Raw genomic sequence first — 246,484 nt, forward strand, 5'->3', positions numbered from 1 at the left:
GTGATGGTGGAGTGAAATCTGGAAAGCAAGAGGTAGCTTGTTCTTAGTGTCTTGTGTGGTCTGATTCGGTTTCTGATTCTATTTAATATTGAAAAGATTTTATTTTTGGCTAAGGTAATCGTTACGATGATTGGTAATGATGATGGTTGCTCTGAGTTGGTGTGAATACTGGTTTGCGTAGGGGAAAGAAAGTAAATTAGATGTTCCCGGTGAGCTGGGGGAATGATCTTCTCTGGCTTTGTTTCAGCTCTGTCCATGCCTCAGTCGTTGAGCCCGTCCTCGCTCAAAAGTGTGCCGTGACCCCACGAACCGCAGTGGGGGCTCGGGCCGCTCCTCGGCGGAGCTCAGGCCGCCCGTGCCAACATGGAGACCGGCCGTTCCTTCCCTGACCTGTCACACCCTGCTCATACGTGCCGGTCACGTTCCGGTACAGAGATCATCTTCTCATTTCCCTTTTAAACGTAATTTTCCTTCGCCTTATGAGACTACCGGCTGCCTAAGGCTTACAAGGAGATGACGGGTGATGGAGATACCCCAGCTCACGCTGCCTTGGCGGCCGTGCGGGCGATGCCGGAGCCGCAGGAACAGCGAGCCCGCAGGGAAGGCTTTCAGAGCTGGGCAGGCAGTGTTTAGAAAGCAAGCAGGATTTACGGGTGGTGTTTAATTTCTCTGTGGAATCCGCTCTTAACCGGAGAACGCCCCGATTCCAGCTCGGGCCTGGCCCGACCGTGGCGCCTCAGGGGCCTGAGGTGATCCCGGGCGTGGCGGGGCGCCCCGGGGGGGCGGTGGCGGGGACGGGGAAGCCGAGGGGTGTGCGCCGCTACTCGCGGCATTACGGCAGGAGGGGCGGGGCTGGGGGCGGGGCTTCAAACGTGGCGGCGGCTCAATAGGAGCGGGGCCGGGGGCGGGCCGGCCGGCCGGGCGGCGGCGCGGCTGGAAGGGTCGGGGCGGTTCTAGAAGCGCGACGAGAGGGGCTGCGTGCTGCCGGGTGAGCCGGGCGGGGGGCTCGGGAGGGGAGAGGAGGGGGCTCCTCCGGGCTGGCAGGGGCCGGCGGCGCGGCCGCAGGTGAAGCCGCTCCCCCCCCACCCCTCCCCAGCGCTGAGGGGCCGCGGGGCGGCAGCGGCAGCTCACCCTGGGCGGGCGGGCGAGCCGCGCTGGGTGCCGCAGCCCCCTCAGGGCTCGCAGCCCCCTCAGGGCTCGCAGTCCCCTGGGATTCGCGGGAGCTCCTCCTGGGAGCCCGGCGCGGCGGCGGGCACCCGCCTGCGGGGCTCCCCAGGGGCGCTGTGAGGAGAGCGGCGAGCCCTGCCCGGCGGCGGGGCCGGGGCGGCCCGGCGCTGGGCTGTGGGGGTCAGGCCGGGTGCGCGTTTGGGCAGCCGGGTCGGAGCTGACTGGAAACGGGGATCCGGATTTGAAGTGCCGCGGTTAAATGCTCGACCGGCCCCGAAGGACGCGTTCTCCGGTGGTTGATGTCCGCGGGTCCCGGGCAGCTGCCTCGGAGCAGCACCCGCAGTTCAGCGCCTCGTTACTGGGTTTAACGGCGGGGTTAGCAGACGGCAGCCTCCGGCCTCTGTCCTGCCTCCTTGCTGCTGGCCTCTGCCGGGGAATTGCCGCTTAGCTGGGGGAAAAACCGCCGAAAATGACACTTCAAAAAAATCACTGGGTTTTTGTAAACACCTTGGAAGTATCACCATGACAAAAAAACGTGGAAGGGCTGATTGCCTTTTCCTTGCCCTTTGGGTTTAGAGATGACTGATATTACCACTTGGAAATACTGTGTGTCAGCTGCATTAACTGGTTGTATGCACGCTTCCAGCCTGCCGGAGGTTCAAGATACAGCAAACAATGCCTTAAGCTTCATAAAGGTGTTCAAAACCCACTTGTTCTACTCCTGTCTCATTTTGTTTTAACCTGAGATTTGTTTTCCAAAAAACGCTTGTCCTTGTTTTTGTCAAAGCGCACTGATGTACAGCCGAGCTGTGGATAGGCCAGGAGAGTGCAGTCAGCCGTGTGTGACTGGTACGACGCAGTAACTGAAGCCTTGGTGGAAAAGGGTGGTGCAAAAGCAGCGGAGGGCAGGCTGGTGTGAAAGCTAAAGGCACTACCTAGAGTGTTATCACAGCTCAGCGGGTGCACAGTAGCTTGCTATGTCATAGTAATGCAAAACATGCTTTTGACCCGACAGGAATAACTTTAATTCAAGCAGCAAAGAATGTCCTTATAACCTGGAAGCAAGGAGGAAAGAGGATGTGTAAATACTATGTTTGGAGCTGTCTGACTTTGTGATGTTTGGTATTCCTAGCCAGTAATCATCCCTGTTCCTCAGTAGGCTTTCCCAGAAGACGTTTTTGTAACAAAACCTCTTGCCCCTTAATTTTATAGGTGCTCTGTGGGGGGCGAAGCTGAGCTGAAAGGCCACCACAGCCATCTTCACCAGGGTAATACTTCAGCTTCTGGCATTAAGGACCTAGGAAATAATCCCGCAGGTATGTTGTAAAAGTATATAGCAACCAATAACTGCCAGTTGTATTTTACAGGCAGAACATTATTCTACAGTTGTGAACTGGCATTGCTATGACACTAACAGACAAGAATTTTGCTTCTTGCTTATGCCATAATTTCTTGAGATTCATTTTTTTTGATGTAGCTCTTCCCAGTGCAGGAAGTACGAGCCCAGAGTATGATTATGTATTTCAAAGAGAGTAACAGCAGAGGGAGCATGATTTACCATTTAGTATAAGAAGTTTTTCATTCTAGGTTTAAGTCAGGAATCTAGTCTGTTTATAATTTCCATGCTGTGCATATTGGCAAACTTCCAAAGAACCAAGCTGTAAACACAGATATTTTTCCTATGACTAGTTCTGATTTTTATGTATGGTTTTCGGTATGCCTGAGAAATGAGAATGTAAAGTATGGTAGGGGGCAGGTTCTAGGGTGATCTTAGAATAAAGTCAACCCCTGCACCTCTGAGATAATGTCTGATTTTAATTAAATTGCTGATATTAATTGAAAGAAACAGTTCACTGATGGTAGACCATTTTTATTTATAAAAACCTCCTTTTTTCTAATGGGAAGATTTTTTTAATGCTGTACGAGCATATGGAAGGTTAAGTAGCATGATGTACTAAAATTATGGGCTTTGCCCAGTAAAATGCAGTCTAAATTCTAATGCTGAAAAATAAGCTCTAGTGGGAAAGGAGCATGCAATCTTGCTGTCTGGTCTTTGCTGACAGTGTGGGATTTGACTCCAGTCTGTTTCATATGGAATGAGCCTGCAGATGCTGCAAAGTACGATGCAGGCAGATTTGCTGTTCCTTAGACTAGCAGGAATTTTCTTGCCTGCTGGAGTGCAGAAGAAATGTTCTTTACTATGGTTTTAAAAAAAAAACAACTGTTGGGAACTAATCAAGATGCTTATAGTTTCTAAGGTTATTACAATGAAGGGTAACAGCCATTCTATATTTGCAGAAATGCATGCAGTTGTATGAATGTACTGTATCCTTGTTAATGCGTGCAAATGAAGAGCTTTTCCTCCTTTTCTTTTGGCTTGCCTTGAAAAATACAAGGCAATCATGTTGTATTATTTGCTAGGCAATTATAATTGTTTTCAGATGCACATTAAACCCTTTGGCAAGAAAGGTAGCGATGTTGGCATAAGCTGTTTTGAGCAGTAAATCCAGTGTGTACTGGAAGAAGGAGCTGGGAAGCAGTTATTTGATGGTGAAGAGAACTTACTTGCGAGGAGGCACCGAATACTGAAAGGGAGCGATGCCTTTCGTGTCTCCCTGGGTATGACTGAGAGCTAGCTATTTGTAGCAAGGTAACTAACTGCATGCTGCACTGGCAGTGTTGTGAATCCTGACGTGAGGTTCAAGATATGATGGTGCAGTCTGGGTGGGGCGCTGACAGGCATTTAAATCCAAAGTTCTTTGGTCAGAGGAGTGGTTGAATGTCGGAGCATCTGAGTTCATGTGGGTAATGAATTACTTGTTTCAAAGTCTTCAGCCAATGGTGAAGGTTTGCTTTCTTAGGATAAAATTAATGTTTCCTTACTATTTAATCATTTTAAATAGTTTTATAGCTGCTGTAATGTGCCAGGCGTCTCCTGGCTCATGTGTCAGGCTAATCTGCAAGACTTGAAATACTGCTACAAGCTCGATGTTTTTTATGGCTGCTTTTCTTATAGAGATACTGAGAAGCTCTTCCTTGGTGTCATGGTTTAACCCTGGCCAGCAACTCAGCCCCACCCAGCTGCTTGCTCATTCCCCCCGGTGGGATGGGGGAGAGAATTGGAAGAGTAAAAATGAGAACTCATGGGTTGAGATAAGAGCAGTTTAATAGGTAAAGCAAAAGCTGTGCACGCAAACAAAGTGAAACGAATTCATTCACTCCTTCCCACCGGCAGGCAGGTGTTCAGTCATCTCCAGGAAAGCAGGGCTCCATCATGCGTAACGGTGACTTAGGAAGACAAATGCCATTGCTCTGAACGTGTCCCCCCTTCCTTCTTCCCTCAGCTTTATATGCTGAGCATGATGTCCTATGGTGTGGGATATCCCTTGGGTCAGTTGGGGTCAGCTGTCCCAGCTGTGTCCTCTCCCAGCTTCTTGTGCCCCCCCCCCAGCCTACTCGCTGGTGAGGTGAGAAGCAGAAAAGGCCTTGGCTCTGTGTCAGCACTGCTCAGCAGTAACAAGCATCCCTGTGTTATCAACGCTGTTTCCAGCACAAATCCAAAACACAGCCCCATACTAGCTACTATGGAGAAAATTAACTCTACCCCAGCCAAAACCAACACACTTGGCAACATCCTGAAAATCTGTTTACAATTTAGCCCATCTTTTGGCTCTAAATAAGTATGTAAGCAATCTTGCAGTTTTTTGTTTGTACTATTTTCCACTTAAATATAATTAGCCTCATCTACAGCCATTAACACTGATAGCAAGTTGTTGCTGACTTTTGAAGTGCCACTGTTTGTGGAGGGGAAAGGGGATGAAGCCAGCTGTGCAGTCAGTTCAGTACTTCCTGCTGTGTCTGCAAGCAATGAGACAGTGGGTGGAAGGCACTGGCCTTTGGAGAAACGCCAAACAAACCTGTCTCATCCAAGAGTCCAACCTCAAATTGCTGCTTGAGGGTGGACCATTCTTCAGAGCCTGGCATGTGGACCTCAACTGTATATGCACCAAGAACCCATCTGTGGCCTGAGGTGACTTGGAAGTAGTGATTTGCTTGTTAGATTTCACCATGATACTTTAAATTTAGATACAATGTGGAAGCAGCTATTTTAGCAGTGATTTTCCAGGTGTCTTTAATAGCATAGGCAAGCACAGAAGAGGAGACAGGCTGTAACCCTTATTGGTGTCATCAGCTTGTAAGTTGTTGCATTGTGATGGTTCAGAAAAAATGGTGTATTAATGAGATTTTGACAGTATCTAGTTATGATACTTGTCTCACAAACTTTATTCCCCTGTAACAAAGTGTGGGTATAGGTCTAAGAATGGAACCAAACCAGGGAATAGTAGTCTGTCCTAATTGCTTGGAAGAAAGCATTGCTGTATGCTCTGGAAAAAAAAAACAAACACAAACCAAAAACCTGGAAGAAATAGAAAACTAGATCTGTTAAGAGTAATGAAAATTCGTCATGAAGGAAACGTCACAGAGAATGTCTGATGACCTCAGATATTGACACAGCAGTGACTTCTGCTGTGATCTGTGCTCAGTATTGGTAACATTCTGAAGCAGTGAGTTGGCAGTCTGCTGACCAGTGATGGTACGCAGGTTTTTGGCTGTAAATTCATATGGATCAATGAAGTATTGCACACTTAGCTCAAAAGTGAAGAGAAAGCACTATCTGCTATACCTGTTTTAGCTGTCATCCAGCTGCATCGCTATCTTGAATGTGAACTACCTTGGAGTGGCTGTGAGGTAATGTCACCTGAGTTTTGGGGATCAGAGACTGAAATATAGACTTAGAAAGAAATGCATTCACAGGGGCTGAAATCAATCCTGTGAAGCTTTTTTCCCCCCACCTAGTCTCTGGAGAGAGATGTGACCTTGCTGGTAGCAGTTTGGAGCAGCTAAATCACATTCCAGTTCCATACCTCCCCTGAGAAGCCTGACAGCAAAGGGAGTGCTGTCATGTCTAAGTGGTGGAGTGGAAGAATACTGTGGCTTTTTTCTGGAGTTCATGTGATCAAAATGAAAGTTCACAATACAGCAAGAGTCTCACTCTGGCCTGATTTGCCATAATAAGCAACAATAAGGGGTGTGACTTACTCTTTAAATTACATGGGCTGGCCTTATGTTGGTTCCACTTAGTTTAATTCTTCTGCATAAGAAGTCTGTACAAATTTGGAGCCTGGATGAAGGACTCACTTTTGTTAGTCCCTGTTCTAGTTAGGCTGTCAGGCAGTTGAAGGGTTTCTTCTGACTTGTTTTGTTCTTCTGAGCACACCCTTATCTGGGAATGAAAACTGACATCGGGAGTGAATGATCAGCCATGAGATAGTGCAACTCACATCTCCAATTACTTACCACGTGTGCTACTTCTATTACATTTTTTAAAAAAAGCTGCAGAATGCAAATCAAGTCCCCTTACACACCGTTGTGCCAACTGAATGGTACTTGCTGAGGCTCTTTTGTGGGGTGAAGGGGGAGAAAGGGGTTCATGTTTTTTAGTCCCTCTAGCTTCAGCATATGTGAGTAGATGTGCTGCCTCCTGTATAAAGGAAGGCTCTGTGAGGATCACACTCTTGTTCTGTGACATACAAAAGAGGCTGCAGCCTATCAGTTTGATCAGAAGTGGGAGCCCTAAAGGGACTGGATGAGTAATAGGTATTTGTTTCCTCTTCTGACCTGAAAAAAGTCTTCTCTTTAGCTTGTGTGGGAGCTGGCTTGAATGCCCCATGACTGGATATGAAATTCAGAGTGGGTGAGAAACTGATAACCCTGGTAGATGTGCAAGTAACTTTTCTTTTATAGGTCAGGTCCATGTTTTTATATCTTCTTGATTAAGAATTTTTAGAAAGCTTATTAAATAAAAGAATTCAGTCTAACTTGTGGAGAAAAATTCCATCCTGGTCTATTTTGTCTAGAAGAACCTTTTTTTCCTTCTGCCAGTGCTCTCTGAAGTCTGACAGCACTCTTTCCAGTGGGAGCAATGATTCATTGAGGTCTTACGCTCCTAAAGAAGTGTTTGTACTGTATCCATCTGGTTGGCTTTTTAGCTCTGCTGGCTGGGCACATCCAAGGGAAGGAAAGGAGCAAAGCATTAAGTATTTGTTACTGTATGCAGAGAAGTTTAGCTCTATCAGTGTTGCTGGAACAGCTTCTTGCTACAGTGAGAACTGTCTCTCAGGTAAGGCAGTGGTGTGAGTGCTGATCTCCGAGGAACACATGGCCTCAGGATCCCTGTGCTGATGGCACTTGATGTAGCCTGATGAGCCAGGGCAGTATGCTCGTTGTCCTGGCTGTCTTATAGCCCTAGCTCAGGGCAGCATGAACTGCCTGCTCTCGCTTCCTGCATGGGGGGGTTCTTGTAGGCCACAAGCCTTCTCAATCTGTTGCAGAGAAATGTCACTATTCTCACTTAAATAGAAGGAGATCTTAAATTAACCTGTCTGGCATGTTTTTGTTATTTGAAGATGCTGTTGAAAAAAAGCCAGGAACATAGGCAGTATTTGTCCTACACAGACTTCTTACCTGGCATTTCTGTGCAGCTAAGTTCTTCCATTTTCTGTTTGAATAAAACTCATTGTAAACACTTGTCTCAATTTAGTTATTGAGGTAGGAGGTGCTAATGCCCCCTCTGCCTCTCTTACCCTCTTTGTTAGCAGATGGTTTAGCTATGGTGGGGTGGGCATGCATGCGTGTGTGTATGCACACATGCTCGTGCTGTCCAAGAATGTGGTTATAACATTATGTTCAGCCTCCTGTAATTCATTATTTGTGCTGGTTTTCTGAGTAACATCTGTGAAAAGAATGTGTACAAACAATTTGAAAACCCTGCAGCCAGGTGTCCTGCTTGTTCAAGTGAAAGCTGATTTCTGTTTACTGAGGCTTCTGTTTATTGACTCAAGTAAATCTGAGTAGGATGGCAAAGCTGTTAAAGATCTGCTATAAAGACAAGCTGCTAGCTGTAGTAACTGTTCTTCTTGGCAGATATCCTCAGCCATGAGAGAACATGGTAGGGAGGTGCAGGGTAGAGAATGTAGAGTTGTGTTGTTTTAACTGGAAAATTCCCTTGTAATTGTTTTGCCAGGCTTTGGGTAGTGCATCCAAAAAACCACTCCGTGAAACGACGACAGACTATGCAGATGGACAGTTGTGGCTTAATATATCCAAATTAATGTACTTCCCAAGTGTTCTTGACTTGCTGCGCTTTCTGCTACATTGCTTGTTGTGGCTTTTAGTATTGGCAGACCTCTGCATGGTACTATTCATTCAGCTTTACTCAATTCTCAGATTACCCATGTACTAGTTCTGAACTAACTTAAACAGCAGTTTGGGAATATGCGGTTTGCAGGGGGGTGAGAAACAGAAGAGGGAAAGGAGAAGACTTATTATGATGCTGTGAGACATTTTCCTGCTTACTCATGCTTGCAAACTGTTGTGGCAAATGTTTCTGATTCCTCATGTAGTCTCTTAAAGCAATCAAAAGAATAATTTAAAAACAATCATCTTGCCATCTGATAATACATAGCAGAGAACGGAGCTATTTCTAATGTTCTTAGTGATTGTAGTATCACTGACGGTGTGTTTGGTGTTCATGTCCATGGCACCGGTGAGCTGAACTGAGGGTGAGGGTTTCTATCATGCTGTGGGATAGAAAAACTGAGAAGGAAAGGACGGTATCCACCTGCCACCTCCTGTCTCATGTTGTGCAGGCAGACATGTGGAGCCCAAGGGAACAATGAGCTAGAGTTGTCCCAGAATTATCTTATTTTAATACCTTCCCACTTGCTGCATTGCTTGAAATTTTAGGATGTTGCATGTATTTTCCCTTCCCTTCTCCCCTCCATCCCCCTTTCTCAGCAGATTTAAGTGATTCCATTTTGCCCCAAATAGCTGCACATTGTTTAATGTATTTGGAGTAAGAACGGGTTGCAACTGGTCATTTCCAGCCACCAGTTTACCCAGTTATAATGGGTAGGAAAAAAAGAACTGCTTCTTGAATTAAGGTGAACAGTTGTCATCTTCCTTTTGATACTGTGTGCATGGGTGTTCTGAGACCTCAGTGTTTGCTGAGCAGCAGTGCTCGTACGTCAGGGCTGGCTGTGGTGGCTGTTCTGCTCAGTGAACAGGCAGCTCTGGAGTGAGCTGTGGGCTGATCCAAGTGCAGTGCAGGTTCCTCATAATTCCTTGGAAGAGGCAGCCCTGGCCATCAGATCTACCAGGAGAATGACAGCTCCCAGGAGGCTCTTCTGTATGGACCTTGCATCCCTTGCTTCACTCGTCTACTACCTCGTCTGTCTGTCTGCTCAGACTGGCTTTCCCTTCCATGCCCTTGGTGGGCTGTGCTCTTAGAGATGTAACAGTCTGCTTTCAGTCTCCATCTCGAGGGGCTGGGTTTCTAAGCTGGCACAGCCTTTGAAATACAGAAGTCATAAGGGCTGTACCCAGCGGCCAATATGCTGGGATGATGCATCTTGAATAAGTAGAGTTGGAAATTTCAACTTTTCCAACCATCACTGCCACTTCCAGGCTACAAAAAGCTATATTTCTCTATTTGGCTTTCTCACTATTTGTATTTCTAGACAGTTTTTATATAACCGAGTTTCACAGCATGCTAAAAGTCTGACCATTTAATTTAGACTATTACTATTGGAATATAATACAACTTTGTATACTCTCCTATTTTCCAGCTATAATTATGCATGAAGTGGAAGGCATTGAGCTGCCCTTGCAGAACATCTTGTTCTCACTGTCTCTGTGGACAAATATATTGATTCCATTACTTCTGTCATGTGGGCCTTCCATGGGCTGCAGTGTCTTCCATGTAAATCCCAAAGAGTATACCAGATAGCATTTGAGACTTAAGTAACAGCTCCTGTGGTTGAAGAAGACTTTTATCAAGCTTTACTGATTAGAATTCAGTATTTCAAGGATCTAAATCATTTTCATGAGGGTGAAATGACTGAAGATGAAGATTAATGCCTTGGGGGGTTTTTTTCCTCACAAGTTAATCATTTTTACTCCTTTTCCTTCTTAATTTGTTACAGATTTGAGCTATCTGGAAGATGAAGCCCTGGCTGCAGTTAGTGTTCTTTACCTGTATTTTCTTGATCTGGCACACAGAAGCAGAGTTCTTCACCTCCATAGGTATGGAAAGAACCAATGCATGATGTTGTGATGTAGTTAACAGGATTGCCAAAACTCTTAAAGGTTACAGTTGAAGCGTGTGGCTTTCTTCATATGGCCCTGTCAAACACTGTCCGCACTAGGAAAAGCTACTCTTCTGTATCCTTGATGTTATTCTGCATTGCAAGCCTTGCATGAGTGCAGTTTGTTTGCAGTTGGGTAGCTTAGCACATTGTGACCAACATGATGCAAGTCTCTCTGGGGGCTGTGTGAGTAAAATAAGACAGTGCCTGTGTTTTAGTAAGACCTGTGCACCTGTTGTAGTCTTGAACACAGCACAAACCTTATGTGAAAAAGCTTAGTCCTGAATTTATGATTTATGAAGAGAATTTAAGTGTTAAATATGTGAAATATTTTCTTTCACAGAACCTGAAATCTTCTGTCTTCTCAAAAAGTTGGAGTTAGGTATCGGAAGGAAAAATTAATATCCCCCTTTATGTGTGTTTTGTAAGACCTGAGTAAATCCTGAAGAATTCACATTGTTATAAATCCTGAAAATAGATTGATTTTTATGACAATTTAGTTCTTGTGTTCTAATAGCTGTGATACAACCATGTGTGATTGTGGTAGAGCCTAAAAATAAGCACAAACTGAGTTTTCTGCTGTGACTTAGTCTGATGTTTTCCTGTGGAATAGTGTGGGGAATTTACCCCCATAAGGATAATAGAGATTGATTGACTACAACTGGCTGTTCTCCAGAATATGCTTTGAGCTCACTGGAGCTATGTTTCTGAATCGTAAAACTTAAAACTCCAGGCGGTCTTTGCACCACTGTGTGGAACTGCTCAGCCAGAGCAAGGCAGAGTGGTGTTTCACTACCAACCCCCAGCACATGCTCCTGTGCTCTGGAGTTGGCTAAACAGTATTTAACTATGTGTTATTTGGTTCTCTTTTTTTCTTAAGTAGCTTTTTGTACAAAGTTACTGTGAAGGATCACCTTTTCTTTACTTACCTATTCCTGAACCTTTCCTAACTCTGAAAATAGCACAGCCTGCTGACTTCCATCTGCTTAATCATGCCTCATTAATAATTACTTTGGAATGCTGAAACTAAAGCTGTGGCTGCATTTATAAATCTCATCTGATCTTTCAGTGTTTGGTCTTTGAAAAGCAAAGTTTGTCATAGTGATTAGGATTGATGTGCTTAGCAATTTCCACTAATACTAATCAGGAGAGGGTGTGTGCGTCAGTCTATAAACATTAGTCTGAAATTCCCCTGTACTTAATGTTAGGTTGTGTTTCCACAGTTACCCATATTGAAAAGCTGTAATTTTAAGTGATGCCAATGGTTAGACTAATAATTTGTTAGTGTGACCTAATCTGTATTATGTAGAACAGATGCTTTGGCAACTACTTGGATCTTTCGTTGCTTTGACTTAACTGTATTAATGTCAAACCTTTCTTTTGATTGTCTTGCATACAATTGTAGTACTAAAAGTAATTCAGAGGCAGTGGAAGGGTCACAGCCAAGCTACGTGAGCCATTGAAGTTGGGATTTTAAAAGCCCCTTGAAGCATTTGAATGCCAGACCTGTATGTATAATAGCTTTTGTGGTTTGCAGGCATTGAAGTGCACACCCTTAATTTGTCTGTTCTTTGTGGTGGTTTTAATAGCCCCAGAGCATCTAAGGTCTGTCGTCTGTGCTGTTGGAAATTGTTAATTTTTTAGATCTGACTAACATTTGCTCATACTCTGTTTTTTAGGTCAAATGACAGACCTGATTTATGCGGAGAAAGACTTGGTACAGTCTTTAAAGGAATATATCCGAGCGGAAGAGAACAAGCTCTCTCAGATTAAAAGGTAGGGGGAGAGGTTTGCATAAAGAAGGGTGACAAAATGGCTCATCCGTATTCAATTACACCACACCTTTCTGTCATCACTCTTTGCTAATGATCTTGTTAGTATTTCCTCAGTAGATAATCACAGTGAGACCATAGGTACTAACTTGGTTGTAATTTATTCCCATAAACTTGCAGAGAGGGGGCCCTGCTTCAGATATCGTTTAGACTTCGTCTGCTTGTTTAGAAACTGTTGTCTGCTGGGCTCTTCCCACTTTTCCCTGTCCTTGTACCATCACAGTGCTCCCGTGGAGAAGACACTACTCATGTCAGAGGAGCCTTGTCCATGTGAGTTAAATGCCTCTGACATCAGTGCTCTGTGCTACCTGTTGTTTCACGGCATCAGCACTGCTTACAACGGCAAAGGGTGCCAGCTGCACACACCAAATTCCCGGCTTCCTTCCCAGGTTGGCTTTGCTCTCAGGGACAGTTCCCCTGCCTTGTTCTCTTCAGTCGCCGACCTGGCTACAGCACATCTCGGACGTTATCCTGTTTGCTTGGATCACTTGAAAGGCTCTTGCTGACAACTGGTATTTTCTGTGTCCCTTAGGAAGACGGTTAATACTTATCTAGCTGAAAGTAATATCTAATAGGGCGTGACACTAGAATAGTCTAAATGAGGTCCAGGTTCAGAAGAGCTGAGTGCCTCTAAATGGAGCCATGCTTTCCAAAGAATTTCTAAACTCAGGCTGTATGTGGCAGTTTGATATCCTTTTGGGGGTGTAGGGTGGGGACGGGACTATGGAGTAAGTGAAATGATATGAATTCCTTGTCACTTGTACAAACAAATGTTCATTTCTTGAAAAGCTGCCCTTCAGAAGAAAAGCAATCTCCTCTTCAAGTATTGTTAAAGAGAATGTCAGTTCAATCTATGTATAAACTGGTCTTTTTTCCCCTCAAAAAAAAGTCTTTTTTCATGGACTGACATATGCAAGTGCCTTTTTAATGTGTTGAATTTTCAGTTGACTTGTATTTTGTTGTATTTGTAAGCAAGAGTATTCTACCACTGTGTCAATATTTGAGCCCTCGCACCCTGCTAGTGTATGAGGCCTGTGCTTTGTAACAGAGGTGCTAAATTTTATCATTTGAATATGGTAACGCTTTTGGTATTTTGTCTGTTAGTTCCAGAGCTATCTTTATGATTCAAAAGCACATTGTGATGTGAATAAAGAGACCAGAACTTGACAGTTATTTACTGCTTTGCGAAATAAATATTAGAAGTAGTGAAAGTCTAAACTAAGAAGAGTGCAGGCGAGACTGGTCTTAATGTGTTGTTAATCTGATAACCCTGCAAAGGATCTCTGGAAAAACCATCTTACTTTTGTTCTGTTGCAACATCATAGTATAGAGAAGAAGGCAGGTGGGCTCAAAGGGGATGTTCAGTTATTAGCTTATCTCAGCAGAGTGTTTTCTTCCTATTGAGTACAGGGAGAGGAACACACAGCTGGGCCAGATGTTTGTGTTAAGGGATAATATGAAGGGCAACAGAAGAAATTCTCAGTGTAGCATCAGCAATGTAGTTGGCAGTTCAAATGTACTATAACAGCGGGTGAAGTTTCCCACTACTGCTTTGAAGCTGACCAACAGTGCAATCTAGGTGACTGGCAGCGCTGCCACTGTACTGTCTGAGGGTTTCCAGTCTGAAAGTCAAAGCTTATGGTTTAGTTTCCATGAAGCTAAAAAGCTCTGGGGGGTTTATTTATGCTTCTATTTTTACTAAGATAGATAAATGACACTCACAGTGATTGTGTGCTATATCTCATTTTCTGAAGTGCAGTATGCTGAAAACTGATGGCTAAGACTCATTGCAAGTGAGATGCCTTCCTGCTGTAGTAAGGTTTAAAATAGTAAGCAGGGAAACAAATTCCTTTTAAAAGAAAGACTATTGTAATTAAAAAAATCAGTTGTACTTTACTTTATCCTTGTGAAGTTGAAAGCTGGTTATGATGGCGAAAGCAGCAATAAATTGATTCTAGCTGTGTAATGAGGATGACTTAAGAAGGAAGATATGAATTCATAAATTGTTCTCAGACTGAGGTGTATGCTTCTCGTTCCAGCTGGGCTGAAAAAATGGATATACTGACTAGCAAATCAACCTCTGATCCAGAAGGGTATCTGGCACATCCTGTAAATGCATATAAGCTGGTGAAGCGTTTAAATACTGACTGGCTGGAATTGGAAAACCTGGTTCTTCAGGATACAACAAATGGTAAGGAGTTAGAGGGGAGAAGATAGCAGTAGGAGGTAGCCTTACAACACAGTTGCTTATCCTCCTTGTATTCTGGAAAGCTGCAAACTCAGCTGTGGTTTAAATATTCTTGCCAAGTTTCTTTTGAAACTTAAACTAATGTCTGGTCTCTTGTTTACTCGTTACCCAAGTGAGTGAAACTTGCCACTGAAACACATCTGTCAAGACTCAGAAACCGTTATCTGTCTTAGGCCTGTTACATCTTGTTTGTCTTGTGCTGTTTGGGGCAAAGGGGAGAATAGGATGTACTAAAGTGGTGAGCTGTGTTGGCAACTATTGTTTTACGCCTAGTCTTGAGCTTTATGTTCTTTTATGTAAAAACTTACTCATCTGCTTTCCCAGTCTGCTGCTTCTCTTGGCGATCATTGTTTTTTTTGACCATGTTGATCAGTAGATACGATTTAAGAATCAAAATGTGAGACCCATACTGAATTGGTGAAGGAATTCATATCAGCCCCAGCATTAACAGTTGGCAGATGTTGTAGTCAGTCTGATAACAGGATAATACACAATTGCTATCTGTAAACCTATCCTTCTATAAAATGTTTCCAGTACTAATCTTTGCTTTTGCATCATATTGTCAAAGTGTCTGCCTGAATTTGCTTCCATAGTTTATTTTTTAACTGCAGGTTTATTTTTACTGGACTCTTTAAAAGTAAGGGAGAAGAGGCTATGTTTTTCAGGCAGAACGCTGCATGTTTTCCCTTTCTACTCTGCATATGCTAAAGTTTAGGTACTTGGAAGTTTTTTCCAGCCAAGATTTTTGTTGCCTTTTGGAGTAGTCATCCTAGATGGAAATAAAATACTCAATTCTGAGTACTTCTGTCATTAATCATTTTTCTAAAGGCTTCCTTTTCCAGTTCTGCTTGCTGCATGACTAGAAATGGCTGGGCTGTTTTCCTTCAGTTGATTGCCCCTACTTCTGCCCACCAACCTGCTGTACAGCCTTGATACATTTATGTAGTGCATTTAATTTTATTTCTAGATGTCACCTGTTTTCACTTGTCAGGTTTAAAAGCCTCTTACTGAGTAAGGTCCTACCCTTACTTAGGGGATCCTGGATCAGGGTCTCTGTCCCTTGAGCTGCGACTTGAAAAGCTGTCATGGCTTTACAGGTTGGAGTACAGAGTCTGAAATCATTGGCCAGTACTATGATCTGCAGTTGTCTCTGTGGATATTGCAAGAGAACTGATGAAAGCTATTAAGTTTTTATGCTAGAAGGAGACATTACAGGACAATGACAGTCATTAGATTGACATTGTACTTCAGTAATTGTGTGGTACAAGCAAACAGAGGGTTTTAGTTATTTATCCTTTATCTCTTGCTCGTGAGCTGTATTTCTTAAAATGAGACAGAAAACAATGTTTTTGTAACTTGAGAGCCTAATAAAAGGCTTTAAACCTGGATTATTTGAATCTCAATTCCCAAAACAAAGCAGAAGTTTTCTCTTCTGTGTTAATCTAGTACTGATATTTATTCAAACTCTGGAAGTAACATCTTTCCCTTTTACTGCAAAGGCTTTATTGCAAATCTTACCATTCAGCGTCAGTTTTTTCCAACTGAGGAAGATGAGACTGGAGCTGCGAAGGCTCTGATGCGCCTGCAGGACACATACAAACTGGATCCTGAAACACTCTCTCGAGGAAACTTACCAGGTGAGTGCACAAAGGTCTCTGCTTTAAAAGGAAGGAAGTGGTAACAACCTGAAACTCTCTCCAAAAGTCCTTTTTCAGTAGTGAGGCAGAACCATGGTGCTGAAAGTCCATGCGGCTTAGATGCTTGAGGACGTATCTACTTCGACACTTCACCCAAGCCAAGGCGCCATGGTCTGCAGTGACCAGCTCAAGGAGCATTTTTTAATTAGTATTACTTTAAAAAAAAAAAGCTGATTTTTATAGTTGCTATACCAAAACAACAAAGGATGACATACTTTCTTATGCTGGTTACTGTGTAAGCAAATACTGCAGGTACTTCCTGTCCCCAATAACTAACGAACCGAGGGAAGGAGCTGCTCCGTGAGTCACTGCTCTGATGGCTCTTACAAAGCTTGGCTCTGTTCTTGTTTGCTATGGTCTTCCAGTGAGGCTTTGGTTGAATCACTTCGCTCCTTTCTTTCTGTGAAATGGGCACTAACAGTTTTTGCCACAGGGATGTTTTGGAAAGTACATAGATATATTGGGATGCTTTAGTGTTTTGGCAGCTGAGTCCTGATAAATGTTTGTTGCTGCTGCTTATGAGACACTTCCTGAAACAGGTTATGGTTGCTAGCAACACACTGTTTACAAACTGAATAGGCTTCATTAGAGTGTGGGTAGATGAGTTTTAGTTATTATATGTAGGTTATTAACAATGAACTTAAAATTAAATCTCATGTGCATCTGCTGAGCTGGAGCAACTGGAAATCAGTGCACAGTTACAGTCAAATGGATATCCAATTTGTCTAAATAACAATCAGCTTGCTTATGCACAAATATACATCTCCAGTAAAGAGCAAACAAGCTAGCTCTGCATATAGTCATGCTTCTCTGATCATCTAACAGTGTTAATTTGTATATTCAGTAAAATCTGTTGAGCAGTTAGTCAGCTCTGCCTTTGTCTACAACAGAAAACACAATAGCTTAACACTGTAATTTCTATGTTAAACTTATCTTAGTTTCCAAAGGAATCAATGCCACAGAATTATGACAATGTCATCTTTAATTCTGAAGGTGACCAATTCGGTACAGAACCTAAAACATTGTCAAAGCATTATCTTTTAGAAGCCTTTTTGGATGATAAAAGCATGGATTTACAGATATTCCTCAATATGCCCCATGTATTTGAAGGCAAAGATGCTTCTGTGTGGATTGCTTAAAGTATCTTTTTGGTTTTAGGAACAAAATATAGATCCTCTTTGACAGTAGGTGACTGCTTTGGTATGGGGAAGACTGCTTACAATGATGGAGACTACTATCACACGGTACTCTGGATGGAACAAGCCTTAAAACAACACGATGAGGGAGAAGATACAACTGTCAGCAAAGTGGAGATCCTAGATTATCTCAGCTATGCTGTTTTCCAGTTTGGGGATTTACACAGAGCCATGGAGCTTACCAGACGTCTGATATCCCTTGGTAAGAACAAAAAACCTGCTATTCTAGCGCTGGGGAGTGTTGCCTGCAACAGAGCCAAGAACAGTCATGGCCCATACATATTGGTGAGCTGATGGGAAGAATAATCTGCCAGATGACTTGTAATAAACATAGGTCCTGGAAAAAAAAAGTCTCCTCATACATGAAGTATCTTTAACAAGCTATCTTACAGTCCATGCTGTTATTACCCAAAGACCAAATGTGTGTCTGACTGCAGTACCTGTGTGCTTTGCTTCAGTGTACTGAGATGCTGTGTTTGGTAATGGTTAAAGCCTGGGTTGTCTCGAGTGGAGATCAAGGTTACCACGGACTTAGGAGGATTGCTGTATCTTCTGTAAAGTCCTACTGACTTCACATATTCCTCTTTATTCCTCAGTGCAGGTGCTCTTTGCCAGAAGAATACTTTGCCTGAGATCTTAAAGTATTTATTTCTGAATATTCAGAACAGATTGAGTTTCTTAAACCTCCTTTTATCTCTGGTCTGTTTCTGGCTTTCTCTCGAGTAAGCAAATAAGCGTTGCTTCCTATACAACTTTGCCTACTTCCTGCATTGGAAAGGTTTATCCTCTCCAATTAGAATTAACATCTACTGTGTTACATATTTGTATGTTTTTTTAATCAGCTGTGGTTCTTAATTTAGATGTTAGCTGCATCCTGAGAGTGGGTGAAGCCTTTCTATTGAAAAATGTATCAGTAATTTCTGCAGACACTAGAGTTCATAGATTAAAATTTACAAGAATATGAATATGTATTGAATCTACCTTGCTCTGCAATAATAGGGTTTAGCACTGATACCAGAATGCAAATCCCTATCAGCACCAAACAGTGGAAGAGACTTGGTAGTCCCCTCTGGGAGCAGCAGCTTCCTCTGCTCTGGGCTCAACTTCTTTATCTGGCCACTATTAGCCCGTGCTCTAATGAGTGGTTACTTCTGTGACCTTCTGGGTTAGTTAAATAAGATAAACACAATAAGCTTGGGAGGGTCAGAAGGGAAAGAAACTGTTCTAGGTGCTAGTGTCCAGAAACACTTCTTAGTTATGCTGGGTAAAGATCTGTTGATGTTTATTGATTCATACCAACATCATTAATCACTAATGATAGGTCAAATGATGCTAGTGATCCAGGATACCTCCTGTATAAACCTGTTATAAACATCTAGAGATGGATGCTGTAGGTGGGCTGTTAAGTGGTAATGCGTATCTCTGAGCTTCCCCACTTTGGAGCTTTTGAGCTTCCCTTCTTCGGGACTGGACTCTGTGGCTGGGACTCCACCGCAGCCCTTGGTTAAAGCATGCTCATGCAGTGCGGATGAGAAGCATGGTGGAGAGGAGGGGTGGAGAGGAGGGGTGCAACAAGTAGACTAGCTTGATCTCTGCTGTGAGCTTTGATTTGCTTATCTTGGGTAGAACTGGGCAGAAAAGTTGAGAGAAAAGGAGGGATGTGAAGACCAAAACCTCTTTTTTCCTGAAATACAAGTTCTGTGATAGGTCCTTCCAGAAATGACTCTTTCACAGACTATGCTTATCTTCCCTCTGCAAAGACAGAAACTTCCCAGTGCTGGTTTTCAGTGCAGACTGGAGCCAGTGCCTTTGGTTGCCTGATAATGCTTTGGGAAGGGGAGAATTATTGCTGTGTCTTGGTACAAAGACTTGTTTGTATTAACAGTTCCTGAGGTTGCATGAATCACTGGTTCTCTGTTTTTCTCTCAATGAAGACAGCACTCATGAGAGAGCAGGCAGTAATCTGCGGTACTTTGAGAAGTTGCTGGAGAAGGAGAGAGAGGAGAAGGAGAAAGAGAAGTCAATAAACAAGACCATGACAACGACAGAGCCAGTGGTGCAAAGTGGTGCCTATGAGAGGCCTCTTGACTACTTGCCGGAGCGTGACATCTATGAGGCCCTTTGCAGAGGTGAAGGGGTAAAAATGGTAAGAGAAAGGCAAGACTTTCCTGACTATACTGCCTTTGCATGAGGATGATCAAGCTTGCTGGGAGGTGTTAGGTTTTGCCTTCTGTGAAGCTGTTTTTTAAAGAAAAAATTAAATGTAGTTCTGTCCAGGCTGAGATTTGTACCTTATGTCTTGGCCTCTCTATCTTTAGCTGTTAATCCTAGACAAAAAAACAGCTCTCAACTGTACCTCTTAAAGGTTGTTGAAAATTGATTCTCCTCAGTCTGTCTACTCAGCCATTTCAAATGCTGACTGTACCAATATACTAGGAGGCTTTTTCCACTGAGAGCTGGTTATGCTTTGCCACACTTACGGAATCATGTTATTCCTTCCCTTTTGCATCTTAAAGACATATTCTTCTGGGGTGACTATTTTGACCAACCAGTCTCCAGTACCTCTCAACAAACATGGCTTCAATTCTCAGTGCAGGGAAAGGAATCCATTTATTCTATCTGCATAGTCTTAATTATAAGAACTAGCTTTTTTCACAGCTGACTGTAGTTATTTGCTTAATCTGTAACCTATTATGGTTTAACTCTCCTAAAGGTTAGTGTTTCAGATGTTGCTCAGTGGTGTCTTGAGTGGCCTATGTTGTTTTTTTATTTGCAGCAAACTGCAGAATCACTCATGCTTACCTCTTAAATTTGCTTGTCAGCTGATGGCTTTTCTAGTGTTTGTGGAATAAAGCCTACTTTGTTTTTTGTCTTGCCTGTTTTAAGTTCATGAAAAGTGCTTTGTTTGGCATTTTGTTTCAGACACCTCGAAGACAGAAAAGGCTGTTTTGTAGGTACCATGACGGAAACAGAAACCCTCACCTGCTCATAGCTCCCTTTAAGGAAGAAGATGAATGGGATAGCCCTCATATTGTACGATACTATGATGTCATGTCTGATGAAGAAATTGAGAAAATTAAACAACTAGCTAAGCCAAGGGTAAGTTTCCCCTCTTCCATCTCTCTAATGACTGCTAATTCCGTGCTTTAATCTCTGTTAGCAAAGACTAGGCAAAGGATTTGAAAGATCTGGTTTCATACTACAGATGATACACTGCAGCTGTGAGCCTAAGGGGAACGATTTCGAAACTGCCTGGTGATGTAGGACCATAAAGCCCAGGCTCCTGAAGGTATTTATGCATTGTTGCACTTAATTATGTAAAGTTCTCAGTAAATGGCTTAGAAACCTTTTAGGAAACTAGGGATTAGACCTGAAATGGTAGATGACTGATAGGAGTAGGTGTCCAATATACCTTAAGTCTGCCTTTTTTGAAATGGAGCTGAACTTCAAAACAAAATTTTAAAAGCCCAAATCCCAACAGAAGTGGGAAGAAACAATGGTGGTTTTTTAAGTTGTGCTAGAAGAATATCTAAAGGTTTGTTTTTTTTGCTTTGGGTAACCTGGAATCCACTGCTTCTGTTTTAAACCGTAGTCTAAACCTGCACAGAGGCAGGCCCTTCAGATGCCATGGTGCATCCATGAGTAGAACCATGATGATCTCCTGAAGCCCCACACGGTTCATTGGGAATAATGTGATACAGTTAACACAGAGTGGAGAAATCATTTGTGCTCTTAAGTAATTCTCAATCTGGGACTCGGGAAGGATGGAGTACTCATAAGGATGAATGCACAGTGCAGTTATTCTCCCAGAGCACTTTAGATCTGACTTTTCCACCTAGATAGCTGTCTGTTGGGCAGCAGAGAAACAGATGTGACAGCTTCAGTATGCTAGGTGTAGATCCAACTCAAAGACAGCAGCTTTGAGTGGGAACCCTAGTTTTGATGCAATACCTGTTACCCATGGTGTGAATTCTAGTGACTCTGCACACAATAAAAAAGCAGCTACCTAATGCAAAGCTAATAATTATCTCGTCTGATTTTTCTGGAGGTGGAATTTCCTGTCTGTTTCCTTTCCAGCAAAAAAAGTATGGCAGTGTGAGATCAGTAGTAGATGCTACACCTTACTTTTCTGTCAGGTCTGACAAGCATGTAAAACTAAACATTTCTATTTTTATACATGAATGGTTCATTTTAGCACTCTTCTAGCTACTGCTATGAAGTGTGGTACTAAAATTCCAGTCAAGAATTACCCTTCTGTATGTTTCTAAATGTAAACATAAATATCTAGTTAGAAAGAGACTGAGAAACTGATGCTTCCTAAGAACATTAATAATTTGGGATGTTTGTGAAGCTGGACTTCTATGACTACCAGCCAGCTATGGGAGTGTTGGCAGAACACTCCTGTCTCGATGAGGACTCTCACCTCCATAAATGGAGGCTTTTTCCTATTACATCATACTATAAAACTTCAAGAGCTTCAGATAAAATGGAAACATTGAAATAGAGCGTATCGCTTAATCTATTTTACCAAATTAAGCACATTCTAAATAAGGCAGCTACTAATTTTTTGTTTGGTTTTCCCTTTTTGTTCAAAGTTGAACAGAAGGTTCAAAGTTTTATGGAAAGTCTTAAGTCTTGCTCACTGAGTTTTTCTTATGTTACTAATGTCAGAGGAATTCTTCATATAATCTGTGTAGTGTAGAACTGGGATCAGTCCCTGTAAGAGTAGGTAAATACTGTAGTCTTAAGATTCAGATGAAAGTTTCCAATTAAAAAAAAGCAACCATTTTTTTATAACTTATTTTTTCTAAATCTGTCTATAGCTCAGCTGCGGGAATAGCTTTAAATTCTGCAGTACTACTGAAAGAATGGAAAATGCAAGTCCTGTGATGAGATGGTCCGTAATAAATATAGCTTAATTTCAGCCAGGAAATTTTAGTAGTCATAGAAGTTTTCAGACAGAACTCTGAAGTAGTATGTTAGTTTTGGGCTCAGAAAGATGAGCACTTCCTTTGTTCTAAAATGCATTTACAAGAAACTTCTACTTTTGGGTCCAAGCACTCTAATATTGGCAAGTGTAAACTGCAGATAATATTTTTGTTTTGTGGAGAAACAACATCTGTACGTGATTGAGAGTAGCTGTGTTCAAGTTGGTTTTCATGCTTGTTTTGCAAAATGCAATCACTTTTTTATTCCAGTTCCAGAAAGTAGTTCCAGCTTTTCAGGCAATACATAGAGCTGACTGGGAAGGGTCAAGAAAATTCTTAACTTTATTGGTGTGGATAGCATTGGGACAGGTCTGCCATGAAAGCATGAGAACCTTACTCCCAAAGTTCTGGATGCTACCTGCAACACAGGCATGCCTGAACAGGTGAAAATATGGCGTGGAGGGGGACACTTAGGTATCTTTGAACTCAGTGCTATGGGATTTCAGCAATACAGAATTTCAGAAGGAAAAGCCAATGGAGTGCATGCTAAACTAAACGCAGACTCTAAGAGGAAGACTGGATGAAGAGTCTGACCAGTCCACTGTGTTACGATGATTCGTCAAAGCCCAGCAAATGCCTGCTATAAGGCTGCTTTCTCTACCCTGAGAGAGGAAGCCTCACATTTATGTCAGTTGTACCAAGTGAGGTATAGATTGTATGTTGTCCGTGAAGAAACCTGCCTATCAGAAAGAGAAGTGTTCTCTTGTCATACAGAGGAGATATGGAATAATATGAATGTAGTCAGGCTTATTTTAGTTCTGAGTTACTTAGATCAAATGCTGGGTGCAGAAATCAAGCAAGCATATAAAAGCTTGAAAATGGCAGTGGAATGAAAAGTTTGGGAAGCTAAATTATATCCTAAAAGCTATGCTCCACTGTACAAGTGAAGAACAACATTCAGTCAGCCTGGCTCTTCTGTTATGATTTATGCAGGAGAAATCTGGAACAAAATAACAGTGACTCAGAATTACAGGAACAGCTGTGCCAAGAACTCTTGTATAGGGACAAGACGGCTGACATGGATTGCAAAGCTGGCTGGGGACTTACTTGAGGAAAAATGAAGGAAATAATGACTGCATGCTCTGAAGAAAATGCAAATAAAGCTTTCTGTGACCTATAATTGAGTGGAAGGAAGGAGGCATGATTTTAAAGTGTTTGTGGTTTGCAGGAGTTAAATTTAAATGTGGTCTGAGTTTACAGTCAAAGAAAGGAGTGCCCCAGTTCTTGTTCTCAGCTGCAAGTATAAAACCAAAGTGGCCTGTTGGGTTATGCTAGCAGTAGTCTATCATTTTGACACCACAGCAAATCTGATCAATTTTGCCAAGTTCCAAATTTTTCCTACAAATATGGTGATGTGGCCTAATGGTGATGATGCATTACTTGCTGTTTGAAATGTATAGGTGAACTGAGCTTTTGCAGAGTTACCTTCATAATGTAGTAACATTATCTCAAATTGTCTCTGTGAATTAGATGTTCCAGGCATCTTCAAACTGGAAAATCTGAGCATGGTAATGTTGAGAGTTGTCCTCAAGAGTTTCCTACCATTGTGGATTTGCCTGCCCCATAATTTGTAACTCATTCTGTAGAAGTTTTCACTTGTTATTTTTTCATCTAAGAATGAGGTTGGGTTTTTTTTAGTCCACGTGAGGAGCAGGCTGATTAAATTTATGGAGTATCCAATGATTTTCTTTGTCAAGAACTTGGGCTTCATATGTTGTTAACCTTTGTTGTTCCCTCTTGCTAATATTGACTCTAGCTGTAAAAAAAGTACCTTCAAAACCTGTTCAGCAAGCAGTACTTGTGGATTTAATGAATACCATGGCTTGTGCAGTCAGTCAAATTCTTTTTCTAGGATCAAATGCAGGTGACGGATTGCACTTGTGTTTCTGCATGTACTGTTCTAGCATGAAATCGGAACAAACTCTAGGTTGGAGCTATAACTTTCATCCAGTGATGTACTGAAGTTGGACAAATAAGGTGTTGATTTTGGTTAAGATGAAAGAATTTTTTTCTAACCTGTAGTTGATGTTTGTTCTCCCTTGGGATTTTTTTTGATGCAGCTGGCACGAGCCACAGTACGTGATCCCAAAACCGGTGTCCTTACAGTGGCTAGCTACAGGGTATCAAAAAGGTAAGCATAGAGAAGAGTTTAGCTTTAAGGTTTTTGTGCTTAATAGCTGTCATCTGCTACCTACAGCTGAAGTGCTTTGCATGTAGCAAAAGCTTGCACAACAAATGCATGGTAAATGGCTCTTTCAGCCATCTGACTGAGGGCAGAAGAATCCTTCTGCCTTAGGAAATGGGTTGTTGTGGTTGGTATTCCAAAATAACGTTTCAATCCTTCCCTTATCCTAGCTCATGGTTGGAGGAAGATGATGATCCTGTTGTGGCCAAGGTGAATCAACGAATGCAGCAGATCACAGGGTTAACAGTGAAAACAGCTGAACTATTGCAGGTTGGTACACTTGTCTTGTCAGACTTCATCCTGGCAAAATTCGCTGGTCAGGGTGGTCTGGTGCTTATGCAGATATAAACATAGGCTGGCTCTTACCCAGTCCCTCTTAGGGGTTCTGTTGTCTACTGACTAAGCACACAGAGTAGGTAAGGTGTTTATGCTCTGTGGGGTGTTCCCAGCTGCTGCTAGCTATAAGGACCTGGCAGGTAGATGTTTTCCCTTTGTGTGCTGGGCAGAGAAGGGTGGAGATATCAAAGAAATAGAAGATAACTTTGTGCAGGAATCTGTGATTCACCAGTTTCTTTTGAGGGAGATACCTGCCACTTATTTTAAAGTCTGCAAAAGTTGAACCTCCTTCCTAGTCAAACCTTTCAAAGACCCAAATATTTTTCATCTAAGAATGAGGTTGGGTTTTTTCAGTCCACGTGAGGAGCAGGCTGATTAAATTTATGGAGTATCCAATGATTTTCTCTTTGCCAAGAACTTGGGCAATGCTATATTCTGATATGAAGTCTGATCTCTGGCTGTCTGTTGGGGAGAGGAAGGAGAGTAGGAGTGGTACAGCACTGCCAGAATAACTGTACCTTAGCCTGTTTACTGCTGCTTTTCCTCCATGCTTCTTGAATTCCTGTTTTAGAGCCTGATTGAAGTGCTCTTGATTACTGGCTATCCACAGAAACCAGGTAATTGTGTAGTGATCCTGGAGACATGTTAAGTGCAGCCTCAGAATAACTAAATCATAAGTCATGTGATCTTCAGATAAAGTAAGCAAAGCAGTGCTTTTAAACTACTTTGAGCCTTCTGTGTTCCTGAATGGGCATGTGTATGTAAAAGACTGTACATGTGTGACAGAGTCTAATTGTAGGCTGTGTATCTCCTAGTTTGGACACACAAATTATAGAACTACATGCATTCAAGAGTGTGGTAAAACTCTTGCTGCTAATTCATGTTAAACAGGCTGTTGTAGTGATAGAGTGCTGCCATTGAGAAACATTTGGTACTGAGAAATATTCTCAGTGAAACCTTAAACTATGAAAGGGAAAGAGCACTTAATTTCTCTTTAGATTGCCAGAAATGAGTTACCCGAATGAGAAAACTTAAGTGTGCTATAGATAACAATCTTGCCACAAAGTGCTGTTTCTCAAAGCATGTTTTGAATTTCTAAGAGCAAATGCTATCTTCTTCAGCAGTGACTTGCAGTTCAATGGATATTTATGCTTCCTTCTTCCACGCTGTAGGTTGCCAACTATGGAATGGGAGGGCAGTATGAGCCACACTTTGATTTTTCTAGGGTAAGATCACACCTTCAATTATTTCTTAGTGGGGTGGGGAGGGGGGAACAGTTTGTTTTGAGAGAAAATGGTTGAAACTGTTTTCTGTTAAAACACTTAATGTATAGCCCTGTTGCATGGATGGATTATGACTTGAAAAGCTTTCACACTGCCTTTTCTGATGCTGAAAGTTCAAGAGAACAATGAACAAATCTGCCTGCTTATCTTTGTCACCTTGGTTCCTTGCACAGTATAGAGACACTAGAAGATAGTCCTGCAGCACTCGAGTATGCTCTTTGCATTACTTTATTTGGAAACTGAGGTCTACAAGCCCTGGATTGGGAGTCTGTGTTGTTCCATTAGGCTTCTGAGTTCAGCAAGGTTGTCTGAGTCCTCCTTTGGTGGATGTTTTAAAGCACTTTGCAGGAGCTGGCTGAGGAGGAGACATCCTCCCGCCTCCCTTCAGAAAAGTAGCCATTATGGAAATCTTCATGTGTCATAGAGTCCTTCTGGCAAAACCCTTCGTGTGGCTGCAGCTATAGGGTCTGAAGAGGGCTTGTCGGGCCGGTGTTCTGGAGGGCAGTGCTACAGTGAGCAGGAGAACTTGCAGCTGGGTGGTGCCAGAAACACAGTAGGCACTAGAGGGCTCTACCTGGCAAATAACAGCTCCGGCTTGCTGCAAATGGGGAGAAGAGGAACAGAAATTCTTAATTGTCACCCTAAACCAGTTTGTGAACATGCTAATCATACTGAAGAGCTATGGAGACTGGTAATTGCAACTATAAAATCCATCTGATGCCTTGGTTGCCAGTAGAAACGTGGCATTTCAACGGAATCTGGCTTAATTCAGGCTGTCCCCGTGGTTTTACCTGGTAGAAGGGATTGCTGCAGCCAGAGCGCAACCCAATAATTGAGTGCAGAATTGAAGCCACCCAACTTAGCATTGTATAAAAAAATAAATAAAAAAATCCTGAACTTCAACACTGGAAGCTCATATTCGTTGGCTTTGGCCTGTTCAGAGAATTTTCCTGTTAACTTTAAGACTGCTTTGTTTCCTGAGTCAAGCAAATGCTCTTAAAGTCTCTTCAAAGCCTTTGAACTCAAAAGACCTCAGCCATCAAATTGGCCAGTGTGGACTTTACTTTTGGATTAGGCAGCTGGGGCAGAGCTCCACTTGGAACATAACCTTGGCTGCAGTCATCAGTTAAGGCAAGGCAACCACAGAATTTGCCATAGTTTTGGACTGGTCCTCCAGGCTCTCTGTGCATCACAGATGTCTGTATTGAAATACAGAGATGCTGTGTCTGCCCATCTCCTGATCAGCCTTGCAGCTTTTTGTTCCCTTCCAGTTCTCAAATAGGGACACATTAATAGTTGCATATTACAATTTTGAGATTTTATTGGTCGCTCAAAAGTTAGAGAAATCTTTTGGTATTGAAGTTCAGAAATGCATGGCTGGACCTGGGTTTGGCAGTGGTGGCAGAAACCAGGGAATCCCCAATATCTCAATGCTCTTATGTTGGCTCTTAGATGGAATTTGCATATGCAGATGCAAAAGTCTTATTTTTTTTTATGAACCCATTTCAGGAAAGACCTTTTATTTTTTGAAACATGCCTCAAGTAGATTGAATTCTTAACATCTTAGAGATGGGGGCTGTGGCTTTCCTTGCTGTTTGTTTTTTCTAATACTGATTTCTGCTTTTCTTTAAATGTTGAAGATTATTGTTTTTGTGTAGAAGAGTGCACCTTAATGTCTCCTGGCTGAAATTACTTCCTGACTATTAACAATGTAAATAAACTTTTAATTGCGTTTTTTTGAAGGGAGGAGAGAGACATTGGTATTCTAGATGTTCTTCTAAACTGGCACCAATGTGATCTCATACTTCAACAAACAAAACTCAATGTTTCCTACAGAGTAAAGACAATTTGATCTTTTTGATGTGGTCTGTAATCCTAGGCAGGCAACCACCTGAAAAGTTCATTATTGCTATTCTGCAATTTTGCCTGCTAGCAAAAAATGCATTTTTCTCTTCTCATGACTATTTCTTTGAGTCACTACTACATTTACAAGAATTTAGTGTGTTATTTAAAGCCCACTGAAGGTGAGTTTTTCATATTCACCTCAGTTGTTGACTTTGGATCAGTGTCCAGTACAGTAACGGCCTGTTGTTAACTTTAGCTTTACTTGGATAACATCTGTGCCACAGGCCCTGAAAACATTGCTTCTACTTTGCCTGAATAAGTGCTTCAGTGCTACTTCTCCTTATAGCATCTGAGTGCTATGTGCATGCACTTATGCACCCTGGCTGCGATTTGTAATGGCTTTAATGTTGCCCTGTATCAATTGTCCCCTTTTTTATTCCAACTCTTTAAATTGGGCTTAAGGATCTCTCTGCAGAGCTACACATATGTAACACTAGTGTGAGCCTGTTTGGAACTTGGGTTAAAGTTGTTGTCTGTTACAGCGACCCTTTGACAGCACACTCAAATCGGAAGGAAATAGGCTAGCGACGTTTCTTAACTATGTAAGTACCTCTGTTTGTCTGCTGTCTGTGAGCTTGAAGTTTGCAGTTATTCTCATTTAATTTTATAGAAAGATGAGCCAGATGCTTTCAAGCGGTTAGGGACTGGAAATCGTGTGGCCACTTTTTTAAACTATGTAAGTATGATGATCCTTTATGCATTGAGTGTAACTTTAGCAGCATCTTGTTTACAGCTTGTGCAATTGGTTATTTGTAGAGATTCCCTGGCATCTGGAAGTAGGGATTTTGTTATTCTTGCAGCATCAGGTGCTGTCCCATCTGAGTTGATAGAATTCTGGTGGTATTTAACCTCAGAGCAGAAAATTTGAATATAGGGCCCAGCTCCCCTTTTGGCCACTCTACTATGAAGTCTTTGACTTCACTGGATTCCTGTTGGTGGAAGAGGAGAATTTGGCTTTTCTCAAAGGCGAGTGCTTGGGGTACTCCTCATGTGATATGCTGTTTGGGAACTTGACTGTCAGCCACCTACTGTGAGACAGTCATGTTCTTCTACCACTGTTTGACAGCACTTGATGTTGTGGTCTGCCAGCCTCCATTTTAGCTGTTTGTCAAAGCTAGAGTTACTCTGGCATAGCTGTCGCTTCAGCAAATGGAGGAGATGTACCTAATAAACTCGGTGCAACTGGGTTACAAGTGCAGAATTGAAAAGACTCGGTAGTTGCATGCATTATACAGCCTACAGACCATGTACACTGGAATCATAAGCATAACTGCCACTGATACTAGTGGCCTCATGTTTTCACAGTAGTCTTCTGACAATATTTTATCTATCAGCCTATACTTACTATATCAGTAACTAGGATCACCTAATCTACTATGTCAAACTTTTGAGTGATACAATCTCAAACTTAAAATTCTGTGATGAAATATTTATGGCTGAGCTGGTATTTTGAGTGTGAAATGCAGCTCAAAACAGGACCAGAAATATTTTCAACTTGATGTGGCAGGGGAGGAGATAATCTATGAAACAAGAATTGGAATAAGATAAGTAGCTGTGAAATAGTCTGCTGCTAAGAGGCTTTAATTTTAAATTGTCTCTATCTGTATCTTGTTTGTTTCTCAGACTTTTGGACAAGCCTTGGTTTAGAGTGAATGATATGCACCTTATTCTCTGCCAGTTGTACATGGTCAAAGGTGATTTACCCTTATATGTCCCATGTAGAACATATCATACAGCTACCACACCCTTACTAAAAAGAGTGGTTGTGTTGCTAAGATGTAGGTATTAACTTGCAAAGTTGCATGCACATGCTTTCTAGTTGGAAGGGGCAAAACCTGTGCACCTGTGGCATCTTATGCCCTTTTATTGTAGGTACCAAGCAGGAGGACACCAGAGTGGTAATAACATCTGCTTTAAACAGAAATCCAAGTTACAGTAGAGAATGTGGGGACTCGGGGAGTGTATTAATAGTAGTTCTGCTGTTTAAATTTGGTGGGAGCTGGATCTGACTCACTTGTTTCTTTTAATTAGAATCTGATCAAAAACTCACTGAAATCAGTGGAAAGACTTTCTATTTTTAATGGGAGTGTTTCCAGGAACTTTGGTGGGTTTTGGATCAAGTCTAGAATTTATAGTGAATCCATCGTTACTGATGAATTCAATAGAGTTAAATTCATTCCAGTGTAGAAGACCAAAAGAAAAGCATAATATCTTTATGCTTTGAGTCACATAGCTGTATGTATTAAAGCTTGAGATGCATAAAGCACTTGAAGTGGCATAACGTCACTGGTGAACAGCATAGAAACAGAGCAGAAAGTGAGGTTTTCTAATAGTTTGTATAGTTTTTGAAGTGGTTGACCAAGATGCATAAACTGAATTATGAAAATCAGTTCCAAAGACATGGTTTCAATTTATGAGGAAACATGTGGTTTAACAGACATTTACTTGTTTTCCTAATTGGATCATAAACTGGAATGAAATTCTTGAAACTGACTTACTCTGAAGTCCTCTCCCTTATTCTAGAGTACTAGCTTATTAACACCGCGGGTACACAACTTCTTACGGCTAATTGTTTGTGCAATAGATTATATATAATCTAGACAAAGTGCTGAACAAAAGCCTTCACTGAAGTAAAAGCCTTCAATAGCAGGTACTGTTACTTTCGCAGTTCGTGCTGGTTGAAGTGCATCCTTTCCTCGTCAGTGCCTCTTGTAGAGGTGCAAGTAGAAATCTCTCTGTTAGGGCTTGGGGCACGTAAGTTTGTGGGACTGCATGTACAAAAAGCATTGTAAATGGACAGAGTTTGCGGACTTTGTTTTCTCAGATGAGTGATGTAGAAGCTGGAGGAGCTACAGTTTTCCCAGATTTTGGGGCAGCAATATGGCCCAAGAAGGTAAAGTCTCTTTATGTGTTTTGCTTGATTTCTCCTCTCTGCCGTTACTGTCTCTTCCTTAGTATGGTCCTACATCCATTTAAAAGTCAGCTAATGTGACAAAGTGCTGTTCACTGCAACTTGATCGACAGGCTGCTGTGTATCAAGGCAGCTGTAGCTGCTCTTGTAGACTGCAGGGCTGCTTCCTTTGTTTTACAATGTATAATGTGAACAGTTTCTGTGTAGAGCTGTTATTAACAAAAAAACTTGTGCTCAGGTAGAATGGCTTTAAAGGGGGGGTAGATATAGACTAGATGGAAGGAAGAAATGTTTTATGCTGAGGGTGGTGAAGCACTGGCCCAGGTTGCCCAGAGAGGTGGTGGATGCCCCATCCCTGGAAACATTCCAGGTCAGGTTGGACAGGGCCCTGAGCAACCTGAACTAGTTGAAGATGTCCCTGCCCATGGCAGGGGGGTTGGACTAGATGACCTTTAGAGGTCCCTTCCAATTCTAGAACTCCTCTCTACTCTGAACATGTCTGAATTAATAGAGTGGGACGAAGGGGGTTTTTTATGTGCTGTCAGTGGTGGCCTATGTTAAAGTGCTTCATAAGAGCCTGCAGCTGAATTCATAGGTATTTCCCCTCCCTTACTGTAACCTGAATAATTATATTGACTAGGTTCTGACTAATCCAGATCTGATTTCACTTTTCAGGGAACAGCAGTGTTTTGGTACAATCTTTTCAGAAGTGGCGAGGGTGACTATAGAACAAGGCATGCAGCTTGTCCAGTACTAGTAGGGTGTAAATGGGGTAAGTAATACTCCTTTAGGAACAAAACCTGAAGGAAGGGTCACGTGTGTGCAAAGCTGGTGATATACTGAACCCTTATAACAGCATTTAATGACCTGGGTGTTGCCATTTTAACTACTGGAGTCATTTGGCCATAATGAAAACTCCCACCATCAATATCATGTAGTATTCCGCAGCTACGCTGTTCAGCTGTAGCTTTTCTAGTGAGTTTTTTTGTGTCCATGACAGCACAAAGTGTGTAAGAATGTCACTGGGTTTGTGTAGTGTGTCAGCATCAGGATGACTTGAATTATCACTTGACTAGAATCAGGTCTGTTCCTAGAAGATATGTGCGTAGTTTTAACCGCAAAAGGAGAAGAGCTCCTTGTAAGGTGAAAGTGAATGTCTGGACACTGGGAATTTCTGGTAACTGCTGAAAGCTGCTCAAGCTTCATGTCATCCATTCCCATACCCACCTCCCCCAGCCTCCAAGGTCTATTCCCCTGGAGCGCCAGAGCATACTGATCTATAAATGATACCAGACCCAGAACGGACTGCTCTGTTACTGTTGGCCCCAGAATTGTGCAATTGGGAAGATCCTTTCTTCCCCAGTCTCTTGCATTTTCCTATGTCTTTCCTATTGGATGGGTAGAGAAGTATAAACAGGGATCCTCAGACTGAGAGATGAGATTTTACTTGAAGTAACCATCTGGGTTGTGGTGATACATGCACTGGGTATGTGGTGGTAACTAATTTCACCTTGTTCCACAGTTTCAAACAAATGGTTTCACGAAAGAGGAAATGAATTCTTAAGACCTTGTGGGAGAACAGAGGTTGACTGAAACCCAACCTGCTGCAGGCCTTTGTTTCTCTGTCTCCTTTTCTACTGTTGTTTGTTCCAGTTCATTTCTAAGAAATGATCCAACTTTTTCTCCAAGAGTCCTGGCACTTTACCAAAAAAGGACAACAAAATATGTAACACCTGTGAAAGAAAGTAAATGGCATTGTACACATCCTTGTGTTTTGGTTGCTGTTATTTCCATGTTCCCCTTGCCCCTGCCATCCTCCTTTGACCTGCCTTCCGCCCTCCCAACTTTCTCTGTACTAGTGGTGCAAACAGTGCTGTGGGTGAATCAGTATGTTTGGGTGCCTGGTCTTGTGCCTTTTGTACCTCAGAAGATTTAGATGTTAAATATTTCTTTGAACCAAAGGGGGTTTTTTTAAAGTTTTGTGTACATGTTGATTTTATTGTATTTCTATGGATCACAAGTTTTGAAACAACAAAAATAAATGTTCTTTCCATAAAGTGATTTTCTATTCTGTGTCCTTAATAGGTATATCAGTGCTTGGTTTTAGGGAGCAGGGGGCCTTTACTTTTTCCTTTATTGAGGGCCTGTTGCTTTGTTGCCCTTTTTCTGTAGAAAATACATCATGGTTTTGGACAGTGTTTTATTTAAGGCTCCAGCACAAGACATAGAACTGTTGCACCTTCTGCTGAAGCTGGGAAGGTTTAATTTGTGTATTGAAACTATAATGTATCCTGGGAGCAGGCAGGCTGCACATTTTGGGTCAATGGCAACTGTGATCTCAGTATTACACTTATGAGAAGCCTTTCCCTGTGATGTTAACTTCTCTTGTGGGGTACTATCTATTTTTGATTCAAGCAGTTACAAAAATCTGAAGCCTTTCAAGACTTTAAATAGTCTTGACAATTCTTGATTCTAAAAATAGGCATCTCTACAGATGAAATACTGCATTTTTACCACAGGAACACCTGATCTGGCACCTATTGAAGTCAGTAGGATGGCTTGCAAGCAAATCTTAATCTGCTTTTGTAGAATGGAGCAGGGTTTTTGTCTTGCCCTTCAGACAGGCTGGGAATAATCATGCCCTTTGAACACAAGGATTCAGATTCTCCTTTGCCTTTTTGCTTTGTGAGCATGTGTGTAATGGCCACAAGCCAACACATGGAGGACAGTGTTGTCCACAATAGAAAGGAAATCCCATTTCTGAATTATAATTCAGAAGAAATGACAGTTAATTGCTAAAAAAAATTAGCAAAGTTGTGGAGAAATAGGCAAATGTTTCAGAAATGTAGAAACTTGCTGTTAGTACCAGACTGTTGTATCGATACGCCACTGTGCAGGGTGGATTGACTTCAGATCTCTCACTGGCCATTTCTGGTATGGGCATGACTTCGTGGGAATATGGATGACTGCAGGTGAACTTAAAGCCAAAAATGATAATGGTTTTATAACCATAAGTTATTGCTTAAAGACTAGCTTGGGCAATTGTTAATGTACCAACATAAACTGGCTTGAGAAAGTGAAAGACACTTCAATTATACTGAAACATCCCGTTGCAGTCATGGTTGTCATATGACGAATGTTGGTTTGCTTTGTAATTCTCCATTGCCCTATGTTGTGCAAAGACTGAATGAGCTAGAATGAGGTAATGCTTAAAACAACTGTCAGGCAGGATTTGAAGCAATGCACCTGCTGTCCTCCTAGGAAAGACTTGTGGAATGGAAGGGTTTTACATGTTAGGAATAATGGATGTCACCAATTTATTGTGTTGGTAATAAAGCAATGTGACTTAGCAATATATGTTCATGTGCCCCTGAATTTTACATGTGAGGAATTGATGAACTTAATGGTTATTGCTTTGTTTAGCCATTTAGATGCAGCATGTAAGTACATGTATTCACTGAAGTTTCAATTTTTCTGTTAAACATGCACAATTGGTTGAAGAGAGAGGTCTTGCATTGCCCAGGCAGAGACTTGTTGAGCTCCAGTTGTTAATGATACTGAAACGAGAGGAGCATCTAGTCTTGTAAAGCTTTGTGTGAACAGTTATAGCAGGTAGCTATAGGAATTGCAAGACTTTTTCCTAAAAGCTTTAATGACCTAGCACAGCATAGCTCGACAGTTGCTCTCTAACCTCTCACAGTGCTCCTTTGCTTGCCATGAATGTTGTGGTTGTTGGCTGGCTGTTCAGAATATTTCATTGTTGACCTCTAGTTTTCTTAGTAAAATCTCTCAGCACAACATAAACTTAGGAAATAAGGAGTTTTGCTTTATAACAAAGCATTCAACATATGACAGCCTCACAGATGTGAAGAACTGAGGATGAGCCAAACCCACAGTCTCTGGTTGGAACACTTCGGATTTCAGGGGGAGGAAGAGGAATCTACTTAGACTTTCTGTCAACGTGGTATGTTGACAGATAAAGTTCACATCAGGACTCTGGCCAAAAATCTGCACATCCCACTTCTGAAATAGTATAGTTGGCTGGGAAATACCATTGTTATACTGAACTTTTAAAGCTAATTTTACTTGCTTGTTTTCTCTGGGAAGAACTAGCCTATTCTCTGGGTTGTCTTCCACCTTGCTTCAGTCTGTCCTTGAAGTAGGATGCGATGAGTGTGGATGCAGAACTCCTCAAATGCTAAGCTTCCTTTTGTGCTGTGTGCAGGATTCGCTTACTGCTAATCTGATCTGAAGAATAATAGCTATTTTGGAGAAAAGAGCATATGTGACTCATGGGCATTCAGTAACCTCTCAGGCGTGTTTGTGTAGTCTGGCAGATTATATTCCCTATTCTGTCTCCTATCATTCTGGAAGATGAACAGAATATGGCAATTAGCCTAAAGTTAAGGGATAGTTTTTAGACCTGAAAGACAGAAGATTCATATGCTGGAACAAGTAAGCCTTCCCCCATCTAGGCATAGGGAGCTTCTGCCAGCGTATCACTGGTATGGTAAGTACTTAAGTCTTGTTCAGACTGAAAAGGTTTTTTCTCCTGACATACTGCTGACTCTTCTTTATTTCCCAGGGTTTAAGTACTTGGTACTTAAGTACTTAGTACAGATATTTATACGCGCTACAAAGGCTTACTGTGGACAAGTGGCTGCCAGACACTTTGAAGTGCTTTGGGACCTTTCAGAGAGATCTTCAGGACATGCCTGTTAGCGTTGCTGATGTGGTTTTTAAGGTACTGCTCTGTGTAACAGGTACTGATGGAAGCAGATACTGCGTGAACTCTCATGGAAAGATGGTCTCTTACTGTGGCTTATGTAGTCATAAAAACAACCACCCCCAGCCTGTGCCAGTAACCCGCATCCAGTTCGAGCATGTGGTTTCTTAACCCCTGGCCTGAATGCTGCTGTGTGGACATAATGCTGTGTCACTGAGTAATTATGCAGCCCTCCAGCTGGGTTAGGAAATCACCTAAAGTGTAAATGTTCAGCTGTGTAGACTCAGTGAAGTACTTACCTTCTTTTGTACATTAGAAGTTACTTCTTTCCTGTTACAGTGGAAAAACAAGTGAAAATCATCTATCTAATCACCTTAGAGGGGAAAACTGGCATCCAGAGTAAAATGTGTAGTGTCAGTGGAGAAAGGGTTTGGCTGTGGTGGACAAGGGAAGCCATGCGAGCTATGGCAGAGAGCAATGGGGCTGTTCTGCTGGGAGGGGGACTGTGTTTATATTATACAATAGTCATGTACCTCAGCTGAGCTATAAAATCCCTAATGTGAGAAGAGGAAGGGTCTTTTTTTTTTTAATGACATCAAGTTTTATTTGAGATGAGGATGGTGTGTGTGTATGAAAGGCAGCCTAGGATATAGCTGTCCCCCAAGCATCTTCCTTCTGTTCTTCCTATAACCAGTGATGATGCTGGGGTATGGTTCTGCATAGTGTGTGCTCCTTTGGCCCAAATAAGAGGAATCCCTGTCAGGGACTCTGAAAAGGGCTGAACCCTGACACCTGTGAGCTCTAGGTGGTGGGAATTTAAAGAGACCAATTTCATGTTTAGTTCTGAATCTGTCTCATCCTGCAGGGAAAAGACTACAGAGACTGTGTGTGTTGAGGATTGTTTAACCAGAGGTCAGCGCTTGTCCTCTGTAGTGATTCAGATAATCCCTTCCCAAATGCTTGTGTGGGGATGGTTGTCTCCTGTCCCTCTGAGGCAGAGGTGAACCAGAAAAGGAGGATGGTTCCAGCTAAGTGCTTCCAGACCGGCGCAGCCCCAGGAACGCTTATGTTTGATCCGATTCCAGCTTCTCTGACTCCTGTCTTGGCCTCCCTTCTCCCTCTCATCTACAGCATCACCTTAACTCTGGAGAGGCGTCTGCGTGGCTCTGCCAGCCTTACACTGCCAGCAGCACGAGCGCAAAGGTGGATACCTAATCTTCCACATACTTTGCAGTGATACGCAGTGCACAGGTCAGGATCTTTCTGGGGACTGTCATGGGACACGCTGCCCAGAAAGCATGTTGTTCTGGTGTCTTTGGACAAGAGCGTGAAGATGAATCAAAATAACAGTGATGCTAAGGTATGGTTAACCCACGTGTACCTTGCACCTCAGTGATGTATGCGGGTAGCTGGCTGATGGCTCTCGCATCCCATAACAAAACAGTAGGTTTTCAATAATTGTAGGGTAACCTCAGCTTGGCTATGAGTTTTGATCATCCATAGCTGGGAAGTGTTCATGCGTTTACCTGCTATGTGAAGAAAGTGAGTAAAGCATGTTAAGGAAGAATAATGAAAATAAGAATTTTCCGAATGAGTGGGGGAGATATGCTGGATATCTTGGACTACCTCAAGACATAAGGCTAACCCCAACGCTTTGCACATACCCTCTGGGATGCTTGTGCAGGTGAGAGGAGAATCTCGCCTACCCTCTGCAGTGCTGTTTGGAAGCTGACCTTTCAGCAGAGCCAGGCACTTCACACCCCATAACTTACCTCTGCTTACCATCTTGCACACAGAACCGCCACAAAGACAGACTTTGTTTGCAAGGCCCTGGGAGAAGCGGCCTCCCAGGCATTCTCCAGCTTCCAGAGACTGCCTTTGGCTTGAGCGTACATTTCTTTTGAAATTTCTAGTGAGTCCTTGAAAGAGTCAAGGATAAAACCAAGCTGCTCACTTGATGTTAAGCATCAGCTGGGTCAAAACTCACTACACAGCTCAAGAACTATTTTTCCTTGAAATCTGGGTTTCTCCTATGCTCTAAGGGCTCACAACTGCATCAGCAACTTACATGGGAAACCAGGGTCCTGTTGACCTGAGCTCTCCTTGCAGGATGTTGCTGTGTGTGGGCAGGCGTAACCAGAACACGAACCAGCACCCAGCTCTTGGGTGGGAGGAAGGAGTGTGGTTGCAGTTTTAGTTTCCAGCTGCTGGGGCAGGTGGGCAGTAGCAGCAGCAGGGATGTGATAGTGGCTGCAGGATGGGGGTGGGCAGCCCCATGGCCACAGCTCACATCTCTGATTTAAACTCTTGCCCATGGTGTGCTCTGCTGTGAATCTTCACGCAGTCCAGATACTGAAAACAAAGCTGTGTAGAGCTGTTTGCTGGCAAATGAGATCATGGTTGAAGCTGTTTTGCAATGTGTTGGTTTGGGCTAGAAATATACTTTGCCAGGTGTTTTGGATCAAGATGTGGGTCGGAAATGACAGATCTGAATGTGCCCTCAGTGTAACCCCGGGTGTTTCGAACTCCCTTGTTTGTTCTGGGGCACCTCTGAGAAGTGTGAAATAATCCTGTTCTTCCTTCCTGTGACCTGAAAAGGGTAGAGCGCTGCCCCTTCCCCTGTGCTGTGATAAGGGACAGGCTTCACGTGGAGCTGTGCTGCCAGCTTGGCTGAGCTCTCGCTCAGAACATCCTCGTGCTCCTGCTTCCCAGTGCTTCTGCTCCCAGGAGATGAAGATGACCAGATGACTTTCACTGCACTGACATTTCGGTGCACTTTTATTGGGGGGGAAAAAAAAAATAGCCAAATCTAGGAGGGGTCACCTCTTTGACTCCAGACTGGGAGGTGGTTTCTCCTTCAATGCTTGGTGCATCAGGCCCCCACCTGTAAAATAGGGCCTGGATTCAAAGATGCCCTTTTTAGCCTTGTGCTCCAGTGTGGAGGTGAGCCCTGCAACACCTGAAGCCTGATGGTGATGTAAAATTATACAGGAGTGAGTGGAGCAAATACCAACAGCCCCTTGTGTGGTTGCTAATCTTCTAGGGCCTCAGGGCACTTCATCATTCCTTACAGCTGCAGAGGATATTGCTGTTGGGGTCCATAGTCTGTATCTGCAGAAGATTGGATGTATCGTGCTGCACATCCAGACTACCCTCGAACAGACCTGACGGGACCTGGTGAACTTTCTGAATCTTTGCTGCTTGTCTGGGCCGGGGTGGAGTGACTCATCCAGCCGTGGTCTCCTGAGGTTCAGCGATCCTCTACCCACATCCATTTGTAGACCAGGACAGAGTGTCCAAGTGACTCATCGCCTGGAAGAGGAGCTGGAGTAGTGGCTGATGCTGACACACCATCTTCTGGAGAAGATGAATTGTGCCCGTGGGACTGCTTGTTCCTTTGGCTGTGGAGCACTTGTATGAGATCTCATTTGAGCGTGGCAGCTGTGCTCAGCTGGTGAGCATCAAACACCTGCCATCCAGGTGCACTGAGCCCTCTGCACAGTGTGCAGCCATGGCTGCCGCACCTCAGGTGCGCTGGCAGGGAGATCTCTCCCAGGTCCTACCGCAGTATAATGTTTTCGTATGGTTCTGCATTGATTTCCTCCGCTTTAATCTTCTTGAGTGAGGGCAAACAAATGAAACACTTCTGACTCAGTGAGGTATATGAATTTGTAAGCCCTAATACCACATGTGGCCTTAGGCTGTCACTTCCTAAAAAGTGTTAATTTATTCACGCTCTCTGGTCTCGCTTTGCCTCCACACATGTATTTTGGTGGGAAACATACTGCAAAATGTGCAAGACGCCCATGTCTGTGGGAGGGAGGGGGGGTGATGGGTGCGGCTGTCCCCTGCCTGCTGCAGCTCTGCTTGCCCTGGGAGGAGTGCTGGCCGCACGTGCCTGCGGGATGTGACCCTGTCAATAAAGAGCCAAGTCTGACTCTTGCAGGTGTCCTCCTTTACCACGCGGAGGTTTCATCTGCTTCCAGCATGGCTTTCCCCAGTTCCTCCAGCAGCTGGGAACACGTGCTCTTCCTCTGGACAAGCTGGTCGCAGTTGGATCCCACCTTCTCCGCAGCTCAGCCTCTCACGCGGGCTGCTCCGGCTCTGGGTTAGGAGGGAGGGAGCTGTTTCAAATTAGCAGACAAAGCAGCTGAGGTCATCGAGCTCTTACGTAGTTTTACCCTTGCCAAAATAAATGATGGAAATCTCTTACCAAGCCCATCGGCCCAGCCGAGGCTCTGCTCACTGACCAACCTCCCCTGTGAACTCTGCTTGCAAAAATCCACGCGATCTCCTGTGCAGCTGGATCCTGCTAATGCCCCCATGGCAGGGAGCACCCTGGCTTGTGCATCTGGCAGGGGGGACAAGTGCCTGCTGGATGCTCCTGGTCCAGAGCAGCCCCTTAGTGACAGCCCTGGGTTAGCAGGAGCCAGTGAAGGGCACTAGCGGGTCCGGGAGGGCTGGTGCTCAGCGCGGAGGACGCAGATGTTAAGGGAACTGGTCTCGTATAGCACAGGGTGCAGCTGAGCGGAGCAGCGAGTCGGCAGGAGCAACGTCGCTGCTGAAATCTCCCAGCGACCGTCACAGTTCATGTTTTTGTCGAAGGTGCAGGTGTTGGGTTCGCTGTCCCCAGGGGCTGGGGGATGCCGAGTCCTGCAGGCAGCTGGGCGGGCTGCCCCATGCCCCCGGCCACGCACCTTCCCCACGCTCCCTCCCAAAGCGGGCGAAGACACAGTCGAGCTGCTATTCCATGGTTTGAAAAGGCACCCTAAGGAGGAAGGCTGCCAGAAGCGACGGGCTGTGGGCTCTCCTGCGTGTAAGTGTATTGCCAGAGTATTTTTGCTGTTTGGGGCTGCGAGCAGAGGAGGGCAGAAAGGTGGGGGGGGGGGGGGGAGGGGGCTGCGTGGGTGGGTGCTCTCCCTGGGGTGGCCCTGTGCCCGGGGGAGCTGCAAGGGCTGCTTCGCTTCCCCGGCAGGAAGGGCTCTGTCACTCCTGCGGCAGGTGAGACCTCCTCCAGTTCGTCATCTTTTGCATCTAAACAGAATGGATAAAAATCTGCATTTTACTCTCATTTTGGGCAACACTATAGACACCAAATAAGCAACAGAGTGCATCAATGGGGTATAGGCATCTGTTGGATTTATCTGGAAAAAAATGAGTAAGAACATTAATGAGAATTTCTCCTGTGAGTAAGGAGAGGCTGAGAAAGCATTGGCACAAACACTTGAAACCTTTTCTTATTTGACCGGATCTTTAACGACAGTGAGAAGGAGTTTCTGTTTAACTGAGTCCGCTCAACTTGTAATGAAATATCTGCCTGTCTGTGGAAAACATTTTGTATTTGAAAGGCTGGATCTTGCTCCTTACCTGCTTAACGTAGTTTTAGTGTAAGTTGCACCCAGTAGAGTTTTGCTTGCCATCCCTGGGGACTGGGAGGATACGGGGGAGCTCAGGGACACCACGTATGCAGAGAAGAGCCCTCCGGGTATGGCAGCGTGGTCTGATACGCTTTTGGGCACTGTCGCTGGGTGGAAACGTCCTACTATGTCACATTCAAGCAAGAAAGAGTTTGTGCATCACGTAGATCATTAACAATTTTTGTGTTAACACGTTGCATAGAAATTCAGGTTGCTCAGTGACTCAGAATTGTACCTGAGTAAGACTTAAGCATCTGAATTGTTACGTGCTCCCATCTTTGGATATTCCTTCCCAGAAGAGCTCACTTGTGATTGCATTGCCCGTGACAGAAAAACAGCCGTCCCCCCGACACTTTTAGTCAGAAGCTTTGCACAGGCTGTATTGCTGTGGTTTTTCATCTGTGTGTTTTGCTCTGAGTAAATGATAAGTTGGGTTTTCTAGATAACGAGCATGGTTTTACTCGCAGGAAAGAGGAAATGGCAAGCTGTAGTTGGTTTTGAAGTGATACACAAGAAACATTTGTACAACTTTCGGTGCATTTAAAGGTGGAGGACAGCAGCCGAAGGCCGTAGGGTGTGCTCGCTCCACCTGCCTCCTCGGCGGCCAGCGCAGAGCCGCGACTCGTAGCACCAAGTAAGCTGACAGCAGCACGTAATGCGTGCGCAGCCCCTGAGCTGCTGGGGACTGCCCGGGCACCCCTCGGCCGGCACTTCCCAGGGACGGAGCTGGTGCCAGCGGGTGCTTTTACATGAGTTCAGAGTAATATTTCCATCCTTATTAGTTTTGATTTGACCCCGATGGCCACAGGCAGCAAAACCAAAGGCTGGGGCAGCATGCTGGTCCCCAGCTGCGTCTAAGGAGCGACGGGGTGAGGGCAGCGTGAAGGCAGCGGTCGGCTGCAGGAGCGGTACCGGCTGTGCAGCAGTGTGGTTAATCCATTAACCGCTGCTGTGCCACTGCTCGCTGGGAGACTTGAGGAGTGCGAGAGCAGCATTAACTGACAACGTTGGGATGGTCTGCTTCTGTGAGATAGATTTCTGCTTCGTGCCACTAGATCTTACTGTTAAATCTTTTTTTTTTTCTTACAAGTAAGATAAGTAAAAATGTTCGTAGCTGAATAGCTGTTGTATCTTCCAAAAGCAAGTGAAAGCATCAGGGAGAATCACCCCTGTGAGTACCAGACCTTTGGTTCTGCAATAATTCAGTTAGGACAGTAACTCAGCACATCCTTGCCCGACTCTCCTTTTCCCATTGCCTGTGCCGGCCTTGGCGGCTGCTGCCGGTGCCAGTCGTGCTTGTCTCCTCTTGGGCTCTGAGCTACTACAGCCCATTTTGTTTCCAGCAATTTGTGAGCCTCTTGCAAAAGCAGGGGGAGAGAAATCATTTAAATTATGATGCTGATTCTACGCATAAAAACAAGAAATCCAGAGCCCGACAGCAGCTTTTCCGTTCTCGGTTGGAACACACTTGGAGAGCTGCAAGACACAGCCTTGGCAAACAGAGGTGGTGTTCAGGGTATTTGCACACCCAGCTTACCCAAAATACGCAGCCAGGCCGTTCAGGTGGAATGATGCTGGCCTTTGGAGTGCACCAGCATCAGGAATCAAACTCTACCCAGTGCTTATCAGATGCTCTCTGAAACACTGGGACGCAAGCCCACACCAGCGCCTTCAGCAGTGGGATTTATCTTGTTGGGAATCTCATCTCGTTTTTGTCCTATTTAGTCCTTACCCTGCAAGCCCTTGTGAACTTGCCAAGATGAGCAGATCCAGGATTTGCGTAAGTGTTTGCATGATGAAGTTTTGCCTTTGTTGGTCAATAAAAGAATTGGAGAGCAGTTAGGAGGAAATGATTTAATGATTAAAAGCTATTTTTAGCTCATACCTGAGAAACCACAAACTTGAAGCTTCATACAGATCAGAAGCTGCTTACTAACCATCTTGCAATCAGTGCCTCTTTTTTTACACTTGGCATTCAGCTCCTGCCAAGGCACTTCTCTGTCTGTGGTTGCACTTTCATGGCTTTCAGAAACAGCAGCTCCAAGTTCAGAAAGTCAGAAGCGTGTCTTGTACCCAGCCGGGAGGTTGGATTTTAAAAACCCAAGCCTGTCAAACCCCACTCCCCGCTGCCTGGAGCAGGGCTGGCGCTCCCAGGAGTGCTCCTCTCCCCCCAGCTCTCCTGGTTATTTTAGTACAAGGTATGGCTTCCCTTTCCAGCACTGCCCGGCTCGTGCCGGCCTGGTGGGATGCTGCCAGGGGGCAATTCGTCTCACCTAGTGCCCGGTGCCTCGTTACAGCCGGAGGAGGAAAGCGGGCGCTGCTGGGCATGGCGGGGGTGTGCGTCTCCCCTCAGAGGTGGCCATGTCCCAGCAATGTCTGCCTCTCTCTTGGCTACGGAGGAGTCTGGGCAACGAGTCCTGGAGCCAGCGCGTTGGCTTCAGAGTCAAGGCACGGATTCAAGGCTGAGGTGGGGGCAGAGCTCCTGACTTGCGTGGCAGGGCTCGCTCCCGCCGCGTATCTGGGAGTGATGGAGCACCTCCATCACAGGAGGCGTCAGCTCTGCCACCGCTCACTCCCGCGTCGCAGGCTTGCGACCCAGCTACGGCAGCCGGTGCCTCCCAGGGCCCTCTCAGCAGCTTCCAGCAGAGCAGATAACGCCCAGCTCCCGCTGGAGTCAACACCACAGGGTGGGCTGAATCTGACCCTTCTTTGCGAGAGAGAAGCTGTAGGGAACAGCAAATAACTTGTAAAATACCCTTCCCTCTGTTAGATCAGAAATGACACCATCAGGCTGGGATGAACAAGAGCATAATGTTCCTACCTAATCTGTGAATAAATAATTTCCTCCATTCCCATGGCTATTCAGTGACAGCTGTCTGGTTTTACTGAACTAGCACAAAAATTATCGCAACAGCTGAAAACAGCTAAAACGGGCGAGGAAGCTTTTTGTCTCTAAGAAATACTGCCTAAAGGCAGCTCAGCGCGAGATGTTGTTATTCAAAGCAACCACCAATAGGCACTAAATGTTCTCTAAGAAATGCCCCAGCACGGCTCTTGGGCTTGATATACAGATACAGGCAACTGCATCTCCCACCTGTATCAGTTAAAGTTGGGAAAACTCAGCGCTTCTCAGCGTCAGGATCCTGGTGTGCAACCAGCCATTTGGGGGTTAGGTAACTCCCGTGACCCAGCACCGAGCCCAGAGGGGCTGAACAGCCTCACCGCACGGTTTGGAAGGAGTTAGAGGCTCGATCCTGTAAATGCGCCCAGATTTACCCCAGCGGTGCTGTGCTAATTCCACTTTTCTTCTAAATATTTGCCAGATCAAATCCCTCATGTGTCTTAGACCACAGAGATGGCCAAGAAATCTCTTTGCTCAAAATAAGGATGTACCCAACCATGCTAGTGTCGTAAGAAAAACTTCCTGGGCTGCTAATACGTAAGTAACATCCCCTGTTAGCTGAACACTTGACCCATCTATTTTCTGTATGTAAAGTCACAACCGGTTTGCAATTTGAGTTTAATTCTTTGGGAAATTTTAATTTGGGAAGTTCTTCAAAGCCAGCACTGTCGAACACTCCCCCTTGCCCAGGCTTGACTGCAGCTGGCTTTGAAGCGACCCTTGCCTACGGGATGTGCCCTGCTTGGGGCCCTCTGTACGCACAAGTGCCACCGACCCGTGCTCGGGGTGCCACGTAAACACGAGTGCCGCTCGAAAGCCTTGGGGGGGGAGTGGCGAGGCTGATCACATCCAGCTGGGCGAGCTGTCGGCCAGAGCATCGGCTGCAGATTGCAACTCAAATAGTGTGAGAAAGAGCGTTCAGTGCTTTGGAGGGAGGAATTAATAGAATAGTTCAGTTGGAAGGGACCTGCAGCGCTCATCTAGTCCAACTGCCTGACCACTTCAGGGCTGAACTGTTTCCTAGAAACCAGCTTTCCTTTGTTTAAAGTAGTTTCATTTAAAAAAGAAATCTTTAAAATACACCAAGTGTTCTTAAAAACAAATTCCTTGTTAATAAAATCCTGACTTCTTACCCGTGACTGATGCTCATCCCTGAACTGCCTTTGAGGAGCCAGTGCAGCACTCGGGAGTGGGAGCAGCGGGTCGATGTGCCGTGGTGGGGTGAAAGGACACAGTGACAGCTGTGACTTGCACAGCAAGTGCAAAGGGACAAGGCAAAGCACCCAATAATTACGCTCTGTCTACACAGTAAGTTGATGCAATATCCTTTTGGAGAGGGGGTGGGGGATAGAAATGACCTTGTCTCCTTGGCACGTTACCTGTATTAAATGCAGGACATTTTGCCCACTTTTAGCAGCTTTTATAACTCACAGTAGGGTTGCCCTGAGCTGAAAAGGCTGTGGGGTGTGATCTGAGTCATCCTGCGGTGGAAGCACACCTGAAACCTGCGTCGTTCAGCACATCAAAGCAAGACAGATCCCAGTCTGACTTTTAACAACGTTTTCCCCTGAGAACATCGCTCACCTTAAGCCCTGCCTTGTTTCGGTGTTCCTGGAATACGGGGGTAAGGAGGACCTTGCAGTTGCGTTGGCTTGTTACCAGCAAAATCCTGTTTCACGCTCCCGGCAAAACGAAATCGTTAAGAGGCAAGGTGACTCGGTGCAGCCGCGGCAAAGGGACGGTGGATGGCGTAGGAGCTTTCCATGGGACTGGCCGAGGCCGTGGCAGAGGAAACTCTCTGCTCATCTCCAAGGGCTTAGCCCTGCCCTTTCCCAGCAGCTGTGCGCCTGCTGTTTGCTGCAGGCCTGCAGCTGAATTTCTAAGACTGGCTGAGGTTTACATGTAGAAATTGATACTAAAATTCCACTACAATAGAGTGGAAATTAAAATGGAGTTTTACTATCAAGAGCTATTGTTTTGTTAGTATAAAAGAGATCTGTGCCAGCTGCGAAGCAGTGCTTGTAGAAACTACTTGGAACCAGCTACAATGCTTGTTAAAACTGCGTCTTATAGGAGCGATGTTTTATGGTAGAACAGCCCTTGCTTCTGCAAGCGTCAGTCATGAGCAAAGCTTTTCACATGATGGGCGTCACTTGTAGATGTGTAACTACCCGGTATGCTGCATTATTAAGTTGATCAGCTATAACTTAAACTGCCTTGCAAATAAATAATACTGGCTGTAGTGCTAATAGTTAGTACCTAGCATTGCATTTTAATGCATTTTAACTCAAATAAAGAGATGCTATTGTAATTGGAAAGCTGCAGAAGCAGAAGAGCTGCCAAGTAAGAACGTGTTCTGCAGAACCGAGAAGCTCAGTGAGTAACAACTGGATAAAGGATGTTTCTGATGATTGATTTGAATCCTGGCGAGATCGCAGAACTAAAAGCTCATTCGAGCTTCTGGAAATCGCGTTATACTTTCTGCTGGTTTGCCAGTCTGCAGAGCAGACCTGATGCTACAGGACCAACCCCTCCCCTGCGTTAGCAGCCCGGCGGAGGACGGGGACCAGCAGGCGCTGCGGCGAGACTCTCCGGTCGTGGCACCATGGTTTGGGAAGGCGGCGGAAGGCAGGGCCCGTCCCTGGGATGCAGAAGTCCTCAGCCAGGGTTATCTGTCCCCAACCTTTCAGCGGCGCTGCATTCATCTCAGAAACTGAAGTAAGTTAATTTTAATTTCATTTTATGACGCTTTTCCGGGAATGAAGACTGGATGGCACAGGAAGCTGAGGCACAGCAATGACCACTGCCTGCGCTCTCAGCTCCTGCTGCTCTTCAACCACAACCTTATCTCGGCTTCTATCTGAGGGAGGTCTCTCTCAGTGTATCGCACCTCTTTCTTTTTCTATTTTCTAGCTAATAAGCCTTCCTTTATAACTTCTCAAAAGCTAAAATACTTTTTAAACCTCTTCGACCATAGGCTGTGTTTTTCAGTAAAAGATCACAAGTGACTCTGTCCTGTGTAGTGTCTTGTCAACAAAAATGAAGCAAAAAGGTAAGCTCATTTCCATGATGTAATTTGGAGATTGCTAGATACATCCAGTGGCCTTCTGGCCACCGGGAAAATGATTTGTACCTGTGGCTCTAGCTGCTGAATTTTTTCACAATTTATTTGAAATATGCAGTTTTTTGGAGGTAATATTTAGGCTGAGGAAGAGCAACCATTATTTTGATACGTTTGAAATTGCAAGCAGGTTCTGGGGGGACTGTGGCTTTTCAAGGATGATGTGTCTGGATTTATGGAGGGTGGATGCAAGTTACCTGCGCCCAAAGGTGCGGGTTAGTGCTGACTTAGCAGCGAGCTCGGTAGGATGGGCCTCGTGCTTATCTGAGAGAGGGATTGCTGGCAGCCCAGGACAGACATAATGCAGATGATGCTTTTACAGATAGCTGAGAGGGAGGGAGGCAGGGATGGGACTTTCCCATTATTTCTGTTTTATTTGTTTGCTCATGGTAGGTGGTTAAAACTGCACCCAGTCAAGGAGGTCCCTACTGAGTTCTGTCCCGCATGGAAAGTTTAGACCCTGTCATGAGGACGGAGTAGGAACATTTAATTGCAAGTAATAAAAATCAAAAGAGCTTGCATGTGACGTGTATCACAGATAAAATGTGCTTCAAGACATGAGAGCCCGGTACTTATGGAAGTTGTTAGAATGAAGATTGTGCTGCTGCCAAGAATATTAGATCCAGATTTCTTTTTTTTTTCCGTTGCCTTTGAGAATACTCGGAGCATTGTACTTAAAAAGCTTCGAAGTCTGGATGAGGATTCAAATAACTTAGGAGATTGGATATAGAGAATTGGGGTTGGTTCAGGATTGTTTCTGACCAGAATTAGATTGGGTTTCTGTAGATCTCCAGTCTTTGGGAAATAAATTCTTTTATACCTTTTACATAAGGTTACTGTCAATGGTAACCGTACTTCTGGTCTATGCAATACTGATGGACCGTTAGCTCAAACAAATGATTTAATACTTGCCATTTCTTCCATTGACTTTTTTTTTTAATATGGTGGTTTTAAATGATTTTTCCATGCTGTCCTGCAGTTAGTGCTATTATTATTATAGAAGAGTGTGGCCTCTTTCAATAAGAATATATTCTTTGCCCACTACAGCTCATGGCATTCGTGACTCAAGGATGTGGCTAACAGCTCTGTGTATCTTAAAAAAAAAAAAAAAGCTTAAAATATTTCAGCTATGATAAACAGGTACTGTAACCTCAGTGCCTGTTGTATTTCCCCACTCTTTGATAAAGTCGCGGGAAGAAATAATTTACATGCTGAAGTTATCTGACTGTGTTTCCTCTGGGTCAAATCCTGCGGGCTAGACTTGAGCGAGTCTTCTCCCTAACATAACTGAGAGCAGGAGGGCTTTGACAAGCAATTTCAGATTGCTGAACCGGTATCAGTAATCATCCTAAATTACGCCTCTTCCTTTTGCCATAGAAGCATTGATATTAAGTATAACCTGCATCAGAGTCTTTATTTTCAAAAACTTTGCCCAGCTTTCATTGTTTTATCATGATACATACCCCGGGGCGCTGGGGAGGCATTAATTTTTCGCTTGTTTGCTAAGTTTTGCTTAGTTGTTTCACCCCACACAAGTATGAGGAGTAGCCGAGTATGGCCTTGATCTTGAGGAGTTTGTGGATGACCTGTGGCTTGTAGGGCATGGCCATCTCGGCCCCACCATCGGGAGCGGTGAACCTGCTGCAAACCTTTCCGTTACCCCACACGCGAGCCGTGCAGTTTAACTGGCGCAAACTGCGGGCAGGCTCAGTGAAAGTCGTACTTGGTTATCATTTACCTGATTTTTTTGAGGCGACGTGAGAAAGCTGAAAGTAAAGGAAGGCCCAGTTGTCCTGCTAATTGCCGTGTTTTGTGATGTTCATCCAGCAAGCATTGGAAGTGCAGGAACTGATGATGGATTTATAATTTGCACCCAAATTCCGATTCCTCTACCGGAACAGCAACTTGCGATGTTGGTTGTTTCCAGTTAAAACCTCCTGCGATGTTTTCTGAATATGATATGCCACTCTTGTTTCAGCTGCTGTTGCTCGTGCTTGTAAGGGTTGGTAACGCGAGGCAGGAGCTGGCTGCGTGTGGACGGGGAGGGAACCGCTGGGTTAATGCCCTGCTGTCCGCAGGCACCCGATGGGCATGGGTGTGTGACATTGTGTCCCGCTCCCCCGGGATCCCAAACCCGTGTATCCACAGCGTGTCAAACGGGGGGTAATAGGGGATGTCAGCGGGGCTTCCATTCCCTGCCTAAGACTCGACTGTTTTGCAAAGATACAAATATGTGTCAGAAAAGCAGCGTCTGGCACCTGGTTTGTACTGATTTACGCAGAGGTACGCGAGGTTTCATGCAAGGAATATTGTGCTCTGTGTCTTTTTTAAAGCATGGGATTCGGCACTGGTTTGGATCTAGTCATAAACTGTATAAACGCTGTATACTGAAAAAATCTGAAAAACTCAAAGCGAAAGCTATTCATTATGCTGGGAGAAGATACTGCGACCAAAGCGGCAGGCACATGAAACCTCAAGGTTTATTTGGTCAGGTTCGTATTCAGACTCATCGTAAACCAGTAGAAATTAAAAGCAATGATTTTAGTGCTGGGCGGGTTAAAGCGGACGGTGTGAACGGTGGGTGTCCTGTCTTTTCCCTCCCCGGGGGCTGCTCTGTGGGGTTGTGCTGGGCCCTGCAAATCCCCGCTGAAGGTCCCGACCCTCGAGCCACCCCACAGCACCCGCCTGCGGGAACCCTTTCCTGGCCCCAGTCCCCAAAGCGTTTGAATGGTCTCATGGTCCGTGGGTCAGGGTTGGGCTTTCTGTCCCTTTGCGCAAAAACCCCACAAGCCTTACTGCTTATCTCTGGCGACATAACGACATTTCACGTTTGATAACCGTGCATGATATAAATGACAATACTTGGCCACGCTTGTTATACGAAGTTCTAATCGCTGTGTACGGTTTTAATTCACCTACTTGCATTAACACTTAGCAAAGACTCTGATTTATAACAGCCATTTCTTCCCCCGCTTCCCACCCCCCCTCCTCGCTGCGCGGGTGGCTCTTCCCTAGAGCAAGCCTTTGCGGTATTTCCACAGGTCAGGGCAGCTGCACTTGCCGTCCAGATACAAACCCAACTCACTTCTCACGATGTTTTTGCAGTCGTGCTTCTCGTTGACCCATTTCAAGAATTCTTCCAGACTCTCTTTAAATCGTGAGAAACTTGTTTTTTTTTTCTCTGAGCATTTTTCGTCATTGGATGAAGATTTCTAAGGGAAAAGAGTAGATACTGATGCACGAGTTACGGAGGAATTCCACCCAAATGCTGCACATTCTCCGTGGCTTCCTCAGCTCACTGGGATGGAGGATGAAGCCGGCTAGCTGCCCTTCACCAGCCCCAAACAATCTCACACAATTTTCACAAATCATTAGTCAAATAAGACCTTGCTATTTGTCTTTGACTTTCACGGTACTGCAGATTTTTCTGGGTTGTTTTTTGGGGCAGGGGAATTATCTGCCAAGCTGGGCGAAGGGGAGTCAGGTCAAAACATTTCTCTCATCAAGTCCAAATCCTGGGGACAGAGAGGGAGTGCGGGACGCACGGCGGGATCCCAGCAACATCACACCACGCTCGTTCTTAGCGCTGAGCAGAAGAGGATCCAGCTGCAGCAGTGTGGAGCTCAGCATGCATTTGGTTAGGTGGTAGATTTAGACACGGTTTCTTCTGCAACCTGCAGTAATTAGCAAATTGATGCAAATCTGGTTTCCTTCCTAAAGCCTGCTTCTCTGTTCCAGGGAAATGTCTAAGCACAGCCATTGCTGCAAGTAGAGCCACTGGCAGAACACAAGCAAACCCTCTTTTCTATTCCCTTATTTTCTCTGTCTTTCTCTCTTTTGTATTCAAAAGGCAGATTCCTTTCTCTGTAGTATGCCTGGTCTGTATCTTTTCTGCTATTAATTGCCCTGTTCTTCCTGAAGGACAAGCTGTAAAGGTCATTATTAATCGCACCTAATAAATAATCTTCATTTCTGCAGGTCTAAATGAACTATATTAATATAGTCCGTATAGGAATGAATTTGTGCATGATAGACAAACCTCAAGATCCTCCCTTGAGGCTGCAGCTGGTCCAAAATTAAAAAGGAGGAACAATTTCTTTGCTAACAAATCTCAGAACTTTGAATTAGAATTTCCTAAAAAGTGAGCAAGAAGTTAAGTGACAGGTGAAGTCTTTCTGAACAGCTTCCACTAAAGTTTCTTTAATTCCTTTGGGGAAATTAACTTTTGGGGAAGTTCGGTGGTTTCTTTTAAATCATAAGGACAGCTCCTGATATTTTTTCAGCAGATCTATAGATTCAGTTAAAGAACCATGTCTCATCCTCCATCCTATGCGAAAGTGAAGGGGAAGGCATTGGTGCAGCCCAGGAGCTGCAGCGGCATTGCCCAGCTGGAGAAGGGGCCGTGGCTTTCCAGCTGCTGGATTGCTCGGCGTGGGTCTGAGTGAGCTACCAGGCATTTGAACAAAATCACCAGGTGTAAAAAACCTGGATAAATGGATAACTACAAGAAAATATTTGAAACTCAAATCAAACAAATAGTAAAAGCTTACCTTCAAAATGGAACACTCTTTTTCCAGTTTTTCCATATCTTGTTTAACTTTCTTCATACAAGTCGATGGGGGTATCTTTTCTAGTTCACAAATAAATGTTTCGGTGGTGTTATGTGCACAATTTTGGTTCTGGGAGAAAAAGGGAAAGTAAATAATGTTCTAGTTTACAAGCAGAAAGCTTTTCTTAAAAGAACTGTTGATAAATCATATTGACTATGCCAACTGTTATTTTTCTCTGGGAATCTTAACTTCTTTTGTCTGATTTCCTTTTTATACCTTCTTTTAAGAAGTCATGTTATAAGTACAGTCTTCATAACTATTATAACTGGAACCTTTGCAATAAAAATGGTCCAGTTTCTGTCAATGGTGAATGTGACAACATTGGGAATTTAATTCAGTTCCATCTAAATTGGAGAGTGGGGTTTGTTTGGTTTTTTTTGTCTTTGCCTTGGAAGTAGGACACTTACAGAGAGCTGCTTCAACCCTTTTTTCTTATATTGCCGGTCATTTGGAGACAAGGCTTTACAATCACTAACAGAAATTTCTCTGGAAAAGCATTAAAAAGAACCGATAAAAATGGAGGTAGGGCCCACTATTTATCTTTGTTATCAAATAGAATGGGTTGTTAGCCACATTAACATAATCTTTTAAATATATGACATTGTCTCAGTATTTTGGGACAGCAAGAGGAGCACGATTGCCTCTAAGTGGACAGGAATGGGGTCAAGCCCTGGAGCTCCCTCCCTGCCTGGCCGCTCCGGCTGGGCTCCCCAGCTGGCAATCCCATCTCAGCTAGTGTTTCACATGTTGCCTTTAAATGTCCTGCTATACCAGAGGTTACGCTTTAAGTTCCCTTCGGAGACTCTGACTGGTAATAATAGAGTAGGAAACAACAGCTTCTTACCTTTATGTGAACCGGTTTGGAGAACTGCTTCTGAAAATGATAGAAATCCGTTAGTTACAAATTGGAAATCATCTCAAAAAGCAAATCTGGGGCAGGGGAAGTGGAAAATTATTTACATTTATGGGGCCTTTTTCAGCTTTAAGTAAGCAAAGCATTTCATCGATTATTCTATGTTTAGTCTTGCTCTGCAGATGCGGCGTGTTCTTCAGAGGCAGAAAGTAACTGGACACCCCAGAGCTAAACAGTAACAAGAAGAAGTGAAGATACATTTTAAAGGTGTTATATTTGGGAGCTTGACTCTTTTTATCTGAAATGGTCTTTGAATTCAAGCTCGTCTCTCTTGGCAGATACTAAGCTCGCTTATATAGAGAAGCTGAGTAAGTGCAGGATGTGATTGCTATCTTATCTCATTCATAAATCATTAAAATAGGAAAGCAACAGCAACTTGAACAGTCGAATTAGCGGCATATCTGATTTGAGAAACATTTATGATTGGTGTCCTGGTAGACTTCCTAAAGCCTCTAACTCCAGAGCAACGCTTCAATGCAAGCAAGAACGATGTGCAAGGGCACTAATGATGGGTGAGATACTGTAAAAGAAGAACATATTAATATCTGAGGAAATTATTCTACTTGCACTAACACAGCCGTGAAGCTGATTGTTTCCCGTCAGATGAGACTACATCCTATATTGCTGTAAATTATTGCAGTTTAAAGATATCAGCGCCTCTGGAGGTAATATCAGCCAAAGATGGAGCTCATAGGCCCTAATCAATCGTCTACATCTCTACAGCGTGACTGGGGCAGGCACGTGGGAGCAGAGGGGTGCACAGACACGTATAGCAGCCTTGCAAAACTGACTACTTTTCTATGGCAAATGTCTCTTCTTTGACCTGAAAAGAAAACAAAGGTTGCTTGTTCATCATCATTAGTGTGAGGGCTGGATCTTACCCTGACGTAGTTAATTTTTATGACAGTGCTGTGCAAATGTTCAATCTCAGCTGTCAGCTGCAGCTTCTCATTCTCAGGGGAAACGTTCATCGCTTCACTAATGGTACTTGGGTCCTCATGTAGCATTTCACAAAGGTAATTAGGTGCTTTGTGTTATATGCATGTGGGAACATGTAAGTGAGTGGGGAGAAGGGCTGAAACGACAGTGCAGCATTGTACAGCAGCGCGGGCGGGGGGTGCTGCAGGGTGGGACCCTGGCATGCCCGCAGGAGGGGAGCCAGGTTTTCCCCGGCTTTCGGAGGACTGCGGCTCTTCTCAACGCAATCAGCTAAGAGCAGGGTAAACACACGAGGGGAGTTCACTTCTAGATAACTCTGTATTTGAAGAGTGAAATTGCCAGAGCGATTGCAGAGCCAGGGCTTAGATAACTCTTAAGATAATGCGGCTCTAAAGAAAAACAAGTCTAATTCCTTCCACGATGAGTGGCAATTAATATTACAGTTAATAAAAGAAGTATCATCAAGGGAGTTCTCGGTGAGGAATTATTTCTGGCCACCAAGAAAAGGGAAATCCCTCATCGTCAGCATTAGTGCCAACCGCACCTGGCAGTGTAGTGGGAGGTTTTGTAACCTGCCCCGGGAGCGCCTGTGCTGCCTCACCTTGCTGTTTGCTCAGTAACAGCTCTGGCTCCAGCAGGGAGCTGTAAGGAAGTCCTTTTATAGTGCCAGAAGAAATAAGCTTGGCAAGTGCTATTTGGAAAGGGTTAGCGAAGAGCCAGACTCTCAGCTGGAGCACATCAGCACAGAGCTTTGCAAATATCCTTATCAACCTGTGCCAGCTGAGGGTCTGGCCTAAACCTTTCCCATACGGTCCAGTTTCTATTCTAAATCTATATTTGATTTTTAGATAGGGTATTTCATAGAAAACGTCTGACGAAGCGCAGCAGTGGCAGGTGGGTTTTACCAGATTTGGTTAGGGAGATCTCTGCTGTTGAGTCAGGGATACGTTTCACTTTGGACAGTCTTCTAAAGGTAATACGAAAATTTGAGAGTGGATGATGTTTTAAGTTCTTTGTCTAGATATGTTTTGGGTTGTCCCTACTAGAAAATACAAGTCTGCATGTTAACCATGGCCATGTTATTCACTGTTCATTTAGCTTCTTCAGTTTGCAGAGCAGGTATTTACCCTTTCCAGTGCTACATGAAAGGTTCTTGTAGCAACAACCACATGGGAAATGATTGTCATGACTGCGCTTTCCAGCCCTGCTTTGATTCACCTCTCTGATGAAAGGCCTGAATCATTCTCTCAAAGGGCAAAATTTTAGTATCAAACTGTTCTTGGTTCTCTGGTGTCCAGGCCCCCTCGATTCCTAACCAAGCTGTTAGGAGACCAAGGAGGGTTTAGCGAGGTAGAGTTGATTAAAATGAGTGACTGCAATGAATGTTTAAATGTGCTAAACTGGCACACTGAAAGATGTAAAAAACCAACAAAGGTATCTCTGTACTTTCTCCTATGTAAACTTCAGTATTTCTTGGTGACACTAGGGAGTCTGTTCTGCTCCTCACCTCTGGAGGTGGGAGAGGAGAGGGCAGGACAGTCTGTCTCCTTTACCTTTTCCCACTTCTGTCTGGATCATTTGCCCCAGGGGAAGCTGCTGACAAAAGGTTCAACCACCATCTTATTCTGTACGAGGATTTAATAACCAGATCCACCAGATGCAAACCACTATGTAGGCTGTACATTCATCTAAGCCATTAGGCAAATACTGACACCTACTATGTGAACGATTTTCACACCAGATACCATCTGGAACAATGGTATCTGGCTCCTTGTAATATTCACCCACTTGGAAAACCTACCCTGGCTTAATGTCAAATAGCTTTAAAACTGCTGGAGAGAAGTAGCAAGATGTTTTCGATAGGCTGAAGCTCAAAGAAGGCAGCTCCCTGGGCCGTGCACAGGATGCGTCTTTCAGCGATGCTGCAGGGGCCGGATGTAGGTACCGAGTCCTCGTGCCCGTGCACCGATTCCTCCTGCTCACAGCCAGCATCTTTTCAGGGGCTTTAGGCCTGATACGGTTGCAGCCGCACTGTTTTGCTTTCAACTTTTTGTGTAATGAGAGGCAAGAATCTGCTGTACTTTATTAAACCCTTTTGATCTGTAGCCTTTTGGTAACAAAGAGATGTTTTATAACGGAGATGTTATAAACAGGACTGCTCACATTTGTGACCAGCTGAAGGCTTTCCAAGGGTGTTGGCAGAGGGAGTTTTGAGAAGCTGGGATAAGCAACCAGGCACACAAAATTCTCCAAAACAGTGAAAAATAATGGACGTTAAAGACTGGGAGTTTGTACAAAGAGGGGACGCCGTTATCCGTTGGTCTAGCTGGGGTGCCGCAGGTGAACCTGAGGCACACAAGCTGTTTTTCAGGCTCGTTCAGAAAACAGCTAATCTGAAATCTTCCTTCACCTTTCTATGACACTTCTGAGCTCTTTGGAGTAATACTGAGAAAAGTTGATTAAAAGCCTGAGTGAGTAACAAACTGGCAGCCCTCCTTCTCCCGTCTCCTCTGGCTCACGTCGGTCTGGCGGCGTTGGAGGGACATGCAGCGAGCAAGGACTGCCACCTAGAGAACAGCCACTGCTAGTTGCAGACAGATCTTTATTTTCTCGTTTTCATGTGCCAAACCTCGGCACATCCTGAGCGTGTGCGGTAACTGGAGCAAGGTGAACTGCCTGCTCTGGGATTTACCCCAGCCTAAGAGCCTGAAGAGTTGCCTGGGTGAGATGACCTGGTTTATAGTGACAGCAATTTAATTTGTATACAGAGAGCATTTTAACAAGCGATAGGGAAGGTAGTGTCTGGGGGTAAGCGTATCTGCCGTTCCCCAAGCACCCAGCAGGGATGGGCAGGTTCAGCCTGCTCTAAGGGAACCATTTTCCAACATTCCTTCCCCACCATGAGCAATGGTCCACAGCATCTCCTGGTAGTCCTGGCCCTCTGCTTTATCTTCCTCTCAGAAGATTTGTGCTAACAAATGTAAAACTTTGGAAGCAAACTGAGCCTTTTGCCGTGCTTTCCTCTCGCATCCCACAGGGTCGTGGCCCCTTTCCTCCTTGGAAGGTTGTAACTGTTCCTCTCTTTTGCACCCAATTCCAAACAAGAGAGCAGCTTTGGATGCAGTATGTTGGATTGTGATCCAGCTCTCCAAAGAGCTTTCAGCCTTTGAGCTGGAGGCCATTGACTACTCTTTAAGACCAGTTTTTCAGCAGACTGTATGCCAGCCTTGTGGAGATGGGGCTAGAACATCCCTTCAGGTCTCTCACGAGGCTGTCCTAATGGGCAACGCGGGCACCACCCCAAAGCAGAGATACACCCGGTGTCACCCTCTGCCCTCTCACCCGCTCACAGGATGAGCTGCTTTGACCTAAAGCCACTAAAAATGTTGAACCTCCTTTTCTACGCACTCTGTATTTTTGTAGGTATTGGTTAATGCTTTATTCTTGACTATTTTGGGGAGGGCGGGTGATGATGACTGACCCTACCGTTGGTGTTTTTTTTTTTCCTCCCTGTTCATACCATGACTACTGTGTCTGCCTTCCCCCACCCTCAAGAAACTCCTCTTCAGCTGTTATTAAAAATATTAGCTAATTCTTCAGACATGTTAGTTGCCTTAAGGAATCCCTGTATATCCCAGCAGGGATTTCCCTGCCTTTTCAACCTGCCTTTTCCTGCAGGCAGCGTGGTGTTCGGGGGATCCCACAGGCACACTGCGGCTTGCACAAGCACTGCTGTCAGCTAAATTCTCCGTGAATCATGGTATTTAGGGAATTTTTTTCAGGTGCTTAGTGATGCCTGCAAAAGTAGATAAAGATGATGGGCTGGGCTAGGATTGCTTCCTGAAGGTGAAATTCCGGTGGGAGAATCCCCTTGGAGGGGAAGGTCTGTGCCCAACGACCCCGATGGTCCACGGGGACGCAGGCGCAGCTGCGGGACAGCACTGCTCCCCCATCCCAGCCCCAAATAGGATTTTTATGGCTGTTTGCTAAATGTTTGCTTTCTTCTCTATGGGTGAATCTTCCTGAAATCAGAATATCCAACGGGGTGGAAAAGGAGAGATGCTGCAGTGAGATGTTTGCCGTGAAGTGAGAGCAAAGAAAGAAACAAAATCCCGTCTCGCTATTTAAGTGCTACTTTCACCCAAATTTGTAAACGCAAGTGGTCTTAGGTGGTGTCTGGACCTCATGGTACCTACACAGGGGTATCAATCATCTACAGAGTATAGAATCAACTTCTGTGTTTCTGAATAGAACCCCCCCCCCCCCCCGAAACTGTCGAAACCTCACCACTAGAAGACCCTGATTCAATCAATCTAACTTTTTTTAGATGGAATATTCCTTAAATCACCATAAAACATCACAAAATAAAAAATTATGAGAGTTACACCTTTGTGCAAGAGACGATTTATTTTGCATAGATTCTGTTAGCGTTTGGTTACATTTCATGGAGTTCTGCATACAAATTTCCCAAATATTTAACCGTGAAAAATGTATATGCGATGTATGGGCAGCACACAGCTGTAAGAACAGTCATGTTTCCCCAATTTGCACTTCACATTTTTTACATTTTAAAATGCTTGTCACTGCGTTCATAGCATAGTAATATTCTTCAGTTAATGTAAGTATTTAAGCATAATTTAAAAAGTAACAGTTGCATCCTTTTACAAGACTCTCCTCTGAAAATGCCCCTAGCCTCCTAAAGAGATGTGAAACTGCTCTGAAGGCATCTGGAAACTTCAGCTGCAGGAACAAAATGCTGAAATTGCCGGAGTGTGACAGCATTAAAGCATATTGTAGGAAGACGTCATTTGGTTGAAAATAAATAGAATATGGTACATATCGGGCTCTTAGTCATCAGGTTTTATTTAGGCAGTTTATCCCTATGGGGCACTTGTAAGACTGAGTGAAAGTCATTTTTACCTTCACACGCTCTAAGTGGGTATGAGCTACGCCTTAAGTTTGCGAGCAGTCTTTTCAAGGGTTTGCTAAGGTTTGACGTCATCGAGAGCCGCCTTTGGTCGTGTTTGGTGGCAGCTCAGGGGAGCCGAAGCCAGCAGCCGTCTGGCCGTGCCGCAGGCTGCATCCCGGCCCCAGGGCTGGTCCTGGGGGCTGAGAGGGAGGTGAAGATGCTGGGCAGCATCTCCAGCCTGGCGCTGATGGCTCCTGTCCCCATCTCGCAGGGTGAATTTGCCCCAGCTTTGAGAGCACTCGGGCGATGCAGAGCCGAGCCCTGGGGCTGTGGCTTGGGCTAGTGTGCTAGAGAAATAGTGTGACAGCAAATCCAAAGCTGGATCCAGAGACCTCCTCCTCACTCACCATTAAATAGCAGTTTCCTAAAGTAAATAATTATTGCATTTCTTCATTGTAAAAATAAATAACTTGACATTTCTACAAATAAATAGAATAAATTAAAATGAATAGATATATGAATAAATAATAGCTCCCAACAGCCTTGCTCATTGGAATAAGGATATGCAAATGAGGATACGCAAAGCTCAGCTCTCCCGGCAGGCTGGACCAGGGGTGCTTCAAACTTCTTTGAAGACTACGCTGTATCCTCCGAAACGGCATTGTGATTCAGGAACCTTAATAAATATTCCAAATCACTGAACAAATCCTCCTCTTCCACGTCCACTTCCTTGGGGGCAGACAGAAAGGAGAAGAGTTAAAAGAACAGAATCTGGACACATAAGTTGCATTCTGTTCCCTGACTGTAGGTTTTTTTCTTAATAATTAATTTTAAGACCACGAAGGCTCTGAGGAAGATAATGGGGTGGGACAGCAAGTTGCATCTAGTGCAGCCATCCCGCAGCGAGAGCAGCCTCTGCCCCTGGGGCTGGGGCAGCAGCCGGGGGCTCCAGTCCCCATCTGCACCCGGGCACCTCTGCCAAGTGATGGACTTTCTCTTAGCAAGGAGACATCGGGAAGAGGAGAGCAGAGCAGAGCAGAGCAGAGCAGAGCAGAGGAGGCACCAGGGCCATGGCCAAGTGACAGCTGCTGGCTGGAAACTGCTCCCATCAGCCACCTGACTGGGAGGCAGCCGCGTGCTTTCGTCAGGCACTTGTTCTCAGCGCAATCAGGGCAAACACCACAGTGTCTTTTATAGTCGTCTAAACAACGTAAAATAACAAGCAGAAAATCCAGCCCAAACGTACCATCCACCTGAGGCATGACTTTCCATCATCCAGGATTTTCTGCAGCTGCTGGGCTATTCGTCTCGCCTTCGAATCGTCTTTGCTGCTTTTTAGGGCTTCAATAAATCCTTCCAGATAGGTGGTTATGTTCCCTCCCGCCTCCATCATGTTGTTCTGGGATAACAAAGTTTACTCATTTCTGTCTTTTCTGTACTGTATTGCTGGCACAGGTTGTATCATGCTAATGCAATTAAAATGCCTGCTACAAGAAATAATGTTGCACAATAATTTGAGGCCAACATTTTATAGTGACTTTGGACACCTTGAAGTAGGTAACCAACTCTGCAACCCAGTGCTTTCCTCCTGCTGAAGGCTGACATTACCTTCAAAAGCTGCAGAGCGAGACTGTGGAGGTGAAACCGGGCAGGATCAGGCACCTTTTGCTTTTTAATTGCCTCCTTAGTGGCCCTCGGGCACAGGAAGGCAGCGATGCTGAGGAGCACCTCCGACCCCCAACCCTGCTACCTGCTCTTTGCCTCTCCTGAGCTTCCCCCGTGAAGCACGCTGCCAACGCCATTGCTGGCATTGGTCTCTAACAATGCGGGTATTTCTTTCCACAAAAGGCGGGGGGGACAGCCTGTCCCCCCGCTTTCCAGTGGCAGGAAGGCGTCTGCCTCCACCTGACTTCAGAAGATGGTCAGTTCTGACTATCTACTCCATGAAAAGAAAGATAACCAGCGCTGGCTGGAAGCGAGCTTTTACACACCGCTGTACTGAAGGCAGTAGCCCTGAGCACTGGTTTTTCAGGGAGATAACTTTGCATTGATAACTATAGACGGAGGAGGATTCGTCTCGGGAGAGCTGAGCCCTGCACATCACCTCTCAGCACACACAAGCTCAGCTCCCTCCGGCACAGCGCTCCCGCAAAGCCCATGAATGACTTGGTTGCCATCTAAGACCTATCTTAAGAGCATAAGAGCTTGCAGACGTCCTGAATGGGCTTTGACAATAGCTGCTTTCCCCTTCCATCTCAAAAAGCACACTAGCCACGCCATGAGCAAACAACATTGCAATGTGAGCCGGAAACTGATCTTACCAGAGATGTGATTTTGCTGCTGCCCTGAAAGAGATTGATAAAAATCATGTTAGCAGGTTCTCCACTAGCGCAAAAAGTCAGATGTACAGCACAAAGAAAGTGGAACAACCTCAGAGTTTAGTGTCTGAACGTCGTAGAGGGTTTCCTGGATGAGGGAGCTGGCAATGCAGCCCGTTCGCGCTGCGGGTGGCACGGGGGACGCGATGCACAGCGCTCCGCAGGACAGCAAAACCCCGACCAAGTGCAGCATCATGGTGAAGGCACTGCTCTCCCCTCCTTGGACTGGGTACGGCTGGCTCCCGGCTTCCTTTTATGTATGCTCAGTTGGAAGGAAATGATTAATACCTCACCACAAATATGCCTGAACTGAAGGCGAGTAGTCACCTGTAGAATGGAAGCTGTTAGTTTCTTATCTGATGGAGGAAACTACATGTTTCTAAAATAAGGGTTCCCCCTTCAGTAGGAGCCACATAATTCAGATGTTTGAGCCTATTCTGATTTTAGACGCTGAAGAATTTTTATGAACTGATATTGTCTAAAGATTGGTGCAAGATAAACCAAGGCTACCTAAATGTCTCTCAAATGTTTACGTTCACATTTACCCTACTTAATATTGCAATTGCACTACTCTCATCTTCACCAACTAATGCTCCTGCCTTGTTCTGTATGGTTGTCATAAGGAACTCCGTGAATAACTCGGTGGCACCATGCTCACATATAAATGACAAATTCAAGAGCCCTCCCGGGACCTTGCGGTGCCCGTGTGAGCCCGGCGGCGTGCCGGGGAGAGGGACCAGCCAAGGGCTGCTGGAGCAGCTCAGCATCTCGGCGGGGGCAGAAAAGCTGCTCCTTCGCTCCTGTTCAAGGAGTATTTGCCCAGTGTCCACGCTCTCCTGAGGAGGTTGAAACCATTTGGCTGGTATCTCCATATACTTCATCTGCAGGAAGTTTGGCTGGTGGGGTTGCATCCCATTGATGATGATTCTGGCAGAATTTCTCCTCAAGCTCAGGGTGGGCTCTGGGGTGGCCATGGGGGGTCCTGGGTGTGCAAAAGCCCTCTCCTGCCTCCCCGGCTGTGCAGAGCCTGCTGGGGAAGAGAGCGGGGCTGCCCTTGGCCTCTGCCCCTGCTGCACAGCTCCTCTGCGCTCACGCCAAGGGGAATGAAAACTGTGCCAGGATTTCGCCCGCAGGACATTGCTTCTTCACTACCCAAAAATTTAGAATTTTTTGTTTACGTGTTTTTGCTGTGATTTAAATTTTGCTATTTCAATACTGCAGGAGTTTTACTATCTAATTAACATTACGTGTTAAACCTAACAATGTGCATTAGGTTTTCCTACCCTTCGAAAAAATCAAGTGGTGCATAGCTATAGTGACTGTTTTGTTTGAGGTGCTCCTTCTCCCCTAAGGCGAAGGCAGGTGAGCTACACACACATGTGCCATCCAAGCTGATGAAAGCCCACATGCTGCTTTTCCTGCGCTGATGTGGCATTTTCCTGCTGGTCCCTGAGCTGATGTTTCACAGAACACGTATTGTAACTCCAGCGGTTTTCCTGCACGATATTAATGACATCAGAAGCCACCGTTGTGTTAGCTACAAACCAGGGCTTGGAGATGCTGCCAGGCACCTCCCTCCCCTGAGGGCCTGTCTTGTTCCGTTCTTTGCTTTCAATCGTTTCACTAATTGTTTGGTGAGTAAGGCATCTTCCCTGCCATTCCCCGCAGCTCAGCGTTTAGGAGCCTTTGCTGGACGAACCGCCCTGGAAGCAGAAGGCGGGTGCTGAGCAGACCGTGCTCCCTTGCCTGTGTGCCCCAACTCTGCTGGTGCAGGAACTGGGGTAGTTTTCCTGCCTTGCTGGAGTCACCCTGATATTCCCAATGTTTCCCTGTAATCAGCAGATCGGTTTTACTCCAGAGTTGAGGTTAAACCACTATGTGTTACCTTGGTGGGGCAGCGTCCATTGGAATGCCATCTTTGCCTTGTGCCATCAAGGGGTTTGCATCAATTCAGCCAGATGGCAGGTGAGCAGTGGTGAGTGCCAGTCACCATGGTGCACAGCTGGTGTCTTCTAAGAAAACCCTGTTCTTCTTCTGATTTCAATGAGTCCAGGGATAGTGTGGACCCTTCCAGTGACACCGTGCATCACACAGCCTGGGGAAGCAGAATTGCGCCTGAGACTCAGCCCCCCGTCTCTGCTGCCTTCATAGCGAACGGGTGGTTCAGGACTTTGCACATCCCTGTCACTGCTGTGGCTGCTGGAGATAAAACGGAATACAGTATGATTTAAAGGGAAGCAATGGATCGTATGTATTGCGTGGATGAGCGTACCTTCTGGTGCCATATATTGTAGCCAGGTTCAAATCGCAGGGAAGCATTTCTTCCCTTGGAAGAGGCAGTAGGAATTAGGGCTGCAGCTAAACTTATCGGTGAGCATCAGGGATTTTGCTCTTATCTCAAAACTGGCTAAAGAAATTAGAGTCCCTGCAGAGAGGGTGGAAGGGAAAGGTGTGGGCAGGACGGACATTTACTGCTGGAAAAAACAGAACTGTGAAGCTGGGACTCCACCTTGTTCTCTTTATTCTTTTTATAGCCGCTAATGACATGCAAATACATTCTTAGATTGCAGCCAGGGGTGGAAAAAAAGATCTGATAAAATCAGAAAGGAAGATGGAACTTGCGGTATAGTCGTGTACGTACACTGATCAGTTGGTCTCTCACACACTGACTCATTTGTAAATATTCACTCAGAAATGAAACCGCTGCGACCACTGCTCCTCTCATGGTAGGATCAGTGCTGACCTTTCTTTCCTGTTCTGCACTTAGGGGATAGCTTCTGCGGGATGCTGAGATGGCAGCAGGGAGTTTCCAGTGAGGGTTCATGCAGCAGCACCTCCGTCCAACTCCACCTCCGCCAAAAAATCGGAGGAGGATTTGCTCTAATGAGATGTAAATTGCTGATATGATTTCACTCCTAGGCAGAGCCATCTGACATACCCATATCCTAGTCAGACACAAAACTAAATTAATGAGGTGAAAATGGCCTAGCCCATTAGGAATTAACTGAAACCTTAACAGAAAATTAACTGAGAAACTGAAAAGATAACAGAAAATTAACTGAAAACTAACAGAAATTTTAACTTTTCTAAGCCTGGAGGGACGATGGGCTTCATTTTTAAGAGCTGTGCTCTGTATAAATAGAGTAGAAATCCTGGTGAGAAGTCTCAGTGTAGTGATGGTGCAGAGACCGTTCCTTCTGAGCAAAATCCACTCTCTGTGAAGGATTTGCTGGAGAACTTCTGGATCACCACCACGTATGTGGTCAGTATGTGATCATCACCACGTATAAACCACGTGAATGGAAGTTCAGCCAGCTGGAGCATCTCTTGTGAGGCTTCCTGTCATATAAGGGGGAAGCAGGCATTTTTGGAAGTAGTTTTGCTGATTAAAGTTATCTTCTTGCTCTCATTCCTCTACAAAGAGATTGATCATCGCCCCCTTTCACTCCTCTGAATATCCTCTTTGCGCTTGCGTCAAGTTTGTGTCTATGCATTCTTGTGCAACCTTGAAATGTTTTTATTTCTCCCTAAATATTTGCCCCTGCCACATTTCCAGCTGGCAGTTGCACTCGTACACCTCTGAGCAGACCAAACCATCAGGCTCCTCAGACATGATGGGCTTCCTCTTCCCCTCCTTGGCCCCTCACTGTACCTCTTCCAGTTTGAATTAATCTTGAACGTGGGAGGCTGAAATGCTTTACAACATTCTTTGCACAGCAGCATCAATACTTTCTTCTCTCGGTACTGTAAGGAGTTAAACAGTATTGTATCTCTGTGGTCTGCCTCTGCAGAAGGAAGGAAGCCATACTCCTCTATGGGGTGTAGGGTAATTTTAAATGCTGTTCAGAAACAGTAGAAACTGAAATCGTCGTCGCTGGTGACTGTTCTCGGTCAGGGCATCTGCAGCAGATGTGCAGCTCCACTCCCCAGCCCAAGGACATTCCTTTCGCGTTTCATGCTCTGGCTGTGGTCGCTGATCTGTGGCCAGCCATCTGGACAGTGCGCTGTCATCTTTGGAAAGTGGCCCTTGGACCACGGGTCCAAGTCAGGCTCATTGAAGAGCAGAGGCTGCGTGTTTTGAAATAGGCTCTGGGCACAGAAAGACTTTTTATTTACTCAAAAGGTATTCCCCATGGTTTGTATGACTTCCTCTGCAGCTACTCAAAAAAACAACAACTGAGAATCAGAGAGGCATGCCCTTCTTTTGCAGGACCAGGGGAGAATTGTACAGAATAATGAAATCAGAAACGGGTCCAAAGCCAACTCATTCTGCACATCTCAAGCTCCTGACCCTCTGCCCTCCGTTACAATCCCTTTGTCTGTTGAGACTCTGCCAGGGTCTCTCTATCTGACGGCGCTTGGCAGGGTCCAGATGCTTTAGGACTCATGGACCTTTTTGTAGGTACCCAACTTTGGGAAAGTGAGGAAAATCTCCCTGCTCGCTCAGACAGACGTCCTGGAGACCCACAACAAATTCCTTACCTTTCAGGCAAAATTAGAGATGAGATAAGTTCTGGATTTTGGTATTAAATTCTAAGAAATGAGATGCCTGTTTTGTCACAAGGGATTTCATAGGCAGCCTCCACACTTCTCCAGCCCCAGAGACAGCAGGTTGGTGCACATGGGCCGACATATGTTATCCCATGCACACATCCACCCTCCAGCCCTGGCAGCAGAGAAAATAAGTGTCTTCCCTATTTTTTGAAAGAAACTATGTCTACAATTTCTTATATCTTCCCATCCATGGACAGTAATTGCAAGACATCTCTGGGCTTGAGTTTATGGTGTAAATCCCATACAAGCTCCCCAAGGACCCTGTGTGCACCCTGGGAGCAGCCATGGCCCCGCATCTCTCACATCTTTAAGCTGGTGCCTATCGCACATGTGTGGTGGCTTTGGCAGTTGTTGGTAAGCATCCAGAGAAGACTGGCAATATTTAACAGTGATTCATTGCCTTCCCAGTCACCCGTCTGAAACCGAGCGACTCTGAGAGAAACACAGATGATCAATCCAAACAATCGGTAATGGGAGTTTTCAAGCCCCACCCACAGACCAGCTGAAATTTGGCTCTGGAGAGGGGGTGGCCAGAAAGGGACACTTAATTTTTCAGTTGCAAAGACACCGTGCGTGAAGGAGAAAAAAAAAAAAAAGTGATCCAAAGCCTGTAAAAGTGGGTTCATTTTCTGCAGAAAATAGAAACAGTCTGTGAATCCTGACAAGTGACTAATGAGAACTGAAGGTGAAAAAGGAAGTAAAATAACAACAGAAAATGAGTAATCAAATATTTCAGAAAAGAAAACAGGGGAATTACCCTTCTAGAGTATTAATCCAGATTTAGCTGCTGATTGCAACTTGAGGGAGTTGAAGCTGCCTTCATCTGGCCACGATGGCATCACCGTCCCCTGTACACGGCTGATCTCCATCCCTCTCGTCCTTAGGGCTAAGAAATGACGGCAACAGAAGTGGTGCTCAAACAGGAGGGGGAAGATGGAGCATGGGAGCAGCATTTCTGTGTCCAAACTGCTTTCCGTCGGCTCTGCCCTGGCGTAAATGAGGGGGAGCCTCTGGCAGGGACCCTGCCTGCAGGCTGGGGCAGCCGTTCTCCAGGCGATGCTGGGTGATCTGGCTCCCTCGTGGTTGCCCCACCACATGCTCCCGTGCAGGAGGAGCTCTTCCAGAGCCATCTGCAGCCTGGAGAGCAGGGCTGGAAGAGAGGCACCCTTGGACCGAGCTGCAAAACGTGGCCTCAAGGTGGTGGTGTCTGTGCAAGAATGGGGTGTGTTGTGTGTCCCACATGCTCCCAGAGCCCAATGCATCTCAGCAAACCTTCCCCCAGCCCTGCATGTGGTGCTGGCACAGGACAACGGCCACCATTATGGGCAGCCAGAAGACTGTGGCTGGTCCTACCCGGGGTGGATGGGCTTCTCCCGCCCTTGGAGGGCTCACCGTGGAGGCTATGGGCACAGGCAGGTCTAGGCACGGGGTATGCACCTCAAAGAGGTTGGGCAGGCTGGGGAATCTGGTCTCCTGCCACCGTGGTGGGGAGACGGGTTTTACTGAGAATAATTTCTTGCTTATCAAATGGGGAGTGCTAAATATAACTAACACCTACAACTTCTAAAAGTAGAATGTGCCTCTGTAATACAGACCTTCCCCCGCTGTGCCACCGTCTCACATGTCTCATCCCCACCTGGGGCTCACGGAGCTGCGTGGGGCTCTTGCTTTTCCTGCCGGTGATGTAAGAAATGCAACAATCATTTTTTAATAAAAAAATCTACTTCCTATACGAACAAGTCTGCAGCAGCCCTCGAGAGTCAAAGTCGTGGCTTAACTAAGATTTTAAGGCATGTGTGTTTTATTGTGTTATGATGATGCAAGATTCCTACCAGTGCTATCAAAGCAGTGATGAAGCAGTCGTGGTTATCATGCTCAGGCAACCGTGCTCGGCGTGCCAGTGCAGTCATGCCGGTGATAAGACTCTACCGTCTGCTTGAAACCGGGCATTCCCTTCACTCCTATTTGCACTGCAGTTTTCTGGTTGGCTTCACGGTATTCAGACTATTTAGAAGCCCACGTGGGATCAGAGATGACAGTAGGGCTCTTGGAAACCCCAACAAAATGGAATTTTCCCCTTGCCTGGGCAGGGTGGCAAGGAGGAAGGGCTGTGCCGTGCCGGAGAGCGTCGTAGGGTGCTGCTGGCACCGGGGCTGGGAGGCTCCACCCAGAGCTGGGACCCTGCTGCCTGCACCCCGCTGCCTGCACCCTGCAAGGCACCAGAGCTGCCTGCCCACCACTGTTTTGCTTCCCCCAGTAGTCTGCTGCCCTGGGCAACAGCTCTGGCTGCATTTGCCTACAGCCAGCCCAGTGTTGACTCTGAATTATTAACGCTTCACTTTTCCCTCTTGTCTGTTTGTCAGAGTTTCCTGGACTGCTGTGCTGAGAATGCTGCGCCTGATTAATGTTTTCTACTTAAAACCCTGACATTCTTCTCTTTTTCATATACCTGAGATTCCATGGCTTCCCATTTATCTGAAGGGTGAATTTAATATTTAATGTAAAATATTTAAATGTAATTTAAAATAACGTATGTGAAAAATTAAACACCTCATTGCTAATAAAAACTTTGAAATTCAATGGCAGTAAGAGTCTCTTCAGGGTAGTTCTTATTATTACTTGAACTATTGAAGAAGCGTGGCCAGCAGGTCGAGGGAGGGGATTCTGCCCCTCTGCTCTGCTCTGGTGAGACCCCCCCTGCAGCACTGCGTCCAGCTCTGGGGTCCTCAGCACGGGAAAGACACGGACCTGTTGGAGCGGGTCCAGAGGAGGGCCACGAAAATGATCAGGGGGATGGAACAGCTCTGCTACGGAGAAAGGCTGAGAGAGTTGGGGTTGTTCAGCCTAGAGAAGAGAAGGCTTTGGGGAGACCTTCTTGCAGCCTGTCAGTACTTAAAGGGGGCTTATAAAAAAGATGGCGGCAAACAGGCAAGCAGGGCCTGTTGCGACAGGACAAGGGGGAATGGCTTTAAACTAAAGGGGGGTAGATTGAGACTAGGTATAAGGAAGAAATTTTTTACACTGAGGGAGGTGAAGCACTGGCACAGGTTGCCCAGAGAGGTGGTGGATGCCCCATCCCTGGAGACATTCCAGGTCAGGCTGGACGGGGCTCTGAGCAACCTGCTCTAGTTGAAGATGTCCCTGCCCACGGCAGGGGGGTTGGACTAGATGACCTTTAGAGGTCCCTTCCAACCCAAACTCTTCTATGATTCTATGATTCTATTGTAGCACTGAATGAGACTGCTCAGGACCAGAGACTTTCTTGACTCTTTAACCTGAGGGAGTGCATCGGAACATTCGCTCTCCATTTCTCTGATTTTAGTAAACGGATTCACAGTTTGGTTTTATTTACAGGTTTCCTGATTCCTATGAGACTTCAATACAAACCAATGCACTGATGACCTTGCCCGCAGAGCCTGCGTGGTTTGCGGTACCCAGTGATGGTCGGGGCACTTGCCCCTTCCAGGGCTGGCGGCTGCATCCCCACTGTGGGGGCTTTCGGGGTCACTCCTCCTGCGGCAGGGGATGAAGCCCGTCTCTTCAACCTGGTTGGGCTCTGCCACATGCACTGCTTGCACAGGGGAGATGCCGTCTGAATGCAAAGCACGGCTGCTTTTGTTTTGACCATTGGAAGTGTGTGTCTCTGAAAAATGGGGTGTGCTCTGCAGCGTGGGAGGGATGGGACGCACGTGGCACCCCGCCACCGCAGCGAGCCCTGGCTAGGGGCCACCATGCTGTCTGCGGGGAAAAAAACACATTTTGGGAGGTTTCTGCGACACATTCTGTGTTTGGCTCCGTCAGTGCTTGCCACGATGGCTGCGCGTCTCTGGCTCTTTGAGCGCTCATTCCTGCCCCAGCTGGGCTGTCCCCTCCATCCCCATCCTCGAAGAACATGGGTGCTTCTCAAGTTTTCCACCCTGGGATCTTCCCACGCCAGGGAAGGTGAGGGGATGCTTCTCGGCTGCGGCAAGTGAAAGCTCTTCTGCTTTTGCTGCGCTGCGAACGTGGCAGGGACACGGTGCAGCCAGGAGTGAGTCACCATCGCAGGCAAGAGGGCAGCCCATCTTAAAAGGTTAAGCACGGCGCAACTTAGTAAAGCTGAGCTCAGCGCCAGGCTGGAGCACAAGGGCTGCGGGTCCTCGGGGAGGTGCCTGGATGGGGTGAGGGCAGACACCGGGTGCTCACCCCGAGCAGGGTGCATCTCCCCCATCCCCGGCAGCATCCGGGTGTCTGTTCCACCTGGAAATCATTCTCAGGAAACCCTGAGCAGCTCTGAAACCACTCACCCTTCACAAATAAAGGTCACTGAATTCTGGAAGACAATTTGTTTATTTTTGTAAAGGTCCATTTGCGTTCATGGAAGGTTACAAACATTTAGTAATGGATACGTCAGTATAGGTGGCACATAGCATGCGTCCTTACAGACTAGCCTGAGCAGTCACATTCCTCTTGAATATTATTTTATTAAATATTAACTTTTGGAATCTAAACTGATACTTTTAGAAGGGTACGCACCTTCCAACTACCTCCCATAGCTATGGATACTTAAACAATTTGAAAAACAAGTATTGCCTGATTCAGCTCAGTAAAACTCAGCTCACATGAGATGTGAGAAACACCTCATATCAGCTGAATAAACTTTGAGGAAAAGCAAACAAGACCATCAGAGCCCTGTTTGGATTTGTGTTATCCAGAACTTGGTTGGATTTGGGTGACGTGGCTCTGCTTAGTCAATAATAAAACATGTAGTGGTTGAAGTTATCCGCTGGATCCGAATGCCAAGGGAGCGAGCAGAGGTGGGAGCTCACAACTGAAATTAATCTTCTCCAGCCGTGGGGCTTATCCCGGGGGGCCAAGAGGGAGGCGAAGGTGCTGGGTGGCACCGATGGCCCCAGTCCCCATCCCATGGGGTGGCTTTGTCCCGGCTTTGAAAGCACTCAGGCGACACAGAGCTGAGCCCCGGGGCTGTGGCTTGGGCTAGTGTGCTAGAGAAATAGTGTGACTGCAACCCCCAAACTGGATCCACAGGGCTCCTCCTCACACACCATTAAACAGCAGTTTCCTACAGTAAATACTTAAATACAGCATCATCACAATAAATGTCTCAAAGTACCCATAAATTAAATAATTAATTAAATAAATAAATAAATAATAAAAAATTACTCTTTATGACTCAGTATGATATAAGTTAAAATATTAAAACTATATAAAATATTTAAATATTATTTTAAATACTTGTCCTTCAATGGCACAGCATGTTTCAAACGTTGTAGAGAACATGGCTGCTGCCATAACATCACTTTTTATACATATATATTTAAAAAACATATATATATATATACACACACACAACATACATCTCTCTATATAAATATTCTGTAGCCATATTCCTGAGAATAAGTTAATGGTTGAACCACATTTTGTTTGGAGTAGAGTTCAGGTTCTTAATTTCTTCTTGGGTTTGGTGTAGTTTTTCTACTTAGGCATTTTAAATTTTCTCAGAGAGCAGTCTCAAGAAACTGTCCAATGTCTCCAGGAACACATCAGTCGTTACTTGTACAGTCTTACATTCCTTATCAAGATCCTTAAAAAAAAAAAAAGAGAACATAATTCAGCTATGTAACTTGAATATGATATTTAAGTCTATGTTATTTGATACATCCATTTTCTAAAGAATACTAACAACGCGGGCTATAATAGCCCACAGTGTGTTTTGGAGAGCTGGGTGAGCTGGTCTCTGGAAACCCCGAGGCACCGTGGCGATGTGCGGATGCCAGCTGATCAGCCCGGCGGCACGCAGAGGATGCCCTGAGACCCGCTGCTGCCACAGCGTCTGCTCAGATCTGGTTGGTTTTCATATTATTATCTTTCTTGCAATTGAGATGATTGCTGTGGGGAAGGGTGGCAGCACACGTCTCCTTAAGGGCGAGTGCTTCAAGGAAGCCTTCTTAGTTATATTAACCTTCAGAAGGGATTTCTAGTGCCCATCGCTGCCAAATCAGTGCCCGTCCCAGCTGCCGTGTCCCGTTATTGAACATCCTTTGCTGAATATTGTGCTATTGAATACCACAAAGTCAAACTTACTTTGGGGAGGATGTTTTCGTAGGTGTTAACTTTGGTCAGTTTTGCGGCGATGACTTTGCTTGGCGTGTCAAGAACTTGCAAGGTGCCAGCAAAGGTTTTCAGGTGGCTGTGCATACATCTTTCTATCTGCAAGGACAGCGAACAGTTATTTCGACAGTTGTGTGATATGTTGGTACCACATAAACAACACACCCTATCCCGGGAATGTAGGTACCCGTGAAAAATAATAACCTACAGACATTAAGAGCTGCATTTTCAAACATGACCCCTGATTTTCTATTCAGCAATTTACTGGACACCAAATTTAGGAAACCATGGTACAATCTATAATTTTAATTTAAAAGCATGCCAGGGACAAAAAAAAAACCCTCCCACTGCCTTCGGTGGAAGCTGCAGGTGCCACTAGAAACCAGACGTAAAATTTAGAGGTGTCCAACACTGGACGTGTTTGTTCCTCGAGGGAAAGGAAGGTCAGCCCTGCATTAGGGCTTCATTTCTTGCTATCGTGTCTCTGTTGAAACTAGACCAGAATTGTCTTAAAGGAATACAAGTAACTACTGCTGCTGGTGTGAATTTTCAAGTTTTCTCCCTGACAGTAAGAGGGGCTGATGCTGTTTGTCTCCTGTTCACTTTTAAGAGGAGATGGGCTCCTGCTTCTCACTTGTACTGCTCATCTCCATAAAAAGCTCATTTTTTTTCACTGGATTGCAGGAAAATACAGCTCAGTGAAATTAATGGGTCTGTATGGGATATAGACCAAATAGTAATTTTTGACTGTTCTAAAACTAAGGGTTCAGAGTGAATTTTTGAGGCTATTGAGAAGATGCTGGTGCACATGTAAGACCTTTGCCTACTGAGAGACCCATCTGAAGGATATTAGCATTGGCAGCAGCTTTCTGTAGGTTCTTGCAGTAACTTTGCATTTCCCTGGGTTTCTAGAGCTATCTTAGTCTTTTCCACTTCAAAGTTCTGAAGTGGAAAAGAAATTTGGGGATTTGAGACAATAATTTAAATAGAAGAAAAGTATGCAGTTTCTTACCGTAGCATTCACAGTTACAATGCTGGGAACCTGCCCAAGAGAAAATGAAATTAGCAACTTCAAACCAAAACTTGGAATAGAAAGGCAACCAGATGAAAACCGTTCAAAACAAAGGAACTTACTGCTTTTAAATTTAGTTTCTGTGTGTCTTGGAGAACTTCTCGAATGATCTGTCCTACCAAAGCCCTGGAGCTCTCCTCCTGCGGTGAGTGTCTCCTGGTGTTGGTGGGTCCAGTCGCCTGCAGTGGTGCTGAGCTGCAGAGCACCCCAAGACTCAGCAAAGTCACGACCTGGACCAGCATTGCGAAGTCAGCTCTGCACTTCAGCTGGGAGGACTGTGTGTAGCTCTGCCTTGGGTTCCTCTTATATACACAGTGCTGGAGGAAATGATTAATACCTCACCACAAACATGCTCTTGCTAAAGGGGAGGCGGGGAAGATTTACCTGAAGAATGGAATCTGCTGGTTATTCAAATGAGTAAGAGCCTACATACTTTCTACATCAAGAGCAATTTTACGGGCTCTATACCTGAACTCGTTCGCAGTATGTACTTCCAAGGTGAGCCATACAACTCTAGTGTGGATAAAGTGTAGACAGATATCTGTATCCATGTCTGAAGATATGAGAGTATGTATTCTTAGAGTATACAGAGATATAGACAAATGTACACACAAATGTAGATGCTGGAGAACTAAATCTCGGTTTATATTAACTCTTCATCACTTCCAAAAATTTGGAGGTCATTTAAAGAAAATGTACAGACTCGCCCAGAAAACTAGGGTTATAGTGCTCAACACTGCGATACTTACATCTTTTTAAGATTTATATTAAAACTACCTTAACTATTCTGTACAGTTTCTACAGGGAATTCTGTGGCTAAATTCAGAAAATATATTGCACCTTGACTCTGAGTCAGGCCAGAGGTGCCAAGGTGCTCTTAGGAAAGGCACCGTAGCCTCAGGGTAGGTTTCCCAGCTGTCTGAGGAGAAAAACCAAAACTTGCATAGCAACCGAGGAAGTTTGCAATCAAATTTCATTTAATATGGCTAGAACTGCCAATGCACAGGACGAGATAATTATGAATATCAAGTGGGGAAATTTGGTAAAAAATGATTCAGAAGCCTGCTGGACTGTGAATATAAAAAAAACCAGATTTCGTAAGAACAGCTGTCCCCCACGTTGGCATTAGAGGAAGATCAGCCATGGATGCAGTCGTGACAAAGATATGTTAGATCAGCTTTACCCTGGACAGGACGGCTGTGGCGTCTTGCACTGATTTGGTTTGGGGCTACAGGTGATGATGGGAACCAAGCAGCAGTTTTCCATACTTTATTTAAAGTCTGAAACTGTAGTTTCCATATTAGAGTGTTATCAGGATATTTATTACCTCCTGGGCTATTGAGAATGCACTTGCGGGTTCTGGATGAGGTTACGGCCATCTCCTGGGAAGGCAAAGGAATCCTCTACTCAGTATTTTCCCCGTGCCTAGCCCACTTTCAGAGCAAGTGGTAGTAGCACACACTCTGTCATCCACAAATTTTGTTAGGGTGTACTTTGCTCTTTAGTCCAATATTGCTGATGAAAATCCTGACTAATGCTAGACCCAGACCAGACAACTGGGTCTAGGTACAACCTTGCAAGCTGATGGTGAATTGTTGCTTACCTGCTCTTTTGAGCAGTGATATACTTAATACAGTAATTTCAGTTATTTTCCCCTAGTTTGCTTATGAAAACATGATGTAGTCTTGGGCAAAAATGTCAATAAATGTTTTTCTACTAACCAAAGTCCAAAGAGCAAACTATTTTTTCCAAATATTATGTTTGACATGATCTGCTTTGCTCTTCGTTTGTTTGTTATTGCCCTCTGGAAACTGAAAGATGTTTTAAAATCAGGTTGTCTCTTGAGCAGGCTGTGGTGTTATTCTGGCTGGACCATAGTCAAGGGGATGTTCAGGGAGAGCAACACTCCCTTAGCTTATGTGCAGGTGCTTTATTAACCTACAGGTCAGGGAACTGGATGCTCCCTCTTAGTTTAGCTCCTGTGCTATCGGATATGTTCAAGTCACACATAGTTTTGCATTTTTCCGTCTCTAGGATGTATTTTGTTGAATTCACTGAGTACATTCATCTCCTGAAATGCCAACCCTACTATAACAATCTGCTTTTCTCCTGTTGTAATATGAAAGAGATTGCACTGCAACAAGCACTTTGTAGACGACACTGTGAGTTTGCACAGTCTTTAAAAAATGTAAAGTTAGAGGGGAAAGGAGAAAGCCTATCTCCTAAGTTAATGTATTATCAAATCACATCGTCAGTAGGCTTTCTTCCAGCCACCTCTGTTCCCCCATATCTATATGTTTCATCTAAGAGGTAGTTTCCAGCAATGTGCTCTATTTTCCTCATCATTTCACTAGTATTTTAGTTGTGCTTAATAATTCCTTCCACATTCCTGCAGTAATCTATGACACTTCTCTGGTAATTCCCAACATTTTTAGTGCAGCTGTCAGGGTCATGCGTATTTCAGGATGAATTTTTTAGCATTCTGGACATACTTTGATGCCAAGGCAGGGGACCCGGTGTGCAGGCGAGGGCTGAAGACCGGCTGAAAGCTTAGGCAGGAGGGAGAGACTGTGCGGAGAGAGATGAGTGGTCCAGGAGGAAAACCAACAGGTGTAAAATGTATTAGTAAGGATACTTCAAATACAGCAAGTGATTTACAACGGGCCAGCATAAAGCAGTTACTCACACTGTCCTGCAATCAAGACACTTGCCAAAAAAAACATAAGCCAGTGTTAAACTCTGGGATAATAATCTGAGATAAATGCCAGGACTATGACTTTTGTGATTACTTTATTGGATTCAGTCTAGATTGTTAGAGTAAGGAAATAGCTGTGCTGAGGAGGTTATGGAAAAACAGTGTCGCCGTCTGGTGTCAGCATCATCGCTCTGAGGAAGTGCTTCATCGTGGAAAGGCTTTTGCATTACAGGACAGAGACGCTTACTTATGTTTCCAGGGATGTAGAGGACAGAGTGATTATCTGTCATGTCTTACATCTCCGCAGCCTGCTGGTATGTCCCAAAGGGAGTTTGCACATTTATAAAATGTGAAGCGGGGGGGAAAAAAAGAAAAGAAAAAAAAAAGAAAAAAATCTGCACCAGGCAAACATTGCTGTTTGTGATCCTTCGGTGCTGCTTGGCTGGTTTGTGTCTGTGTTTTAGCCCTTTGCCTCTGTAAGTGTTGCACTTTATGCCTTGTCTTCCCAAGAGCACATCACACTCAAATCTGATAATCCCTGTCTTATGATGATTCAAGTAGTTCATTATTACTTTTTTTTTTAATTTTATCTCGGCCAGGAAGCCTGCCTGCGAAACCCACAGTGTGTTCCCTCCGTTTGGTAGGAAACCGTCCACAATGACGAGACGTTTCATCCTCTGAAGAAAATGTCTTCAGACATTTCAACCTTTCAGTCTTCAGCCTGGCACGTCAGGCACTGCCAGGAGCCCAGCAACACCCTCCCCCTCGCCCGCGAGGGCAGTCAGTCTGTCAAAGAACAGTTTAACTGTGAAGAACAGATTGTGTCACCCCAAATCCATACTGACTATTTTAAAACTCATTAATCACCTTATTTTGTAGTAGAAGACATTGATAGAGAATTGGTTCCCAGATCCTCCCGCAGCTCAAGCTGAGCTGGCTGCTCTATAAGCTCCTCGGCTTTCTTCTGGCCCCAGGCTGTGTTTAGCTTTCTCCACTCCCAGAAGTTCCCACAGACCTCCAGGTTTTCCAGGATTGTTGGCAGTCATCCACGGTCGCGCTGCAGAGAGCCTTAGGAGCTTGAAAATTAATTGCATCATGGCCTGCAGACTCAGCTATAGCTATCTTATTTAAATATTATTTCATGCTTTTTTTATGAAGACTAGTGTTTTGTTGACCAGATCTCCTACATACATCCTGGTTTACAGAATCTTTGCTCCAAATTTCTGCAGTAGATGAGTCATAACAGCTGTGTGTTGGTGGCAAAGGAAGAGCCTCAAAAAGATAACCCAGTTACAGAGGGCTACATGGTCAGTATATAGGTTATCCTCTACAAGTACATCTCAGAGTTTGGCCCATTCAGTGTTTAGTATCTGTAGTTAAAGAAAATCTCCCCAAAGCCTTAAACTTCAAATGGCAACAGCGTTTTGTAAAACCGTGAGCACCCAACTGCTGTGCCAACTTTCACAATGTGTGAAACTACAGATCCCTTACAAAATAAGGTACAAGTCTGTCTAAGAAACCTGCAAAAGCCCTTTCTAGGAAACAGCATTACCAGTGGCAAATTATCAGTATTGACCTATATTGGAGAGTGCTGGAGAGGAAGATTTATGCATAGTCATTGGTGGCAATTACGTCAGCTCATATGCTTTTTCTGTACGCTCGGTCAGAGGTGCATGAACATGTCAGAGACGTTCTTTCGGTCATGCAGAACAGTGCTGGAAGACACGGGGGGAGAAAGGATGCCCTCTATTCTGACTCCAAACAGAATCTCATGTTAATGAGATGAAATTAATTTCTCTGAACGTAGCATATTGTACTAACCTTGTGCTGTTAGTAGAGTAAATGCAGAAAAAATCCTGATGTTTCAGTACGTAACCCAAGTTGCAAGTGAGCCCACCGCCACAGCTGTCATTGCTGTTCACTACATGCAATCACGTAGGAAAGTGTGTGATTTCTTCTGTAGCGATGGGGTGACTGGAAACTAGATGGCAAAACACGGGTGAATCAACGGTCTGCTGTTGTACTGCAAGACTCTGAATTACTCTCACACTCAGCTTCCCATTAAGCTGAGCTGAAGGTTTAATTGATTTTTGGGATGCCCACTCTCTGGAGTGAGCTTCTGCAAAAGGGTTAATTTCTTCCATGCTCAGTAATCTCGATTTATTTACTCTTCTTCCGATGACTTATTCTGAAATGTGTGTATGTTTAGAAACATATAATGTTTTCTCCTGGAACAATCAAGACTTACTATTGGGTGATCTTGATTAAATAATCCCATTAATTATGTTTAATTAACCAAACTCCTGAGGGAATAAAAGAGTAACAGAAATATTCGTGTCAGAAAGTTAATTTATCTTACACAGGTTTTTATTTCCAGTCTCCTACGGAAGCTTTACAGATGTTTTGTCGTAAAATCCACAAGTACAGACAGCAAGTGCTTTTCTGTACTCTTAGTAAATCCTCTGCGAGGTCTAATCAAGACATCAAAAATGCAATGGTTTGATGAATGCTTTAACCACTGACTCTGGTGTGCCCCCAGATTCCCGTCTCTGGGGAATCTCCTAGACCTCTGAATTGCTCTGATTTGTGTGAAGGTTTCCAGGTTTAAGCAGATGTAACGTCAGGGGTTTTATCAGCCTGATGTGAAAACGTAAAGATCGAGTCCTCTGCTGGGCTTCACCTGTGTTTGCCACCCGATCATCAACTGCATTTTGACAAGTTTAGGCAAGTTTATTCAGACAGTAAAAATATAAGCCATAACATCAGGTCTGTTGCATGGGTCAGCCTGGGTCTTCCCAACGCCCGGCAGCGCCTGAGGTCTGTCCTCCCGTGCACACAACCTTGCATCCCGTCGGGATCCCATTGCTCTGGAGTTGAGCCCAGGACAGGCACGCTTTGTTCTTGTGTGATTTGCTCCCGCGTGTCCTAGAAGTACCTCAAGGTATTTTGTGATAACCTGTGCAGTGACTAGAACTCATTTATTCTCTCTGCTTTTCTTGATTTTTTTTCTTATTTTCAAACTCACGATAAATTTGGTGCATTTGGTAGTGGCTGTATACAGAAAGGGAAGTACAGTGAGGGCTTATGTTTATAAACACTTTCATGACATGAGCTTGAGACGGCTACATTGGCATTACGTGAATGAGAGACATTATCAATAGCACTGGAGGGGGAAAATGAGCCCATGATCACGACCAGTCCACAAACGCAAATCAGGGAAGGTCCATGAACTAGACCTGGTGGACAAGAAGGTTTTAAGTACAGCAAGGGGTTTGGGATATTTTACATAATAAATGAAGAACGGAATTCAAATCACCGGTGACAGTCTGATGACGGTCAGACCGCTGTCAACGATGAGTGCAGAAATCAGTCTTTTTTCTTCCAAATCTTTCTTCCAACAAGATTTGGAAGGCAGCCTTAGGCACGCTGGGACACAGGCGGTGGTGGGAAGGGACCGGAACCTCCTCACTCCCAGTGGTGGTGAGCTGATGATGCTGAGCAGGCATCAAGTGGCAGCTGGTGGTTTCTGTTTCGGAGGAAGGATGCCACCTATGCACAGTAACTGCAGAGAGAAGGGAAATTCAGTTTTTATAAGTACTTGTGGATTTATATATGAATATGTTTCATGAAATGAACCTTCAAACGCCGAGAAAGGAACTTTCAGCACGAAGTCACAGGTGCTGATGGGGTCCTTGTAGCCAAGGGTTTTACCTGGGCATTTTTTACAGGTCTGCAATGGTCTGGGATACAAGTGACCTGATAAGAGATTACACGAATCTGACCTCTTCTTATTCCGTTGTCTGTGTAATGAATCCTTTTACCACTTTTTACACCTTATTGCTAATAAGACCAAAGTTGAACACTCAGAAGCTTATCTTAAGGGTCTTTTCCAACCTAAAGGATTCTATGATTCCTAAGCAAGGAAATCCTAAAATGAAGTTTGCTTATGTGGCCATAAATTGGTCTCCTTACATGGTGTTTTCAAACTTTCTTTAGTTATATTTTCTGTATTTTTTCCCATGAAAAATTTGTTCAGCCCCTACTTTGCTCAGGGTAGACCTTTCTTGGACTGCAGCAGTTGTCTTGTTTTAGCATTTTCTAACTTTTAAGTGGTGGCTTTGCAACCGTAACAATCCTTTCAGGCAGTTTTTTCCTACCTAATTTTGAGGGTTTTTTATCAAGTAAAACGAAAGCCAAAATCCCAGGCAAGGTACCTTGTGGAGTCACCGTGACACCGGCATAGTTAGAAACTTGGTGACCTGCACTGTACAAGGCCATAGAGATTTCAAACCTTCAAAAAAGGTCATTTTTATGTTTTCAGTCTTAATAAGCAACTCTTTTTTCCTTAGTCCCATTTTTAGAAACTACTGAACTGACGTTTTCAAGATAAGCACCCAGTCAGCGTGGAAAATTTTGACCTGGTGAGTAAACATTGGCAAGTCTGTTGGCAAACGAAAATGACAGGCAGTGCGTGAGGCTCCCCGATGAAAGGGAAAAGGTGCATCGTTCAAAAGTGCGTTATGAGAGAGCATCACATCCCACTTGGTAAAACCAGTGGGATTCAGCACGACGGAAAAAATACCTGCGGCTGTGTGGGAGCTGGTGATGCACCCCAGGACACCCAGCACCCCATGAGCTCTGGCAGCGCTGCCTTCGTGCTGGCTCCCCGTCCCTCCCTGCTTTTGGCCATTTTTTGTATCACAAACTATACTTATTCTTTAGCCATCTTTTTCATGGAAATCCCTAGCAAAATCAAAATAACTTTCTTATAGGTAGCTTTCTTACAGGTAGTCTTCTCGCTTATAGGCAGTCTTCAGAGAAGGACAAAGATCTTCCAACGTGTTTTCCCCCGGGTTTATTCAAGTTACAGGCATTTAGCTATCAATTCCAGCTTTGTGCACCAGTCAGTGTATGATGACTGTCCCTTCTGCTTTAACATCTTCCTTTTCCTCAGTGCTAAGAAAAAAGACATTACGTTTTTCTGTTTCAGGTGGCTAACTGAAAAGCAGCGTGAGCAATATTGGAGAAATCACTACGGTTCCACCACCGTTTTGTTTCGTAGTTGGCCAAAACCATGGGTGAAACTGAAAGCAGAAGATCCTGTGAGATGGCAAAACCTAACCTTGCTCCTTGGGACACATTTCACCTTCCCATCTGGAGTGCGGCAGTGAGCGGCCGTGCTCCAGCTACTGCATGGCTGCAGGCAGGACTTTCTCAGGCAGAAGGTTTTCCGCGATCAGCAATGTCTTCATGACAAAAATGCCGAGAGTCAGAGGTTAAAGAGCTCTGGATGAATTTTGTGGAGCAAAGTGCGTCAAAGCACTCTGTGGTTCCCTAGCAGCTGCGAGAGACCCTGCCTAGAAGTTTAATCACATCTTTTGGAAGTTTCTGATGTTTCCAAATAAGCTGAGAGGAACATTAATGTTTAGAATTGCTATGCTGTTTTTAAACAAAAAAAGGAGACCGTTTATCTCTCACCCATTTCAAACAACCAGAACTTTTTCTCTATGCCTCCTAGATTGCTTTCCCAAAAGAGCTGTAGAGACGGTGGTACGCAGCCCGTGTCCATCGGTGTGCACCAAATAGGCCAGGGTACGTGGCAGCATCCCCATGGCTGCAAGCAGACTGATGGCAACAGCACAGGGCTGAGAAATCAAATATATATCAGAGTCGGGTTATTCGGCAGAGAAAAAAAAGGGGGGGAGATTTCACACTGCTGTGAGGATTTCGGTTGGTTTTCCCCACCTGGGTGCTGAGAAATAGGTTTCCAGATCTCATTTGGTTGTCTAATAAACTACTGCATTTCAATGCTTCCCACCCTTGGGAAAAGAGATGTAGGTTCTGGGAGTAAGTGTGTTATTTTAAAGCAACCAGCAGACAGTGCCTTTGTCACCGTTAGCCAGACGTGTCACAGGCAGCACAACGTCCTTTTTGCTTCAGTGCTGCTGCCTGGCAGCTCCAGCTGCTCCCGCTCTCCTCCTCTGTGAGAGGGAGGGAAACGTTGCTCTCCAGGGAACAGCTTGTCCTGGCTTAGGAGAAGATCTTGAGGTCTCCTGGGTGCTTAAAGGCACCTGCTTTAGCATTCAAGAGGTGTTTTCAAAATACAGATGTAAATGGAAAGGCAAAGCCTTCTATGGATTTCTTAGACCTTCTGATTTTTACAGCTGTATCATCGGTCCTCAGCACTGCAACATGTCACTTGGGTTCAACCACCAAACCAGCTGCTCAGCTGAGGCGAGTGTCTGCTCCTTGACCAGGAAAGTCTGAAAAGCCTGTGTCAAAAGCTACATCACAATATTGACATGTATTCGTATAGGCACATGAAAACAGAAATACTGCCTGAAACTCTCAGCACCACGCAGGGGAAAGACCTAAAGCCAGAATTTACCTGCTTGCGTTTCTGCTTTTCTCTCATAGAAAGCATACAAAAATAATTCATGGTTTTTCCTGCTAATTTTATCCATTTTTCATTTCGCTAACCAACTTCCTCCTTGTGGTCCCACAGCCATTATTTCAAACTCCGCTCAAATCAGCCTGAAGCTGGACTGCTAATTCCTCTTTTAAGAAAATTGTCACCAAAACGTGTGTGAATAAGCACTGCCCCATGGAATAATTTAGGTAAGACTAAGAATAGGAGGATGTACGAGCACAATTTTGAGGTTTCTTACACCCTCACAGACACTTCAGTGTCTCCTTAGGCGTCAAAGTCTGCTGATGTTTCAGCGCTCTGAGCCCAGTGTTTTCAGAGACGATCACCACTGCTTCTGTAGGAGTCTCCAGTTTGGGATGTATAACCTGAGACAGTTTCTGAAAAATCACCCTTTGTACTAAAATTGACACAATCAACATTTGAGTGCCTGCAACTTCACTTTCACGGAGAACATCGCTGTATTTGTGATTACAGATTGGCAGGCGGAAAGACAGGTTGTGAAAAAGGTGAGCATGGAATTTGGAGCCCTCCACAAAATAGCTGTTTCCATTTAAAATTATTTAACGATGGGTTAGCAGCTCACATCTTACCGGCTTCCAGCCTGGTGTGATTTTCTGGCTAACTGTAACTTTGCTGTTTGGCAGCACCGTCCCTTGTTTCTGTTGCCATCACGGCAGTGGCCTGAGCTGAGTTACCATCCCTCCTGCTGGGTATAACAAATTTAGGTCCACGGAAATATTCCTAATGTCATTAATGAAGTAAATTCTTTTTCTGTTGTATATAGTGACTGTATTAACTTCTTGCATACACTTCAATGTAAATGCCTAAACGTAACTAACGAGTACGCGATGGCTCTCAGCTTTTTGAGTTTTTACATTAGAATCATAGAATCATAGAATCATAGAATCACTGAGGTTGGAAAAGACCTCTAAGATCATCGAGTCCAACCGTCCAACACCACCATGCCCACTAAACCATGTCCCTAAGTGCCGCATCTACATGTCTTTTAAATACTTCCAGGGATGGGGACTCCACCACTTCCCTGGGCAGCCTGTTCCAATGTTTCACCACTCTTTCAGTAAAGACATTTTTCCTCATGTCCAATCTAAACCTCCCCTGGCACAACTTGAGGCCGTTTCCTCTCGTCCTGTTGCTTGTTACTTGGGAGAAGAGACCGACCCCACCTCGCTACAACCTCCTTTCAGGTGGTTGTAGAGAGCGATGAGGTCTCCCCTCAGCCTCCTTTTCTCCAGGCTAAACAACCCCAGTTCCCTCAGCCACTCCTCATAAGACTTGTTCTCCAGACCCCTCACCAGCCTCGTTGCCCTTCTCTGGACACGCTCCAGCACCTCGACGTCCTTCTTGTAGTGAGGGGCCCAAAACTGAACACAGCATTCGAGGTGCGGCCTCACCAGTGCATTAGACCATTAGACCACACGAGCGCTACCGAAGAATGTAAGACTGGTCTGTCACTGCCCAGTGTCCTGTGAGCAGCAGTGGCTATTTAAGGAAATGGTTTGAGACACAGACTGTATAGAAAGGTCTTTCCCTACCGTGTCTTCCTGACACCCGGCCCTTGGCAACGTAGGAAATCTCTGAGACAAATGATCCCCGTTGTTGAATTTAATGCTACAAACAGTGTTATGATCTGTGAATTTGTGTAACTTTTTTTTGAACTTACATATAGATTTTCTTTCCGCTATACTCCACAGCAATTAACCTTGTGGTTTAACTAGGTTTCAAGTAAGAATGTGGTTCTTTTTTTTCTTTTTTTTTTCTTTTTTCTTTTTTTTCCCTTTTTCTTTTTTTTCCCAAGCTGCTGCCTGGCAATTTCATTGAATGCCTTTCTGTTTCTTCTATTTTGAGAAGTAATGAATTATCACTGGCAATTCACCTTCTGCTTGCCCCCCTGATTGCAAAGCCCAGAGTCTCCCTTTCCGCCACTCCTCTTCCTAGTGTCCCCTGCTCAGAAAGCTCCTCTGTGCCCCCAGTCTCCCCTGCACCCCCTTGTTCTCTGCGGTGCCCTTTTGGAGATTGAGTGATCAGACCCATAAACACTGTTTAAGATACAGCCACCACACACAATGCCTTTTTTTCTGTTTTATGCTCCAATCACTTCCAAACAATTTAGAATATTTTATTAGCTTTTCCCACAGCCTTTCCCACAACTGAGCTGATGCTGTTGAGGACGGTCCACAGTAATTCTGGGCTGAGTAAGATTCATGTGGAGCCCTTTGCTATTTTTAGTGATGTTATGTTTCCCATGTGCGTGTCTGTGCTTACCAACACTGAAATTTCTGTGCTGTTTTCTTGCCCAGTCACTTATCACTGTGAGATCCTACTAGGACGCCTCATACTCAGCTTCAGAGAGTACTTGACATCACTCCACACTTTCTCACATTACATCCGCCTCCTTTTCCAGAGGACATTAAGCAATGCAGTCTTTTGTACTGTTACTTCTGGCTTTAAACCCTGCTGATGACACATGTTTTTGTGAGTAATTCCTCTAAATTCATTGTTTCATGCAATGGCATTTTCCCTTTGACTGAAGTGACACAAACCCCTTAGCGCTTTGATTTTATTTACGTCTCCTTTTTGCGCATTCAGTTCTGCATCCATTCAGACTCGGATTCATTTCTATCAATCACATCCGTTTTATTAGATCATACAGTGTATTTTACTCCCTCGTGAGATATATTCTTTGATTCAAAATATTAATGAAAGATTTACTATTTCACAGCCACTTTTGCTGTTACCTTGGTAAACAGTGATCTGTTCTTTCCATGTGGCACAAATGGGCTCCGCGGTGATGCTCCTACAGTACTTCTAAAGTGCCTGCCACTTTCAGGGTCAGCTCTGATATTCATACCTCTTTTATCTTTCATTTTGAACGGTTTTCTAAATTATTAACCTTGCTATTATAAAAATTACATGACCTATCCATTCTGTCTTTTAATTAGACCAACACAAATAGGCAGCTGGCAGTTGATCATGGCAAGCATGCACCAAAAGCCCTCGTAGACTGGCTTAAATACCTTGTTGTCTGCAACGCAAATGCTTGTTTAAAAGATGCTCCATTTCAGTACAAGGTAAGTATATAAAATCATGAATAAATGTGTGAGACAGATGGTAATAAGAAGTCATATAAAAGGCATTTCAGCCTGCGCTTTCAATGGGCTATTTCTGCAGCTTTTTGACTTCTGTTGCTTTTACTGGCGTTGGCTCCATCCCCAGTGCCGTGTGTCTGTCTGCATGAGCTTCTGACAGCAGATGGCAGCTTCCTCAAAACCAGAGGGGCAAAAGGGATTGCCACGGGAGAAAACAAAGCAGAAAGCTCATTGTCCTGCTCTGCCAAGTCTGCTGCTGTTGACAAGGTCACGTCGTTGATCAATGGCAAAATTCGGCCATGAGGGCATCTCTCTCCTCGCCTAGGTTGGGGAAGCAGAGTGCTTTGTTTCTCTGTGCAGCTCGAAAGGAGCCTGGTTGCTTTTTAAATAATACGATCAACACTTCACTGAATCACCGGCGTGAACGGTCTGTTGCTTTACAGCCACTGCACAACCTCACTGCCTGCACAACACTGCAATACTGCCATTAACAGGTCTGCATCACTCACCCTCCTCCTGACATCCATCCATGGGCTGGGGAAGAAGGGAAAGTGAAGCACCGGTAGTTTCACAGTTAGTATAAACCCATTATGTTCCGGTGAATCCTCCACCCAAAATCAGTGTCAAAAGTATTTAATATATGTAAGTTATCCTTTAAAACGCCACTTAAAGTTGAGGAAATCCCGTCAAAATACTGTGAAAAGATGGCACTTTCGTATGTGCTAAGGTATTGGCTTTGTCATTTATTCACTTTAGAGGTGTGGCTCATTAGCCACAAGCCGAATCACAATACCTGTATTTCTCTATTATCCAAAGAGAAGAGTGTTTGTCTAATGAAAGCGCAAAGGTCATTACAATGTATATTTGTAGTTATATGAAGGGGTTGATGCTTTACTCCCAGTCTGATGGAGGTGTAACATAATTTTCTTCAACAGAATTAATCCTTACTGACCACAGCATAAGTGTGACCAGAGCTTGCTCCTGTTTGTTGACAGGATCCTTTTGGATTCAAGCTGTAAGTATGTCCTCTAAGCCAGAAGAGGTTAAGCTGAACATCTCGTTTGCCTTATGTGATTTCACCATAACTGACATGAAGGGTTACAAGATTAAACGAGTTCTGTCCAACTCGGATATCTTAATTTGTTCCGCAACAACCATAATAGAACTACTTGTTTACTCATTTCTTACTGTAATGTAGGAAGAGCAGGACTGGGATTTGTTTGTTCTCAAAAAGCTCTTGTTTTTGCTTTGTCTTTGCAGCTGGAGCCTGTGACTGGGGCAGCAGCAGAGCAGCAGTGGCAGCCGCGCTCTCCTTGTGTAACCCGGCCAGAAGTAGTTCAGAGAGTTCATGATGATGAATGGATGGTAACAGAAACCAAATGAATAAAGTAGGGCATGATACCGTTTCTAATCCGATGTCTGCTGGTATTTTTCTATCCTCAGAATGAAATATTCTATTTTTCCTAGTTTGCATAGGCAATCAGCTGATTTTTCCTGTGAATAGTTAAGCAGAGGTTTTGTCTCCAGCCTTTTCCTTACAGCCAGGGAGATTTTTGGCACTAAGGTCATTCATCTCAGCTAACAGTCATGCATAGGTTAAATTTGATGAAATTAATGAGACATATTAAATATTTGCACTTGGTAAATTGTTTCTGAGTCCAAGAATTATAATTTGCCTGTATATATATATAATATATGCATTTACCAACTGAAATGTCTTTTCTGTGAAAGTTTAACAGTTAATCAGTGCTATTGCAGTATCATGTGGGGCCCTCGTTATGCCAAGTACCTAGAGTCAAACATTAAGAGACAGCTCTTGCTGCAGAAAGTTTGTAACTGTCGGAGTCCTGAGGGCACTAACAGGCTTTGATGCTCCTGACCAGCCTCACCTGGGCTCCTGCCCACACCCTTCCCATGGGCCCAGGAGCCCATTTAAGCTCAGTCCCAGGGGTCTTTATTCCTGCCCTATATTGCAGGAATGCTGGTCTCCAGCTCGGTCACAGCCATGCCTGTGCTTGGCTGTGGGACCTGTTGATCTGGACCCCAACCTGTGGATTGACTTCCTGACCTTGGACCTACCTCACCACCACACAGTTACCTGAAGGTCTGGGCTCTTGGCTGACCCCCAGTTGCCACCCTGAGGCCTGTCTGCTTGCTGTGCTTGGATACCGCGGGGCTGCACCCTGGCTGGTGAGGTCAGATGTGTTATTGTGCTTGGCTCCTAGCTCCCCGTATCTTAGGGGGCAGTCAGCCCTCACTGCACCCTGACTGTAACTGTACGCTTGCCAGTAAGGTAAGATACACACTGAGAGAAACGTAATTTAGATGAGAGCTGCTAGCAAATAAAAGTGCTCTGCAAGTTAATATGAATAATACAAAAGTTGAGAATGCTTTAGGCACCTATGTAATGGTCAGAGGAAGTAACTGTTTCTATTGACTTGAGGGAAGATTTATCTTTGACTCAAAAGGGTTGACCTTGTCCCTTCATTTAGCCAAAATTATCTTTCTCTAAATCTTCAAGGTCGGGCAGGTAGGGAGAGTTGGCGCCATACAGCACGTTTGTATAGCTTTCAGCAGCAATTTGTACTGTTCTCCTGGCTATGAGATGCAAAATAGATTTATTGTAACGTCAGTCCTATCGCTTCATCCCGCCTTGGGCTGCCAAATAGCACCGATCGGCGTGCTGTCCCTCCGGTAAATGGATCCTCTGCTCATCCCGAACACGCGTGCTGCCCTCAGCAGCCCACGTTCGTCCGTGTGAGGTGACCATTGGGAAGGACACCGTGGACCTAACTATCTTTCCGTAGGTAGAAAAACCCGAAACGGCTGAGGAAGAGGCTGGCGCGGCAGACGGGGATGGAACGAGCGCAGCTTTAGGGTGATGTGTGGAGCAGCGGGGCTACCTCTGACGCTGGCGGGGAGCGAGGAAGGCAGCGGGGAGCGAGGAAGGCAGCGGGGAGCGAGGAAGGCAGCGGGGAGCGAGGAAGGCAGCGGGGAGCGAGGAAGGCAGCGGGGAGCCCGGCGCAGGCGCCGGTGACTCGGCGGGTTCCGTAACCGGCGGGCCGGGGCCGCCGCTGTCCGTGGTGCTGGAGGCGCCTCCCCGCGCCCGCGGGGGATGGAGCGGCCGCCGGGCCCGGCCGCGATCCTCCGGCCCGTTCGCTCGTGGAAACCACCCGAGGGAAGGTGCTGAGGGAGTGGAAAGGGCTTCGCGCTTCCCGGATGGCGTCGGGATTGGGAGCGCTCAGGACTCGTTGAGAGGACAGTGGAAGGCACCCGAGCAGCTCTACAGAAAAAGAAATGATTCTTACTCAGGCACATTTTTGCATTGCGGGTCTAAAAAAAACTATCTTAACTTTCATCAAGTGTACGGGAGAAGTACCTTAACGACAGATATTTGACATGTTGTTTCTTGTAAGCCTGTCAGCTACAATTTTAGAAAGTCAAAGTTAAGAAATGAACTCATCTGAGATCCCCAGCCAGTCAATTTAGACTCACCTGTACTATCACATGCCGGAAGAAGGTAAAACAAATACCTCAACTGCAGGAAAAGCCATGATGAAAGAGTTCACACCCTTCTAGCCCTGGGGCAATCCAACCATGAGATGGAAAGCCGCAGGCTTTACGGGTTTCACTGTTATCAAAATGAATTATTTCTAAATCGATGACTCACCAAAACCTTCTCATGCTTTTAGACATGGCAAATTGGATGACTGTGGTGGATTCCTGTTCTCCACCATTTGCTTTAAGATAGAGATAAAATGGTATGTGGCTTCTCTCTGCACCCAAACAGCAGTGCTGCTAGTAATAATGAGAACTGGTTGACCAGTTCACCTCTAAAGACCAAAGAAAGGATCAAGGAGAAAACTCAAGGTATAAAAACAACCTTCAAAGCCAGGTAAATTTAAAAAAAAAAAGAGTTCCTGCCCAGGAACAGAAAGCAAAGAGCTTTGAACTGTAACAAAGGGAAGGGGGCTTTCTGCTCACAATCAACTGGACTGGGACATTTTGGAGCTAGGCATGTTGTGGTTTGATATTAGACTAGCTTACTCGGCAATGGGTAATATAAAGCTCCAAAGAGACCCTGAGAGATGATGGAAACAGTTCAAACATCTTTGTGATCAACACAAAAGGAAAGCTGAAATAGCATCCTGAATAGGTACGATCTTTACTTAGCAGAGCCTTGCATTGATTCCCTCAATAAATGCTGAATTACACAAAGGAAGAATGATCTTTTAAAAATCATAATTCTGCAATGAAATGATAAAGAGAGGGCAAGGTTATCACCGTAAGAAATCTGAAGGGCAGATGGAGCTGCTACTGACGTGTGGGAGAGTGCTGAGTCACTCTGCATTAACTGCTGCCATAGTAACTATTTACCAGCTGGTTGGGAATGAGGAGAGACTGAAAAACCTGAAATAAAAATCAGACAAGTTGCAGCTTGAAATATATTACATATCTTCTTAAAAGACTTGACAGAACGGAACACTTTCTAAGGCTTTTTTATATTAGTGTTACTTGGGACAAACAGATTACATTGGCCTGTTGATTAGACACATAGAAGTATTCAAGCAAGAAATAAGAAACTGATATTTCTTCTCTGCTAGACTAATGTTATTGCACCTAATTGTGAGAATAAGTAGGAGCCACTTTGGATTTGTTTATTCACAGGGATGTGGTATAGCGCATATTCCCTACAACCCAGCCCAGGCTGTGAAGGAACACAGAGTGGAGGGTTCATATGGCAATAACAGGTTTTGGGGTGAATTGGAGAACTTAACATAGTTTAGAGAGGGGTATAAGCTCAGATCCCTTGGCCGGTCTTTTCTGATGTTGTCCTCTGCTCTGGCTATTAGGAAGATTGCTGTCAGGCTGTGGCTTAGATTTCTTGATGGCTGAAGGCACGTCCTCTGCAGGAGTGACAGCTCTGTGGCATAGTAGCAATTTGAGGCACTTTCGTGACTCATAAGATTCTGGGTGGTTTTTTACTGTGGAAAACTTCAGCATCATCATGACAGGTGTCTGTCACTGTGACACCTCCGAAGACAAAATCTCCATTACTATTATCCCAGATGACTGACAGTAAGTGAGAGCACTTAAACTGGCTACTGTTGAGGTGTGAACAACTTCAGAAAATGGAGTAGCTGGGCCTTTTGATAACCAGTTGGGCCAAGTTTGCCTTGGACTCTAGTGTACAGGGAAGCAGAAAGACATCAAAGGTTTTAAAGTCAAGAATTAGAAAAAAAGTTCTCAAGAACTTTGCAGAGAGGCAGGAAGCTTGTGGTGAAACACAGGAAGTCACTTGTCTTTTTTTTAATCTGCATAGAGGTTGAAGGAGCTGCTGCAGGAGATGATGAGGTCAGGAAAGGCCGTCTTTGCAGAGCATAGGCAGACACCTTGTGGCTCCCCAAAGCAAGGGCATGGAGGTCCAGGCGGTATTTGTTGTGTCAATGATCTTCACTCCTCCTATGTTAGATGGAGGAAAGGTGTTTTCAGGACTTACCGTGCAACTGTATGTGCAAATCTGTTTGCTGTAAACCTATTTAGTGGAGCTCTGGGAGCTGGTACACTTCAACCAGTTTCTACTAGTCCCTCAGCTTCCCTAAGGAAGTATTATTTAAAAAGGTCCATCTCCTGAAAGACCAAGAGATCCCATATCATGAGGACAACTTAATTTGTCCTATCAATGAGCTTCAGTATTGTCATTTCTAGCTAACAGAGGTTTTCGGGAGCCCAGAAGCAGGGCTCAGCAAATGACACTGGTGGTTCAGGGAGAAGTCTGAGCTTGCTTAGACACAGGGACTGTAGGATCTGGGTAGCCTGCAGAAGACGAGACGTGCTCACAGCCTTCCAACACAAAATCTGCTGCAGGGAGGAAGATAAAAAGTGGGGTAGAAACCGTTCTTCCTTTCAAGAAAGAGAAGGTTGTAGGAACAGGCTAGACAAAAGCTCTTAAGTAAAATAGATTGCACAGTATTTAATCTATAATCTATTTTACTCTTAAGTAAAATAGTTTGCAGTAGATATGATTTTGCCAAGTCCTATTTTATGGTTGTTTTGTTTGATTTTTATGACACCAGGTGTAGCTGAAGTCACAATTGCTGTAGAGGCATTTACCGTGAGAACTCTAGTCTGAGGAACCAGATACAGTTGTCTTTGGTTCCCAGCCCACTTGTTAGCATGCTTGGCGATTAGTTTTCTGCTTTGAGACCATGCATCTTGGAAGCCCAATAGCCCTCGAGTAAAATGGATGTGGCAATTTTCTACCAGCCTTCAGGAGTGGGCAGTGGTGACACTAACACAAGTGATACCAGTTTTAGTCAGCTGCTGGTCCTCTGTAGGTAGGAAACTTTTTAAAGTCCTTTTCATAGTGAGTCAGAAGGAAACCACATTGTGAAAAAAGATGTTTGCCATGAGATGGAAATTAATTTACATCAACTTCATTCTCACCTTTAAGAAAACCAAAAGCCTTTATCTTCAAAGGAAATGCGTGCCCTGGACAGCTGTAATCATACCTGAACTAGTGCTAATTCCTGGTACAGGCAGAGAATTTTTTGGGGTATCTTGGTCCATGCTCATGAAGAGTTAAACAGCTGCGTATCACAGTTTGAGCAAGCGGTTCTGCCCGCTTTGCAGATCTGCCATGTTAGTCACTCAAAAGGCTGGAAAAAAAAGACACGGTGTGTCTTCTACCTCTTGCCACTCCTGTCCTGTTCACCCCACTGGGACTGTGATTGCCAGAGGGATGTAAGATGTGGTCTCACCACTGGTGCAGCCCTTTTAAAGCCTTTTTCTGCAAAGCCCTTCTTGTACCATGGAGCTTGGAGATTAATTTTTCTACAGCCAGCTTGTTCAGGGAAAGATGGAATTGCTGAGAACACAAATCTGCTATTCCCTCCCCATGTATTTAGTATCACACATGCAGTTTGTCTCCTTTTTTTTAAGTAGCCATTAACTGTATTTTAAGAAGTCAAAATATCTAGAAGCAATGCCGATCTGTCTCGCAGGCACGGCTGGCGAAGCTGTGGGTGTTTCAGCATCTCTGATGGTCAGGGCTTATAGGACCGTTCCTGTGCAGGTCACGTTCCAGTGGCAACTTCATCGGCCAAAGGCGAAAATAACAGCCATTACGGAGTAAAGTTTCTCCCCTTCCTCTCCCTCCTCCCCCTGCTCTCCCCTGCCGCTGATTCTCTTGGCCATTCCGAGGGGGAAGGGATGCTCTCCACGCCTGCCTGACGATCGCCCGCACGCCAGCTAGCAGCGTCGCCCCTTTTAAGACGGAGCTGGCGGGCTCGCCAGGATGGGGGGAGGAGGAGGGTTGCTAAAAATGCCGCCCTATGCTGGGGGAGCGCCGGGGAGCGTGCGGTGCCCGGCGGGGCGCGGCGGGCCGGGCCGGCTCGGTGCGCAGTGAGCGCGCCTCGGTGCGCGGCTGCAGGGAGCGGGCCGCGCCGCAGGGATGCTCGCCCCGCTCCTGGGCTCCGCGGGCTCCGGCTGGCTGCTGCTGGGTGAGTGCTCCCCCAAAACCGCCTCGGCGGTTGCGATTTGCTCCCCCCCCCACCCCGCTCCGCTCCGTGTTTCCCGGCTCCTCTCCCCGCAGCGTGCGGGGGACTCGCTCCCCGCCGGCGGCAGGGAAATGCCGGCGCGGACCCCTCCGAAACGACCTCCGAGCGCTTGCTCTCCGCTCCGGGCCCGCTCTCCGGCTCGCCCCCCCCCCCCCCGCTCCGGAGTAAAGGGTATATTTCAAGCGCTTTGAAGGGACAAGGCAGGCGGGAGCGCGCACTTCATGGCAGAGATGGCAACGCGATATTCCGCTGCATGCGTGCCATGCGAAAGCCGGCACAATGAGATGTTGTTGCAGCGCGATAGAGCAAGCTCAGCTGAAAATGCATTACATAATTTCTCCCACATCACCTTGCCGGTTCCTTCAGTCGGCCCATCTTTGGCAAATTTGTCAGGGCGCTTTGCCTGCGGTGGATACGTGAAACGGGGCAGCGCGCCGGGATGTGTGTGTGTGCTTGTGCACTAGAGCTATTGGGCAGGGGGTGACTGTGAATCCCATTGTTCTGTGGGCAGAGGCGGTAACGATTCAAAGTGTGTCTGGACTAGAAAATTATTGCCAGTCTGAAATAGGAGGTTCTCTGTAAGGTATTTAAAGGTTCAGCTTGAAATGACCTGCCGCGCCGGATTCAAAATCGAGCCCTTTGAATCTGTGTGAAGTGTCTTTTCTAAGGAAAGGTAACGTTCGATGTCTGTGCCGTTTTCCCCCTTTACCTATCAAACAGCTTTCCTCCAGGCAGGCAGACTTCCAAGGGGAAGAAGTACAAAGAGGGAAATGATTTTAAGACAGCCTCCTTGCATCATTAGGTAAATACTCTGGAGGGGAGTGCCAAGAATGGAAAACATATCGTAATTATTTATGTTCATATCTGCTTGCTATTTTTGATTTTGAAAAGGGATATCTCTCACTGAAAAAAAAAAGATGGAACCCAATATCGCTGTACTGAATTTTGTCTCTGAAAATATCCTGGTGGCTCCCATTAAAGTCAGTGGGCTTACAGCTGCTTATATCAGCAGCTTGAATCAGCTGCTTTTGAACTGTAGCAAAATCCATGCAGCACAAATATGGCCCAGAGGGAATTACATGGGTGAATCAGAAAGCAGGACTTGGCTCGGAGGCTGCAAGCAAGCGTTTGTTACAGTATTTTGGGCCCCGAGGCCCCAGGGACCGCTCTGAGCTACGTTACTGGATGCTCCAGGCTTGTTTATGACAATGGGAGGAGAACCAGGCCCGCTGGGAACTGGTCTCCTGTGCGAGCTCCTGCTTTCAGGCCTCCACGTGCACCCTGCGGTACTGATCCCTGCGCCTCCCATCTCGGTGTTTACTCTGCTGCATCCAAATGCATCTCCTTCGCACGTCCAGCTATCCCGAAGCGTGTGTCCGTTCAGGTGCGGCTCTGACTTGTGGCCTCTCTTAATGCCATGCTTATTTTATTTGAGTGTGGACAGGACTTTAGCCTAATGTTTTGATGTACAGAATAGGTGCCCTTGGAAGCCAGGCGTGCTGTTATTGCCATTTGCAGCGGCACTCTCAGCAGCAGCCGAGATGTACATCAACACAGGTCGTCTAGGGGAGATGGATCCCACTGGAGAGGCGAGGGCCCTGCCTGACCCAGCAGTGGCACTTGCTCAGGTGTGTGCCTGCGGTTGCTGCTCTCACGCATGGTCTCGGTTTTCTGCTGGCTCCATCCCATTAGACACTGCTCCGTGCTGCAAAGGAGTCACAGCGGCTGTGCTGATCTACTGAACAAGGGGCTCTTTGGCCATTACAGCCCAGTGCAGCGCTCTTGTTTATTTTAAATTAATTTCTGGCATTGTTACAAGGGTTTTGACTAGTTAAGAACAGGTCTGCAATGCTCACCTCAATGAAGTAACGGTAGGAGTCAGAGAAAGACAAAGCTAATTATTTCCTTGTGTGCCGACTTGGATGGGCTGATGGATGCAGAGGGTGGTATAGCAAAATAAAACAAACAAACTTAACACCAAATCCCCCCAGGGATTTGCACATTGGGCTGGTTTGGTTGAAGCAGTACGAGGTTACAGGTTACCCCTTGCTCCTCTCCCCTTGAGTAAAAGTAGGAAATCCCAGAGACTCCTCTGCTCTTTTCTTCCCCCCCTCATTTCATGTGACTGCAACCCTGAGCCTGTCAGTCCTGTCTTACAGTGAGGAAGAGGAGGGTTTGCTCTCCTGACTCCTGGCAGCTGCTGGAGGCCCCGGCGGGCGCCTGCACCTGTGTGCGGAGGCACAAGAAGGGAATTCTGCCATCACGGTGTCCCTTCTCCCTGCTGGCACCAGCGCGTCTCCAAATATTTCTCAGTGTATGTTTGCAAAGGAAGCGGGAGGTTCATCTGGTGTTGCAAGACTTCTACAGTCCCACTTCTGAACCCGGCTCTTGCACTGTGACACGGGAGTCCTTGATGATGCCCTGAAATTCAGGTCTCTGGATAAGAAATATTTCCTCCCGTGCTTTGTGTACGAAATGGAGCAGATGCCCAAGGCTGCTCAGCCCAGCCCATAGAGTGCTGGCTGCTGCACAAGAGGCAAAGCCTGTGTTATTTGATGAGGTATATTTAGTTGCTTTTATTCTCCATCCCTCTATTACTGCTCCATTTGAACGGTTGCTAGATACCATCAAAAGGAAAGAGTAAATGTATTTGGATTTCCCTGCTTGCTTGCAGGGAAAGACAGCACATAGCAATTTTTCTCTGCTGCTCTGGACTCATCTAGGCATTTATTTGATTCTTGCCTCCACGCTACTACGGGTATTACAAATACATTCAAGTAATGAAAAGAGGAGAAGAGCTTTGAAGACAGATGGTAAACTGAATTAACCGAATACCCACAGAAATAGGAAAGCTGACTTGGGAGCAAGCCAGGAACAAGGAAATACAACATTACATCAGTAAGAGTATAATTGCTGTTGTTTTGATGTCACCAAACACTGCAGAGCACCACAGGGTTTAAACCTTTCCTCGTTATTGCATTTCTGAGAGCTCTTTGAGAGAAATACCAGCATCTTCCTCCTTTATCACTGCAGAGTTGCAACCAGCACCTGAATAACTTGTAGCTAACTAGAGGCAAGTCTGGGTGTGACTGAAGAAACGATGGTAGGCAACGGGACACAGGCATTTACCTCTTGATGGATGCACAGGCATCAAGGGCAGGTCTTTTCCCACGGCGCTTTTCTTGGCTTTGCTAGATTATTTCTTCATACGGACCCGAACAAAATGATTGACTTAATCACCCTCTTTCTGATCAGAAATGAACAGGAAAGAAGAACATCTATTAATACAGTTTTTTATTTTTAAGTGCTCTGCATGTGTTCTTTGATGATGGATCAATACAAGTAATGAGGTTCTTCCATCACTGTTATTTATGTCTCTTGCACTACCGTGCGAAGCCAAAGCCCTGCAGGTCCTTGGCACGGGAGTCCCATCTGTCCCTGCTGCCGTCCCTGCAGGGCTGCGGGTGCCAGGAGCACAGGCAGCTCTGAGGAGGGCCACCCGCAGTGCTCCGTTCCTGCAGCTCTCCGGCCTTGTCCCCTCTGGAGAAGTCACCGGTGTCCAAACTGCTTCGGCCGCTCTCCTCCTCTCCCTCTGAACAGGAGGGCTTACAGAGCTCATGAACCCAGATACCCTCTTACCCTGGAAACTAGTCTAATGCAGTTGAGTAAAGTGTACCAGAGAGCACCTGGCTTTAAAATATGGATAAATATGCTTGAAATGTACCTGTAAAATCCATAAAACCCCAGTGGAAGCCCTCACACTCCTTTCTGCACTTTCCTGTAGTTTGCCGTGAGCCATGCCTGGCTCTCCAGGGGTTTTTCTTCCCAGATGTGCTGATTCAGAGTCTTTGCAAATCCTTTTTCAGAGGCTCCAAGGAACTTAGCTTTGATGCCGTACAGCGTGATATGAGTAAATGTTTTGCTGGGCTAATATTGATTGCCATAGCGTGTTATCAGTGCTTATTGATGACAAGTCATTTACTGTGTCAAATCCTCCTTCCACTGTAAACATCGTCACGGAGCCTTCAAGGTGACCTGCTGCCGGTGGGGAGGCGGGCGAGGCTGAGGGAGGGAAGGGGCCGCAGGCTTTGCCTGATTCTGCTTCTTCCTTATGCTCTGTATATAGATAAAACTATAAATATTTTACCATTCTACTGGAGACTGCGCTATGGAAACCTTGGTGGCTGGTGATGAGAAAGGATAAGACATTGAGATGAGCGGGGATTTTTTTAGCCAGGAAGAGCTTCAAAGCCGCAGGGGTAGTTCAGCCCCCAGGCCATCCCGCAGGGCCCCAGAGCTGGTCCCCACGCTCCCTGCTGCAGCCGTGCTTCGCCCACTCTTTACTCACTGCTTGGGCTTTTACGAGCAGTGATGTAGTTATAATGTGTAGCAGATGCTTTGGAAAAGTATGGGTGAAAATGCAGACCCTGCTCAGTGTGGGCTGAGTTCACGGCAGGCTGTGGCAAGACCCTGAAGTGGTTCTCCCACGAAACCCAAGTGTTGCACTTGCTGTCCCAGAAGCTCCCCTGTTAGTCACGCAAGGTGCTTTTCTGTCTTCCGTGCTGTGTGGTATACCGCTCTCAAAAATGTGGAAAGATAAATCCAACCACCTTGTCCAAGTAATTTTCTTTTGCGCCACAGGAAGAAAGTGTCACTTGTCAAAAAAAAAAAAGTATTCAGTGGAAATCACCATCTTGCTAGGAAACCCCCAATTAATGGAGGAAAAGTCTTCACATTTAGACCTGTGTGCTATGGTGTTGCAAGACTGCAGCTTACATTTCCATTTGCTCAACGATGTGGCTGCTGTGGTGTAGATACAATCTCAGAAACGCCACATGTAAGCTACAGTGAACAGTTTCCACTTCATTACTGCAAAATAATGCTGCAAAATCAGTGTCAGATGGGTTGGCCTCGGTGAGGCCAACGGGCTCCAGAGATACCTGGGTTTTGTTATGTGACTTTGCTCACTGTGGTCAACCGTGTCACTTGGCACAAGGAGCAGCGATTCCTGTCCGACAGGAATGCTGCACGAGTGGTCAGATACCGGGTGATTCAGAAAAATAACAACCCCAGAGAAGGGTCTTTTATCTGCTGTTGCCTGTGGCAGAGGTGGTTGGTTACCTGTATAAGCCCATCTTCTAGTGGCCAAACTCCAAGACAGCCTTCACCGCTCTCGCTGCTGAGGGTTTTGGTGACGGTAGGAAGGAGGGGAGCACCAGTCCCGTGCCTGGGAACGGACACCTGGATGCTCCATCTGGACACCTGGGGTTCTGCTTTGACCACAGATGAAGGATGGTCGCCTTCAAGGCTATCAGCCTGATCGCAGTCACTGTAAAGCCTTCATTTCTGAGTTGCATCTTCAGGTCCAGAAGCACAAATGCTGAGGTGGCAGGGACCTGGTGTGGGGTGCCACCTTGGCTGGCCCTTCAGCAGATGCGTGACCCTCCCTTTCATTTTGGAAAGTTGTTCTAGAAACTTTTGCTCCAAAATCGTCCAAGTTTCAGCTCAGATTTGCGTATGACAAATCTAGATCTTCTTTGGATGCCAGCGTGATGTCTCAGCCAAGCCATTTGTTTTCCCCCGGTGTTTCCTTCCCAACCCACAGCCCAGCCTCCTCTCTGAGACAGTTGCCCACGTGGCAGCTCTCTGCCCCTGTCCTGCCTGTTCCTTGGGGCCGGGTCCCCTCCTCAGCCTGGCAGACAGCCTTTGGAAAGGACGGGGTTCTCCTGCTCTGGAGAGCACAGGCGGTGCATGGCTGGGTGCAGAGGGTACCACAGCTCCCTTTGGGCCGCCACTTCATCTGTTGTCGGATGGAAAGCTGCACAGCCTTCCTTTCCCAGGCTAGGCAAGCCAAGCCACTGCGTTTGTTCATGGCCGAGAAGAAAAGGGGCTAAAATGACCTTTCCTTCTCCCACCAGCCATCAAGAAATTGAGGCTGAGTTGCTCCCGTGCACAAACTAGAGCAGCCCCTGGCCTGCGCTGACCCGCGTGGGCTGGTGGTGGTGCCTGGGGAGAGAGGGAGGCTCAGGAACAGCCTCCTCGGGGAAGGACGTGCAAGTGTCTCTGCATGGCGAGGGTCAGAGCCGCGCTCCCCTCCACCTCCAGAGCAACAAGCAGCTCCTTTCCCAGGGCTTCCAAATCCCTAAAATCAGCTCAGTGAGCAATGCAGACATTGCTGTGATCGCTGGGGTGTCCCAGTCGCTGCTAGGTGGCACCAGCTGAGAGCCGCAGCCGGGGAAACCACCGAGGTGTTTGCTGAACTGCGATTCATTTTTTTTTTTCCCTCCAAAGGCAAGTATGAGCTGGTCAGCACAGGAACCAGCACTGAAATTGCTAAGCTGATTTAATTTAACTTTTTTTTTTGTTTTTCCTTTGAAAAAGTATCCAGAAAGAGAGTAAATCGTTGTGGTGTAGATTTAAATGAATTGGAAGCGATCTAAGCCAAACTTGCACTGAAATTACAAAATATGTGAATGATGCGGATTTAAATGTCTTTTCTGCAGAGACCAGTATTTCGGTATAAAAAGTGGAAAGAACATTATTTAGAGCTTGTTTCAAGAGTCTTTCAAATGGTGGAGAAAAACAGACAAATATATTAGTATCCCTCTTGAAACGTTAAATGTATTTTACTTCGTAACTCCAACACAGTTCAGTTTTAGGTAGAACCATTCGCCATGACTCCAGATGACCTAATTCAGAATAATTTTTTCTTCCGCAAAACATTCGAAACCGCTCCTTCGAGCAGCCCAGCTGAGAGCAGCTTGTGAGCGGCCCGCTTGCGAAAGGTTACCCGGCTGGTACCAGCACCTTGCTGTCCCTCGAACCTTTGAGAAGAGATTGATTCCCACAGCGCCGGGTTCGCTGTGGGTCTCCCCGGCACGCACCCCATGCGTGCTGCTGCAGGGAGCGCGGAGCCTCTCTTAGGAACCGGCCGGGGGTTTTGGGGACGCCGGGGGAGCGATCCCCAGTGACCTCCTCCCTCTTACCCCTGCGGAATGCCCGAGCCCTGGTTTAATTCTGCCTGAAAAGGGTTTTTTGTGCCGGTGGAGAGTAGCCTCCTCCCGGCCGCCTCTCCCGGGCCAGGCAAATCCCCGCAGCTGAGAGGCTGCCGAGGGTGGTGTGATGCTCTGACCCGCCAACAACAATCCAGGGCTGTGTTTCCTTTCGGAAGAGGCATTTGCATATCCTCTATTCACTTTATTTGGTTAAATACGTTTGAAAAGGGGAAAGCTCTGGGTCACTGAGACTGAAGAATGGGCTGTCTGAGGGCCTCCCCCCACCTTAACTCCTTGAAACCTTGCTCCAGCATCTTAGAGAGACACGTCTTAAAATATCCAGAAAGGGGGATTTAAAGGCTGCTTTTGCAGCGGGGAAGGGGAAGGGGGCTGGAGATGGGGAAAAGCCTGACAGCAAGGAGGCAGCGGAAAGGTGCCATATATCTCTGAACTGAAAATTCACTTATGTGCAGCCGTAGACAGACTCGGGGAGAGTTTGTAAAATTCAGCGTGGAGAGAAATGGCTTCATGAGGACTTGAAAATATCAGTGAAAATAGGAGCGCAAAAGCAAGTTACAGTAGTGCCAGGCACAGAAACGCGCAGCGTGCTGCAGGGTGTGAAAATCAGAAAGTGGAACTGACTAGAAACAAAACCACAAATAACCTAATTGCTGCTTAAGCTAACAAAACCCAAAAAAACCCTACAGCAACAGCAAAGATCCTGAAACACAAACCAAGTGTTTAAAAACATTCAAACAATGTAACCACCTGTTATTACTGTCAGCAGAAAAGAAAGTCTCAGTGAAGTATTTAACTTTGAATGTTTAAGGACATCTCAAATCACAGCCCAACCACAGAGTTCTCAAAAACCTTCTGTGAGACGATGCCAGTCCCCCCCTTTCCCCTCATTTTCCGGCGCAGTGCCAGGCCCTCGCTGCCGGAGGTGCTGCAGCTGGGTGTGGGCTGTGGTCGGGGTCCGGGGTTGGTGGGTGCCAGCCCCGTTGACGTGCCAGGATGCGGAGGGGAGCCCCTTGGACCGGGGCAGGATACGGCCCCTGCGCCTCACTGCGTGCCGCACCCACCGCGCTCAGCTGCAAAATGGAGACTGTGCTTCTGGATGCCTGTAAACTGTTTTGAGGATGACAGCTGGGAAGAGATGCGTAAGCAATAAAATCATCATCGTGGGTTTATTTTTGTTCCTTTGCCATCCGTTGGCATCCTTGTGGTGTAAGGAAATGGAGGGCTAGAGGCAGAGGAGGCAGAAACACTTGCCTGGTAGCTTCACAGTAGTGTTCCTAATTATTGAATTAATCCTCTATTCATGCAGTATGTTTCCTTCCTGCTGCTCTTTGTAAATGGTCAAAAATATACACTGTATAATCAATACAAGCATAATATGTCACCAAAAGTCACAGAAAGGAAAAATCAAAAGAAAAAAAGGAAAAAAGAAATACAAGGGAGTAAAGTTCCCCCATCTTTTACATGACTTTCATTATTTTAAGTGGCTGTTTTTTATTTCTAGTCGAGGCAGGATTCTCCATGAATGGGCCTTAAGGAACGTAGAGATACTGTTGGCAGATTTCTGTTCAGTAACTGAAGCTGTTGCCCTGGGTTATGGGAATGTCCTGAAAGACGAAGCAGCAGTTTTTATTGAGTTATCCTCAGAATTTTGAAGTGTCGTGTGGGACTCTGGGCTGTGAAGCGATGAAAGCCCAGGAGCTCACGAGCCAGCTCCAAGCCCGGTGTGGTTTCCTGGTGGTACAGCCTCAGTTAGCTGCTCTGATGGCTCTGCATCCTCCTGGCCATAAGCGTCACTCTGTTTAAAACTCAACCTTAATTTGTGTTTCTCATTAATTTTGATAAAGCATAAAAGCATAGAGAAACTCAATACGTTACTCTCTTACAGTACTCTTCTTTCACGTTGTGTTACACTGCGAGCATTAAAAGCACTGTGATTTACTGATACAACTTTTTTTTTTTCCCTGGACAGGTGAGGTCTCAGCCAAATCCCATAAAAGTCCTTTGAAGTCTTTCCATTGATTTTACTGGTAGCTGGATCTCACTGGGCTTTAGACTGAGCAGTAATCAGCACAAAAGGTGAAGTCTTACTTCCTTTGTACTTGTAGAGTATCAACATCCCTGCTACTTAACACACTAAGGTGAGGGTCGGTTTTGGGCAGCTTTCTACAGAAGCAGAAGTCACTTGAGTCCTGGTTTGAAGCACAAAGGGCTTTGCAGCTCCTCCTGCCTTGGCCCGGTCCTGGGTGCTCAGCAGCTCCGGGCTCAGCCCCGCCAGCCCTCAGCCTCATGTTCTGCAGAGCACAGCTAATACATCTGCAGGAGGTTCTTACACATACTTGAACTGTCCTCTGAGTTCCAGTGCCAAAGGCTCTTAGAGCAAAACCCTGTTTATGGTGAACCGCGTGCTTTCCCTCGGCTGTGTGTCCAAAAAAGGAGGTTTTCTTCCCATAAAACGCTCTCCCGACTACTCTGCTCTGCAAATCACCTGGCAGAAAATGCCGGGGCATTGGGGAAGCTTTTATTCTGTGTATTACTCAGAGTGCGCTTATGTCCATCTTCCCTTAAGGTAGGAAGCCTAAACCCAGTTTTCTCCCTTTGTTCTGTCTCATGTTTCTCCTATGGTCATTCCAGCAAGTGAGTCCTTATGCCGTATGTACGTGCAACAAAAGCAAGACAAGAGAAAGAGAATAACTGCTCAGGGTATTTACCAGGGAGGTAGAATGGTCTGAAGCTGTCCTGAAACATTCATTTTACCGAAGCCCATCACCTATGCTGAGGGTCTATCACCCACTGTCATCTCCATGGAGGTAGGCAAGAGCATCCCTTACCAACAGGTGCTTGAAAGAAGACATCTTCTAAATAAATGCAGCACAGTAACTGGGGTTTAATCCAATATTTATTTAGAATCAGTATTCCCACATCCCCTCTGGAGCACTCTGTCGCAAACACAACTGTGCTGTATCCGTGGGCTACAGGCATCCAAGTGCCCAGCCAGCCTGGGACTGCGCACACACCTGGAATATTTTCCTGACTACAAAGTTTCTGTCAAGCTGTGGCTCATAAGGAACAAAGGGGCAAGAATCTGAGCTGGTGAATATTGTTGTGGTCCCGTTAAACCAGCACTGCGATGCTGATTTACACCTGCAGACCATTTAGGCCAGTAGTCCCTGCCCTACCCTGGCAAATTTATGAATTAAAGCCTCATTGCAGAATACCCACATCTGAGCCAAATGAGTGATGTTTGACAAGCTTGCCTGAAATCTCATTAAATGTTCTCTTCATTCATGAAGGTTAAGTGTTCTTTGAGAATTCTCCGTTATGCCCTCCAAGTGCATGATATTGCGAGTACAATTCAGGACAGGTCAGACAGAAACTTTACTAACTATGATAATAGTGAAAGAGCGTTCAGACAGCATCTCCCCCTCTGCTCCCCTCTTCTCTGCCGAGTGATTGTGGAGATCCAGCCTATATACAGTTTCAGGAAAGAAAAGAAAGAGGTGAGGAGAACAATAATTTCAATGTTAACAAAGCCAGGTATCCAACCCTGGGAGGGATGGACTCCTCAAGTGCCTCGTTAACTGCCACCGTTCTGAGAAGGAATTGTGCAGTAAATAAGGTGGCAACATGGAGAGAGGCTTCTGGTGGGGCCCGGAGGAGCGGCACACCCCGGGTTATCTTAGCTCAGACGTGGGGAGTTGGAAGCCATCGGAGGCTGTTAGCTTTCAGTTGAAAGGAATGTTCTTTTAGTTAGGATAAACGTCTTAGCCAGACCTCTCAAATCTTAAATATTAATAATTTTACCACCAGAAATGAATTGTGAAGTTTTTGGGTTGTTGTTACCGGTGTAAATTAAGAAAAACTGGCTTTGGCTCAAATGCCAGTTTTTTTCTTTGCTTTTAATATATGTAACAATATAAGGATGTTGTTGGCAACAGTTATTCTCTTACTATTTTATTGATTCAAATGATTTACGTTTATCTACTCAAGCTATGAAGTTTCTAATTTAGCAGACTAGGACTGGCAATGCAGACTTTCTCAGTGTCAGAAACTTCATTTTATGATGACTTTTCCCAAAGGAGAAAAAAAAATGATGCCGTCTTTCATTTTAAACCGAGCGTTTGCAGGAAGGCTTTGCAGTTTTACATCCAGTAAGCCTTGCCTCGAGTCTGCTAGGAGCCGTAAAGCTTCCAGTATGACAGATGTGTCAAAATCGTGCAATATTCAGGAGCAGGAGGGGTGAGCTTTGCCCGTCTGCGAGAAGCTGGAATAAGGCTCCCACTGCCGGGAGCGGGAGTCTCCAGTGCCTCAAGGGTTACACCGGGGCACTGCCGCTGCTGCGCTAATACAGCCTAAGCTGATATTAGCCAAGCTTAACTTCTTTCAGCAGTTTGCAGATGGGAAGGGGGTGGGACGTCCTGGAGTCAGCAGTTCTTCAACAAGTACGTGAACGCCAGCTCCGCCGGTGTGAGACCCAGCCATGAGCTGACTGCGTGCGAGGGGAGAGCAGGGAGGCCGGCTTTCCCTGGCGCTGGTGAGTCCGCGGCTGGTTTGTTTGGGTTGGGTTTTGTGGTTTTTTTTTTTTCTTTTTTCTTCTTGAAATCTCGCTGAGGAGCCCGGGTGGCTCCGGCCGGGACCCCGCAGGGCTTCGCCCAGCCCCGGGACGGCCGCAGAGCTCTGCGGCAGCTGGGCGGCGGGATGCCGAGCAAAACATAAACCGCAAAAAAAAACCCAAACCCAAAAAAAAAGGGGTGCGGGAGACCCCTCCGTGCAGAGAGGGACCCCGCGGGCGCCGCCGCTGCTGCGGGAAAAGGGGGTCTCGGCTGCGTTTCTTGGTGTTGCAATCCGGGGAGAGCCCGCCGGCGCGGCTGGCAGGACGCGGCTAAAACACCAGCACCGGAGAGAGTTTGTGGCTTTTGCAGTTTCCTGTTATTTCAGAGGTTTCTAAGAGCCTTAGAGGGGGGGAAAGCCCCAGCCCGGCTCTGGCTGGAGGTCACAGAGCTGCAGGCGGCCGGTCCCGCGTGGGCTGGGGAGCCCCAGCCGCAGGAATGGCGGTGGCCGCTGCTTCCAGCTCGGGGCTCCAGGGCCACCCCAGGCACCTCTGTGGGCTCACCGGTGACGGCAGCTCTGCCTGCACCCCGGCCGTGTGCCGGAGACAAGGTCACCTGGATGCAGAGATGAAGGCTGGTTTCTGGGGGTGCCCCGGGAAGGCTCTGCCTGTTTGGGCTTCATTCCCCAAAACATCAGGGCTTGTTTCCAATAGCAGGAGTTCTGCAGAGGCCGGCAAACTCATTTAATTGTGGTTGACACCCTGCGGGCTTCTAGGCTTTCTGTACATCGAGTTTCAACCACCCAGACTTCAAGGTAGGCTCTTTGTGATGGACGTTGCCGTCTGTGGGATCTCCAAATGCTGGTGACTGACATGTGCCTTTGCCAAAGCTACGCAGCGGTTGCAGGTTACAAGCGTTAAATGTACTGTGCGATGCTGTTCCTAATCAAACGCTGTGGATTCACGCCTCCTTCAAGCATGTAACCACGTGTGTGCTCCATCCACACGGGAAGAGCCTGCCGGTGCGCGGGGTGCAAACGCTGGTGGGGGTGTACCCTGGTGTGAGGCACAGAACATGGAAACCTTACCTGTAGGCATGAAATACCCGCTCTGGACGTCGAGTGTGGTTTCTTGCTTGCTGTGTTGCATTAGTGTGTGCCCGTCCCCGGTACGTCCCATCCTTTGGCGTGATGGGGGCAGGTTGGGTTGGGGATGTGAAGAGGATGCTTTCAGGGGGTTCAGAGAGGCTTCTGGAGGGCGGAGGGTCCCCGCTTGTTCCCAGTGGTTATGGCGTGGTGGGTCGGGCATGGCTGCTCAGTGCAGCTGCCGAGGTGGCTGTGTGCAGCTGCGGGGCCTCCTCGGAGAACCTGCAGAAACCAAACATGGTTATTTGCTGTTTTCCAGCGCAGTGAGAGCGGTTCCTAATGTGGTGACCATTTCTGCAGTGAACGGTCTGTTCTTACTGGCTTCACGTGCAAGAGAGAAATGTAAAGTTATGTTCCTTTAAAAGCACGCTGATATTCTCGCGCACAGAAAACATGCAGAGACTATTTTGAGAAGCTCTGGCTGTTTGTGGGCACCGTGTTTCGGTGGTGACTGTAGGCTGCTGGCGCAGGGCCCAGGCAGGCAGAGGGCACGGCAGGAGCTGGCAGGCCTGTCCCGCTGCCTTCAGTCGACCTGCAAAGGGAGGACGGAGTTGCTTCCCTTCAGGTCTTCTGGCACATGACCTACCTCTTTCTTAACCCTTATTTTCTTGCCCCTTATTGCACTGCAAGGTTGCCAAATTAGCCTTGAGCAACTTTCAAAGCCTTCTTTGGGTCCTAGTTTGTTTTGGGATAAAGCCTGGACCCGATGCAGGCAGTCACGTTATATGTGCACAGGGACTGGATAAAACCCTGCTCTCTCCAGGTGTACTTCTACCTCCGGGGTCCCCTCACTCCTTCCCATCTCTGCGGACAGGGTCCTTCAGAAAAGCGCTACAACTTGCAGGGTACTTGATTGCTAATTAACCCGGTGTAATTATAGACAGCTTACTGTAAGTGAAGGATACAACTGTATTTATTATAGTTAGATCATGACACTACTGTTACTTTTTTCCCGTTTTCGATGTAATTTTCTAGTTTCAGATTCCAGAGTGACAGTCATAACACTGTCTTCATGGGCACACATTTGACACACAACTGGCAAAGGGCCTTTTAGTCTGCTCATTGTTCATACAGCTCTGCTTTTACCGTGGTGGCAAGTCAGTAAGTTTTGGAGCTCTTCAAGCTGTAGTATTGGCTTAAAGGGAATTGCTCCTTATAATAGAGACAGTGCTTAGCTGTTACACGGTACAAGCTAGCAGGTCTCAGCCTCAGTCTACGTCTTCTGCAGCGGCAGACGAAAATCTGCGGTGCGATACTGCAGGGGCAGCATCCTGCAGACAGGAATGGGCCCAATTTCCAGGATCTTCACAGCTGGAGGCAATGCCAGCTGCAGTTTGGCCTGCTTAGCCCTGCTGCAAACACTTCCTACCTAACTGTTGATATTATAGAAGGCAACGCAAAATTGAAATTTGACCAAGAGTTTCAGTCCAGGCTGAGCTGTCAGCGATACAATGCAGGATAACGCATGGCTGGGAGATGGTGTACGAAATGTTCCTGTTCTTTCCTATCCTCTGCAGGACTAGCTCTGAGCATGCCATTGCGTTGTCTCTTAAGCGTTATGGAAGGTCTTCTCTTAAAAGCTTGTTTAGGTTTCTACATCGCTTTGGATGATGCGTTCCCAGGGCTGCCATACTTGCCTGACTATAAAGCAATGGCCGTGCAGGATGCTCGGAGTGTTATTCAGAAACCACTTTGTTCTGATACTGCCGCCAAAAGAAACAGCGGCAACAAACCCCAAAAGGTTTGCAGCTGGATCAGTCCCCCTGCACCATTCCCTGGGCTGCTGCACAAATATTTGTGCTGGCGCCTGGGAAAGGCAGGGTATAAGTGGGAATGACACCAGGGGCAGGAGGCAGGCAGGGGGGTTCCTTGCACTGGCAGGACTTGTTATGCCATCCAGCTACGGCCTGGGATGTAGTGGGGCATCACAGCCTGCACAGGCTCGGCTGCAGTCTGCTTCTGGCAGGGCAGGAGGTGGGTCGGGGAGCTGCCCTGCTCCCACCGGCCGGGGCCAGGTGAAGCTCGGGGTGGTCCCTGTGACCAGTCCCTGTGACCACGCGCTGCAGTTCCAGCATTAAACGAAGCCACCCTGAGCCGTGCTGCCGCCAAGGTCTCCAGCCGCCCTCCCTGCATGCACGCTTCTGGCTCCGTCATGGCACCAGTGCTTATGATGCCATATGATCACCCCAGGCAGGGATTTGGTTGGAAACTAACCATTTTTTCCATTATTTCTGCAGGACAGTTAGTTTTGTGCCAACTCAGCTGCCTGCTCCGGCCAACAGCTGTGCACCCCAGGGTGGGTGCAAGGCAGAGGGGAGCACCGGCTGGCGGGAGGGAGCCCCGCGGCCCCATCCAGCAGTGGTGTGGGTTTGGGTCACCCCATCCAAGTGATAGGACGAGAGGAAACGGCCTCAAGTTGCGCCAGGGGAGGTTTAGATTGGATACTGGGAAAAATTTCACCGAAAGGGTTGTCAAGCATTGGAACAGGCTGCCCAGGGAAGTGGTTGAGTCGCCATCCCTGGAGGTATTTAGAAGACGTGTAGATGTGGCACTTAGGAACATGGTTTAGTGGTGGACTTGGCAGTGCTGGGTTTGCGGTTGGACTCAATGACCTGAAAGGTCTTTTCCAACCTAAATGACCCTATGATTCTATCCCGCCGTGCAAACAGCAAGCAGAAATCAAACCTGGTGCAGTGTGTGCACACAGCGGGAGAGCAGGCAGGGCCAGCTCCTGCCTTCTGGTGTCCCTTCAACCCCCTGTGTCACTGCGACCGGTCTCGCACATACCGACCATGCAGACACGGCCAAGGACAGGGTGTGAATGATCGTGGAGGGCTGAGCCAGGCTGGGAACTGGCAGTGTAGGGACCTGCCTGCGTGCCTGTCCTTGCCTGGCAGTGACCTGCTGTGGGGACAGAGCAGAGCCAGCCCACGACAGCCAGGGCAGCGCATGCTTGTGTGCTTGCTTCTTCCCTGCCTGCGTGTGTGAGGGTGGAAAATTTTACCCAAAATCTCCTTTCCTCCACTCAGCCCTGGGCTAGGGGCTTTGCAGACTGAGATCGCCACAGAGGGCCTGGCTCTGGCGTGTGCAGGTGGGGAGACTGAAAACGAGCCCTGCAGCGAGCTGCAGAGGGGGTTACATCCCACCTGGGTGCATTGAAGGGCAGCGTGTAGTCTGTGGGGGTACAAAAAGTGATTCCCGGGGGCTCTGGGTAGCCTGTGGGTTGGGGCCGGGAGTGCCGGTGCAGTCGAGGCTGAGGCAGACAGCACTATTGCAAATTGCAGCCTCCGCTGAGCAATGAAAGGTGTGCTTTTCATAAAAGAAAGAAAGGGGGGGGGGGGGGGGGGGAAGAAAGAAACTAGAACAATGAAATGGGAATTGGCAAGGCCTGTAGCTGAACTTCCCCAGCCCGCTGGGTGCTGTGGTGGGACCCCCCCTTTCCTTCCCCCGCCACGTCCAGCTGGTGGTCCCTGCGCCTCTGCATTGACCAGCACTGACACTGCTGCAGAAACTTCACGTTACTGGGGTTCTTAGCTGGACCACGGCCTCTACGGACAGTACCAAGGTTTGTTTAAATCCAATCAATATTTGAAGGCAAATGTCAAAACTTTGCCTGGCAACAAGCTGTCAAGCTCTTTGCAGAGGACCTTCGTCTTTCTGCTCTGCAAAACCAGCTGTCATGGGTGCAGCTGCCTTTTCCCTCTCCATTCAGTGCTTCTCTTTGTACTCTGCCCCAGATAACTATTTTTATGCAATTATTTAAGCTGTTTGTTCGCTGCCTGTCACATGGCATTCCAGAACCATATAGCATATGGGACAATCAACCATCAATGTCACTAAAAAAAAAAAAAAACCACCCCCAAAAAATAAAAAACCCACCAAAAAACCCAGCAAAGCCCCTTCTTCACAAGAACTGAGATTTACAAATGATCATGGGTCCTTCTGGGAAGTGGGGGAGCTTTGCAGATGCTCTGGAAGCAGCTTCCAGAACTGAACCCCAGCCCTGGCAAGAGCAGCAGCACGGTGCAGTGCAGGGACAGAAACCAGCCCCACTCTAACGATGCCTGCAGGGCACGGCGCTTAAACATGAGCCCCAGCAAACATGCACAGGATTCACTGGCACCTGTAAGCTTTTCCATAAGGCTCAAGGGCAAATTCTCTCCTGCTTTAGTCACCGCCACGAGTTGCTCCCGTGGGCCTGCGAGCCAAGGAGGCAGGCAGGATGAGGGCAGGGAATGATCAGGCTGTGGTTTCCCTGCGTGAAACTTTGCAGCCCCTGAGCTGGTTTTGGCACAGCTGTGTGAGAAGTTCTGATAGAGCTGCAGACAGAAGACCGAAGAGCCAGAAAACCACACAGCTTTGGGGGTTTTGCTGCTTCTTCTGGCTGGGTTACGTTTTAGCTTGAAGGAATTGCCTGAGCCTGCTTTGGGCAAGAATGCGGCAGCCACGCTGGCACGAGAGGGATGTGATGACGACAGCGGGTGCAAAATATCCCAGGTGGATTTTGCCATTTGAACTTCATCCTCTGCAACCACAGGCAGAGGTTTTTAGCCTGGTCCACGAAACCTTGTGACTCTGGTTCGTCACATGCTAGCACTGGGTAACATTTTAAGGACATTTCAGCAGTTAGAGGAGCTTTTTCATCACTGTGCCTTAGGCAATTGATAGACTTCAGAGACAACAGAGCTCTGAGCCGTTGAGTTTTTCCCTTCTGGTAGGAAACTTAAAATACTTGCACGGGCTTCCTAATGCTTTGTTATCCAGACAAGTGGCAGATTTGGACCAGGATCCCAGTCTCAGCTTTCCTGTACGCGTGAGTCACAGAGGCTTCAGAGTACTGCTGTGCCAATCTGCTCGAGGGTGCGAAAGGTATTTTTAGGTTGGCTCACATCTGTGAGGTGTGCCTGAGTGTGGCGAGGAGGTGTGAGACCAGAGGATGAAGCTTTCCGTGGGAGTTTGGCATCAGCGGCTGAATAGGTGGCGATAAGCTGGCGGCGTGGCCCCTGCTTGGCTCCGAGCACGGGGCATTTCCAGCCAGCCGGGTGATGGATTTTGCTCTTTGAAACATTACAAGTGTGTAAAGTAAGATCTCCGCACAGCCACTGAATTATTTATTGAATAATTTCTCTTGGCAAGGGACTGGTATGCTGTAGATATTTTAGATACTTTAAATACCTCTGTTTATGTGCAATTACTGTGCTCTTTCTGTAAAATTGGACTTTCAGGACATTGAGCTCCTTGTTAGCATTTTTCCTTTTTTAGTGGATTCTTGCAAAGTTCTTGTGTCTTGCAAATGTGTTTCCTTGCAAATGCATTTCTCGGCAGTGCAGGGCAGGAGGGAGCGAAGGCCAGTGCCGCTCCTCCGGGTTGCTTGGAGATTCCCATCCTTTGTCTGCGCCTTGCCTTCGGCGTTGGGGTGGCGAGGAGGCTGGAGGGGGCTGCTGGGCCAGCGGGGCCCCTGCGCCCAGTGCTGGGCTCTGCCACCGGCTTGGTCCCCAGCAGCCCCAGCAGAGCGTGGTGCCGTGGTCGCGCTGAGGAGGAGCCCGTGCTGTTCACACACCAGATACTTGGTGAGAAGGAGTTTTTTCAGGAACACAGAGCAGTAGCGTGAGATGTCTCTGCAATAATGCTAGTGGCACAAGTGTTAATCATCAGTCACCCAGAGCAGGGGGAAATTTATATATCTATATTTTATATATATATATGCACACACAAGCATATACATCCACATATGCAGATATATAATTTTATGTGTGTATATATATGTATATATAATGGTACCAAATCCTTTGGCAGCTTTCTCTCTGAGACAATTTTTCTGCACCAGGCGTTCTTCTGCCTGCCTCTCCTAAAAAAATAGTCGCACTTACATCACTGGGCCAAATTTATACCACAGCCCCAACCACATGCTGAACCGGTCCCTTTCATTCGTCCCTGTCCTCTCCCCGCTCCGCGCAGGAACCACAGGTCACGCAAAAGCACTGCTGGCTTCCTTGCCGTGAACTTTATTTGCCTTATTCCCCTCCGACGGATCAAAGAGGCTTGACCTGGCTGTAAAGCCTTCTTTCATGGCAGATAACTCTGCATTGATGACCGGGAGGAGGTGAGCAGGGAGGCAGTGTCACGGGAACGGTCCCCGATGGCCTCGCCACAGCCCCGCGTCTGCTTCCCGTGCCCCAGACACCCAGTTCGGGGTGCAGCGAGCCCCCGGCCGGCTCTGCCGGCGTGAAAGCAATTCGAGCTAAAGAGGCTTATGTACCATTGAAACCTCGTTCTTTAATAGTCTTGCTGGCAAACGGCCAGTTTAACAGATTGGACGGGTCTGATTCCCAAAGGAAGGGGAGAAGGACATTTTTCATTACTAAAAAATACAATATAAGAATTATAACCTGCTTTTATTACATTTCTTGCTCACTGGGTGATTCTCCAGTGTCCGCTCCCCGGAGAGATGCCACAGCCTCGCAGGCATTGTGTGCCTTTCCTCCCTTGTTTGCTATCCGTGCAAATAGATGTCCAAGAGCAAATATGTGTTCTGAATCCATCGCCTCTCACCTTCTTATGCTGTCTGAGTCCCAGCATAATAATAAAAAAAAGCAATTTTATCTCCTAAACTGGTTCCTTTTTCTTTTTTTGTCTTTTTTTTTCCTTCCCAATTATGACTCACTGAGTTATAGTGGGACCATAGTCAATGAGGACTAATGTCTTTGCTTTGATTCTTAAATTAAATATAAAATTATGATTTGACCCTGCGAAGAATTGTGTAATCTAAGTAAAACACGGTAACTGGTTTATATATTGTTGCACTTGGGAGTCAATTATTTCACTCACAGTGGGTAAAATTAAGCACCTGCAAGAGTTTGTTTTGGTCTGGTTTTGGTGGGTAGGGGGCATTTTTTTTAATGGAAAACACAGTTTTGATGAAAATATACTGTCCCAAAAATCAAAGCAGTGATACATCACACGGAAGCCGTGGGAGTTCGCTTCAGTGCGATCTGACTGAAGGCGAGAGACTTTAAATGGGGAAAAGGGCTATAGTGAAACATGCCCCTTTAGAGGAGCAAAAGCAGGTAAAGTTTAAGAAAGTTTTATATAGTATTAGCCTCAGCTGGGCTGATAATCCCAATAATTGCTGAATCCCAAGTAGTTACATCTGATTAATCCTTGCAGAGTACAGAGGGTCCCCGTATACACATCTAAGTAAGTGCAAGATGGGTCAGGGCTGCGGGGTCGCCGGTGCCCGAGCCGCTCACGGAGGGATGCAGCCCAAGTAATGATGTATTTCGGGTCACTGTTGTGGCGGCGAGTTTATACCACAATTACATGCGTAGGCCAGGAAGGGGATAGGAGTCCTGCAAAAGTATGTGAGCCAAGTATCACTTGTCTTCTGCTTCGTTTTGGGGCTGTTTACTGGATTTCTGCACATTGATTCTTTCATAGTTTCAGATACTTTTGGTGCTCGTAATTTCCCCTTTATGTTTATCACCCCCCTTTACTCTTTCTCAAGCAGTTTGTAGGGCTCGCGGGTTGTCTGCCTTCCTGTCTCATGGCAGCGCAACCCTTCTGTAAGGTTCTCAGTAGCTATCTGTAATGATCAATAAGTATATCATGGCATTTCCTCTCTGTGATTAACACTGTTCAGCTGGCTTTGTGCCTGCTATAAAGTGTGGCATTACCATTTCCATAAGCACTATAGTGTAAAACTATTAAAACAGAGAATAAAATTGACCTAATCTCAAACTAGCTGAAAATAGAAAGGTGGCCAAGTGCCCTGAGCTTCCCAAATTTTCTCCTCTTTAACTAAAACAGATGAGAAAAAATCTGCAGGTTCGGAATAAACTGGGTATTGCATTTGTGGCTGAAGCACAACAAAGGCTGGACTTCAGTTTTTGTGGTTGGAGATATCATTAGATCACTTGTTCTCATAAAATCTTTTGCATCTCTGTCTGTGCAAGTGTGGGACCAGTCTGCTGCAGAACGGCCGGTGTTGCCCCTCCTCGGCTGAGCCCGACTGCAACCCAGACGGGCCTTAAGCCGGGAACGGAAGGTTCATCCAACTTCTCAACTTCTGTGCCCACACAAGCAAAATTTGCGGAAGTGCATGGCAGAGGCTGGCTTGGCATCGTCTCTGGTTTTAATTACAACAGTGATTAGGAATTCATAGCCTGTGGTCTCCCAAGAGCTGCTGCCCTGGCCAAGTTGGAGAGAGTCAGTGGTACCTGAGCCGCATTTAATGACAGCGGCTCCTCCCAGGATTGCTGTCCCACCGCATGCTTGCATGAAGCTTGGAAAAAGGAGGAGGGGAGAAAAAAAAAAAAGAAAAAGACTTGTACTCTGCAAGCAATGCACAAAATCCCCAAATGCCCTCTGCCTGCACGGTTACAGCAGCCTCTGCGCACATGTTTTCAGAAACACGTTAACCATTGCAATAGCTTTCGTTTAAATTAGCAAATGGGTTCCAGTGATGCAGTCTGACCAATACCTGCCCGTTTCATGTGACCCTGTGAATTCTGATGCTCCCTTGCACTCTGTAAATGGAGACTCTTACGTAGTGACATAGTCACAAGATTATTTGAATCCTCATCTCGAAGTCATGTGAACCTTGTGTACAGGGTACTGCGAGCATGTTTTTCTTCTGCGGGGGAAGGTAAGGGAGGATGGTCCAAATTTTGCTGGGTGCCTCCTTGTGCAAATCTTCTGTCACCGACCCCGTTTCAGGAGAGCAACTACAAATCTCAGAGCCTGGGGTCTGCGGAGCTGAATGTGAGAAAACGCAGCTTTAAGAGTTCAAAAAGCTCATACGGTTTCACTTGAGTGAAATCCCTCTAAATCTGCCCCTCTGGATCAAAATGTTTTAGATCCTGTAAATTCTGTTTCCTCAGTGAAATGAGTGAGCAGCCAGTGCCGTAGCCAAAGACATGGATCTGTGGTGAGTGCCTGCTGACGGGGATATTCCTCTCGCTGCAGCTCGCGCGGAGAGAAGCTGTGGGTCTGCAGGCTCTGAGCCGTTGGGTGTCTGCTGGCTGCATTTTGTAGTTCCCAGCTGCAAATAGTTAATTCTCTCAGACAGACTGAAAAGCTGCTTATTTGATTTTGGTTTAGTGCTATAAAGTCAAATGTGAATAGTCTTTTTTTTGTGTGCTTGAATATAGGGATAGTAATTAGACGTTTTGCCCAGTTCCCAACATAAAATGAATCACCCGCCTTTTCCCTACCCCGCTGTGAATGCATGGTGGGCAGGAGGATAAAAGCATCTCAAAAGGAGTTTTCCTTCCCAAGCAGGCGCCTGGGCGCTGATGTAATGCTAGGAAGGATGTGATTGCACGCCTGCACAGGATGGGTAAAATTTTAATTGCATTATGCATACACCAGTAGTTTGAGGCTGTTCCCACACTGGGTTATGTCACTAAAACTCCATTGTCTGCACTGGAGTTACAGAATCGCTTCCAGCAGGAAAAGATCAAAATCGAATCACACAATAGTGCCATTGGTAATGAAAAAAAAATAAAATAAGCATTGTCCCTGTGGTGATTGCCTGTTAACAAAGGCTGGTCGGTCCTTCGAAGCGCGGTGTCACTGCTAGCCGCCCAAAGACTGGCTGCAGAAGCCCTGTTCACCCCAAACCCTGGGCGCGGGAGGTTTCAGGCGTGCCATCCAACTTGGGCAGCCCCAGACTCTCGCCCATGGCTGTTCCCTCCTAGCAGCTAACCAGCGCTTCTTCATTTCTCGAAACCGCTTTCTCCTGTCCCCCCTTGCATATTTGTTTCTCTTTTCTCTGCCATGGGAATACTTTAGAAATCCAGTGGTAATGTGAAGTCCCGTTTGGAATGAATGGTAATGTCAGTGTTGCCACGCGCATGGACGCTGTGCTTCGCTCGCTCGCTTGCGCCCAGGGCCGCTTGCTCATGGGAAGCGCGCGCCGCAGCAGGGTGGTGGATTCACCACAGGTAACAGAAATGGGACAAAACCGCTGGAGAAGGGGTGCGGAGGGCGTCTTGCCGCTGCTCCTGAGACCGAGGTGATGGCAGCGGCTGCTCGCGATGTGCTCTGGGGTTATGACGCTGCCTTGCTGATGGGGGAAACCCAGCCCAACCGTGCTGGCTCTTTTTTTATTATTATTTATTTTCCTGATCACATGAGAAATATATTCACAGAGAGCGCATGACCACGAGGCGCTCAGCTTGACTCGTCGGAGCAGGCTGTGATCCGGGCAGCCCCGCGCCCTGTTTCCGCAGGCAAAGGAGAAACAGCCTCCCCCGGGGTAGGAGGGTGCCGGGGCGTTTCTCCTCTGTCTGGACCGTGCTGCTCCTCCCAAACACACCTGGGCCCCTTTCCTGGCCACTTTCCCAAGGCAGGTTTGCTGCCCCAAGCAGATCAAGTACGGGCTCATCACGAATCACTTTGGGCTGCAAAAATCAAGATTAGCTGTTGCAAAAGCCAAGCTGGATGAGCTTTGTAGTGCAAAAACCAAAGGTGATCAGAAACGGGGGTCAGTGACTGAAGTTACAGGTCTCAGGTTGAATAAGAGGATTCAAAGGTGCTGGGAACTTCCCTTGACTGGGTAAGTTCACTCTTGAGAACAGGATCTTGTTCTTAATGTATATGTTTAGTCTTTATTGAACTTAGATTATTAAGTGAAAGTGGGAAAATATAAGCAGATGAGTTTGTGAACCGTCTTACCACTAGCACTTCTACTTAGCTCTCCCAGGGATCCCAGCACACTTGTCACTGCATTTGGGCAGAAGACTAAATGGATTTCTGCTTCCAAGTGTATTTTCTGATATTATTTGCCATTACTGACATCTCCATCGCTGTGGCATCCACTGAGATGCCCTCTGGTGTACTTAAAATGAGTCTCTAACAAGAAGTACTTAGATATTTTTTTATTTCATCACAAAGGATCTAAGAGATTCCTGTGACCATGAAGTCTGCAAGGATTTTAAGTTTACTATGGAAATGGGCCAGCAGCTTCCCTTGAGCAGGGAAGAGTGAACTTCTGTCTTCCAGTCATACTTGTTTATTTAATCCAGCTGATGTGGTTATGAATGAAGGATTCAGGCACCTGCTCCAGGGATATGATCTGCTGCACGACAAAAACTTCAGGTCGGTGGGAAATAATGTCCCAAGGGGGAATTTAGCAGAAGGCAGCAGAATGTGGCACAAGTGGTCAGAAATAATAAATGTACCACAAGCATTTGATTGAGATAAATGTTCTGATTTCTCCCCTGGGAGCGGATGGAATGAGTGCAATTTAAGGAGTTTCCCTGTAGGTCTTGTGTAACTTTGGCTGCTGCAGCACGTTTTACCTCACTGCAGAAGCAAGTGCTGCCAACAGCACCCTGCTCGTGGCACTTGATGGTCCACGGTATCCCTGCCACCACTCCAGTATGTTCCATGCCAACCCAAGGAGCACCGTGCCCATCACTTTGCTCAAGCCAAATACCTTCCAGCAATTATAAGTGAGTCTTAATTCTGTATTAAAGCATCGTATCTTTTTGGCAGACTAAAAGCGCGCTTTTGACATCTCTAGAGCAAACTTTAAAATCCAGGTACTGCCATAAATGACACCTGACACGTCAGAGGGATGCAAAGTCAGTAAAGGTGTAATCACACTTTGTTCATCATCTGCTTTATAACAGAAATAGTTTTATTCCCATATTGTATACGGTCTGGCTTCCAACACTTGTTCTTTTTATTGCAACCCTGACTCTTGCGATCCTTTTGCCGGTGCTGCCAACTCCAGATGTCCATGGGTGCCCTGCACCTGGACAGATGTGCACAAAGGCCTGGCCCTGGTGCTCCCCAGGCGATACCCGCACCCAAGCAGGGCAGAAGCACGCGGCTGCGGCCAGACATCCCCCCATGGCAGCGCTGCCACTGCTTCGCTGTTCCCACGGGCACCTTCCCAGCTTTCAGCTTGGCTGCACAGGGGATACAAAACACCGCTCACAGGCTGATGTCGAGGGAGTCATTCTCAAGATTTCAGTGTAACCAGCAGCCATGGCAAACTGGGTGGCTACCTTTGGTGGGACAGGCTGTGTTTCTGGGAGCAGACAGTTTTAAGTGGGACTTGCTGAAATGCTTTTGCACAAATAGCTAATTTGTCAGTAAATGAATAGCTCCCTCACTGAGCCCTCCCACTTTTTGTAGTTTGCTAGTAAAAGTGTGTTTGGCAAGCTGCTTTTCATAGCCTGATGGGGAGAAATATTGAGGGGAGAAATCAGCGCTCCGTCTCAGTTCATCATAACGTCATTGCAGCCACGCAGTCAATATTTTACCAGATGTGGAGATTTCTGGAAAGATGCTCAAAGCTCAGAAGAAAATGACCCCATGGGTGGGTATTGACCAGTAACATCATCTAGATACTGTTTCATTTGCTGTGATCATTGCGACCATTCTTGGAGGGGCTGGTTGTGGTCCCAGAGGGTTTGCAGAGTCGGGAACTCTTGGGGGAGCAGAGGTGGCTGCGGGATGCTGGGCTGGCACTGGGGTGCAGTATCTGGCCCAAGGGATGACTGGGCCAGAGCCCACAGGAGGGAGATGACCCCAGACATGGGCTCTGTGTCACTGCCACCGCTCCCTGCTGCCCCCACCACGTTGTAGCCCAACAATGGGTGAGGTTAACTGTTCGCTGTGGTTTTTTTTGCTTGTGCAAACTTAAAAACCTCCTCCAGAGCCTTGTGTGAGGGGTGCCCCCCTGTTTGCAGGCTAGCCTGCGCCGGCCTCCGGAGCTCGCTCGGCATAAATACGGGTAAAGGCTGTGAGAGGGTAGTCCCAACCTCCAGAGTAACCCAGACACTGTTCCCAGGAGGAAAAAAGCTGGTTAGTGTTAATGTCAGCACGACATTGTGTGGGAAGCCGTGGCCTCTCCACGGGAGTGAAGCCCCTCCATTAATCACTCAGTAGCTCTGCAGGCTGGAGCGAAGCCAGAGGGCGAGAGGAAAGGGGCTGCCTGGGCTCCTGCGGCAGAAAAGCTTTTTCTTTAAGACCTGGACTGCTGGTAAAGTCATAAATAGCGCTGTGGGGCTTAACAGGAAACCCTAACTGTTTGGATCCCCTCCTCTGCAGCATCTCAGCCAGGGGGTCAGGCCCAGCCAGCACGGGTTCATGAGAGGCAGGTCCTGCTTGACCAACCTGATCTCCTTCTATGACCAGGTGACCCGCCTAGTGGATGAGGGAAAGGCTGTGGATGTGGTCTGCCTGGACTTCAGTAAGGCCTTTGACACCGTCTCCCACAGCATTCTCCTGGAGAAGCTGGCGGCTCACGGCTTAGACAGGTGGACTCTGCGCTGGGTCAAAAACTGGCTGGACGGCCGGGCCCAGAGAGTTGTGGTGAATGGAGTTCAATCCAGTTGGCGGCCGGTCACGAGCGGTGTTCCCCAGGGCTCAGTACTGGGGCCGGTCTTGTTCAATACCTTTATCAATGATCTGGACAAGGGGATCGAGTGCACCCTCAGTCAGTTTGCAGACGACACCAAGTTGGGCGGGAGCGTTGATCTGCTCGAGGGTAGGAAGGCTCTGCAGAGGGACCTGGACAGGCTGGATCGATGGGCCCAGGCCAACTGTATGAGGTTTGACAAGGCCAAGTGCTGGGTCCTGCACTTCAGCCACAACAACCCCATGCGGCGCTACAGGCTTGGGGAAGAGTGGCTGGAAAGCTGCCCAGCAGAGAAGGACCTGGGGGTGTTGGTCGACAGCCGGCTGAACATGAGCTGGCAGTGTGCCCAGGCGGCCAAGAAGGCCAATGGCATCCTGGCCTGTATCAGAAATAGTGTGGCCAGCAGGAGTAGGGAAGTGATCGTGCCCCTGTACTCGGCACTGGTGAGGCCGCACCTCGAATACTGTGTTCAGTTTTGGGCCCCTCACTACAAGAAGGACGTTGAGGTGCTGGAGCGTGTCCAGAGAAGGGCAACGAGGCTGGTGAGGGGTCTGGAGAACAAGTCTGATGAGGAGCGGCTGAGGGAACTGGGGTTGTTTAGCCTGGAGAAGAGGAGGCTGAGGGGAGACCTCATCGCTCTCTACAACTACCTGAAAGGAGGTTGTAGTGAGGTGGGGGTCGGTCTCTTCTCCCAAGTAACAAGCGATAGGACGAGAGGAAACGGCCTCAAGTTGCGCCAGGGGAGGTTTAGATTGGACGTGAGGAAAAATGTCTTTACTGAAAGAGTGGTGAAACATTGGAACAGGCTGCCCAGGGAAGTGGTGGAGTCCCCATCCCTGGAGGTATTTAAAAGACATGTAGATGAGGCGCTTAGGGACATGGTTTAGTGGGCATGGTGGTGTTGGGTCGACGGTTGGACTCGATGATCTTAGAGGTCTTTTCCAACCTTAATGATTCTATGATTCTGTGATCTGCTTGGCTCGTCCCTCACAGGGCTGGCAGTTATTGGAGACTCCCTGGTGGGGAGTCGATACTGGGCCATTACGGTAAATATGAGTTATTTAAAATGCTTCTTGTGTACTGAACACCCAAACACAAGTCCCCTGAGGACAGCCTCAGTTTGCACCCCAGGAGCAGCGAACGGGGTGCCCGGCTCCTCTCTCCAGTGGCTGTTTCTGCAAAAGAAGAAAAGTAAGGCAACCTGCGGTGGCTGTGTTTGGAAAGATGCCCGCTCAGCTGCTTGCCCTCTGCTTTCCCAGCGAGTAGCTCTCACTCCGTGAGTCCAGCACAAGTCAGGCCGTACGGCAGAGAGCCGCCCTCCTTGTGCCCATAGCAAAGCGATGCCAGCAGGTATAAAGGGAATGAGTTGGGGATAGCAGAGTGTTACCATCCTGTGTCATAAAACTTGTCCCCTTGCCTGTCTCCTCCGTGCACAGCCCTCTTTACAGAAAAGGAGAAAAGGTTTTCTCTTTGCTTTTCGTTTCAGCGCTGTCAGAGCAGCACAGGGTGGCAGGGGCAGGGGACAGGGGGTCCCCAGCACTGTGTCCGAGGAGCCGAGGCTCCAGCCCTTCTCTTCTCATGCCAGGACTGCACCCTGCGGGAATGCCCTGGCATTTCTCCCTCCCAGGAGCCACCCATCTCCCCCGTGGAGCACCTGGGGGCGTCGCGTCCAGCGGGGCTGCAGGGTGGGGACCCTGCGGTGGCGTGCTCTCAGCCTGATACCCCGGCACTCCCTTATCCCCACTCTGCAGTCGCTTGTTGTTTCTTCCAGGAAACATTTAAGCGATGAAATATAAACTTTCCTTGGCTTGAATCACCTATAACTTACACTGATGTAAATAATAAGGAACTCAAAGTTGAGAATGTGGAGCTGGCATAAAGGCAGAAAGCGGTGTTTCAGAGTGTGTCTGCGCAGCGTTTTGCATGCAGAGGCACGCTGGCTTTGCCCCGCTCCACGTGAGCCGAGGGCTTGTGGCCGGAGCTGGCGCTGTGCTGCCTGGCCTTGCCGTGCTGCCTGGCCCTGCCAGGGGCTGCGGCCACCACGCAGCCGCCGTCCTGCTCCGGGAAGGCAGAGCAAGCTTCTGGCAGCCCTGAGGGTACAGTCATGGCTGGATCCCAGAGCTTGTCACAGCATCTGTCTGCTACAGATAGCTGCAGCTGCATCGCCTAAAGTACATTTGTACTTGCCCTTCAGGAGTGAGCTGTCTGCTCCCGCTCCCCCTTCTAGGGATGTTTCCTTCTTTCTCGTATCTCTTCCATAGATGCTGTTCTTCTCAAGTTAAGGTGGTTGTTGGTAGGCAGCCTCTTGCAGGTCAGCAGAGCAGTGTGTTTGCAATCGCTGACAAGGGAAAGCATGTTCTCCCCTTCCCAAGCCGCACAGAGACCCGCGCTGCCCGTGCCTGTCCTGCGGCGTGACCTGACCGCATCCTTCTGGCTCTTGCAGAGTTTGCCGTTTCGCTCGTGGAGAAGATGCAGGCTCAGGAGATCCTGCGGAGCCTGCGGCTCCCCGAGTTCGACGACCTCAGCCAGTTTTTCCGCAACCTGCCGGCCACGGCGCTGGTGGGCATCGGTGCCTTCGCGGCCGTCGTTGCCTACTGGTTTGCCAGCCGGCCCAGGGCCGTGAAGCCACCCTGCGACCTGCGGATGCAGTCGGAGGAAGTCGAGGTGAGGCCAGGGGAGCCCCGTCGGGAGAGGCTGGGTTTCACACGAGGTTTGCATGCGTGGAAAGGACCGCAGGGGATGCCAGGAGGTGCCTTTGTTTGTTTTGAGGGCTCCCCAACCTCATCCTGAAATCAGTCGTCTAATGCGCTATGCCAGGGATCACTTCACTCCTTAATTCACCTTCTTCTGTAGACTGGAAAACTAGAATACAGCCCATTAATTCATTCTCTTAGATTTTCCGTAACATTTTGGTTTTAGCTTTGCTTAACCATCCATGACCGAAAATTACAGTAGCTGCCATTGCATGGGAGGAACCACTGAAAGGCAACAGCTGATAAGGTCAAATCAGCTGGCACTTCTTGTGTGTGCCCATTACCGAGTTTGTAATAATAAGAAAAAGTAGACCCCAGTCCATGCTTAGAGGCTGAGGAGTTATTAATTTTCATGCTTGCAAAAGGTTTTAAAGTTTAATGAAGCTGCTCTGTTTTAAAGAGCAGAAATATTTCCGAAAATCGTTTCCACTTAAATTAATATGTGAAAGTGTGATGAGAATTTAAAGCCTTTTGCATCCCCTTTGAAACCTTACTGTCTTTAATTCCAACAACTTTTTAAAAGGGTAGGAGGAATTTACATTTTCCAAGACAGTTTTCCCCTGTGGTTAGGGCTTTAGTGAGACTTTCTTCTGGCTCACAGCACGGTCCCAGTCTGGTCACTCTCGCCCTGCCTGCCTCCCCTTGCCCACTCCTAAAACACCCCTACTGAACCCACGCACTGGGGTCTGGAGTCTGGCCTCTGCTTTACTCTGTCCTTCATGTTGGTCTAGATGTCCTTGAGAAGGTGCCTGTGGTGCCAGTCCTGGGGACTTGTGGAGCCCAGAGCAGTCGCTCCCCCCCAGCACGTCTCCACTCCGTTACTTGCAGTTTTATAATTCCTCCTCAGATCTCCTTGGGAAATATCAACCATCTCCTGTGGCAAGGAGCCGGGTCAAGTGCTCCTCTTTGGGCAGGTGGTTCTCCATGTTACTGGGGCGCTGAGGTGGACGTCCCACCTCTCCTGTCCCTTTTGATGTTGGGGCAGGAACACGGTGGTGGCTGCAGAGGTGTCTCCGGCATTTGGGGAGCATGCTGCTTTATGGTTCGGGGTTTCCCCATCTCCTGCCCGTCGGGCTGTGCTGATGGCTGTGTCACATCATGTCACATTGTGTCACGTCGTGTCGCACAGGGCCTGGCTGGGGCACGCCGGTCGGTGATCGGGGACAGCTCGCAGCTGCTGACGCACTACTATGACGACGCCAGGACCATGTACGAGGTCTTCAGGAGGGGATTCAGCATCTCTGGTGAGAGCACGGTGACGAGGAGGCCTGGGAGCAGAGGTGGGGGGAGGTGGAGGACCAGATGATGTAGAGGTCCAAACGGTATGGGAGGCTCAAAGGCTTAGGGAAGCTTAGAGAGTGTAGAGGCTGAAAGAGCATGGGAGCCCATAAAAGTGTGGGAGGCCCAAATGGTGTAGAGGTCCATTTGGACTCAAAGGCTAAAGGAGCGTCGGAGGCCCAAAGAGGAATGGGAAGCCACCGGAACGTGGGAAGCCACAAAATTGTAGAAGTCAAGAGAGCGAGAGGCTGAAAGAATGGGGGAGGCACAAATAGCAGAGAGGCTGAAAAGGTGTAGGAGGCCCTAAGGGTGCAGGAGGCACGAAGAGCGTAGAAGCAAAAAGCGTGTGGGAAGCTGAAGGAGAGAGGGAGGCTGAAACAGTATGGGAGGCCAAAAAAGTGCAGAGGCCCAGAGAACGTAGAGCCTAAGAGTCTGGGAGGCCCAAAAACTATAGAGGACTATTATGTGTGGGAGGACCCACGAGTGTTGAGGCCAAAGACTGGGAGGCCTGAGTGTTGAGGCCCAAAAGGTGTGGAAGGCCCAACAAGTGTAGAGGTCGAAAAGGTGTAGGCGGCCTAATGAGTGGGAGGCTGAAAAAGGTGTTGGGAGGCCGATGAGGTGTAGAGGCTGATAGAGGCGTGGGAGGCTGATGAGGTTTGGGAGGCTAATGAGGTGGAGATGCCAAAAAGTGTGTGGGAGGCGATAAAGGTGTAGAGGCTGATAAAGGCATGGGAGGCCGAGGAGGTGTAGAAGTCAAAGAGGTGCAGAGGCTGAAAAGGTGTGGGAGGCCCACTGAGAGTTTAAAGGCCCATGGAGTGTAGAGTCCCCAAACTTGTAGGAGGGCCAAGGACTGTAGACGCCCAGAGAGTGTGAGGCCGAAAAGGTATGAGAGGTAAAAAGAGGGTATGAGGCCAAAATATTGTGGGAGGATGAAAAGGGGTGGGAGGCCCATTGAGGGTGTGGGAGGATGAAAACGTGTGGGTGGCCGAAGAAGTGAAAAGGCCCAAAAAGTGTGGGAATCCACAAAAGTGAGGAAGGTCAAATGAGCGTAGCGGCCCAAAGAGTGGGGGTGCCGAAAAGGTGTGGGAGGGAGAAGGTGACTGAGAGGACCACAGAGTGGGAGGCCCAACTGGTGTGGGAGGCCCAGCAAGTGGACATCTCGGAGAATGGGGGGCCCAAAGAGTAGAGGCCAACAGAGTGGAAAAAAGTGAAGGGAGACCCAGAGATGGAGGCCCAGAGAGTGGGAGGCCTGAGGGGCAGAGGCCAGGAGAGTGGGAGATCCAGAGAGTGGGAGGTCCAAGGAGTGGAGGCCAAGGAAGGAGGAGGCCCAGTGAGGGGCAGGGCGGGTGCTGCAGCCTGCGCTGCCCGTGGTGGCACGGGCGCCGCTTTTGGAGCGTGGGGGTTATAATTAGGGTTATTATTTGCAATGTGCATTATTTTGCCCTTAATGCCATTGAATTTTACTGTGCGGTCTCTTAGTACCACGAGATCTTTTTGCCGCCACTGGCAGACAGCTTAACGTCCTGAATTTTGCAGCATCAGCAAAACTCATCATACATTATTCATTTCTGGAACATTTATGAATACATTAAACAGGGCTGATCCGGGCATAGAACTGTGGAGCCCAACAGAGCTCTTCCTCCGCTGCAGACGCTGATACTTATTTCTGCTTGTTTCTGCCTTTTCATCAGTAACTCATCCAGCTTACCTTTTATTCCACAACAGGGCAGGGTACGGGACTCTGCCAAAAGCTCTTAGGAAAGCTGTGTGGTGTATCAGTCCATTGCCCTTACCCCATGACCAACGGTACCATCAAAGAGCTCTCTCACTCTTGTGAGACATCATTTCCCGCTCCAAAAAGCCACGATGACTCTTCCCAGCTATATCGTGACTATTTCTGTGTCCACTGCTTACGACGTCCCGCCTCGTTGAATACACCAATTTCATTGTCAGATTATTATTTTCGGTACCACCAAAAGCTTCAATGGAATTGCAAATATTCCACCCCGCAGGACAGGGGTAAATAAATAACTCAGTAGGTGTATGGAGGGATGGATCTTGTGCAGGTAAGTACAGTTAGCAAATTAATTAAACTTCTTAAATATTCCTCTTGTCATGTAGTGCTGCGTATTGTCTTACCCTCCTCCAGAGCAGACTGTGCTAAAAATAGCAGTTTTCACTTTGAAGTGTTTAAATCAAAAGGCAGCGAAAGCAGTGGGAGCCGGTGTTTGGGATGAAAGCCCTCATCAGACACTAATGCTCACGCTGCCTGCGGAGAAGCGTCTTTTAATGAGGCTGTTTGGGGGCAAACTGCTGCTGTCCCCTCTGCAGCTCAGGGAGGAGGGTTGAAGCGACTGTTTGGGAGATCCCAGCAGCCGTTCTCCCATTAGCTGCGCTCGTGTGTTTAATTTGATCGAGCTTGCTGTGAGCTCTGCCCCAGGAGCGAGAGCCTACCCCGATAACAACAGATTTACTCTTTGAGGGCTCTGCTGCATCCCCACAGCCTGGTACCGGGCAGCGCGTTAACTCCTGGCACTGCCCCCGTTAACTCCGTCATCTCTGCTTGTGTCTTCCAGAAAACGGCCCCTGCCTGGGGTTCAGGAAGCCCAAGCAGCCCTACCAGTGGCTGTCCTACAAGGAGGTGAGCTGGAAATGACTGACACCCCCCGCAGAGTCCTCTCCCCCAGTGCTCTCGCCCTGCCCAGCAGAAGAAGGGGTGTTAAGATGCCCGTCGGTAACACGCACGCACTAGACCAGGAGGTTGCTAACGTGCCGAGCAAGGGCTCTCAGTTTCCCCAGCCGGGCACATCCCGGCGTTGTACAGGCATGTTGGTTTTCGGGGACCACCTCAATGCCGTTAACCCGCTCCTGACAGCGGCACTGACACGCTCAAAACTATGGGGCATTGCCAACCAGAGGCCAACTGCTAGTCAACTACTAATGGCTTGTGAGAACATAAAAAAAAATTGGGCTTTTAGATAGCAAATACAATAATTTGAGAAACTCCCTGTATAAGCTAAGTCTTCCCTTACTGTGGTATTGCTTATATTTCTTTTTTTTATGTGTGCTTTTTTTTTTCTCTCCAAATTCCAGGTGGCTGAAAGAGCAGAAGCTCTGGGTTCAGGGCTGCTTCAGCAGGGCTGCAAGCCATCCACGAAGCAGTTCATTGGGGTCTTTGCTCAAAACCGTCCAGAGGTGAGATTTTAAGTTCAACCTGATGCTGTATTAATAATGTTCCTGACTTGTGAGCTTGCTTTACACTTGAAGCTTGTTCTCAAGTGTGTTAAATCTGCTTCCACGGCCGCCTTCTCACCTTCACGCTTTGATGTCCTCCTGCAGTGGATCATTTCTGAGCTGGCTTGCTACACCTACTCCATGGTGGTGGTTCCCCTCTACGACACCTTAGGTCCTGGAGCCATTCGTTACATCATCAACACAGGTAAAAACAAAATTTATGTAGTCTTCTCAGAAACCAGTTTTGTTGCTCAGAATGGTTCATTTTCTTCTGCTTTCCAAAAGACGGGTGATTTTACTCATTGAGTGTCTTGAAGTCACTTAGAGAGGTTTCTGGGGAGCTGTGTGTCCCCATGCTGGGGCAGGGCTGCCTCTGTTCCATTTCCCATGCGCCCAGTCTTGCACTGCCATGGATGGGGCTGCTCTGACAGTGGGAATTACTCCAGGGCCACCTTGTTTGGCTGCTTTTCTTCCAGCTGACATTTCCACAGTCATTTGTGACAAACCTGAAAAAGCCAGAATACTCCTTGACCACGTGGAGAGGAGAGAAACGCCAGGTCTGAGCTCCATCATCCTGATGGACCCATTTGAGAAGGAGCTGACGGAGAGAGGGAGTCGCTGTGGGGTTCGCATCCAGACCATGCAGGAGGTGGAGGTAAGTTTGCTCTCCCTCTCTTTTTACTATACTTTGTAGTTTCTGTAAAAAGACAGTAGAATGTACAGGGCCTTGTGAACTCTGTGGCAGGTTCAGTGTCTGGAGAGCACAACGGAGCAGCTCGTGGCTGTTAATATTGATGCACGACTCGGTGCAGTTGCCTCTTAAGTGTTATTCCTTGTTGATAGGAGCCAACATTTCAATCCTTCCTGCTCAAATAAGATACCAGCTGCTAACTAATCCTGGAAAGGGGGGTTGCTGTTCGAGACGCTGTCCTCCCACATGTAAGCCTACAGCCTTACACTTCTATGAAACAGCCTGGATCCAGCTCAACCAACCCAAGCACTACTTGAAATCCAAGGATGGCGTTGCAGTTGATGCAAGAAACTTTGGATAGAAAAGATGACCTAAGTGTTAGCCACAAATTTTTCTGCTCTAGCTCACACTCTCCCTTAGTGGTTTGCAGATCGTTAGCAAGTGGGTTACACCACAGGAATTAAAGTGGAAATAATTTTTGTTACTTTAATCTCTTTCAGGACTGTGGCCTTGAGAGCCGACATGTGCCTGTGGTGAGTGTTGGCATGCTGCTTTTCCCACTTACAGTTGCAGCTGACTGTGTTACATTTATTCCACTGACAAAAGAGGGAAGGGTTTGCTCCGGGCAGAAAGAAGCGTGCGTGTGTTCAGGGGCAGCGCCCCGTGACCCTCTCCACGTGGGAGGCAGTGGAGGAGCCCAGGGACTGTGATACCATCCACTGGAGACGTGCAGTATTTGCTTCGTACCCTCCGCCTGGGACACTTAACTGAGATAGTTCATCCTTGCTGAACATGTTAACGGGACAGTAATTAACTGCCATTGTTAAACCACACTAATTCCACTGCCTTACCCGGGCGGCCCCGGGGCAATGTGTTTGCACCCTTGGCTTTCCGGTGGGGTTTCTATAGCTCAGAAACACTACTTGGCAGTATTTCTCTGGGATATTTTTGGAAAATCGCATTGATATTTTTCACTGGCTGCTTCATACTCACGCAAAACTTTCAAAAGCAGTCTCTGATTTTCAGGCCGCTTGTTTATTCATTCGTGACCCAAAACAGCGCACGCGTGCAGTGGTGCTGAGAATACAGAGATACTACTGGAAATGGGAGCAATCAGCAGCTTCGGAAAGTTGTTGTCCCCCGTTGTGGATAACCACACGTTTCCAGAATTTATCTGGAAATCAGTAAATTATCTCAAGTTTTCCCACACACCTACAGGTATAGATGGTGTCTTTGAAAATACTAACTGCAAGACAAATATTCCATCAAAGTCTTCTTACGCTAAAGCTTGCCCTTAATGCAGCTGGAGCAAAACATAAGGGAGGAATAAAGTCTGCATCAACTGAAGAAACCTGATAAAAAGAGTTTTATGATGGTCTTTTATATTTGCCAAGGGGAACGAAAGCTTTTTATGGCAGAGCTGAAATATAATTAGTTTGATCTTTAAGTTTATGCAATGACAACAGTCTACCATGGACCCTTCTGCATTTGATTGATGTGATTTTTCTTATTCTCCTTGTGTATTTCTAGCCTCCTCGACCAGAAGATCTATCAATTGTCTGTTTTACTAGTGGCACTACAGGTAAAAGAAGAGCCATTGTAATCTCGAAATGTTAGAATAGATTATCAAATTAATTATTAATACCACCTCAATGTGTGCAAACTTGCTGTTATACTGATATGGCAGTGATATTTCTACGCATTTTTAATATTTAAGAATATATATGTATATACATTTCTGTAGCTTGCAAATTAAAAATAATGACATATTTATTTTTCACTTGAATTCCCTGACATGCACTTTGGCAGTACGATTTTCCAGTTGTCTGGAAATCTGCCCATGTTTTTGCTTCCCATTTTGCAGTGTAGTTGTGAAGCGCTCAATTGATTGCTATTTATCTTCGGTAAATGTTAAAAAAAAAAAAAAAAAAAAAGAAAAGCGGGTCCACAGCTTTCCATTCTCTGTATCCTAAGCACACCAATGCCCCCAGCCCCACCAGCATCCTCAGCACCTCTGTCTCCTCTGCAGTGTGCCCCAGCTTGCTCGTGTGTTGCCCATGTCCTCAGGCTGATGCTGGGGCAGGCTTGGGGTCGAGCCCGGGCAGCCCACGCTGCTGGTACTCCCATTCCGCTGGCCCCTTTTTCTTGGAATGGAGCAGCATCATTTTCCTGCCTGTTCTTAGCAGACGCGGTGCTTTCTCCTCTCTCCAGACCCTGGTTTTCATACAGCTTGCAGGAATTTCCTACTCTTGAGAACTCAACCTCCGTAACATCTACCGAAAAGCTATGCAGGCAGACAGCGCAGATGCACGAGGCGTGATTGCTTGGGAAACTGCTGTTAGACTTACCTGCAGGGAAGGACCATGCTCCAGGGACCGCTGGAGCAGCTCTTCCAGGTTCGCCTGCGTTCTCAGGATTGCCTAATGCTTGGTCCTACCCCAAAGCATCCTCGATTTGGCCTCCACTCATTTAGGCAAGCGGAAGATGCCGCTTGACACCAAGCTGCCCTCCAAGAAGGGAGGTGCTTGTCTGCTCAGCCTGCGGAGTGCAGAGCCTGCAGATTAGGCTGAGCAAGAGGGGACATCTTCATCTTCCACCTCCTGGAGAAGACTTGTACTGCAGATCAGGTAGGCAACTGCTTTATCAACTCCAAGTACAAACTCAAAATGTATTAAAAGGCTTTGGTTTTTTTACCTTCATGCATCATTCTTGGTTTTGAGAGCTGTGCACTTCAGAGTACCCAAAGCAGTGCACTGTGTGAAAGGAGCCTGTGACTCTGCTCTGTCTAAGCAGTGGGAATTCCTAAAAGGAAAAGATTGAACCCAGTGCAGGAGATGTCCATCGCAGACGTGTACGCTGTGAGCACCGGCTGTGCCAGTGCAAAGTGGCTGGGCACAAATGGGAATTGTAGGAAACCGAAGGAGCCATGCCTATGGACACGGCGGAGCACAATTTATTTGTGTGGATTTTAAAGTGCAGAGCAATTATTTTTTTCAAGTCACATTTTTGTGGATATTTTTATTTCTAAATAAGAAATTCTGAATAGAGAAGGGTTTTTTTGATTCTCTTTTTTTATTTGCAAATGCGGTCATGGGCCAGTTTCTGACTTTGTGCTTTTTTTAGGAACATGTCTGAAGTTACAGAAATAGGACAACCAGGGAGGTCGTTTGCTTTCTCCCACCCAAACCAGAGATTTCAAATTCTGCAGGTTATCTGCAAGCTAAGCTCTCATAGAGCAGTGCTTTGTGAACCACCAGCCCATCCTCTGCTGCTGGAGGACTTTGCACATCACTTTCTGGCTTTTCCAGGGGTTGCATCAACACTCTGGTTTGTTTTCAACATTATGTTTTGATGTAAAAGGCCTGGCTTGTGTATAGCCCACGTCAGGATATTTTTAATGACCAGATTTAGAATTTTCTTCCAACGGCTATGTTCTCAAGGGCTTTTTCAATTCTGAAGGCCTCCACATATTTTTGTATGGTTTGAAATAAATCTTCACTATAGAGTCTGTAACCTGGAAATGGTAGCATTGGAAACAATTTTAGCTGTTTATAAAAAAAAAAAACAACAACTCAGAAGTGGACTTAATGTGTATTTTTCTTTGATAGGATCAGATGTCTAAATGCCTCCACAGGCTGAAGGGAGAGACTGAGACTGCTGAGCTCAGATCACAAGACCAACTTTTACTGTTGTACCAAGAAATCATCAGCACTCATAAATGGGCCAAAGGCACACAGTTGTCCCCAAACTATCAGGATACAATTTTTCGTGCTGGCTACTCCAGAGAAGCAAACTGTCATTTCCTCAAAGATCCACCTGTAACCAACTGGATAAAAATTGCTTCCCAGCGGTTCCTCACAGCCTGCAAGTGCACATCCCTGGCTCCTGGAGGCTCCCAGGGTGAGGAAAGCGCTTACATCCCAAAATGCTGATGGATCACACCACCGAGTTAGTGCTGGAGCTGCTACTTGAAAGACCCATTTAGCGACGTGGAAAAGGTTCTTCTGTTGCTTATGAGAACTTTCAAACCAGCTTGGCACTGGGATAGGGAGAAATTGCCATACCCGGGCTATTAACTGACTGGGATCGCAGCGCACCCATTTCCGTAACAGGACACTCACAGGGTGCGTCTTTACGAGGAAATTCAAACTTGAGAGCAGTGTTACAGATCTGGCATTGATTTTAAAAAGAAAAGCAGTATCACGGCCAACCTTTTTCTCTTGAAGTAGTAATTCTGGGAAAGGGCTCCTAGCAAGGGGCACTTGTTTTGCTGGGTTAACTCTTAAAACAGAAGAACTAAAGAAGGTCAAAATTTACAGGTATCTCCCAGCCCAAAAAGCTCCAGCTCCCCTGTGGCAGCATGGTTTGTTCCAGATTTCTCCCCGTGAAGGCTATCCTGGCTCTAACGCTGCTGCTCTGCTTTGACACCCTTAACACCACAGCCTGTCCGGGATGCTGAACCTGCTGCGGGTGGGACATGGGGGAAAGAGCCAGGACGTTCACACTGCTTCCAGGCATGTCATGGCGATTTGAGCAGAGGCACTGAATTTGTATTTAAAAAAAAAAAAGTCAGAGGGGGAGTAAGTAAATGAGTCTGAGGTCTCAAAGCATCTGAGAAATCTTCCAAAGAAGTCTGAAGAGCTGTGTCAAGGTGCAGGAGCCAGATCTGCTGCTGGTATAGCCGGAGGGTGCGGTTTTGAATTTCCAAACCAGTACTGAGCACGTCCTCCCCACCAGCGTGTGACCTGCAGGGCTGCCGACGCAGAGAAACTTGTGCAACGCTGCAGGAGTACGGCTACTTGTAGAATTGCAGGGGCTGAGCACGCATATTTGGCTAGACACAACTGAAATAACACGAGCAATTTCTGGGTCGTTGGCATGTATTTATATCTGACATTGGTTCATGGAGTTTTCTTGAGGTCTGGATCCACGTGTGCACCCAGCTGTGAAAATAAGCGCCTTGAAACGAAACCTGTCTGGCTGAGCTGGTGCCCGCAAGCCTGTCTGTACAAAACATTAGGACAGGAGCAGTTGTGGTTGGCAAAGATGTCAGCCCTAGCTTCACCTCTGAGCTTCGGCGGGGGACGAATGTAAGCGAGACTAAAATAGCTCCTGTGCACTGTGTTCATCTCGAAGTATTTGGGACTGAATTACTCAAAGGCACTTGGAACACCAAATACGGATTTTCAGTAAAGTACGTTGTGTTCAAAATGTCCTGCTTTGGTGCAATAAATGTGTGCAATAGTTACTACTTTTGTTTGGGCCTTTATTTAAATATTTGCGAGGCTGGGTAGAAGCAGTGTCAGTGAAGCTGGCAGGGCACAGGGCTCGGCACTGTGGCTCCTGGAGCGGGGCCTGAGCCGGGCTGTGCCACGTGGGTGCATGCCCGCACCGAAGAGCTGCCAGTGACGCAGCCTGCAAACTGCTCTGAAACTGAGAGGATTAAGCTTGTTTTCCTGTGCTGAAACTGATTCATTAAAAAGCATTGCCCCTTCCTAATCTGAGGAAGCCAGAATGAAATTCTGGCTGACTTACAATTTTGCGAGGCTATTGCATCCATCACTAACTGTAACAGCCCTGCAAAGCTCCTGGGGGCATCCCTGTGCCTGCCGTGCCGGGGCCACGCAGGTACCTGCAGGTAAAGCTCCTCTGATCTGCTTCCGCATGGCGTAGCAGGAGCTACGCTGCAGTGGTGTGATCGAATTAAAACAATCTGCTTAAAAACACGCTGGAGGGAGAGGCTGGCTCTGTAATCTTTATTTGAGCTGAGCTACACCTTCTTTTCAGAAATAAACCCTTTGAGGGTGATGAAGAGGGACAGTGCTGTGGCAGGAGGACATGCAGAGTCCCGCGTGCCAGCGCTGCAGGCAGAGCATTTCAGATGGTGCCCTTGGCTCTGGTTTGTGCGCCCGGAGGTTTCAGCCTGTGCGTTTGCTATTTAACAAACCCTGCATTTTGGTGTACGAACAGTTACGAAATGGAAGAGATGTATTGTGGTGCGAAGAGGGATTCTCAGTTCAGAAGAGAAAAAGAGGGTGAAAAAGCAAATACCGACGGTGTGGAGCTGCCCACGCGGGCGGGCGGTGAAACGCTGCAGGCGCAGTGCCAAGCACTGCGGGTGACACGTTGAGGCTTTGCCAGCTCCCTGTCTCCAGGACACCTCTGCTCTGCTGCTGGCAATATTAATGACTTCCCCTAATTGCAGTCTCGTAGGGTCTTCTTGTGGCCTAATTTTTACCGTGTATTACCTGTTTTCTGCATTGTTCAGGTTATCCAGTGCGCTGGCTAAGTAAGAGCTTAACAAACAGCCTTTTAAATGGCGTTGGTTGGTATTCAAGCTCATTCTTAGTCAAAATCTGTATGAAATAAATCCTACCTGGAGAGTCTGGGAACAGCCAGCCAGGTCTGATGGCCGCGCTCAACAAGCAGCTCCATCTGAGTACTCTCATAAATTGCAGTTGGGCTATTTCTGGTGGAAACTGTTGTTCAGAGTCTCCAATAGAAATATTCATGTTATACTGTGTTTACAGCATCGTTTTATTAAATTTTGAGGGTTGCAATGAGTGTCTTTGGTACATGTTACTGCACAGAAATGACTGCGAAAATTACATAAGTTTTAAAATTCAAAAAGAGAACTTAATATCTTAACCATTTCCTGATTTGGTTTTTGTTAAGCTTTTGGAAATTACCTACTGGCTTATTTTTTTAAAATCACTCTTTGTTTCCTTTCAGGAAACCCCAAAGGTGCTATGCTGACTCACGGGAACGTGGTTGCTGATTTTTCAGGCTTTTTGAAAGTGACGGAGGTGAATACCCTGATTTAGAAAATGTTGCCATGTGCGGAGTGTGTGGGTTAAGCTGTGTCCCTGCACGGGCTGGAAGTGTGCTCCTGCAGATAAGAGGTGAAACTTCTCTTACTGAGAGGGCCAAATCCATGGAAATGGGAGCAGGTCTGAGCTTACAGCACTGGAGGGCATTAAATCCCCTTTCCAGCACCGGCTCCCTGGCTCTGTAAGGCTCAAAGTGCTTCTGAGGGGCAACGTTGGCTCCTGTAAATCAATTAACACCTTTCAAAGAATTAGGAAAGCAAACAAGCCCTGTGCAGTTGCAACTGGTGCTTCAAAAAGATTACAGGGTCTGCTTCTAAGGAGCCCACACAACGTCATCCTCGCTTATTTGAAAGCTTTCTGCATATAAAGTGTGTGTACGTGAGAACATACAGGTTTTTACAAGAATGGTTAATTTAATTGATATTAAAGTATCTCTCGGTTTCCGTTACACATATTTTTTAAAAAGCATAGCACTGGCCAAGTACACGTGTAGTATGTTTCATGCAATGTGTAAACTTGTGTTTAGAAACAATATAGGAAGCCGAATTGCTTTAGCCCAACATATTAAGGATTATATGCAGCTTGTACCTAACAAATATAAAGAATCTACTTTTTTTGTAGTAAACAAGCAATTCTATAAAGTAGCGATGTACACACGGGATGGACAATTTGTTACCTTGTACCCCTTGCTGGTCTTATCGTTGGTGCTGAAAATACCGCAGTCTTTTTATCTTAATCCTTGAACTTTCTGAGGTTTCCACTGTTGTAAGGAAACTTGGACACGTGATGTGAGAAATCCCACTGAACTCACGTGTTCAAGTATTTGCAGGGTTGTGACTCCAGTAATTTGCAGTCCGAAGTGTCAGTACAGCAGTTCGCTGCAGTGAGCCCTCGGGCTTCGCAGCGCGGAGACTTCGCTGGGTTCAGAGGCAGCAAGACGCACAAATGAAAGCTGATGTGTAGATATGTCTGAATTTCAAAGGGCAGGAACGTTTATTTTGGAAGAGAACTGGTTTAGAGGGAGCTGAGGGAACTTGGCGTCTTCCAGGACTGGCCCACAGAAATGGATTTAGTGTTCACTGATGGCAGTGGGACACCGATTGCTCTCGAAGGTATCAGATTGAGACGTAAGGCTGGTGTAAGTGGTTGTAAATGCAACAGCTGCAGTCACCAGAGATCGTTGGTGAGGGCTGAATGCCTGTAGCTGATCCACACGTTTAGGGCAATGTCTAACCACAGTAATGAAATCGAGCAAAGTGCAAAATACTTGAAAGTAGTATCAATTAATAAAATAAAAATATCTAAAGCTGAGAAGTATTGTAGATTTTCTGTTTACGTACTCTTGTGCCAGTTTTGCTTAGTTCAGTGATTTTTATAAATGGAACATTTTTTGAAGTGAACCTCGAACTTTATTATAAGGTTGTTCTGAAATGCCAAGAAACCGTTGTCATTTTTACGTTTAACTGGACAACTGTGCCAACTGTGAAATACTATTCAAAGTCATCATTTTGGTCCAATTTAAAACCAAATAATTTATTGTCTGGGCACTTAAAGCAGTGTGGGGGGAAAAAAAAAAAAGGCAGCATAGCTAGTGATGCTAATGGTTTTACATCACTGTGCTTGCAGAGCATGAGGCCAATTTGAAATAATGTATAAATAGATCTGCAGGCCCTAACGGCTTAATTCAGACTGACACATAAAATACCATGAAACGGGATGCTGAAAACGCCCACGTGGTCGATCGTGTTTGACTTCCCTAGGTAATGGTTGGGAGGGTATACCCAAATCTGACTTGCCCAGATTTAACTCCAATAAAATATTCCCCGAGGAAGAAAATCCTGTGCCTCCATCCACCGCTGTGGCCCAGGTCATGGACTATCGATTCTGTCACAGCAGTAGAGTTGCAAAGTGGGTATAAACTGCTAATGCTGTCAGCTAATAGATTTTATACCCATTTTCCACTAACCACTGGCTTTGGTGCAAGTTATTGGGTAATCAAGCTTTCAGTTTCTCTAATCCATAATATTATGGCAAGCCTTACCCTTGGAAATGCAGGTAGAAAGGCTACTTTTCTTTTGGGGCATGGATCAGGTAAGGCTCCCGGGGCCTTTGTTCATTCCCGCCTGCGAGACAGAGTTAAAACCTTGGCAAACCGAAGACTTTGGTAATTTTTATTTTTCGCATAATTTGTCCAGCCTTCTTTTTCCCCGCTGCACCTGTCTGTGGGGCAGTGATTAAAATCACATTTTAATCACTTAAAATTATGAGAAACACTAACGGAAATCTTAATTTTTGCAGCTGAAAAAAATCATTCATTTTTCCAACATATTCTGATTCAAATCAATGATTAACCTAAGGAAAAGAAAACATCTATAACTTTGACTCTAGTAACACTGTGAATCTCTGATGGGCTCTGTGCAACGTGGAAAAATGGTGTGCCTGTAGAGCCCCGCTGATTTCCAGGAGGCTCCTGCAGGTTTGCACCAGGGTCCTGCAGGTCTGCACACAGCTGAGGGCGCAGCTCGTCGTCGTAGCATCTCGTGGTAGAAAGCACTTGAATAAAAATCGGGTCCTCTGTCAGGGTGAGCCTCCGTTTCCAGCGTGAGCTGTGTGGATACGATACGCCTTCTGCCATGGAGAGACCTCTCCATTGCCCTCTGTGTACATCTCCGTGCTCTTTACTCCTCCTGCTAACTGAGCTTCATTGACGCTGTGGCTTAACGCTTCACTTCGTACGCTGCTCCCTTCTTCTCTCGACAATCTTTACCCTTTTGCTCCTCTGGTGCCGTTTTTCTTTTTATTGTTTTATGACTTTCTTGTTGTCTTCCTGTCAGTGTTTCTTTCCTTTCTGTCTCCCATGCCCTTCACCTGCAGAAAGTGATCTTTCCGAGACAGGACGATGTGCTCATCTCCTTCCTGCCTCTGGCTCACATGTTTGAAAGAGTTATACAGGTAAGAAACCTGCCTGAACTGACGAGGCCTCGTGGGGCTCCTTGTGTTTTCTTCCAGAGTCAGTGGTCTCCTACTTGTGAGGATGTACACATTTCCTATTTGCCTTTAGCACACATGTTTGAGAGAATGGTACAGGTAAGGTCCTAGTGTCAGTGGAAATCATCTTTTTCCACGCCAAAAAAAATAAAATGAATAAAATACTAAATAACCAGCGATATCTTGTAGCACTAAAAAAGCTTGTACTCCAGAAGTGCCACATGCGTAACACCAGGGCCCGGCTTCTGGTCTTGGTGACATGGCCATGAGTCCAGAGTGATTCCAGGGGAGTTCCCCAAGCTCTCCAGCTTACACCGGTGGCTCTGAGATTGGAAAATGGCCCTTCGTCAACAAGCAGAAACCTGCACAATTTTGGGGGCAGCTTTTCAAAGCACTCTAGGGTCAGGTGTCATGGGAGTAAAAAGAATTTTGTGCCGTTTTCTACATCAGCTAAAATCCTTTTATTGCATAAATAACCAGATCTGCAAAAAACTTGCAGACACTGAAAAAGAGGAAACTAAGAACGTGGTGTGACACACGTGATCCTCCCGGCAGGGCAGCATACGGTGGGCATTCACTGGAAGCCAGCGTCCCCTGGAAATAATGGCAAATAGAAGTGCTAACTCGTGCCAGCCCGCAGAACTGACTTTTCACATCTCTTTTCTGAAAAGGCAGGTGGTAATTTGTGCTGCAGTCGGTGTGTTAGGCAACTCGGATGAGACGATCACGTCAGTTCTCCTGGCCTGAGAAGCTGCGAACTAAAAACTGATCCAAGATGTGAAGATTGGATCTGGATTCAGTTGCAGCTCTGTAGTTTCTCAGGGAGGACTGCTTCGGGCTGAAAGCATAGTTTTTGAGTCAGACAAGCATCTGAATATAAGCTTCCCACTTCTTAGTAACAACTGTGCCAGAAATAATATATTCTGCCCTGTTAAAAAAACTTGCAAATTGGAAGTGAAAGTCCATGAAAGATCTGGAGAATTACAGCCCAGCCTATCTCTACTTGTAAGTCTAATTTTAAAAGGCAAGTTGGTCAGTATGGCACCACTATTCAGGCAATCTGCTTTGCCAGAAAACAAGAATATAATCATTAAAAAGTCATCTGATGGGGGGAAAAAAAAATTAGAAACATGTGAAATAACCTCATTTCACAGGATGTTGCCATATTGAAAGGGGCGGGCGAACAAAGAATGTTCAGGTTTATCCCCTCTGCTGAAAAACCTCGTTAAAATACAGATTTTTTCGAAAAGGCTAAAAAATAATTGTCAACATTATTCTGAACAGCAAGCACTGTCGGCTTCCCTAGTTTTAGCCAACATTATTAGTTCCTGGAAGTTACAGTTAAAATTACACAGATACATTCTTTAAAAATTTCTAGTAGTTATTTGTAATTCCCCATGAGCACACTGATTACGTTGTCCTTTTCTTTTTTTTTTTTTTTAAATTCATGTGCATGTGCAGTGTAAAACCCAGATTTGGCAGTGTGATGTGGGTTTAACGAACATCACATGTATAAAATTCCTGTGGTTTCAGTTGATGGAGAGACAGTCTCCAACTGGTTGACAGAGCAGTGAGAGCACTCTGGTTAGTATTACAGATTTTTAGGGGTAGCACAAAAAGGCTTAGGTGTCTCTTAAGGAATTTTTAACTGTTTTAGTTATTTGGGGGAGAAAAGTCAACCAAAGGGAGCTGACGTTCTCCATCTACCCCTTGGAGAGCTCAAAAGTGAGCGCGCTGGTCCGGGCTCAGGAAGGCTGGGCTCAGCTCCCGGCACCACGGGCGCTTTGCTGAGGATGCCTTCTCCTGCTTGCTCTCTAAAAGCAGGGTAGCGATGCTGCTCTGGATAATGCTCTCCAGTGATAAAATGCCCGTTTTTACCAAGTTAGTGACTAGTCCCCTGCAGTATTACTGACTACCAGAGCTGCTGCTTCAGCTGCCAGTTGGCTCATGGCAGGCAGCCTGCCCTGCCCTGCCCGATCCCCCACATCCAGCTCTATTCCGATCTGATTAAAGTGGCCTGTTTTCTTTCCAAGTATGAAACTTCTGGATCCGTAGTCTCCATGCAAGTAAAGCACCTTTTATGAAGTGGGCTTCTATTTCTGGGATACAGGATCAGGCACTTTATTGCTAACGTAGTCTATATTGTTGTATTTAAACAAAACTAAAGTATTAACATCTAAAAATCAGCTGCCGCTCAGTATGTTTTACAATGTTTCTTAATACGCATTTCTTTATCGACAATAGGTCCTCATGCTGTGAGCTGCTATGGTAGGTCTGGGCTTCAGAGGAGAAGTTCGGATCCAGAATCTGACCATAACTCAGACTTCTCCATCCCCGTATGCAGGGGATGAAAGGAAATTCCTTCTAAAAGCTTTGGTTCCTTCTTCTTCCAGAAACAGTGCCAAATTTGGTGGGCGCTGAATTGCCAGTTCTGATAAGCGCCCAGAACTATCTGTATATTTCTATTCAGTGCAAAATTTATGGTTACGTTTATATATATTTCTAAAGCCCCATTTTTGCCTTACCGAGAGTAGAATTTCAGGAAAGGCACTTCTGCGCTTGGGAGGGATGCTCTGCCATGGGAATTCAAAGCAAAGAGGTTACATGTGTTCCTTTTTCTCCCCATCAGTCTGTCGTATATTGCCATGGAGGACGAATTGGGTTCTTTCAAGGAGATATTCGTCTCTTATCTGACGATATGAAAGCATTGCGTCCAACCATCTTCCCTGTCGTGCCGCGGCTGTTAAACAGGATGTATGATAAGGTGGGTTTAATTTTGCTCTTTTTGTAACAACAAAGTTTTTGTCCCTTTAGTACTTATGTGAAAGCATTCCCTTATCACGGTGATTTCCTGAGCAGGTTATACTGTTTCTGCCTTACCGCAAACGCGTTCTTATCCTGTGTACCTGATACAGCTGCTCCAGTCTGTAAGTCTGTATTATGTTGGTTTACGCAGACTGCAGACACGGCTATTGCATACGAACGTGAAATCCCTCTGCGTCAGCCCCTTACCCTGTTCGCACTGAGGTTACTAGTGACATTGCCAGAGACGAGGGGTTTTTTTCATCAGAGAAACACCAGTCAAACCTGGACGCACGAGGACTTTGTGTGTCCTTCAACCCGTTTTGGAACTGGACTCTCTTTCTGGTGGCAACGACAGCTCAAAACCAGGAACTGCAAAAAGACTATGAGGATTTAGGCAGCGTAAATGTGAGGTTGGCTTTTGGACCTGGAAATCTTTAAAACTGAGATGGTCTTGAAAAGTATTTCAGACAGACATGTCTGGTCATCATGTTAGATCTGTTTGACCAGCTGGGAATATTTATTCTTCAGAAGACTTATCCCCTAAAGATGGGCTTAAGCACAAGCTACTGATTTAATTTTTCCCCAAGGTCGGGACTGTTGGATCAGGGGTTCTGGTGCCTCATTAGAGGGATGGGCACCGGGGGGTTCTCATTAGCACAGATGTAGTTCATGCTGGTGTCTGATTAAGCTTAGGTAAACGCAGCCCCCGTCATCTCATCAGCCAGCGCTGATACCTGCTCTAGCTGCCAAGTATTCGCGTTGCTCATTCCTAGTTGCTCAGATTGCATGATTGCACTGAATCCTATCGTAGAAATCATCTAGAAATAGCAGTCATGTAAATCTAGGCAAAGCCTACCCTATCATCCTCTCTCCTTTTTCCCCCGAAGGAACAGTATGTACAATAGCGAATGGAGCGAAACAAACCGCTCCTTTTTTTTTAAATCCAATAGAAAAGCCATAGCGTAGTCTTACTACACTGTAAGCAATCCTTCACTGTATTGCTAATGTAACTATACCCTACCTGGCACTGGCAGAACTGTACAGCTGTAATTGTAAGAACAGCTGTTGATGTTTTCTGTTTCTCGGGTGCCGCGCTGCCTGCCACCCTGCCCTCCCGCAGATCTTCAGCCAGGCAGACACGTCCCTCAAGCGCTGGATCCTGGAATTTGCTGCAAGACGGAAAAAGGCTGAAGTTCGAAACGGGATCATTAGAAATGACAGCCTGTGGGATAAACTTTTCTTTAATAAAATACAGGTAAGGAATTTAAGAAGTGAGTCTAAAGTCAAAGAACTGTCATTTCTTCTAGCAGTGACTGGTTTTCCTTAAAGTCAGTGTGGTTCACTTGCCTGATGATGAACTGCGGGCAATTGCTACTCACTGGTGAACAGCAGACTGAAAATGTGAATAGAAAAAGGATATGGAGCACAGTTGTTTCTTCCACTAACTTTTGCGTTAACTTCTGCCACATTTATTTATGTATTTATTTTTAAACACCACGCATAAGATGCCAAAATTTCACTTCCATTAGGAACAGTTTTCCAGAGGGGAAGGGGGAAATGCAAGCAGCCTAAGACAACTTTTGCCACATCCCTCCTTCGGCAGCACCGAGAAATCACCTATTTGCAGAATAGTGCCTATTTTTCGGAGCTCACGGGTACAAGCTGTGGCCCTGCACAGGCACCAGGGAGGGACGTGGTGCAGTGCGGAGGCATTTGCCCTTTGCCAGGTGAACTTGCCCAGAAGCAGGATCGTAGCCCCCGACACCAGGGCTGCTGTCACCTCCTTTGGTATTTGGGTGCTCTGCCTCGTGGGGACTGGGCCCCCGCCGCAGGCCCTGCCCGTGCCCCACGGGTAAATGGTTTCTCCCCGCTCGCACCCAGCAACAGGCAGGGGAGAGGATTGCATTAAACCCACTCCTGTCCCCTCCCAGCGGGGATGAAATTGGGGAAGGTGGTCATGAAAAGAGGAGTATTGTCAAAGAGACGTTGCTCCCAAGTTTTCTGCAAATTCTCTATAGATACGATTGGATTTAGGGGCGGGTTTCAATTGGGCATATTCAAAACTGGTTTTTTTCCTAGGAAAACAAGAATAAGGGTGTAGAGAAAAACACACAAGTAAATCACGATTTAACAACAGGGGAAAGAAATCAGAATGCCCTGCTGTGTGCCACACATCTCCTCAGGAAAAAAAGATTAAATTGGCTTTAAACCAGTTTTTCCAGGCGCTGTACTACTCCAGGAGGCTCTGATTACTTCATTTTTTTTAATTGGATAACTTATCTGGAGACACGCTGCTTTATTTTTAACTAAAGAAACTGACTGTACTTTTCGTATGCGGATTAGTTGTCCTCAGTGTGCAAAGATAGCAGAATTCACACGACGCTGACGGGAGCGCAGACATGAGGCAAGCCAGGCTGCATATTGATTCAGGATCTGGCGAGACTGGCAGACTCAATCAGGAGTTGTTTTCTTTTGTGCTGGGTTTTCTTTTTACTTTTGGAATAAGAAAAAGGAAATGAAAGGGGAAAAAAGAAGTAAAATGCGACACAGGAATTGATGTAATACCCTCCACAAATATTTGAAGGTCACCTGCTTTAACAAAGGGACAGCGTTATTTCAGATGGCTGGGGAGCCAATTCATTAAAAACCACGCGGTGCAAATAAGCAAAGAAAACTGGAGGGGGGAAGGGTCTGGTTTTTACCCAACGGTTCCCCAGAGCCAGATGTGCTTCCTGCAGGCCAAGGCTGCCTCCCCGCAGGTCTGCAGCCTGCCCAGGCGCAGCAGCCGCAGGAGGGGAGACCGAGCGGCCCATCCTCCGAGAGATGTGGGACTCCCGCCCCCGTACATCGAATGTTGGTTTCTTTTTTTCCTTGGGGCACTATTTCGACCCGCGAGGGGGACAGGTATTGCTTTTAAGCTTTAGCTGGCTTTTTATCCCTAAGGAAAGATTCAGGGCCAGTTCATATTTCCTCAGCACGGCGGCATCTATTCTAGAGAGAGCATTTTGTGCAAGCTCTGTATAAGCAACGCTCACGGACGCTGCCATTTCTGCCATCTGCAATGATCTGTGATGCTTTCTTTTGTTTTTCTCCCGCTATCAAACAGGCGAGTCTCGGTGGGTGCGTTCGCATGATAGTAACAGGCGCTGCCCCTGCGTCTCCGACCGTCCTGGGCTTCCTCCGTGCGGCCCTCGGATGTCAGGTGGGCTCGCGCGGCTGTTTGGAGGTCTTCATTTACTGTAAGTTAGGAAACGCACTGCGTTTAAGAAAGGGGATGGGTTAGGAGCTCAGAGCTGCATTTAGGACGGCTTTACCAGGATCGACCCAACGGCAGCTGCAGGGCTTGGGGCAGACGCAGCGCCCTGGTGTCCCCAGGCTCCCGCAGCCGTGGGGCTGGAGTGGGAACGACCGGTGGCCCTGGGAAGCGAGCGGCAGGCGAGCGCCGCTTTCGCTGCGGGCAGCTGCCAAAAAAAAAAGCATAGACTCATCCCACCCGTTTCTTGGCACTTAATGGAGTACGTGCAATTAAATGTGCTTGTGCATGTGCTAGGAACTTCGTTATACGAGTTTTTATTCTATGTAGAAATGGAGAAAGATAATCTTCAGATGGCAATTTAACCCACTTAAGATGTCCGCTGCGTTATTTCTCTTTGACTAGGAAGCCCAGGGCAACTAAAAGGCCTCATTCAAGAGCCTAAAATTAGGCGAAAAAAATTAAAAGGTGTTTTTTCAAGATGTCCCACAAAAATACTTTTTTTTCCCCCCACTAATAAATTCCTCTGGTAGAGTAATGTACTTCTTGACTCAAAAGCTAATTGCTGAACTTGTCTTCTCGCTATTTTCAGCTCTACAGAGCCGTGGGAATTCATAGTCATGTAAATGAAATTTTGTATACAGTAAGAGCCAGGGAAGGTGTCCCTGTGTGAAATGTGTGCCCGTGCGTTGCAGCTGGCAGGATTAGCTCACAGGACTGTGCAACAGAAGGCAATTCTTAGAACCTTATTCTTTAATAGTGAAATCATATATACCGCTTTAAAGACAGCTGTTTCTCTGTCAGGTTTATGAAGGGTACGGCCAAACAGAATGCACAGCTGGATGCACCTTTACGACCCCAGGTGACTGGACATCAGGTAACGATTTTCTTCCACCATTTCCAGAAAGAAATGAAACGCACGCTTCTTTTGAAAATTCTGGACTGCGACATCACAGGGTGTTAGGCAACATTCGCCACCGTGTGAATAATCTTCAGCAAATGTAATGTTCTTGAAAGTGTCGCTAGTCCAGAATAAATACACAGGGATCAGACGTTGGGCATGTGTGCCCGGGGAGACTTGGAATTGTCCCGTGAGCTGTTACTTGCGATACTCTCATCTCTGCGCTCCCGGCCCTGTGAGTCCTCTCTAGAGCACTGGAGCTGAATTTAAAAGAATGTTTGTTATAATGAAATGTTGGAACAAAGAAAGGGTTAATACATTCACGTACCTAGTGAGCAAACTCAGACTTTGCATACAGATCCACCGCTACTCAATACTTTATATATTTCAGGCTTTCAAAACTTTTGAATCTTGACAAAATCAGATAAAAATTAGCACTAAGCTAGATTCAGATAATACACACAAGTACTGCGGCTTAATTTCTTCTTCATATAATTCATCAGTATTTATAAAAATGTTTTGAAATGGTTGTCATACTCATTCAAATGAATACTAGTAGGAAACCTGGACATCAGATATTAATGGGTCTGGCCAGTTAAACATTTCCTTCTTTCCAACCCGGATTTTCCGTGGCCGGAGAAGAGCACGTGCTCTCTTTTCCCAACACAAGTGGCCATCCGTTCGGTTTTCTTCAAACCAAAACCAGCTCCTTGCAGACACTGGTGTGTCCTGGGGCTCGCTGCCCGCCGGCCCCCTGCCCGTGCCCTGGCCAGCCCTGGGCAAAGCACCACTCGCGTGCCAGCGCCGCATCCTCATCCTCAGTGCGCTTCGGTCTGGCTCCTTTGCAAAATGAGACCTCAGCCCGCGAGAGCTACAGCGCACGATGTGCTGTCACACGGAGCTGTGACTCCTCCTTCCAGTCCGTTTTTCCTAGCGGCTCTTTCTGGGGAAAAAAGGCCTGTTTTGAACACCGTAGTGCTCTAGCAGCTCTTGGCGGCTACAGCAGACGTTGCCCTCGCTTCATCTTTGGAGAAACCGTAGGGGTGGGGGGAAACGTGTTCAGCGTAATGGCGCTGCAGTTGGTATTCCCAGGTGATTAAAACAAGGGGGGTCCAGAGCTTTGTGTGCTTTTACAACGAGTTAAGCTTAGAAAAGGGTTTAGTCTCTTACAGGTAAGGGAGACGTGGTCTGTATTTCGACATGTTTGAAAATAGGGTTTTTATATATCCAAAGAGGAGGTTTGGGTATTTAGTCTTAGTAGTGCAAAACCTTAAATGAAGAAATTATTTCTGCACACAGACACAGCTCCTGCAAGAACATCCAGTGTATCTGCAACTATGCAAGCGACTAATAATAAAATGCTAATTTTTGTTTATAGGAAAGATGACAAGTGACTTGATAACTTTGATTTCCAGGTCATGTAGGAGCCCCTTTGCCCTGTAACTTAATCAGATTGAAGGATGTGGAAGAGCTGAATTATTTTGCTTCCAAAGGAGAAGGAGAGGTAGCAAATCACATTTCTGTATCAAATTCTCACTAATTAACACTGTATTAAGTAGTTATGTAGTTACAGAAGCATTTTACCTTTGTAAGTGCATGGTTGCTGATGTGTTACATATTACAATCAGGAAAGGAAAACGTCAATTCAGCAGTAGAGCAGCAAAGCATTAATTAAAAAGGGGCTGTGGCAGTTCTTCCAGCCAATGCCATGCCTGGTTACCTTAAAAGCTAAGACTGAATTAATTAGTTCAGCTAAGAACAACTGAATTGCTGCGATTTCTACATTGCTGATATTTCTGTATTGCACAGAAATTAAACTTATTGAAATAACTTTTTTTAACTGCAAGCTGAATGCAAACCAACTTCAAACAAATCGGGTTTGCAGTCCCTACTTCATACTTCCATTAGTTTGAAAGAAATCCATAGGTGATTTTATAACACAACATATTTTAGTTTCATGGAGCAGTCTCATTAAGTCAACCTTTAAAATATTTCAATTTTAGTGAATTACTCTTTAGCCTGTTAGTATTTACAGCAGAATAATAACATAATCTATCAGCAACTCTGACTGTTTTGCAGATATGTGTGAAAGGACCGAATGTTTTCAAAGGTTATCTGAAAGATGAAGAGAAGACAACGGAAGCGCTGGACCAGGAGGGCTGGCTTCACACTGGAGACATCGGGAAATGGTTACCTGTGCGTACCGATCGGATGCTTAGTTCTTATCCCAATTGTATTATCCCATGTAAATTGTCAAGTACTGAACTTAAATTTCCAAGCAGATCTATCTTTACAGAGGATTAAGTTTATATTTTGCAGAATAAGCTCGGTATGTCAGTGAAGCATTTTCTGGCAATTTAAAGAGCCCTGTTAAAAGCAGACTGCTTACTGAGTCTCTGTGGTTAAATAATTTCTCTGGGAACTCTCATTTCTTTCTCCTAACAGAATGGGACTCTTAAAATTATTGATCGGAAAAAGCATATATTTAAACTTGCTCAGGGAGAATATATTGCACCAGAGAAGATAGAGAATATCTATATCCGCAGTGACCCTGTTGCCCAGATCTATGTCCATGGAGACAGCCTGCAGGTAAAAACTAAGTTTTCAGAAAATATTACCTTATTCTTTGTAAATGGAAGACAGAGAGCTGGGCATGAACGAGGGGAAAGTGTGAGTGGATCACGCCACGTTTTTGCCCTGTCTCCTTCCCTCCCTCCCTCCTGTTCTGGAGCTGGCTGGCAGCCACGCAGGAGCTGAGTTGCCGGTGTGACCCTAAGCAGCTTGGAGGATGTTTTGGCCAAAGATCAAGCCTTTAAATTTGCTTCGGTGTCACCCGTTGGGTCTCCAACACTCTCCTTTGCCATGTTACCTGCAGTAAGCCAGACGAAGGCAAAGCCACTGCTGCTCCACGACCACTGCCTACCCGTTTTGACCAATCTTGTCCCGTTTATTCACGTATTTATACAAATGCGTACAGCTTCTGAAACCATTGCAATTCACCCCTCTGCATTCATTGGTCACAAACATGAGGCTTCCCGTGGCGTTGGAGTTTGCATGATATGAGCTATGTTCGGCTCTGACTCATGCCTGTGAAAAATTTCAGTAATTTAATTAATGTCCAAGCAGAACATGAACCCAACTGAAGGTGTTAAAACTGTTGGCAAATGCAGGAACAGTCACAGAGAACCATTTTAGCTGAGGGGAAGGCACAGACACGAAAATATACTTCGCTATGACACGTTAGCAAATTATCGACATAATTAAACACGAAGTGATAAACATGTAGCAAATTCAACCAGCTTATGTATTCACTTCAGTGTAGGGCCTTAAATGTCGTTCAGCCTTTGCCTGCAACTCTCCTTCTCCTTCGCCTACAGGCCTTTCTGGTGGGAATTGTGGTGCCTGATTCCGAAGTTATGCCAGGCTGGGCAAAGAAAAGAGGGTTTGATGGAACATACGCAGAACTCTGTAAAAATAAGGTTTGTCTTTGTATCTATCTGCAGTACAGATATTTTTTCACTGTAGCATAACCTAGTTGGAGCAGGTGTCTATTATTAATGATCTCAGTGTCGAGAATTATTTCCTCACTGAAAATTAAGCAGGGTTGGCCTGGATACAGTGATGTGTGCTGACTGATGGTACAGACCTCTGCAGACTCCTCCATGGGGGGACCAAGGGTCTGTCTTGCAGAGAACAACAGTGTGGCAGTAGGAGAGGTTGTGTTTGTTTAGATGTCTTAAATAAGGATTCCAGCCTTATTTACACAGGCTCGCTAATACTGAGTAACTGAGTTGCATCCTATCAATGAACACTGATGCCAGTGAGTCACGCCACTGGTATCTGTGGGAAATAATTATGCATCGAACTCTGGCAAATGGTTGAAGGATTGCAAATTTAAGCATCTGTGTCATACGCGTTTGAAAATACAACCTTACTTTTCACACTGAGGAAAGAGTTAACATCACCACACTTAAGTTTAATGTTTGTACGTTTCTTTAATAGAATATTTGCTAATTGTGTCTTAACTATCAATAAGGCACTTGAACTTTACTCAGAAACGTGTTTTCCTGATGAACAATGACATTAATTGCATGATGTTTCATGAGGAATTTATGTGTTTTAACCCAGGAACTGCAGCAAGCGATAATGGAAGACATGGTACGGTTAGGTAAGGAGAGTGGACTTCATTCCTTTGAGCAGGTAAAATGAAACAATTAATACATTATTCAGCATGGTCAGGCAGTTTGTCCATTTGTGTTGAATGGGGATGTGCAGCTGCACACAATGTTTTCTGAGAGCGTGCTTTATTGCTGGCAAGTTGTATTTGTTCCTTTGAAAAATACATAAGCTGTGATTCTGCCTTCCATTCATGCTTGAAATTTGAATTCAGTTTGGTGAAAGTTCTGTGTGCAGAGGTAAAAATCTAATCCAGGGACACGGATAATCTCCAGTCTGACAACCAGGGGTCACGATAAGTATCTGTAGGACTCTGATGCTTCTGCCACTGAAAGCACTGTTAAGAAACTGGGTCACTAATTACCATTCTTATAACTGACCTAGGAAATGCTGCTGGTTTACTTATTTTCAGCCTGTGCATTAATTCTTTGCTGGTGCTTGTGTAAATATTTCTGCAACAGAGCTACAAACACTTCAGAAGGAGAGATCTGAAATCAACCATGGATTACACAGCATTAAAAACACATTAAAAATAAATTCACCACATTTTAAAATGTCAAATGCTTATTTCTGTTAAAATAATGAACATCTTAATCATTACATATAATTAGCAAGGGCCTTTTTGCTTTTGTTTAGACTGTTTCTGGGTGGTAATTCTCATGAGTAATTCACCATATCTGAGTGCAGCAGAAGCACCATTAAACATAAACTCGTTATTCTTCATTTCTCAGTTACATATGCTAATGAAATGATAGTAAAAAGAAATTAATTTAAAAATGAAATTCAATATAAAGCATGGTTTGTAATGCACGTAATCGTCTGTGGTAGTCAGTCTGGTTTGCTCCTGCCAGTCTTCGCAGCATGACATACCCTCAAGTGATCTAGTCTACCAGCAGTCTGCAATTAATAAACTATAAAGTCGTGAGGAAAGCCTTGCCATCTTTCTAAAAGTTAAGAAGAAATGTTTCGCATTTCAAAACTAAAGGGCTTCAAAATTAACATCTCTCTTGCAATACGTAATCTTAAACCCGAACTTCGAGCCAGATATTACGGCTGATGCTCTTGTGGGATGGGATCCCCTTTATATGGAAGAGCCACTCTCTACCATCCCCGTCCTTGTCTGCAGCGCCGGTGGCCTGAGCTCGGACCGCTGGCTTGGAAATGACAACTCTGGCTTCTATAACCAACAGCTTGCAGGGTGCAGGCTCTGGAAGCCAGTGCAGCAAGCGGGGGAAGCATTAATAGCACGAACGCTGATTTTGTGAAGGACGTCACTAGGGGAGGAACTAGACCACAATGACTACAGGGGAAAAATGAATCACACATCTAATGGGAATTTAAAAATTGATTCTCAGTCTATATCCCTGCAACTCCCAGCCTATCAAACTGCAAACCAGTCTGGTTTGGGGAATCACGAAAGCAGCAGGTGGCTGGGGAATTTTGTCTTAAATCGGTGGACTATGACCAGTCACGCAGCAGTTTTCTGCTTTCTCCCACACCAGCACTCCCATAAATGCACTGGAAGGAAAAGCTCGCTCCCATCTGTGCCGCCAGGCTCCCTGCTGTGCTCAGAGACACCGCCGTTAACAAGGGCAGCCTTGTAAAATCCTGTTTGCCTAGGCTGAACGATTTCATATCGTTTAACTAGCTAGTAAAACACCATCAATTCTTCTTCTTTAAAGATGATCCTCACGTACATTCTTTGTACCTGCAAAGCTTCACGATAATTTTGCAAGACCGAATTAGGGCTGCTTACTTTCTTTTGCAGTTCGGTTAAGATGATGTTTCTTAGCACGACTCCCTGCCCTCCCTCCCTTCCCCTCGCTCCCGTAGTCTTTCAACTGCGTGAAACTCTGCAGTTGCAATATCACATATGGCGATACTGACGCTCGCGCGCCGCCTCACTGTGTTTTGGCCTTGGTTTCATACGGAAAAGAGGTTTATGTGCTCATTCTCTCCGAGAGCTCCCTTCTGCGCTGGCTGGCTGTCGGGTCAGCGCGGACGCGGGAAAACAAGCAGGAGAGCAGGGAGTGGTGAGGGGTGGTGGAAGGATTTAGTGTCACCTTGGAAGACTTGGGCACATGAGGAAAATCCTGGGGACCCGGTGGAAGGGTCCCCTGGGCTCCAGGCACAGCCAGAGGTAACCACAGCAAGGCTGGTGTAAGGAGTTACGCTTATTCAGTGTGATGCCTGTAATTTTCGCTATAAATATATCCCTTTTTTATTTTAGGTCAAAGCCATTTACATTCACTCTGATATGTTCTCAGTACAAAACGGTTTGTTGACACCAACGTTAAAGGCTAAGAGACCAGAACTAAGAGATTACTTCAAAAAACAAATAGAAGAGCTATATTCAAGCATCTCCATCTGAAACCACGGGAAGAATGTTCTGAATAATGGACTTCGGAGCAATATTAGAATAACACTCAAAAGTACAGAGCCAGAAGGGCACAGCTGAAATGGATAAGCATCTGAATCTTACATTTGAGCCTTGCATTGTTCTAGGATTTCACCACTAACCATAATTTTCCTTCTTTTTTCCATCGGGGTAATACAATTCATTTTTTACTCTATGTACACAGTAGGGTAGTACTAAGAAGTATGCTAAATTGCCACAAAATATACAGAAATTTCAATCTATGACCGAGTAAATTATGGAAACTTACCTTATTAATAACCACAAACATTTCTAATGAAAATAGGGAAAATTTCAGGTATGTCTGTTGATATTTGATTGTATATAATCTAATACATTAGAAACTAAAATTGTGGGTAATTCAATAATGTGGTCTACCTCAAACAATCAGCGATTGATGGTGAAAGTCTGTTTTCCCTGATCTGGAACTTCAAGCTGGATATTGGTTTATATATAAAGTGATAGTTTTTATATTTTCCAGGACATAAATTACATTGGTTTGATTTAATCATTAATGACCTAACTAACAACCAGAATAGAAGTGGGAATGAATCTCCTGCTACTTGTACTTAATAGACCTATTAGTATATTACATCTAAGGGATTAATATTACCTTGAAATTACAAGAACAGGTTAGGAAGCGATAGGATAGAATTCCCTCTATTTCCTTTTCATCCGAACTCCATTTATACGTGGCATGCTGGTTTTACATTAGGGCCTCCTTCAGCACAGTACACTCACGGACATCTGAACTACTCAAACTGAGAAGGTTGCAAAAGCATTGCTGGCTCTGTGGCGGCTTTCTGTGGGAGTCCACGTTAACCCATACGCTCCCGGTCCCTAATTTATTACTTTACATGCTGCTAATACTGCGTAGTCCAGTTGGACTAACTCCCTTTCGGAAACAGTGCTAAAGAAATGGAGCACGAGGTACAAGCTGCGATTCTGAATGGGGCTTAGCAAAACAAATTGGTTTGGGAGAAAGGCCAGCCTGAGATGCAGCAGCGGAGGGCATCCTTCGGCTGGCCGCGGAGGAGGAACAAATGCTGCTCCAAAAGGCCCACAGGGATGGGCGGAAGGCTGTGTTAGCCGTTGCTGTTGTAAGGTGTCATGGTACGGTAGAACATTGGACGTGGTCGCAGAAAGGCCTGCTAAGAAAACGTCTCTACGTTCAGACCTCCGGAAGCCTCGGTCCCCACTGTCGTCACTTCTCAGCGGCCTCTCTGGAATAAACAGCAGGTGGTCTGGATAAGGGGACAAGTCCCACGTGGAACAGGAACAGACTCGAGAGCTCTCTCCTGATCCAAAGCACGGTACAAAACAAGGAGAAGACTGTAATGTCAGGTCGCTTGAATACTTGGACTGTCGGTGGCTTCCTTCTGCTAAACAGGGTCCTAAATATGTATGTGTATTTTAATAGCTGCTGTTTGTTGCACCAGTGCATACTAGCATGGAACCGTGCCTGCTAGATCTTCTTTGCTAGGACAGTGAAAGCACACTTATTTTCTCTTAAACTGGACTCCACTGTAGACTTTTGAAGCTAAAAGTTTAAATTTTTAATCTAAATAATCTCTTATTTTCCCTCTGAAATTCCATTGCATGCTTCAAAATGAAATAAATTGAATTAATGAGTTAGTGTTACAACCAGACTGATTTATTGCAGTAATTTCAGAACAAAATGATACAAAGGAAACTGTATCAGCTAACATAATCACTCATATAAAGAACATAGCGATTTGATTTATCAGATGTGGAAGGACCTTTTTGCGCCTGATTCCTCATTTGATTCCAGTGCAATGACTCATATCACTCCAAAGCAAATAAGAAATACCGCTACTGTGATCTGATGGTATTGTACATTCATTTTTCACCAGTGTACACAGCAACAGCATCCCTGGGGAATTTGCGTCTGCCACGTCTACAGAGGATAGGAATTACTGTATAAAATCTGGCTCTTTAGGTCAAGTCATAAAGGATTTTCCTTTCTGCGGAGTCTAGTTCATCTCCTGTTTGTATCAGCCAAAAGACAGTCATTACACATGCATGCTTCAAAGCAATGAAGAATTAGATTCAGTACAATTTCCTGTTTTAATGCGACATACTTTTAAAATAAAATTAAAAAACCCTGTCATCTAAAGAAGTACAGAAGAGGTATTTTCCACTGACCTTTTTCTACCACATGAATTTAATTTACTTTTCTTCTAAGATGATTTCAGATTTCTAGACAACTAAACTCTGACTTTGTATAGGTATAGAAGATCCCAATATGAGTTTGTTTATGGCTTAGATGGCTGTTATTTTTACGTATATAATGCTCAATAATATAGCTGTATTCTTCTTTTGGTATTCGATGCAAAATGTCAGATGCACTAGAGCCAAAGATACGAACACCAAAAGAATAAGAAAGGAAAAAATACAGACTTGGCCACACTAGGATGGTGCAAAACTGGGGAGAAATTGTGTTGTCACACCAAAAGTGTGAATACTTTCAGAACTTGTGAAAAGCTGTATAAATAAACTAAAAGCTCTCTTTAATACTTTCTTGTATAATCAGATTTTCCCCTGCAGGTCACTCTCTCTCACCATAATCATAACAATGTTGTAAGAGATTAAAACTTGACAAGAAGACACATGTGTGCGTGAGCTAGGCACAAACACGCTGCTCTTCGAATTCCAGGAACGTTTGTTTTGCATTGAGCTTTCTTAAACTGAGATACTTCTTGTGGCCACCAAGGGAAAATCCCCAGGGCTGTCCAATAACCAGTTTTTTCTTTCCTCAAGATAACTAATTACAAAATTAATTTCTAATATTCATCTTACTGAAAGAGCTGAGACTTGAGTGCCGTTGCATAAGTGGCAGTGCAAGTTACCCTTCTCTGTAAAGAGCCCTATTCTTGGCGGCTTCAGGGTGACTATTTTTAACTAATCACCGTCATCTGGGGGTTCATTCCGCAATCCATTAACGAAAAAATACAGCAAGCCCACCGAAATGAGCACAGCTCCGGGCTGCCGTTGCGGGCGGGATCAGTGCGTGGTCGCAGTCAGGCCCCTGCGACGGGGCTGTTACTCGGTGTCACAAAAGCACCGCAGAGCAGTTTTGCACCCTCTCCCCCGAAGGCTTACGCTGCGGTCGGCGTGCTGCCGGCTGAGCTACTGTCTTCTTGGGACGTTTTAAATATGGGAGGTTCTTCCTGGGCCTGGTGCTAAGCCTGTGAAATCACTGGAAGACTGTCTCCAGTGCTCATATCTGAAAACCAGAATGAAATCCATTTTTTCCAGGAAAAGAATATTGCTTAGTTACATATTTTGTATGTGCTTTGCTCAATATATTGCACAGAGAAAATGCTGTTCTGCCACAGAAATGGTCAAAGACACACACAAGTGTGAGCAGAAACCGTACCAGACAGTCTTCACCCCGTGTTGGCAGGAAATACACAGCATTATTCTGTCCCGAAAGGCACATTTGCAGGTTAAAATGGTTGACACACATCAGGTGAGAGAGAGATGGTGAGTTGGTTATTGATAAAAGTACTATTTTGCAATCTGTCATCACTGCTAGTAGGTATATATCAGCATCAGTAAAGTCCAGTGTCGTTTTTTGCCATGAATACGAAATTCTTGCATATAACAGAAAATAACCTGACTTAAATCTTCTGGAATGAAACAAATTAGCTATAGAATTTTTTTTTATTTTCCGTGTGTTAAAAGCACAAACTGGTGATCTATATGTAAATAAACTGCTACAAGATGAATGTAAACTGGGAAAGAATATACTATTTTTGCATGGTAACAGATTACTTAAAGACCTCTTGATGCCTTACAGAAAATTTGGAAAAGCATTTTATTTAGAGGCAATTCTACCTGCGTACTTTTTGTATCTTTAGCTCACTTTGGTTTTGTCTGTGGAAAGAAGAGCGATCAGGATTAGATCTTTGTTTCTTCTTGGAATTAACATTCTTCGGTACTTTGCACATTCAATGGTTTCTACACCACCTTTACTCCTGTTAAATGATGAAGCTGAGGCTATGCTTTTCGGAGGAGAAATCTGGATGCTTCTAGTCTGGATTTTAGATCCCTGGAATTGTTCCAAAATGAAGCGTTTCCTGAGGCATCTTAGAGCCCCTTTAAGCCCTTCGCTTCATTTCAGCTTTTCGTTATGTATTTTAGCAAAGTACAAGCAGCGAACAAATGAGGCATTTTCGTAAGCGTTGCCTATTCTATTTTCAACTGAAAGTGAAGGGGCTAAAATAGAACATATACATTTGTGTAAAAAAAAAAATCTTAACTGTAATTAAAGATTTTTCGGTTTTGGTATATTAGCATGTACATCAAAAAGGCATCTATGGAAACTTTTGTAAAGAATTAAATTGTCACATTTCTCAAAACCGCTTGTAAGATTTTCTCGTGGACTGACATACAATAAAAGCTCTTTTATAAAATCCGTTGTTACTCCAGCACTGTCCTCACAACTGGTATGAAGTCGTTCAGAATGCGTGCTTATACTAAACGTTTTTTTTTTTTTTAAATATACATAAAATAACGACCAAAGGAATATTGGAACCTGAGATTGATTTTAGCAATCTTCTACGAAAAAATTGTTGCAAAGTTCTCTGAAGATGCAGCAGTCTTTCTGTAATGGTTTCATTTTTTATTTTAAATCAGTAATAATATAACCGAATGTATATGCTTGTTTAATATGAATTGACAATTGGGAATGCATAGTATTTTTTCAGCCTATGTGTCTAAAACAATAAAGTTTAAAAGCATTCAGTCTCTGTCGCAGTTTTTGCGTGCACTTGCATCTCCCCCTTCACTTGGAAATCCAGCAATGCCAAAAAATTATCTCAATTTTTCATGTTAACGAAGCAACGAGACTCCTCTGCTCGATAAACTGAAACATGGGGTCTGATCGGTAAAAGGTATATAACGTACACAATTTCGATTGCAAGATGTAGTACTATAAACCCTAAATCTATCAGCATCATTTATTAGCCAAAACCAGTCAAAGGGAGCAGCAGCGCCCGGCACAGCCCCCGGGAACGCCAGCAGCAGGGGAACGGGAGCGGGAACGGGAGCAGGACCAGGCAGGACTATGCACGGACGACGACACACTTCGGTTTTTGCATCAGAAACCGGCGGCTGCTGTTCGGCTCAAGGGAAACTGCCGCCCCCGCCGCCGCCCGCCATCATCTTCCAGGCTTCTTCGCCCCGGGCCCGGCCGCGACCCGGCTCCCCCCGGGCGCCCGGCGGCGGCGGCGGCGTCAGCCCGGGGCTGGCGTCCGGCCGGGGACCGCTCTCCCCTCGCCCTCCGTTTCTCTCGATCAGGTTCATAACCGCCCTCGGCATTAATTTACACTCGTTCAGCATAAAACTCCCCGGGCCAGACGCCTGCTGATAACGCGCCCGGGAAAAGGCGACTCCCCTCATTCCTCCGCCTCTACAGCTGCGCTGCCTCCCCCCAGGGAGCCGCCCCTGGGCGGGCAGCCCCGCAGCGGGACGCGGGCCCGCCACCTTCCCGGCCGAGAGGCGGCTGCCTGCGGGGACACGTCCTTCCCCTCACGCAGGGGCGGAGGGGGCCGGGCCGGGCCGAACCCAGCCGCGGGAGGACCCGCGCCTCGCCGCCCGCCTCAGGGTCGCCGCGCCCGCCCGGCGCCGCGGGACGGTAGCGCCGCCTGCTGCCGGCCGTGGGTGCCGCCGCGCCGCGCATGCGGGCTGGAGGCGCCCTCTGCGCCGGCCCAACGGCGGGGGGAGGCGGTTGGCGCTGGCTAAGGGAGGCCGGGCGCCTGCGGAGGGGGCGGCTGTCGTCCCCTGAGGGCAGCCCGAGCCCAGCCCCCGCCCGTCTCTCCCCCGTCTCTCGGGGGCTGCTGAGGGGACGCGGCCCGAAATGGAGCGGTCCCGCTGGCAGAGCGCTTCCCGGGGCGGAAAGGCACCGCGGAAGAAGCGCCGCTCCTCCCCGCTGCCGGGGGCGGCCGCTCCCCCGGGCAGAGCCGGCAGCCGGGCCGGCGCTTCCCAGCCGTGCCGGCGGCGCCTCTTTGGGAGCGCGGGTCCCCGCGGGCCGGAGCCCGGCAGTAAGCGCTTTTCCTCCCAGCCCCGCGGTGCTGGGGTGAAGCGCCGCGGGAGCCGGGCAGGGCCGGGCGGTGTCGGGGGGCCGAGCCGCGCCGGCGGGGAGGCGGTTGGGCCGGGGCCAGGCGGTGCCGGGGTGAAGGCGGGCGGGGGGAGAGGGTCCTGTGCTGCGCTTTGTCCGATACTTGGGTTTCCGCGGCAGTTTGAGGAGCGGGTGAGGATGCCGGTCAGGTTAAGTCGCCCTCCGGGGAAGGTTCTTATCGGTAGCGGTCTGCTAAATGTCGTGTGGCTTCCGCGTCCTCCCCCCGGCCGTGTAGCACTGGGTTTCTCGCCCTTTGTGTCCAGCCGAGCTGGTCCCGTGTGAGCTTGGGAAGCGGTTTGTTGTTATCCGTGTCCCTTAGGGCGTGGAGAAGGCAGGCAGGTGATCTGGAAAGAGGACCGCTTCCTCTGTTTTAGCTGTTAGTTAGTAATAAACTGGGTTTTTTCCTTTTGTAAGGTACCTCCCCCCCGCCCCAATGTCCTTTAGAAATGGCAAGACAAAACCCATGCCCACCTTTGAGAGGATACTTTAAAAAATTGCTTAAAGTTGTTCCTCAAAAGGAACAGCCTCATTGTCGAACACAATTTAGCAGATCTCGAGTTAAGAATTGGAGACCTTAAAGAAAAAAATGCGGTCTGAGGGGAAGGTATGGGATTCAAGTAAAGGCTGACGGTAATAGTGTAACTTGCTAAAGTAAATGGGGAAGACCAGTGTGGGATGTCTTGGTCCCACAATGATCTTGATAATTTAAAGGTAAGACCTTAAATTATTCTTACGGCGTACAATGAACGCTAGTTTCTATCTTGATCCTGCTCTGCTGTCTCGTGCTCTCATAGCTGTTCAGTACTCTTGCGTCCCTGACTGAGTACAGCTAGCAGCTGCCTTGAGGTCTGTTTGCTTTTCACCCTTACATACGCGGAAGAAAGAGGGAAAGGGATGAGTCCTGGGTTGAGTCCTGCTCATACGTTGTCCTGTCCTGAACTCCCAGGGAGTTTCAGCTAAAGGGCTCTGTGCGGTGCTGGGGGACGCGGTACTTCAGACCCATTTCTTGGTGTGGGGATGGATGCTCTTTTAACTTGCTGTCATGAAAGTGTAACTCTAGAAAGTTTGGCTGTTTCTAGCTCCCGGTGACTGAAAATAAAACACAAAGCTAAGCAACTTATAAAGTTGGTTTTAGGAGAAGAAAATATGTCTCTGAAATTTGCTGGTTCCTAAGTAATTGTGTCATCATGGCCTTTGGGATTATATACAGTGCAGACCAGTTTATGTAGAAATTCTTATGATACTCCTAATAAACTCCATTTAAAACTGATTTAGACTCAAACTACTTTGAACCTAGGTAAAGGTCACTTCCAAAGTGGCGGCTTCTTTTTTAATCAGGAGGTTTCTAAACCACCTGAAGTATTTCTTGAAGTCTGCCATTTTTTTGGTCTTGTTGATAAGCTGATAAAAAAAGCTTGGGTAGAAATAATAAAGCAAATTCAGACTTTACAATGTTTGTGTGTCAAAAATTGTTATGGGCATGGAAGAGGGGGAACAGCTAAAGGTGCCCTACTGGAAATAATCTCGATTCTAATATTAAAACTAAAATCACTGAATTGAATACTTGTTCTTCCCTAGGCCTGAAGGGAAAATCCAGTGTGAAAACCCTACCAAAAATTAAAGAAAATCTTGAAGTCACCGAAGTGAGCCATTCACCCCACCAGAGGTCTGATAGAACTCATTCATATACACCATTATTAACGCTAGCTAATAATTTATATTGTTTTGTCTGCGTGAGGTGTCTCTTGGAGATAGGCAGTCTGAATTCTTGGTAAACTGATGTTTGTCAGACTATTTGTTGGCACCTCATAAAGACGTTCTGTAGTTCTTGTCGCCTTCCTCTAGAACGGTGTAGCTCTGTGCATTGAGCGTAGCTCTGTTCTTCAACTGCAGCAATCAAGTGAATGTCAAAGCAGCAACAGACTTGGAAAAAAACAAAGAGAAAATAGAAGAAAACACTGTACCGCTGAAGGTGAGAATGCTTTCTTGCTCTTTTATCTACTAGTAATTTATGGAGGCTCAATCAAAGAAATGTGACATGTTAAATTCTTTTTCTAATCAAGAAGAATTTCCCGCGAGCTGTGTGTGTGTGCGCGCATGCACATTTTTTCCGGGTGAACTTGGTCCTGTATTTTGGTGACATTTTCCTGTGTCTTTGGCCAGAATAAAAGCTGTTGGAGCTATTGGTAGCATGGGAAAACATCAATACTAATTATCCTTAACGAGGAAAGGCCGTAGCAATTGTGTTGTGTGGAAGATATCTCATTAGAGTGTGATTCCAGAGAATTGCTCACTTCTAGTTCAGACGCAGACCTTTGGCAAGTTACTGTTATGCTCTTCCTCATGTTAGTACAACTGGAACAAAGTATTTTGAGCTGACTGAGCAGAAGTGTTATAGGACAGTTAATGCTGCAGTGGCAAGAAAATAGTTCATCAGGTGTGTTTGAACTGAAATCTGCTACAGCAAAGGGCTTGACTGATATTGGTGTAAGACTGTTTTTCTTTAAAATGTTAGCTCTTATTTAGAGTCCACCAATTATTTAAATTTCTTGCAAATGTTTAGTTTCGTAGAATATACTACTTAAACAACACAGTTGTTTGTATTTATAGGAGCAATCTAGGAATGTGAACGTGAGCAGCATGAATTGTACCTCAAAAAAAAAAAAAAGACAGGGAAATTCATTACTCCACTGCTATCTTATGCATATCTTCAGCTGACGTCAGTATGCCTTCACTGGAAGTCTCATCCAGCAAAGATTGTAGGATCAAATTATTGGGTATTCATTATGGATTTTAGAACTATAAGTCACGTTGCAGACTTGTGAATGATGCATGAAAACCCCTGGTACAAATTACGCTGTGAATAGCAAGTTTAAGTGGTGAAGTACCAGACAGTAAGTTTCTGAGCGTCTGCTAATGTAGGAGTACATTTAATTGCCTTTCTTGGTCTACATCCAATTTTCTCAGGTTATTTGTATTGGTCATTTAATTTTAGGAATCCCTGATAATCAACTTTGAAAGTAAAGAAAGTTTGAAAAATGCTGAAGTGACTTCAAGTGAGTATAATGGATATATATAATTATATATATCCATTTAATATAAATGGATATATTTTCTATATCCAATATAATATAAACATTATATTATTAAATATACTTTTATATCTGTATAAAACTAAATGTAAAATTCATTATATAATTTTAATTATATTTCTATAAAGTACTGGCGTGCTGTTCTTGTACTGGTTCTGACTGCGTGATATCAGAAAGTAAAGCTTTTGAGACCACTGGCTGGACTTCTGCCTCTTATTCCAGCGCGTGGCTTGGTTCACATGAATTGCTTGTAGGCAGCACAAACAGGATAGGAGCCCTACGAGACCTGAGACAGTCTTGAGCCCAGCCTGTTGCAAACCACATGATCTTGGCTTTATCATTGACAGAACTAGTTGTTGACATGAGTTCTTCAGTTTACTCAAACCTGCATTTTTAAAAGCTTGTGCCTAAATAGTTTGTCCTTCTGAAAACAAACCTGGCTAAGAATTACTTTGTCAGAGGCTAAATTCTTCAAGTATTTCTAGTGAGCCTTGGGCAAGGAAGGTGTCTTCTGTTAGCTTATGGTAGTGTAAATTTGGCTTCAGGATGCCCTTTATTTAGCTGTATCATGAATCAGTATAAGATACTGGCTTGACGATATTTAGCTCATAATGGGAATGAAACTTAGATAAGGAAATCCTGATGGTTTGTACAAGATGATACTTTTTTTTTTGGTAGCCACCTTTTTTGCCTCTTTCTCTAGGTACAGGAATGACTCTTCCCACAGGTGTTTCAACCTTTCTCCTAGAGTGTTTAGATGTAGATTCAACTGCTGATTATAACACAGGTGCTAGTGACAGCCTGAACAGTTGCCCATCCCCTGAAACATTCAGAGATGATTGTTCAGGTGAGACTTTTGGTTTTTTGAGCTTTATTTGATGTAGAAAGTGTGCGGGGACTATCTACAATACAAAGACTAGTGGCTTCTCTTGGTGTGACTCACCAGGTCCGATCTTTGCTATAAGCCAACCTGTGCTTAATGTGGGATCTGTATATCTGGTCCTCCAATCCAGAGTCAGTCAGGTCCTGGTGTAATTTGAATTGTACTGTAAACTTAAAGTATTCACTGTTGACGCAAGCTGTTTATTGGGGATGACCAACAAATTTGCTTTGAGTCAAATTCCTCCCATACTTTTCTGCGGCTGTTTGAGCCAAGACAATGCTTTCCCTTTGCTTTAAAGTTCCTGTCTTGCAAGTGTGATTGCTTTCAGTTTGGTCACAAATTAATAACTTTGTGAATTACAGCATGAGCAGCTTGCACTTACATCTTTTATGTCCAGAAAGAAGTAATTTTTACTGTGAGGACTCTGGCAAATACAGGAACTCTACTCTCCTGGACTCCAGCAAAGCAGTGACCATAGATAAGATGCCACAGATCTCAAATCTTTCAGCAATATTAGGTAATTCTTTTCTACAATACTGAAGAATATATACATAAACAAATTTCACTCTGGTGCAAGGAACCTGTGTAAAATATGTAATGGTCATTTCATTTTAGGCAAGTCTGCATAGTTGGGAACAGCTTCCTCTTAGTGGTCTGTGTTTGCTTCTAATATTTTGCTTTATAATTTAGTGTGCACTAAAACATTGTCTGGCCTGCTTAGCTTTTTCTTTTAAAGTTTAGCTTTTATGTTTTTTAGAACCTGTACCGGATGATTTTCAAGACCAATACACTAGAAGGTAATCTGCAAAGCAGACTCTTTGACGCACCTAAATGTTCAGGTTTTTCTCTTTTGAGTGATACTTAAAAGAAAGGCCAGTATGAATAAGCCTCTGATCCTGCAAACACTTCTGTTGAGTTTCAGCTACCTGTGTCCTCACTAACTTTGAAACTGGTGCATAAAGTCAGGTAAGAGATTGCCTTATAGGCTTTTGTTTTGGTCTTGCAGCTGTAGGGAAATCAATGTAAGAAAACTCAGTGAAGGATTTTATGGAAGGGGAAGGTGACATTTATTTACAAAATCCCTAAATAAATTGCTTTTATCCAATTGCACTTACTCTGTCAGACTTCATTCAGTCACAGGCAGCAGGACGCGTGTGCCCGGGTGGTCTGGCCGGGATTGCCTGTGCAGTACAGAGTATGAGGGGCGCCTGTTGTCAAGTCCTCGTTAAGTCTCTGGCGTTCTGTGCTTGCCCAGGACAAAATTAGGTTCTGGGCAGATCTTTTCTTTAGGAATCATCAGCTTATACAGGGCACTCCTTTGCTTCAGAATCTTGCTGACTTCAGCCTTCATAAATCTTGGGCCAGGTTGCTGCCCATTGTCAGTTTTTTTCTTACTTGGAATACGCGTTGTCGTGGTTTAACCTCAGCCGGCAACTAAGCACCACGCAGCCGCTCGCTCACTCCCCCCCGGTGGGATGGGGGAGAGAATCGGAAGGGTAAAAGTGAGAAAACTCATGGGTTGAGATAAAGGCAGTTTAATAGGTAAAGCAAAAGCCACACACGCAAGCAAAGCAAAACAAGGAATTCATTCACTACTTCCCATGGGCAGGCAGGTGTTCAGCCATCTCCAGGAAAGCAGGGCTCCATCACGCGTAACGGTTACTTGGGAAGACAAACGCCATCACTCCAAACGTCCCCCCCTTCCTTCTTCTTCCCCCAGCTTTATATACTGAGCATGACGTCACATGGTATGGAATATCCCTTTGGCCAAGTTCGGTCAGCTGTCCTGGCTGTGCCCCCTCCCAGCTTCTTGTGCACCTCCAGCCTTCTCAGTCGGTAGAGCATGGGAAGCTGAAAAGTCCTTGACTAGTGTAAACACTACCTAGCAACAACTAAAACATCGGTGTGTTATCAGCATTGTTCTCACCCTAAATCCAAAACACAGCACTGTACCAGCTACTAGGAAGGAAATTAACTCTATCCCTGCTGAAACCAGGACACGCGTCTACCAGGAGGCGGAATGGTGTATGTGATATGCTGGAACCCTCTTGCCACCCTCCTGTTGTTAGCATGCCAGGTTTTGTGTTGACAAGTCCTCTGTGTTGTGGTTTTATCACAGTGCAGGGTCTTTCACTGCATCTTCTGTACTTGGCCTTGTCACAGTGCCGCCTTCAGGTCCTGACATAAAAATCTGAGTAACATGAGTGTTTTTCTAGGAACGGTATCCTTTCTTTTAACCCTTGTGCTGCTGTTTCCAGGCAGACATTTCCATTCATAACTCGTTTATACCAATCTTAGTGTTACAGATCTCTACACAATTCAATCTGAATTTTCTTGCGAACCTAATTTTCCTCTGCATCCTCCTTAAATATGTTCTGTCCTAGTATGCTTCAGTGCTGAGTACTTTAGTGAATGTCTTCTGTGGGTCTTAAATTGCAAGTATCTTCAGAATAAGCTGTGTGACTTGATGATAAACTATCAAATAACTGTAAAGTGTGATGAAGTAACTCAGTAACAATATTTTTAAAAATAAGCTTTATCCCTTTTCGCTCAGTCTGTATTTTGCTATGATTTTCTTATCCATTGTTTTTTTTTTTGAATGTTAACATTCATTAAGAATAGTTGTTCACTTTTTTTTTCCTCCTCTTCTAGAAAGAGACCATCAAATTGCAATTACAGTTCTTCAGTATTAAGTGTTTCAACTACTCTGGCAGGTAAAATATGACCTGAAGCAGTTGTACTAGCTGTGAGACAACAGAATATTCTACCCAAACTTAAATGATGGCAAAATATCAGAACCAGGCTTCCATGGGGTCATTTGTCCCCCTGGCACAGGCTAAGCTCAATTGTGTCTAGAAGGGAAAGCGTGAATTGAAAATCTTTCCTTGGTTCTAATTAACATGTTAGGAGAAGAACAAAAAAACCCCAACACTCCCCCCCCCATTTTTCCATTTAATCACCTGTGATGCTCAGTGAAAATTAGCATTTCTTACTTAACTTACCCAGGAACAGAACTGTTTGTGTCATGCTCCTTACTTGAACTTAGTTCATACCAGCCTCACAAATACTATTAGGAGTCCCTCATGTAACTACAGTTCTGAACTGTGACTGATGCAATTCTGGCTATGGCCCAGGTACCACATAATTTTCCCCTGCTAAATTTGGACTGTAATAGCAGCAGAAGTTGCCACTGGCAAAGCCTGCTGTGATTATGCAATTCCTCTGCTCCCATGGTATGTGTGTCTAGCAGTAAATAGCCAGGTGAACTGAAGATTAATACGCAACCTTGTTTCCTCAAGGAAAGGGAGAGGAGTAAAGCAGCCCTGTTGGCGGGGAGAGGGCGATGAGGATTATGTTGAAGGGAGGAGGTGTGTTTACATGGGTGGCTTTGGAATGATCCCTCTTTGAAAACCGTCCTGTAAGACATGGGTTGGAGAGTAGCTGTGCTGTTTGTCTCAGAGTTAATTAATCTGTTGGAAATTTATCACAGGAAAAAAAGTCTGTAAAATTACAGCTGCAAGAGAGAGAACTCCAGACCTAAAAACTGGTATGCGCTGTTCTTCACCGTTAGGACCGGAAAGAAAGGTGAAAGATCCTTAATAAATCAGCCAGGTTGTAACATAGACGACTTGCTCCTTCCTTGTGTAGGTGGAAGACTCCACCTGGAAGTGTAGTAGTTACCTTGAAAGGGGTGCCTGCAGACACTGGCAGAGCGAAGGTGTAGTTTGCCTCTACCTCTGGGCAACAGCAATAGTCATGGGTGCCCCCTAAGCTCACTGTTTTTCAGACTGACTGTGTCAGCGGTGCTGGATCAGTTGTGTAAGAGCTCGAGTGTGGCAGTGGGACTCTGTTAGCGCTTACCACGCTATAGAGATTCACTTTATAACACAAAATGTAATTGTTTCACCCTTTAGCCTGACAATCAAGCTGCTAAACCCGAAAGGCTGAAGTGTAAGAAAAAAGAAAAAAATTCTAATACGTTAGAAGGTGGTACATCGTCATTTGGTCAGCTTGACGCCCCAGGAAACACCTCAGCCAGATCAGTGGGGTTGACAGCAGAAGTAGTGCCGTCCAAATGGACGGATGCTGTGGTGGTAAGTATTCCTACTGTGCCCCGCTGATTAGCAAAGGCATAAAATTGCAGTGAGAGTTTTGAATCATGACAAAAGTTACAATTAAGTATTGTAACAATTAAATAAGTGGTAGGAAGTGCTTCATCCCCTAGTTGGGGAAGGGGACCTGAAACGTGTGTGTGCTGTGCGGCAGTAAACTGATTCTTTGTCTCAATTTTGGAGAGCATAAGGCCAAAAAAAAGTGAATGACAGGAATTCAGTAGTTAAACCCTAAGAACTATCAGTAATTCTAAATGGAGTTGTTATAAATAGTATTGTGTACTAGGGGAATACTGTAGGACTAATAATAAACAGCAAAGAATTGGAAACTGATACTGAATTCTGCTCTGTTTTTGTTTAGCAAATGAGTTCCACCGTGCTGATCGTGGAGGAAAATAAAGCCCTAAAAAATCTTGGTTTTGCTCAGCCTGCAGAGCTAGATGTGAGTGTCTATCCTGATACTTTTTTTTTTCTAGTGATTAAAACCAAATTGTTCTTCATGGCACCGTCCAATTCTGGCTATGCTTATGCTACAATACAAATTGCACAACAAACTACATGTTAAATTCAATCAGTCGGACAGTTAAAAATACTACAACAAAACCCCTAGGTATCTGGTTTGTATTTTTGCAACATCTTCTAATGTAAAACCAGCACCTAGTAGCCTTACTTGCATTACCCCTTTGATAAATGCCAGTTTGAATCCTTTGTCAGTAAAGGTAGTATAGCACTGCCACTTCTCTCTGCAGGAATAGAAGTGATGTCTCTGTCACTTTCATGCCATAGCTCCCAACCAACTCAGCAAACTCTACATTTTTTTAGAAAAAGGGGAACGGGTACAATAGAAAGACTGCTTAATTTTGCACCGGATTATTTGGCAGGAAAACATACTGGGTTTTCCTAGTGTTGTTGCAAGCATACTTGAGTTTATGGATACTAGATTAACAAATAGTGAACATCAGGGTCTTGTTGGAGGCTGAAGACAGGAATCGCTGGAGTCCTAAGTCATATTTTTGAAGCAATGGAAGACCTTTTGCGTGAGCCAGTAAGTGTTGGCCAATTTGAATTGTTGTCTATTATTTAATTGGGTAGTTATTGCTGTATGTTTTGTATTTTGACGGAGCTGTAGCTTAGCTTGTCACCAGTGTGCAAAGCCTCACCTGGGGAAGACCTGTTCCTGAATACCACAGGTCCATACGTAAATTCAGAAGAAATTGTTCCTGCATCTCTGAGCTCAGAAAAAGAAATTATTCCTCAAAGTCCAGAAGAAAAGAATGTTTTTCAGGTTCTAATTTTATTGCACTCTTGAAATCCAGTTTTGGCATGCTAGTACGTAATGCACTATATATCAAAGCCTTACAGTATTACAAACAGCTGAAGAAAACATTTAAGCTTTGAAGCTTTCTATCACCCTTTCCGATAGCATATTAAGTGTACACAAGTAGTCTTAAATGTTTTCTAGTGACATCCTTTGAAATCTGCACGTCATCTCTAATTTCCCTAGAAGAATATTTCTTCAGTGGAAATAGTTGTGTGAATGAAATGTCATTAATCTTTTCAGCCTCTGTGTGGCAGACAAGAAATCTGCTCCATTGTCAGAACTTCACCGTGCCGGAGGCCTTCCAGGCTTCACCAAATTCCAGTTAACACAAAAGCGTTCTGCCTTCCCGAGGGAGTGCCTGAAGGTAATAGAATATCGAATTGTTCGCTGTGTAGATGGCAACTGGCTATTTGAGTGTTTAAAGGTGTGTTTTTTTTTTTTTTTTTTAAAGTCTGAATCTTTGGAAAAATCACAAGGCTAAAGAGTAAAAGACGCTGAAAACCTCAAATTTCTGACTTAAGTGTTCGCATGCAACGGTACTTCACTAACAAACTACACGAATGTTTTCTCCTCCAAGGATCTTTAGCATAGGAATTAATACAATCTAGCCATTTCATAGGCTAGATCATTAAGGCCAGAAGGTGCTACTAGGTAACTCTGGGAATATCTGCACCTCTTCAAGTTACTCCTAAACACAACTTCGAGCTTCATTGCTGGTATGGAGACTCCCTAGAAAAGATACCAGCTTGTTTAGTAAATTATTATCCTGTGCCTTATTTCTAGGGTGAATGTCTGACTTCAGCTTTCAGGCATTGGTGTGTTTTCTATCTTTCTCAGCTAAACTGAGCTCTTGAGCATTCAGTATTTTTTTTCCCCGAAAGTAGTTCATGTCATAGGGTATGTTTTTCTTTAAAAATTGTCGTTTTTTCTCTAAAGGTTTCTGTTCTTTTCTCCTGAGACCCTTCACACAGGGGAAGCTCCTTTCTTTACTTCCTAGATTTTTGTTAAACAAAAATGAGAAATGTGTGCAAAACTGTCTCAGCACTACCATAGAAGTAAAATCCCCTCCCTTTCCAATCTCTCTTGAAGTTCCTCAGTGTGCCACTGGATGGCATATGTCTTCCTAAGTTTAAAGTAGTTATTTACAGACAATGTCTGCAAGTTTTCTGCAAGTTATATTTGTCATTTATGCTGGTTTAATTTAATACAGAGATACTGCGTAAGCATAGTAGCTTTCAAAAATGCTGAATATACACAAATTTCCAATGGAATTGCAGTTTCCTAGGTCCAAATACTCTCGTACTTTATTACAGATTGAGTACATACAGCATCTAGAGTGCAGGGAAGTGCTTTTAAGTGTGTGTATGTGTTAATGGCAATCATCTGATGCTTCTGTACAGATCAAAGAACAAGGGTGACAAGGGTGTTAAGTCACGTGCGCAAGAGAACTGTGGTAATACAGAACATAGGTTGTACTTGGCAGGCAAGCGGATCTCGGAAATCAGCAAGCGGTGTTGTCAGAACAAAAGTTGGGTTTTGTTAGTGCTTTTCTAGAGGAGCCTGGGGATCGGGAATTAGACTGCCTAAAGGTGGTGGTGGTGGGGGGTTTATGCTGCATGTTTTCATGTCCGCTCAAGGAGTCTTTCGGATGATGCTCTTTTTCATTAGGAATGTACATACACTCAAAACTGTTGTTCTCTTCTCACTGCAGTTGACCTACAAGATTCAGATTCCTCCAAACAAATGATAGCCTAGATATCTACTGAGCATCTAAACAGCTCGTTGGGTCTTACACTTGAGAATGTGCCACTTTACTGATAGTATTTAACTTATCACTTTTTCCCCAGATACTATTACGAGTACCAAAAACTGGATCTACTGTAAACACAGATGAGATTTCTGGGTTTCAGCAGGAGTCAACAGAAGAAATAACCGTCTTGCTACTGCACCAGGGAGGTGAAACAGAACTACTAACCAGTAGTTAATGGCCGTATTTTTGTGGTGTATACATTCTTTGACATTTAGCGTAATGCTTTGCAGTAAGCTTGTAAATACTCAAGTACTTAATATTAAATTATTTTGTACAAGCAACTAGATCTTACTCTGGGCATTATTCTGTAAGGACTTCATAAAGATGATTCTCCAGTTCATTTAGATTTTTAAAGTGTGACTCGAACAGCAGACCAAATTGTGTTAATGGAATTATTTTTGCCTCTTGCTGTGCCAAGATTTCTAGATTTCTCTAGTAGCATTAGCATCTGAAGATGTGACCTCTACTTGAGTTAGGAAGTGTTAACACTGTTTATAAAGGTAACTGCATGTCCTGGAAATGGGTATGTAAAGCATTCATGTGCTCTCCGAAGTCAATAGTACACTACCGTTAAACTACCTGAATGCTTGGGTCTGCAGAACTTTGGAGGTACAGGACTGTGTGTCCTGCTGTAAATTGATTTCTAAACATGAATATAAGTGGCCTTCACCCTGCCATCACTGCAGTACAGCTAGCTTTTTATGATCAGCACTATCACCATTCTAGGCACATCCACTGTCATCTGAGAGTCCTTCCCATTTCATCTCGGTTATTTTATAATATCACCTATCTCAGCCATTGTTTCTTCTAGTGGCTTCAGACTTGTGAAGAGGAAGTAGGTGCCTTACATGAATACAAGGGTGGGAAAAAACCTTTTATAGCTGAACTGTCTCAAGAGCTGGATATTGGCATTCTGGATTTTCAGGTTACTGCTCAGGGTACCTGGCACATAGCTTAGATTCCCAGTGCTTCCAGTTCAGCTTGTGGATTGTTAATCCATAAATGTCATTTTTCAGCAGCGTGCTGAATGCCTCAGAAAACACTGACAAGAGCACAGTTTCTCCAGTTGCATTCACTGCAGGCTGAAGTAATTTGGATCCCTACAGTGTTCTCACTACACCACCTCTTACTCAGACTCTTCTGTAGACATAAAGGAAGTTTTTTCAATGTTTTAAAATGATTATGGCTTTCCAAACCTCTTGAAGTCTGAGTTTGTTTCTCAGTATTATCACCCAGAATATTCATGCCTTGGAAAATAGTTCTGTGTTTCCAAAAAGAGCATGTCGAGAAGACATATAAAATCCACAACTTTAATTAGTTTGACTACATTTGAAAACACCGGTGAAAATTCAGACCCTGAGCCTTTTCCCATTGCTCTGGGGAAGAAGGAAGTGCAAATAAATGCTGCTAGATTAGTCTATGAACAGGTATTGTATAAACATACTATATGGCTCAAGGTTAAAAATGATGCCATTAAGTTATTTTTCCTTTAAGCATTAGTAGAATGAGTTCTGCCAATAACTCCTTGGAGTCCTCTTGGGTATGCTTCTAATTATCAATATCCTTGTTCTTGCAAATACTAAGCCACTGGTAATTATGCAAGAATCTAGAGCCCCTAGGAGATAGAGGTGAGCTCCTTGATGTAGCTTTAAGCAAAATTGAAAGTTATGTATGTAGTAGGCTGTGATTATGATGATCGTTCAAGTAAAGGATGGTCCAGAATGAGAGGTGTTTATCATAAGGGTATTCTAGGAGTCCTAGGAAAAAGCACTTACTTTGCCCTAAACCATTTTGTAGTTTCTATACAAGAAACAGACTAACACTGACAAACTAATTGGAGAGTAAAAGAGAAGAAAATATGGCATGTAACTGTGGAGTTGGCTGTAGCAGCCTGAAAATTGCCAAGTTTTGTTTTTCTTGATGTGATGAGGCTATATAGGACAGAAATATCATGAACTACAACTTCTCTTGTCCTTCCCTTCAGTTATGAAAGCCCTGCTGCTTATTTTCATCTTTTGTCTGACTCTTGGAGAAAGTATAATTAATTACCAGGCTAGCTGTCTGCCCCAGGGAAGGAGATTTTATTCATTCTGAGGCCGCAACAATATCTACTCTTGTTCTGCTTTTCTCAAAGGGAAGGCATTTTCCCATGTTTTGGTTTTAAACTGAAGAATGACTACATAAAATTTCATTCAAAGTGGAAACTGGCTCTTCCATATTAGTGGATAAAGGTTATGGGTCACAGCCAGTTAATGGGTAGTACAGAAGAGCTTATTTGTGCAGTGATTCAGGAGAGCGGTCTGTTCAATGTCAGTAGGGCTGCTCTGTCACGTCCTAGACATGATGAAGTCTTAATGGCTTGAATGGAATCGCTTACAGTGAGTCAGTCCATGCAAGAACTGTGATAATACTTTATCACTAGGAATTGTGCATTGTAGATGCATCTTTAGTAAATGTATTATACGTAAATCGCTAAGAGGTTTTTCATTAACACTGTTCAGTTATTTTTGTTATCTGAAGTGTACTTCTAGGAGACTTTGGCTTAAAGTGCTCAGAGACGATGAGAGATGTTTGCTTCTTGCACTGGAGTGCAATAGGGGTACGTGCACCAACTGTTGGAGGGTAAAGACCCGACACGCAAATGGTTCTGTTTTGGTTCATAATCTCTGAACACAGAAAGGACACGTTTGGGGCCCAAGACAACGCATGCTGAAAGGACACATAAGTTGAAATTCATATTCTTTGTGTAGGTACGAAGATTTGCCTACAGGCAGGTTTTTACAGGAGAATGGACAATTAAACTTGTATTTATCCCTTTTTCTCTTACTGTCCATCATCCACTCCCTCAATTAAGGTATGTCAACCAAGCCCATCAGAATCACTTGCTATTAATTTAGGAGTTTTGGAACAGGTTAATTTTTACCTTTAAAGGGACTCTATCAGCTAGAATTGTAATGCACTTGAGATTAGCTAAATCTACAGTGCTGTAAATTGTGAAACTACTGAAAGCTGAGTTGTCTATCCTGGCCAAAATTCTATTATTTCATAGTGTTCCCTGAGGACTTTTTATACTTGAGGCTGCATTTACACAGTCATCTCGAAGCTAGGAGGTTTTCACGTGGTGAAAGGATGTAAAGACTGGTCATCTGTAAATCTATGTCAGGCAGGTGTATCTTCCATACAGAACAAGGGGAAAAAGATGCATCTAAACATTAATTCCTATTTTCTATTAGAATTATCTTCAACTTCTAGTAGATGAAAAACAAAGTTCCTACAGATGGCTGATGGCGAGGAATCATATAGGTATGTTATGCATGCACTAAATTATGCCTTTTAAAAATAATCTGCTTAATTTAATCTTACATCATACCCTGTTTTAGTTTAATTCCATTTTCTAGGGAAAGCAGATGAGTCAGTTTTGTCAGTTCTTAATTAAACTTTTAGTAGTGTTGTATCTGAACAGTGAGACATTGAAGGAGACTGTTAACTGTAACCAGTGTTTCCATTTTGTTTAAATACTAATAAAGAGTTTTGCGGAAATCCGCAGATCCTTTTGATTTCATAAAATCTATCGCTTTTTTTTTTTGTTGTCCTGGATTCACCTGCTGGGTATTACATCTTAAATACTATTTTGTAGATGGATGTGTTATTTGTAATGATGGCTCCCTCTGCATGCAAATACACGTGCTCCACCTTCCGTGTAGGTTTTGAATCGAGCGCATCGGAGCGGTGCTATTTCTGTTACTGCCCTGGGACGATCGCTTCACGTACCCGGGGCAGGTACGCGGGAGGAAGAAAGGGGGCAGGAGCTGGGATTTTCTAGGCTTGGGGGTAAAAGAAGTCACCCGTCTCTGCTGCAGCCCTGCACGGGGAGTCCCTAAAGAGCCGGGTACAGCGACAAGGAGGCTTTGATGCCTGGATCTTGACCTCTTTTTACCTTTCTGGCGCTTCTGTCTCTTAACTTCCCCCTGAAGAAGGAAAACAAAACAGCGGCGTCTTACCAGCGCCCCTCGCCGCCCAGCCCCCAGGGGAAAGACCCCGGTCCCGACAGAGACCCGCGGCGGCCCGGGCACGGCGGGGAGCAGGCGCGTCCCCCCCCCCCCCCCCCCCCCGCCGCTGGCTGCGGCCGCAGGAGCTGCCCAGGCGAGCCGGGTTGGAGGGAACCCCCGCCGGCGCTCGCTCGGCCGTTTATCGCCGGGGCCGCTCGGCGCTTCCCCGGCGGGGGGCCGCCGGGCTCCGGCTCCCCCCGGCCCGCGGCCGCTCCCCACGTGGGGCCGCCGCCGCAGCCACTCAGCGGCCCGCGCAGCGCCCCGCCGGGCCCGCCCCGCCGGCCCTCCCCTTCTGGCAGCGCCGAGTGACTAATGTCTGTCATATGACTGTGACACCGAATGGAGTCGGGCGGGCGGAACTAGCCGCGGCGAGGGGACGGCGCTGCGCGGAGCCCAGCGCCTCGGCGGCGGGGGCCAGCGGCGGCGCCCCAAGATGCCGCCCACCCTGTTCCAGAAGCTCTTCAACAAAAAACACGGGCTGATCTCGCCGGCCAGGGACGCCAGGGACGACTGTGTCTTCAGGTAACCGGGACGGGGCCGCCCTCCTCCCCGCCCCGAAGTTCTGCGCCGAGTTCCCTGCCGCCCTCCGCCGCGTCCCCTGCCCCGGAGGAGGGCGGGCAGCAGCCCCCTTCCCTCTCGGCCGCAGCCCCCTTCCTCCTCGGCCCCAGCCCCTTTCCCCTTCGGCAGCCGCCCGTGTTGCAGCGGGGCTGCTTGGCGCCGTTCCCCCGCTCTCCTCAGCCTCGCGCGTACCGCTGGCCCCGGGGTCCGTCCCCCGCCCTGCTGCGGGAGCCCCAGGGGCGCTGAGGTGCCCCGGCCCGGGCCCCTCAGGCGGGCGCTGGGCGGGAGCCCCCCCGGGGCCGCCACGTCGGGGGGGACGCCGCGCTGCCTCCTCATAGCCGCCTTGCCCCCGGTGGCCGCCTCTCCTCAGGGCTGGGTCGTGCCTCGCCTACCCCCGCTCCCTCCCCGGGCTGCCTCCCCTCAGGGCGGCCCCCCCGCCCCGGGCACCCCGCAGCGGAGCGGAGCTCAGCCCCAGGTCGGCCCGTCGCCGCCTTCCTGTCGGTTTCGCCCGGTCGCGATCTGCGGCGCCCCCCCCCCCCCCCCCCCGGTCTCCTCCGCCCGGGGCGGGTGTGGGGCCCCGGCCCCCCGCGGCTCCCTCCGGGGATGCTGCAGGCCGGGGAAGGGGGAAAGGCGCCATTCCGCTTGAGGCGGGCAGGCGGCTGGCGATCCCCAGGGAGCAACCTCAGAAACGCGGAGGAAGGGGGGAGAAAACGTGAAGTTTTGGCTGCTGCCAAGAGAGGTGTAGGGTTTCTCGTGAAATTTGTCATGCTCTAACCGCAACAACACTGGATCCGCCGAGAGGTGCCAAGCACAATACGGGGAGGCAGGAAAGGCAGCCCTTCTCCAGGAGACCTTTCTCGGCCCCCTCCAGTCGGGTGGGCCGCCGGAGCTGGGCGGCCGTGGGGTCACAAAACCCCTCTCGGAGGGGTTTCGGTGGCGGCTCCGGTTTGCTGTCCTGCGTGGGGACTTGGTGCGGGGAGAGGCTTCGCTGGGGCTTCTGCGCCGGGGCCTAGAAATTACCCAGGGCCTCCTCGGGGGTTAGTTAGCTTGGAAACAGGTAGTTTTTGTGGCTGTAAAATAAGTGCTGTTCCACGGGTGGATAATGATTGCGCTCGAAGGCGATGCAGTCCTAGTCCTGGCTGGCGTAGTGAAGAGGTAACCTGCAAAACCATTTTGAAGTGCAGAGTCTGTGACTTGGATGCAAATACAATATGCTTCATTCGTAAGAGTTATGCGCTTCTTGAAACACTTCTAACAGTGTGGTAAAGCTCTCCTCCTACCCGCTGTCTTTAAATTTATTACCTACAAATGATCAGCCCTTGGGTTGATCTGTAAAGGGAGATCTCTGACTGATGGGCTTAATTTTATGCTGTGGGATTTTCCTTTTAACTGCAGTGATACAATTTAGCAATTTAGGTGGTTAATAGTATATCTGCAGTAATTTGAGCATCAGGGTTTTCACAGAATGTTGATGGGTCTTTTTGTGCCCTTTTAGAGTCAGGACACACTCCTGGACAGTACCTGAAGTCCAGTGCTTTAACTGCTAGCACACACCTTTTAAAGACACCGATCACAGCTGCTCGCACACCTCCCTGCTATTTACTGCGAAGGTGGTTCCTTTTTTTTTTAAATGATCTTTTTTAAGAGACAAGGTTTTAATGATGTCTGGGGTCATCTTATTTTTTAAATCGGCTTAATACTGGGATCAGACCCCTTGGTGGGGAAGGGGCACTAGGACTGCTCTGTATAACTGCCTTGCCTTTTCCCCCCTGTTAAGACATTTGTTAGTGATGGGTTTGTGTAGAGAGGGGTGGTTAATTCAACAGCTGCAGTGCAGACCCTGGGGCAGAAACGTGGGGATCGCGCCTGTGTTGAAAGGAGCGAGAGTGAGTACTCGTCGGCAAGGTCTTTTCTTCCCTCTTCACCTGCATCGTTCCGTGCCAAACTGGACGTGAAATTTCAAAAAGATATGTCATTCTGTCTGTTCTTACCCTCCTCTGTTTACGTAGTGCTGTTTCACTTTGTGATGTGAACTGTCAACCGGTAACTAGTGAATTTGCAGTTTGTTGGGGTTTTTTTTGGCGGACCTGCAGGTATAAAATCCCAGGAGGAGGCTGACGACTCTTCTGACTAAGGCTCTGGGGGGGTGGGAGACCCGCCTCTTACTTAAGAGAGCCAAGTATTATTTTTTGAAGACTAATACAGAGCCCTCTAGGCATTGTTGCCTAACAGCTGCTTTCATTTTCCAAATGGGGATAAGTCTTTAGTTGATCCTCACTACGTATGGTCTTATCAGTTACTGGTGAAACTTTTGGATAATACGCAAAATAAAGACCGTTATTTATTACAGCTAGGTCTTTAGAGACTGGAAACAAGCACTCTGGATTTTTAGACTGTTCCTGGTTGCAGTAACACTGAAGGCAACAGCATCATCAATTTCAGTGGGGCAAGGTTATGTTTATGGATTGGTATATTATTATCTGTTTATATTCTAAACAACAGAACATTTTCCAAATATTCTGAGCGCTGTTGTTTCTGACTGTCTTCACTTTGAAAGCTTGGTCCTTTTACTGAGGAGACTGTGTAGAACAACCGTAAAAAACACATAGATTCTTTTAATATATTTTGTGAATAATATGTACTTAGAGAGAAAAGTCCAACTACTCTGGCAATGACATCGGTATAGCAGAACGTTTAAGGATGATTTTGATGCTTGTTTTTTTTTTGACTGTGAATATATTTTGCATTTCCATCAGGCTTATTGTGAAAATTTACCAGGACATAAATTCTACTTAATCTGAGCTTACACTGTTTCAAAAATAAAATAATACTTTTCAGGGGAAACGTATTTTGTTGTTGGTTTATTTGCTTTTTTTTTACCTGCCCAGAATCTCTTCGTGTGCCGTGGGTGTGTGAAATGTTATGAGTCTGGGTCTAGCCAAACTGTGTAAAATCCTCCAGAACTAGGTGCTGGAGAGGTTAACAGTTCTAGTGATGTGACCAGTAAGTTAGCAACTGTAAAGTATTTGCTGATGTATCAGTTTGCCTTTTTTTTTTTTTTTTTAAATCTATATATATAAGCAGTTTATTTTACAGAAGGCGGCTTAGGAAATCACAATAGATCCACTACATGTTAGTATTTTAGCTCTTCAGTTTAACCGAGGGCAATTGGCAGGCTTGGCCCTTAGATTGAAATCTCTCAGTACAGTTTGACATTCACATGGTGAGCAAGAATATTCAAAATTTTAGTGGTAAAATCTGTTTACAAGAAACACAGAAACACCTGCAAGTATTCTAGAGAAGAAACAACCCCTTAAGTTCCAAGGTGTAGAGTATCTGCTGTCTACTGCAAATAATACTCACGTGAGTGGATTTTCCCTGAGGGTAACTTTTACTATAAATAGGAGCTCTTGGCCATATTGTAGCATCTGGCACTGGCGACTGCTGGTGACAGGAGAGAGCAGCCCAGGCTTGGGCTGTTACAGTTATTAGGAATATGAGATTTCAGGCATGTTGTTTTCTAGAATTTTAGGATCAAAGTATTCCTGTTGTAAAAATACATAAAGCTGTTCACATGAATTGTGTGCTGTACATGTCTAAAATGTATAAACACTTTTAAATCGCAATTAAATGAACCCTGTTCCAGAATTTGCTGATCAATTTCCCCAGTATACTGGAAACAATCCTACAAAAACTTTGTTAAACTAAGCAGAAGACACACATTTCTGCTAAATGTTATATGGGCACACAAAGTATTCCACTGCACATTTACATTACTGACTGCCACAGATACCGATTTTGAGCCACTGTTTCTTTTCTGGCTTTCTAGAGGTCTGCTTCAGGCCTTTGGAGAAGAGGGAGCTGCTAAACCACTGATAACTCAACCAGCTTTTCGTTCTTCAAAATGTGCTCGGTAGAATGAGCCCAAATCTCAGTAAATTACCAAGAGATCTCAGGCTTTATATCTTTGTTGTTAAGATATGTGGGCAGTATTTCCAATGGTAAATACAGCTGTAAGGACTGCAGCAGAGTTTTTGCATGAGATAGTAATTGGGCTTGGAGCACTATTAACCTATTGCAGAGGGAGAGGGATGGTCCTGTAATACTGAGTTATGGGACTGGTACATTTTGGGGTTGTATGTAGGAGGGAAACTCAGTGTTTCTTTCCATCTCATGTATAAAGTTCAAATACTTGTTCCCTTGTATCTCTAGACATCCTGCCCACCTCGCTGGAGGATAGAGGGATTACTAATCAGGAGTTCTTTTTACACTACAGCTCGATAAAAGTTTCAGTGTCTCTTTTTTTTTTTTTTTTTTTTAATCTAAGGAGCTCTAAAGAACCATCTTACCCCGAGGGGCATTCCACCGATGTTTGCAAACTCTGTTTTGCTCTTGTTAAAGCACCTGTTGTAGAGGTACAGCTGTGTGGTAATTGTTCAAGCTTGAAAGAACCCCTTCCAGTTTCGAGTCTTACCAACGGTGTGGAGTATCTTTGGGCACATTCTTCCTTTAGGGGGTTGCTTTGGTTCTCTGGGTATTTCTGAGGACGAGTGCAATTTTCCAGATGGGAAGATACGGGAATAAATAACTCTAAATGTTCTTCTCTTTATTTATGGAGAAAGCCATTTTCGGTCATCCTAGAAACGTGCTTTCTTGGGGTCTTTCTGTAATATGTGCTGTTCCTTTATCGAGAGAATAGTTTGCCAGGTTCCTGAGACATGAAAGGCCTAAGGCTGGCTGCAGAGTAGTATTTCCTGAAATTTGTCTAGGCAAGTATCCCCCGTCAGCCCAGACTCTTTCTGTTCTCCATGGCAGTGACTTTAAATGGTATCCTGAGATTTGTTTCCTTTCACATAATTTTTGGCAGCGGGATTCATCAAGGGAATTGCAATAAACCTAGAATTGGAAATGGGTAGCATGATACAAAGATGCTTCACGAGCCAGTTCCTCTGCAGACCTATTGTTCTTGCACAGTACAAATGCTATATGCTTTCTTACAAAAGCATAATTGCTTCTTGAAGCAGGAGCTAATTTCTTGAAATAAACTGAGAAGAGACTCGGAGACATCTAACGACATGTAGCTGGGGACTTTTTAAAGCAGAGGCTGGAGTAAGGTGAAGGAGGAATATGAAAGTTGTCTTTACATTCATTTTCCAGTTAAAGTTTTACCCACAAGACTTCTTGGTAAGTTTTTGTATTATTTTTGAAGGTGGCTAGCACTGGTGACGTAAATGATGTGGTATTGTTACAGGGACTGTTTTGTGTTTCTTCCGCCTGCGCTCAGAGCAGGGGTAACCACCACAGATTGCCAGGTTGCCTTCCATTTTTAAGGTATGGCTTCATGAGATGCCGAAGGAGTTCAGAGCCAGCGGTGTCTGGACACTGTAGTATCATCAAACAATTGAACAGATAAAACCACTGCCAGAATTCTTACCTTGTTTGCTGTGGAAGGTAAATTCAGTATCCCACTCCACCCAGTCAAAGGCTTTTCTATCAACAGCAGGTAACTTTGTGTACAACCTGCCTGAGCCCAGGGAAGCAAATCTCTTGCCAAACTCTGTCAGTCCTTGTGAGCAATACAGCTAGTGAATTCATTATCCTAACAGCACCGCACAAGGCTTTTTAAAGCTGTTCCTCAACAGTGCTGTCAATGCAGCAAGCCAGTCTGACCAAAACCTGCTATTAATGAAATAGTGTGTTTTGGTATTTGTTCACTTCTAGCATTCTGCAAGCCTTTCACCAATAGTTGTAAAACTCCTGGAATTTCACCACCTCAAAGTCTATCTTCAAAAAGACCTTTAGCTGGACTTCATTTTGTGATAGCTCCAGCTTTTCATCATTTCCAGTTATCTGATGAATTTAGAAAGCTTTTGTCCCATAAGTTTTTAAGACTATTCAAATTCTTAAACATCCAAAATGTTCTTGTGTTTTTATTAAGCTCATTTCTGACCTTTAATGTCCCTTAAGTTTTGTTTTTTATTAAAAAAATCCATCTCTTCTGTAATATCTCTGGAAGAATTTTTGGCTTTTTGGTTGTATTCATTAGCTTGAGTATAGCAAGTTTTAATAAATATTTCACTTTGAATTATGCGCAGTTTTCTCTTATTGCTATGATGACTTTGGCCTGTATTTTGAAACATATTGCTGTTTTCTGAAGTACTTCTTTTTGCCAAATTCTGTTTTGCATTTCCTGTCATCTGAGCTTTTATGTACCTTCCAGTGCTTTAAGTCAATTTTCATCTTGGAAGCAGACATATAAATTAATAGGTTCCAGTAAGCAGCTCTCGAGCATGGAGAAAGTTTGGACAATTTCTGCTGAAGGGGCTGCTCTCCAAGCCCTCCTTGACACCACTCTCTAGGTCTCCAAGTGCTTCTCCAGGTAGGCATGAGTGCTGCTGCTAAAATATCCAGCATGTCCTTGAAAATTATATGCTCGCTCTGAATGAGGCAGTGCTGCAGGCTGGGTCTGTACAGTGCCTGAAGGAGCTGCAAATCAGAGGGTTGTCAGTCCAGCCGGTGATTGTTATTTACTCGTATTATCGTCAGATCCAAGGGACTTAACTTGGATCAGTACCCCCATCGTGCTAGGTGCATGCGAACACAGAGAGTGACCAAATACTTTGAAAATCGTTGGGGTGCTTGTGCCTGCCTGACTTTGTGCCTTGGAAAATTTTCCTCTGCCCTGGTGGGAGCATACCCTGCCTAGCCCTCAGGTTAGGGCTTCGCTTCAGCTTCTTCCCGTTGCCCGTGGAACAGGGAACACGAACAGGGGAGTGGAAAAACCCTCTGCTCGGTCTTACCTCTATTTTTTTAGAAGGAGGTAAAGATACAAAACGAGCTAACACACAGGTTAAGGGTCACCCTTATTGCCTTTCGTACTGATATCTCTCCCGTGGTGGTTGGGATCTTGTGGTGACTTGAGAACTTGGCATCACGAGGTCACGCTGCCCTTAGTGGACATCACGATGTCGGTGCCATCAGCGCACGCTTGGCTTCCTCCCAGCCTGCAACACTGCTTCCTCCCCCTGGGATGGCACGAGTTGTCGGGGAGTTGCCTGAGGTCTCTTGCCTCACTAAGCTGCCCTTGGAACAGTCTCTTTCTTGGTTCCCCTTCCAGCTTTTCAACTCCTTCCTCTAAGTTAGAAATCTTTTTGAGGAGAGGCTGTAGTGAGTGAATCACGTGGTGCCTTTTTACCACTGGGATCTCTGCTGGTTAGGCCTTCGGGCTGTGGTACTAGTTTGGATCTTGCCAGCTGATCAGGTGAATCCTTTGATTTTACTTCAAGTTTTTCTTCGATTTCCAACGGTACGTGCCAGACCAGCAAGTGTGGCAGTTTTCCCTCTGGAAGGCATGGATGTCTGCTGTCCTCTTCCCTGTGGGTTTGACCCAACAGGGCTGAGACAGACCCTGCTCCTGTGCTTGTTCTGTGGAGACAGGGTGAACTGGCCCATCATCTCCACTGTGGGAGAAAGAGTATGTTGACTTATTGCCATGGTTTCTGTGTGTCTGAAAATGTATGTGTAGGTATACTAGAGTAAAAATGCTTCTTTATGCTTGGGTTACGCTGGCAAGTGTTGTAAGAAGGTGTTTCTGCAAACTTAAGGGTACTGTTTTTTCCCCTCCTTCTCCAGGTGAGGTCATAGGGGTATGAAGATGTGCCAAGAGCATGGGGTGTATGTACCTCTTTGTCCACTGTGAGGTCTTCTCCTTTTCTGAAACAACTCCACCATTCGTTTTCTGGTGACTGAAGGTGTGTTTACATGTCTTATGTTGTAAACCTTGCTCTCTTGGGATGATCAGCTCCTCTGGTTGACTGATGGATTGTCCTTCTTGTGTTTTCAAAGGGCTTTATCCTTTGCTGTGTGTACGCTTCTGAGTTAGTGTATTCTCATGGTGACAGCTTGGATGAATTCAGGCTTCTGTTCTGGAATAAACTGGTCCAGTGTGACTTGGAGCCTGAAACTTGTGTTGTAATTCTGGCTGAATGCTGGAGGTGACCACTTTAGAACTGCGTTTTACGAGTGGAAAGTAACGCACACGGTGGTTTCACGCTCAGAGGCTGTGTTCCCTCCTGTTGCTACATCTGGAGCAGAATGTCTGCAAGATCACATGTTTGTGAGTAACGTTAGGAAAAATGCAGAGCTGAGTTGCACCAGCGAATCCACAGCGTGGTTGTGCTGGGCCTTCAGAATCGGCCAGCAGCAGAACTTGTCTCTGAGGACTTGAAAAATTTTGCGTTTGTGGTATATAGAGAGAACCTTAATCTATAAAATATCTGCTGGAGGAAAAAAAAGTTATGCCCATTCAAAACAGGAAGTAATTTTATTCATCTGTAAATGACTTGCTAATGCACCAGCTGCTCCACCTTACACTGAGTAGTAACAGAATTCATATATGGGAAATATTCCTTTGAAAAAACTCATTTGCACAAAATACACATGCGATTCTGCTTTGCCTAAGGAATATGACCATAACGATTACATTCAAAAGGGGCAGTTCTCTCTGCAGGATTAATCACTTATTTCTAAAAATACATGCCCAAATGTGTTCTGCTCTGTAGAAGTGTGAATGGTTATTATGTAGTTTTTGTATCAAAAAGGATTTATTTATTTTTACAACAATGCGTTGTGCTGTTGCTTAGTGCTCAACTGAAGCTTTTAATTGAGGTAATTCTGCACATTTGCGTAAGAAGTACAACCTTTTTCTTTTCTGCAACCGATAGCTTCTGTAGATACTATTACTCAGAATACAATACACTACAGAGAAACTTGTTCAAACACATGAATTGCAGCACAAAATACTACACAAACTACATATAGAATATTAGCAGTGCCTGCATATAGCATGCATCCATGAGTACAATGTGTTTGTACAAAGTTTTCTGTCTTTTCTGAAAAAGTAATTTCATAGCCCTTATCAAGTGATTAAACTTTTGGACTTAAGCAGTTTGACTACATGTAAAAGCTCTTTATTTTAAACAGTCTTGCCTGATGCTTTTGGGGCGATGATCTGCCCCAAGTATCCTTAGTATCTAAGGATCCTAAGCTAAGAAGCTTAGTATCCTCCAGCTTTTATGTATTATCTATCTTTGAAACTATGGCCTTGAAAGAGACCCCATTTTATCCAGGTGAAGGACTCTTTGCAGTGATGCCAGTGTCTCTTAGTAACAACAAGCTCGGCTGTAGACACCCCCTGTCCACTTCAGCCTGAACAAGTGAACAACCCAACAATACTCCGTGATCGGTTGTAGCATGAGTGCGGACCTGGGAGGCAGCCTTTGCTGAAAGCAGCGATCTTGAAGTGTGGAAATGATCTATCACACACCACTGATCCTGCTCTGTTTCTCCAAGATGTTTCCACAACATCGTCAGCAGCGATTTTGGCCTAAAATGAGTAAAATACATCACAGAAACAACTGTATTTCCTTTAATATAGGTACTGTTCGTGCCCTGTGCATTCATGGTATTTGATACTCCTCCAGATCTGTGTGAGCCTCATTAGCAGCGTCTTCAAATGTCTTTCCCTTGCTCCAGCCAAAATGTCAACAAAACATAAAACTTCTAATAGTACCACAAACCCTCTACACTTTCAGTTTGTGTGATATATAACTGGAAAGGAACAGGAGCCAAATTACAGTTCTCTGCCATCTGTTTTAGTTGATAAATGAAGAAACTTTGAGCTCAGTTCAGCCCTGACTTTAGGTCCTGGCATTGTGCCTGTTTAAGCCACAGCAGTATCTTCGCTCTGGTTCCTGTGTCATTTTCCACTTTAAGAGAGAGAAGGTATATTGTTTGTTTGAGCATCGCCCATAGGAGCAGTTGCTTTGCTGTATGCTTTCTTTGTGTTTTATTTTAGCGTCGGTACCTATGGAAATGGTGGCTCACGCAGTGCTGCGCTCGGTCTCGCGCTCCCCTCTTAGTAATTTCTAAACCTTTTGATCGACTTCAGCCATGTGTGGTGGAGAATGCGAGAACAGAAGTTCGAGTGATCTGAGTTTCTGTAGCTTCAGTGAAAATCCTGCACGTGCTGTTGGGTGCCTCCTGCCCATGAGTACTCTTGAAGCTCTGAGTTGGCTACACCTCGTCATGTTGCTCTTTCTTTTAAGTGGGCATGTCAGAAGAGACATGGGAACAGCCAGAGTAGGGGCATATTGGAAGAAGACAGTAAACATGTGGCTTTATAGTTTGCTCAGGGAACAGCTATAGTGTGACCACGAGAAAGGCCAGTCCTGGGCTACTGTGAATACCAGAATATCAAAATCTCTGTTTGCTGAATTATTCTGCTTTCTAGCTAGTACTAAAATATACACCATCTACTACATACCCACACTTCTCTTGCCTCATGTGTATTTCTTGCACAGCTTTGTCCCAAGGAAAAAACAAGCCTCCAAAGACTCTGGACTTGGCACTTAGTTTGCCATATTTTGGGGTAATTAGGAAAGAGGACAGTAAGTCAGAAGGAAGTGCGTGTGAGCAGTCAGCTGAGAAACGAACTGTCAAACAGGAATGAGATTCTTGTCGGGGGTTTTCTTGCCCCTCTGAAGACCTACCTAGAAAATGTTCTTACCACTGAAGTTGTCTGAATGGTTTATTTACTCCTTTTCATGAAACGTGGTACCAGAAATTGGTAGAAAACCGGTGTTAGTTCAGGTGTTAATGAAAAATAGGTGTAGATGATAAGCTGTGTGTGGCTGTGTGTGCAGGGAACAGAGGCTGCAAAACACGGGGTGAGCGTGCTCTCCTTCTCAGAAGCTTGTTCTATTTGAATGACATTATCTGAACATCTGAGAAGAAGTCTGCCAGAATTTTCTTGTTCCTACAGGAAAAATAACAGTATTACCCCCAAAGACAGAGTTAAAGAAATACCTCAAATGTTAGGACAGTGAATTGGCTTACAGTGCTAACTGTGTTTCTATTTAAAGGCAGCCCAAACTCTGACATATAACTTAGTCAGACAGAAAAAGGTAGTTGGTTTTTTTTCAGTACTTAAACATATTTCAGCTGCTGTGAGTTACTGGAAATTACTTTCTTAGTAGAAAAGGAAATTGTTCTGCTGACAGCATGGAGGGCTAAGAAGCTGTGAAAATGAGCATGTTGGTTTCTTAACTGTGTGTATTTTCTAGTCATACAAGAGATGCTAATCATGAACTCATGACCTCTTTTTTTCCAAAACAGACATAATTAAAAAGTATAGAATTAAAAAAAAAATTAAAGCAACTTAAAATAAATTCTTATGAGACTGTAACAGAATTCTATATACAAGCAGAAATGTTTATCAAACTTTCTTTTTCAGATAAGCAAAAATACCACTTTGGTATAAGACTGATTTATTTGCTTTAGATTTTAGTGGTTTTTTTCATAGTGTCTTATGTGCAGTTACCTTCAAATGAATTATTTTGGTTAGTCTAATTTTAAAAATGTGTCATCAGATTTTCTTTTTCAATTGAAGAATGCTCACAGAGCTGCCTGATTGCTTGTGTTTGTATGTTGTGTAAGAGGGGTTTTTTTTCACATTGGGGTCAGAAGGTAAGACACCGGGTATTAGGTTTTTTGTTTGGGTTTTGGTGTTTGGTTTCTTTTTCCCCCACCTGGATTTGGTATGTATTCATTTAAAGACTGGTCTTTTCTATTAGTAGCCAGCAGGACAAATCAGCTAAATTACACTCAAGAGATGACATTAGTCCACACCCACACTGGAGAAAAAAACATGCAAGATAAAGTAAAATTCACTAATGGCAATTGTTCTCATCTGTATGGATAGAGAAAACAGAGGAAATCAAAATGTACGGGGAACAGGGAGTTTGACAAGAGATTGTTTCTACATAAATTTAAAAAAAATAAGAGAAACTTAGAAATGAAGACAAATACAAAATGGCGCAGTCCGATAAAGTGCTGAGCATCCTCAGCATAACTTGGGGGGGTTGAAGGCTTTCAGTGCCGCAGCCTTCAGCTTTGCTAAAGGATGTTTGTGCTGGAAGGAAAGAGATCCTAAGAGCAAGAAAGATCCTACTCACAGATCTGTCTCCTATACATATATATATGGGTGTATGCATATATATATCTATATTTCAAAATGTACCCAGGTGCCTTCATTTGCTGTCATGGCTCCGAGTGTATGTGCACCTGTATAAACTTACAGTAATCAGGAGACCATAAAGCAAAAGCCTACCTACCTCGTTCAGCAGAGTGCTTGAATGTTGCCTTCGTAGTAAGGTCTTTTGTGTTTCCCCCAGCAGTGAGATAGATAAATCCAGTATATGTGTACACTGTGTAGACAGGCCTAAATTGTTTTAATATAATGCTGGACAGACTCGTTTGCTTCTTAGATCAGAACCATAGTTCTAAGATTTTTGTGTTAGGATTTAGGGGGGTCATAGGTGCTGTATAAATATAAGCTAACATACTAGCAACTGAAGAGATGGAGAGGCTTTTGAAGACTATAATCCTTATTTTCTTTCACTTTTTCTTGTCCACAAGACAAGATCGTTCCCTGTGTTTATCAGTGCAGTGCTTGCGGCCATGGGAGCAGCTGGAGACCACCGCTTATGTATCTGCTGATGGAGAGCCGGGGCCAGGGCTGGTAGGTGGTCTAGCTCCACCTTCTGCATAGTGGCAGTAAAGCAGAGGGGAGAGGGGTGCAGTGGGCTTTTGTTTGGAAGGTATAACATGAACTATGACAGCTCCTAAGTACAAAAAATAAAATTCAGGCTGGAAATGCTGGGTGTGAAGTGAGTGTAATGCGTATAAAGTGGTAGCATTTTGGAGTTGCTCTGTGTTCATAAAGATACAAAGATAATGTGTGCAAGTGTAGTTGGAAGCAGTTGGATGGTACTGCCGTGATTTAATGCATACATTTTACAGGATTCTTTCTGTTTGGTATTCCCTGAGCCTCGTAATGTTCTCCCTCATCATCACTGTCCCTGTTGTTTGGTGCTCTGCTTTGGAAACTAGTATTTACGCACATGCGCGCACACACACACACACACAGAGGAAGAAAAGAGTTAAAGCCCAGCTCACTTTCCCTTCCATTTCTCTGTTCTCTTCTTAGTTTTGTCCTGTCTGAGACCTGCAGTGGTGCCTCTCCTTTCTGAAGGTTCCCCCTGGGTGCTGTACCATCCCCTCCTCCTCCTGCCACAAGCAGTAGGGTGCATCCTGTTTGGGGTTACTGCTGTGTCACTTGAAATGACATGCGCTAGCATGAGAAGGGGAAAGGGAGAGGAAGAGCCAAGTGAGCTATTGCTTTGCCAACAGCTCCTTTCAAAAAAAAAAAAAAAAAAAAAAAATCCAACAAAACAACCCAGTCCAAAATGTCCTGGTGGCACTGACAGCTATTGCTGTCCAGCACGTGAGCCTTTCTTTCCTGTTGATGCAGCAGAATAAATAGCTTCATGTGGTGCTGTTACTGGTTCACAGCAGGATACCTGCAGCACTAGGCTTCGTCGAGTTCCCACATCTTACGCATGCTCATGCGGACAGACTGAATAGGGAGAAAAAAGATGAAGCAAGAAAATACTTTTGAATGAGAAAGCAAAGCTGAGTCTGCCACTCCACAGGAATGAGAGGAAACAATAAAAGTTTTTTTGTTCTTGTTAGACTGCGGTATGTGAGCTGCAGAAGATGTAAGAGCTGATCGGAGCTAGTTGGGAAATGGCTCGTTCTGCTGCAGCTCCAGGAGAGTCCCTCCAGGAGACAGGCAGGAGGTGCCTCAGCCACATCTGCTGACAAGCTGTGTTGGCTGGGAGCGTCTGGAGCTACATTCTCATCAAATCCATTACCACTGGCAAAAAGGGGTTTATTGAACATACACTAAATATATATATCTTGATTAAATACAACCTCTCCCAGTGGAACAATGTAGTTTTTATCAAGTGTTTCTGTTGATTCTGTGAGCTGTGAGGCAGAGCTGGTTTGGAGCGTGTATTCCAGCTCAATCCTGCAATAAGGAAGGCGTGTGTTTGGAGTGAGTTTCAGTGCTGATATCCAGGGAGGGCACGCCGAGCTGAACCTGCAATTTCTTTATCGCAGACCAAGATTTTAACAATAAGAAAAGCTATGTGGACACAGAGGGGCTGTTTTCAGCAGATGCTCAGAGCTTGCACATATCTGTCTTGTGGAGTTTTCAGTAAGACTTGACCAGTTCAGCTGTTCTGCAGTGGAAAATCCCTCTAGACAGATAGTTGCGTTGAAAAGCTTGTTTTGTTTAATCATCACAGGGCAATGGCCAGCCCTACGCTGTATTTTCCATTCCTACCATTCTTCGAAACCCAAGATGGAGAGCATGTAGTGAGACCTTGAAAACCAAAGGGGACAGCAGACAATGTGAGAGTACACAGTTCAGTATGGCAGTGGGCAAAGCATGCTATTGCAAACCCAGTAGAGCACTTTGTTAAGCTTGGTTTAAAGATTGAGCAGCTCCTTTACAATCAGAGGGACCACTACCTGGCTGACAGCTAAAGGCATGCTTAAGTGCTCTGCTGCTTTGGGGAACCAAAGTATTCAGGACCTCACAGTTTTAGTGCATTTGTTTGGTAGGTGTCAGGCTGTTCCATTATTCTGGCAGTCTGTATTTTTTTGCAGATATTAAATGAAGTTGCATGGCCACATGGCTTGTTCAAGCATCTGATTTTTCTTTGTCCTCATGTCCTTATGAGTTACATAAAAGTGAAGTCAAGCAATGCCTTTAGTGTCTGCTCTATATAGATCTACCTGAAATAGTTTCAGGTCACCTTTGCATGCTTAATTTGGAAAACAATTGAGCAGCATGACTCTTGCCTTGGAGAATTGAGCAGTCTAGGCTCCTCGCATAGTCTTGGGGCTCTTGCAATATCTACGCAAATCAAGATCTCATCCCTTCCGCAAATTAAGTAGGGGCCCGTTCAACTTGTAGAGCCAGTAAGGGAGGGATGTTCAGTCCATGGGTTGGAGCCAAGTTAGAAAAGTCTTCCCTCCTGAAAAGCAGCTGTAGGATAGCTGTAATCGACCTAGATGTTCATTAATGTTACTTGGCAGATCTATGAAAGTGTTCCTGATTGTTTCTGGTTCAGAGCCTGGCAGTAGTTTGCAATGCAGTGAACTTCCTGGTTAGTAGTTTTGAGGGTTAACTAAGGGGGTTGGTTAAAGGCTCCCAGGTGCAGAGCTGTCACGGAAGCACGTAACCGCTCTGTGTGCAGAAAGGTTGCAGAACTGGGCATCGGACTTTGGAAGGTGTTGGAGGATGCTTAGATCGCAAGTGACAAACGCAGTGGTGTCAGACAGGTGTTGATTCACGGGGAGTATCTATCATTAGCACTTGTGGGATATCGGTATAAACGAGCATCGCGTACGGATAGGCCAGACTGGGATTTCATTCCATAGACATTAATTTGTTATACTTGTTTATACAATCATCCTCTGTCTTTAGTTTGCAGTTGTTCCTGTGTAACTGAGACGGGGTTTTGGTGAAATCTGAGGGGGGAATAAGACTGAGTCAGCACTCTGCTTAAGCCATGTGCCTTACTTTAAGTATGTAAGTAGTTTCATTGCTCCCAACGAAACCGCTCATGTGCTTAGCATTAGGCATGTGTTTTAAATAAGTTGCTGATCCAGAGTCTAACTTTTTTTTTTTGAGTAAAATCTGCACAGATGAGGAGGGTAAGACTGTAAACGCACAATGTTTAAAATGCTACAAATCAAAGGTTTAAGGTAGTGTTCTTCAGGAAAAAAGCTTTTGGCATTTAATGCATTTTAGTGACACACTGAGCTTAAATGTCACCTTCGTTGGAAAAATGATCATCATCTGTTAATTTTATGTGACTGTCTTGATAAATGACCTGGTAACATACTGAGCTAAAGTTCACTGTAGTCCTCTACACCACCAGGCTTTAGACTGAAAGCAGCATTTTGGGATTATCCCTACGTCAAACCTCAGCTGAACTGAGTACATATAAATAATTGTCTGCCAGCTTTTCCTATTACAAATATACACGGTTTGTGAAATTGGTTTACCATGTGCTGAAAATTTCTTTGATATTTTTAAAAGCCTGTTGCTATGGCAACCAGACCCCATAACAGAAAAGCTTTTTGGTAATAAGAAGGCTAAGAAATTCAGTTACCAACCAGCAATAAAGTCATAGCAAAATAGCTTGTATTCTTTTTTCAAAGGCAAACAAACAAACCAGCCCCAGAAGAAGGCATGATATCCTGAAGCAGCCTGGACCTGGATTACCAGATGGAAGGGCACACCCTGCTTGCAGGGCTTGCAGAGCTCGGCCGGGGAGCTCGCACTGCAAATGCTCGAGCTGGTCTCAGCTCTTATGGTGGAGAATAATCGTGGCGTTCACAAGCATCTTGCTCTGAAATCGTTGAGATGTCTTTTTCTTTTTTTTTTTTTTTTTTTTTTTTATGTGGAAAGGTTGAAGTGATTTGATGGTTTTTGGCTTATGGGCAAAGAAACATGAGTTTTGCTTCTCAGAACTGGATGTCCCCTTTGTGCTTTGCTAATACAGAAACTGGCAGAACAGGCATTACTTTTTCTTTGACGTTAGGGCTTGCAGCCCTGTTTCCTTGTGTCTCATGACTGAGTGAATCAACACCTAATTAAACAGTCACATGAGGGACAGAGTAAAATGCTGCTCAGGCACTGATCATTGTGAATCTTTGGAGAATAACTGCTTACATCTGTCTTCCTCCTTCTCCAAGGAACCCTGAACAGCTGCAGCTTTGCCTTTTTTTTTTTTTCCCAAGGGGAAAAAGATCACGAAAACCTTGGCTAAAGCAATGCTGTCTGGGCAGATAAATGAGACTTGGGGTAGGGGGGAAGAGAAGGCTTGGAAGTACTGGACAAAATCTTGAGAAATTGGAATGATTTGAGTTTGTGCTGGGGATGACTTAGCTGAAAGCTTGAAGCTGTAGTCCGTGTGCATTTGACACTCTTGGTAATTTAACTGAAAATGTGAATGTTGGGCAAGGAAGTACAGTAAGCTCTTCGGAGTGGTCTGGGGGGGTTCTTGATATTTTTAATATTATCTTTTGCTCACAGTGCGTTATGGAGGGTCCATAACAATTACTTTCCATCTCTGAGTGGCAAGTACTTGTGTGGAGATTTATTGGGCTCCCAGTTATCACTCAGTCACAAGTGCAGCCACCTTAATCAATTACACGGATGTGGCCTACAGCCAAGGAATGCTCAAATCCCCACGCTGCCTGCTTGCGCTGTATGACTCTCACCACCAAGGCAATACTTTTTCCCCTTATAAAACTCATGAAACAAGTATTACAGGATGTTTTAATCAGCGTAAGCAGATGGCTACCTCCACCTTGACATGGCGGTGGGCTCCCAGGTAGCGCGTGGGACGTGCTGGGCTGTGCAGCAGATGCCTGGGTCTGTAGCGCGTGGTTTTATTGTCATCATGCCCTGGCACCGGGGGTAGCGGTGGTCTGGGTGCTCCATGGTGGGATATTTCCAGGCTGAAGATATCCACCAGGGGTCATCCTGGCCTGCGGGCTGCAAGGCCGGTGGGTGTCGGGGCTGTGCCCAGCTCAGGAGAAGGCAGGGTCTGGGCTGCTGCCCGGCAGGGACCCGCTGCCTCCTGGGACCTTGGGCACAGCATCGCCCAGCCCCGTGCAGCTGCACAGCTCACGGGTTAAAAAGCATGACATAAAAAATGCAGCTGTTTACATTCTAGTCTTTTAGCCTTTAAAAAGTTATTTATTTCTTGATATATCTGATAAAAAAAAAGCTTATTTAGATGTGTTTACTCAGTGTTGGTGCGGAAATCACATGGCACGTCAGGCATAGCTACAGTACACTAGCAATTTGTTTATGCACCTTGCAGCTTTTTTTTTTTTTTTAAATCTCCTGAAGTAATGTATTGAGAATCTCAGTTTTCACTTGTGTAAAAAGAAGACAGGAAAAAGGGCATAGTCCTTACAGTTGCTGGGAAGAGCATGAAAATAAAAGCCTTAAAGACTCTTTAAGCTGAAAATAAATACAGGGAATTCAATGTTTGTCTATTAAAAAATGAAAATGTCAGGATTCCTCAGCCAGCGTACTCTTGTTACACCAGCAATCGTTGAAGGGTTTGTTGTTAATATTAGAATTGATAGCACTAGTGGAGCTACAGTGATCCCTCTAAGATGTCTTCATTTTCATGGCAACGGAGTTCTTGCAGTCTCTTCTCTGTTCATTGTATCATCTCTTAATATCTGTGATCTCCAAAATAAAAAGCAGCAATTCACCATTAAGTTACCTAAGCAATAAACTTTGCAGTTGATACATCTAAGCCTGGGAGCTTGTTTCCGTTCTGTCTAGCACTGTGAAACAGTCACTTTTTTATCATATTAGTAATTCTCAGCAGTGGCAGCTCAGATGTATCGTAGATGCTGGCTTCCACAGGCCAAGTTCGCTTTGTTGTCTATGGGAAACTCTCAAGTATCAGGCGAAGATAGATGCTGCGTGTCACTGAGTCTCATATTGTCATTCACGTTTTGAAGAGGGGATGGAAAACAGAAGTTAGTTTTATGTGTGGATTTAAGGATTGAAGAACCTATCTAGACATCTCCAGAATTACACAACGTAAAGGGGGGAAAAAGAGTTCCCCCACAACCCTCCTCTGCTACACTAGATAATTCTGTGTGACTTCAGGAAATTCTTTATTTCCAACAACTGTTCATGTGCATCAAAAGCAATTTGTATTGGAACGTTTTTTCTTCCCGACTTTTCATTAAACACACACAGTATTGAACTATTTACACTTTATTTTTAATAGCTACAGCAAAAGATTATTCTGCTCTGCACACCCGAGAGCACACAATAAAATAACTGTTTGGCAGAGGGAAAATGCCCTGTTGTCTTGCAGTACCAGTTGGTATTATGGAGGTTTGTTCGGTGTCTTATTTATAGTAGATTGCAATTGGAAATGTGATACAAAACAAACACCAATGTTCCAGTAGCTTAACCATGCATCTGATTTTTACTTTGGTAGTTATTTTTATTTTAAGCATCTTTTATCATGACTTGAAAAATTACAACAGTGAAGGGACAGTCAATCTGCTGAGGTCTCAGCATCCACGTTCTTAAAAGAAAGATAACGTTCCATGTCATACCCTCCAGGAATGCTCCCAGGCAGATTTGTATTTATGCTGATGCTCCTTTACACCGCCCGTAGAGACAGTTTATTCTAGTCATGAGACCTCTTCCTGCTAGTGAGAATCCTGTGTATGGAGAGTTTATAAACTTTGGTTCTCTGTTGATTTCTTTTGTATTGCATATGAGAAGCACTTTTTTCAGTATTTAAAAATCTGGTTTCCTTTAAAGAAAATGGGGCCTAGGTTTTGAAAAACCTGCAGACTGCTTGGAGTGATCTTTCTCATCGTTTTGGCTCTTGCTGACCTTTGGCTGGGCTTATGTTTGTGCGTGCCTATCTATGGTGCGTGCAGGTATGTGTATGTGCTCCAGTTGTATACGGAGGGTTTATGCTTTAATACTGTTCACTCTTCCTCTCCAGCAGTGAGGAATTCAGTGGAATTTTTTTTTTGCAGGGATACAAAAATGCACAGAAAGCACTTTTTTTTAAAAAAGTCTAGCTCACTGGTAATCCTACTAAGGCGAGTATTTTGTAGAGAAATTGTATTCAAGTATTTCTAGTCAGATTTCAAATAAAATCCTAATTGGTTTTCTCTCTTTTTGTCTAGTGTGGCTTCCAGCTCCTACCTTCATGCATTACTAAGCAATAAACATTTCTTGGCTTGCTTACTGGCTTTTTGTTGTGTGTGTTTACAACATGTGTGAGGGAAGACTTCTGCACAGAACCCCTTAGGTGGGATGTACTTCATCCTCTCGGCTGTTCGATGTGGCTGGACGCCATCAGCCACATCTTTCCCATCTGCAGTCGGGTGGATGTGCATGGATACTGAAGTGCCCTCCCAGGATCTCTCTGGAAAGTGATGGGCTAAGGCAGGAGATTTTGATCACTTTATTTTTTGAACTTAAGTGTTTTTCTGAAGCTAGATAACGTTATCAGCTTTGTTTTCCAAGTTCAAATTCACACACAGAAGCCTGCACCCCTTCAAAGAGATGGAGAGTATCATATTCCCTGCCAAAGCCAAATACTGCTTAGGTGGTAAATGAGAGACTTTTTTTGGAATTTGGGGCGGGGGGGGGAGGCTGCCTTTCTGGAGATACCTTTCAACGATAGATGCCATAGGCCTGTTGCAAACATTTCACAGCATAGGTGAAAACAAGTTACTGTAGCTGGAATACAACCAATATTGTAATTATAGCCTTTTTACTAACCAATGGCCCATTTTGGGTTTTATTTTTATTCCCCCGCCCCCGAAACAGTGCAGATAAGCAGCGAGGAGGAGTGGCCGAGGGGCTGTGCCGTGCCCCTCTGCACTGCAAGCTGCTGTCAGTCGAGCAGGGTGGGTTACGGTTCTGTGCACCCACCTTGCGTTCCCCCATCCCTGCATAGCCCGAACCTTCTCTGGGTGTGGCTTTGCATCTGCAGTTGGCAGCTAGGGGGTTTGGATTTGAGTGCAGGCTTGGACCCAGGTTTAAAATACCATAGGTACATACTGGTGTGACCAGAACATCTCACTATCCTCAGAAATTTAGAATCAGACGTTGTTTTTGAAAACTTACCTCCTCTGTTCCAGGTCAGTAAATAGGATGTTCACTCTGCCTGGATATACACCTAGAGAAGAGGATGGTGCGTGTTTAATCTTAAAGAGGCCTGAGTATTTTCTTGGATGTGGAAATGGTGACAGTGTGTTTGAACCAACGTTGAGTATCTGAAGTCCTTCCTCAAGCAATAAATATTCACTGATCTGGCTAAAACACTATTTACTCTCCGTACACTCGGAGTCTGTCTCTATTTGAAGAGAAATTCCTTCCAGTATTTTTCCTGGTCGGTTGTTGGATGGAGGCTGGGTCCGCTCTCAGAGTGCTTGTCTTTAATACGCATCAGGTTACCCTGAGGTAAAACAGAAACCTTAGATGTTACTCCTGTAAATAAATGTTTACATAATACATTGCACTGAACTTCTCACCATTGCATGTCTAAGAAAAAAAGGTCACTTTTGACATCAGTAACCTTTAGAGAGTGATGCGTTGGCCGCACAGGTAAAGAAAGTTACTGTGCTCAGCACATTCCTTTCACTAGATCAAGAAGGCAGGAGAGGTCAAATGTTATTGCTTACAACTCTCAAGGCCTGGCTTTTTAAGCTTTAAAGGCAAGGGTCTGGTTTTAAGGTATGGGTCCTGTAAACAGCGCATGCCGAATTTTGCTCATGTGAGTAATTCCATTGAATTGCCTGGCACTAGTCACATATGAAAAGCTAAGTCTATAATGTATGTCTGTGTGGGGTCAGGACCTCAACTCTTCATTTCTAAGTGAGAAATTTCCTACAAAACATTCATGGTCACAAAAGATAGCGGTTTTGGATTTGGAAGCAAGTAAGTATCTATCTCTTAGTTTTACTGCGTTTGTGTCAAAACACTTGCCCAGCACCAAACATAAAATATTACCTCCCTGTAAGTCAGCAGCAAAACTGCTGTTGTGTCAACAGATTAAGGATTTCTCCCTGAACTTAATCTAGCAGATGAGTAGTGGAAGAGGGAGCTCAGTGTTCTCCGGTGGAATCCATCCTGGGTGGCAAAACATCATCCGGGCTGTTGGGATTGTTGGGTCTTGGGATCAAAGCCCATGAACAAGTGCATCAGCTCACCCGCTCTGTGATACAGGGGATAGACTTTGTGTTGTGGGATGCAGTGGAACAGGAGATCCTGATGATAAATGGATTTTTGCTGCCTTTGTATTTGAAATATTGGCAAAACCTGTAGGTTTTCAGACACTGAAAAAAACTGAAGTAGGAGCTATGATGCTACAGTCTCCTGCCTTTATATGTTTCTTGATCTTTGTCCAAAGATAATACAAAATTAATATATGTGGGGCTAACCATTCACACTGCCTGTGACAATACTTGGTGGCTTTTAATGTGCATTGCGTTTTTGGATGCCTGGTTCCGTCTTCACTTCTCTGTCCCTCTCTCTCGCTCCTCCCCCACAATTTTGAGAAAAAAGTTCTTCAAATAGCAAGCTCTTTGCTTTTGTGATGTACCGGGCAGCCTTCCTAGCATGGCCTGGGTTACCACGAGAACAATCGTGAAACCTTGTTTACAGCTATCAGGTTGGTCAGGATTTCTTTGTGGGCATTATTTCACCTCTCCCCCCCGCCCCCCTCCAAACCTATATATTGCCATCCAATTGTCTTGCATGTTCCTGATGCTTCGCTTGTAATATTAATGAGCCCTTACAGGGCATACAGTGCTTTCTTTGTTCTTATAGGAGCCGGTGGGGAGGGGGAGTGGGTGCTGCTGCGATACACGGAACAGAGCTGGTTTTCCTTAGCCTGCAAACACGCTGAAGGAACTGAGCACCAGCGATGCGCAGGCAGGCAGCCAGCGTCGGTAGCTGTAGGCACCTCTTCCTCCCTCCCAGCACGCACGCAAACAAGACCCCACATAGTTAAACATTTAAAGGCCTTTATTTTAATGGTGAAATCGTGCGCAGGGGTCGGCGGCGGCGCTGGGATTGGTGGCGGCGGACAGCGGCTCCAGGTGGCACAGGCTGACAGCTGGGTCACATGATGGTTGTCAGCGCTGGCTTTTCCACCCCTCTGCCTCCGCTCTCCCGGGCTCCAGCACAAGCATCCCGTCGCTTCCAGGAATGTAAAGGCTGGGGGTGCAGTCTGGAAGGAGGCCGCGTTGCTTTGCCCCCCCGCTTCTTGTCCGAGCAGGCTGAATTCCCGACGGCCGCGGCTCGTGGAGGTGCAGGACGGCAGCCACAGTTGCCAGGGGACTTGGGTCATGAGACTGAACTCCGATCGCGTTCGCTAGAGGAGGAGGATAGATGGGACTGACATGTACGCTCCGGCGGCTGCCAAAGCAGCACTTAGGTTTCCGATGAATTAGATAGATCTTCTCTGCAGCAATACCCTGGAGGAGACAAAGGAGAGGGGAGGACGGGCGATATTTACTTGAGCAGAAATCCCGGGCTGTGCAACAGAATGGAGGGGCAGGATTTGGGTTATGAAACTCCAGGGCAGTGCAAACGCAGCCTGGTGCAAATGCCTATATTGCGCTTCAGCGAACTGCTTCCTTTAAGGTGGTTTTTGTGATCCTGTTGCTAGGATTAAGCCTTTTGCATTGCGGCATGGAGAGTCTTTTGTTTGAGTTAAATTCAGACCTCTTGATATGTCACCTGACAGTCTTGTGGTTTTGGATGAATGTGGCTCATTGCTATTATTAACCTGAGTTGGCAGCCGGGCACAACAGGAGTTTATAGGGATTTTGAAAAGTGGAACTGCTCGGGGGACAAAGATGCTTCCCAGGTACGGTCACTGCACAGTTCTTGAGATTATTTTAATTATTTGAAAGCTTAACATTTTCACTGTGATGAAATTATTTCTTTTCCAGAGATGTGAAGCTTTTACAGATTTAATTTTTTTATGATTCTTCTAATTATATGCTGAATAGCACAAACGTATTTTTTCCCCTGAATTGGTTCTATCTGTTGTAATTTTGCAAAGGGAAGTGCGGTCTACTTGAATAATGTGAAACACTGTGTTCAATGCTAGTGAATTTAACTGAAAGGAACCGTGTCTTGTTTGTGTGTGTTTTTTATTAAAACAGATATTTCAAAAGAGCACAGAGCTTGTGTGTGTGTATGTGCACATGTTTGCATGCACATATGTGCTTAAATCAGCTAAAAGCTGAACAGGTACTTTTTGAAATGACATACGTGAAGTAGTCCCAAAAATATTCTATGAAATTATTAATACTAATTTTAAATTCTGAAGCTGTGTAAATTGCAAAGTTACTCAACATGCTACACATCTTTAACAAAACCTTCCAACCTACTTATTTTCAATATCACACTCCAGATTATGATTAATGTGTTGACTAGACTGCACCTAACCTGTATATATTATGTCTTTTTGCTTGTGGAAAGGCATTTGGCTCATGTATTGGGCTTTAGAGTATAAATTAGGTATCTTAATGAGAGCCAAGTGGCTTGGTAGAAGGGAGAAAAAAATGAAAACAAATTAAAGTCCGCTTCATATACAGTTAAAGAATTGGACAGAGCCAAGGACCTTGGAAGCCAATTGAAGTTTAGGTCCAAGTTTATTATACTGAGTGTGAAATACCTGGCTGGCTGAATATGTGCCTAGTGTACAATATGTGCTTAGTTTAAGCAGCAGAACTTTCCTGGAGCTCAAGCAGTGCAGCTATTCAAGGTGAGGATTGCTAAGCTGGTAAATGAACGAGACAGATTTATAGATGTAGCATGGAGCTGACCTCTGTGGTGCTGCAGTGCCTGTGGACATGTCACCCTCCTTCAAGAAATGAAAAGGGTGCGGCTTGGATTTTTTTTTTTTTTAAGAAACATTATTTCCTTGTGATAAACCTTAAAAATGTAAGTGTTACAAGCAGTCACCCATCATGAGTGGTTGTCCCTGAGATGATCCACTGTCTATCAGTTCTTCCAAGCTACCCAGAGTACAGGTCCGTTGACTTTTGCGAAACCCCAGCTGAGGTCAAAGTGATAGAGGGCAGCGTCGCCAAAAGTGATGGGTAAACTCCTTCACAATCGATCGTCACAGGCTCCCTCTGTGGCTTTGGTCAAGTCACAAACACCGGTTTTCTCTGCAGAATCAGCAGGTGTTCACCACAACAGTCACACAACCCTGAAGCGATGTCAAGTCTTGTAAAGACAATTATCTTGCAAAATTTTTTCTAAGTATAGGCCCCGTGGTTTCTAGTTCAGGGATCTTCTTCCTCCTCACAGCCTTATGGTCATGTTATGTCGCCAGCATTTAAACGGAATCTCTCGCTGAAAATGCCAACTTTGCAAATTGGCAGTGCAGTCTGGATCATCCTTATCATGTGAATCCTGATGAAGTTCTTTCGCGTTTCAGGTGTTGTTATTAAAAAAACAAATAACCTGCCCATGCCTCTTTAAAAAAAAGTTAATGGATGGTCTTCCAAAGCTGGAAGTATCGTTAACATGCCATACGTGGCTGTTTTCAGAACTAATTTGGAAGCAATGCCCTTTGAGAAAGGCCTACACAGCTGTCTGTAAAATACTGGTCAAATAATAAGCAAATTCCTGAATTGTAGTAAGAAGGTATTAAAATACATAAATACCCTCCCCTTGTGTCCTATATACTCAACTTTTGTTGTATCTTCTCAAAGTCAAAAGAAAAAAAATCCAGTAACAGAAAATAGAAATGTGCAGAGGAAGGAGAAGGGAATCCCTCGTTGGAAAAAGCATCTCAGTCAGGGGTGAGAGGAGTATGATATGATGGTTGGACTAGGCAAGGACCATTTGCCTTCTGCTTCTGATCACCTTTCCCTATAACAAAGCAGCCGCAGGATCCTAAATACTACTGGGCCGTATATGTACAGGTGAGCATGCTTTGATGTGAATGTACATCTCCGTGGAATGTGGAGATAATCTGCATCTGAAATATTCTAATGCACCCAGTGGAACGGTCTCATATTTACAGCGTAAGCTCTTCAAGACAGGGGCAGTCTCTGTCCAACGACTGTGTAGAAGTTGGCTGGGTCTAAGCACCACTGTAACAGCAACAGGACTTGAAGAGGATCATCTGCGGGAGTTGGAGATAAGCCCTGGGGATCCCTATGCCTCTGTTCTGATGCTCATCTTAACAGGAGTAAAGCAAGACGTTTCCTTCCATACGAAGCCCTGCGAGGAGGGCATGGGGCAAGGTGGACCTGCCGTCTGCTCTGCCCTGGCTGTTCCTGTCAGCCTTTTGAAAAGGTGCTAACATGAAAAACACGCAGAACAGATAAGCTAGCATAAACTATAAATATCATTTGCGTAGATGCATTTAAAAATAGTTGGAAGTGATTCATCACCAGGCAGTTTTTATAACTATGGGTAACATGATGTAGGAAAACAATAGTTTGACTGATAGTTTCAGCTTACTTTTTCAATGATTAGTCATAGTCTCGTTTTGAGCAACTTTACTTTTTAGCAAACTCTTTTACAATTCCTACCTGCTTAATATCTCGATTGGTTTGCTTCAGTTGCTTTTCTTTAAGACTTCTAAAATATCTGTGTTAATTATTAAAAAGTAACTGGATACTACGTAAGCTGTGTTAGTATGAAATTGTTTTAAAAGTAAAGTCTCGGGCAGGAGGAAAAATAGTATTAAACTGAACCCTTAATGTAATAAAGTGCTGTTCGTGTTGTAGTGGAAACAAGGAGGAAGGAATGTACTTGCTTTCAATTACAAGAAAAATCTTGTATTTTAATTGGTGGAGTGGTAACGAAGGATTTCTGTGTCTGTCGTTTCATCTATTAAAACTTGCACAGAGTGTAATAATACCAATTTAAAGCCATTCAGTTGCCTCTTGCTGAGAAACCTCTGTGGCAGTAATAAACTCCAGGAATTGGATACATGAGAAAGTCCATCCTTGGAGAGAATTTGGACTTCTGGATTGCCATGCAACTCGCAGTAGAGATGTCAGGAAGCATGTAATGGATCTGTAAATGTAAACTACAAATAATACTCCTGCTGGTTGAATGTAAAAAAGGCAGGAAAACAAAATGGTGAAAGAACAAGAAGAGCTGAACAAGAGCTAGGACGAGAGGAAATGGCCTCAAGTTGCGCCAGGGGAGGTTTAGATTGGACACGAGGAGAAGTGTCTTTACTGAAAGAGTGGTTAAACATTGGAAGAGGCTGCCCAGGGAAGTGCTTGAGTCACCATCCCTGGAAGTATTTAAAAGACATGTAGATGCGGCACTTAGGGACATGGTTTAGTGGGCATGGTGGTGTTGGGTTGACGGTTGGCCTCGATGATCTTAGAGGTCTTTTCCAACCTTAATGATTCTATGATTCTATGAATAGTAGGGCTTAAGTGTGAACATGCATTAAAATATCATTTTTCAAGCCTTGATTTCATTATTATTTGTTTCTAATAATTTCATCATTATTCATGTGGAAGTTTGCCTTTCTGTCCCAAATAATTCCTTTCCCTTTGTGCTTTCTGTTTGCATTAGCATCTGTGCAGGGGGGTTGGACCAGATGACCTCCAGAGGTCCCTTCCAACCTCAACCGGTCTGTGATTGTGTGAGATCTGGTTTACGCGATTTGTTTCTGAAATATCCCACACAGCATTTATACATCAATGGATTTCTACCCCGTTCTATTTGTATAGGTATTTCTGAATATCTCATTCTAGAAGAATCGCTGTTTGTGTAGTGAAGGTCTCCACAGGATTGGTGTCCTGCTCGGAAATAATTTGTTTATCACTATTTCTTCTCTTGCTTGACGGGTGAACTCACAGCACTAGCTGTGTGGCAAAGTCACAAACACTTCCACTGGTGAAAAGATTGTTGGGGTTTTCTTGGTGGTGGTTTTTATGTTTGTTTGTTTGTTCCGGGTTTGGTTTTGGTTTTGTTTTTTTTTTTCTTTAAATATAATCAGTTTCAAGGAAAGATCAAAGAGTGGTAGATGGGTCATGCAGGAAAAAGGCCTCATTAAGAGAACCGTCATTTCCAGAGCAGTGTGGGAGATGGGAGACTCACCTTTCATTAACATTATTAGAACATCTGATTCTATGTCTCATGGTTTTCCTATAAGAATGTCAAGAAAACATCAGTTAAATGTCAAAGTTAAGTTTCCATTTATAAACAGAACTAATTATATTCAGAAGATCTAGGTCAGTTTTCGTCCGCCTGAAGAGCAGCGCTGGAGTATTGCCCTGTTACATTTGTTTTGCAAACATGCGCTGCGTATTGCATGCAGGAATTTGTATGTTTCTGGGGATAATCTATCCAGCTATCAAGCTTAACGGTATTTTAAAGCTGCTATAACAACAGCAAAGCTACTCTGTGTCCTGCTTCCTCCAGAAAAATGTGCCTCACTGGGAGGTGGTGGGGGTGAGTCGGAGGTGCCAGTCTGCCTCTGTTTACTGTCTGTCTAAATGAACTTTCCCCCAGCTCTCTTAAAGTTTCTTCTGGTCTGGGAAGTGGCCCGCTATTGCCAGGGAATGTGTTTGCAAGGCTGAAATGTGCTTAAGGACTCTATTATGTAACAGAGATAACGCTTATTTGGAATTATCACAAATTATGGTGGATAATATCTACTAAATGCTTGTCTAGCGAAAGTTAGACTGTCATGTTAAGAAGCTGAGAAGTAAACAAGCTCTTGTTACCTTGATCAAATATGTTTCCGAATACAGCAAGAGTTTTATATTTAGCTTTCTCTCCTCTCAGTGTGTAATCTGCTCTTGGAGCTTTTTATAAGTAGACTTTCCTAAGATCTGGAACAGCTACTGCCCTTCTTTGCCAGTAATTTCAAAGTCAAATATCAAAAGTACTAGGTAATGGAAGACATGCTTTTGTCTGAGTGTGAAGGAAATTCAAATGCGTTGCAAGGGTGGAGCAAGCGATAGCACCTTTTTGGCAAGCAATTTGTTGTTATGGTCACATACTGTTTCGTTATAGGAAGCACAGTGGCCTATCTGGAAACAAAATGAGTTTCCAGACTTCCACTGATTTCACTTAAATATAAGGAGATGGTTCCTCCAGGAAGCTGGTGTATCCAGCCGTCTCACTTGCCTCCTCACCTCTAGCCGAAGTCAGGCTCTGATAAGTAACTGTCCCCAGCTCTGGTGCCTTTGAGCCTCTCAGTTGATAACACTCCAAATATGCGTCAAACAATATGGATTTTGTTTTCTTACGTTTTCTGAAATGCAAGATGGGGCTCATTAGCAGAGCCCCTGGTAAATGTAAGCTCTGCTCTGAGTTTGTCACTGTGCTTGGTTTTTGGTACAGAATTTGCTCAGTTGGCAGTCTGCTCTTCGTGTGGGCATGTCCCTCTCTGGATGATCTTGGCTTTAGGTCCCCAAGCAGAGGGTGCGCGTGTCTCTGCCCCCAAATCTACACATCAAATTATTTCAGTTTCAAGTTGCTCAAGCTTTCTTCTTGTAATAAGTTGCTTTTGACATTTGTTGCACACTACCCTCTCTGCAGCTTCTGTTTTTCTCTCCTGTTGCTAAATGGTGGGGCTGAGCAGGTTAGGAAATGGATTTCCTCTCTCAAGAGACCGAGTAACTGTATGTCTTGGTGCCTAGTTTCACCTTGCTGGGACTACACTAGTTGTAAAGCCTGTGAATCTACATTGGACAGCCTTAAAAACTTCTGATAGGCAACCATGGCTTTGGTGATCAAATTGATTCTCTGCTGTGACCTATTACAGAAGTTGTTGGGTTACAAATTGTCATTGTCATACTGATCACATAAGGCATGGGCGCAGAGAAGGAAACCTTTTGGTTGGTCAATTAGAGGGACAGAGGAGAGGAAAATTTACCATGGGCTTGGAGTCTAGCATGCCAGGTTTACTTTAATCCATATTATCACTTATGGGTGTCTTTTTGCTGAAATAAATGTACAGCTCCTTCTTGTAAACTGGGAGCCTGTGTCCTTCATTAATGGCTGGAAAGTTCCAGGGCCTCCTTTCTCACTTCTTGGGGTTTCATGCTAATGCTGCTTGCCTAAAAGCCAAGGATAAGGAAGATAGAATTTCACCTGAAGATCGGAAATGGCTCATAACTAGCTGAAAGATGATTCCTGTTGGTTTTATGGATAGAGCAGGAGTCTTGTTTCCTGTCTTCCAAGAACTGAGAACGTATCAGTGCAAATGGATTCCCACGCCCATGGGCAGCAATGCTTGTTGGGCTGTAAAGTGATGGCTGGCTTTTTAAGATGGAAATTTAAGATGATGACTACAAAGCACCGTTAAAGGCAAGATTATGCAATGGCATTCAAGCCTGAGCCCTGCAAATTCTCCCTTTGCAGAGCTCCTCTGAATTCAGTGGCACCAGGGAAGGCAGAGGCTCAGGAAAGCTCCTTTCCTTGTTACTGACAGCAAAACCAGTTTGGGAATAGCTGTGTTAGAAGAGGACTGCTGTGTGTGTTTTGCTGACGCATGCAGCAGCATGGCCTTGAATCACAGTGGCTTAAGTGGAGATTATTTCTAAGTCTGAATGTAGTGAGGACCTGAGTATATAGTCAGGACCAAACTACACGTGGCTCTCTGTTCCCCAGCATCAAAGCATGTATATTAGTATGAATGTTGTCGTTTATAATACTGCAGTTAGTTCTATACTCCTATGTTACTGCGATGTTTGTGAAACCTGAAGAAGGGTAGGAAGGGTACTTTGCATTTTTTCAGCAGTGGAGTTCAGTGGTTTGCCAACCCATGAGGCTGAAAACCCATGACTGCAAATGCAGAAATTCATTACGTAAGGGAGAGGCCAGTGTGAATATATACCTTTTTTCTTTTTGCTTTTGAATTGTGAATGCTTTCAAGCTAGTGCTTACAATGATGAGGGACTCTTCCTTCCCCCACCCCCCCTTAAACACAAAAGCTAAGTTCTTCTATGACTTTGATTTAAAAAAGCTGGAACTTGAAGAAAACATTAAATATCACAGGACAGAGCACAAGAGCTAGTAACGCTGCACACATCATTGTATATGGTTGTAGCGGATTGGTGCTGTTTATGCCAGTGTAATTTGGCAAGTGTAGAGGAAAGAAAAAAACAAAAGGCATAGTTCTGGCTACAGGATCAAAGGGTTTGATGGCATTGCATTTGCTCGACTTTATGTTTTAATAAAGTTGTATATACAGATAATGTAGAAAGAACAGTGTAATAAAGAGTTGTGGTAATTGATCCTTCTGCTCTTTTATTTTTTAATTAAAGCTGGCCTTTGCCGGAGTTTGACCCAAGTCAGATCCGACTGATTGTGTATCAGGACTGCGAAAGAAGAGGACGGAATGTCTTATTTGACTCCAGTGCTAAAAGAAAAATAGAGGATGTTTCGGTGTCGGTGAGTATTTTACTAATTTACATGGTTATAGCCTATTTTTTTAAAACGGCAAGATTGATAAATCACAAATGTTCTGTTTTATTCACATTAACATTTAAACGTCGGTTATATGCAGGGCTATATTTAAATGCCTGTTAAGTTGCAAATTTTTCAGGCTTCAGTGATTTCACTCTTAACAGCTTCAAATACTATAGTGATCGCTTTATTCCTGGGCTCGTCTACTCTCTGCTCTTTCAGAGGGAAGGATTCCTTCCTGGGGCCGCAGCAGGCAATGCTGGGGGGCTGAGGCAGGGCATAAACTGGTATTTATGGATGTGCTTTTATGCCATGGTGGGGTCTGCATTCTTAATCGGAAGGTCCTCCCAGTCCTGTGTCCTGTTGTGTCCTGTTTGGTTAGCTTTTGCCAGTCGTTGTTTCTATGCTTTGCTGACAGTTTTTTCACACAGTTACTTGAAAACTTTTCCTCTGCTTTTCCTTTCGGCGTGGTCTGCATGGTAATCTATTAATTGAAACTGTAATGGATGCAGTCAGATGGGGATACTTCCTTCTAAGGGCTCTGGCCAGAAGATTAATTTCTAGCCACAGTGCTATTGTAAGTGGTTGTGTGAGGTTGGACAACTTATTTCGCTGCTTTGAACTTCCTTTTCACCATCTCTAAAAACATCTGCAAACCATTTTAAGCTCTGCAAGCAGAAAGCACTGTGTGAACTGAAATTTATGATCCCAGTTGCTTTTACCCGTAGGACCTACTAAGTTCTGTAAGCAGGAGGACACAAAATAACGTTACCCCCAAGCCCTGGTTTTCATGTTGGGTATTGGAGTACAGCCAGAGGATTCTTCATCCAGCTTTGTAAACTCTTCCAGCCTATTGCTGAATGCAGCCAGCCTGATGCTTCTCATCCTGGTCCTCAGTGCTTCCTATGTCTGCATATCCTAACCTCTGGGAGTCCGTTTGTGTCTCATCAGGCACTAACTTCCAGGCTTCTCCATCGCTTACTCTAGCGCTTTTATAGCCATGAATCAAGATCCCAATTTTCTCGTTCTTTTTGAGAATTTGTGAAGTAAAGCAAGTTTCACAAATGTTGAACAAAATGCATCTTTCTTTTTAATTTTAACTCGTTAGAATGGCTTTATAATTTTTAAGTTCTTGTTCTTCTAGGTGTTCTTGCCAGGAAAACAGGTTTTTAAAGACAGGCGATCTTTAGAAGTGGTTTATTGGTGAGAATTGCTGGCTATGCTTATTACTATTATTTCATTAATTATAAAATATTACTTCATTAATAAAAAAGATGTTATACAGTATAAATCCTCTTTCTATATTTCAATTGATTTCTTGAAAGCCTAAAACCTCTTTTAAAGAGATCTGTACTTGCACAGTGAACTTGCAAACTTCACTGTTTTGGTTTATTTCAGAAAGATCATTGGCTGTGGCAGCTCAACAGCAACAGAGTAAATGGCTGATAATGAAGCTAATATGGTTCCATATTAATCTCTCCTTTATTTTTCTTTGTGAAGGGGGAGGGAAATAGCTGTATTCACCATCTCTATGAAATGAGTGTGTGAGACTGATGGAGGAAGACTGTTCCCAGTGTGTTTGAAATGCCCACTACTCATCTCTAGTAACCCGATACATTTCTTCTTTTTTGTGGTATTAGGAGACTTCGAAAGAGAGTATGTTGAAACATTATGTTTGCCATGATATCTGCCTTCTGCAGCACTCAGATAATGTCATGTCAGGCAAAACTTTCCTCGTAAAACAAAACTTTACAATAGCAGAAACATTATGCAGGTAAAAACGTGCAGAAGAGTCCTCGGCTGGGCTTGCTGCGAGCTTAGTACAGGCCTGTACAGTTAGCAGTACGTACTGGCCATTTTCAAGGAATTGCATTGTTTATTTTTCTTGCTCTTTATCGTGATTTTCATTAACAAAGACACACCCTGCCTATACAAAGTCAGATCTTGGCTCTAAGCACATTCCAAGGCACTCTTGCCCTTTTGCAGCAAGATGTGTGTGGGCTGGGCACTCTCCCTTCTGAAAGGGTATCTGTTCACCACCCCACAAAAGCCAACGCTTTCTGCATCTCCCCCCCCCGCCCCTCCATTTCCTGACGTGATTTATACCTCTGGATTTACAAATAACACTGAGGGGGAGATTTGCAAAAGTGCCTAGCAGTGGCCAGACTGTTCTGGTTGAAGTCTAATCAGTCTAATGCGGAGAACCGAGAGGGTTTCAGTTTGCTTTATGTTGGCGTGCTCTTCAGTTCCCATTTTCTGTTGTTTTGAGATGTGAAAGCAATTATAATTTAGGAGTTGTACGCCTGCAGCAAGGTGAGATAAACTTTGCTCTATTTTATGTATCTAATATCTACATATGTCAAGAGTTATGTGCGGTGGACCAAAGTTGAACATGGCTCAGTCATTTGAATTCTGTAAGGGAAGGTATGGTTATAAAATTTAAGGAGCATCAGAGCAAACTTTTCCAGACACAGGTGTTTCAAGAAATAAAACAGTAGGCTCCGACTTTTTGATGAATGAAAACCGCCGAGTTTATGCTCACACCAAGCTGGGCTCTAATTATTAAAGCATTACTAGGTTCATACTATCTGTGAGGGAAATGTGATTATAACACAAATAAGGATTTTGTGTCTTCATTGGATATTAAATCAGCCTCTTCATGTCTTCAATAAAGCTAAATGTTAGGTAAACAAGAATTTTGGGAGGGCATTGCACAGAGACAGACAGAAGGCAGCTGAGAGTTTGCAGTATGCCCATTAAAATATTTTAATTGCGCAGGAGAAGTGATGTTTTCCCTGGGTCTCGCTAGAGTTAAACTTGGGGAGCAAAGCCGAGAAGCAGTCTGGTGACTCGGGGGGCTGGTGGCCGCCGCGCCGGGAATGTTGGCCGAAGGCTGTGCCAGGCATTTCCACCTAGGCCAGGGAGAGATCCGCCTTAGGCAGCTGTGGGCGCTTGGCATGGGGAGGAGGCAGAGCGAGCCCCTCTGTGAGTCCTATACCTTTTTTGGTGCTAAGCAGAAGAGGTTCTTCCCCGGCTTTCCAGGGGATGGGCTATTGATCAGCCGGGCTCTGTAAGCAGAGCTGAAAGACTGCTTCCTCAGGAGTGTCAGAAAATTGGGTAACTCCCCTGCCTGAGTTCTGCCAGGGTATCCCAGAAGAGAGTGGCTGCCCTTTCCAGCCCTGTGACACTAGGTCATGAGCAAATGTATCAGAACAGGCGTTTGCATATTGAGTATACCAGGGCAGTATGTGGTACGAGAAGTAGACATTACTGATGCCTTTACTAAACAGCCTCGGTCCACACCCAAACATCCACATACCTTGGATTTTTGGGTATCAAAGAACTGTGAGGAAGCTCGTGGGTTTGATCCACTGTCTCCTCTAGAGAGTTACTTCAGAGTTTGTTCCTCATACTAAGAAGTGTCTCGTTTCTACTGAGACTGTATTACTTGGTTTGCAGGTGATGGTGTTACGACCTGTGACTGATTTCTACTAGTAGACTCATTTCTGTGCTTGTCTGCTCCTTTTCCTCTAACACCTCCCCGCCTGCTTTCTGCTGACGCGTACCACCAGCCCCGCTCACCTCCCTGCGTGGCGCCTCGTGGCTGTGCGAGGTCCCGCACACATCTACCCCGTTGGGCTGTACTGAGTTTCCAAGCCAGGAGCCGTGTGTGAACACAAGTATACTCCTCCAAGAGCTGTGATACCAGGCCTGGTTTGAATTTCAAATCAAGCACAACAAGCAGCTCCTTTTCCTTTTTAAGGTGCAGAGGCCAGGTGGCCTGGCCAGTGCTGAGCTTTCAGCCTCGGCTCTGCCTTTCCTGACCCCTGTGTGCTTGGCTTCTCAACCTTGACACTGCTTTCACACTAACCTTACGTGAAGGCTGCGTTGTATTTTACTGTGCTGCTGCTGTTGTACCGCACATGAGTTATGTCACCATAAATGTCAGTGAGCAAAGGCCAGCTGAAGTATGAGGAGTTTTCCTCCAAGGGCCAGCAATTGACTGGGATAAGGATGCCACAGAAATGGTGCCATGAGGGAGAAGTGGGGAGTAAACCAAAGAAGAAGCTGGGAAGGGGAACCTTGCGTCAGGGCTCTCCTCAGAGCAGGCTGAATGAGTTCAGGGACGGGGGTTAGCTGTCTCATTTAACTGCTCGTTTTCCTTTTTATGTTGTCCGCTGGTGACTTATGACAAGACGGCGGTTATCATTTGGGATTTGGCTGAAGAGAGGTGCTGATGTATGTGTAAGAAACTAAAAGATTTCCTAAGTCTAAAGATCAGCCTAGAGGAAGGCGCAGGGTCCAGGGAGGAAGAAGGGGTTTCAAGGGACCATGAGGAAGAGGAGGGAGGAAAGAAAGCAAGAGCCAAGCTGTGCACTGTGCTGAGCGGGGATCCGGAGTTTGGCTGTGAAGGGAGAAAGACAAGGAACCAGGCAAGGGCAGTGGCTTGTTCCCAGGACCCAGAGTCAGAAGAGGATTTTCAGAAGCAGCATATGTTTTGGTTTTTTTAAGAAATGAAAGAGAAAGAGTGGCCTGGGGTACAGAATTTGAGATCTAGAGGTGCAACAGTGGACTTGGATTTGGGGAGTGAAAAGTTAACTTTTGCCATGTAACCTAGTTGTCTTTGTCTTTGGGATAATTTAACTGAAAGGTCATATGATGTTTGATCTCCTACTGCGGCAATTTCTTTCACTCCAAATGTCATATTTATCGCAAAGGAGAAAAATGGCATGCTGTTTTAAGCAAGCCAGGATTAGCCACGTGTTCTAATATACTTCAGCACCGGATAAATGTTGAACAGCAAATCGCTTTGAGGGATTAGTAATTGGATAGTGAGCCTTTTGCTTTTAGGTGAGTTGTGTGAAATGGAGCCTCTGGTCTCTATCTGGCTCTCAGGGAACAGGTTCCCAGTGAGCCAGGCTGAGCGGACTCATAAAGCTGTAAGCACAGAGACCGAGTCCCACCTTCTCAGCTCTGCTTATTCTCTCTAAACAGAAATAGAAGAATACTAGTGGAGTGGGGGAGCATAGGGTTGTCTTTACTTCTTTCACTGACCTCTGAGTAATAGAGGAACTTGACAACTCTGGAAATAAAGGGAGAATGTAGCACTTGACAGCTGCATTTTAAGAAAGATACCTGGATTTTTACAGCAGTACTTGAAGGGAAGGAGTGAATGCCTATTCAAGTTACTCTCATGACCTAGGTGGATGCATACATTTAATTATGCATTCAGACCAATGCATATTAATAAAGGGAAAGAGTTAATTTATCTATTTTGGAATAATTTTTCAGCTTTGCTGAAAATCCTGTTCTAGAAATGAGGTACAGAGCTCTTGAAGAGTGGCAACTTTGCTTGGAAATATGGATTTCTCTATCACTACCACCACAGTGGTATTTGAGCACCTGCTGTTGCGGAGAGGTAGGAAAGAATAAATCATATGATGACATTTCTCTTTCCTTCTGTCACTCACAGCCCTAACACACATGCACACAGTCTGGATTTAGTTCAACACACCAGGCTCCTTTCAACTTTATTATCCCCAAACCAAAACTTGCCCAGCAGAAATTCCTCTTCCTGTGCACAGCACTGGGCATGTTCTTTCCACTTACCGAAGAATTTATAGACCTTGTGGCAAAGAGTTAAAGGTCTTTGCTGATAGAGGTGGAGAGAAGAGATTCCAGAAGCAGAACTGTAGAAGAAAACTACTTTGTACCCTGTCGTACTATAAAGACATTTTACTCTAAGTTATCTTCAGTACTACCTGATAGGTCTCCAAGACTTTCAGCAAATGATGACCTCTAATGTAAGAACTGTGACTGCCAGGAATTCTTTGGAGCTGGGCGGTATCTGCAGCGAGTTGGCAGAGAAAGAACAAAGAGTGTGACCACAGCAGGGAGAGCAGCGTGGCAGCCAGGAGTGGCAGCTGCCCGTGGCATCCTTCCAGCAGATGTTCTGCTCTCCAGCAAAAGTGAGCATTTTGGAGGACTCCAGCAGCACTTTGCCTAGGGATCTGATTTGTTGCAACTATGTCTATTTGGAAAGAAAATCCACAACTTTGAAACTTTCCTTTGTACCGTTCTTAAATAATTAGGTTACCTTTTTATTTTTGGAAACCTGGTTTGAATATCTTTGGAATATTATATCGGAATGCAAGTAATCCCACTCTTTGATGCATAATATCTTGAGATTTGTAGCATCTAAAATTTCATTGACATTTGGAGTCAGAAACCACAGAGGAGAGGGGCATTGCAGGTACTTGATCTGTACTGTGCTGATTGTCCAACAGGTTATTCTTAAGCACATGCTAAGTTTGTAAAAGAGCAAACACCAAAATGCGTCAGTGATCTGTGTTTTAGGAGGGATTTACTGTTTGCAAGGTTCTGAAAAGTGGTATCTGAAAGATCCTCCTTTACAGACTTCTTGCAGGAGTCTTGGTTCATTAAACTCCACTGCAAAGACCAAACAGCCATTTTCCAGGTTTGCTATTTAAATTAGGCAACTATTACTTCAAGATACCAGGCTCCCCAGTGGATCTGGGGAAAGCTGCTGTGCAGAAAAATGCAGTGATAATGAGAAGAAATTACTTAAAAGTAAGTAATTTGCAAACTTAGCCTATTCTTTTAATGCACAGGAATTTTCTTCACCTGTAGAAATGCATTTACTGGCTTTACAGTCTTAAGGAAGCTTAGTTATAATTGTGACTTTTGAGAAGGAACTTTCAACATCTGATGGAAAATGCAAGCTGAAATGTGGTTTGCCTGCAAAAGCTTCTGTAACCCTGTGGATTTTATGTGGTTTTATCACATGATGCTTGCCTAGCCTAGGACATTGTTGTTTGTGTCAGAGATAAAATGCAATTCTAGTTCACGAGTTCCTGCTGAAGTCATATGATGATCATTCACATGTTCCAGCCATTGTGTACTGTGCTCAAGCCGCAGATACTAGCCATTAGCAAATCTACATATTGCATGAATTCAACGTACTCACCAGGATGTCGTAATGAGAGGATACTACTGTGGGAGGCTGTATATGTCAGTAAAGCACAGGACTCAGCGGCTAGTGAATGTTTCCTTCGCTCTGCCACAGAATTACCGATTTGTCTGCACATTTTTCCTTAAGGCTGTCTGTGGCAGCAACTCTCTAACGGGAGCAGCAGTGCAGACTGCTGCGTGGAGCTTGATGATGCCTGACATTTTCTGCTGTTTTGCTAAATCTCACCCACAGTTAGGGCCAAATAAAAGTCAGCTGTCCCTAACTGGGGGTGAGATTTAGCCAAAAAAAAAAAAAAAAAAGTAATCTGCACAGCCTGGGACAGAGGCATGGGATTCCCATCTTGTCCCTCATCAAAATCCCTCCACAGCAGTAAGGCAGTCATCTTTTTGTACAGTTGTTGCTGATTATCGAGCAAAGTCATGAAGTTACCACCCTGTGCCTTGGGTATTTCACACTTTTCTTTATGCCTTTTCCTTTTTTTTCATAGCTATTAAAAGATTGAGACATACTTACGTTTCTGAATGAAGGGGGAGCTTGTGATGTGGACCTGTGAGTCCAGAGATAAAGCTGTGACATGTAACAGCACTTCTGTATTTCCATCTGTCCCGTGAAGGGTTTGCTTCCAGCTTGCTCTTACTGGTTTGGTGATTGTATAGGAAATGTTAATTAAGAAAGTCTTAGGGCAGAGTTAGTATGCAATTTTGAGTGGTGTAGACTATTTCTATCTCCTAGTGCTGCGCACTAGCAAATGTAAATAATGCCAACCTTACGTGGGTGTGTTGAAGTATAATGAGCGTATGAAAAACACGTTGAGATCTTTAGGTGAAGAGGGTTGCCTAATGCTAATGTAAATGGCATTAACTAACGTGGATGCTGATTCTGCTTGGGATGCTGAGATTCGCAGGGGAAATCGCAAATGTTTTTAAATAGGGAATGAAACAGTAGTGGAGCGTCTCCCTTGCCAGTGATTGATAATACTGCGTGTGTAGAGTGGGCACAGATCCTACCCATCCTGTATGTCAGTTCCAGCTCTATCTGAGCCCTCCTAACTCCCTTTTTTGCTGTGCTTTCTGTCTGAATCTCTGTCAGAAATCACCCCTTGGACCATTTCTCCATCGTTTTGTGAAACTTTTCTGGCTTCTCTGTAACACTAACTGTGTTTCTCAGCTTTGTCCATTTTCAGCCTTACAATTCCCTCGTACTGAAAACGGGAGGAACATGTCACCTCTGTGCCACTCTTTAAAAAGACTAGGGGACTTAGACACCGCTAGGGAGAGATCTATAAAAATAGTATCTTTTCTCTCCACTTACCCTTGTAACATGAATCTCTCTTGAATTCTGTGTTGTTCTTGCTCGATTATTCCTAATTGCTGTGTTTTCCCGTACATCCTGAACTGCTCCTTGTCGTGATCTGGCCGGCATCGTCACTCTGGAGGGCCGTGCCCATCACACTGCTGTGTCACCTCCACCCCAGTGGGCACAGGGAGCAAGATGAAGACAGCTGGAGCCTATTGTAGCCATCCTTCCTTTAAACAGTTTGGTACCATCCTTTCTCCTAATCCTGGGTCTAAAAAAGTAATTTGTAAAGCTTCAGTGATGGATGGCTACTTAGGAAAATGGAGTGACATGTTAGCTCCTGGCTAATTGGAGGTAAAACAGCTCAGCTTTCTTTCGTACAGCCAGGCTGCAAGAGATGCTAATAAATATTCTGTTAACTGTTTTCCTCTGGCATAAGCCTTTCCGCTGTTAAATATCTTACCTAAACAGGTAAGTACAATGCTGCTAAATGGTGATTTCAGGTTGTAGGTCTTAGCGTGTCACATATGTTGTCTGTATTTCAGAAACTCTGCAGCGACGCTCAGGTGAGAGTTTTTGGGAAATGTTGCCAACTGAAGCCCGGAGGAGACAGCTCTTCTTCCTTGGATAGTTCAATAAATTCATCCTCCTCATTCTCTGATCCGAAAGAACAATGCCCAAAATACCAGGTGAGTCACTCTTCCTCTTTTTTGCATAACCCATGTCAAATACTAACGGCAGGTGAGGTACTGAATGTTTTAAAATGCTTGAAATTAGAGGCTGGCGGTGGAGAGCAGTTTTCAGTCAAAATCAGACTTTGGTTCTGACTCAGCAGTGTTTAATTCTGTAGCTTTGGGTTTGAAGAAGTCTAAAACCAACCAGCTGGTTCTCTTGGAATGTGTCTTGAATGGCAGCAATTTCTCCAGGGCGCTTGTTCTGTCTTATGACCCGGGTGATAACACTCGTTGGGCACAATCAGACTTGGCACAAATATCTGATCTTGGTATAGATGAGGTAGTTTATTTTACTTTATCGCTAAATGCCAGGGAAATAACAGAGAAATGCACTATCTGTAGGGATAGTCTGTGTAACAGCTTTATAACAAGGGATTCAGTGCACTTGAGTTAGATTTTACATAAGAGATTTTGGCCATGAGAGTAGCTAGAGTCATCTGACACGGATATATTTCTGTCATCTCTCCTTCCATGGATCACAAGTGTTTTATATTAAGCCACCCTAAAATAGAACTAAGCCCTTCCACTCTTTATAATAAAGTAATTGTGTGTTTGAGGGAAGCTGCTATCTCCACAACCTATTCTGAAGTACAGTACTACTGATGTCTTAATCTACCGTAGATATAAATGAAGAACCTTTCAGTGCTGACTTTCCCACTGTCATGTTAGCTCTTGCTATATTTGGCAAGCTGCGTATTCTTGTTTTCTCTTTCTCATCACACTCTTTTCCACAGCTTTAGTAAGGTGGCTGAAGATCTGTTTTCCATTCCTCCCTTCCTGGAAGGGCATTTAGCTGCGGTTATGAAAGGAAGACACATTTCTGTCAGCAGCTTCCTTCCAGCACAAAATAACCTCCTTCGTGCATTGTGTGACCAAGAAAAATGATGCCCCCCACTATCCAGAAATTGTCTCTCCTACTGGGCAGGCTCTGTGCAAACAATGGTCAACATTATTAAAGGAAATTAATTTTAGTGGTTGGCATGACAGTGTATTTTAAAGCTGTGGAAAGTTTTCCCTTTTAAGTCCCCATTTCCTCACGCGTATCACTTAGTCAAAATCTTACCAAATTGAACTGAAATCTTGTGTGGCTATGTGACTGGCTCAGAAAGTGTGCGAGAAACTTTCAGCTGAAGTTGGTCTTCCACAGCGTATTTGTTGTAAACTATCTACTGCATTCCCCGTGCTCCTTCCAGGCTTCCCCAGCAAGTGAGCCATAAATACAAGAGTTCTTTACTGCACAACAAAATTTTGTATCATGTATGCAGAAGGGCCGGAGTAAGTTTGTCCAGACATCAGTCAGCCTGGCATTTCCTATCTTCTAACTGCTGTGTCTGGTAACCTCAGAAGTTACTTAATGTATTTGCAGTATTTGTAAGTTCTTTTGTTCGTTTTTTTTTTTTTAAAGCTATAAAATGGAAGTCCAAATAATACAATGCTATAGGACTTTTTAAATAGTTCTTTATGTTTCCTTGTTTAAATATACTTTGACTATATACGAGCAACTTTAATTGCAAGGTGAAATACAGGGTTTTGTTCCAGGATTCCATATTTTTAATTATGTCCTATCCAGATCCCTCACAAATGTGATTAGAATCCATTAAGATGAAGCCGAATACAGTTCTAAGCTTGCCCACAATTAGTTGCACGTTATGACACTACTGTTACCTCTGTACCTGCTTGTCAGTGTAGTCAGGACTGAAAGTCTTTCTGATTTGTTGATCACGACATTTGACATTTATTTCTGTACTGCATTTTTAATTTACATATGTACTTAGTTATTGATAGGACAATATGTACAGTATGTGGAATATTAAATGCTGTAAATGTATTCAGAAATGTAATTTCCAAATCATGCAAATTTCACTACCTCTAATATGCTAATGTGCAGTAACAAACACTTCTGGGTGTTTTATGGTCAGTTTTTATGTGAGCTCGTAAATAGGACCTAGGGAATTGGTTTGTGTCCAAGCTGCCAGTGCCGGAGGTTGTGCCCTTTTTGCCAGATGTTCCTTGGCTATTTTTTGTTTTGAGTTTTTAATATGTAACCCCTTTCCTCAGTTGATTGCACTCTACTTTGGTCTTGTGTGACCTTTATTTTGCAGCATTAAAGGCCCAAAGAGTTGAGCTGTAGCAGTGTTTCCATATTAAATGCATTAAATATGTGCATCTTCTGTTATGCATGGTAAAATTATTGTTATTAAGTGTAGGTGAAATGCCAGACTGAAACAGACCATGGGTGCATCTTATCATGCTCTTTGACTTCAGCATTGCTTGTCTCCGTCTTTCAGAGGAAAGGGAAACCCCTATAATTATATTTGAAAGCAGCTGATTTTCACTTGCTTTTTTTAATTTGGTTGCTTGACAAAGAAAATCAATACTTTATCTTAAAGTATTTTTCCTCAGCTTTAGAATTAGATTTTCAGAAACAGCAGAAAGTTGAAACCAAAACCAACCATCAAGGGCTTGAGGTTTTATTCAGAATGTGTCCTTCAATTGGAGATCTGCAACAGATTTAAAAATAACAATCATAACATGTGGCTGTAGTAATTTGCAGCGTTCTTACTTCAAGATTTCATGATGCTGGCAGACCTATCATTTCCTAGAGCCATTAACATCTATGCTTATATTTCCTTGGAGCTGCTGGGTCATACTGACTGATTTTCAAGTCTAGTTTTTCCAGTACTGCCTACAGTGCACCTAGGCAGTTTGATATCCTGGGAGGTAAAGATGGAAATGTCTCTGAGACCCAGCTAATGATCAGATTTTGCCCTGTCATATGAACACTAGCAAACCTTGCAATTGTATTCTCATTTTTATAACTGTGGTTGCTACTTCTAGTCATCCTCTATCTTTCTTGCACTGACAGCAGATTTCAGAGGTTAATAGTATGTCTGTTAAAGTACTATCATCTTAATTGAGAGTGCTTGAGAAGAGCTAAAAATTCAGAAGTGTTATAAGTGTGTTGCCTTTTGGCTGATTAGCATTTCCTTGTCCTGCCCTTGTTCGGCGGGCTAGTGAGAGCAGAACATTGAGTGATCATTTTCATATCACTCCTTACTGCTGGTAGGAATCCGTGGTGTGGACACCCTGTCCTTGGTTGTGCTCTGAGCTCACTGTCTGACGCTGGACAAAATATTTAGATATATTCCGAGCCTGTGTAGGAATCCGGGTAAGGATCCTGGTTGTTCAGAGCTTGGATAAGGGATATGGAGATATGGCACTTAACGTTTTCCAAACACAACGTTATTTCTGTGACTGGTTTTAGGGACCTTTTGGAAGGATTACTCCAAGGAAGTGTTATTAGTTATCATGCACCTCAAAGGAAATGTATTGCTCTCTTGCACAGTACCGAAGTACCTCATCTATGAACTGCCAGAGCTCTGTGAGCGTGTGATCACGGTATTTTAAATTACTCAGGGCAAGGCACAAATGGAGAGCCAGCACTAATACTCTGCTAGCCTAGACATGAAACAGCCCTGCATAAAGGGACAGTAATCTCAGTCATTGAAAGTATACAAATAAGATGACTGTCAGCTGAGCAGTCGTCTCCAGTTGATTGCCTTGAGTAACTTTTTAATTTTAGGTTTTTGTTTGCAGTACTTGATCTAGCCTGTGATGTGGCATAGTGACGTTCCTCTTTTGTATTTAGCCAGTATGCCTTACAGCAAGCTCTCACCAACTGAGAAGCAGGAATTGCACAACTTAAGCCTGGCATCATGATGCTACAGCTCTTTGCTGGTACCATCACAGGAGCACCAGGGAAAGATGCATCAAATATAAAATACCATCTGTGGACAAGTTATGAATCGGTCTTTGTCAAGAAAGCACTGGTCCAACTTGGCTCCAATGCACAGTCTGTGTAAAATCTCCAGTGAACTTGTGATTCTTCTTGTCAAGCAGACAAGGTTTAGGCTTAACGGTTCTCATTCAGTAAGGTGTGTTACCACACTCTTAAACTTTTTAGTCCCCTGACTCAGCGCAGTTTGAATCTGCTTCCCCTCACCCCTGTGGATGGGTTAGGTTTGTTGGATGATTTTAGTGGTTTAGCTCACAGCCAATGTGAAGATCACTTTCTACGCTAGCATTATCTTTATTGAACTGTTCAACTTAGCGTGTTCAACAGTGTTACAGCAAGATATTTTGCATGTTTATCTTTCAAATAAAGAATATTTTTTTCTTAGTTGTATGTTGCCTTAATAGAAGTGTGCTTCTAAAATGCTTAAAGACAAATGTTGGTGGGGTTGGTTTTTTTTCAGGGTTCTCGGTGCTCCTCAGATGCTAATATGCTTGGAGAGATGATGTTTGGCTCTGTGGCCATGAGCTACAAGGGCTCTACATTGAAAATTCACCAGATCCGGTAAGATTAATTTTTTACTGCTGGTCTTTTCAGAAGACTTACTCCTTAGTGCTAATATGTTATGAATCGAATGCCACAAGTGCAGAGTAAAAGGAATTTCTGGGTTTGCCTTAAAGTTATTCTGATGTCACAAAATATTAAAATATTCTGATGACACAGAAGGCTGTTATGTTGTGTTTAGGTCTGTAAAATCTGGAGGGTTGTGAAATGGAAAACAAAGCCTGTCTTGGCACTGTGTTTCTGACTGACATCTTCCTTTTTGTCCTCTAGCTCACCTCCTCAGCTCATGCTCAGCAAGGTTTTCACAGCTCGCACTGGAAGCAGCATCTACGGAAGTCTGAATACGTGAGTCCATTACAAATTGTATCTATTGCACATAAGCACGTGAACGTAAGAACACAGAAAACTTTTTTGGGACCCTCCAGGTTCTTTCTCTAGAAAAATAACTTCTTGTTCCCTGATCTGTTACATCCTGTCACTACTGTCCTCACCTTTCCCTTGCAGTTGTCTTCACCTCAGTTTGCTTTAAGCGAATAGATGAACCATTCCTTTAATGCTGACATGGTGAAGCTTGATATTGTAAGGTACAAAAGTACCCGTAACCACCAAAGGAGAAGGGATGAGGACAGAACACTGGAGTTGGGGAATTCAGTCCAAGATGAAGAAAATGGTGTTAGAAAAACATTTGGCTTCAGAGGGTTCAATGTTTAGTTTTCTGTGTATTAACTGACCCGCCTGAGAATGTGGCTTAGGCTATGAAAGCTTTTTCTAGTGGAAGCCTGCATTCTTATCTTGTCCGTTCCATTCGGGCTGTAATGAAGTAACACTATACTGAAATGCAAATCACTGTTTTTGTTGTATGTTTTATGTTTGTTACAGGTTGCAGGACAGTCTTGAGTTCATTAATCAAGACAGCAATACATTAAAGCCTGACCACAGTACAATTATGAATGGACTTCTTGGGAATATAGGTAATTACAAACAGATTTTATTTCCTGGTATCTTTAACTGAGTAATCATAGATTCTAGAATATGAAAGTCTTCTAAATAGAATCAAATTTAAGGGGAAAAAAAAAAAAGAAAGCTAAAGATGTAACAGAAAATTAATGTTGGAGGTTTGGAGGAGAATAAATTGGACAGCTCGAGGAATTAGCAGTGGTTCAATATATACCGCTGTATATGTGTATATAAAATACATAATAGGAATATTTAGATATACTTAAGTTCAAATACAGAAAATGTTGGAAAAGAACAGTCTGTAGAGCTTTCTAAGCAGCATATCTCTGATCAGGCAGGATTGATTCTGCCTGGCTCAGTTCCCCAGTTTTATTTTCGTTAATAATTTTCATTCTGTTCTGTACTCTGGCCACCTGAGCGCATGTGGCCGCATGTTTCGTACTAGTCTAAGTTAACCTTGCACAGTTGCGCTGGAGTTTTTGATCAGATTAGACAGAATATCTTTTTGTTCTCTCCTCTTTCTCTCTCTGTCTGACCGTGGAAGCTAAGCAGTCTTGAAAAACCATCAGGCATCTTTGGTTCTCAGCCTTCGTGGAAGTGCTGTAGGTGAAGGCTCCGTGAACATTAGATTACAGAAAGAGGGGAAGGTCTTGGCTTTTCCCCATGGGAGCGGTGGACCTGATAGTAAAGATACTGTACTTTAGGGCTTGGTTGTCCAGTATAGCAGCCTGATGAGCTTTTCAGCACATCTTCCCTGTCCCTTGGTTTAGATTGTTGACTTTCCAAGCAAATGTCTGTTCTAGTAGGTGGAATAAGGGGCTTCTTTTTACGTTTGCTTTCCAGAATGTATGTAAAATACACTTTTTTAGGGTTGGAAGTAAGGAATGAATTTGATGGCTTTGTTGCTCTAGCTGGGTTTCTGGCTTTGACATGGTCCTAATTCTTGTCGCGTGTGTTTACTTCTCTCCTTCACACTGACTTTAATAAGACTATACCTAAGCATGGACTTAATGCTTTTCAGGCTCAAAAGCTGTATACCTCACTAAAATCATTCCCAATAGTCCATTTATAAGGGAAGCCAATTAAAGCTGTAAGAACCTATTATCTATTAAATGCTTCCTGAATTTACTAATTCAGGAAAGTTAAAAATATGCATTTTTCTTAATATTCAGTATTCCTTTCAGACTTCAATTGTGATTTCTCACAGTGCATGAGTGAATGAGGTGCCTGATCTAAGAGAGAGGCATTCACTTCATCTACTTCTAGGGTTTTCTTGTGGTTTGTACTTGGCAAAAGTTTGCTGTATCACCAGTGTGATCTGAACTGCAAGTTCAAATTCAGATAATGCAACTATTAGGCGTGGACTCAATATGATTTAGGTGTAGTCAGTGCCACACGTTCATCTGTGTCCGGCTTTGTAGTGAGGGTGACTCTTCCCCACTGAGCTGAAAGGGTAACTGCCCTGAGAGCTGGCCTGGAGGTGTGGGCACCTCGGTGCAAGGGCATGCAACAAGAAGTGACAAGATTGCCTTCTAGAAGAGGATGCTGAAACTTTCTTTGTAATTGAGCTGCACAAATTTTCAGTCGGTTCGACAGTGTTTGTTTACAGTTCCCGTTTCAGCGCAGAAGGAACCATGGGTAAAGTAGGTAAAGAAGTTAATCTGTAACTGCAGCATTTCTAACAACTGTGTTCAATAGCAAAGACTGCTCCTGACTCACTGGCTCTTGCCAGCCTGTGATAGGAGAAGGGTCTATGTGTTTTGGTTGGAAACTATTTACAAGCTGCTTTTTTCAGATATGCTGGTTTAAAAAAAAAAAAAAAAAAAAAAAGCACTGGTCGTGTCCTTTCCTTTAATGAGTAAAGACCTAAGAGAATGGGAGGGAGCTTTGTGGAGGTGCAGCCTTCATGTTTTGTATAATCGGAAAACTTTGAGCTGTAGCTTGAAATTTAGCAGAGGGACTGGCAATTAATTCATTAAAAATACCCATGCATTTTTTCCTGGCTCTGTGTACAGTAAATACACTCTTCCCCTGGTATATCTACAATCCAGTATTACTTTTAAAATGGACTACTGAGACTGCTAACATTTATTTTCTGTGTGATCATTTCGCTAAACTGATGTACTGACTGTTCTCAGAACAACTACTTCAGCCTATAATTTTCTGTTGGTTCTACTAAGATGAATTTCTGCCTGCCTTCTCCCCCTTCCTCCCCGCCGTCTTCAGCAACAGTGTTCCTCGGCCACCCCACCAGTGTGGATGTTAAAACAAACATTGTACTCCATGATGAATCTCCTGTTTGTGATCAAGTTAGGCTTTGAGCCTGCATAAATTAATCATTTTTCAACTTGGGGGGGGGGGGAAGCCCTTGGAGAGAAACCCCATCCTTGTATGGGAGACAGTGTAAAGCTGGGTCTATTATTTTAATTCCATAAACACTATATAGTTCAACTGTAAGCCATATCCTTGAATCAACATTCTTGTTAAGCCTAAGAGCTGTTCTCCTGCATACTGTTAGTCTGCATTTATGTTGGCTTGTATCTTCTCCCTGCCCTGGCCCCCTCCCTACAGACTGTTCTGCTTTACTAACCTCATTCTTTCATGTGTATTTTACGTTTTGCCATGTAGGTCTTTCACAGCTTTGCAGCCCTAGGCGGGCATTCTCAGAGCAAGGTCCGCTCCGCCTGATCCGGAGCGCCTCTTTCTTTGCAGGTTTGCAGTATGCTGTGTGCTGTGCTGTGTGGCTAGTCTAGCTGGTGTGACAAAACTGTGTGGATTTGTAGTTTAGCCCTGGAAATAAGATTTATATTTTTTTAAATGCAAAATGGACGGTGATGTCTGCTCTCTTACCTTTTTGGATACATGCTGTAAATCCCCAGAGGACAGCAGGCATTGTAATAGTCCTCTTTGGGGTTGGTTGGTTGTGTTGTTTTGTTTTGGAAACTTATATATTTAGTGGTGGATTTCATATTTCTGGAAATAATATTTCACAATAATGTCAAGCTATTTTTATCTGGACTTGTTTCAACCAAACTGTAAAAACTAAAGCTAACCTAGGTTCATTTAAAATGGACATTTCTTGCTCTTAGTGGCTGGGTCTTATTTCCATGGCTGAGTAGCTTTTATTTCACACACGTATTTGTGAAATGTATATCACATTTAAAGGCTGTTGAGCCTGAGACGCTTTTGATCTTGTGTATATGCAGACTGTGAATCTGGACAGCTTACGGTTTAGATGAACAACCAATGCACTGCTCACAATTTAAAAGTATTTATTTTCTTCAAGACAACATTGTAAAATCCTTTAAAAATTATATATATAATACCTGAGAAAGCTGGTATATGAATGAAGTCGTGTTTATATTGGTTTTGGTGGTTTTTTTCTCTATACACTGAGTACTACCAATGTGACCAATATCCTTTTGGTACATTAAAATTTCATTGAGAAATATCTCTGTAAAGAAACAAAATGTACTAGTTTTAGTTTGTACTAAAATAGGTGTGTGGACTTCAGAAAAATACATACAAGCTTTTCAGATAAGTGTTTTGGCTTGTTCAGCTAAGCAGCCTTTCTTGGTGATGGCCTTGTGCAGTGCTGTTGATCTGAATTAATGAGCATGTTTTTGTTTCATTAATTACATGGAGATCTGCACACAAGAAAGGAACTGTATATGCCCCTGCTAATTGGTATTCCTTGTTTTACAGTTCATAGCAACCCTATGGATATGCCTGGGAGGGAGCAGAATGAGGACAGAGACAGCGGTATAGCAAGATCTGGTAATGTCAGTTCCATGTGTCGACCCTGTAGACTCCAAAAATATTCAGTAATATTTGTCACTGAGATGTCTAGACATTATCAAATAGTTTTTCCTGTGCTGAAATGTGATTGTTCTGTTTTGTTATATATAAGCATTAATGCATACCTATATGTATGTGTACAAATGTTGTAGGCGTCAAGGGTATTGAGTTGGGAACCTCACAGAGGTAATCGGAACAGCAGTGCAATTTATTAAAGCATGCTGCAAATAAGGAAGCCAAATTAAATACTGGAATGAGTTTGCAGCATTTCTAAACGATACTTGTCATCTCCTTTCCAAATTGAGGGGGATGGTAATGTTAAAACATGAACAGAACACCCCTCTCCCTTCCCCCCAAATTCAGGATATTGGGCACTTAAGGTTAGGTTTGGAAAGGCTGTTAAAGGATGTGATTAACATTACTCCTTTCTACAAAGAATTTACTTCCCAATACTCAGGGCTGATGAGCCAGGTGCAGCCTGTTTGTTGCCTACCATGTAAAGCTGCAGGACTGTCCCACCCTTGTGGTGCTTGTATATCTTGTTAATGTTACTATAAACTGGTTATTTTTAGATAAGAAACATAGTTAAGCGAAAGAGAAGGCACTTGAGAAGCAACACCAGTTTATCTTGAGGGGCTTCGTTTAGTTGCTGGTATTATTTTCCAACTGCTCTTTCTTCTGGAGAAATTTTTATTTATTCCTCTTATTATTGCAGCATCTCTTAGCAGTCTGCTCATCACTCCGTTTCCATCTCCGGGCTCTTCGTTTAACAAAAGCTGTGCTAGCAGTTACCAGCGGCGTTGGCGTCGCAGTCAGACTACCAGCTTGGAGAATGGGGTCTTCCCTCGATGGTGAGCTGGGAATGAAAATGCTGGTTGCTGCCCATAAATTTTCCACCATTGTCAGCTTGATTCTGCTCTGGCATATGTACATCTGCTCTTGCTGTTGCTTTCTGTGGGGTATTTACAGAGGTGTAAGTCAGGCTGCACTTCAACGCCTGATTTTTTTTTTAGTATCTGTTTTCTTCTCAGCATTCATTGTTTTGCACTAACTAGAAAGCCTTCAACAAAATGTAAACCTGTAGGCTCTACTTTTGAGGAGAAGCAGCCCTAAAGTCCTACTCAAAACACAAATTCTTGGCAGAGATGGGAGAGAACTAAAATACCATATTCTGATCCCACAAATACTTTGAATCTGGTTCCAGCTTTTGTGATTGCAGGATCAATTAATGGTTGCTTGTAAAAAATTGCAAAGTGGATGTTATCAAAGGTGATGATTTGACAACACGTGCGAACAAAAGGTGTTTACTGAAGCTATGTTTATTGAAGTAATGTTCAAGAATTGAATTACACAGGAAACCAAGGTTCAACTTTAAGCAGTGGATTACATTAACTTTCTATTTTTTTCATGCTTCAAGGTCCATGGATGAAAGCTTTAACTTGTCAGATGACAGCTCTGGTCCTAGCCCAGGAATTGTTAGGAAGAAAAAGATAGCAATTGGGGTTATTTTTTCACTCTCAAGAGATGAAGATGAAAACAACAAATTTAATGAGTTCTTCTTCTCACACTTTCCTCTTTTTGAGAGTCACATGAACAAACTGAAGAGTGCAATAGAACAGGTAAACACAGTCTCTTTTGATTCTTGCACTTGTATTGCTGTATGTTCCCCCCAGCCCTGTCAGATTTAATTCCTAACTCTTGTTACTAGTTTACAAAAGTGGGATCAACTTGCTGTTGGGTATTGGAATTGCACCAGGGAAGAGCTTTGCTCCACAGCATCTTTGATGATGTTTCTTATTGCTAGCAAAAGCACAACACAGGGTGAGGACAGAGCATGCTGCATTACGCTACAGGGATTGCTGAAAGCTACAACAGTCACTAAGCTGTGTAAGCTCCCAGCAAGCCCTGGATCAGCCAAGGGGAAAGGTGCTTTTAAGGCCACCTCTACCTCCCTGCTTCAGCTGTATCTGAGTCTAGTGGATTGCAGGGTCAGATCCTATCTCTAGGCTATTCCAAGCTGTAAATAAATTATCGAGCTTTTTTCTTTCTCTTTTTTTTTTTTTAGCCCCCTGATTCTGATGTGTAGGAAATTTTCAAAGATCAAAGTTTCAAATGTGCGGTTAGATGTGCTTCAAATCTCTCTTCTAGGAAACACTTAGTGGTTACTTTGCCACTGCAATGAAAACTTTGACCCCTTTTATGCCTTGAACGATGAAAAGCACAGAAGCAGCAGAGGCTGCAAATGCATGTGCCTCACCTATCTTTCCTCAGATATGAAAGTTGGCACTTGTACCATCATTTTATCACTTAAAAAAAATTATTTGCATGACTAGTTGCATGAAAGATAAAGTCAAACACATGACTTTGTTTTCCATTTTCTGTGCTTCTGTAGCTATGTGTTACTTATCTGTTTAATGATTGTTTTCAAGGCTATGAAAATGAGTCGTAGATCAGCTGATGCCAGTCAGCGGAGTTTGGCATATAACAGAATTGTTGATGCCCTTAATGAATTCAGGTGAGCAGTTTGTCTCCTATCTTTTGTGTCTGTTTCTTCAAAAGCACTCAAGTCTGTTTTAGGAGGATCTTCTCCTTCGTGCAGGATAAGTAACTTGTAATGTCTAAAGTCTTCTGCAGAAGTTAGTACAATAAAGGTATTGGTGATAGCAAGCCATTATAATCTGTTTGTATTCTTAGATTTTGCCAAGTGTGTATGTCCATCAGGGCTTGGTGTGAACAGGACATAGATGATCCAGGTTTTCTGTGCTTTAGGTGGTAATGAAGCTCCCAGCAACCTCTTAAATTATCTTTTACGGCCTGTTGAGAGGGGGAGAACAATTGCAAAGCCGCGTTAGGGAAATCCTCCTCTAGTGTGTATTTTCCTGATGTGTGAGCAAAGCAAGACCTTTACCATGCTTTAAATTCTGCTCTAAAGGCGTTTCAGATAACCAGGTACTAAGAAGGAGGACTATCTTTTTCACACAGTAAAATGCAGTACTGTAATCCCTTGCTATCAGTGCCTGCAGAGCGTCTCTATTCAAATATACAAAGTAACGCAGAGAAGCAGATCCCTGGCATTTAACTGTATTTTCTTTCCATAGTTTAAGTCATGGGGAGGGAATTAAGATGAAATCCGTCTGTTTCAAGTGATTCATCTCCTCTCAGATGGGAGTGGCAGGGTGCTTCCTTTTCCAACCCGTGTAGAGCTACTTTTTAAAGACATTATAGAAGACAGTGCTCTGATGTTGTAAAAAGAAAATCCTGATATCAGGATGTATTTTACTGAACGGTGAAGGATTGTGAGGGCTCACTCATTTTTCTACAATTCCACTTACTACCTGAGTGCCACGGATTAGGTCGTGTTGCAGGATGAAGGCACAGTATATTTTTAATTTTTTTGGTTTTTGTTTTTTTTAGAACCTCACCTCCGGGCGGTTGCGAGGGAGGGCAGAGGATATGTTTGGTAGGGACAGGAGGCAGGGAAGAGCGAGCACGTGGGCCTGCGGTGAAAGGTGGATGGGGTAAGCAGTGCCAAGAGAAGGAGCAGAGGGAGCTCGTGACTGCTGGGAGCTGCCGATCCTGCCCAGGGGCCCGAGACGAGTTCAGCAACTCTGAGCAGCCACGGTGGTTCCTCCGCTCCCCCCAGCTCTGCTCTGCCTCTCCTCCCTGTTCTCACCCAGAGCTGTTTCACTGCATTCCCGACCCCTGATAACACCACCTCCCCAGCTGTTTTTCCCAAAACTTCCCCCAAAACATTCCCCCTCAAGATACATTCAGCGGACTTTGCCCATTCTCCTTTGTCCTTCCAAGTTAAACAGTTCCAGAGTGGTGGGGAGGGGCACGTATCCCAAGTCAAACGTAGGAAAAATAACCCTGAAAACACAAGCCAAATCCCCCTCGCTAGCTTTTTCCTCCTTGGAGGGAAGCTCGGCGGCGCTGAGCTGGGATGGGATGAAGAAGGCTGCTCTTGTCGAGCTGAGGAGGAAAATAATGTCCCACCGGACATCAGAGGATTGGCACTCTCCTGAGCCGCTGTAAGACGCGATCATTCACATGACACGGCCATTGCGTAACCAGCACTGGAAGCATGTGTCTAACTACCAGTTTTATGCAGAGGTTTCCATGGTGATACAAATATTACTCTTTAATAGTGTAACGAGGTAAATTAAATCCAGTTTAATTTCATATAAATGAATTTCCTGGGGCAGCAGACTTTGGCAATTCTGTGGGTTTGGTTTTTTGGGGTTTTGTTTTGTTTTGTTTTTTTGAAAGCGAGTGCATTCAGAGGCACACACCAGCCAGTGCCCCCAGCCCGGGCAGGTCCTGCAGGCGGGCAAGGTCCTCGTGCCTCCGCGGTATCTCGGGGTGGCAGTGAGTGCTGCCGTCAAGAAAAGCGTTTCTGTAACATGCAAGAGCCGCTTGCTTTTCAAAGCAATGCAGTATGCGCCTGGTAAGAAAAAAAAGGCGTATTTAAATACTGAAGGCTGGATGCAGAGATGCTTTGGCGCAGGTTCAGCAAACCCATTTAGGCCACTATTATCTCCTTAGGCGTCTGCTTTCCCACTGAAGTCACGGGGAAGTCAGGAGCCCGAGTCCTTTGGTGAACCTGAGACTTGCGTTGATTCCTGCCCTCTTAGCAAATTGTGCTGGAGGGAAGAAGGGTGCTGACTTCAGTGGGTTGGTGTTTCTAAAACGTAATCCCGTGCTGGTTTAACTCATTGCAGTCTTTTTTTTTTTTCCTTTTCTTTTTTTTTTCTTTCCTTTTTTTTGGAAGGAGAATTTTTTTTTTTTTAAACCCAGATTTTTAGAGGTTCTCAAGTATAGCTGATGTGCACTCCTCTGGTGATTAGAATAACCTCAAATCACTGGGGCATGGGGGGGACCGGCTGCGTGCTGCCGTGCTGAATCAGAGAAGGGAGGAGGGAGCGTGACGGTTGTTACCGTAGCCGCCTGCCACCCAAAAGTCCCCCTCTGCAGGGAAGGTGCTGTGGTTGTAGGTCAGCCAGCTGCTAGCCTGCAAGCAGGGTTCTTGTAAGGAGCTGGCTGCAGGGTCAGCCAGGCATTTACAGGCATTTACCTGCCAGTAGTGGGGGTTGAGGGGGTGAAAAGAAGACAGCAAAACAGACCCCTTCCTTTGCTCTTGTCGTCTCATCCTGGGAAAAACAAAGCTGCCTTCTCTGAAAGGCCTAGGCTGCTTCTGCAAATTGATGCTATTGATAAATTTGCCATCAGTTTGGTGCCTAGCTCCAGGCCTACCCTTGCATCATTTTTCACTTTACAGCAATTTTTAATTTTCTAAAGCACTGATGGATTTAGCTATTAACACTTGACTTAGAGGCTTAAAACCCTCTTCGGATGTCAGCTGTGCAGACACATGACTTATGAAATAAGCTACTGTACTTGCATAAACATTTCAGCTCCCCCGGTCCCTGAGGCCAATGCAGCACATTGGTAATACAGATTATGCATCTGACTAATACCTGTGTGGCAAATATGCAGACTGGCAAGGAAACACTGAGCGCAAGGCCTAGGGAAACACCTCTCTCTGCTTTCTGGCAGTCAAATGTGATCCTGTTTTATGCCAGTAATTTTTAAGCAGCTTAATGCTGCTGTGAACTGAGTGGTGCGTCTTGCTCAGCGGTGCAGGCTGGCCCCTGTGCATGGGCACAGGAGTCGCATGGGCTCCCTGCACGGGGGAGCCCCGCTCCTGCACTCATCGCAGCAATTATTGCCTTCCTTTTCTTCTTCCTTTTTAAGGAAAAATCGTCTTTGGAAGGAAGGAATGAGGATAGGGAGCAAATGCATGTGAATTAAGTTTTATAAACCAGTGATTATTTTCCTTTTTTGAAACAATCCCTAAAGAGATGCTAAGCTTTGCTATTGTATTGCAACTCTTAAATAGCAGAGCAGCTCTCACAGCACGGTGCTGAGGGTCCGAAGTGTTTTCCTTAGGGAGGAAGGGGGCTGCAGAGGGATGCTCTCGTCCACGACGAGCCACTCATTTGGTTTGTACAGCACCAGGGAAAGACGACTCGGACTGGTACTAAAATCCAAGGCAAAGGCCGGGAGGTTTGCGGGTGTGTTTGGGTGAGGGTGAAGCAGGAAGCAGAGAGCAGCACAACACCTGACCCACGGCCATGCCGCACTGTGCGGAGGGTGGCTGCCGCGGCCCCGCGCTGCTCGCCTCGGTGCCATCTGCGCCCGCAGAGCAGCCAAACCCCCAGAGGGTTTGTAGGAGCCGTTTTGCTCAGGTCTTCGTTTTCGTTTGGCTGGGCTGTGCTTTGTTTGGTTTCAAGCCGCTGTTAGATGTGAAGGTGTTTCCTGAGGAGCTCCCCCAGCCCCTGCGCCTGCTGCACCCATCGCTGGTGCCGAGGTGCCCGTCAGCTCCAGGCTAGAGTTCGGCAAGCCAGAAGCATTTCCAAATATAAACCATTTTAAATGTACTGGAACCCTCAAAAGAACAGTGTCTCTCATTAACTGAACTTTCCCTTGCATGCTGGTGTGCGTGGGGGACGGCGAGCAGAGGGGAGGGGGCTGCTTGCTGCAGATTTTTAGTGGTTGTTATTTTTTAAATCCCGTTAACTTCCCTGTAATGTTTTGGGTTTTTTGATTTTTATTTTTCTGGTTTTGTTCTTTAATAAACGGAAGGAGAGCGTTTCCCTCCGTGTTTGCAGAGCTGGAAAGCAGTTAATCCTTGCCCTTGGTTTCTGTGCCATTGCTGCCTGCGCTGGCATGGAGGGTTCCCTGCACTGCAGTCACATGCCTGCTGGCCGCCGGCCAGGGCAATCTGATCTCTCTCTGAGGAAACACTATCAGTTGCAGATGCAGCCAGGGTTACCAGAATAGTAAATAACGAATCACAAGACTCGGTCTATCTTTTCAACGAAAACAAATATTTTAATATGTTGGTTTTAGTATAGAAGTAGCTTCTTTTTTCAAAACAGCCGAGCTGCAAGAGGCTTGGCTTGGGTTAGTTTGCATGTGAAGGAGAAATAAACTGTATTTTAGGTTATGTTGTGCGATTGATCTTCAGCTTCTAAGGTCAGCTGTGTCTGGGGGGTGTAAGTTTCAATACTTGTTTTGAGCTTTGAAGTCCCTGGACTTGGGGTTTCTCCCTTTCTTTGGGCCTCTTTAACATCCACTCCAGTTAATGGGCTGTGAACAGAAACCTTTCCCTTAATAATCCCACCTCTAGTCCCAGCTCGCTACTGCTGAGGCATGAAATCCCGGTGCCCCGAGAGCGCTGCGCTGCCGGAGACCCTCCGGTTCCCACCGCGGTGCCGGTGTCCCCTGGCTGCATGCCTCACTCGTGTCTAACCTGGCAGGATTGTTGTGCCCAGGTCTGTAATCAGTCTGTGCTCTTCTCCCAGGAGAGGACCAGCAGCAGAGGGTTAACGTAGAGCAGCTCTGAGGCTACTCTAAACTGACCCAGCAAACAGCAAGCCCTCTGAGTGCTGGTGGGTCTGGTAATTTTGACTTTCCCCCTCTCCAGCCCGTTGACTGTTTTCTGGCTTTCCCATCATGCCTGTGGCAGTGGAGTGTCTGAAAATCGAACCTTTGAGGAAGACAGGGTTGATTTTGACTGTTGTGAACACGCAGGGTGGATTTTGTATTTAATGAAAACTGGTAGGAAAAAAAATGGCAGAAAATGCCGCTGCCCCCCTCACCCCCTTTCTTCTGAGCAGTCCTGGCGACTTCGGCACGGTGCACGGTCACCTTTGCTGCCCTTTGGGGAGCTGCTCAGGGGGTCTTGTCACCGTACAGCTGCTTTCTTCTCTGCTGAATAACCGGGGAATAACTCCTTCCTCCCCTGAGTGCCCCTCGTACCGGCACCGTTGTGTGCTGCTCTGCTGCTGACATGCTGGGCTCTCACTTCCTAGGGAGTTTCATTTTAAACACTAAACCACAGAAGATTTGGCAGCTGCTGCTTGAGTGTGTTTGCCTTCCTGACGTGCACAGCCATTGCTTTACTTCTGGAAGTGTCTATAAATTTTTCGACCAACATATCAGAGAAGATCTTTATAAATCAGGGGTGGTACTAGGGATAATGGGATAGTGTAAATCTTTGTCTTGTAAACCAAAAAGATCTCTTCTAGAAAAAGTAGTGCATTAGGTGGGGAGAAACCTGAATTGATCAGTCATTTCCTTTGTTGTTCTGTGTTTTTTCAGGCTTACATTTTTACCGTGATGAAAACACAGGTTCCCATAGTGTCATAATGTAGGCACTGTACTTAAAACTATAATTTGGTTTAGATTTTAGAGGAGTTTAACAGTAATCTGAGGGGTTTTAATCTGGTGTTTTACTGCAGAGCTAAAGTTTTAATCGTGTATTTACTGTCCTCTGTAGAGTCAAAAAGGATGTGGGTAGGTGCGCCATCCTTGAAACCGTGGGGTAACTTTGACTCTCACACACTTTATTTAAAGCTAAAGAAGTAACCTGGTCCCCTTCTCTACAAATCCCCCCCACTTTGGTGGGGTTGGCCTGGAGAGACAGCAATTTTTTAAAGCAAGGAGGAAGTTAAGGTATTTTTATAAGTCAGATGCACATAAACTTGTCCTAGTCATAAATCAAGCAGAACTATGGAGGATTTACATGTTTTGAATGAAATGGAGAGAAAGCAGGGAGGTAACAACAAAAAATCATTGATTTCTTCTCCATTCGGAACAGGGCAGCTCTTGATTTTTGACGGTGAATGCTACCGTGCTTGGGATCAGTGCAGGCAGATGCATGAAGAACCTGTGACGCTTAACTCTCTGAGGTGGAAGGGTGAATTAATACTATTTAATGAACAACATGGTTTGGATAATGGTTGATTGGAGAAATTTTGTTTCTGATAGAAATGACAGCTGGAACGAAAGGTTGCAGTAAATTCTCTGAATAGGGATCTCTGCCTTTCGTTATTTTGTTTACTCTGGATTTTTTTTTTTTTTTTCCTTTCTAGAACGACTATTTGCAATCTCTACACGATGCCACGGATTGGGGAGCCTGTCTGGCTTACTATGATGTCGGGGACACCAGAAAAGAACCAGCTTTGCCATCGCTTCATGAAGGAATTCACTTTTTTGATGGAAAATGCTTCTAAAAACCAGTATGGTGGATTTTAGTTTTTAAATTACATATGTGCTTATGCCTTTTTATTTCAAACCAATTTTTGAATCTGTTTTTAAAATCGGGGTAATCAAAGAATCAAAAGACCATCCATAAATACTTTGTTTAAAACAAAAAAAAAAAGAGAATGAATCTCATTAAATGCCTGCTTCCCCACAATCCTCTAAATCTTGGTAGAGGCTAAACATTTGAAACATGTCCATAGGAAGCGCGTGATGGGTGTGTATGTCTGGAAGGGGGTGAACATACCTTATGAAATGCATTAATCTACCTTTCAAAATCAGTTACCATATGACGAGCAAGGTTAGACATTCAGTAAGAGCCGTGTCTGTAATACTGTCTGACCACAAATTGCTATTAAACCTGACTTCTGTAAAATGCCACTAAAGAAATTGTGTGCTTCATTAGTACTCACCTTTCTGCCCTCAGGACATAGCCCTGAGCAGTTGTTAAAAATTCAGAAAGAGAATGTTCTTGATAAACTCAGGAGAATCTGATAAATTTACTCTTTTGTCAACACTTCATCCTCTTTCCCCAGGGCATGAATAGGGGAAGTTTTTAAAGCGTTTGGCTCCACCGAAGTCCTAAAACGAGCACAAACATGTGAAGTTTGAGTGGGAATGGCACTGAAAGACCAGCTGTTAGCTCTGGGAAAACTGCTCCCTGCAGGGTGGGGAAGGGGCGGTCGCAGGGGAAGGGGCTGCTGCTCACCATCTTCCAGCTTTGCTACCAACTTTGTCATCTTTTCTCTCCCCCAGATGGGAGGGTGACAGCAGTCAGCGTGGTCCACCTTCTCCTGCCTCAGTGCAATGGGAGAAACCGTAGGGAGTTGTGAGGGGTTCAACTGTATTTTCTTAAAATCGGTTCCTGCTGCAGTGGAAGCTTTTTCCTGGGATTAGCCCCTTTGGTCCCTGCCTTTCTGAGCCCTATACATCTTGGTTACATTTAAACGGGCATTTGTTTGGGTTTGTTTGCTTGCTTTGTTTTAAATACAGTAAGATTTACACTGATGGAAGCAAGAGGAAAATCAAGCCCCATATCCTTTTCAATCCAGTTTTAAATCTCCTTTCCTCCTTTGGCTGTCTCCAGCGAGGAAATGGGCCTAAATTTAAACTGTAGGGTTCCTGATGCTTGTAAACTATTTAAATAGCATTATTTTGAGGCTCGGTGGCGTTCGACTGTTTTCCTCCCTGGGCACCTGAGCCGCTGCGGCGGCCGCCAGCACCATCTGTTGGCATGCGGGAGGCTCTTGGGCTGCACTTCTGCACGCTCCTCCTGCCGGGAAAGGGGACTGGGGAAAGAGAGTCTTCCCTCCGTGGAGCAGAAAGCATGTGCTATCGTTACAATAAATCAGATAGTTAACATTTTTCAGAAAGGTTTTTCACCTTACTTGCTTAGCTAGTGAAAACTGTTTTGCCGGTGTAAGGACACAGCCTTTCTGGCTGAGCTACAGAACTTTGGGGTTTTTTATTTTTGAAAAGGAGCAGCCATATGTGCTGAAATTGCATGACAGACAGATGAAAGACTACAGCAGCTAGTTATTTTACAGGTTTGGTAGCAATAGTCTTCCTTCTCATCAATAGTCAGAGATCTTAAGGGCTTGGGATCTCCTTCTTGGAGTACAGAGGCCACACAGTGCCACTATTATCTTAGAGTGAACAAAGTAAGTTGGTTTTGAGATGTTTTACAACATAAAGCTTGCAAAATAGGAAGTCTCATAATTATTGCCAAACAGAGGAACTGAGATGCCACAAGTTTAAAATACTGCATTTTACTTTAAATGTGTGTTCTAAAAAAGAGCTTTGCAGGGGTGGGAGGGAGGGTACAGCTCTCCCTTCTCTCCCCAAAGAACCAAGACCGAAGGGATGATCTCTGCCAACTTTGTTAGGTTGTTTCTGCAATCCTTGATCCATATAGACTGTAGAACTGCTGTCAGTTTAACATCCTGAGTGTGTACGTGGAAAAAAACGATGAACGTTTTGCTTTCAGGTTCTTACCAGCTTTACTGACTGCAGTCCTGACTAACCACTTGGCCTGGGTCCCTACCGTCATGCCAAATGGCCAGCCGCCTATAAGAATCTTCCTGGAAAAGCATTCTTCCCAGAGCGTGGACATGCTGGCCAAAACTCATCCATACAACCCACTGTGGGCACAGCTCGGTATGTGGCAAACATCTCTAAACCGTCCAACAGCTTTACATCAACGGGTATGCGCGCGGTGGTTTTTATGGATGCTTGTTACTCCCCCCCAAGTTAAATTTTTTTTTTTTTTAATTCAAAATGAGACAAAAGTGTGTATTTCAGGCTTAGGGGTAGTCACTGTATCTTTTTATATGTGCTGTAATTTCTTAAGGCATTATCAATTATAAAATGGCAGCCAAAAAGTAAGGCCCTCTTTAGTCATCTATGGCAGGTCTCTTAAGGTCACCTGCCCTGGTGATGATGGGGGATTCCAGTCCTCCTCTGGTCCTCCCTCTATAAGGAAAATCGATTTTTATTTGTTGGGATGCTGCTATCAATAAGCCTGGTTCTGGAAAGAGCAAATCAAGGAAAACCATCTTTTGATAAGAAATGAACAGACTCTCAATACAACAGGCAAAGGAGCGACACAGTACAGGCGTGCCTAGGCAACCCCCTGGGTAAGGTCTCAAAGCCTAGTCGATCGAGTAGCTAGTCACACTGTCTTCTAATTGCTGAGTAGAGAAGAGGAGATGAGCTTCCTACTCTCTGGTCAGATTGTCCTACTCTGCACACAAACTCTCATGGAATTTGGTTAGGGAAGGGAAAGGAAACTTCTGCAAGGTTGCCCTGTTCTGATATAGGCAGGAATGGCTAGGGACTTGGCAAGAAGACTTGATTTCAGAGCTCATGGGACTCAAGGGATCCACTGTGCTTAGGTTGGCCTTCGAGGCCTCTTGGATCCCTTGTCCCCCCATCCCTGCATTCATGCAGTGCCCTAATACCTCCAGAACAACGCATGCACAGGCACTTCCCCAGGTGAATCTGGAGTACAGTCAAAACAACCCATCCAACCCATAGTAGAGCTCAAGGGGAGGGAAGAGAAGAAGGTTGGCTTCAGCTATGCGCCCGCCACTGTCACTTTTTGCCCTCGTTCTTGGCCTAAGTTTGTTTCTCCTTACGGCTTTCTCTTGGTGGGTAAAAGTTCAGCCCAGTTTCCAGACTATCCAGGGTAATTCAGAGCAGATGCCTCCTCTCTCCCATGGCTATATAAGGAACCCAGGAGACGAGCCTCCAAAGCTAGACACCGAAGTTAGGTGGTGCGAATACCCCCTAATACGTGAGATCAGATGTCTCCCTGACCAGTGTGTCACCTTACATACGATACCAACAGCATCTTTGGGATTCTCTGTATTGAAAATAAAATACTAGCATAGCTGTCCTCACTCTTCTGCTTTAGTATTTTTCTGTTGTAGACCTGGCCGTTGAAAACTGGCCACAACAATTGTCTGTTAGAAGAATAATTTATTGTAAAGATGCAAAATAATTGTCTGTTTTATTTCCTATTCTAGGTGACCTGTATGGGGCTATTGGATCACCTGTGAGATTAGCAAAAACAGTTGTGGTTGGCAAAAGGCATGACCTGGTACAGAGATTGCTTTATTTCCTTACTTACTTCATCAGATGCTCTGAACTTCAAGAGACGCATCTTCTAGAAAATGGGGAAGATGAAGCCATTGTCATGCCTGGAACTGTTATAACCACCACGCTGGAGAAAGGAGAAGTAGAAGAATCTGAGTATGTGCTTGTCACAATGCACAAGAACAGGGGCAACTTGCTACCGACGGAGTCTGAAGAAGTGAGAACTCCTAACTGTAGCTGTAAATATTGCAAATGTCCGATTTCCCTTGCACAAAACATAGAAGGTGTTTCACAGCAGGAGAGAGAAGACGCTCAAAACACTCCTAAGGTAGAGCTGGAAACTTCTTCAGATGAGAACAGAACTATTGTTCCTGACGATTGCCAGGAAGATGCTGTTGATGTTAAGCAACCGAGACCCTGCCTGGACACAAAACTAGAGATCGTGGTGTGCACAGGGTCAGCTTCACCAGAAAAACGTGTAGTGACGGAATCTGGTTTGGAGCCAACAGCAAACGTGTGGAGGAACGAAGACTCGCTGGAATCGGGCAACCAGGCGGTCAGCGTAACAAGGTCACCCGGTATTGCCGTGGAAAAGAAGCCGCCGGATAAGCTCTTCTGCGATGTGTTTCCTTGCAGTGCTGCCGAAGCTCAGACAAAGGTGACTTTCCTCATCGGAGATTCCATGTCACCCGATTCAGACATCGAACTCAGAAGTCAGGCAGTAGTGGAACAAATTGCTAGGCATCACAGCCCGCCAGCAACAGAGGAAGGAGTGCCTGCTGATCAGAACTGTGAAGCTAAACAAACTGTTGAGGACCAAAATAGAGACTGTGGGACAGCTGAACCCTTTCCTCAAGTTGCTAGTGAGCATCAGAGCTGGAATCCAAATCCATACAACACTGAGAGCATGAGTCTGTTTGACGAATATTTTACTGATGACAGTTCAATTGAAACCCGGACTATTGATGATATTCCAGGGCAAGCAGCTACAGACCTTCTTGCTCACAACACTAGTTTAGAGTTTTCTAAAAAGCTGTGTACAAAGACTAGCAAACCACCTAGTGAGTTTTGTAAATTTATGGACTCTGTTCGACAAGAGACCTACAAAAACTGCTTTAATGAGCAGGACCAAAGAGAGAAAATCTCTATTCGCGTCCCCCATGGGGACAGAGAAAACGTAGAGAAAAAAGTCGCCCCGGGAATTGATTGGGACATTCCAAGAAATGAGAGTTCAGATAGTGCCCTGGGTGACAGCGAAAGTGAGGATACAGGTCATGATCTAGCTAGACCAAGCAGTAACTATTACGGAGGGGAGCAAGAAGATTGGGCAGAAGAATATGAGATTCCCTTCCCTGGGTAAGTACTATTCAGCAGTAATAGAGCCTAAAAAAGATAAGAGCCTCTTCTCATGTCACATGTTTGGAGGAATGTAGCCTAACTTGGCATCAGTGGTTGGAAAAGTGTCTCTTGAGCTTGCTGGTTGTAAAAGAATATAGAGAGATCAGCAGTCTGGAAAAAAATATTAATTGTGCATTGCGATCTTGGCTCGTATCCTTTTCTTCCAGAATGGGCTGACTGCAAAAGCTGACTTTGAACTCTTTCTTTTTAAAAAGTGCTTGAATGGAAGTTAGAAGAGATATGCTAAATGTGAAGATGCAACCTCTCTGTAAGCTGAATGTGTTTTTTACTATTGTACATCTCTTTGATATGCTTTTCTTGCAGGTCAAAATTAGTTGAAGTGAACTCTGTCCAGCCCAGTATTGCCAATTTTGGAAGATCCTTACTAGGTGGCTACTGTTCATGTTATGTCCCTGACTTTGTTTTGCAAGGAATAGGAAGTGATGAAAAGCTGAGGCACTGTTTGGTGTCAGATTTGTCTCATGCTGTGCAGGTAATTAAGCTATATTTGGTAAATGTATTTGTCACAGTAGGGAAAGGCAAATGTTTTTGAATGTACAAACCTGCTGGCAGTGGAAATATTTACTGTCACAGCTCTCTTCAGGTTTCTCCAGTCCCAGGTCACCAATTTTTTCTCCTCTCTCAATGCGTCTGAAAAACGTGGGTATTTCACTGCAAATCTGGAGCACAAAGACTTAGACTCCCACTGAAGCCAGCTGAGACGCTCGTGCCCTTGGGAAGACGCATCTCTGTGCTAAGCCGTAGAGAAATCGTTGTCTCCTGTAGGCCTGGCAGCCTGCTGATGGTTGGATGCCCACAGGATGCAACGACGTTAAACAAGACCAAACGCTGAGGTTGCCGTGCATCTCTTCCCGGGCACAGAGTCTTGCTGCAGTGGTTGTGCAGAAGCTGCCTTTGCTCCCTCCTCTTTCCATGCACGTCTAACCAACGTGCTGCTGCTTGTGGGGCAGAACGTGTTCTCCGTGGTGAAGCCATCAGGAATGCTCAGCATTTTGGGGACATTACTCCTTTTTTAGGATTGTAGTAAAAATGTCGGATGGTGCCGGCTTTACCGGAAAAGGAGAAAACAATATAAAGATGATTGTCCTAAGGGGACTCGCACTTCTCGTGTGTTGGAAATCATCTCTTCTCCACAGCAGCTTTTCCCTAGATGAACTGGGGCATGACTGGGAAGCGTGGCGTTTCCTACCCCTTTTATAGTCACCAGGAGAGGAGTGGAAAGCAGGCTGTCACTGAAAAGCGTGATTGTGCTCCCCTCTAGTTTATTCCCAAGGGAATGGGGAAAGACCCATGCAGAGACTGGTGAGCAGGCAGTCTGCTTCTCTGAGTGCTCCCCTGGGAGCCTCCAAAATGTCCCCTTCTTCCACACCTCTCGAGTTAACGACGTGCGTCACACCTTACACAGGCACAGCTACCCTTCCTGCGCCCATTCCCCACGTTACTGTCCCCTTTCCTTGTGCCCAACCCTGCGGGGGGGAGTTTCGTTCCCTGCGTGGCTGTTCTAGGCGCTGGTTTAAGCCATTGTGTTTTAGGCTGAATGTTTAAGCCATTTGTGAAGTGTAATTGAACTTCAGGCAACAGAGGCAGCAGTGTGAGGTAGCTGCTGCTATGAAACGGATTTATCTGAAATATAACCTAATAGCAGTGCATGTCCATCAGCAGACTTAAACTTCAGTTGCAGAAGTCAAAGACTGAGAGGATATGAAAAGACCGAGCAAGATTTTATGTGCTTATCTTCAAGTAAAATAATAACTGCATCCTAGCCCTGTGTGAAGTCCCCGTGGGACTCTTCGGACAGAGGTGCTTCCTAGCAGCCAGCCCAAAAAATGTATTGGGGAAGGACAGTGGGGTTCCAAAAAACCTCCATGGCTTTAGAGAGGTGGAACGCTACTTGGAAGGAATGGAGGAGCTGGGCGCAGGCTTGGTTCCTGACTCCCTCTGCTGGCCCTCCCCTAAAGGGAAACCCGTGGCAACTGGGAATAAAACCGACCTCGTTAACACAGCCATGTTGAGCAGCGAGTTGGGGTCTTGGTTCTTTCAGTTTTAGGGGTTTAAAATGTACTTTAGACATGTCAGAACTCTTTATATCAAATATCAAAAGATTTAATTGTCAGCCAGTGACACACTTTCAAGCCTGGAAGAGAATGCAAAATAGCGACCGTCCTTCTAAGACTGTGCCTTGCTTACAATAAAGCTCTGTTTTCAATAGATGGAATGCAGTGTTAGCACGTGTTACTGTATTTTAGGTGTAGCAGTGTCTGGGATGCTATCCCTGCTATCCAGGAAGGCGACGTTTTGTGAAAAGACCGTTCTTGTTTGTCATTCTCAGGGTTCTGCTGTTCATTTTTTGTTTCTAGCATCCTGTTCTGGACGAACCGATTGCAGAAGCCGTCTGCATTATTGCAGACACGGACAAATGGACGGTGCAAGTGGCCAGTAGCCAGAGACGAATGATTGATAATAAGCTGGGAAAAGAAGTGTTAGTCTCGAGTCTCGTCTCCAACCTGCTTCATTCCACTCTTCAGCTTTACAAGCATAATTTATCTCCAAACTTCGTAAGTATGAATGACAGTCGAGCGGGTGATGTTTTTAAAGCATCCTTTCCCTTCATAGGTTAAAGAGGTTGTAAGGTTCTGCCTAGTTTATTTATCCGTAGCCACGATTTTAGAAGCCAGTGCATCCCCTGCTGTAGCTGTTCGAGCTGTCCATTTAAACGCTACTCCGTAATCAAGACAGCTGTCTCATTAATTCTAATTTAACATGCAATCAAAGGCTTCTGCTCAAAAGTAAGAGTCTTGCCAGTGAATATCTTACTAATTATTCACCTAGACACGGCCACGGAAAAGGCAGTAGACGTATGGGGTCTGTGCTGTTTTGCTCTGAGGCTGGGTGCGGTTTGGGTATAGTGCTGTCTTCTCCCTGACGCAACTCCCTTTGCTTTCTAGTGTGTTATGCACCTGGAAGATCGGCTGCAGGAGCTCTATTTCAAAAGCAAGATGCTGTCCGAGTATCTCAAGGGCCAGATGAGAGTTCACGTCAAGGAGCTGGGCATGGTGCTGGGGTACGATCACAAACTTCCTCCGAGCGGTGCCGCCCTGGGTTTCTTGGTGCCAAATCCTCCGCCTGGGCTTGTTCTAAGCACAGCAAAATGGATTCCTAAATGGGACTGGAACCGTAGTGTGGTATAAATCACCCATGGCCGCAGGCTTCTCCTTAGCCATTGCTTGATCCTGAGGATCCCCCAGCCTCTCTCTCTTCCCTCCGGGCAGGAAGATGGGCTCAGCGCTCCAGAGCTTATCAGACTCCTTCCTTAGTTGGTCAGTCATCACTGAACAACGTGGGGCACCTGATGCCTCCAGGTTGACTTTCCCTACATGGCAGAAAACACCCTCTGTGTCATGTAAGGCACATAATACGTCTCTGTGGGTGTGGGGCACAGGCAGAGAAGCTATTTAAGGGGTGTTTATAGGAAGGCTCTGCATATCTTTTTATGCAGAGGAGTATGGGGTGAGCAGGAAGGCACACGGAGCATGTGTGGAGCTGGAGATGGGGGAGCAGCTGCAGCCGGGTGAGCTGCAGCACGGTGCCAGGGCTTCCTTGGTAGCTGCAGAAGTAGTTTAGCCTAGTCCTCCGCTCCTGCGCTTTGTCCCCCAACTATTGCTCCCTTTACTTTGAGGGTAGGAAGGAATCTGCTGTTTTCCCTCCCTCCATCCACTGTCTCACCAGTCTGTTGGCCCTGTGAAAAAAAATCCAGGCAGGTAGGAGCTAAGGCAGCGTTGACAGTGCAGAGCTGTCGCTCATCAGCGCGAGCAGGCATGTCTGGAGGGGAGGTTCGAAACAATCTGGTGGCTGGAGTGTGTAGCCCAGCTGGCAGCGCTGCATGAGGAGAGAAGCGCAATTGGCTTCAATTTTACTTGAAGAATGCCCCGCCACTCGGAGCTGTATACGCTCACGGCCCGAGCACAAACGCTTGGGCTTGAGCAGGCAATGTGGTTACCAACGCACGTGCGCAGCCCAGCGACGTTTCAGGTTAGATTAAATGTGACTCTTCTGCTTCCTTTTAGGATTGAATCCAGCGACCTCCCTTTACTGGCAGCTGTAGCAAGCACTCACTCTCCGTATGTTGCCCAGATACTACTTTAAAATGCCAGAGGCCGCAGACGTTGACTTTTTTCCCCCTCTGGAAATAAAGTGGAAGACAACTCGTTCTGGCTCCTTTCTCTTTGAAGCAACTAAAACAAACTGCTCGGTGAGCTGCAGCACCTCCATGTATGACTGCACGTTACGCAAACAGTTGGAGACTTTTCCTCTCCCACTTGGTCATTTATAAAAAAGGATAAAGAAAGGAAAAAGGAAGAATGAGTAAGGCCGAGATTTCAACCACGGAAAAGCAAAGATTTTAGCAAAAGCTGAAGATCTGCATTTTTTAATCAGTTTCTGCCGCAGTGGCTAACTGTAATTTATACTGGGGAATGTGAGGAAGAACTGCTTTGAGAAATACACGATGCCATCGCCAGTTACAAACTCGACAGGAGAATGCAGCAGCTGCCTTCAGACTGGCTCCTACCGATTAGGATCTCGTCAGATCTGTGATTCTCAAGCTGCAATGATTTGTAAACAGCCCCTGCTTTTCCATGGCATAGTCAAATTCTGGACGCTTCCCAGAGGAAGAACAGGGGTTGGGGGGGTTGGTGTGTTTTGTAAAAAGCTTATTAATGACACTCAGCTCCAAAATCTATTTATGATCTTTCCCCTGGGGAGAGGGAATAGCGGGGGGCGTCGGGGGGGACAGGGAGGAAGAGGCCAACAGACAGACTGGCGATGGAGGTTCTCTTTCTTGGCCGGATGTTGTAACCAGTATTAAATGTTTATAATGTTTAGACGTTGCTTTATACTAAGTGATGCTTTTCTTCCACAATGTAATCAAAACGTTAAAAAAAAACAAAAACAAAAACAAAAACCAACCCATATCTAAAGAGAACGTTGGCTGAAATTTCCCCGTGGGGTCCCCAGAATGACACGACTATTACCTCTAACTTTTTTATGGTCTCTAATGTTCTTGCAACATCATATTCTTTTTACAGCAGTCAGTCAGCTATTGAAATAATGAACTAGAAATAATTGTACCAAAGCATTGGGGAAAAAACGGATAGACTCTGACCCTTAATTGCTCAGGTAACTAATTGATATATTTTTTAAAACCATTCTACAAAAAATGAACATTGATTACACCAGAGTATAGTAATATCAAAATTATTTTTTGACAAATATACCCTCGACGCAGATGACTCTAATCCCTTTTCTACTCACTTGTGTAATTACCAGCAGGAAATGTTGTTTGTTTTATTCTCAGCATTTCTCCTCTACTCAGCCATCGCTGTTTTGTCATTGTATATACAATAGTTGTACGAATAGCTGATGGACCCAATCTGGTGTAAGTAATGTAAATATACAGTGGTAGGTGGATTATGTTTTCAAAGGCTCTACTACCTCAGTTTAACTGGACACTTCATTACAGGCTTTTCTTTGCGTATTTGTCCTAGCAGCCAATTAATGTTGCTGATTTTTAGGTTCTGTTTTCATCGATTACATTCAGTATATCGAAATTCATGGATTATCCGCAGAAGTAGGAGATACGTGTTCACTTGGTCGCTAAACTCTATAACAGTTCTATAAATAATGTCATTCTGTAATCATCTTTTCAATAGTATAGCACGCCTGCTATTGTTGTTTGCAGAGTTATTTTAAATGCAAATCTATTTTAACCATTTGATAAACTTGAAAACAATAGGAGAGATCCCTGCCCCACCGCTGTCAACGACAAAGCTCTCCTCCCTTCCTTCGCTGGGGCCAGGATTTCACCCAGAGTGGGTTTTTTTTCTGTAATATTTAAAATCTGTAACTTAAGACTCTGTTCCAGGGAAGATCTACATGGCAAACCCATCACCCCTTTCCGTGTAGGACTGAGTCGACGTTAGTGAGTAAACCAAACATTAATATAGGCAGTGTCATCTGAAACTCTTCTGTATATAAAACCTAACGCTGACTGCTGCAGGGAAGAAACTTGGGTTTAATACGTGACCTAAGGATGTGTTTCTCCCCTATTCTTCAAATGTCCTTTCTTCACCACACAATTATATTACATCTGGCTTTTGGAATGAGCACAGAACGTAGGGGCCCAGTTGTGTAAACACGTTTTTAATGAAATATAGGATTGAGCTCAGAATATGAATTTTTAACTCTTTGCTATAATACGTTATATAGCCAATAGTTATGGTTCTGAACATTGTACATAGATTTGCAGCTGTAACCTGACGATGTTAGTGCTGCCGGGTGCTGGCGTTGTGGGCCTGGTTGAGGAAGCCCGAGGATGCGCTCCTGCCCTTCCTCCGGGGAGGTTCCTTGGGTGGGTTCCTCCGTAGGACATGCCCGAATAGCTGGGGAGCGCCCGCACCGTAATCCTGGCGCCTCCCAGGACTGTGCTTAGAATGCATCCTCACAGGAAAATAACTACGTTCTCCTCCGTTTAACCCTTATTAGGCGAATTGTGGGTATTGCTTTGAAACGGATTTGACTCTCGAGAAAGGCCCTTGCGCAGCTTGAAATTAGTATTAACCTGAGAAGGAGAAAAAGGTGGTTGTTCGGCGGCATCCTCCCCCGCCGTCTTCTGCCTCGCACAACCCGTTAACGTCGCCGTAATGGTGTGTTCAGTCAGTCCCAGACGAAGCGGCCACGGATGCGGCTTCCTCGTCCTGCGCCCACCGGTGCCGGTCCCCGCAGAGCCCGCGGGGCCGCGCGGCGGCTCTCGGCAGGGCGGCAGCCTCTCCAGCAGTATTGTAGTCAAAAGGCAGCCAAAACCCTCGTGTGATGGGACGTTATTCTGTAAGTTAACTTTTAGGGTACATGAACAATGTGGTACGTATGTCTGTCTGTTAAATAATACGAAAAGGGATCTTTTACAGGACTATAGCATCGACTCTTAAAAAAGTGTATCGCGATTTGTTTTATGTGAATAGAAAACTAATGTTTGATTTCTTTTTTCCACTATTACCAATCTCCATTAACATGTCTTAATTTTCTGGCTGAAAACTAAGTGTGCTAGGCACACAAATTAGCAAATTTGTTTTTGTTGCAATTGGCAAACACTGGGCTGCTAAGAACAAAAAATACTTAAAAGAAAGGATTTCACACCTTGCGTATGTTTTCCCTATTAGTTATTATAGATGTTTTATGACAATTTTTTGCTTTCTCTAAATTATTTAGATGGTGGTACTTGTAAAATGCTGGGTAAAATGTACATACTTGTTATCTCTTCTGTTTTTGTATATATTTCCCAAGATGTGCACTTGTATTATAATAACCATTCCCAATTTTAGGGGAAATTTGTGCAATAAATACAGTATGTCAATTTACTTCTGGTACATTTTTCTGCCCGTTTTTTATACTTGCAGTACAAGAGTGTTGCTGAGTCTATAAACTGTGACCATCTCCAGCTCGACATCCGTCCGTCTCCTGTCACGCATCCCTCTTGGGGCATGCTTCCTCGTACTCGGAGGTGCCGCAGCCATTTCATTTGGGGTCTCTTAAGGAATTAATCCATCTCAAACGGGAATTTGTATCCGAACTTGCCGTCCCCTCAGTTGTGAATGTCGTTGGCCCAAAAAGCGGTAGTAAGACGGGAGGGCGGTCCTGACCGTCCGTGCCGACGCTTGACTTCGCGTGAGGAGAACAGACGTAAGCCTAAAGCCGTGGTCTTCGCACTGGTCCGTACACTCATTCCTAAAGTTACCTGCAGAGCAGTTTGTCACGGTAGTCGAGCGTTTGTAATTCCTCTCCTGCAAGTTCCCGTATTTGTGCCCATCTGCCCAGTTACACTCCCTTTTCTGTCTCTCTGGGCTGCTGCACAGGAATAAAGGTTACTGAGAAATCTTGGTAAGGTTTTATTAACTGTAAGTTCAAATTACGATACAGCGGTGTCAAGAAAAGTGAAGTAATAATCGTACAACAGGAAAAAGAATTAACTTGGGGAGATGCAGCAGAGTGTACATACAGCGGCTTTCAGCGCATTCAGATTAATACAGGTCCTGTATTCTTGAAGAGGGAACAAATAATCAGCAAAAGATGGAGACCTTGCTTTGCCTGAAGCAGTTGCACCCGCTATTTTTGATGGTTTACTTCCCTGGTACGTACCTTCCCCGGGTGCCCTCGCTGCACGCGAGGCGTCGGACTGGGATGGGGACGAGCCGGGGCACGAGCAGAGTTAAGTGGCCCCAGAGACGAGCTGCTGGGCAGGAGACTCCGCGGATCCGATGGGCAGCACAGCGAGACTTACCGGACCGGAGCTTTCTAGGATTCCCGCCTGCACCTGCCAAGTCCTGTCTGGTAAACAGATACCTGTTACCAGACTTTTTGTTTCAGCTCCAGGAGGAACGAAAGCTGTAACAGCAGACCCGTGGGTGTTTAAACTGGTCCTGTAACACTGCCATGAGCTTTCCCTACGAGCAGGGAACGGACGAATTGCTCAGACTGTGCGTTCTCAGTTCCCGTCCCGAGCAGCATGGTATCAAATGGCTTAATGCTCCGTGTGGGTGAGGCGATGTAAAAACAATCGATGGGGAATCAATTGCCTTCTAATCACTGTAACACAGGGGTTTATTGCTTGGCCTCGTGTTCCTGTGCCATGATGGATTCAAAAGGCAGAGCCTGTGATCCCGCAGCAGCGCTGGAGGGGTAGAGCGGGCAGCACCGAGTCCGACTCCAGCAGTACCTGCGGCAGGAGATGCTCAGCCTTAGCCGGTGCCGGAGGAGAGGCAGGAGGCTCCGCTGTGGGGTATTGGTGATGAACACTTGTGCATCGCTGCTTTAAACGGACTGTCAGACCTCCTGCAGTGTTTCTCGGGCTGGGACGCAGCTGGCTGAGCGCACCTGAGGGAGGACAGAGAATTTTGTGTTACCAGAGTAGATGGTCAGGAGGTGTCCTCCTGACAGGGGATGCGTGAGGTTGAGCCGGTGATCATGTGTCTGGGTGTTTGGCAAGCGATTATGTTAGCAGTAAATTCAGCAGTACAATCACTGCAGCATCCAGAAAACGCTGATGTTAATGCCCAGAACCGACTTCCTTTTTAACTCCTCAGTTAGACTGGGATATAGCACTTGCTAGCCAATATTTTTAATGTATTGTTACTCCTTTTCTGTAATTCCCTTAATTTTCCTGAAACAAAAGGGAAAGCTAATTCACTTTTGCCTAGGCAAAGGCAGGGACGCAAGCCATAGGCGTCCGAGTACCGCAGCGTCTTTCATCCCTTGCGCGGTTACCAGGGGGTCTGCAGAAGAGGCGCTGATTGTTTTCTGTGCGGCTTAGTGCAGAGTAACCGCGGGACGATTTCTGGACCCGCGGGGCGGGAAGCAGCTCGCTGTGTCGCTGTTGGCTGCACAAACGCAGAGCTCCTAAACGGCTCGCTGCTGAACCGCTGTTGCTTTCTTCTCTCTCTGCAAATGTGACTTAAACATTTATCAGTAAAAAATAGCGGCCTTGTAGCTGGCGTTACAAACGAGCATACACCCCAGAGATACACACGTCTTCCGAGCCTGTGTCTGCGCTGAAAGGAACGCCTCTGTCTATGTGCTGCAGCGTGCACGTTCTGTTCCAGCCATCCCCCCGTTTCTTTCATGGGCTACAGGCGCAGTTACGGGCTTCGTACGCCAACTGTATGGCCTTCCTGTCTTGCCTGTGTACAATAGCATCATCTTTGCTATTGCTACAGGCAAATCTAAGTACACCGGTTCTCGGGTTTTTGAAAAGCGTTGCTGGTGCTCACTGGAGATGCTGCTTTGCTGGAGTCAGCGCTTTTCAGCTTTAGCAGTCGGAGAACCACAAGTTTGAATCCTGGTGGGATCTACCCAGTTTTTTAGAGCAGAACCTGGTTCCCCGGTAACGTGGGCTTTGCTTCCAGACCTCTCCTGGCAGAGCAGCTAGAAGGTAAATTGTCTGTGTCTGATGAGCCCGGTGTCTCCCCCAAAGGGGTGGTTAATTCTCCCCCTCCCTGGGGGTTAGAGGGAAGGAAGGGGGGGGCGTCCCCTGTCCTGCCCCCAGAGCAGGGCAGCAAACCACGCGGCTGGTGCTGCAAGTCCTGCTGCCTCGTGGGGGGAAAAGGAGGAGAAACACGAGCAGCGTTTGGATGCGGTAACACCAGAGGCACCCCACGGTTCCCAACCAGCAGAGCAGGGGTTAACTGCTGACCCAGAGCGTGCACTTTCATACTGTCCCTAACAGAAAAACTTTAGTTTAAATATATTTCCTCCAGGTTTCAGCTGCAGCGTGCCAGCTTTGTCAGAGTCACTGCAGGACATGCAGCTCGCTCAGCACAGAAGTACGGCAGGGTGAGGTCCTGCCCTGACCGGCACAGGAAGAGCAGACGTGGAGCTTCCCACAGAGCTGTGGATCCCCACGGGAATCGGCTGAGGAGCTGGCACGAGGGGCCACGAGTCGGAGAGGTGCTGTGGCTCTCCCTTCCCCCGAGGGACCACTGCTGGGCAGCGTTTTCTGCCGGGGCAATGTCTGCTGGCCGTCCTGCAAGGCTGGACACCTTGTGTGGCCTCTGGAAATGAACAGCTTCGTGTGAGCTATCACCCTTGTGTCACCTGCTGGGGTCTTGCACAGGTCCTCCGCGCTCTTACAGCCCGTCTCCTCCTAGGAAGCGTAGTAGCAGGAGGAAGCATGTTACGCCCGTTTCTTTGTTTATTTTCATTACCAAAAATATTTGTACAGCAACAGAATTTGATTTCTAAACCTCTGCCTGTTACAGCTGTTTGTTCCCAGCTGGAGCTGAAGACATCTGCTCCGAGGGTGGGGAGTCACTGCCTGAGCTCCTGCCTTCAGCTGCGCTCCCGAGGAGCCAACCACAACAGGGCAGAGAGAGCTCTTCATGCCAATCACCGGTAATTACTGCACGGAAGAAAAAGGTGTAGAAGTAAGTGACAGTAAGTAGCTGGCCCTGTGGTTCGAGACGTTACTGCTAAAGGAAAGGCTACTTGAAGAACATCACAGGTGTTTTGTGGTGAGGCACCTGGCAGCACCTCCTGTGCTGCCGACGGAGGGGGGGGCCCTGCGCGGCTGCCTCTGCAACGAGATCGTATCTCCTGAACGAGCTCAGAGCCACAGCACGGCGCCATGGGCTTCTTCCCCAAGCCGTGATGTTAATGCACGTCAGCTGAACGGCAGCGCGTGGTCGCTTCCTCTGCCCGGCACCTGTTGCTCAAAGCCCCTGCGGGTTTGAGCAATGCCCATCGCGGCTGGTCTGTGGGCAGGGCAGCTTCTGGACGTGGATCCGGCCCATCGGCACCCGTGGGAGCCTCATGAGCTGGGCTGCGGCGGGTGCGGGGCTGAATAACCGTCCCCGGTGGTTTGCGGGGGGAGCCCAGCCACGGGGCTTCTTCACGCTGGGGCTCGGGCGCTCCGGTCCTGCCACAGACACTCGCTGTTGTTTCAGGGCCAGATTTCCACCAAAGCTCCGTACTGGAGTCTTGCAATACAA

General features: G+C 45.2%; 5 protein-coding genes across 15 annotated transcripts; 4 read left to right on the plus strand and 1 right to left on the minus strand.

Moving 5' to 3' along the window:
- Positions 1–933: 933 nt before the first annotated feature.
- On the plus strand, positions 934–33,005 carry P4HA2 (prolyl 4-hydroxylase subunit alpha 2). 5 transcript variants are annotated; one of them, XM_076350097.1, is made up of 17 exons: positions 934–988; positions 2,380–2,483; positions 10,212–10,311; positions 12,053–12,149; positions 14,245–14,396; positions 15,953–16,090; positions 17,309–17,548; positions 19,281–19,492; positions 20,269–20,445; positions 24,395–24,465; positions 24,690–24,789; positions 26,028–26,081; positions 28,526–28,585; positions 28,654–28,719; positions 30,868–30,936; positions 31,630–31,726; positions 32,477–33,005. In XM_076350097.1, the coding sequence occupies exons 3-17, from the start codon at positions 10,230–10,232 to the stop codon at positions 32,545–32,547; spliced, it is 1,686 nt and encodes a 561-aa protein (XP_076206212.1). In that variant the 5' UTR covers positions 934–988; positions 2,380–2,483; positions 10,212–10,229; the 3' UTR covers positions 32,548–33,005. The 5 variants fall into 5 exon arrangements, with proteins under 5 accessions (XP_076206212.1, XP_076206210.1, XP_076206208.1 ...); XM_076350095.1 differs by lacking the exon at positions 28,654–28,719; XM_076350093.1 differs by lacking the exon at positions 28,526–28,585.
- Positions 33,006–50,131: 17,126 nt separating this feature from the next.
- On the minus strand, positions 50,132–52,878 carry LOC143166209 (uncharacterized). The gene is made up of 4 exons (XM_076350421.1): positions 52,691–52,878; positions 52,575–52,604; positions 51,671–51,799; positions 50,132–50,332 (listed from the first exon to the last, which is right to left on the minus strand). Exons 1-4 carry the CDS (start codon positions 52,841–52,843, stop codon positions 50,132–50,134), a joined length of 513 nt encoding a protein of 170 aa, XP_076206536.1. The 5' UTR covers positions 52,844–52,878.
- A 39,385-nt stretch (positions 52,879–92,263) lies between these two features.
- On the plus strand, positions 92,264–154,574 carry ACSL6 (acyl-CoA synthetase long chain family member 6). 5 transcript variants are annotated; one of them, XM_076350234.1, is made up of 21 exons: positions 92,264–92,340; positions 120,923–121,143; positions 122,362–122,476; positions 125,087–125,151; positions 125,604–125,705; positions 125,850–125,949; positions 126,221–126,399; positions 126,936–126,968; positions 127,966–128,017; positions 133,168–133,241; positions 136,140–136,352; positions 138,883–139,017; positions 140,179–140,313; positions 142,165–142,260; positions 143,116–143,188; positions 144,628–144,716; positions 145,292–145,408; positions 145,658–145,801; positions 146,590–146,691; positions 147,341–147,412; positions 149,619–154,574. In XM_076350234.1, exons 1-21 carry the CDS (start codon positions 92,292–92,294, stop codon positions 149,757–149,759), a joined length of 2,307 nt encoding a protein of 768 aa, XP_076206349.1. In that variant the 5' UTR covers positions 92,264–92,291; the 3' UTR covers positions 149,760–154,574. The 5 variants fall into 5 exon arrangements, with proteins under 5 accessions (XP_076206349.1, XP_076206350.1, XP_076206351.1 ...); XM_076350235.1 differs by having other exon boundaries at positions 136,140–136,217; XM_076350236.1 differs by having other exon boundaries at positions 136,275–136,352.
- A 1,084-nt stretch (positions 154,575–155,658) lies between these two features.
- MEIKIN (meiotic kinetochore factor) lies at positions 155,659–168,573 on the plus strand. Its single transcript, XM_076350157.1, has 13 exons — positions 155,659–155,872; positions 157,528–157,615; positions 157,843–157,921; positions 158,945–159,005; positions 159,745–159,888; positions 160,322–160,441; positions 160,682–160,721; positions 162,577–162,638; positions 163,415–163,509; positions 163,839–164,018; positions 164,398–164,478; positions 165,598–165,721; positions 167,205–168,573. The coding sequence occupies exons 1-13, from the start codon at positions 155,689–155,691 to the stop codon at positions 167,249–167,251; spliced, it is 1,305 nt and encodes a 434-aa protein (XP_076206272.1). The 5' UTR covers positions 155,659–155,688; the 3' UTR covers positions 167,252–168,573.
- Positions 168,574–171,561: 2,988 nt separating this feature from the next.
- On the plus strand, positions 171,562–242,362 carry FNIP1 (folliculin interacting protein 1). 3 transcript variants are annotated; one of them, XM_076350470.1, is made up of 18 exons: positions 171,562–171,738; positions 202,549–202,675; positions 211,526–211,669; positions 215,971–216,071; positions 216,342–216,416; positions 216,951–217,042; positions 219,657–219,740; positions 220,734–220,805; positions 221,542–221,677; positions 222,244–222,445; positions 223,256–223,341; positions 229,766–229,912; positions 231,922–232,091; positions 233,462–234,887; positions 235,254–235,422; positions 237,308–237,505; positions 237,896–238,011; positions 239,015–242,362. In XM_076350470.1, exons 1-18 carry the CDS (start codon positions 171,650–171,652, stop codon positions 239,091–239,093), a joined length of 3,513 nt encoding a protein of 1,170 aa, XP_076206585.1. In that variant the 5' UTR covers positions 171,562–171,649; the 3' UTR covers positions 239,094–242,362. The 3 variants fall into 3 exon arrangements, with proteins under 3 accessions (XP_076206585.1, XP_076206587.1, XP_076206586.1); XM_076350471.1 differs by lacking the exon at positions 171,562–171,738 and adding an exon at positions 194,686–195,143; XM_076350472.1 differs by lacking the exon at positions 219,657–219,740.
- Positions 242,363–246,484: the final 4,122 nt, after the last annotated feature.

This window comes from Aptenodytes patagonicus, chromosome 12, assembly GCF_965638725.1.
Source record: "Aptenodytes patagonicus chromosome 12, bAptPat1.pri.cur, whole genome shotgun sequence".
Classification (NCBI taxonomy): Eukaryota; Metazoa; Chordata; class Aves; order Sphenisciformes; family Spheniscidae; genus Aptenodytes; species Aptenodytes patagonicus.

Excerpts from the sequence above, each read along its gene's own strand:
- P4HA2 (XM_076350097.1), top strand. The coding sequence starts at position 10,230 with ATGAAGCCCTGGCTGCAGTTAGTGTTCTTTACCTGTATTTTCTTGATC. Across the intron at positions 24,790-26,027 it reads AAACAGCTGAACTATTGCAG|GTTGCCAACTATGGAATGGG; the intron begins GTTGGTACACTT and ends TCCACGCTGTAG. Across the intron at positions 28,586-28,653 it reads TAGCGACGTTTCTTAACTAT|AAAGATGAGCCAGATGCTTT; the intron begins GTAAGTACCTCT and ends TTAATTTTATAG.
- LOC143166209 (XM_076350421.1), bottom strand. The coding sequence starts at position 52,843 with ATGTATCTTCACTTCTTCTTGTTACTGTTTAGCTCTGGGGTGTCCAGT. Across the intron at positions 52,605-52,690 it reads CTGAAAAAGGCCCCATAAAT|AAGCAGTTCTCCAAACCGGT; the intron begins GTAAATAATTTT and ends TATCATTTTCAG. Across the intron at positions 50,333-51,670 it reads AAGAGTGTTCCATTTTGAAG|AAATCTTCATCCAATGACGA; the intron begins GTAAGCTTTTAC and ends CTTTTCCCTTAG.
- ACSL6 (XM_076350234.1), top strand. The coding sequence starts at position 92,292 with ATGCTCGCCCCGCTCCTGGGCTCCGCGGGCTCCGGCTGGCTGCTGCTG. Across the intron at positions 125,706-125,849 it reads TTGCTCAAAACCGTCCAGAG|TGGATCATTTCTGAGCTGGC; the intron begins GTGAGATTTTAA and ends GTCCTCCTGCAG. Across the intron at positions 125,950-126,220 it reads TCGTTACATCATCAACACAG|CTGACATTTCCACAGTCATT; the intron begins GTAAAAACAAAA and ends CTTTTCTTCCAG.
- MEIKIN (XM_076350157.1), top strand. The coding sequence starts at position 155,689 with ATGGAGCGGTCCCGCTGGCAGAGCGCTTCCCGGGGCGGAAAGGCACCG. Across the intron at positions 155,873-157,527 it reads CCGCGGGCCGGAGCCCGGCA|GCCTGAAGGGAAAATCCAGT; the intron begins GTAAGCGCTTTT and ends GTTCTTCCCTAG. Across the intron at positions 163,510-163,838 it reads CGTTAGGACCGGAAAGAAAG|CCTGACAATCAAGCTGCTAA; the intron begins GTGAAAGATCCT and ends TTCACCCTTTAG.
- FNIP1 (XM_076350470.1), top strand. The coding sequence starts at position 171,650 with ATGCCGCCCACCCTGTTCCAGAAGCTCTTCAACAAAAAACACGGGCTG. Across the intron at positions 202,676-211,525 it reads TAGAGGATGTTTCGGTGTCG|AAACTCTGCAGCGACGCTCA; the intron begins GTGAGTATTTTA and ends TCTGTATTTCAG. Across the intron at positions 219,741-220,733 it reads GAGCGCCTCTTTCTTTGCAG|TTCATAGCAACCCTATGGAT; the intron begins GTTTGCAGTATG and ends CTTGTTTTACAG.